The 285,106-nt window shown below is 47.0% G+C and overlaps 7 protein-coding genes across 19 annotated transcripts in view; 3 read left to right on the top strand and 4 right to left on the bottom strand.

The window, feature by feature from the left end:
* Positions 1-10,797, top strand: part of TARDBP (TAR DNA binding protein) — a 13,069-nt gene extending 2,272 nt beyond the window's left edge. Inside the window, exons 3-10 of one of the 9 annotated variants that reach the window (XR_015555865.1) lie at positions 1,157-1,320; positions 1,885-2,025; positions 2,664-2,834; positions 3,530-4,751; positions 5,485-5,756; positions 6,539-6,638; positions 9,122-9,192; positions 10,397-10,797. Coding sequence is in view for 1 of the 9 variants with exons in the window: in XM_087446830.1 (XP_087302956.1) it covers positions 1,157-1,320; positions 1,885-2,025; positions 2,664-2,834; positions 3,530-4,060 (1,007 nt within the window). In the remaining 8 variants the exon portion in view is untranslated. Of the gene's footprint in view, positions 1-1,156; positions 1,321-1,884; positions 2,026-2,663; positions 2,835-3,529; positions 5,465-5,484; positions 5,757-6,538 lie in introns of those variants that run through there. The other 8 variants (XR_015555864.1, XR_015555862.1, XR_015555863.1 and 5 more) reach the window with 8 other exon arrangements.
* On the bottom strand, positions 8,232-23,986 carry MASP2 (MBL associated serine protease 2). Its single transcript, XM_087445763.1, has 11 exons — positions 23,913-23,986; positions 23,537-23,825; positions 23,201-23,378; positions 22,317-22,448; positions 20,174-20,370; positions 19,952-20,099; positions 15,755-15,873; positions 13,818-13,896; positions 11,020-11,154; positions 10,445-10,519; positions 8,232-8,995 (listed from the first exon to the last, which is right to left on the bottom strand). Exons 1-11 carry the CDS (start codon positions 23,984-23,986, stop codon positions 8,232-8,234), a joined length of 2,190 nt encoding a protein of 729 aa, XP_087301889.1.
* Positions 23,987-42,029: 18,043 nt separating this feature from the next.
* Positions 42,030-45,982, bottom strand: SRM (spermidine synthase). The gene is made up of 8 exons (XM_004426087.3): positions 45,776-45,982; positions 45,077-45,197; positions 44,555-44,647; positions 43,529-43,682; positions 42,868-42,951; positions 42,629-42,774; positions 42,421-42,543; positions 42,030-42,315 (listed from the first exon to the last, which is right to left on the bottom strand). The coding sequence occupies exons 1-8, from the start codon at positions 45,940-45,942 to the stop codon at positions 42,295-42,297; spliced, it is 909 nt and encodes a 302-aa protein (XP_004426144.3). The 5' UTR covers positions 45,943-45,982; the 3' UTR covers positions 42,030-42,294.
* Positions 45,983-50,570: 4,588 nt separating this feature from the next.
* Positions 50,571-73,258, bottom strand: EXOSC10 (exosome component 10). 2 transcript variants are annotated; one of them, XR_015555859.1, is made up of 26 exons: positions 73,102-73,258; positions 71,227-71,363; positions 69,970-70,093; positions 68,812-68,916; positions 68,333-68,498; positions 68,052-68,166; positions 66,690-66,765; positions 66,364-66,474; positions 66,016-66,159; positions 64,658-64,848; positions 63,509-63,665; positions 62,974-63,122; positions 62,744-62,794; positions 62,034-62,145; positions 60,668-60,718; positions 60,428-60,506; positions 60,224-60,333; positions 58,109-58,204; positions 57,677-57,751; positions 55,613-55,700; positions 54,313-54,386; positions 53,563-53,734; positions 52,702-52,760; positions 52,060-52,136; positions 51,309-51,391; positions 50,571-51,214 (listed from the first exon to the last, which is right to left on the bottom strand). XR_015555859.1 is itself a non-coding variant. In XM_004425576.3 (25 exons), exons 1-25 carry the CDS (start codon positions 73,210-73,212, stop codon positions 51,361-51,363), a joined length of 2,661 nt encoding a protein of 886 aa, XP_004425633.1. In that variant the 5' UTR covers positions 73,213-73,258; the 3' UTR covers positions 51,211-51,360. The 2 variants fall into 2 exon arrangements, 1 of the variants encoding a protein (XP_004425633.1); XM_004425576.3 differs by having other exon boundaries at positions 51,211-51,391.
* Positions 73,259-76,859: 3,601 nt separating this feature from the next.
* Positions 76,860-199,971, bottom strand: MTOR (mechanistic target of rapamycin kinase). Of its 4 annotated transcripts, none has more exons than XM_014783863.2 (58): positions 199,854-199,971; positions 197,761-197,936; positions 196,993-197,101; positions 196,045-196,277; positions 194,519-194,719; positions 193,619-193,753; positions 189,875-190,150; positions 189,682-189,790; positions 186,485-186,671; positions 185,378-185,506; positions 184,420-184,664; positions 182,705-182,920; positions 182,144-182,349; positions 179,264-179,386; positions 178,349-178,438; positions 178,131-178,223; positions 177,309-177,443; positions 176,935-177,064; positions 175,095-175,345; positions 167,002-167,088; positions 164,251-164,418; positions 163,635-163,747; positions 163,160-163,334; positions 161,755-161,847; positions 160,924-161,070; positions 156,347-156,489; positions 153,099-153,261; positions 152,817-152,962; positions 122,970-123,045; positions 119,426-119,565; positions 112,185-112,285; positions 110,270-110,385; positions 108,936-109,013; positions 108,620-108,727; positions 104,737-104,862; positions 104,508-104,639; positions 100,829-100,944; positions 99,316-99,433; positions 96,393-96,644; positions 95,602-95,702; positions 94,809-94,905; positions 94,429-94,527; positions 93,981-94,103; positions 93,600-93,782; positions 93,049-93,183; positions 92,656-92,830; positions 91,223-91,358; positions 89,967-90,114; positions 89,220-89,342; positions 87,682-87,764; positions 86,499-86,571; positions 85,902-85,976; positions 85,371-85,506; positions 84,566-84,631; positions 82,304-82,384; positions 81,945-82,025; positions 78,779-78,884; positions 76,860-77,832 (listed from the first exon to the last, which is right to left on the bottom strand). In XM_014783863.2, exons 2-58 carry the CDS (start codon positions 197,920-197,922, stop codon positions 77,817-77,819), a joined length of 7,665 nt encoding a protein of 2,554 aa, XP_014639349.1. In that variant the 5' UTR covers positions 197,923-197,936; positions 199,854-199,971; the 3' UTR covers positions 76,860-77,816. The 4 variants fall into 4 exon arrangements, 3 of the variants coding, with proteins under 3 accessions (XP_014639349.1, XP_004425635.1, XP_087302955.1); XM_004425578.3 differs by having other exon boundaries at positions 163,160-163,322; XM_087446829.1 differs by lacking the exon at positions 199,854-199,971 and adding an exon at positions 199,279-199,734.
* ANGPTL7 (angiopoietin like 7) lies at positions 139,550-145,881 on the top strand. Its single transcript, XM_004425579.3, has 5 exons — positions 139,550-140,340; positions 142,772-142,872; positions 143,465-143,659; positions 144,300-144,498; positions 144,734-145,881. Exons 1-5 carry the CDS (start codon positions 139,971-139,973, stop codon positions 144,901-144,903), a joined length of 1,035 nt encoding a protein of 344 aa, XP_004425636.1. The 5' UTR covers positions 139,550-139,970; the 3' UTR covers positions 144,904-145,881.
* A 5,281-nt stretch (positions 199,972-205,252) lies between the features above and the next one.
* Positions 205,253-214,640, top strand: UBIAD1 (UbiA prenyltransferase domain containing 1). Its single transcript, XM_004425580.3, has 2 exons — positions 205,253-205,871; positions 212,175-214,640. The coding sequence occupies exons 1-2, from the start codon at positions 205,343-205,345 to the stop codon at positions 212,660-212,662; spliced, it is 1,017 nt and encodes a 338-aa protein (XP_004425637.1). The 5' UTR covers positions 205,253-205,342; the 3' UTR covers positions 212,663-214,640.
* The last annotated feature ends 70,466 nt before the right edge of the window (positions 214,641-285,106 follow it).

Raw genomic sequence — 285,106 nt, 5'->3', positions numbered from 1 at the left:
AATTTTTAATAGAGTCAAATCAGTGTTTTTTTAGTATGCTGTTTCTTGAGCCATTGGGTACAGACTAATATTTAGCCAAATATAAAATGCCATTTAGATAATGATGTGTCAATGTATGTTCATCAGTTGTGACAAATATAGCACCCTGTGGGGGACATTGATAAAGGGGGACACTATGCACGTGTGGAGGTAGAGGGTATATGAGAAAGCTCTATCTTCTGCAGTTTTTCTGTGAACCTAAAACTGCTCTAAAAAATAAAGTCTGTCTTTAAAAATGTCATTTAGTTCCTCCTCTTCCCTTCCAAATAATGGTTTTTAAAAACAACCTAAGGTCTTTTTTTAATTGCAAAATTAATGTGGGTTCATTGTTGAAAGTTTAGAAAAGAAACAAAAAGAAAATTGAAAACACCCTTAAATCCACAGCTGGAGACAAAAAGTTACTAATTGTTTTGGTATATGGCCTTTAAGTTACAGGCATTAAAATAATTACGCAAATAGATTTAATAGGCACCAAGATATTGTTACACTGTTTTTTAACCTTTTTTTCCCTCCTTAATGCATTTTGTGTGTGTGTGTGTGTGTGTGTGTGTGAGAGAGAGTGAGAGACGAAGTGTGTGTTTCTGTGTGTGTGTGTGTGTGTGTGAGAGTGAGAGAGGAAGATCAGCCCTGAGCTAACATCCGTCCCAATCCTTTTTTTTGCTGAGGAACATTGGCCCTGGGCTAACATCGAGCCCATCTTCCTCTACTTTATATGTGGGATGCCCGCCACAGCGTGGCTCGCATAGGTCAATGCCTGGGATTTGAACCTGCGAACCCCGGGCTGCTGAAGCGGAGTGTGCAAACTCAACCACTGTGCCGCTGGGCCAGCCCCTGATAATGCCTTTTGAAAGGGGAGAACATAACAGTTGTAATCTTGAGATGTACATATATACAAAACCAGAGGGAGGAATCCCTGGTTCTGCACCAGAAAAGCACCTCAGCCGGTTACTCAGTCCCTTATTGTGTCCTTGAAGCTAACCTCATTGTTTGCCAAAAGCTTTCAGTGACTTATTGTTAAGGAGAATCTTTTTGTTTCTCATTTCTAGATGTAGGAGGTAATGTGTTTTAAGAAGTGTTAAATGAAGAGTTCTAAAAGGTTTTTGTCCATTTTGTTTAGATAACAAAAGAAAAATGGATGAGACAGATGCTTCATCAGCAGTGAAAGTGAAAAGAGCAGTCCAGAAAACCTCTGATTTAATAGTGTTGGGTCTCCCGTGGAAAACAACTGAACAGGATCTCAAAGAATATTTTAGTACCTTTGGAGAAGTTCTTATGGTTCAGGTGAACTTTGACTTCATTTAACAGTTTTTCTTCTCCAGTGAATGAGCACTCAGAATTCCTGTTGTGTTAGTGGCACTGCCCTTCGTGGTCAGCAGACAATATTTTTAATATTCGTTATATGTATACATCCCTATTGCTTACACTATTTACCTCTGTGCGTGTACTGTATATTTTTGTCTTTGATATTGAAAAATCCTACTGTCATATAAAGGCTTAAGGGAAGGAGGTGACATTAGCTTTTCTCTTTATAACTTTAATGGGAGATTAAAAACATTTATTTTCTGCTTTTCCTATTTAATTAAGATTTGTAAACATTAGATCTAGTTTATCTTTGCATTGTAAAACATCTGGTTAAAGTTCTACCATGTAAATAAGTTTTACTCTACTATTAACGTGATCTTGATTGAATATCTACCCTCCTGTTCCTTTTACCTTGAGAATCACTTGATTTAAGTTTTAATTAAGCCATTGCATGCAATTGAAGCCATTCACACTGTCAAGGAACTCTGATTTGGTTATGTGTGTGTGTAGTTTTAGTAAATTTAAATGATTTTTTTTTTTTAGGTCAAGAAAGATATTAAAACTGGTCATTCAAAAGGGTTTGGCTTTGTTCGTTTTACGGAATATGAAACTCAGGTGAAAGTAATGTCACAGCGACATATGATAGATGGACGATGGTGTGACTGTAAACTTCCTAATTCTAAGGTACTTTGCTCTTTTTCCCTCTGTTTTGGCAATTTTTGCTGACAAACGTCCTTAGAAGACACTGTAAAATAAAACATTAAATACACTTGGAAAAGGTAGTGGCAGAGTGTGTTCTTAGAATCTTTTGCCTTGTTAAAGCCTTAGGACCTTAATGCATTCTGAATATTTTATGTTTGTTTAAAATATTTAGTTTATTACCCATCCAGACTCAAACTTTGTTCATTTTATTCTTCCTTTTCTCATTATTTCTAGCAAGTTGACAATTTCTTGCATAGTCACATGTCAAAATATAAAGACAATCAGAATACATTAATTTTGTTACAAAGGCCTGACTTGTTCTGAGCAAGCAAGACTTGCTTATTTGAAACATTATCTTTACCAAGACATTTCTCAGTCATTGACTTTCCTTAATCCAAATATACTTTCATGAGCTTTAAACTTTTTAAATAAAACTTTATTCTTCATTGAAGTTGTACAAGAAAGAGAAGTGCTGATGCAAAAAAATGAGAATGTACCTACTTTTTAATGACTCGCCTGATATAAAAGGCAGATTGGTTTTGTTACATCCTGTACCATAAGGCCTTTTTCCTTGCTCATAAAGTATTTCTGATGTTTTTCTTTCCATTCGATTTGACCAGCAAAGCCCAGATGAACCTTTGAGAAGCAGGAAGGTGTTTGTTGGGCGTTGTACGGAGGACATGACTGCTGATGAGCTGCGGCAGTTCTTTTGCCAGTATGGAGAAGTGGTAGATGTCTTCATCCCCAAACCATTCAGGGCTTTTGCCTTTGTTACCTTTGCAGATGATCAGGTATTCTTCTCTTTAATAATTTTGTCCCTGGGCTGGCCCCATGGCTTAGCGGTTAAGTGCGCACGCTCCACTGCTGGCGGCCCAGGTTCAGATCCCGGGCGCACACCGACACACCGCTTGTCCGGCCAGGCTGAGGTCGCGTCCCACATACAGCAACTAGAAGGATGTGCAACTATGATGTACAACTATCTACTGGGGCTTTGGGGAAAAAAAGGAGGAAGATTGGCAATAGATGTTAGCTGAGAGCCGGTCTTCCTTAGCAAAAAGAGGAGAATTAGCATGGATGTTAACTCAGGGCTGATCTTCCTCACAAAAAAAATAATAATAATTTTGTCCCAGCTACTTAGGTAATTTCTCTTGAACTTTTCCCATTCAGCTAATTGCCATCCTTAGCTAAGCTTTCTGACCTTAAAAGCTGTGGGGTGTATGGGCATAGATATTTGTGATAAACCCTTTAGATATTTTCCAGTATGTATGTTTAACTAGGAGTGTTATGTATCTTTTAAAAATAAGCTGAAAAATCCCTGCTGCCATTACTAAAGCTAAAGGCTATTTTATGGGTTTAAACGAGATGAGCGTTCATTGCTTATTTTCCCTCCAGCTTAAATAATGGCTTGAAATATAAGTTTTATTGCTACTTTGATGTATGAGTCAATGTTTTAATCTTTTTTATTTGCATCCTTTATTTCTTATAGGTTGCCCAGTCTCTTTGTGGAGAGGACTTGATCATTAAAGGAATCAGCGTACATATATCCAATGCTGAACCTAAGCACAATAGCAATAGACAGTTAGAAAGAAGTGGAAGATTTGGTGGTAATCCAGGTGGCTTTGGGAATCAGGGTGGATTTGGTAACAGTAGAGGGGGTGGAGCTGGTTTGGGAAACAATCAAGGTAGTAATATGGGTGGAGGGATGAACTTTGGCGCTTTTAGCATAAATCCAGCCATGATGGCTGCAGCCCAGGCAGCCCTGCAGAGCAGCTGGGGTATGATGGGCATGTTAGCCAGTCAGCAGAACCAGTCAGGTCCATCAGGTAATAACCAAAGCCAAGGCAACATGCAGAGGGAGCCAAATCAGGCCTTTGGTTCTGGAAATAACTCTTACAGTGGTTCTAATTCAGGTGCAGCAATTGGTTGGGGATCAGCATCAAATGCAGGGTCAGGCAGTGGTTTTAATGGAGGCTTTGGCTCAAGCATGGATTCTAAATCTTCCGGCTGGGGAATGTAGACACAGATTGTTATGGGTGGTTGGTTGGTATAGACTGGTGGGAATTCAAATTTTTCTAAACTCATGGTAAGTATATTGTAAAATACATATGTACTAAGAATTTTCAAAATTGGTTTGTCCAGTGTGGAGTATATTCAGCAGTATTTTTGACATTTTTCTTTAGAAAAAGAGGAAGAGCTAAAGGAATTTTATAAGTTTTGTTACATAAAGGGTTGAAATATTGAGTGTTTGAAAGTGAACTGCTGTTTGCCTGATTGGTAAACCAACACACTACAATTGATATCAAAAGGTTTCTCCTGTAATATTTTATCCCTGGACTTGTCAAGTGAATTCTTTGCGTGTTCAAAATGGAAACCATTGATTAGAACTACATTCTTTTCTCCTTGTTTTAATTTGAACCCCACCATATGGATTTTTTCCTTAGAAAAATCTCCTTTTTGGAGATCATGGTGTCACAGTGTTTGGTTCTTTTGTTTTTGTTTCTGTTTTTTAACACTTGTCTCCCTTCATATATAAAAGTACAATATGAAGCCTTCATTTAATCTCTGCAGTTCATCTCATTTCAAATGTTTATGGAAGAAGCACTTCATTGAAAGTAGTGCTGTAAATATTCTGCCATAGGAATACTTCTGTCTACATGCTTTCTCATTCAAGAATTCGTCATCACACTGCACAGGCTGCGTCTTTGACGGTGGGTGTCCCATTTTTATCCGCTACTCTTTATTTCATGGAGTCGTATCAACGCTGTGAACGCAAGGCTGTGATATGGAACCAGAAAGCTGTTTGAACTTTTGAAACCTTGTGTGAGGATTGATGGTGGTGCCGAGGCATGAAAGGCTAGTATGAGCGAGAAAAGGAGAGAGCGCGTGCAGAGACTTGGTGGTGCATAATGGATATTTTTTAACTTGGCGAGATGTGTCTCTCAATCCTGTGGCTTTGGTGAGAGAGTGTGCAGAGAGCAATGATAGCAAATAATGTACGAATGTTTTTTGCATTCAAAGGACATCCACATCTGTTGGAAGACTTAATTGAGTTTTGTTCTTAGATAGCCCACGTTAGTTGAATGTGTTAGTGAAACGATACTTGTATTTCCCCTACCCCTTTGTCAACTGCTGTGAATGCTGTATGGTGTGTGTTCTCTTCTGTTACTGATCTGTAAGTGTGGTAATGTGAACTGAAGCTGGTGGGTTGAGAACATGGACTGAGCTTGTGGTGTGCTTTGCAGGAGTACTTGGAAGCAGAGTTCACCAGTGAGCTCGGGGTGTCTCAAAGAAGGGTGGAAGTTCTACTGTCTGTTAGCTACCCATAAGAATGCTGTTTGCTGCGGTTCTGTGTCCTGTGCTTGGATGCTTTTTATACGAGTTGTCAATGTTGGAAATTCTTAAATAAAACTGATTTAAATAATATGTGTCTTTGTTTTGCAGCCCTGAATGCAAAGAATTCATAGCAGTTAATTCCCCTTTTTTTGACCCTTTTGAGATGGAACTTTCATAAAGTTTCTTGGCAATAGTTTATTTTGCTTCAAATAAACTTATTTGAAAAGTTGTCTCAAGTCAAATGGATTCATCACCTGTCATGCATTGACATCTGATACCCAGACTTAATTGCTATTTGTTCTTGCATTGTCCAAAGTGAAAAGTTTTTTTTTCTTTTTAAATCTAGTTTTTAATAAGTCTGGGTGACCACACCTAAAATGGTAAGCAGTACCCTCCAGCTTTTTCTTAGTGCCTCTGTGCATTTGGGTGATGTTCTATTTACATGGCCTGTATAAACCTCCATTGGGAAGTCATGCCTTCTAAAAATATTCTTATTTGGGGGAGAGGGCAAAACAATGTTAATTATTTTCAGTGCTTTGTAGCAAAGCATATCAATTGAAAAGAAGGGAATATCAGCACCTTTCTAGTTTGGGATTTGAAAAGTGGAATTAATTGCGATAGGGATAAAGTAGAAGAAACCACAAATTATCTTGTGCCTGAAATCCATTTAAGAAGCCTGATAGCTTTAAGAAGTAGCAGGGTGGGTTGTCTGTCTGGAAGTGTTAAGTGAAATGGGCTTTGTCCTCCAAAGGTGGGGGAATATAGTAATGTTGAATAAAGTCGTTTACAGAACTCAGATTAGACTCTCACGATGCATTGTGAAGTATGTGAAAGCAATAATATATTGATTCTCTATTGTACTTTTTATGTAACTACTACTTCTGTGAGAGTGGAGCTCGTTTTCTAACAAGAATGTAACAATTTTTGTGTTGATAGTTTACTATTGCCCTTATCTAATTAGATTATGATAAATAGGTTTGTCATTTTGCAAGTTACGTGTTTTAAACTTTTATAAATGAAGTTGTCCTTTGGACTTGTGATCGCCACATTGTTTCGTTATTCAGTTTTCTCTGTAAAAGGATCTTGCGTTGTTTTAAATTTTTTTCCTGCATCTAAATTGCATGATTTCCAAACCCTGTACCATCTGAATTTTGCATTTTAGCACTTGCAATATTACTCAGCAGCAGTAACATGGTAACACTTAAAATGGTATTCGGGGGACCTCCAAAGACTAAACTGACAAGCCTTCAAGGATCCCAGGGGTAAGTTAACTTGTCGATGGCATGGTTTTAATCCCTTATTTATACTTGTGTAAATCTAGTTACCAGTCTTAGAAGGCTTTCAATGTTGAGTAGCCTTATATTAACATGTTTATGGTACTACATAGCTATGGGTATTTAATTCTACCCTAAAAAAATTTTTTTGAAGTTTAGAAGTAAACTATTTGGCAAAGATTTGTTTTTAAAGTCTATTTGGTCATCTACATGCATTCATTCTAAAAATTTTTTTGAACCAGTTGAATAAAAATTTTTGTTGCCACCACAGTTTAGTGTCTGGAGTCTTACTGGAAAAACATAATTTCTTTTTTATATGTAATGAAGATGCTGCAAAGTTACCTTTGAGAAGTGAGTCTCAAAAAGTTGGCAATTTATATGCACAGGAGAAATTAGGCCAATACTCAACAATGAACTTTTACATGTAATGGTAACTCTGGCTAGAAAGAAAAATTTTGTTGAATGTTACCTATTAAAACTTTTTAGGGAGGACTAGCCAACTAAAATGAAATGAGATTTTTAAGATTAAGTCAGAACTTAAATTTGTCCTTAGGAAAAAGAAATGTTAACTATTTAATAATTCAGAAGATGTATGTGGTAATTAGAATAATTTGTTATTGAGTACTAGGAGAGTGTGGCTCTTAATTGTGTATTTGTGAGGTCTGTACTATACTCAGCGATTGTATGATCTGTGATCTGTTGTCTGGTTAAGTGTGCCCAACTATTTCATATTCATTGTAAGAAGGAAACAAACACTAGACATTTATCTATAAGATCATCACTTATTTCTAATGTCGTATTTCATCTTATGGAAATGCCATATTTGATTCAACTGTCTTCTGAGTTTGAACATTATTTAGGTTATTTCCAAGTGCTAGGAACATCCTCACAGCTAAATTAAATTCTTAGCATTAGAATTACTAGGTCAAAGACTATGCATGTTTTTAAGGCTTTTAAAATATATTGCCAAATTGTCCTTTAGAAAATTTATGTGGTCTTTGACAATATGAAATAGTGCTATTCCATGTTCTTTTTGTCTGCCAATTTGATAAGTGAAAAATTCTGTCTCACTGTTTGTGGTGTTGGTTTTTAACATGGAAATCTGTCAATACCAAGGCTCAAGTATTGATGTTTCCAATTTATCCACCAAAAAAACCATGATTCAGAGTTATTCCTGAACCAATACTGCTGTATTAAAGCTCTTTTAGAGACCAATAAGAGCAAATCCAAAAACAGTAGAATAAAGAACATGAACAGGCAATTTATAGAAATGCAAACGGCCAGTACAAAAAAAGGATACTGGACTTTGTAATTAAATGCAAATTTAACCAGTGAGTTTCTACTGGATTGGCAAAGATGAATATTACTCTAATGTTTTATGTCCCCTCAAATCTAAGTAAGGGGTGAAAAACTGGCAAGCTGAGAACCGCCTGTAATGGCATCCCACCTGTAGTTTGGTGTTGGTTTTTTGGTGTAGCAACAACTGCCATGTTAATGTTTCTCAGGTCACATTGTGCTGCTAAGATCTTTTACAAGTAATTTTTAAAAATAAGGAAATATTTACTGATTGAAAACATAAAATTAAAAATTATTAATTATGTTCTTGATCCAGGGAATATAGTTAATGACCTTTGTGTAGACCCCATACTGATCTGCTTCCCCACAATTAATGGAACCCCAGGACACTATTCCTCCCACAAACCACTTCTGTGTCGCATTATCTAGAAACACTAATGCCCCTCCACTGTCACCTTTACAGCTGTCCTTGCCCCCACTTTCTAAGCCAGCACAAAACATGTTGTCAGTTACCCTTCCCCCTGGATAGATCTTCTTTTCGTATGCAGCAGTACATTTTTGATGGTCAGCAATTGGTATGTCAACAAACTTGAGAGTTCTGGCAAGAAAACGTCTTTGGGTTAATCCCCATCCAGATGCGGTTCCAATGTCATTTGTCCTCATAAAGGATTCAGCTTCTTTTCTTGGCAAACAAATAGGCATCACATTGCTATTGATTACAACTTTGTTCTTCAATTTAATCAGTGCTATGTCGTTATCAAAACCAGCATCATGAGTGTAACCTTCATGTGTAAAAATTCTCTCAGCCCAGGCTTGTGTATAATGAGGTGACAGTCTCTTCAGGGTACCCATTCTAATGTCTAGGGAGGAGGCATCTTCTCTTTGCCCATATACAGCGTGAGCAGCTGTTAGGATCCAGTTGTCATATAAAAGTGCACCTGCTGCTGTGGCTTCACCTAATAACAGGACTTGCCAAGGAAAATCACCAAGCTTTGCATTTTGCCCTCCATATATACGACCTTCTGTAGTACGGGTTGATATTCCACAGACTGGGGAAAGAAGCAGATGTATAGAGCCTTTATAGAAATCTCCAATTATTACCACTTCGGAGTTGTGTATATTTAATGTCAAACAAGAATTACATCTCATGAATTGGTGGGTGTCCTCCTATACAGGCAAGTGAGGCTGCTTTAACACAGCACAATTCAAAGACCCATTGATATTTCTTAGCTCCTCAGAAAACGAGGTGAGTGAAAATTAACTTTTAGAAACGAATTTGTTTTGCTAAAAAAATTGATCTACACGACTGGGGAAATTATTTTATAGGGCAGACAGGAATTGTCTGAGCTGGTGCAGTGGGTGATATGCATAGAAAGTGAAAGGAAATAGCCTTTCATTGCTTATGTTTCCCTACTTGTAGAATGGGGTATTTATTTACCATGTAGTTCTGGGGAAGCAGGAACTAAGGTCACTGTCATAAGATTTGTAAAATTACTTTCACCTTTGAACATTTAAATGTTTTAAAAATCAGAATGTTGCAGTTGTAGCCAGGAACCTTCAGGTTCAGAAATTACTATTTTTGGTCTTGTTGATTCTTCCAAACGCTAAGTTTTACTGTATATTGTTGACTAAGTATGCTCATTAATGTAGCAGATATGTTTCCTGTTGTGGCAGAATACTTGTTTAAAACTTACAAACGTTGTGTCAGCTAAGATATAGGATTTTTAAAAAACTAATTTAAGGGCCGGCCCCGTGGCTTAGCGGTTGAGTGCGCACGCTCCGCTGCTGGCGGCCCGGATTCACATCTGGGGCGCGCACCGACGCACCGCTTCTCTAGCCATGCTGAGGCCACGTCCCACATACAGCAATTAGAAGGATGTGCAGCTATGACATACAACTATCTACTAGGGCTTTGGGGGAAAAAATAAATAAATAAAAATTATAAAAAAAAACTAATTTAAGCCAAATAACACAAGGGTAATGAATATAATATTACCTTGCTGATTTTTTTTTTAATCACTCTGCTTAACTATATCTTCAGAGCAAATTCTGGTAAAAAAAATTTTTTATGTACTATTAAAGGGCAAATTGCATTAATGTTTAAAAACTAAATGTCATTGAAAACAGTTGCTTAGGGAAATAATGAAGTTATTAGCTTTGGGTTTTAATAGCATTTTTACAGAGAAGAAAAGTAACTCAGAAGAACTCATGTTTATAAATGTATAAATGGTTCAAGATAATTTTAAAAATCATTTAGTTTTTTATGCTTGCCTAATTGTAAGGTCAAAAATAATCAAATGACTGATGCAGTCAGCACCTAACGCCCTCTCCGTAGGGAAAGGGAATCATGAGAACATATTATCTGGAAATAATAACTTGGTCTAAGCCAAGTACTGAAGTTACATTTCTGCCTCCCACAGCTAAAGCTCTGCTTATTGTCTCCTACCCAGTTCTACTTTCCATCAATTACCAGTCTCTTGTATAAATGTATCCATTACCAGGCTCACAGACGGGGAGTGATTTTTCTCCTTTGGAGCTCGTCCAGAATCCATCAGCCTCACACACATATTTACCTGCAAATCATTGGAAAAGCAAAAATGTTTAACTGCATGTATAAGGTGGTTGTCATTTGCTTGAATACCCCCTTGAAAAATGTTGATTCTTGAGTATCAGTGGGAAATAGAGGTGTCTGAATAACCATTTTACATGATTTCATAAATAGGAGGTCCCTGCATTACCATGTTTGCTTGCAAAGTGGAAACCTTTTAGATGTGTAACTTGAATATGTATCAAGATCTCAAGTGCTTAATGATAAGGTTTTGACTTGTTAAATTAAACCATTTGGAATATATTGTGTGTTTGTAGTAGTCATTTACTGGATAAGATCTGTTTTCAGATTCTTGCAAATTGACATTAAAGTCACTTAAGCTGTAATATTTCACTTAGCAGATGGGAGAAGTGCTTTTTTATCTTTTGTCTAGCCTTTGCCAAAAATGTTGGTTCAAGTATTTTCAGATCACGAGGGCTTAGGTTCCAAATACCACCCATCCCCAGCTTTGAACAGTATGCTTACCATCACTTGTTGTCATTGTGTAGAAGGTTCCATTGCAGTGGTATTGAATCTCAGCTTTGTATGTGGTCATTTCAGGACCTGTGAGATACTCCACTTGGCCATTGGGGAGATAATCAGGAGGGCCACAGTCAACAACTAAGAAATGTGGGAGGGAAGAGTCGGTCAGTTTGTACTGTACTGACAGTGAAAAGATCTGGAGACTGTGATGATGGGTGGTCGTGCCGCGTGGTGCTTAACTTAAAGCCCTATTCATGTTCCTCTTTTATGTGGACATCATTAATTTCATCTCAGAAATTGGGGAGAATCACTTTAGTTTGATTTTAAAGCGTCCCTCTCATCCATGTTCTTGCTAAATGGCTAGATGGAAGTGAAGTCCCTGGGGAAGGAGTGGTCTGATGCGTTTCCTAAAGGAAGAGAGTTGGAAACCACGTGGACTTTCTTAGCGCTCTCACTTCCAACATAAAGGTCTGCAGCCGAAGAGCAACACGGGAGGAAGCAGCGGCACGGCTTACGAGTGCCTGTCCCAGGTGGGGCAAGGGAAGGGTACTCAGTTTGCAGTCCCTTGTCCTTGAAGGTAGAAAATGACAACAATACAAAGATGACTCTGAAGGACACACCTTGTTCTTAAAATCCTTTTCATAAATTGAACTTCTTAGAACACCTGGAAGTCATAATACCTTGAATTTGGATTAGAATTCACCCTTGTGACCTGCAACTATGCTATACAACTATGTACTGGGGGCTTTGAGGAGAAAAAAAAAAGAATTCACCCTCGTTAAGACATTACTAGTATGAAATAACCAATTCGTGAGACAAAGTGATATCAGTCTAAAAGTTGCTTCTCCACACAGTAGATGTCTAAAAATTATTGTTTCTGTGGTTATTAAAAGATTACATTTAGATAGTTTTCAGCAACTTAATAGGTGCGCCTGGCTCTGTGCCAAGTGCTTTGCCCACATTGTCTGCTTCCCCATAGATGAGATGCCTCAATATCCAGCGAAAAGGGGGCTGAATCTGAGTCGAAATGCTCCTTTGGCTGCCAAGCTCGTCTTTACTGGTTTTTGAACTAGAAGACTTGGTAGTCTAATTGGTGGGAATGTAAACTTATGAAATGAAAACATTTAAATTCCATTAGGAATTCTGTAGAACATTTGCACAAAATATGCAAAAATATAGAGATATTAACTACAGCAGTATATGTGATAGTAAAAAACTGAACCATAGAAATCAGATTAAAAGTATACATATGTGATAGAATACTATGCAGTTAAAAAGAATGAGTGGCTCTGTTAATACTTGAATTGGTGTGAGAAGGTCCCAGCAATGTGGAGGAAAGCAGCACATTGCAGTCAGATTAAGTATCCCATTTTGGTTAAAAAGTATATAATAGTGGCCAGCCCGGTGGCGTAGCAGATAAGTGCGTGCGCTCCGCTTCGGTTAGGTGCCCCAGGGTTTGCAGGTTTGGATCCCCAATGCGCACTAACGCACTGCTTGTCAAGCCATGCTGTGGCGGCGTCCCATATAAAGTAGAGGAAGATGGGCACGGATGTTAGCCCAGGGCCAGTCTTCCTCAGCAAAAAAAGAGGATTGGCACCGGATGTTAGCTCAGGGCTGATCTTCCTCACACACAAAAAAGTATGTAATAGTGAAATATGTTAGTATACATAGCATAGGAGATAAAGAATGTGAAGAAGACGACTGCAAACTCTTAGTGGTAGTTTGGGGATTTGGGCAAGAGAGGCTTTCACTGTATATTTTTTTCAAATTAACATGTATTTTACAATTGAAAAAAATACTAAAAATGAGGTGTGTGATTCTTAGTTCATAAAATGGTAGTGTACACCATCACCCCAGTTTGGTGTGTGTGTACACATATACATATATACACAATTACCCCATCCCTGGATACAGTAGCCTGTATCCAGACTACACCTGGATAGGCTACCTACAGTAGCCTGTAGGTGTTTACACGTGTGAGGTGTGTGTGTAATTGGATAGACACCAAAATGGTAACAGTGATTGCACTATCATTTGGTGGGATTGCGGATATTAAGATGTTTGTAATTTTCTGTTTCCCATCTATACAAGTATTTTGTACTTAGAAAAAAAATATATGTGGGGTTTTTTTTGTGGGGAAGATCAGCCCTGAGCTGATATCTGATGCCAATCCTCCTCTTTTTGCTGAGGAAGACTGGCCCTGAGCTAACATCTGTGCCCACCTTCCTCTACTTTATATGGGACGCCGCCACAGCATGGCTGGACAAGCAGTGCGTTGGTGCGTGCCAGGGCGAACCCTGGGCCACTGAAGCGGAACGCGTGCACTTAACTGCTTGCGCCACCTGGCCAGCCCTAGAAAAATTTTTTTTTTTTTTTTTTTTTTTTTTTGGTGAGGAAGGTCAGCCCTGAGCTGACATCCATGCTAATCCTCCTCTTTTTGCTGGGGAAGACTGGCCCCGAGCTAACATCCGTGCCCATCTTCCTGCACTTTATATGGGACACCGCCACAGCATGGCGTGGCAAGCGGCACGTTGGTGCGCGCCCGGGATCCGCACCTGGGCCGCCAGCAGCGGAGCGCGCGCCCTTAACTGCTAAGCCATGGGGCCGGCCCCAGAAAAATATTTTTAAAGATTACACTTTTCTAAAGCAAATACTTGTCCTAGTAGCTTGGTCCATTTTAACCTGTAAGAGCGCACTGAGAGACTGGGAAAGAGAGGCAAATTTGGAATTCAAGTCTGATAAAGAGAATCATTTTGAAAAGAGCAGAAGCAGTTACGGGAGTCGTGGTCATGTGATCGTACTGCTGCACTGTGGCATCGGTTGGTCCCAAGATCCGTCTTTCTGACAGACTGCCGCAAATGATTTCAGGGGCAGATAACCCTAAAGAGGAATTCAGAAAATATTAATTTCCTGTTTACATCATAAAATCCCTCCCCAAAGCTGCGCACCCACAGTAGTTCCTCTTCTGGCATCTTACAAGATGCTCCCAAGGGGGTGGACGCACCCACATGCCCGGACGCACAGCCTGGCTGTGCCCTGACATGCATATGTGCTGCCAACAGCTCTGCTGGCGTTGTCATCTGTGCTGTATATCACCTTTCAAGATGTACTGGCATTTAGGAATCAAATGTTGATCTCTGCAGCAATTTCTGTTTTTTGCTTTCCACTTTAATCCAGGAACACATCATATCCCACAAGTTGCAGCTGATGTTCCACCATTTCTTTATATAAAGTACCAAAGGGTGGTGGTCAACAGTTTGGAAAAAGCCAACCTGATCAGACATGGAGCAAATGTGTCTGGATTTTTCTAGCCATTTTCCAGCCTCCATTAGCTGGAGGAAAGTTACTAAAAATACTTCGTAACCTTCTAGTTTTCTAAAATCAGACTTTAAAATGAAGGAAGATGGCTTTGGCAGAATATGCTTCGAAAGAGAGAAGAATGTTTTGTTTTGTTTTTTTAATCAGAAACTAAACAGGTTTGCAGTCCAAGTGGCTGTGGACAAGAGCCCGTCCTAGAAGTTTCAAGGTGAGGGAAGCGTCTTTTTGTTTTTGGTTTTGCCCCTGCACAGGACTGGACTGCGTAGCTAGCTATCGTTGTTATTACTTTTTACCACTGGGATTCGGTGACAATTTTGAAGAACATAAAGAGAACGTGTTAATCTCTCACCTGTGCCCCTAAAAGCAACTCTAAGCATTTTTTAAAATTATCCTCTCTCTCCCTTAACAGTGGTCACTATTTATAACTTTGCAGTGTTTACTGTTTCCCAGCGCTGTCTAATCTTTTGTAGTTGTTTCATGTAAGGTCAGCATTTGTAAGGTCGTGTAAGTTGGGAGTTGTTTCATGTAAAGGTCATCATTTGACCAGGGGGAGGAGCCTAATCACATGGGACAAGGACAGCACACTCATCCTTCTGTTGTGTCAGCCACTCTACCAAGAGCTGCTGTCATGTGTGAACAGAGAGAAATTGTCCATTTTAGTCACCAGCTTCCAAAGTAGTCTTTTTAAAAAAGGCAGAATTCAGGGCCAGCCCGGTGGCATAGTGGTTGGGTTCATGCGCTCAGCTTTAGTGGCCCGGGGTTCACTGGTTTGGATCTTGGGCACAGACCTACACACCGCTCATCAAGCCATGCTGTGGCGGTGTCCCACATATAAAGTGGAGGAAGATGGGCACAGATTTTGGCCCAGGGCCAGTCTTCCTCAGCAAAAAGAGGACTGGCAACAGATGTTAGCTCAGGGCTAATCTTCCTCACCAAAAAAAAAAAAAAACCTAAGCAAAAATTCTCCATAGCCATCCCTTTTCTCAGGAAACTTACCATTTCTTTGATTTTTATGTTTAATCATAGGCAAAAGAAACCACCATGCTGACAACAGCTCTTTTCCCATTTTCCTTTCACATATTTGCTGATAAAAAATATGTATACATTTAGGGGCTGGCCTGGTGGCGCAAGTGGTTAAGTGCACACCCTCCACTGTGGTGGCCTGGGGTTCGCCAGTTCGGATCCCGGGTGTACACCGACACACTGCTTGTCGAGCCATGCTGTGGTGGCATCCCATATAAAGTAGAGGAAGATGGGCATGGTTGTTAGCTCAGGGCCAATCTTCCTCAGCAAAAAAAAAGAGCAGGATTGGCATCAGATGTTAGCTTAGGGCTGATCTTCCTCACACACACAAAAAATGTACGTGTACATTTAAAAGCTAGCACGATCCTGCTGCGCTTACAGTTCTGTATTAACTTACTTGGAGAAGCTCATAGCCAGTCTCACAGACGACGGAGAAGCTGTCTCTCAGGATGTATTTGGCTTGCACAGGTGTGATGTGGCCATTAGGTGGTGCCGTCGGATCAGGGCAAGGCTGAGCTGCGTGGAGGAAACCAGGCTCATTGGTTTGATGTGGTCTACAGCAGGAAGTCTGAATTTAGCAATTTGAAGTTCTTGATTTGTAAATGAAAGCCTTAACATGTAGAGAGCCTGCCACAAGTAGGGTAGAGTTCTGCAGATTTAAAACCAAAGACAAGGTTCGAGGCTCGGTTGGTTGTGCAAATTAGGGTTTGTTGCTTTGCCTGGGCCTCAGCCAGAGCAGTGTGAGAAGGCCCGGCATGCGGGAAGATGTGCGGTCACACAAGTGGCGCGTCTGCCCCACACCAGGGATTTGACACTGCTGAAAACCAAGCGAGTGCAACTGGAAGGGAGAGAGCTGGACTCCAGGGTTTAAGTCACAGCTCTCCATGTCCCAGTGGTTATTTTGAAGCTCTCTGAGCCTCGGTCTCCACATGTGTAAGATGAGAGGGATGAGAATAGTTGCTCGCCCTCCATGGGGATCCCGAGGATGGAATGTAAGGCTCCTAGGCCAGTGCTTTGCTAGGTGCTCACAAAGAGTGGGTTGCAGTGACCCCTCACACAGGGAGAAACCTGGGGTTCAAATCTCGACTGGCACTCAGGGGGCCTCGTGTCTCCCCTCGTGAGCACGCACCCACAGTGCTCAGGCCTCCAGGGAGACTGTCTTCTACTTTGGCGCCCAAACCCTGGCTTGCCGTCACCCCAAGGCTTCAGCCCATCCCCCACAGCCAGCTACCCCTCAGGACACGCCTGTCATTTGCTGAGTTCCCTTCTCCAGCAGCTGATCTCTGTCCTGGGGTGGCTCAGTCCCAGGCAGCCCCGAAAGTCTCCGTCAGGGAACCAGTCTCCAGGGACAGCGCTGGTGGCCCTGTAGGAGCCCAGGGCCTTTCCAGGCCAGCGCCGTGCTGGCACCTTCCTTCACAAGCACCTCGAGGCTTTGCCCTGGCCCCTTCTCACCCACCAGCCTGGCTGACCTGATTCTCCACTCTGACTCGCTCTGAAACCAGTGCTTCAGTTTTAGAGGTTTTATTATTTCCACCTACAGGAAAATGAAAGGCTTTGAAAACTGAACAGAAGACAAATGAAATGTTCCCAAAGGGCTGGTGTCTCTCCTGACCAGTGGCTCTCGCCCTTTCCCACACTTCCAACAGCAGTGGCTGAAGGGTTAATCTTCTCTAATTTCTCATTTTTTAAATTACTCTAAGACCTATCATCTAATGCCACGCCCTATGCCCAGTGCCGTCCGTGCATTAGCCCACCAATCTCCACCCTTCCAAGGAGATGTCCTTAATTGGATAATTGGGACATTAAGGCACAGAAAAGTTATGTGAGAGGTTCAGTGTCACACAGCCGGAAAGCAGGCAGTGGTACAGCAGGACGCAAACCTAGGCAGCTGACAGCAGAGCCTGTGCTCTGCACCACAGCTAGGCCTGGGGCTCTTGGCTTCGGCGCCACCTCCAGTTCCTGTGTCCCCACCTTGGTTACTCTGTTCTTCCAATAACGTTGACAAGAGGTTTTCACATATTGGGGTATGTGGGGTAACTGTTTGAGTTCAAAACTGATTCGGCTTGAACTAGAGAAGCCTGACTTATGGCCTGTGGAACATACGTTGTACATCTGCTTTAACCATGACAGGAAAGAATGCACTCTCTCAAGATAATGCCTACTTCCCCTCCTACGCCCATTGGTGACGCCACGATTAGCCCCTTTCCCGACATCCGGGTCAAGTTGACGTTGACCTGCTAGTTTACAACTGAATACCTCTTTGAAACTTTGGTGAATATGTATCCTGGGTGTATTTAATGTATGTTCTTTGTTCTAAAAAGGTATAAGACTGTACTGAAAACCATGCTTCTCTGGACCGCTTTCTTCTGTCGTGGAAACTGCCTTCCCGGATTATAATCCTCACCCTGGCTCAAGTAAAACTCCCCTTCTCTCTCTCATCGGATCTGTAGAATGGTTATTGGTTATTTTGCGTCAGCAACATCCTGAAAGACCTGTTGGCTGAGAGTGGTGAGAGGGACAGATGTGTCCAGAGGTCAGTGCTCTGGACGGTGGGGAGACTATAGCTTGTGTCTAAGAGGGTAGCACCAATGGGCTGCTTTAGGTTGAGAACTACCTTCTAGTATTTGAGGGTCTGTCATGAGGAAGAGGTGGTGGAAGGCCTGCGCAGCCCCCCGGGGTCGAGCCAGGGCAGTGGAGGTGGTTCAGAGAGGCAGAGTTGATAGGCCCCAGCTGCAGACTCCCTCAACTGTGGCTCTAGTCCAAACCCTCTGTGATGCAGAGACCCCATCTCAGCCCACCCCAGCTCACCCTCGACAGCTCCACACCATCAGCGGTGGAGCTTCGGGGCTTTTGCACACACTCTTCCCTTCTGCCTGGAACACCCTTCCGCCCTCCTCCACCACTTACTTATCCTTTAAATCCAGTCTCAGGTCTTTCCAGTCTCAGGATTCCTTCCCAAGCACCCAGCTCCTGCCTGGGCCAGGTCTCTCCTCTGGACTCTCCCCATGCCCGGTGCTTGGCTGTGCTCGTCACAGGGCTGAGGTTATGTTGCCGTGACCAGATGGGGCTGAGGGCAGAGGCTGTGGGGTGAGTACTGTGGCTTCTGCATTACAAATCCCCCACACAAGGCCAGGTGCACATCCATAGGATGGATGAATGGACGAAGAGAAAGATGGAGAGAAGGGTGGGTGGAGGGAAGGAGAGAGGTAGGCCAAGAGGAAAGATGGGAGGGAGAGGAGGTTGGAGGGGTGCATGTATGTGAAGGGTGACAGAATATGGCACTCCAAAATATGCCTCTTTGGCATAGGATTATTTTGAGCAAGAGCAGACACAGGAGAAGCTCTGAAAACAGAGTAGAAGTTATTCTTTTCTTTGGGAACTTTACAAAGGAAATCTCCATTTGTAAGAGTGTCTCCCTCTCTGTACCAGGAGAAGGAGGACTAAAGCTCTGGAAACTCCTATCAATGGAGAAGGCAGGGTCTTCAATCTGCATAACAAACCTGACTCTTGTTTACCATACCTTTCCTGGCCCCCTCCCCCTAACTGGCCTCCCACACTCCCTTCTCTCTTTTGTGTTTAGCTGAAGATGGTATTTAAGCCTGAATTCTAAGCCACCTCTGAGACTTCCTCATTTTCCCTGGGTTATCTCCGGTGTATACTTGAGATATACATGTTAATAAACTTCTGTTTGTTGTTCTCTTGATAATCTGTCTTTTGTTCCCAGTCAAGGGTAAAGGGAAAATTTTTTTTTTTTCCTCCTACAGAGGAAGGAGGGCAGGGTGGCTGGAACAAGGGAATGAGGGAAGGAGAAAGGAAGGATGAAGGGGTGTGTGGATGGCTGGCTGGAAGGAGGGATGGATGGTGGGTGGATGGATGGCTGGAAGGAGGGGTGGTTGGATGGTGGGTGGCTGGCTGGAAGGAGGGATGGATGGATGCGTGGGTAGATGAGTGGTTGGGTGGTATTTACCCTTAGGGGACCATTGCCTCCCACTCAAACCTGGTCTGTCGTCTGATGGAGTTCAGGACACAGTACCCCAGAATATGGCGCCTTGGCATGTTGAATATTTTAAGCTGGGGAATTTGAGAAAATGGCAGAAGATCACTCTGACACACCTTCTTCCCCGAAGCAGGTCATAAGACCCTCACATGGGAGTTGCCCTCCCTGTACCCAGAGAAAAGCATTATTTCCATAGACAAGGTGACTCCCAGAAGAATCTGAACAAGCAGGCCTTGCTAAGGTTCCCTCAGTTTACTGCGCTGACCTCATACCCCTAACCATATTCCTCATATTCCTCCACGCCCATCCACTCTTCATCAAACCTACCACAAAGGTACACGGCTCGAGCTCTGTCTTTGGGTGTTCATTTCCTGTGCCATGTAAAACTTATGTGAAATAAACATGTATGCTTTTCTTCTGTTAATCTGTCTCTGTCAGTTTACTTTTCAGACCCAGTCAGGGACTTTAAGAGGGTCAAGGAAAACTTTTTCCTCCTCTACACTTCCCAGGCCTGGCAAGGAAAAGTTCCATCCTAGGTAGCTCCTTGACGCTCCTGGAGGAGCTTCCTGCCGGAGTGCGAGACCCACCTGCCCTCACCTGTGCTGGTGTAGCGGATCTTCCAGCCTGTGTGGTCCCCTGACTGATCAGTGACAAAGGTGATGGTCACGGTGTTGCTCTTGGTTTCAATCCTGTGAGGCAACATCTTTCCACAAAATGGGCCATACTCTTCTTTGTCTGTGTGAATCTGAAAGCAGAGAGGCCCCTGTCACCTCAGGCCCTGCAGGAGCCGGGATGAGGTGGGGGTCCTGGGAACCAGACCTTGAGGGAGTCGTAGGGGCACTGCGTTTCGGGGTGCATCTCCACGTCGAAGGACTCCACGAAGTCCAAGATGACACTGAACCCCTCCTCCAGGCAGATGCTGTAGGTGCAACTGGAGAGTTTGGGGTATGGCTGTGGGTACTCAGGGCTGCTGATTGCCCCAGACCGGTCGGTGAAGACCTGGCCTGAGCACAGGGCTAGGAAGAGGGGAGAGGACGGGGCGGTGTGAGCCAGGCGCCGGCAGCATGAGCCAGCCCCACGTGTCCGCCCTGCACACGGACAGCCCCAGGGGTGCCTCTGGAGACCAAACTCCCCAGGAGCTGAAGGGACAATTAGGGAGGGGGATTCTCTGGCTTTAGCTGAAACAGGCAGTACTCAGATGTGTGTTCTCCAGTGGCCACTCTCACCCCCAGAGAGGGTGGGACCCTAAGCTGAGGCTCTTGGTGTGGGGAGTCCTGGGCCAAAGTCACAACCCCCGGGGTGAGGGCAGTGGGCGAGGTCAGGCTCTGCCCAGGGGCAGGAGGCACCAAAAGAAGGGAGGGGGACTCTCCTTGTTCCCTAGGAATTGGGGGGGTTGAGGGCAGGTGAGTCTCCTTGGGCTGAGGCCCCCTCACCCACCCCTGACCCCAGCAACTCCTAAGTTCATCCACCAGGGGACTCCCAGCCGCATTCAGCCCAGGCAGGTCCAGCCTCCCCTGGGTCCCCGCCTGGAACAGTCAGGAGGTCAGGAGGGGCCTCCCCTTGCCCACCTTCCCTGAGCCTGGGCTCTGCCCTGGGGGGCAGTTGAGGGAAGTTCAAGTCCACACTGAGCATAAACCAGTCTGGTGCCCTCTTTCCCCACTGGAACAGGTAATTCTGCCCTTGCAGAGGGAACGTCATTTGTGGGAGGGGTCTGCCCCCATCTCCCCCAGGCCACGGAGGGGGATGCAGGCATTTGAGCTGGGAGGCTTCTAGGAAGTGAGGAGTCCCAGCAGTGCCTCCCTTCCTCCGTGTGGCTGCTCCCCACGGGGCAGAAGGAACAGCCCCTGGACGTGGGGGACCAGACTGTCCGTTGATGACTACCTCCCTGGGCCTCTCTACTCCCACATGCGGGGCACATGCGGGGCCTGAGTTGCCCTCTGAACAGGAGGTGGTCTGAGAACGCTCTGAGCTCAGCCCCGGGGACCTGGTGGGGAAGTAGAGAGAGCTCAGTTCCCCTGTGTGAACTCAGGCCAGCCCTGCCCTATCTGGGCCTCTTCCAAATAGGAGGGCCAGAGCAAGCCCTTCTGGCAAAGGAGCCTGTGGCCCCTGGAGGGGGCTCCCCCCACTAGGGCTCATCTGACTATGAGAAGGGTGGGGAGCGGCGGGGGTGCACACCGCCACCCTCCCCCACCCCGCCACACCAGAGACACGCAGCAGCAGCAGGTGCAGGTGGAGCCAGGTTTATTGTTGGGTCTGTGGTGGGGTGAATGGGGGCTGCAGGCAGCAGCAATCTTGGCCCGACCCAGAGCACAGCCGGTGGGGCTTGCTCTGGCTCTGACCCGCTTGGCAGGCCGGAGCCAGAGGGGAGGCTAGAGTCTCTGTTCTGGAAGAGAGAACAGAGAGACAGGGAGAGACGCAGGGGAGACACCGGGCAGGGGAGGCAGGGTCAGCGCCGTGGGTTGGGGCTTCCCACTCCCCAGGGCACTAGCTGATTTCCCATCCAGGCACCTGGCAGTGGAGGCTTAAGGGGTCGGCCTGCTGGGGGCCAGGAACCCGTGGCCCTGAGCAGGCCTAGGCACCCCACTCCTCCCCGCAGAGCCACCCAAGGAAGGTGAGGTGGCTGTATGGGGGAGGTCCCAGAGCCCAGACGGGCCAGGTACACAGTGGGGGCCTAACACATGCTAATCAAGTGAATTAGCTGAAGAGGAAAGGGAGTGAGCCCGGGATGGGACAGGAGGGGGAGGAGTAAGAGAATGTGAAGGGATGAATGGTGGGAGGGCACAGAAGATCAGAGAAGGGGCCAGCCACCGCCCGGGGCCCAGGAGAAGTGCCCAGTGGGACAAGGCCAGCGGTCCCTCCAGACCAGCTGCGGCCTGGAGGAGCCGACTGTGTCCTGGGGCGGGGTGGGGGCTGGGCCGGGCGCAGGGTGTGGTCCTCCCCTCCTTCCGCCTGGGCGGCTCACCTGAGCAGGTGCGCTTGTTCTGGTGGAGCACGTAGCCCGCACGGCAGGAGCAGTAGAAGCCACCCAGGTGGTTGTGGCAGTGGTGGTCGCAGGCGGGGGCCTCTCCTGGGGGCACCTGGCACTCGTCGATGTCTGGGGGAGGAGCAGGCCAGGCGGGCAGTCAGCAGGGGAAGAGATGGGACTGCCCTGGAGCCTGGGCTCAGCTTCAGCCCTCCAGCCTCATGGCTGACCTGAGAGGAGCCTCCCCATGTCCGAAGGTGGCTGGTGCCCAACCAGGCACTAGAGCCTGGGGTCAGCCTCCCCGCAACACTTGGAGGGAGAGGTAAATACCGGCTCTTTACAGCAATGACAGCCGGTGAAGGGAGCAGCCAGCAACAGGACCCAGCAGGCGGGGCTGCTGCACAGGTCCCACTGAACTCGCGCAGCCTCCTGAGGAGCACAGAGAGGTTGAGCCACTTGCTCAAGGTCACACAGCTGGTCCTTGCAGGAGCCAGAATCTGAAATCAAGTGTCAGACTTGAAGCCCACGTGCGGATACAGCTCACCGTGCTCTGTGCGTTCTCAGCAGGGCTCAGGCTGGCAGAGCTTCACTTTCTCATCTCTAAATGGGCTCCCTCGGCCCTTGCATTACGGGGGCTGTGAGGATGTCCCTGGCTGGGCACCTGGCACAGAATCGGGGCTCAGCTCCTGGGTGGAGGTCATGGCTGTTTTCAATATTTGCATTGTGGATGATGTTTTACCAAGGTGTGGACTTCTCTCCTGCTGGTTTGGCAGGAACCCAGCTTCAGGGAGGTGGGGAGACTGAAGGGGGGGGCCTGCCCTAGCACAGGGGTGCTCCCCCGCTGCAGATGGGCCATTGGGCCCCCCGGCCGCCTCTCGGCTCACCCTCTGCCGCGTAGAAGGCCTCAAAGCCCGTGAACGGCTTCTCGTTGGAGTAGTCGGAGCGGAAGGTGACGTCCAGGCTGGAGCCCGGCGAGTAGAACGTGTCGTTGCCCGGCGCCCGCTCCGTGTCCGTGCTCTCCCAGCCGCACAGCGTGGCCAGCACCTTGCTTCCCGAGCTCAGCTGTGGGGTCGAGGGTCACAGGGAGGGACAGCACTGCCCTCCGTCTGTCTGAGGCAAGACCCTGCTCCCAGGTGTCCCTGTCTCCCAGCCTGGGTCGGTCCTTGGGGAACCCCCCTCCCAGCCCTCGAGAGGGTCCACCCACCCTGCCCTGCTGGCACCTTCACAAAGTCGTACTCGCAGAGGTAGGAGAGCTCCAGATGGAAGTGGGTGAAGTAGAGGCGCAGGCGGTAGCCGGGGGGCGCAGTCAGGGTCCAGCGCTTCTCCTGGTTGTTGGCGTACTTCCCGGGGAAGCCGGGAGACGCCAGGCGCCCGAACACGGGCTTGGGCCACTGCGGGCCCAGGGCTGCGGCTGCCGAACCCCACAGCAGGCCCAGGAAGATCAGCAGCCTGGGGGCAGTGCAGGGGGCAGTGAGGGCCCGGAGGGAGGCCCGTTCTCCCCCGTCGCCCCTGCTGGGAGGCTGCAGGGGCTCCCACCCACCTCATGGTGCGCCGTCCGGCTGACCAGGCCTGGTCCAGATCCCCACACTGGCTCACCTTTGAGCTGTTTGTCCAGCTCCTGGCCCTGCCCCTGGCCTTCCGGATCCTGGGATTCTGGGAATCGACCCCATGGCTCCTGCCTGCCCAGACTTCCTGGCAGGGAGGACAGGACACTCCAGGAACCAGGAGCTGGACCTGGATGACAGCCAGCCCTGGGAACAAATCCTGGCTCTGTCCCTCACCCTTGACCTCTGTTTCCTCCTCAGCACCTGACCTCCCGGTTGGCCAGAGTCTCCCTGACAATGACCTCGACAACGACCGATCGTTCCTAGAGATGGAGGAGTGCACATGTGCGTCTGCTCCTGCTCCCTCCTGAAACCCGACTGTAAGACAGAAAAGGGAAGTTTTGAACATACGAGTCCAGGGGGATGGGGAATACGGGAGAGGAGGCAGTGTCAACATTTTGGAAGCTGGAAAAACACATGGACAGGTAGAAATACCTCTTCAGGAAGCAACTCTAAGCTGGCAGTGGAATCAGGAATCAGCTCGGGAGTTGGTGGCACCAAGTCCTTCTGGAAGCGTTAAGAAGCTAGCCAATCCCTGTTTCCCATCCTCCCACCCCAGCGGAAACTTGGAGACTTATTTTTGGAGGGAGTCCATGGAGGGTCCTGGGCCCAGCTGAGCATGGGAGGAGCAGACAGAAAATAGGCACAAAGCAGACGGATGGATGTTGAGAGCCTTCCTGACTCAGCACCTAGAATCCAGGAAGTGTGACCAGCCCAAGAGGAAGGACCTCAAGGTACCACTTTGAAGGTTCTATGAGCAAATGGCTCAGCCACGTGCCCCACAGGAGGTCAGTGACAGGCCCCAGTCACATGCTTGGAGCTTCCAATTAGCTTTTTAGTCCCCACTCTTCCATATGAGCAGAATATTCAAGGAAAACCTGAAACGTGGGAGAGAAAGACCAAAAACATCAACTAACCAACCAAAGAATACAGAAACAAAGCAGGGAGGGGACAATGCCTGAAACCAGACCAGAACACTCTTTAATATCTCTAGAGGGAAAAGAGAAGAACCAGGAGCAAGAACAGGATACTATTTTATTATTATTTTTTTTATTAACCTTTTTTTTGGGGGGGAGGAAGATCAGCCCTGAGCTAACATCCATGCCAATCCTACTCTTTTATTTTTCCTCTTTTTCTCCCCGAAGCCCCAGTAGATAGTTGTACGTCATAGTTGCACATTCTTCTAGTTGCTGTATGTGGGACGTGGCCTCAGCATGACTGGACAAGCGGTGCGTCGGTGCGCGCCCGGGATCCAAACCCGGGCTGCCAGTAGCGGAGTGCATGCACTTAACCGCTAAGCCACGGGGCCGGCCCCCAGGATAGTATTTTAAAAGGGCATTCAGAGAACAAAAAATAGTTTTGGTAAATAAAAAGTGTAGAAATGAGGGGCCTGCCTGGTGGCATAGTGGTTAAGTTCACACTTTCCACCTCGGCAGCCTGGGGTTCACCAGTTCGGATCCTGGGCCTGGACCTACTCACCACTCATCTAGTGGACCTACTCACCGCTCATCAAGCCATGCTGAGGCAGCATCCCATATAGAAGAGCTACAACTCTACAACTATGATACGCAACTATGTACTGGGGCTTTGAGGAGAAAAAAGAGAAAAGAGGAAGATTGGCAACAGACGTTAGCCCAGGGCCAATCTTCCTCAAAAAAAAAAAAAAATAGACATAAACAGAGGAGAGGAACTTATAAATTAAAAAATGCAAGGAAATTTTCCAGAACTGAAGAGAACATGAGCTTACTGATTGAAAGTGTCCTCCAAGCGCCCAGAACAATAGATGAAAACAGAACTTTACACATGATATTTCAAAACATTAGAGAGAAAAAATACACTCTACAAACTTTGAGAGAGAAAGATCGAGAAGGAGAGAGAAAACAGAGCAAATCACATACGAAGGATCAAGAGAAGAATTATCTTGGAGCTCTGAAAATAACACTGGAAACTAGAAGCCGGCCTCCAAGATGGCCTCCAATGATTCCCACCTTGGGTTATTCAGGCTCTTGTGTGTAGTCCTCTCCCACACTGAATAAGGCTTGTGGATGGGGTATGACTGAGATGATGGTGTGCTGCTGTGTGGCTAGGCCATATAAAATGTTGCAGCGTCCACTGGGCTCTCTGTCCAATCACTCACTCTGGGGGAAGCCAGCCGCCATGTTGTGAGGACACTCAATGTCCCTGTGGAGAGGTCGACCTGGGGAGGAATGAAGCCTTCTAACCACCACCAGTGTACTTTGCTAGTCACATGAGTGAGCCATCTTTTTTTCTTTCATTCCCCCCATGGAATTAATTAGCACATGCATCACCTCACATATTTACTTTTTTCATTTTCTTTTTTTGTGAGAACACAAGTTCTACCATCTTAGCAAATTTCAGTTATATGATACAGTATTATTATTCTCAGGCCTTATTCATCTTATAACTGTAATTTTGTACCCTTTTATCAGCCTCTCCCTATTGCCCCCACCCCTCAGCCCCTGGCAACCACCATTCTACTCTGCTTCTATGAGGTCAACCTTTTTTTTTTTTTTAAAGAACATATTAGTGATGCCATGCAGTATTTGTCTTTCTCTGTCTGGCTTTTTTCACTTAGCTTAATGCCCTCCAGGTTATTCCATGTTGTTGCAAATGGCAAGATTTCCTTCTTTCAATTTATTTATTTTTCAATTATTTTATTGAGGTCATATTGGTTTATAGTAGTGTGTAATTTCAGGTGTACATTATTATATATCAGTTTCTGTATAGACTGCATCGTGCTCACCCCCAATAGTCTAATTTTTTTTTTTAAACCAAGGGACTTTAATTCGGGGAACAAATTACACAGGCGTTGGAAAAGCAAGGAGCCAACAGAGTGTAATGGGTGACTGAGAGATTAGCAATAGCAGGCAGCCACTATGAGCCCTAGACCAGGGACAAACAGGAGACACTGGAACCATGGTGGGCCTGTCCAACAGGAACTGGGGCCACACAGAAAATACAGTTGCTGCTGGAGATGCCCCTGAGTTAGAGAGAGGCAAAGAAATACTCCCGCTTCTCCCTCTACCTGCCAATCTTCTTCCACCAGCGCCTCCTCGTGGTAGCAACCAGGATACGGGAACCTGAGAAATACAACCTGCAGGGGTCAGCTTCCCTCGTCGCTCCCCTATCTGCTCCCTGTGACCCTCTTCCTTTCCAATGATACAGAGCTAAGAAGGAGAAGAGAACAGGGAAGTATTCTAAGTGCAAGCAAGCCCAGGATAGGCAAACTCACTGTAGTATCTTTTTTTTCCAATTATTTTATTGAGGTCATAATGGTTTATAATATTGTGGAATTTCAGGTGTACATTATTATATATCAGTTTCTATATAGACTGCATCGTGCTCACCACCAATAGTCTAGTTTTTATCCATCACCATACATGTGTGCCCCTTTACTCCTTTCGTCCACCCCCCTACCCACTTCCCCTCTGGTAACCACTAATCTATTGTCTTTATCCATGTGTTTGTTTTTCTTCCACATACGAGTGAAATCATATGGTGTTTGTCTTTCTCTGTCTGGCTTATTTCACTTAATATCATACCCTCGGGGCCACCCCGTGGCGTAGCAGTTAAGTGTGCGCGCTCCTCTGCTGGCGGCCCAGGTTCGGATCCTGGGTGCGCACCTAGGCAGCACTTGTCAAGCCATGCTGTGGCGGGTGTCCCATATAAAGTGGAGGAAGATGGGCACAGATGTTAGCTCAGAGCCGGTCTTCCTCAGCAAAAAGAGGAGGATTAGCATGGATGTTAGCTCAGGGCTGATCTTCCTCACACACACAAAAAATCATACCCTCAAGGTCCATCCATGTTGTTGCAAATGGGACAATTTTGTCTTTTTATAGCTGCGTAGTATTCCATTGTATATATGTACCACGTTTTCTTTATCCATTCATCGATTGATGGGCACTTGGGTTGATTCCACATCTTGGCTATTGTGAATAATGCTGCAATGAACATAGGGGTGCATAGATCTCTTTTTGTATTGTTGATTTCATGTTCTTTGGATAAATACTCAGTAGTGGGATAGCTGGATTGTATGGTATTTCTAATTTTAATTTTTTGAGAAATCTCCATACTGTTTTCCATAGTGGCTGTACCAGTTTGCATTCCCAACAGCAGTATCTGAGGGTTCCCTTTTCTCCATATCCTCTCCAACATTTGTTTTTTGTCTTTGTAATTATAGCCATTCTAACAGGTGTAAGGTAATATCTCATTGTAGTTTTCATTTGCATTTCCCTAATAATTACTGATGTTGAACATTTTTTTCATGTGCCTGTGGGCCATCTGTATCTCCTCCTCGGAAAAATGTCTGTTCATTTCCTCTGCCTATTTTTTGACCAGGTTGTTTGTTTTTTTGTTGTTGAGTTGTGTGAGTTCTTTATATATTTTGGAAATTAACCCCTTGTCGGATATATGATTTGCAAATATTTTCTCCCAGTTGGTGCGTTGTCTTTTCATTTTGTTGATGGTTTCCTTTGCTTTGCAGAAGGTTTTAGTCTAATGTAGTCCCATTTGTTTATTTTTTCTTTTGTTTCCCTTGCCTGAGTAGACACGGTATTCGACAAGATGCTGCTAAGACCGATGTCAAAGAGTGTACTGCCTGTGTTTTCTTCCAGGAGTTTTATGGTTTCAGGTCTTACATTCATGTCTTTAATCCATTTTGAGTTAATTTTTGTGTATGGTGAAAGAAAATAGTCTACTTTCATTCTTTTGCATGTGGCTGTCCAGTTTTCCCACACTGTTTATTCAAAAGACTTTCCTTTCTCCATTGTATGTTCTTAGCTCCTTTGTCGAAGATTAGCTGTCCATAGATGTGTGGTTTTTTTTTCTGGGCTTTCAGTTCTGTTCTGCTGATCTGTGTGTCTGTTTTTCTGCCGGCACCATGCTGTTTTAATTACTATCGCTTTGTAGTATATTTTGAAGTCAGGGATTGTGATGCCTCTAGCTTTGTTCCTTTTTCTCAGGATTGCTTTGGCTATTCAGGGTCTTTTGTTGTTGAATATAAATTTTAGGATTCTTGGGGCTGGCCCCGTGGCTTAGCGGTTAAGTGTGCACGCTCCGCTGCTGGCGGCCTGGGTTCGGATCCCGGGATCGCACCGACGCACCGCTTCTCCGGCCATGCTGAGGCCGCGTCCCACATACAGCAACTAGGAGGATGTGCAGCTATGACAGACAGCTATCTACTGGGGCGTTGGGGGAAAAATAAATAAATAAAATCTTTAAAAATAAATAAATAAATAAATTTTAGGATTCTTGGTTCTATCTCCATGAGGAATGTCATTGGGATTCTGATTGGGATTGCATTGACTCTGTAGATTGCTTTAGGTAATATGAACATTTTAACTATGTTTATTCTTCCAATCCATGTGCATGGACTATCTTTCCATTTCTTTATGTCTTCTTCAATTTCTTTCAATAATGTCTTTATAGTTTTCAGTGTATAGGTCTTTCACCTCCTTGGTTAAATTTATTCCTAGATATTTTATTCTTTTTGTTGCGATTGTAAATGGGATTATATTCTTGACTTCTCTTTCTGCTAGTTTGTTATTAGTGTATAGAAATGCAACTGGGGCCGGCCCGGTGGTGCAAGCGGTTAAGCGCGTGTGCTCCGCTTCAGTGGCCCAGGGTTCGCAGGTTCGGATCCCCAGCACACACCAATGCACCGCTCGTCAAGCCATGCTGTGGCAGCATCCCATATAAAGTGGAGGAAGATGGGCATGGATGTTAGCCCAGGGCCAACTTTCCTCAGCAAAAAAAGAGGAGGATTGGCAAAGGATGTTAGCTCAGGGCTGATCTGCCTCACACACACACAAAAAAAGAAATGCAACTGATTTTTGTAAGTTGATTTTGTACCCTACAACTTTGCTGTAGTTGTTGATTATTTTTAATAGCTTTCTGGTGGATTCTTTAGGGTTTTCTACATACAGAATCATGTGAGTGAGCCAGCTTGGAAGCTGACCCTCCAGCCCCGGTTAAGGCTTCGGGTGACTGCATCCCGGCTAGCCGCTTTACTGAAACCTTGTGAATGATCCTAAGCTGAGCCGACCGGCTAAGTCCCTCCCCAATTCCTCACCCACAGAAAAGATATGTTAGGGGCCGGCCCCGGGCCGTAGCAGTTAACTGCTCGCACTCCGCTGCTGGCGGCCCGGGTTTGGATCCTGGGTGCGCACTGATGCACCTCTTGTCAGGCCATGCTGTGGTGGCCTCCCACATAAAGTGGAGGAAGATCGGCACGGATGTTAGCTCAGAGCCGGTCTTCCTCAGCAGAAAAAGAGGAGGATTGGCATGGATGTTAGCTCAGGGCTGATCTTCCTCATTAAAAAAAAAAAAAAATGTTATTGTTGCTTCAATCTGCTACATTTTGGGCTAATTTTAAACACGGCAGTAGAGGGGTCTGCCAGTGCACAAGCGGTTAAGCGCACGTGCTCTGCCGCGCTGGCCCAAGGTTCGCTGGTTCGGATCCTGGGGGCGCACCAACACACATCTTGGCAAGCCATGCTGTGGCAGCATCCCATATAAAGTGGAGGAAGATGGGCACAGATGTCTTCCTCAGCAAAAAAAAAAAAAAAGAGGAGGATTGGCAGATGTTAGCACAGGGCTGATCTTCCTCACAAAAAAAAAAAATAAATAAAAAAAATAAACATGGCAATAGAGAACAAATAAAAATGAAAAAGAGCGAATCTCAAAGTCTTAAAGGAAGATTATTTCCAATATAGAATTTGTTGGGGCTCAGAGCAAGACACTCCAAAATATCCCACAATAGCATATTGCTTATTTTGAATTAAAGTTACTTCAGAAGCACAAAGGGCATTCTGACCCTCCTGTCTCTGTTACCCATGAAAGCACGAAATAAATCTCCCATGTGAAAGGTGCTCTCCCTGCATCCTTCCCACCAGAGCTGGGGAATTCAGGGCCGAGAAGCCTGCATAAACAAACCTTGTTAATTTACTACCTCAAGCCTAAAGTCTGCTTAAATTCCTCACTAATGACATACCCCAAACGTAAGTTTCTTTGTCCTGTCACTTCTTCACAAATTTATTGTTTCTTTGTGCAAAAGATACATAGACTGCCTGCTTTGTTCACTCTCTGAGCGTCATTTCTTTATGATCTCCAGTACGTATGTATTAAACTGCGTTTTTCTCCTCTTAACCTGGTCTTGTGTCAGTTTTACTACTAGTCCAGCCACAAGAACACAAGAAGGGAAGAAAGAGATTTTTCCCCACCCCAACAGTTTTGGCAAGCTGGCCAGGAGACATTACTGACCAGGAAACTGCTTTCTCCCTGAGGCTGCTGCAGCTCAGAGATCCTGGGACATCTGACACGGAAGGTGCAAAGAGGTAAGCTTTCTTACCACATCAGCCTCCCAGATCTCTGTCTTTGGGATGCAATGGGAATGAAAGTGGTGAGAGTTTCTTTTTCTCTCTCTAAATTCAGATTAGCAGGAGAAAATATTTGTGAAACTAGTTTCTTGGACTTAATAGCGACTTCGGCATTTGGTAAACAAGTAGTCTTGGTTTTGTTGATCCTTTCCTCCCTGAGAAGGTCCTTGCTTTCCTTTGTCTCTGTCTGTTGTGTCGTTGGTCATAAGGAGGAAGAACCGTAGGGCAGAACAGCAGTCACAGGCCCGTGATGAGCCTGCTGTTCGAGCTGGCCTCACAGACTGGGGAGTTTTACATTCTCACCAGACCAGCGTCTGTTTAGAGAAACTTGGCTGTGGGTCCCTCTGCAAAAACCGGATGAGGTTTCTCCTCCGTCTTGTTCTGTTTCCTGAAAGCTTGGCTTTGTGACCAGTGAAAATGTTTTCTCTGCTCTTTGCCATCCGGAAGGTGCATTTACTGGGGTGCACCTGGCGGCCGGTAGAAAGACTGGGGTTCTGAGACATGCAGTCACAAGCAGCACTCTCTCTGTCTGGCCGTGCTGGCTCTCAGGGGAGTTTGTCATAAAAGGTCCAGGCAGAAAGACCTCTGGTCGTCCCAACTGTCTTTGCTTGTTAGTGCTGGAAAAATCCCATTCCAGTAGCACCTGCCTGGTGTCACAGATTAGCAGGTCTGTGACTGGAGGCGTCCCATGCTCTCATGGGAGACCAGAGTCACCGTTTTCACTACACCATCCTTACCCCCGTGCAACCAAGGTCTTTCCTTTCTAGACTATTTTTGGGCGTGAACTTTGGGATCTTGTGAGGGCTACTTCTTTTGCACTCTCTTTTGGGGATGCCTCTTGTGTCCATTTATTAAGCCAGAAAAAGGCTTGGTGGTTTGAGTCGCTATTAAGATCCCTCTCGTCAATAGCCAGACCATGGATCCTTTAAATCGGAAAAACTTCTAAATTTGAAAACAAAAATTTTTAGGGCCGGCCCCATGGCTTAGCAGTTAAGTGCACGCGCTCTGCTGCTGGCGGCCCGGGTTCGGATCCCGGGCACGCACCAACGCACCACTTCTCTGGCCATGCTGAGGCCGCGTCCCACATACAGCAACTAGAAGGATGTGCAACTATGACATACAACTATCTACTGGGGCTTTTGGGGAAAAATAAATAAATAAATAAAATTGAAAAAAAGAAGAAAAAGAATTTTTTAGAGAGTTCTCATACTGGTATAATGGCTAGCCATTAAGACTCCTTAATAAGACAGAAAGACAGAAATTAGAACAAAAATCAAGTCCATTTAGACCCCTTCTTATTTGCCTTCAGACATTTGCAGATATTATTTAAAAAAAAAATCAGGACATTGGAAGCACAATTGTCTGATGCTTAAAAAGGAAAAGGAAAAAAGTAATATAACAGCTAGACTTAGGGGCTCCCTAACAAGACGAGAGAACAAACATTTAGACTTAATAAAATCCAGTGTAAATCCCCCCTTTGAAAATCTGGCTCCATCTGCCTGTTTTAGCTTCCTTTCCCCACAAAATTTAAAGAGCACAGCCGCCGAATCTCTAAGAGTGTACAGGTTACTCATGTGAGTGCTGAGAGCCGGAACACGAGCTCAGCAGTAATACTGAAGATGGGCAGTAGAGCTCACTTTGCGGGACTCTACAATCAGACTTGCCAACTTCAGGCCTTCCTGTGCAATATGCTTTACAGATTTATCCTAGAACCCCCTCCCAGGGAATTCATGTCCCTTGGACAACAGCCCTTTTACCTCCACTCAATGGCCATTCTGTAATGCCCAGTCAAGAGAAAAAAAAATTCCTGTTGTCCCTTCCTTTCCAAATCCTGAGCCCTTGGTTATTGGCCCTCCCTCTCCCAGGGATACTGTGACCTTCTTACTTGCCTCGCTTTGTGTTCTAAGGGCTTGGCTTAACCTTCTGCCTGCCTGGGACGTGCATGCAGGCTGTCAGTACTTTCTTTAGCTATCTTTGGGAATGTCTCTGGATCTTGGGAAGATAACAACCTTTGAGGACACCCCTTGGGTCCATAGAGTTGTATAATACTGCCCAAAATATTTACTGTTTGTCTCAGCTGCAAATTGACAAGATATTTAGAAGGATTTTTTAGTAGCTCTATGGTCAAAAATTGGCCAAATTAAAAATTGATGTTCAGACCCTGACAGGAATTTTTTTACAGGCCTTCTTCTCTAAGTTAAAATAAAACTATGGAGGCCGGCCCCGTGGCGTAGTGGTTAAGTGTGCGCGCTCCGCTGCTGGTGGCCTGGGTTCAGATCCGGGCGTGCACCGACTCACCGCTTGTCAAGCCATGCTGAGGCCGCGTCCCACATAAAGTGGAGGAAGATGGGCACGGATGTTAGCTCAGGGCCAGTCTTCCTCAGCAAACAGAGGAGGATTGGTGTGGATGTTAGCTCAGGGCTGTTCTTCCTCACAAAAAAATAAATAAATAAAACTATGTACCCAGAGGAAAGAAGCAAATTAGAGGTAATGTAATTGGACAGGTAAATCAACCTATGATGTCATTAAAGTTACAGCCCAATTTCTGAGGAATTGGCCTTATCTTGCAAATCTTTACAAACTGAAAACACAGCTGTAAAGGCCGTTCAGAGTCCACCTGTTTCCTTTCACCAATTCTAAAACCTCCCCTACTTTTCTCAAAAGGCTTGTACCCTCTCCTTATTTAGACCATTCCCAATTCCTAAGAATGAAGGAAAATTTTAAATCAAAATTACCCTGAAACACCTATAAAAAATATTGCATTTTTTTCTCTCTGTCCCTTGAAGTTATAAATGTTGCCACGTCTTTAAAATGTAAACACTCCAAAAGATAACAGCCCGTGATTGCTTGAGACTAAACCTGGCTAACTCAATCAGTGATGCCTAAGGTTACAAAAAAGGAAAAAATATTTGATTTAAATACAGGCTGCTAGGGGCCGGCCTGGTGGCGCAAGCGGTTAAGTGCGCGCGCTCTGCTGTGGCGGCCCGGGGTTCGCCGGTTTGGATCCTGGGCGCGCACTGATGCACCACTTGTAAGGCCATGCTGTGGCGGCGTCCCATATAAAGTGGAAGAAGATGGGTATGGATGTTAGTCCAGGGCCAAACTTCCTCAGCAAAAAAGAGGAGAGTTGGCAGATGTCAGCTCAGGACCGATCTTCCTCACACACACACAAAAAAACAACTTCCCCCTGGGGCCAGCCTGGTGGCTAGTGGTTAAGTGCGCGTGGTCCGCTGCGGTGGCCCAGGGTTTAGATCCCCAGTGTGCACCGACCCACTGCTTGTCAAGCCGTGCTGTGGCGGCGTCCCATGCAAAGTAGAGGAAGAGGGGCCCAGATGTTAGCCCAGGGCCAGTCTTCCTTGGCGAAAGGAGAAAGATTGGCATCGGACGTTAGCTGAGGGCCTATCTTCCTCACAAAAAAAAATAATAATAATAACTTCCCCAAGTCTTTATGATGGCTTAAAACTTTAAAGTTTTACTAGGTAAAGTTAAATTATAAAAAGTTCATTAAATATCTATATTATCTCCAGATAAGATAAAATAATAAAACATTAATTACTGTATAGGGGTTTATCTACTTTGGCTTCTTATTATAAAAAAAACTAAAAGATAAATTTGGGTCTATTAATAGACGTGTTTTGTGCTTTATTAAAAGATTACACTCTACAAAAATATGTTTCTAGAAATTACAAAACATATTCATAAATTTGCCAATCTGAAAATTATGAACATAACATATAGTTCACAATTGCTTACGTTTTTTTAAAAATAATTTTATTTATTTTTTCCCCCAAAGCCCCAGTAGATAGTTGTATGTCATAGTTGCACATCCTTCTAGTTGCTATATGTGGGACACGGCCTCAGCATGGCTGGAGAAGCGGTGCGTTGGTGCACGCCCGGGATCCGAACCCGGGCCGCCAGCAGCAGAGCGCACGCACTTAACTGCTAAGCCACGGGGCCGGCCAACAATTGCTTACTTTTTAATTTCCATTAGAAATTAAAGTTTCTAAGGGTTAAGAATTCTAATTAATATATGTAATTAAAGCTACCAAAAATAATACGAAAAGAAATCTCTATGTACAAAAAAAACAAGATCTCTGTTAAAAAAAAGGTATGGGAATCTTAAAAATAAAAAAAAAAGTATGAGAAATAGAGATACACTTTTTTTTAAATAATAATTTTATCTCATAATAAAGCTGGTTATTCCTGAATTTAAAAAAAAGAGAGAGAAGAAAATCCTTTTTTTTTTTTTTTGGTGAGGAAGATTAGCCCTGAGCTAACATCTGTCACTACTCCTCCTCTTTTTGCTGAGGAAGACTGGCCCTGGGCTAACATCTGTGCCCATCTTCCTCCATTTTATAAGGGACGCCGCCACAGCATGGCTTGACAAGCGGTGTGTCGATGTGCGCCTGGGATTCGAAACCCGGGCTGCCACAGCAGAGTGCACGCTCTTAACCACTACGCCACCAGGCCGGCCCCAAGAAAATCTTTTTAAAATTTTTCTTTTTTTTTTTTTTAAAGATTTTATTTATTCAGTTTTTTCCCCCCAAAGCCCCAGTAGATAGTTGTATGTCATAGGTTCACATCCTTCTAGTTGCTGTACGTGGGACTCGGCCTCACGTTGGACGGAGAAGTGGTGCCTCGGGGCACTCCCGGGATCCGAACCCGGGCCGCCAGCATCAGAGCGCGCACACTTAACCGCTCAGCCACAGAGCCGGCCCTAAAATTTTTCTATTTATTTTATTTATTTATTTTTTTCATTGCAGTAACGTTGGTTATAACATTGTATAAATTTCAGGTGTGCATCATTATACTTCTATCTCTGCATAGATTACATCATGTCCACCACCCAAATTACACTAATTACAATCATCATCACACACCTGTGCCTAATCATCCCCTTCACCCTCCTCCCTCCCCATTTCCCCTCTGGTAACCACCAATCCAGTCTCTGTCTCTATGTGTTTGTTTCTTGTTGTTTTTATCTTCTACTTATGAGTGAGATCATACGGTATTTGACCTTCTCCCTCTGACTTATTTCACTTAGCATAATATCCTCAGTGTCCATCCATGTTGTCACAAATGGCTGGATTCATCATTTTTGTGTGTGTGTGTGAGGAAGATCAGCCTGGAGCTAACATCCATGCCAATCCTCCTGTTTTTTTTTTTTTTTTTGCTGAGGAAGACTGGCCCCAGGCTAACATCCGTGCCCATCTTCCTCCACTTTATATGGGACGCCGCCACAGCATGACCTGACAAGCAGTGCATTGGTGCGCACCCGGGATCCGAACCTGGGCCGCCAGCAGTGGAGCGTGTGCACTTAACTGCTACGCCACAGGGCCGGCCCCTGGATTTCATCATTTCTTACTTCCAGGGTTCCTGACAGCCTAACCAGGTGAGTAAAGAAGGTCACTTTCTGGCATGTGTAAGAACCTCAAGGTATGTAGGGAGCCTCAAGAAGAGGGGAATTCACCCTAATCTGTAGGTATTGCAGGTGGAATATTTGGCTTCTTAGCCTCAAGAGGCTATAAAAGTTCAATCTGGAGATTCCTTATAAAAAGTTCCAGCAAAGCAAATTTAAAAGAGCCTGCATGATCAATCGCTATTCTTGCTGCACCTATGCAAGAAACTAAGCCAAGTTTATTGAAACTAGATTTACTTTATGAACTAATTCATCTTAATTTGACTATCTTTGATAAAATAAGGGTGATTTTAGAAAGAAAAATTATGTTTCAGTGGAAACTATAATACACACTTGTGAATATTAGATTCCAGTGCTATTAATTTTCCTTGAAGTTTTTATTTACCTAAAAACTGGACTAGACCTTAAATTCTTCTAATTTCCTCAAATATTTGGCTACAACTCTCCAAACGTTTCCAATGTTTCTCCCACTTTTGACTTGGAATCATTAAGAACTAAAGCTGCCTTTTTTTCCCCATAAGCCCTACAAATTGAAGCTGAACAACTTGATATAAACTTGAGAGAGAGATGGCCACGACAGCTCGCGTTTAAACAATCTTTGTGCCTGTTGCTAAGCCGTTCAGAAAGTTCACCTGAACATCCACGACATCATCAAAGACATTTCAAACTACAAAAGATGGTTCAACCTTGACATCTATAAATCTTCTTGACTGGCTGCCCCCTAGGCTCAGAAACTGGTCTATAATTTGCTCCAACCGTTAAGCATTGTTTTTCTTTGTTTCCGTAGACATGCCTCTTATTAAATACCTGATTGCTTGGACTGTAGACCTAACTTCGGGAGCCCACCTGCATCACTGCCTCCTGAACTGAGACACAGCTGTTTAACTAAACTAACCTATTTTCAAGGCCAAATGATCAAAAAAAAAAAGACCAAATGATTAATTCAATGAAATAATGGAAAAATTTACCAGGTCGGAGCCGGCCCCGTGACATAGTGGTTAAGTGCGCGCTCCGCTGCTGGCGGCCCAGGTTTGGATCCCGGGCGCGCACCAATGCACCCCTTGTCGGGCCATGCTGCGGCGGCGTCCCGAATAAAGTGGAGGAAAATGGGCATATATGTCAGCTCAGAGCCGGTCTTCCTCAGCAAAAAGAGGAGGATTGGCATGGATGTTAGCTCAGAGCCGGTCTTCCTCACAAAACATAAAAAAATCTACCATCTCAATTTTTAATATGTGAAACTTCTAGGGAAGTTTCAGAGGAGGGAACTGTTGGGACCCAAGGCAGGCCACCCCAAAATATCCCACTATAGCATAATAATTATTTTGAATTAACGTTACTAGTGAAGCAAAGAGGGCTTTCTTCTTTCTTGTGAGGAAGATCGGCCCTGGGCTAACATCCGTGCCCATCTTCCTCCACTTTATATGGGACGCCGCCACAGCACGGCCCGACAAGCAGTGCGTTGGTGTGCGCCCGGGATCCGAACTCCGGCCGCCAGCAGCGGAGCGCGCGCACTTAACCGCTACACCACCAGGCCGGCCCCCAGAGGGCATTCTGACCCTCCTGTCTCTGTTCTCCCTGAAAGCAGGAAATAAATCTCCCATGTGAAAGGTGCTCTCCATGCATCCTTCCCACCAGAGCTAGGGAATTCAGGGCCAAGAAACCTGCATAAACAAACCTTGTTAATTTACTACCTCAAGCCTAAACTCAGCTTAAATTCCTCACAAATTACGTACCCCAAACCTAAGTTTGTCAATTCTTCACAAATTTATTGTTTCTTTGTGTAAGAGATATGTATACTGCCTGCTTTGTTCACTCTCCAAGCATCATTTCTTTATGGTCTCCAATACATATGTATTATTATTTTTTATAATTTTATTTATTTTTCCCCCAAAGCCCCAGTAGATAGTTGTATGTCATAGCTGCACATCCTTCTAGTTGCTGTATGTGGGACGCAGCCTCAGCATGGCTGGAGAAGCAGTGCATCGGTGCGCGCCCGGGATCCGAACCCAGGCCGCCAGCAGCGGGGCGCGCACACTTAACCGCTAAGCCACGGGCCGGCCCCTCCAATACGTATGTATTAAAATGGGTTTTTCTCCTGTTAATATAGCCTTGTGTCAATTTTACTATTAGTCCAGCCAGAAGAACACAAGAAGGGAAGAAAGGGGATTTTCCTCCGCCCTGACAAATTCTGTACCCATCCATCAGGCATGAAGGTGGAATAAAGACATTTTCATGCATGTCAGATTTTTAAAAATTTACATCCCTTGTCCCCTGTCTTCGAAAGCTACTATGGAATATGCTCCACCAAAACAAGGGAGTAAACCAAGAAACAGGAAGATATGGGTCCAAGAGACAAGAGTGCTGACAGGGAGTTCCATTTGGGGTAGTTAGAAGGCTCTGGACAGATTCTTCAGGAAGATGAAAATGATAAAACACCTGTAGAGTCCAAAGATTTTTTTTTTTTAATTTTTCAGTAGTCATTTTTTCCTAAATGAGTGTTATATACATCATGGTACAAATCATAATAAAGAAATGCATTTATATATATTAATATTTCCTGTTACTGAATATTCCATTAAACATAACCATGACTTAATTATAAATTATAATGGGGCTAAGTAAAATATTAGGCTCTCATAAAAAATTAATTTATTAGCATATTGTCCAGACCTCACGAAGCATGTTGAGTCCACAGATCCTTAAGAAGAGCTTTAGAGACGTGGTAAAAAGTTTGGGGCTAAATCAGTAACAAATTTATTGAAAATTAAGCAAATGAAAAAAACCTCCAGGGAAAATAATCAGCTGTGCGGGAGATGAAGTTAGCTTTCCCCTAGTCTCATCTGTGAACTGCAGTTACAGGGGTGTCATGGTGCCAACGCTGAGAACTGAGCCAACTGAGATTATCGTTTAACGGCTGCGAGTGTGGTTGCGACAGGGAAGCAAAGAGCTCAATTCTCACCTTCTCTAGTGGGAAATCAAGAGTATGACTAGAATTGACAAGCTGAGAAGTAGTAATACAAGCATGTTATTTAGAAGCATGAAGATAAATACCGAAATAATCAGCTAAAAGAGGAACATGGGGCTGCCTCCGGGGAGAGGAAAGGTGGGTACAGGAGGACGGCCGTTCTAACACCTAGAACTATCTGAATCCTTAAACTGGGGGCAGGGCTAATTTTGATAAATAACGTCCAAACTCTAGAAAGGATTGATTTTATTCTCCATGCCACAAACCGGGCCTGTTGGTGGCCCCTCTCCAGTTTCTGGGGCACTGGGGGACTCAGGCCGTGTCCTCACCAAACACCCTGCTTCTGCTTCAGTCCCTCAGTCTGTCCACATCACGTCCACCCAGATGCGGGGTTCAGGGCTAGTCCTTGATGTGCACCCCCTTCAAGACCTGTACATTGTACAGGAGACTTCACTAAACATTCGGGAAGTGGAGGGTCCAGGCCAGGCATCCTTGTTTGCCAAATGGCCCCAGCTGTTCCTGCAACTTGGCCCTCCGCTCTCCTTCTGCTTCTGCCGAGAGGCCAGCCTGATTTTCACCAGCTCAGTGAGCGCTGCAGTGACGTATGCTTTGCAATGAAGCCTGAAACAGGTAAGGACCATTGCTCCCATTTTACAGATGGGGCAACCAAGTCAGGAGTCGTGAGTGGCTCAAGTCAGAGCTAAGGGGAGGCAGAGGTGAGATTCACACCTAGGTCCAGAGCCCCCAGGGCTGGAACCCCCCTTCCCTGCCAGCAGCATTCCAAGATCACCCTCGGGATGGACCTTCCTGGAGCTTGGTCAGTAAGACGGCTGTGGCGGGGAGGGACCCCGAGAGTGGAGCCCAGGGTCTTCGGGCTGAGCTACGGAGAAGGCAGGCCAGGATAAGTGGAGGGGCTCGGCTCTCAGGCCGGCTGTGTGTCCTCCACCACCTGCTCTCTAGCTGTGTGGCCCTGGGCCTGTCACCTAACCTTCCAGTGCAGAGTTAGTAACTTCCTCATAGGTGGCTGTGAAGGTTAAAGGAATTAACTCGTGGTGAGTCATCCCTCCTTAACCGGCCATTGTGTCTTCCTCTGACTAATGCTCTGCCCCGCAATCCTGACTCACCTGGCCTCTCTGGGAGCAGGCCAATGCCTACTCCCAAGCCTGGGTTTAAGACAGTCCCGGGGTTAGGGGGTTGGGTCAGACCTGCTCACTGGGGTTAAGTGTCAGGTGCTCTGAGAGTCCAACAAGTTTATGGGGTTGGGGGAGGGCTCCATGCAGCCCAGAGAGGGTGACCGGCTGACCCCAGGGCCACTCAAGCAGTTGGCTGCAGAGCTAGCAGCTTGCTCCCCAGCCCCCTGACTGCAGTCCCAGCCCCTGCTGAGTTGGGTCCAAGGTAGCTGACAGGGTAGGGGGCAGGGTGTTGTCTGGCAGGTGTTCTAGCACCACCCCCAGGCTGGGGCCACTCCCTTGTCCCCCTCCCTGACCATAAGCCTCCCACGTTAACCCAACCATCCTCTGGCTATGCCTCTGCCCAGGAGCAAGGGGTTGGGGAACGGACCTGCATGGCCCCTTCCCGCAGATCCAGAGAAAGGAGTGGGCTAGAGGCCCCCTCCCCCAATCTCTACCCTGTTGTGCTGGCTCCTCTCCCATCACCAGAGCCTCAGTCCTGGTGGTCAGGAGGGGGAGGCACCTGGGGCAAGGGCTGGAGGTTCAGCACCTTGGAGAGGGGACGGTCCTGCACTCAGAGTCCTGGTGTGGCCACCCACACCTGCTTCTCAACCTCTTAACACTTGAAGGAAGCTTCTAGGAATTTACCAGAGGGCACCCATGAGAGGGGCAGGCAGGATTTGAACTCATGTCTGAATCCTGAGCCAAGTCAGCGCACCTGATGTGCTTCAACAGGCCCAAGTAATGGACCCCAACCATGCCCCAACCAGCCACCCCCGGATGGGACCCAACAATCCTGAGTGACCCACATTCTTCTGAGAACGCTGCGGGGCAGCCCCAGAACAAGCAAAGCCCCTGAGTGGCCCCACCATGATCTTGTCAACCCCACAGCCCTGGCCCCATGGGTCTGTCACCACTGGCCTTCAGGGACCTTGGTGAAGGAACAACTAAGGCAGCTTCTCAGGACAGATTTGGGTCCAGTTTGATGCCTGCTGTGTTCCTTGGTGCCAGAGGTCAAGGGCCCGGCCTGCTATTCACAGCCTTGCGGAGGCAGACACTCAGAGGCCAGACAGCGAGGCCGGCTCAGAGCGGGCCCAATACCTGCTGACGGGGCCCCTGCCTGGGCCCATTCAAGGTCCGGGGACACACGATTCAGAACTTAGTTATAAATACACGTGTTTGGTGAGTGAGGGGCGACAGGTGGAGACGGAGCTGTACAGCTGGTATAGGCTGGAGGCTGAACGCCACACAGAGAGAGGGAGACAGACAGTCCACCCAGCAGGGCAGGCCAGGCAGCACTCTGGGGCCTGTAACACTTGGTTGGTGGCGCGCCGGCGGGGGTCTTGTCCAGGGCTGGTGGGGCCCAGGTGCCCTGGAGGCTCCCGGCCCGAGGTCCTGGGCGGCGTCGGCAGCGGCACCTGGGCTCAGCTCACATCGTTCAGGGCCTGGGGGGACATGAGGCCTTGTCAGGAGGATGCCAGGTCGTGTGGGGGCCGAGGTGGCCCCTCAGGGAGTCCTGGGTCCCCGGCCCCGCCCCGCAGGTGGCTCACCTTGCGGGCAAACTCAGGCAGGACAAAGGCTGCCTGGTGCACGTCGGAGTTGTAGTATTTCAGCTGCATCTGTTCCACCTGCTTCTGCGTCAGCTGCTGCACGGGCTCCCGGAAGTTGGTGCTCTGGGCACAGGGGCAGGGGGCATCAGGGGAGTGCTCTCTGTGCCCATCTGCCCCCCTCCCAGCCCTGGGACAGCCAGGGGCTCACGGGATTTTTGCTGCACAGCATGAAGCCGATCTGGCCGCTGGGGTAGGTGGGGATGGTGCAGTACGCGTAGTCCACCACGGGGAAGAGCGACTTGCAGAACTGCCGCATCTCCTTGATGAGGTCCAGGTGCAGCCACTGACACTCGCCTGGGGCGGGTCGGCAGCATCAGCACCGGGCAGGCTGGCACTGCCCCACCCTGCCCCGGCCCAGCCTCTCCCAACTGCTCGAGGCTCGCTCACCCTGGCAGCAGAGGATGCCGTCCTCCTTGAGGGCCGTCCTCATGAGCTGGTAATAGGACTCCTTGAAGAGACTCTCAGCAGGGCCTGCGGGGAGGGAGGGATGAGGGCTAAGGAACACCCTCTGGCCGAGACCTTCTGAGCCTGGCACTGGAGGGGGGGGGCACTGTCACCCCCACCACAAGACCCACACAGTTGCTAAGGGGCAGAGACGGGATTTGAACCCAGGTCTGTGGAATTCAGAAACCAACCATGAAGAGGGTGCTTCTGACCCACTGCCCCAGTACCTGAGGGGGTTCCACATTTTACCCCATTGCTGGGGCATTTTCATTGGCACTGTATTAGGGGAATCTCAACCCTGGGTTAACACTAGATCCCACTCCTGCCCTATGCTGGTCTGTCAAGAGCAGAAAGGTGGCTGAAGAGGAAAGTGGGGCCTCAGTGGGCCAAGGCCAGAGCCCCACTCTCCTCCAGGTCCCCAACCAATTTGTGAACTTTGTGCGGTTGCCTGGTCCCCCTGCTCTGCTGAGCCAGGTTTGAGGGGGAAAAGTGCACCTGAGAAGAGAAAGTGCAGCTCCAATTCTGGGGCCCCCGGTCCTCAGAGGAGGAGGCTGGTCTCTGCACTGATGGCTGCCAGAGGGCCCTGGGCCCATCCTTTGCTTACCCATGGGGTCTGAGGAGTCAGTGATGATGACATCAAAGGCGTCCTGGTTCTGTTTCATGAACTCAAAACCGTCGCCCACATGTAGGGTCAGCTTTGAACTGGAGTAGCCAACGGCCATACCCGGCAGGAACTTCTTAGAGACTTGAATGACATCCTGGGTGGGGACAGGAGGGACCAGCCTGGGCCAGGGGGGCTAGGGGCACTGGAGCCAGGCGGAGTGGAAGGGGACTCCCGGCAGTCCCTCTCATAGCTTGGTCACCTTGGGCAAGCCATTCACTTTGTGGGACCCCGGTTTCCACATCTGTAAGATGGGGAACACCCTGGTACCTCCCCTTCCCACAGCTCCTCGTGGACAGATGGCTCCTGCCTGCTGCTCGGCCTGCATCTCCACCGTCCCAGGTCCATCCCCCCAGCCCAGCTGCCCCATCCGAGTGGCTTTCTTGCTATTTCAGAGGGTGGTAGTAATTCCAGCCTCCACCACGAGAACCTTTGCCGGCCTCCACGTGGGCAGCTGCTTGTTCAGGCCTCAGCTCAAACCCACCTCCTCAAGGCCTGCCCTGACCCGCCTCCACTCTCCCCCTGCCTTCTCTCATCCCCTGGCCCATGATGCCTTTATCAGATCACTCTCGGATGTCTCCTCCTAACTAGAACATCAGCTCCCAAGGTGAATGCTCTGTCCACTCACCACTGTACCCCAGCACCCAGAGCAATGGCTGCGCATGGTTGACGCGCAGCAAGAGCGTGTATAATGGGCAGATGCTCTAGTGGTTGGAATATCTCTGGGCCTTGTTTCAAACTTGAATTAAAGACCAGCTCTCAGTCTTACTAAGAACTGACATCATGGTACACCTACTGTGTGCCAGGCCCTCTACTATCTGGCTTTCCTAATGGATCCTCCCAACATGTTTTTCAGATGAAGATACAGGCCTAGAAATATTAAATGACTTGCCCAAGGCCCACAGCCGACTCAGGGCAGAACAGGCACTGGAACCCAAATCCCGGCCCTGCTCTGAGGTGAGCACTCACCTCGTCAATCTCACACTGGACCACAGACTCCAGGGAGGGATGCTTCACCACCTCCCGCAGGACGCCCCCGTCCCCGCCCCCGATGATCAGCACCTGGGAGGGGGAGGAACAGTCAGGAGCAGGGCCCAGCCTGCACTGGGCAGATGCACTCACACAGAACCATCTGGAACAAGGGTAGGCGTCTCTGATCCACAGGCCTCAGTACTTCATTTTCTACTCTCAGAAACACTTTCCTGCCTCAGGAACTTGGCACCAGGTGTCCCCTTTTCCTGGAAAAGCCTCCAGGACTGCTCCTTCTTAAGCTTCAGGCCTCAGCCGGAACTGTTTGCTCCTCAAAGACCGTCAGTCCCTTTGGCCCCCCCCACTCTCCTTGTGCTTGCTAGCACTTTCTCTGACAACTGTTTAGGAAGCACCTGGGCTGAGCGCTGGGCACATCTGGGCCCTCCAGCACTGTTCTGCAGGACCCTGAGAGCTGGGTTTCCTATCACTGGGCTCAGGGGGCATCCGAGGGGAGCGGGATACCTTGCGGGGGTTGGGGTGGCTGCAGAGGGGCAGGTTGGCTATCATCTCCTGGTAGGAGAACTCATCCCTCTCTGTGCACTGGATGACGCCGTCCAACACCAGCACGTTACCGTAGGTCTTACTGCGGGCAGGAGTGATAATCAGGGAACTGGGTCCCCTGGGGTTGGGGCACCGTGCCCCCAGCCGCCCTGGGTGAGAAGAATCTCGCGCAACCTGCCCAGGGGTTCCAGGGGTGAGTACTGGGGGTGACCAGTGGCGAGGATCAGCAGGCAGGCCCGCTGGCTGGGGGTTGGGGTTGGACTCGGGGTCCCGGCTCTGACGTGTCCCGGACTGACACGTGGAGCTGGGCGCGTAGGGTCGGCGCCGACTCCGGTTCCCTCCCCGCCGAAGAGGACCGCCCGAAACGTCGGCCCCCAGCGCAGAGAGACGGGATGCAGGGTGGGGAGGGGACCCAGGGAGGTGACAGGCCTAGTTCATGAGAAGTTCCGACAGTTTTGCAGGGGGAGGGGCGGGCAGAGACGACCGGGGCCGTCCGGAGGTAAAGGGCGCAAGACAGGGGTCCGGCAGGAAGAGGGTGGTCTGGGCCGGATCAGGGCAGGAGTCGCGGCCGGCTCGCGCGCGGGTGGGCAGCGGGCGGTCTGACCTGAGAGCCGTGGCAGGGGCGCGGGGCGCGGGGCGGGGGCCGGGCAGCAGTGGTACCTGCGGAAGACAAGGATATCCTGGTACCGCGAGCGCTGGTGGTGGAGCAGCTGCTCCACCTGCAGGGACAGGGCCTGGCCGGGCCACAGGCTGCACGTCTCGCGGAACCAGCCCTCGCGGATGGCGGCAGGGCCGGGGGCGGCGGGGCCGTCGGGGCCGGGCTCCATGGCGGGCGGACGGGCGGCGCGGCGCGCGGGCCCGGGACTGCAGGCCGCGCGGAGCCGCAGCACAACGGGACCAGGTCTGCCTGCCGCCCGCGCCGCAACCTAACCGGCCCGCCGGGGCGGTGCCTGCGGGCGGGGGCGGGACCCAAGCCCTCCAATGGCAGCGCGGCAGTGGGTGGGCGGAGACCCGGCGGCACCGCCCCCTGCCGGGTCTCCGAGCGCGCTCATTGGCCGCCGGCCGGCAGCGCGGCGCCCAGTGGCCGGGGCCGGCCGTCCGTCGGCGGCAGCAGGGTAGTGCGGCACGCTGTGAGGGGCCACGTGGGGCCTGGGCCGGGGGGCCCGGCTCCGGCCGCGGGGTGGGTTCCGGGGCGGGCCGGCGGAAGGGGTCCGGGTCCCTCGTCCGGCCCCGCGCCGACCGGGCGGTGCAGCCCCAGGGCCCCTGCCCCCTTCCCGAGTCCGGGAGGCACCGAGGGCCGCAGAGAGGGAGCGAAGGGGTGCCCCACTCGGCGGGGAAACGTGAGCTGACCTCTCGGGCTCGCGCGCAGTTTCCAAGCCCTGGGACGTGCGGACCGCCGGCTCGAGCTTTTGGGCTGGAGGAACGGGAGCGGGCGGCTACATTGTCGGGCGAAGAGTTACGTTGTTGCGCCGGAGCGATAGGGTAGAATGTATCTCTCGCCGCGTCCGCAAATTTGGCTCCTTGTTGGACTCGAACGGTGTGTGGTTTGTCGGGGGCGCACGGAGGGTTTTTATTTACTTGAAAAGGACCATCACAGCCCCGAGACTTAAGCTAGGTTTAGCCATTTTCCCTTCGATTCTCTGATCCAAGAGGGTATGATTGCTGAATAAGAAAGAGTTCTTTTCTAAACGAGTTTCTAAATTTACCAGCAATGTCCCGGAAGAGGCCAACACATGCATATTCAGCACCAAAAAAGACTGGCACACAGTTTTTTGACAAACTGGGCCGTGCTCCTTGGAAGGGTGGGCGGGAATGTGCTGTTTTTAGGAAAATGCCAAGTAACTTCTCTGAATCATATTAAGCATGCTAATTACCAAATATTAAATGCTAATTGCTCTACGTGCGTAGTTCTTTGCACGCCAAGGAAGGGAGATGAAACTGGTATAAGCTACTGGTGACATGACAGGGATGTTTCTTGACTGATGTTTTGCAGCCTCCCCTTGGAGGTGGAAGCACGTTCTGTCTCTTAACCCCAGATGAGTAACACAGTCGTGTTTATCAGCCAGTGCAGGTGTCAAGCCTTACAGCAACAATGTGCCTTGGTGAACTTGAAGCTCCTTTTATTTTTATTTTTTATTTTTTTATTTATTTTTCCCTTTTCTTTCTTTCTTTCTTTTTTTCCCCCCAAATCCCCAGTAGATAGTTGTATGTCATAGCTGCACATCCTTCTAGTTGCTGTATGTGGGACGTGGCCTCAGCATGGCTGGAGAAGCAGTGCGTTGGTGCGCGCCGGGGATCCGAACCCGGGCTGCCAGCAGCGGAGCGCGCGCACTTAACCGCTAAGCCAGGGGGCCGGCCCTGAAGCTCCTTTTAAAGGGGAGGTGAGCCAAGGCACCAAAGAATGGCTAGGAGATGGCTTGGAACTGTTGCAGGACCCCATGTCATTCAGAAAAGGATCACAGTAGATAAGACAGTTGACCAGTATGTCCAGTTACTACAGGCTTGACTGGGTTCATCCTGTACTTGGGTCAAGGAGTTTGCATCACAGCCTGTGCTTCCTCCATCAAGACATTTACGCCTGAGTTGTGGTCGCCTGTTTACTTCTGTGTACCCTGAGCCAGACTGTAAGCTCCATGAGACTAGGGATGGTGTCTGTAGCTGGCAGCACTGGATAACAGGCTGAGTGAATGTAGGAAGCCAGGATGCCTGTCCAGACACCTTGTGGAGTCACCTGTCTTGACCTTCTTCCAGGTGCTGTAGAGCTGAGCCTAGACAAGGGGACCTGGCTGTCCTAGGGCACTGCATGGGAGGGACAGTGGAGGATCAAGTCCACCCCATCCCTCCTGCAAGTGGAGCAGAGCTGCTCCAGCATGTGCCTCCTCGAATGAGAAGGACCATGAATGACACCCTTTGCCCTTCTGCAGAGGAGGTGAAACCACGTCTTGGCCCCAAGCACCAAGAGCAAGTGGGACTTCTAGGCTAGCACGTATAGCAGTGGCTTAAACCTTCCAAGTTCAAACAAAAGGAAGGCTCTGAATAAACTGCAGGCAAAAAAGTCCCCAAGATGTACAGGACCATGAACCCAGAAATGCTACCCAACTTCAGATCACAAGGAGGAAGAACTGTGGTGTTGCTAGAAGTCGCCATCATTACACAGCCTGGTTAAATTTACAAATGATGTGGAAAGTCAGGATGGAGGAAACCAAGGTATAGTATGAAATGTTTCCCCCAATTCAGGCCAATGTGCATTTAAAATTCAGTTGTAAAGCATTACTGCCTAGTAGATCGACTGTCCCAACCTTCTCAAGCGCAGTTTACAGATGGGGGAGAGGAGGGAGGTGGGCGAATGGCGACTGTCCAAGGCAGTGGTTTAAGTGGGGCTGCCACAGGGTAGGGATGTGTGTCTCTGTCATCCGACAGACTTTTCGACAGTTAGCACCTGAGAGTCATTTTTTATTTTTATTTTTTTGTGAGGAGGATTGGCTCTGGGCTAACATCCGTGCCGATCTTCCTCCATTTTGTATATGGGATGCCGCCACACATGGCTTGATGAGCGGTGTGTCAGTCCGTGCCCGGGGATTGGAACCTGTAAACCTTGAGCTGATGAAGTGGAGCACGCGAACTTAACCACTATGCCACTGGGCCAGCCCCGAGAGTCATTTTTTAAGCATCGTGTTCAGCCAGGCAGACAGCTGTGGTTGTAAGTGGGAACGAATTTGGCTATTACGTGGTGGTATTTGGTTGAGAACACTTATGGCAAGCTGCCTAAGGCACCATAAACAGCAGCCTGCCTCCTTGAGCAGAGCCCTTCTGCTCATAAACTCTCCACCTCCAACCCGCCGGCCCTGCCAGACCCCTCTTCCCAGAGCACAGGCTAGTTGCAGCCTCCGTGGTTCAGAATCCCTGAGCAGTTCCCGACTGGCTTACCCACGCCCCTCCATACACTCACCTGTCCTCCCTGGTCCCTGGGAATCCAAGCGCCCTAACCGTGACCTGAAGCTCCGCAGAAATGAACTACAGCTGCTCTCCGTACACCCCCAGGCTTTTGTCTTCATCCCATGACTCTGGAGTCCTGGACCTTTGGGTTCCATGGACCAGTAAAATTTCAAAAACACATCTGGGGACTGACATTGGGCTGTCCAAGGAAGGACACTTAAGAAGACCTCAACTCGTACTGTCTATGGTCCCCATCTTTTTAAAAAACAAAAACACATCGCCACAAAGATAAAATTGTAAGGATCTTCTAAGTAAAGGACAAGAAATCATTTCACCTTTATGAGAAATTTCATACATCATCTCCATTGTTCTCATCTCACCTCTGACCAGTGCTCAGCCCACTGCTGCCCACTAAGCAGGGTCTGGGGCGCACTGCCCCCCTTAGGACAGTGGCTCTCAAACTTCAGCATGCCTAAGAATCACCTGGAGAGCTTGTTAAAACCAAGTTCCGGGCCTGTCCCTCGGTCCTGACTGGGCAGGTCTGGGTGGAGCGTGGGGTTCTGCCTTTCTAACTGGCTCCCAGTTGTCTCTATCAGAGGCCCCCACTTTGAGTAGCACTGGCTACAAGGTTCTCTGGATTTCTTCCCTGATGCTTCAAGGTCCAACCCAAATGCACCTTTCATGAAGCCTCCTCAGTAGAAAATAATTTCTCTTTTAAAAATTCTTGACTATTTTTTATAGCAGAGATGCTGCCATTTTTTGGCAGACCACCTGTTATGCCTCAATGTCTGTTCTTTCCAAATTCGATAGCCCTGGATTTTTAGCTGGGCACATGGGCATTGAAATAATGACTTTCCCAGTAGCCTTTGCTGCAGCCATGTGACTAAGATCTGGCCAATGGGAAGTGGAAATGGGCAGTATCCTTTTAAAGGGAGAGTGGGAGCTTGTCACCTCCCCTCCTTCCAGCTGAATGGAATGAGGATGCAATGGATGGAGCCAGGGCAGTTGCCCGGCCCATGAGGTGGAAGCCCTGTGTTGGTGCTGAGGATGGATAAGAGCCAGTCTGAGGACCAGAGTCACCATGCTGGCTCTGGACTGACTATATTTACAGAAGAGAGAGAGAAAAAACATCTGTTTTGCTAAGCCACTGATAGTTTGGCTTTTCTGTCAGCTTCAACCATTCTAGTCCTAACTAGTACAAACCCTCGCCCATTTTGGGACAGGCTGTTCCCTGCTGTTCTGCTCCAGTGGTTGCTCTGTGGTGGCAGAGCCATGTGGGATTTGGCCTTGTAGCCCCACAGTCAGCTCTTTTCATAATTTGTGGGAAAAACTTCCAAGAAAATAGGTTCCTTGTTTAAGTATTTGTGAAAACAAAAATAATGGTATTATTCTGTGCTTTCTTGATTTAATAGCCCATCTCAGGAGTAAAATCAAATGGAATTCTGAAGAAATACTCAGACATTGGGCCACAAATTTATATAAAAAGGTCACTGCTGCATTATTAAGAACAGTACAAAAGTGGAAAACTAAATGTTTAATAATGGGGATTAGCTAAAATGAATTTTAGAATAAGAAAAGTCTCCTAATAGAAACTTCAAAGGTGAAAAATTATTGAAACATAAATCCAAGCTTGTAAACTAAATATATATACACATAGTTTTTGCCTTTATAAAAAAAAACTTAAAGGTTATCTCCATGTGATAGGATTACATAGGATTTAATTTTTCTCTTTGCATTTTTCTTTATTTTCCTCATTTCCTACAGTGAACATGTTATTACCTTTTTAACTGCGAAAAAACAAAGTTAAACAAGACAAACAAGGAGAGAAAGGAACAGAGAAGAGACCAGCCCTCTAGAAGCCACGGCTGGCTCTAAAGCCCCCTACCAGCAACTCTTCCCGCGGTATCTTTTACCATTTGGCTGCATTCACGTTATTTGAAGGCAGATGAAGGACGTAAAATGGTCCACAGAACCTCTTAAAATGGAGTCGATGAGCATTGTGCTCTGTGCCTTGCGGATGCTGCCCTTTTCTGAATCACAGGGGATTCTCCAGCATTTCTCCTTGGGGGATTTCTCCAGAAATCACAGTATCCTTCTGTCTTACCCACAGACAGCTGAAGATGGGGATCTGAATAGGATGAGATCTGTCCTCTCCTGCCAGAGCTGTGGTGGCAGCAAAAGAAACATCAGGAACCAGCTTTCTTCCAGTAAGAATTATTTTTAATGGTTTAAAAATGAGTCTGTACAAAACCAGCACCATCACTTGGTGTTTCCAGTCCACTGGGGGATGCCACGGGTCTCTTCTAGCACTATCTCTTTGGCCAGTTGTGCCTGAAACCTCTGCAGAGACAGAATGAAAACAAGAGTTACTTCTTCCAGTCTGGCTGGATGTTCACTCTCAGCCGGTGTATAAAATGTTGCAAAGCTTAATAATGCGCAACTGAGGGAGAATGGTTTGTTGGGGGTCCTGGAGAACTGAGCTAGGCAGCAATGCACCCTGCGCCCCCCTCCAGCAGGCAAGAGTGTGGGCTGGGGCAGGGCTCGAGGCTCTACAAGGAGTGGCTGAGCTGACAAAGATCTAAAGGCAGGTCCCTTCTTCATCATGCCACACCCTAGGGGCGAGTCCTCTGACCTCAGGGTCAGCTCTAAGGATTAGGGTTTCATGCTTTTCACCAGAATATTCTTAAATGACGACGACAATCTACATTTGCTTACTGATTTTGTTTCTCATTCCTGAGGGACAAGCTGATCTAAGAAAACTTCAAACCTATTTCCTCTGAGGTGACCCCAGGGACACTATGGTAACAGGGGGAAAGAGCAAAGAATGACTGGAATTTGAGTCTTGGGATGCAGTGACTGCGTGATATGTGGCATCCAGCAATCACTCCCCTCCTCCTGTCTCAGTGTTCCGAATAACGAAGAGAGGGATTTGGTGTGTGAGTCTTTCCAGTTGAGACCTCTGAGCTGCTGGCTGGGTTTCCAGGGCCACGTGGCCGTCTACCACGTACCTGTCTGACTTTCCGATTGGGAAGGACATGCTTTTGTTTCCCATTGACTGTTTAACTTTTTTGGCTGCAATGCATTTCTGAAAAGATAAGAAGACATTTAAGCCGAGTGACAACCATGACCACAAGACACACAGGAAAACACACCTGAGCTCGGATGGCCTGCCCAAGACTCCAGCACCAGTGGTGTCACTGGGTTTTCTTGCAACTGGACATATCTGGGTATTTCTGAGGGCAAAGCTGTTAGGCTGAGCTACTAAGGGAGCAGGAGGGCTCCACACAGGCCTTACCCTCCACATGCCAAACCTTCAGCCGTGTTCAGCTCTGACTGGCACCCACACCCACGTGGGGCAAATGCAGGCCTGTGCCGGCACTGAGGGAGTGTCTTTGGCCTGCAGCTGTGGTCCCCACGGCAGCAAACACAGAAAAACACCCTTACAACCACACGCTAGCCTTGACAGCCTTTTAAAAAAATTTTTTATTGCTGGAATACTTGGTGGATATTGTCTGTACTCGGGAAGAAATGAGGTGAGGGAAAAGACATGCAAAGGAAGACGATTCCCAGAGGGACCCGTCTTCCCAGCAATGGAAGAGGTCAAAAAATAGCACGCAGAGCACGCTAGAATTCTCCAGTGTACTTCTTACCTTGCCAGACTGGGTCTGCTTATTTGGATCAAACTGGGAAGGTCTGGATTTGCTGTTTCCTGAAAGGTGAAAGAAGAGATGCCAGTGATTGTGAAATTGAAATGACTTAATACACACAACAGGCTTCCTACTGGGTGCGCGCACAACATTCAGGGAACGTGGGCTGTCAGTGTGCTACCCCCTTATGCTGAGGGACTAACTGCTGATGTAAATTCACATATCGTGTCCCCAGTAGCTAAAGGCAGCCCAAAGACCAGACTCATTTCTCACAGATCTATTCTCAGGAGGTCAGGGCAGGTGGCTAAAGCACTGGCCACTTTACATCAAGGAAATCCATTCTGGTCCCTGTGCCGGATGATGCCACTGTTGATAACTTGGGCTCTGAGGTGACTGTCCTGCCCTGCCTTCTCTCCTCAAAGGGACATGCTGCTAAGGAGGCTGCTATACAGTCAGGAATGCCACCTGCAGCCGCTTCAAAGTAGACGGACTCTCACTGGCTAAGGAACCAGAGAGCTTCATCTCATGGGCGTCGGGTTTTTTCAACAAAAAAATCTTTACGTGTGTGTGTCTATTAAGGAGAAAATGTGTTTCTGGGCACAAGCTATCGTGAGGGGGGATGCTGCCACTATTAGAACGGACGCCATCTTGCTAAACCACCATAGTGCGCATGCACCTTAGGTCCCGCGGCAGGAGGGTGGTGGTGCTGGGGCCTGGGTCTCTGGATGGCTCCAGCAATCCCTGGCTGGTGCCCTGTCTTGGGCAGGGCTTAATCAGCGCCTGGTAGTGCCTGCCTTGACTCTACAGCTTCCTCCCATCTAACATGGCCACACATTTCTTCCAGGACACCAGTTCTGGCCTCACCAGCAAAAGCCTTGAAATCCGACTTGCTGTAGTCATAAGGGGTAAAATCTTTTTCTGGTGGATCTGAGTCTTTTGGCTTCTTGGCAATTTTGAGTCGTTTCTTCTCTTGTTTCTGTTCTGTGGTCCTTGGGTCACTTGTCGTTCGTTCTCTCTTCTTGGCAGCATTTTCTAGCTGTAGGTTGAACAAACCCACAGGGACAAAGCATGGACGTGTACCAGAGAGGAGATAATCCTGCATGCCTCCAGCGTCAGCACACCCCTGGGGACTCAGCTGCCTACTGTGCCATGAAAGCTCGATTCAGTGACGGGGAAAGGAGTCCTGCCTGAGAGTCTGAGCAGGGCCAGAGCCAGGTGGAACAAGCTCCTAGCTGAAGAATGACATCAGGCCATTTAAGAAAGGCAAGGGTTAAGCATTCCAGAGTATTCTGGGGGTGTGAAGAATGAAACACTTACTAGGGAAGAATGGGACACACAGCAGGCATCAATATGTAAGCTTCAATACCCTGTCTACTACTATAGTCGGCAGTATATTTACCATAAGCACAGCAGACGAAATCATCTAAGAGGAATTACAATATAAACTTTTTTGAGGGGAGATGAGGCAAGCACTAATTGACAAGCTGAAATGAACTGGAAAGACAAAAGCAATGAATTTGAAGCACAGGGTAAGCCCTCCTGATATTTGAGGAAAATCCTGACCACAACCGGAGTACCTTGTTTTTCAAAAGAAAAAGAAAAGTCAGCACGTACTGCAGCCTGCTGTCGGACAGACACGGCCTGTTCGGCTGTTGCTTTGTATTCTTCCTTAGCCTGGTCCAGGGCAGCTGTGAGAGAGAACTGTCTATGGCCTTGCTGACTCCAGCAGCCAAGCCCCATCCTCATCTGACCGACCTGTCCGCTTTGGTTACCACAGCTGAGTGCGCCCCCTGCCCCTCAGCCTCCTTTGCTGGTTCCACCCCCCCCTCCCCAGTCTCTGAAGGAGGGCCGCCTCAGGGCTCAGGATGTTCGTCTCCTCTCCACCTACACTTTCAGTCTCACACCCCACACCTGCTCTCCTCCCAAGAACTCAAACCCCTACATCCAATGGCCTACTTGACATCTCTCTGTGGATGTTTAATAGGGATCTCAACCATAACACGTCAAGGACCAGAACCCAAACCTCTTCCGCCTCAACCCAGCTCCCTCTGCAATCTCACTGTTGATGGCAACCCCATCTTTCTAGTTGCTCAGGACAAAACCTTCGTGCATCCGCAGCTCCTTCCTTTCTCACATACTGCATCTAAGTCATCACATGCTGTCAGCTTCGCTACAGGACACATCCAGGTTTGGACAACTTCTCTCCACCTGCTCAGCTACCGTACTGTCCATGCCAGCAGCACCTCTCACCTGGATTCTGTCACGGCTCCTAACTGGGCTCCCTGACCTTGCCCTCCAGGCTCTACTCTCAACCCAGCAGCCAGAGGGAGCTTTCTAAAAGGGAAGTCAGTTCCTGTCACTCCTCTGCGCAGAACCCTCCAGGGCTTCCCACCTCTCTTGGAGCACAAGTCCAAGTCCTTACAACAGGCCCCGGCTTGCACTCCTTCCTCACCTCCACCTCTCTTCCTCATCCACTCTGCTTCAGCCACACCAGCCTCATTGCCACTCTTTGAGCATGCCCAGCAAGCTACCACCCCGGGCCTTGGACTTGCTGTACCACCTGTCCAGAACACTCTTCACCTAGATCGCCGCAGGTCTCTGTTCAATGTTGCGTTCATGCCACTGTCTTCTCTAACCACTGTCTAGAAATAGCCATCACGCTCCCTCATGCCCACTCCCTAAGCACTTCCTGCTCCCCTCTCTGCGCAAGTGCCCACTGTCATCTGACGGATCACACGTGCACTGGTTTACTGTCCCCAGCCCTCAGCAGAGCTGAGTTCCATGGGGCAGGGGCTGCGTCTGTCTTGTTCACTCTGTACCAGGCACTTTGTTGAATGGCTGAGAGATTGAATCACGTACAAGGGCTGTTCTTTAACAAATACATCGGCTGAGTCTACAAAGAAGTGAATGCTACCTGTTTGCTCAGCTGCCTTCTTCTTGGCAGTTTCTTTAGATTCTTTTTGTATCTCTATCTGGCTTGCCAGCTTCCAACGGTTGCTGATCTACAATGAAACAAACAAAACAAAAAACTCCAAAACTCAGCCACCTAGGAATGCTTTATTTTTTTTAACGAGGTGATGCAGGCACGCTAACTTAATAACCACACACATTCCAAATCATAAATTCCAAATCGGATGATACGGAAAATCAAATCTCATGCTGGCTTTATTTATAAAATACTTAAGAAGGACATGGGCCGGCCCCGTGGCATAGCAGTTAAGTGCGCGCGCTCCGCTAGGGCAGCCTGGGTTCGGATCCCGGGCGCGCACGGATGCACCGCTTCTCCGGCCATGCTGAGGCCACGTCCCGCATGCAGCAACTAGAAGGATGTGCAACTATGACATACAACTATCCACTGGGGCTTTGGGGAAAAAAAAGCATGAGGATTGGCAATAGATGTTAGCTCAGAGCCGGTCTTCCGCAGCAAAAAGAGGAGGATTAGCATGGATGTTAGCTCAGGGCTGATCTTCCTCACAAAAAAAAAAAAAAAAAAAAAACAAACCAAACAGGTGCTGGCCCTGTGGCCTAGTGGTTAACTTTGGCGCGCTCCGCTTTGGCAGCCTGGGTTCTGTTCCTGGGTGCGACCTACACCACTCGTCAGTGGTCATGTTGTGGCGGTGGCCCATGTACAAAATAGAGGAAGACTGGCACAGATCTTAGCTCAGGGCGAATCTTCCTCAGCAAAAATACAAAAACAAAAAAAACCAGACCAAACAATATAAGACAGAGCGCTTAAAACTTAAGCTGTCGGGCCAGCCTGGTGGCATAGTGGTTAAGTTCATGCACTCCGCTTCGGTGGCCCGGGCTTCACAGGTTCAGATCCCAGGCGCAGACCTAGGCACCACTCATCAAGCCATGCTGTGGCGGCGACCCACATACAAAATAGAGGAAGACTGGCACAGACGTTAGCTCAGGGTCAATCTTCTTCACCAAAAAAAACCAACCAAACAAAAAACCCAAACCAAACCAAACCAAACAAACTGAAGCTGTCAGGGGCCAGCCCCATGGCCTAGTGTTAAGTTCGGCACGCTCTGCTTCAGCCGCCTGGGTTCGTGGGTTCGTATTTACACCACTCTCAGCCATGCTGTGGTGGCGATCCACATACAATATAGAGGAAGATTGGCATGGATGTTAGCTCAGGGTGAATCTTCCTCAGCAAAAAACAAAAAGTAAAAACAAAACCTTAAGCTATGACCTTTAAGAGTCTTAAAGTAATATTCATATATGAAAATGCAACAAGCTATACATTTAATATCTGTGCACTTTATTGCATGTAAATTAAACCTCAATTTAAAAAAATGAGAACTGGGCCGGCCCCGTGGCTTAGCGGTTAGGTGTGCGTCCTCCGCTACTGGCGGCCCGGGTTCGGATCCTGGGCGCGCACTGACACACCACTTCTCCAGCCGTGCTGAGGCCGCGTCCCCACATACAGCAACTAGAAGGATGTGCAGCTATGACATACAACTATCTACTGGGGCTTTGGGGGGGGAAAAAAAACGAGAACAAAGACTTTTCTTAAAATGTTCCCAAATGCTTTTGAGAACTGGGTTAAAGTTCTGACCCTTCTCTCTAGAAACGGTGCTTATATATAAAGCGTTTTTTGCATTTACTTTCAGGGGGTTCACAGATGGGCTTGTTTATTTATTTATTTATTTTTTTGTGAGGAAGATAGCCCTGACCTAACATCCATGCCAATCCTCCTCCTTTTTTCCTGAGGAAGACTGGCCCTGGGCTAACATGTGTGCCCATCTTCCTCCACTTTATATGGGACGCCGCCACAGCACGGCCTGACAAGCAGTGCGTCAGTGCGCGCCCGGGATCTGAACCCGGGCCGCTAGCAGCTGAGCACGCGCACTTAACCGCTACGCCATTGGGCTGGCCCCAATGGGCTTGTTTAAAGCAGAAACCTGGTTCAGATAACTAAGATGTCCCCTTTTCTCAGAAAGTCACTCTTAGAAACGGTGACAAATACACTTACTTCATAGATTTTCGATGATGGATCAAGCTTTGCTGCCTGAGAAATGTGAGCGCGGTGTTCTAGTGAAGGCAGAAACTGGAGAAATGGAAACAGTCACGTTAAATGCTGTAAGAAACGGAATCTGGACCTAGAGTTCACTGGCCCTCAGATGGGGGTTTTCTTGTTGCTTTTATCTTAGGAAACCTCAATTCAAAGTGTGAACCTGGCCATAGTTCACTGGCACTCAAGTGAGGTATTCTTGTTGGTTTCATCTTAGAAGAAAGACCCCGACACCAAGTCCCCACCCGGACACTAGGGACAACTGACGCACGCTGTATTCAGAAGCTTCCTCTCTCTGGAGAATTTCGGCTGCTTTTCCAGGCAAAAGGCATACACAACTGCAGAAATCTCGGCATATCCTGTCAGCCCTAAACATACACAACTATTACCTACCATCCTAAATGGATTTTCGAAGGACTCCATTATGTTCTGGGCTTTTTTCTGTGCGACTGTTAACGGACCCTTTCCATTTTCTTCTGCATTAGGTTCCTGCAGGGACAGACACACTATGATCACTTACAACCATAATTTTGTGACATTAAGATGCAAGCAAGAGAACAATACAGCTAATTTTTTGAAGCCTCTCCTATGTATAAGGAACTCAGCCTGTAATAGCACACAGTAGGGTGTTTAATACATATTTATTGAATCAATGAATTCTCACTGTGTCCTTACAACCTATGAGGTATGTGGTATTATTCTCACCATCTTACAGATGAGGAAACTAAGGCTTGGAGAGGTTAAGAAAGTCTTCCAGAGCCTTATAGCTAGCAGGGGCAGAGCAAGGATTTAAACCCAGGTCTGGCTGGCTCTAGAACTTGATGTCATAACCTGACACTTACCTGAAATTTAACACCATAAACCTTTGTGGGTAATCAGTGAAATTATGCAACAGAACGTTGCTTCCAACTGGGTTCATCAAACATGTGCTGTCCTCTTGCCTGCTCTGTAGTTACGCTCCCTGCCACACCGCGCACAGGGTGACTGCCGCCTCCTGGAGACTAAGCACGGCACTTGCACGTCCACGCAGCCGAGAGTTCACGCTCACATTTGTAGCTGCCTAATCACCTTGACCATCAACTAAAGCTCCTGGATGTCTTTTCTCATGAATTACTGAAGCAAGACCCAATCTAAATTTATGTAATTAAGTGAAAAAGAAAGTTAACTCCCAGGCAGTACATTTCACAGGCAGCATTTCACCTTCCTGGCTTTGACCCAGCGTTCTAGCCTGATGGAATGGTTGTGAACTGTAATCCTGTAACCTCCGGAACCACCCAGCTTTTTATCATTTGAACATATGCTAAGTTTTTTTTTTGGTGAGGAAGACTGGCCATGAGCTAATATCCATTGCCAACCCTCCTCTTTTTCTGCTGAGGAAGATTGGCCCTGAGCTAATATCTGTGCCCATCTTCCTCTATTTCGTATGTGGGTCACCACCAGAGCATGGCTTGATGAGCGGTGTGTAGCTCTGCACCTGGGATCCAAACCTGCAAACCCCAGGCCTCCGAAGCGGAGTGCACAAACTTAACCACTACGCCTCCGGGCTGGCCCAAACATATGCTAAGCTTGATACTCATCTTTATCCAAATAGATAGTATCTCTGCATCTCTCTCTCTGTTATTTCTTTCTAGAAATTAGGATTTTTCCTTTCTACCACATCTGTTGTTTGCAGTATTCAGAGTTTTATCTGTGCATTTTCCTTTTATCCCTGGTCATTTCAGTATCCATCCATCCTACCAACGAATACACCCTGGTCTTCCTTTTGCAAAGAACCTGTGGTTCAAATCACCGGCAGAAACAAAAAGCTCGCTGGGTAGGACAGACCAGGAGTCTCTGTCACAACTCACTGCATATTCTAGGAACACAACTCAGGTTGACCACACTGAGTCTCCAAACTGGACAGAGTCACTACCCACCATGATTCAGCCTCTTTCTGGGAAGGGAAACAAGTTTCTACCTGCTTACTGGTGCCTGCACATCCTGTTCTTCACTTTCTCTAATGAGCCATAGTGCAAAGAAATGCTTTATCAAAGTTTTCTCTTTTTCAAACCATGTATAGACGATGGTGCTGGCATTAGTTGGGAAGGTATATGCAGCACACACTCTACGGCTCATCAGGGAAAGCTCACTCCATCCCTTCCAGGAATCAGAAAGAACTATCCCTTAACGGTGGCTATAGGGGAAATATCCTGCTCATGTATCACTGTAGTCCATGCCGTCCTCCCTGCTACGCATTAGTGAGTATCAAGATGTCAACCCCTCCTTGAGGATTTCTTCACAAGGAGCTCACAAGAGAATCCTCCACCCACCTCTCACAGACCACCTCGTCCAGGGTAGCAAACACCAGCTCACTGATCTGTCTCCATGCCCATCCCCACTGCTGCTGGGTTCTACTTCTGGCATTAGTCGCAAAGGTGGATGCAACACTGCAGGCAGAGAGCCTGTTTGATATACCCAGTAAATGCCTGTGGTTCTGCATCACCTTGCCGATGTTTCCGTATTACTCACATTAAACAATGTGATGACAGCAGTAGCAAGCAGGCATTTGGTATCCAGCAGGGCCTCCTCTTCTTTTTGGTCAGGGAAGAGGCTTGCCTGTTTCTGCACTGGCACAGGCCCTAGAGGTACGGAAGTCAGTACAATCAAAGCCTACTTGTTGTATATGAGGCAGTTTCCCAGCCTCTCCAGGATGCTCCAAAGCCTCTACATTACCGTTGGTTGGGATGATAGTATAGCCATCTGACGGGGCGTGGGAGCAGTCATGAGGTCCAAAGAGAACATTTTCCAATCTCTGCAGCAAAAAGAAACCAACAGGCCAGCATGAAAAACTTGCAAGCGCGCAGTAGCTTTTCGCCTGCAGGGTCGGGCACTGGCCTCCGTCAGGGAAGTTATTTTGCACTGGCTTTGACTGATATGTTCCCCAAAGAAGAGACAACAAATACATCACTCTACCTCAGGATTGGGCAGTGGTCCACTCTTCTTCACTCCAGCTGCAACTTCAGACTAAAGAGTACAAACAAAGGGAATTTGAGGAAAGTTGCCTGAACTTGATGACACACACATTTTTTCCCTCAGCACAGACTGTGTCCCTTCACTAGACTGTGTTTCTCAAGAGCCCAGAGATTTTCTTTCATCCCTTCAGCCCTTCCAGTGCCTGGCACTATAATTACTTTGTGCTCAATAATTATTTGTTGAATGAAAGAATGAAACCCTTTATCATGACTAGGCACAATATAGAAGGATTCCAAAGAGCCTGAAAAAGAGTCTTCTCTAGTAACTAGGGTTTCTCTCTTTACTCAAACTGTAGAGATAAGAAAGAAGTTTTAACATAAAGACTGTAAATGTATTTATCCTCAGATTCTCCTCTTTTTCACCACAAGGGGGCTGATTTTAAGCCTTCCTGGATCAATAATCTTTCAAAAAATTACAAACATGATTTACCACATATCGATATTACTACTGAGACAACACAGTAAAAATTGTCCCAATAAAACACGAATCAAAACATGCGTCTCTTTGAACATGCTGCATTATCTACAAAAGAGCACACACATACACGTGTACTGGTGTACCCTCATCCCACTGCATCACACACACATTCACATAGATACATGCATCTGTATTTTCAGCTGGATAGTCTACTTTCACGTAAATTTGTCTAAGCTTTAGCATTTCCTTCACAAAATTAGCTTTCTGAATTCCCCATTTCTATCCAAAGTTCTCATATTTTACCAATCACCTAGGCTTTATATTTGGAGTGAGTTGTCTTTGACTCTACTTCCATTATGCCCAAATCCATCTGCCATTCAGAGGACACCTCTAAAGTACTTAGCACAGTGCTCAAAAAGAAATGGCAGCCATTCTCATCATCTGTTATTAAGTCCCATCAATCTTTTCTTCTGATGATGCTTCTTGTACCTGTCCTTTCTTTCCATTTCTCTGACCACCACACTCATCAGGACACTATCACTTCACATCCGGACCACTAACAGGTACCAAAATGAGCTCCTCTGCTGAGATCTCCACTCCTTTTTATTCTACCAGGTTAACTGCCTCTGAACAACCGCTAATTGGCCCAGTCACTAGATATCTCTTGCTGTTGGATTATCAAAGATAAGGTAATAAAAAAAGAAGGATGAGCTTTAGCTTTTTACTGTCATAAAGAAGACATGCCCACTGGATTTCCTAACTCCTACTATTTCCTTGGGGTTTTTAGAATGGTGACCAGCTCATGTATGTAGGAGATTACAAGGAGTGAGATGCTAGCAGATAGAACAGGCCTGCTGAGTTGGGAACTGTCAGCAGAAAAGCTTCTTACCTTGAGCAGGGGCATCTCTCGAGCCTGCTGGATTAAAAGATGCATTTCATTGATCTGCTGCCGTACAAGAGGTGGTACAGGATTACAGCAAGCTATGATGCCCTGAGGCTCCCTGAAGACAAGTAAGAACATACTCAATTTATCACTGAGGAACACAGCCCTCACAAGCTTCCAGACAAGAACAATCATCAAGTAAAGCCAGAATGCTACGTGCACCAAGCTTTGAGTAGACTCCTCTTACAGCCTGCCTCCCGTGAAAGGGGAAAGCTGGAAAGAAGTAACACAGCTTTGCTGATTTGCAATTCTGCAATGCGTTGAACAGAAGATTATGAATTTTGATTCTTTGCTTACACTTCAATTAACATTATAAAACATTTAAAGTCATGAGATGCCTTAGTTTGGAAGAAAGCATAGAGGAGAGAATCTGAGACATGTTTCTCCCTAGAAAGTGGATGCCGCAGGCTCAGAGACATACACTGGACTCAGTGTCAGGCGTAACCACTGAAACAGTTCCAGTTCAGAAGTTTTAGTTCCTAAATGGCAGCCTGAGGGCAGAAATTCTGAATTCCTTGGCCTTGCTAACTTCCTTAGAGCACTAATCTTCTCTGAGCAGACAGCCTTGAGGTAATGACAATCAGAGAAGCTTGATTTTGAAAGATAAAATTTCTCTACTGAGAAAGTTAGAACTATTAATCACTTCTCAGACTCACTTAGGCAGTTCTTCAGCTATCTTTAGCATCATGTGGTTTGGCAGTACATATCTGGAACAAAACACACAATGGGATCATATTAAATTCAGCCAGCAAGTTCCATTAAATGATATAACCCAGGGGAAAACGTAACCAACATTCACGGCACAAAGCAAAAAAGTCCATTATTTCCTTGTTACCAGACCTGCTCAGTCTAGAAGCAACTATTAAAAGACTCTCTAATCTCTTACCCATAACTTTCATCTTCCCTACGAGCTGTTTTATCCCTCCAGGCAAACAGCAGCTGAAAGGCTGTCAACTGCTGTGTATTGAGATGCTTCTTCTGCTTCCTATACAGTTCAAGGTAGGACTCATCCGTGAAGATAGGTTTGATGAATTTCTGAAAATATTAGAGAATATTCAAGATCAATGGGAATCAAAATTGTGCCCTGGGCTCTTCAAAACATTTGGCTCTTAAAGACAAACAGTGCACGATTTCACTCATATGTAGAAGATAAACCAACACACGGACAGACAGAACTGGTTTGGTGGTTACCAGGGGCTAGGGGGGTGAGGGGTGGGCACAAGGGGTGGAGAGATGCACTTATATGGTGACTGATAAACAATAATGTACAACAAAAATTTCACAATAAAAAAAAAAGAATGTAAAAAAAAAACAAACCACATTTGGCTCTTTTCATAAATGCAAAGAGTAAAGCAAACAACTAGGACCTAATCGGAAACGAAAAGAGTGTCTGGGCCTGTGTGGCCCTGGTGAGGTTTTACCTTGAGGCAGATATCCCTGCTCCGCTGCCACACCACCTGCAACTGCGCAGGCTGCTCGTTGCCTCGCTCCCACAGGTCCAGCCTCATTTTATCATAAATGTAAAGCAGGTAATGGGTGTCATCGCGGGCGTAGTTGAGCATTTCCTCAGGCAGAGGTCTAGAATCAGAACAGAGGAAACTGTTTCACTGATTTCCCCAGGGGCAGCAATTTGATTTGTCTACTCTGGGTGCTAAGACTTTCTTGGCTCCTTCTGATATCAAAGATTCTTTCCCAGACAATACTATAGTTATATCAGCATTTCCTGCATCATACTAAGACAAGCCAGTTTTCACATCTGCGTGGAGAAGGTGGCACGGTAACGATGTGCTTAAAAAGAAGGGCCCTGTCATTCTGACTTTGAATCTTAGCTCCAGATATCTGTCCTTGAGCTTACTTTCCGACCTGTAAAATGGAAATAAAGCATTCCATAGGCTATTTTGAGGATTAAGAGGACAACATCCCAAAAGCTCTCAGCCCAGTGCTTGGCACATGGCAAGGGTTAAATAACAGGTAGTGGTTTTTCGATTTTGTCAGTTTTCATCATATTCAGGCTTTACTAGATTCTCTTTAGAAATTCTGGCACACAGAATTGGAGAAAAGCTTAGTGGCTTCTTCCTACAACAGCTGCAACCTCAGAGGAAGCTAGCCATCTGAAAATGATCAAGCTGAGCAAGAATTCCAGAAAGTGTGGTAGGACTCTTACAATCTTATACTGAACATTTATTATAAGGCTAAATCAACTATGTACCTCAGAATTCTCTCGTACCTATGGGACATCATCTCATGCACATATACAACCATCCCTACTAGGGAGATCTGAGTTTTAAAGAAGTGATTGGCATGGACAAATACTGACATGGCACACCTCTTTCAATGCCTATGTCCATGAAGCATATAGTGTAACAGAATCAGCCCCAAAGAAACTCCACATTATCATCCTAAAACTTTCAGTTGTGCTTATGCCCTGAAAACAGCTGAAGAAAAGCCCAGCAACATTCAACTCAAGATTCAAATGGCATTATAGCTTGAACACCAGTCTCTGTGGTTGAGAGATTAATGAACACCCACAGCTTCTTTTGCCATCCATATTTCCTCAAGAACAGACTGACCGTATTCTCCAATCAGCCAGCTGATACTGCTTGTTTGATTCCACACTGCAGTAGAGTTTCAGCAGATGATCGAGTGAGTGCCTGCCCAGGTTAAGAAGGCGTGCTGCCTGATGTGTATCAAACATGTTCACTACATACAACCCAAAGTCTTTCTGTAGCCATTCAATGTCTGAATCAGCACCATGGAAGACCTGAAAACAAAACCACAGTCATGCAGGATAATGGTATAAGGCCACTAATGCTCTGAAATGAACTTGAAGCCGGGTATCTGAGGGTTACTGTAAATATTCAATAAGATCACCTTCTGACCTTGTTATGAAAAAAAGTTAATCTTGGCAACTTGCTGTTTTCTCGTTTAACCCGAGGGGTAACTCAAGGGTCACAAGGATTTATGAGCTTGTTTTACAGAAGAAAGAGAATGCCTTCAAAGATCACTAGATAACCAGCCCCCAGCTGCCTGTGCCCAGAAGTCAGACCTCCGAGGGGCTTATCGGGAGTGAAAGAAACACAGATTACCCCTTTTGTTTCTTCAAAACTCCTCCTGCCACACCCCCTAGCTCTATAAAACCCCCTGCTTTCTTCTCTTGTTAAGGCGGATTTGAGAGAACCCATGATCCCACCTTCTTGTTTTGGCCAATTCGAATAAACCTTTCTCTATCTCCAAGCACAGGAATTTGAGATTAAGAGTTTCAGTATCAAATTCTGCCTCTAGGTTATTAGAACACTAGAATTAGAAGCCAGTATAAAGGTTAAGATGGGTTCAGTTTTAAATGCTTCTTTTAATTTGGGCCACAGCCTTCTATCCTCCTTCTTAATTGCATACTCTTCAAGTCTGAAACTGCTAACAGCCAATGATTCTAAGAAAGCAGCTCTACAAGCTTCCAGGGTAGTCATTAAGTCCAAACAATCTTGATGGCAAGGACTCGCTGCAGTAGTCATTAAAATGATTTAACATTTTTCTGGGTGGTAACAGCTAAGTCTTAACTGTTTTAATGGGTTTAAAAACAAAAGCAGTTTAGCATGCGGTACCCTAGAGCAGGAAATGACAATTATTTCTCTCAACTTTATTGGGTCCAGGTTGAAATAAAGAAATAATAAACTGATGGGGCTGGCCCAGTGGCGTAGCCGTTAAGTGCTCCCGCTCTGCTGCTGGCAGCCCAGGATTCAGATCCCGGGCGCGCACCAACGCACCACTTGTCAGGCCATGCTGTGGCAGCGTCCCACATAAAGTAGAGGAAGATGGGCAGGGATGTTAGCTCTGGGCTGATCATCCTCACCAAAAAAAAAAAAAAGAAATAGTAAACTGAAAAGCCCTTAAATATTACACTCACATGCAGAACTGGGAAAGGCCTACTGACCTTAACAATAGCTGGGTCTGTGAGGCTCTCGTTGAGAATGTACATGTCACTTCGAAGCTCCAGGGTGTCAATGATGAAGTCTTCTGTTCGGGTGGAAATCTGCATTAGGCAGGTCAGCCCTAGGAAGCTCCTGTAAGAGTGGTGCTAAAACACACAGAAAGAAGGGAGAATAGGAAAGAAATGATTTTACGAGGCTTTCCTTTATCGGTTTTGAAAAGTCAGTTATAAAAAGTTATATGATTAATTAATTTTTACCAAAAATAGATTTAAATTAGTATTAATTTTATATTTCTCGAATAGGTTAACTCACAGAAAATGTAAAAATTTCACTCAAGGTCATCAAATTACCTCCAAGTCTACAGCAAATTCTTGGCAATTCAACAGCTTTTCGTTGAGTTCCACTAGTTCATCCAGGGAGGATACAAAATGGCAGGGTGTTTCTCCCACGGGTCTGTATAACTGGATCACAAAAGTACAGGTAGAAAAAGAGAGGAATGTTAAGAATCATCCCTCACTAAAGTACAAAATGAATTTTGAGTTCAAGAAATGATCCAAAGTTGTAACGTTCTACTTTAAAGATATTTAAGGAAAGCCAAAATTACATCAGCTAATCTATTTATTTGATTCTTCCTGGGCTACCGGACACTAGCCATAAACTAAGGCTGGGCACTAACCTGGGGTTGTGGCTTTTGAAGCACTGAATCTGGTGGAGTGAAGTGATCTAGCTCATACTGATAAGGATGTGCAAACCTGAATAAAATAAGAAAAATCTTGTTGATTAATTCCATGATTCAAGGAAAAACAACTGCTTTAATTCGATTTGTAGAAACAAATGAGAAAAAATCATTGTGAAAATATTTTCTCTATATAAAAAGCATCATTATTTCAATGATCATTCAAATGCATCAGAAAAAATCAGGTGATACTTGTTCACCCTTAAAGTTGATAATTAAAAATTTATTCATTTATAAAGATTTGAGCACTTATGTGCAAAACACTGGATGGTGTTGTGGATGATACAAAAATGTGTTGTGATTTGGAATAACAAATCTGTGAAGTGAGAGAGGATGGGGCAAATATCTCAGTTGGTCATAAACCAAACGATGTATTTTTTCTGTTCCTCTATCATATACTCGCAAAACAATCCTAAGTCTGTGAGTTCCCTGAGGGCAGGGCCACCTTTAATTATCTTTATTTCTCTAGCACTTAGCTTGTGGCCTCACAGTGCAGAGCTGGGGCTGAAGGAATGAATGCTCAGGCAGACTCTGGTTGTATGTGAGAAAAAGACCAATACTAACCAAGTTTTCATCACCTTTTTTCTTTATACTGAAGGCAAAGTCCTTTTGTCTGTTTTTTTTTTTTTTTTTTTAAAGATTTTATTTATTTTTTTTCCCCCCAAAGCCCCAGCGGACAGTTGCGTGTCGCAGCTGCACATCCCTCCAGTTGCTGTATGTGGGACTCGGCCTCAGGATGAACGGAGAAGCGGCGCCTCGATGCGCACCCGGGATCCGAACCCGGGCCACCAGCATCGCAGCGCGCGCACTCAACCACCAAGCCACAGGGCCGGCCCCCTTTTGTCTGTTTTAAGCAAAGTTTTTACAAGATGCTTATACTGCCAATGAAAAATGCCTTTTCCTTACTGAATTTTTTAGTGAGGCTTACCTTACTGCTTGAGCCCCCACCTCACAAGAAAGGCAGAGTGATATAGAGGAAGGACAATTTTAAGAAAACTTGGGTTTAAAGTTCCAGTTCTGTGGGGAGTCGGCATCTCCAATTTTGTTTTTACATCTACACAATGGGGATGTGAGGAACCGCTACCTCTCAGGACTGCAGTGAGGGTTACCTAAGATGATGTTGTGCAAGGCCCTCTGTGAACACAAACAGGTTTTAGCAGTAAGATCCACGTTAGGATAAAGTGAAAAATCACCTGCTCCTCAGATTGTTTTCATTTACACATTCTATAAAAGCAAAACAGAGTGAAAATGCGGCATAAAGCTAAGTACTCAGAGTAAAAGTTCAGACAGGCCAACACTTACATGTCCTGCTCCACCCGCTGGGTTCTCTGCTGATGGATGAAATCTGCCAGGGCAGGTGGGACATCCAAGTCCTCGGGCCGATCCTGTGGGCGCTCCCGCCTTTCTTTAGAGAGCGCTGGAGACCCAGGCAGTGACAAAAAACACCATCACAAAAGGGAGAAACACATTCACATCTTGTCCAGTCATGGAGGGGTTAACTGGCTCCCTTTGAAGAAAGGAAGGTGGGAGGCAGACCTCTTCCCCTTTATTTGTTTTCGTTAGGCAGAGTTTGCACTACTTACCCTGAGGGAGGGGTTTCTGAGCATTGGGCTTGATGAAGATTTTAGGAAGAAATGGCGTGTTGGAATTGTCAATCTTCTCTTTGAATTTAAGCTGAGGTCGGATGATGTTCTTCGCATGAAGGAGCCGGAAAGTTTCAGATTTTGTTTTTTTGCTATATTCTCCTGCCTATGATCAACAAATACAAATACTTTATAACATAGCAACTCCATAAATTAGAAAAGTAAATTACAATTATGCTTTCCAAGAAGACAAGAGCATTCCAAGAGCCATTCATTTAAGAAGGTACATGTGTGTGTGAGACTACAGGGTATAAAGTGGAGAAGAGGGTGTAATTAGGTTGTGTCTGTTTACGAGAAGAAGTTAGGCAGTGGCCAGTTCTGTGTCCAATAAATTAACAGAAATTCAAATCAGAATGGGCAAAAGCCCTACTGTAAAGCTGACATTAGAAGCTCTAGTTAACCTGAAAAGAAGCCCTCACCTTACGGTTCCAGCTGGACACTACTGTTTTGGGGACCTGCAACCCTGCGGGGAGGACAGGCTGTTGATTCTTATTCACACCTGATGCTTCGTCCAGTAAAATACCCTAGGAGTGAAGAAAGATCAGTTTAGTGTCTTCCTTTCAGGGTTAAGAGAGTTAAGTACTTAAATTTTTAAGAAATATATTCAAAGAATTATGTGTGAGAATGTATAAGAGTGGATCATTGTATGAGAGGTGATTAGAGAGTCATCCCAAGTAATTAAAGCATTATTTACTCAAAGACAGGGCAGTACTCAGCCACTCCCAACCCTTGATCAACTCTCTTTACAGTTTTGAATTGGGCTGAAAATTCAAAAATGATTTAACTGTGTGATGTGGCCCACCAAAATAAGTAAAAAGACCCTAGACTGCATATGTTAAACATAGAAAGATGGTATTTAGAGTGAGAATGAAGGATGTCCTGATCTACTTTGTACTGTAGAAGCAGATGTGCAGTACGAGTTTGGGCACCACTGATAAAAGTGCACCCAGGTGACAAAGGGTAGCATGGCTGGACTGCAATCATAAACTAAGAGAAGCCGCTGAAGGATCTGTGGGCATCTAGCCTATGGAAAAGACGACTTCATGGGACAGGAGAGCATGATTTAAATACCTGCAGGGCTATCACATGGTTGAAGTTATATTTGTTTTGGACAATCTCCGTGTATTTCTGTAAATAATGTTCTGCTGTAGAATTAGGCATAAATGGACAGTAAGCTAGATTAAATAATCCATATCTTCTTCCAATCATGCGAGTCAGGATCTTTAGCAGATTGTGAATAACAGTAAAAACAGACTAAATTTTGACTGGGCTCTGTATCCAGAGGCCTCTTTTCTTGCAATACAAACAGGATTTGCAAATCTGCAAGGTAGATTCGTAATAAGGCACTTGAAAAATAGGCTACCACTGGATAGTGATATTCTGAAGTGATATATTTGAAGACAACTGTGTTATTTTTGGGAAAAAGAAACCAACTATCAGAGAAAGGGAATGTTGTTAAGGCCAAGACATGCTAAACTTCCTTTTCATTTCCTAAGGCACTTGAGTTTCTTTTCATCTTTTAAGAATACAAAAGCCTTCATTTATTAGTTATCTTAAGAGTAAGGTGAAATACTCACCACTCTTTCCAGAATAACATCATTGGTATCAACTAGTAAATCAAACTTGTCCTCCAACTCTGTCACTTTACTTCGATCCTTAATGTTGCTTCGACACCCATGGTACTGCATTACTCTGCTCATGCTAAGGACAGGAAAACCAAGGTTAGCTTGTATACTTTTATTCATTTGTTTACAATCTGGGAGAAAGCTTGAAAGGCTTGGCTCAGACTATTCCCAATACTTTTTGATCAAACTAATAAATCTTGGACCGTTATAGCAAAAAACATTGCTAGTCGTGTGGCCTCGGGCAATTCACTAAATCTTAATAAGCCTGTTTCCTCATCTGTTCATTGAAGGGATGGAAGAAATTACCTCAAAGCTTCCTTTAAATTCTAAAAAGTATAAAATACTATGTAAGTAATGTACTGTGCATTCATTGTTTTAATGTGAAATCTAAAACAGATTCTCTAATTCTGTCATGCAACAGTAAAACAAAATCAATGTTTGTGTATTGCCTGTCCTAATACACTTATTAGAAAGCTAATACTTGTGACTCTGCAAGTTGTGTGAGAGAATCTTGGATCTAGGTTTTCAAGTCCCATGTTAATTCAAAGATTCACTGTCCATAGATGCAAAAGTCAATACATTTTCTTTTTTTTTTTGCTTGAGGAAGACTAGCCCTGAGCTAACATCTGTGCCAATCTTCCTCTATTCTGTGTGGGGGGTGCCGCCTCAGCATGGCTGAGGAGCGGTGTAGGTCTGTGCCCGGATCCCGAAGCAGAGGACGCTGAACTTAACCACTGCATCATGCAGCCGGCATCCAAAGTCAATATATTTTTGTGTGTGTGTGTGTGAGGAAGATCAGCCCTGAGCTAACATCCGATGCCAATCCTCCTCTTTTTGCTGAGGAAGACTGGCCCTGGACTAACATCTGTGCCCATCTTCTTCTACTTTATATGGGACGCCACCACAGCATGGCTTGACAAGCAGTGCATTGGTGTGCGACTGGGATGTGAACCAAGGGCTGCTGCAGCAGAGCGCATGCACTTAACTGTTGGCCACTGGGCCGGCCCAAAAGTCAATACATTTTTTAAAGGTTAAACTCAAAATTTACCAAGTAACACTTCCCTAATCAAAATCCATTGTCTCATTTTTACATTTCAGAGCTCTTTATAGTATAGAAAATTATGGAAAGAAAAAACAAATTTCAGGAAAAATTATCTACTTCTTTATATTCAGTTCTTTCAACACAAGAAAACAATATGTAGTACTTACCACTGAAGCAACCTGTCTCCCTGTGTTTCACAAAATGCCTGGAAGCCAGGAAAACTTCGGTAAAAATCATACTCATCGCCAAACTGTGGTAGGCCCCCAGATGCCTTGGTGACTGCCACCACTGACCCAAGAGCAAACTGTCAAAAACCACAAAAACAAGCATGTTTATTTAAACAGGGGTCCCCATTCATTCAGCAACTTTTTTTCAAGATCTATATATGTGCATTACATATAATGCATTATGCTAGATGATGAAGATATCCTATCTTTACACATCCAAAAAATATTCATTTAGTGCTGATTTTACCCGAGGTCCTAAGGAAACAATGGTGAACACGAAACCAAGTTTTGGAGCTTATATTCTTGGGAGAGTGGGGAGAGAAAGAACAATTACATACATCACTTAGGCTAGTGCCTGGCACATAAGCGCCATTATTATTACTACTACTCAAATTCAGGTCCATGAGCTTTCTACAGGAAATTATTTTTGTGTTTTCATTTGGGAAGAGCATCTAAAAACAATATAAGAATATTCTAGGTCTTTCGGATGACCAATTTATAATGGCTACTGCCCACAACTGGACTTGTGTTTATGGTCCAGTTAGTGCCAGGTAGTTGTCTATGTTTTCTTTTTTTTTTTCAGAATAATTTTTTTGTGTGTGTGTGAGGAGATCAGCCCTGTGCTAACATCTGCCAATCCTCCTCTTTTTTTGCTGAGGAAGACTGGCCCTGGGCTAACATCTGTGCCCATCTTCCTCCACTTTATATGGGCCGCAGCCCCAGCGTAGCTTGACAAGTGGTGTGTTGGTGCGCAACCGGGATCCGAACCGGCGAACCCTGGGCCGCCGCAGCGGAGCGCGTGCACTTAACCGCTTGTACCACCGGGCCGGCCCCAAGTAGTTGTCTATTTTAATTGTGTGGTCATGAGAAAAAACCTGAAGTGACTGTCATAGATAAATGATGGTTGGTCAGGTGAAGGCCAAATGACATCATTGTGAGTTGTGGAATAAACATTTTCCAAAAAAAAATGAGAGAAAGGAGGTGGGAACTTGAGTCACGTGAGTATATGGTGGCTTGTGAGCACAAAGGCCACCTAATCAGGACCACGGCTAGTGGACCAGGAACAACTCAGAGCCAAATAAATGAATTAACAATAGCATCTGCTTATTAGATATAACGTGAGCGGAGTTTTTGGAACTTGTAGTGCTAACTTACAAGTTATTTTAGCTTCATGGCTTCGTAAGAGCTTTGCATGAGGCGTTTAAACCTAGTTTTATGTTTGTTCATATTTAAACATCAATACACAAATAATTTAAATGAACCCTGTGTTCATTCAAGAAGGCATTGATAAATGTGCTAACGCACTTAGAGGAGGCTGACTCGGTGACAGCTCTCACGGGGACATTAAACCCAGGGTTGGGCATTATGTAGGACTGGACCTCCGGAGAGGGAAGAAGGGCCATCCCAGCGGCGCGAGGGGAGGACGTCGGCAGCTGTGGGAAGCCTAAAGCTGCGGAGTCCCTCCGGAGAGTTGGGTGGGTGGCTCAGGCCTGGGCGGGGGGGCTGGGGACATCAGGGTGACAAGGAGGCCCTTCCCACGACGCGGAGACGGCGCTCCACACTCAGAGCTGCATGCGCTCCAAGGAGAGAACGAGGGCCCTGGGAAGCAGAGCGTCCCTCAGCGTCCGCGTGCGAGGCCCCATCCCCGGGGGTGAAGGGAGAGACTGTGCCCGGCGCGGGTAACGGCCCCTCGCCCCCCGCCCGGGCTCTGCTGCGGCTCGCGCACGGCCGGGAGTGCGGCCGCCGAGAGGGCCCGGGCCTGCTTCCGGCCGGCCACGGGCGGCTCCTGGTGCCCCCGAGGTCCCGCGAGCTCACCTTCACGAAGCTGTCTGCGTCCGGGAAGCCCGGCAGCACCATCTCTCCGTCGGACTTGGCCGCGCTTGTAGTCGACGGGGCTTTGGGCTCTCTGGGACCGGGAAGCGCCATTTTCCCGGCCTGCACGGCTCTTCTCGCGAGAGTGCCTCGGGCCGACGCGACATGCGCGCACCACGCATGTGCAAAGGCTGTCGTCGCGGGGGACGAGCTGCGGGCAATGTGCGTTGAGGTTTCAGGCTTGAGCGCCCCACCGGGGGGGCTTTGCATCTTTGTTTAACCTGATTGTATCGTCCCAACAACCTGTGATTTAGGGTGGGACCCGGAGGACCCAGTTATTCTCATATTTAAAGTCAGCTCCTCCCAAGCTCTGGTTCCGTGCCTCCCCCTCCCAACTTGATCGTGCCTCCTGCAATTATCCCCTCTCTCTGGCATCACCTATTTTTCCCCTGGATACTGGTTCATTCCTAACAGCCTACACATGTGACGGTATCTCTCCCAAGTAAAAAGACAAAACAAAAACAACACGACCCCGCGCCTCCTTCCAGCCACCGGCGCATTTCTCCTGCCTCTTACAGGTGAACTCGAAAAGACGTCTGCCTGCTCCCCCTGTACTTAGTCACCTCCAGTGCTCTCGAACTCCTGCAGTCAGACGTTCCTCCCCATCTACACCGCTGGAGCCACTCTTGGTAAGGCATAGTGGGAACTCAAACATTTGTTAAATGAATGCCTGGAAGAGCCCTTGTTATGAAGGAGGCACTGTATTATCAGGCAGCTCAGGGGATGGGTTTTGGGAAGCTCAGCAGGGCGTATCTTCTCTCCTAAGATCGGGGTAGCACATCCTTAATACAAGTCGTTTGACTTAGTAAGTGTTCAACAAATGTTACCTGTCATCGTTATTCGGAATATTCTTTTAGCAGGATACTTTTCATTTCCCCCCCAATTTGTGTACCTCAGGTACGCAGGTGCCCTGGCAGAACAAATGCCTAGCCTTGTTCCTTTTAACAACTAATACTTTTGAGCACTTATTTCATATAGTTCAACGTAATATCACATGTGAGGCTGTGCTGAGTGCTTTCCATGGTTATTATCTCATCCTCAAAACAACCTTTATGTGGTAGATCACACCATTATGCACACTTTCAGAGGAGGAAACAGGCATAAAGAGGTTAAGTAACTTGGCCAAAGTCACACAGGGAGTATGATGTGGGGCTGAGATTTGAAACTACGCAATCTGACACTACAGCCTTGACTCTTACAAACCACTTTACATGCCTCCCAGAGTTTTAAGGCCCAGCCTATGGCACCCTGTGAATGTAAGGACCCCCAAAGTCATTCTTTGCCACATCCCTCCCTTCACAAAGCAGTTGTGTGAAACAATCTGGATTGATAGGGTAATTAGACTGTCTTCAAATGCCTTGATTATTTCCTCACTTGCCCCTGGTAATTCATCTCAACAAAGGATTTGCTTAGATGTAACTTAAAACCCATTGGATTCACCAAAGATCTTTTTTTTTGGGGGGGGGAGGGAGATCAGCCCTGAGCTAACATCCGTTCTAATCCTCCTCTTTTTGCTGAAGAAGACCAGCTCTGAGCTAACATCTATTGCCAGTCCTCCTCCTTTTTTTCTTCCCCGAAGCCCCAGTAGATAGCTGTATGTCATAGTTGCACATCCTTCTAGTTGCTGTATGTGGGACGCGGCCTCAGCATGGGCGGAGAAGCAGTGTGTCGGTGTGCGCCTGAGATCCGAACCCGGGCCACCAGTAGCGGAGCTGGCGCACTTAACCACTAAGCCACTGGGCCCGCCCATCACCAAAGATCTTAATCCCAATGACTCTTCTGTCCTGAGGTATGTCTTTACCACTGGTTGCCACAATTTCCCTGAGTCCATTCATTCCTATGCCCTTTATCTTTCATGAATGGTAAGATCACTGTAGTCATTGATAATTATTTCAGGTAGAACCAAGAAAGTTATGGTGATCACATTTTCTGTCACAAAAGTTGATACATGGTTTAAGATTGTTCATGGAGGGCTGGCCGGGTGGCTTAGTGGTTAAGTGCACGTGCTCCACTACTGGCTGCCCAGGTTCGGATCCCGGGCGTGCACCGACGCACCGCTTCTCCTGCCATGCTGAGGCTGCGGCCCACATACAGCAACTGGAAAGATGTGCAGCTATGACATACAGCTGTCTACTGGGGCATTGGGGGGAAAAAAAAGGAGAAGGATTGGCAATAGATGTTAGCTCAGAGCCGGTCTTCCTCAGCAAAAAGAGGAGGATTCGCATGGATGTTAGCTCAGGGCTGATCTTCCTCACAACAACAACAACAACAAGATTGTTCATGGAAAATTTAAGATAGGTATGAGATTTTCTAGCTGTGAAGGTTAAAACTGTTATTAGTATCACTAAAAATCCAAAAAATCCATCTTTGTTTTTAATAGAAGAGTCCTCAAACAAACCTATATGGAATACCACTGTGGGCTAGGTCTTCTGGCAGATTTGGGGGATACAAAGTCACATACGATATGCCTCCTGGCCTTGTAATTCTCATGCTCCCCTAACACAAGTTCTTTGAATAGCTTTTATAATGATACAGTATTTCTCACTGGGTAGCTGTGGCCCATAGGAATTTAGAAAAAAAAATTTACTTGAACAACTAAAAACGATCTTCTTTGGAAGAACTTCTCTTTAGGCATGCTTTCTTTTTTTTTTGTGAGGAAGATCAGCCCTGAGCTAACATCCATGCCAGTCCTCCTCGTTTTTTTTTTTGCTGAGGAAGACTGGCCCTGGGCTAACATCCGTGCCCATCTTCCTCCACTTTATGTGGGACGCTGCCACAGCATGGCCTGACAAGCGGTGCGTCAGTGCACACCCGGGACCCGAACCCGGGCTGCCAGCAGAGGAGCGTGCGCACTTAACCGCTACGCCATGGTCAGGCCCCCAGGCATGCTCTTTCTTTAGAGGAACCCAAACATAGTACTGGCCAGCTCCATTCAATGTTCTCTCCTCTCCATTATTGCAACAGCCTCTTGACTAGATCTTGTGGCTTCTCATTTTCTTTCCACTTGTTTGACACCAGGTGGCTCTTAAAAACACGACTCAGATTCTACTTCTGTTTTAAAACTTCACATGGTTCCCTGTCGTCCACAGCATCACGTTCAAACTCCTTGCCGTTTGAGGCAAGGCCAGTCTGGCCTCACTCTGCTTTGTAGCCTCCTTTTAGTTCCTATTACTCCTTTTATTCCGTACTGACCACTGAGCCAGATATGCTGAACTCTGAGGTCCAGCTGTGAGAAACTGCCATTTTATGTATCAACAGTGGCTGAATACCTGCAATCTAATCTTGTTCAAGTTACTACTTGCCATTGCTGCACGATATTGTGCTTTTATCTCTCGATTCTGCCAGGAATGTCCTCATCTGCTTCATCTGACAAACTCCCACTCCTCCTTTAAGACCCGTGGCAAATGTCCCCCTTTCCCCCAGGCTTTCCTGGCTCGCCCAGTGAGTTAGTGCCCCCTCTTACGCTCACCCTCTGGACGTGGCTCTTCTCACCGCTTAGGTTGGTGGAGTTGTCAGTCCGCTCCTAGGTGACGCCGCCTCTGCCTTGTCTGGCCTGTGAACACCCCGAGGAGAGGGACCACGTCGTGTAGATCCCACATCCTGTGTAGTTGCTAGTACTAAGTGCTTAATGAATGTTGAAGGAATAACTGCTTCCTTTATGAACTGACTAATGATCATGAATAAAAAGCCACTCATATACATGTTTTTAAAATTCTGATGTCATTTATTGGCACAAAAATTATTCAGATACAACATGGTGTCTAGACATGGCTACACTTTATACTTTGTGCATTTAGTTTAATATTTCTTTTGCTCGTAATTCCCAACATGTACTAGACCTGGCCTCTCTTGTGTTCAGCACCTCCATGACAGCATTTCTGTTTTCCAAGCCCTTGCTCTAAACATAGAGCATCAGACCTCACTGAAAACACCCAGAATCGTGCTGGGGAAGGCCAGTGTGGGCCACCCTACTGCGCCACGATCTCCTCTGTGCACCTGCTCAGCTGAGCCGCCCAGCAATCTGAAGAAACTCCTCTCCTAGCAGTTCGGGTCTTGGATTGAAGTGTGTAAGTCGCAGCATCAAGGAGAGGCAGGAGACAGACCTTTTCCACCCATTTTGGCCCATTTTGCAAAGGTTGTTGTTGCTGTCCATGGACCAGTGAGGTAATGGGATGAGTGAAAATGACAAAGTTGGCTTCTCTCACTTCCTTACAGTCCAGAATCCTAATACATGTCTTCCATGACCTGAGGCTTCTTGACTGCGCTGCGTTGGCTGTATCCTTGTTGAGAGGAACAACTAGGCCATTCTTCTATCAGCAAATGCTTATGATGAGTTCTCTGGTGAGTTAAGTCAAAACCCGTATTTCTAAAGTTATGGATCTTCTGTTCCCCAAAATCAATGGCTTGATTTATGTAGTATTACTGTGTTTACTGTCCTGGGAACCAAATCAAGCCTTGTGTTTCTGATAATATATTCTTCAACAGCAGCTAGAAAGTTGGTTCAAACCAACTTTTAATATACAGTAGTTCTTTTCATTTACATTTCAAAATATTTAACATAAAGTCGAACTTTCTGACCAAGGTTTCAGTTTAGTGGAAGCATATACCAAAGTACAAAAGCCTCAAGAGAAACGCTGTGGGCAAGTCTGGGCCTCCAGTTACCAGAAAGGACACCTAAGAAGACAGAGAGAAAAGGAATGTTTTAATAACTTGGGCTTCTTCAAAGCGTTACACAGCTACACTGAAAATGGGAAGACCAAGGTCTGGCAACCCCTGGGACATTCCCTGACATCTCCCACAACTAATTGTGTAGGACACACTCATCATTGCCAGGCAAGGGCTGACGCCTGCTTGGTCCCAGAACGACACATCCCTATTGCCCTCTCTCTCAAGTTTCTACCTTCAAGCATGCCTCGGGCAATTAATCAAAGCAGACTCCAGAGTGGTCTTTGAGGTTACAATCCCAGATCATAAATTTCTTTTCATCTCCTTTTCTCTGTCACTGCTCTGGCTTCTTTTCCTTTGCCCTTCCTGCATCTCTGAATTGACAGCAGAAATCCAAAAAGACCCCCTCCCCCAAAATAAGGGGGCCTCACCTACTCTCAACCATTTTAATGTAATTTTAATTTATGTTGGTGTTTGCCTTCCAAATATGCATCCATATTTCTCAATTTTCTCCTTTTTAGAACAATGAGCACACACAGTAAACACAAACTTTTAAAGAGATTTGAAACTATGATTATCCTTTAAGGATAACCCCCCAAATCTTTTTCTGTGACTCTGGGTTTGGGGCACAGGGTGGGGTCCTCATTGCTTATTTTTTATTTTTTAATTTTTTGTGAGGAAGATCAGCCCTGAGCTAACATCCGATGCCAATCCTCCTCTTTTTTTTTTTTTTGCCTACGACTGGCCCTAAGCTAATATCCATGCCCATCTTCCTCTACTTTATACGGGACACCGCCACAGCATAGCTTGACAAGGAGTGCATCAGTGTGCGCCCGGGATCCGAACCTGCGAACCCCGGGCCGCCGAAGTGGAGTGCGCACACTTAACCACTTGTGCCACCGGGCCAGCCCCTGATTGCTTATTTTAACAAAGGTATTTTGACATGCCCACTCACCAGCCGATGTAGCACTGGCACAGGTTTTCATGAGATGTTGCTTGTTTGATGAGCAGCTCGACTTGTGTTGGGACATCCAAAGTTTCATCATGAGAGAAGTCCCGACCTGGGACAGGAGAAACAAAACATTTAATCTGCATCTGGTTATCAACTCCCTCCTTGCCCCAGTTTGGCTTAACTGTCTATGTACGCAGCCCAAATCAGTTTATCCTCATCCATGAGTATGAAGGCTATATGATAGCTGGATTTTACATTCACCTCCATGTGACTTGAATAAACACCAGTCTCCTTCTCCTAACACAGACTTGGTTCAAAGGGGGTGAAGTCCTGTAGTCGGCTGAGTTCAGGAATGGCAAAGATGTGGCCAACAGGTTTATGAAGGTTCCTTCTATTCCATAATCATTCTTGAGTCAGGCAAGTGGATGAGAAACCCTGTTCTGTTTCAATCTTACTAGCCTCCATTTTTGAGCCTTTCCTCCCACAGGGCAGCTTGCTTCCATTATAAATTCATAATCTCCAACCTCAAACCGGCACTCAGCACTGCCTCGCTGGCTTATGATGCTTCTTTGGCAATGTGCCTTTCCATCTCTACAAGGACCATTTCAAGTCCTCTATCCTCCCCAAACGTCCACACCTCTCCTCTGGCTTCTCATCTGCAGCAGATGCCCTCATCTCCTACTTTACACGTTAGTCAATTCACTAAGCACACAGTTTTGGATCCCTGACGTGTCAGACAGTGTTGGAGGTGCTGGATTTGTTCAACATGAGCTCCCTCTTCTTCGCTCCCATTACCCTGGGGAGCTGTCCCTCCTCCCATTTAAGGCTAAGTTCACCTGCGCTTTAGATCCTATCACCACCTGCTTTCTTTCTTTTTTTTTTTTTTTATAACTTTATTTTTTCCCCGCAAAGCCCCAGTAGATAGTTCTATGTCATAGATGCACATTCTTCTAGTTGCTGTACGTGGGACGCAGCCTCAGCGTGGCTGGAGAAGTGGTGCGTCAGTGCGCGCCCGGGATCCGAACCCGGGCCGCCAGTAGCGGAGCGCGCGCACTTAACCGCTAAGCCACGGGGCCGGCTCATCGCCACCTGCTTTCTTAGGAGCCTATAGTATCAATTATCCTTCCTCTCACTCAGGTCTTCAAACCCTCCCTGTCAACTGCCCCCTTCTTACTGTTCTGTAAAGACGCTCCTCTCTCCCACTGAAGGAAAAAAAAAGCCTCTCATCCAGCCACTCCTCCAGCTACGTCCTCTCTCCTCCCTGCACAGCCAAACTTCTGAAGAGTTTTGAAACTTGTCTTTGTTTCCTCGCTTCTCTCTCTCTCTCTCCACATTCTCTTCAACTGCTTTAGTTTGGCTGCCACGCTCATCACAGCTCTAAAAGGTCACTAATGACTTGGAGCCATCCTTGATCCCTCCCCATCCCTTGTGCCCCATCATCAATCCTTTTGATTTTACCTCCTAAAGATCTCTTGATCCATCTCCACTGCTGCCCCCTCAGTCTAATCACTGTCTAGGCTGGATGACTGTGGCAGTCGCTTCCTGCCCTCTAACCCCTTCTCCACACACAGCCAGAGCAGGCATTTTCACAATACAAACCCACCAAGGCCCTCCTCCTCCTTCCCCACCCCACTTAAAACCCTTCAGTGGTTTCCCATTGCCCTTAGGATATAGGATAAAAATATAGCGTCCTGTATGATCTGCCCCTGGCCCACTCAGAGTCAAAACATTTTGCATTGTGTTCCTCCCGTCTTGCTTTCTTTGGGGCAGTCAGGCTGGTCTGCTTTCAGACCATTTTTCTTGCCATACCCTCCCACCACAGGGCCCTTGCACAAGCTGCTCCCTTTATTGAGAACAATCTGCCCCTAATTAATTCCTCTTGCAGATGTTAGGTCATGGGTTGTTTGCTTAGGGAAGCTTTTCCTGAACTTAATTTCCCTATTATCATAGCCCCGAGTCCCTCTCTTCCACTTAATACAGTGTTCCCCTTTAGATTCTGAGCCCCACAGGGGCAGGGAATCTGTTTTTACCAACACTGTTTCTTCAGCATCTAGCACCTGTAGGTGCTCCATAAATAAATATACCTCGACTACAAAACTTATGTGCCAGGCCCCATTGCTAAGTGCTTGGCATCCCATGTCTCCCTTGAGCCTCACCACCTCCTGAGAGGCATTCTCGTCATCTTCCAGATAAAGAGACAGTGGCCCAGGGGTCACACAGGAAGCGAGGGAGCTGGGGTCTTTGGCTTCCCTGACTCCCACCCCCATGTCACACCATCTGGTCAATGTGATGTCTCCTTTTCAAAAGTACGCATTTCTCCCCTTCCACGCCCTCCACTCCATTACAGCTACCAAAGTACAGATAGGCAATGAATCAGAGCGGTCAGATTTGCTCTAATATCAAGCCATGATGATAAAAAAATTTTCCTGAATTTCGCTGACTTTAGACCCAAGAGAATTTTACTTACCTTTGTTAAAATAAGACTAACAACATTACTTAAACTAAGTTTATTGGTCATTAGAAAGAGAATCAGAGAGGGTCCTTAACTGATGGCCTCAGAGACACTCCAGATAGCCACAGGATCAATGTTCAGGCACCAACACTGCTGGAAACAGGGCTGACTACCCACTCAAGGAGAGAAGTCTCTCAGATTTTATGTTCCTTTTTTTCTTTATCTTTTTTTTTTTTGGTGAGGAAGATTGGCCCTGAGCTAACATCTGTGCCAATCTTCCTCTATTTTGTATGTGGGACGCCGCCACAGCATGGCTTGACAAGTGGTGTGTAGGTCCAAGCCTGGGATGCGAACTCGTGAACCCCGGGCTGCCAAAGTGGAGCCTGCGAACTTAACCACTATGCCACAGGGCCGGCCCCTTCATGTTCCCTTTTTTTTTGGTGAGGAAGATTAGCCCTGATCTAACATCTGTTGCCAATCCTCCTCTTTTTGCTGAGGAAGATTGACCCTGGGCTAACATCTGTGCCCATCTTCCTCCACTTTAAATGTGGGATGCCTGCCACAGCATGGCTTGATAAGTGGTGCGTAGGTCCATGCCTGGGATCCAAACCTGTGAACCTTGGGCCGCTGAAGTGGAGCACGTGAACTTAACCACCAAGCCACCAGGCTGGCCCCCCGCTTTATGTTCCTTTTGAGTAAACACATACACACACTCACCAGTGAGTTTATCTCGAACCCTGTTAATAATTTGAATAGCTTTCTTATTTAGGGCCTCTGGTTTCACCAAACCATCTCCAACTGGAATACACAAAAGTAGAAATAACAGTGAGATTGGATCATCACAACAGGTTCAATGGATGCCCTTGTTTTTCTCAAATATTCACTTTTCTAAGTGTTGAGCAATTCTTCCTTTGTGTCTGTCTTTGTCCTCAGAATATAATGAGAAATTCACGGAACATTTTCTTCTCAAAGGCGGTTTTGTTGCTTAATCTTATTGACCCCTCTCATGGTGCAACACAGCTGCTATTTTCTTAATGAGCTAGTCATTGGTGCAATTCCTCAGAGGTTGGACTTACTGAAAGAATGAATAGATTCTGGCACTGTGGTCCCCGTTTTCTTATGGGCTGGTTCCCCAAGTTCCACACCATCCAAAATTTCTAGAAGGAAAAAAATCAATTAGCAGAAAATTCAAAAACACCACAAAGCCACTGTTCCAAGTTATTAGCTCTAATTGTTCACATACTATACTCCCTTTAGCACTTGTCCATCTACCTTAGAAGGGAAAGGAGAGACGAAGCGTTATGCTACTCTTTACGCATTTAAAAGTTTTTAAATCTGCAAAGCATGAATTTTCAAGCAAACAACATTTATAAAATGTTCTTACATAGAGAATAGGAGCATGAGTCAAAGACCTGGTGACAAAACTTGTTTGGTTTGACAAAAACTGATAATAATATAAAGGAAACTAGCTTTCAGTGGGTCACACACATGACTCAAGTGTTATTCCTCAGAGAAATTTATACATCAATTCTGGGCAGAGTAAGTCCTTAGGCTTTAGGGTCACCCTCCACTGATTGTGGCCTTCAGGAGAGAAGAGTCTAGAATCAGAATTATGAAGTTATTTATACAATGCCCTTGTACACCACAGGCCTTCAAAATGAAGCTAGTGATAACAATACTTTCATTAATGACCCCATTGAACTTAACTTTTAAGCCACATAAAAGCAACCAGGTCCTCTACCATCTGGTGCCACCAGAACTGGTTGTCCTAATTCCCCTCCGCATGCCATAGGCGGCATATAGGAGTCACCCAATAATGTATGAATGAGGTGAAACCTGAGAGTTAAACCAGTAAGTCGCTTGTACTTTGGATGAGACCAGTCGTCTGCAAAAGGTACCCCAGACACTGTGGGTGATTTGGGCATCATTTACAAGTCCTGTCACGGTGTCCAGGGTAGTGTCCACACATGTTTCTAGATGACACTATAACCCAGGACCCCAGTTTCCTGTCCAGAACACCCTCTTCCTTTCTACCCATCCAGATTCCATCCATCCAATAAGGCTCAGCTTACATTCCACCAACCCAAGAGTTCCCTTAACTACTGTAATTCAGAGTGACGACTGTCTCTAAGTCCCACAGCCTTTCTATTCCAAACCAAACCACAGTGAAATGTACTGTTCTCTTATTATTTCATATGTATTTTGGTCAATTCTATAATGCGATTCTGTGCTTTTTCAGGGCAATCTCTGTATGTCACATTCTTTTTGCACCCCTAAAGATTATTTGCCTTATTAGCTAAGTAACCAGTTGCAAATGTTCCATAAATGTAGAGAACATTTACTTTTTTATATTCCAAAAGTATTTCCCAAAGTGTGAACCGTGTATGATATTGTTAGATGTTATGAGGAAAAAAAAGGGGTAGGCTGGGGTAGGGCAACAAGGGGAAGGCTAAACAAAGTTAAACAGCTTGACTCTAGCACCTCTGAGAGCATGCAATACATAACCCTGTTCTGGCTCCTGGAGGGGCATTATCTTCCTGGGACCCTGTTCTGTGGACCACACTCTTGGAAACAATGTTTCACGTGGTCTCTTGGCCCGTCAGGCAGCAATGTGAGTACATTTCTGCAGCTTCTATCTTCCCATTTCTGAGCTATTAACAGTGCTTTAGGATCAAGGTAATACAGCTAATAATTATCCCAATGCAGATACCATTAAAGGGCACGCTAAATGCTAGCTAATATTCAGACATACTTTTATTTGTGTTTTCACAGACAGATTAAGATCAGAGAGTATGATCCAAATTTCTGAGCTTTAGGGTACCCACTCCATTCTGAGAAGCATTAAATAAAAAACCTAGGGCCAGCCTGGTTGCATAGTGGTTAAGTTCATGTGCTTTGCTTCGCCGGCCCGGGGTTCACAGGTTTGAATCCCAGGTGCAGACCAACACACGGCTCGTCAAGCCATGCTGTTGTGGTGTCCCACATACAAAATCGAGGAGGATGGGTACAGACGTTAGCTCAGGGCCAATCTTCCTTACCAAAAAAAAAAACACCAAAAAACAAAACATATATTAGGTGCTTGGTGCTCAGTAAATATTTCTAGACCAAGTTTTTGAAGTTAAATAAATGCCTATTAGGTGACATTTTAGCAGTGATAGAATCTCTGCCAAACGATCACTGTTCAGAACCTCCAGAAAAACATGTTTACTTTCTTCATATTCAGCACCCGCTACTACTTTAAGTCATGCCTCCTAATGGCAATAGCAAAACTCAGTCTGTTCTAGAAACACTCTGGACAAAAGGGGACAGAACCTGCGATCTCCTATGGATGCACCCACCTACTGACTGGCCAGCAGAGTAGGAATCTGTCCTCGTTCGGGACCGCTTGTTGCCTTTGGTATTTGCTAGGGAAAGAAGTAAAGGGAGGATTAAAAATTGCTTCAAACTCTGACTTGAAAGAAACTTGGTTGATTAGGTATTTTCTTACAATCATAAAAATATAATTTTTCCAAAAGCTATAACCCCTGAGAGAACCAAAGCCATATTAGTCAGGACTAAGTGGGTGGATGTAAACATGAGTATCCAGTCCTGAGGGACACTCTATATCATTGAGTTGGATTTAGACAATGCAACCATGTAACATAAGGGGAGAATATGACTTAATTGCAGTGGATCAGACGCCTCTTGTTAGTAAACTACTTCTAATGGGGTAGGAACAAAGTGTAGACCGAGATACTGCTGACCCAAATCACAACTGTTTGCATCTCCTATCAAAATTCCAGCTTGCTACTCTATATGAACCCCAAAATCCAAAAACCACTAAGGGACTTAATTTATCCTAAAAAATGTATTTTTGTTTTCTTTTGTTTTTTGTTTGTTTACTGTGGTAACATTGGTTTATAACTGAAAAATATTTTTATTAGTATCTATATTAATGACTGGAGTTTTCTGTTCTAGTTAATAAAAATACTTGAAATTCATTTCTAGCCACCAGAGCTTCTTTGTAAAGATGTAATACAATAGCTCAGTAATGTATCTCAGGCTCCAGGCCTGAAGGGGGATAAGTTAGTGAAATGTAATGTGTCAGATATTCCTAATTGGGGAGTGTGCTGACTCCAGCTCCCAATTCTTGCTAATACTCACTGTCCATCAGCCTCCAGTTCAGCAAGGGATCATAGACAAAGGCTTCCAGCACGGCCATGACACTATCCTTATGTTCCCGAAGTACTTCCATCACCGTGTGGCATGTGATTCTGTAGTTGCCATCCAGACCAGTAACCTGCAGAAGTGCCAGAGCCACTCACCACAGAAGTCACTGACACTGGCACCTTATTAAGGCCTCATGACCAAAAGCAAGTCAAGAGGTTCTGTCACCCCCAGTTAGGATTAGGAAGCAGACACAAGCCATTACTGATGGATCAGGCTGAAATGTCTTTGGAGCAAGGGGTCAGGTCAGGACTGTGATTCATATGAAATAAGGTCTGAAGTGAAGGATGGTTAAGACTGTCAAAGACTGATCATTTCTAACACGATGGAAAATACCAGGAAATGACTACAGAAATAACCTAGGCATTTTAGGGAACTGATGAGATCTAACAAGCAAGTGTGTCTTCAGAGAGGGTGGTAACTGTATGGGGCCCATTCCAAAGCAGCTTGCTCCCAATATCCACTCACCTCCATAGCATTGGTCAACATTCTCGTTAGTCTAAAAGGAATCTTCTCTGGGAATTTCTCCCTGGTCATAGCAACCTATAGGATAATAAAGAGAAAAAACCAAGTCCACTGGTTAGATGGTTTTCTTCAACTAAAGCCAGGTGAAGGCAGGTGGCTTTCCTTTGCATCACCAGTACTGATTTCAATTAGAGCACAGAAATGAAGTAGCTTGAGTTTAGTGAGAGGACTTGTCACAGGGATTTAAAAGACAACTAAGAAAAAAAAGAGAGAGAGAGAAAAGAGAGGGAGAGAAGAAAGAAAAAGAGAAAAAGGCAAATGTGCACAGTGCCCAAGCCTTCAAGCAGCAAGCAGTGCGGAGGATGAGGATTGCGCCACTCAAAGAGGGTGTGTGAACAGTGGCCCTTGCCCCAAGGAGGGTTAGAGTCCAGCTAGAGCAAGTATCAAGAGCATGGATTTCATTTCTTAGACTATCTATTGCCTTGGTAGGAGAAGCAGGGGTGAGGATAATGCATTTTGGGCTTCAATTTGTCTAGATGGTCAGAGGAGGGTGAAAAGTGGAAGGTGAGCTTTACGTAGTATTTTGGAGCATGTGTTCACCTCGAAGCAGTCCCCAAAGTCAATGTGCAGGATCTTCCCACTCAGCCGGTCCAGCATTAGGTTTGATGGGTGTCTTTGAGAAACAGAAGAGAGACAAGGGAGGGGTCAAGACAGCAGCACTGATGAACAAATCAACAAGTACGTGACACTCTAGGCCACGGGTTGGCAAACTACAGCCCTCAGGCCAAATCCAGCCCCACACCTGGTTTTGTCAGTGAAGTTTTATTGGAACACAGCCATGCTCGTTTGTTTATATATTGTTTCAGGCTGCTTTTGTGCTACAACAGCAGAGATGAGTGGTTGTGACAGAGATCACATAGCCAGCAATGCCTAAAATATTTATTGTCTGGCCTTTTACAGAAAAGTTTGCCGACCCCTGCTCTAGGCCTGAAACAAGGATTTATCTGTGTGAATCATAAGTTGCCCCCTGATATCATGATAATTTGCTTTCCCAAGGTCTTTATTCACAAGATAAATCATTTCTGGCAGTGCTGGCATCTCAGAGTGACAAGGCTCTATCATTACTATTCACACCTATCACAGGGCCTCGTCTCCCTGAGCCCCTGAGCCAATCCAGGCACGATCATTTGGCTCTTGTCAACAGGCATTCTAGTTTTTTTAAAAACAAGAATTTATTATTTTTGTGGGATGAAATTATTTTTACTCTCAAATAATTGCATGAGACATGATCTCAGGAGAAAAAGAGTAGACATCAGAGAACTAGTTTTTAAAAAAGTTCTAGTGAGTCAATTTCTGAATATTCCTAAAATACTTTTTCAGTCAGTACATTTGGGTGAAATTTATTATGCAGAAATATTAGGAGGATCTACTTTAGTTGGTTTCAATGACAGGAATAGAATTATTTATCTTAGCATAGTGGTGATTGATAAATGTTTATTGAATCAATAAAATCAATCGGATTTAATATGGTTTTTAATATATTAAACCAACCTACGGAGATAGTACCCTTGAACTATGGTTTTTCTTCTCTTTAGTTTGATGTGTTGTTCTGTTGGCATGGATAATAAATAGGGGACTAAGGCTGATGCCGCAAAAGAGGCCTAAAGTACAAAATACAAATATTTACCAAATGGTCATAAATCCTACTGGAAAACAAAATGAAACCATTCAAGAAAACTACAATGAGAAAGAAGACTAAAAGAAACAAATTAAATTCACTCACCTATCACCTAGGCCCAAAATATACCCAACCATGGACATAACCGCTAAAGAGCGGGTATAATTGGTTCTTCGGTCAAACCACACCTAGAACACAGGAGCACATGTAAAGCTGGGCTCTGGAAACTTGAACTAGTTTCAACATAATTATACTCCAATCAGTCGTTTTCTTATCTTCCATCACTAACCAGTTGGAACGTATAATGGAATAAATATCTCATTTACAATTACAACAATAATAAACTATGCTCAGAATAAACTTAGAGATGTATAGAACTTAGATGAATTAAAAAAATTAAACTTTTCTTAGGACTATAAAGACCTGAGTAAATGAAAATATCCATTTAAGGATATCCACTGAAGATTATAAAGATGTAATATTTTCCCAAATTATTTGATACAGTTAATGTAACTCCACTAAAAATTCAGTGGCACTTTTTTGGGGGAGACCTTGACAAATTGATCCCAACATTTATCTGGAAGAAAGAAAAATGAAAATAGCCAATGAGAAGAGACTTGTATTAACAGTATGATACTTGAGGAGTAACAGGCAGAAAGATCAATGAAACAGAATAGAAGCCCCAGAAAGAAATCTGAGGGCATGGAGGAATTTAGTGAGAGTCCATATAACAATGGACTCTCTCAAACAGTGGGGGAAGCGCGGATTATTTGGTAAATACTGTGATGTTGGGTAATCATCTTAAAAAAAGAAAATTTAAATCCTAATCTTAAATTCCAAATTGGATTAAGGATTTAAATGTAAAAACAAATCTTATTATTAGTTCAAGAAAATATATGTAAAAAGATAAGTAATCTTGAAGTGGAGAGGGCCTTTCTAAACATAAAGCCAAAGGTAGAAACTTCAAAGGACCAGAAATCTGATGACTTCTAACTTTTAAAAATGTCTATATATCAAAAACAAAGCAAAACAAAAATGGCAAACCAAGAAATATACCATTAACAAAATTAGAAAGCCAAATAAAGAGGAAATTTATAACATATATGAAAAAGATTTAATATCCTTTATATATAAAGAGCTCAGGGCTGGCCTGGTAGCGCAGCAGTTAAATGCACGCACTCCGCTTCAGCAGCCCGGGGTTCGCAGGTTCGGATCCCAGGCATGCACCGATACACCGCTTGTCAAGCCATGCTGTGGCCACGTCCCATATAAAGTAGAGGAAGATGGGCACGGATGTTAGCCCAGGGCCAATCTTCCTCACCAAAATACAGGAGGATTGACAACAGATGTTAGCTCAGGGCTGATCTTCCTCACAGAAAAAACAAAAAAACCCCCAAAAAACAAAACATGAGCTCAAATACTATCATAAGCAATGGGAGAAACATTAAAGTACTAAGTCTACATCTGCTAAATTGCATGGCTCACTCATTTAATTTTTGTTATAAAAGACTGCACATAACCTACAGCTAATCATGATAAAGAGGAATCCACCACGTGTGCATGAACAAACAAGAAAGCCATTCCTGACAGGAGTGGGTATACCAAAGGGCAGAGGCATGCATGAAGAGCCATGTGTGCCATACCTCGGAGCTGGGGCTTTTCAGCCACAGCAGCTTGGCCAGGTCATCCCCAGCTGTGTTATTGACGGCATGCTCAAACACCTCCACCTTCTGCATCAGAGTCAGGTGATCGTAGTCTGGGGCCATCTGCATCAGGACACAACCATTCTGAGAGAGCAGCCCAAGACAAGCAGCTGAAACCCAGGAAGAAATAAGGCTCTGGGTCCAGGGAGAGCTGGGTTCTAGTATGACCACCTCAGCCAAAAGGAGAAGAAAACAAGAACATTGCAAAAGGAAAAACAAAGTGGCTACTCTAACCTGATGACCACAGGAACTGCCAGGGCCTAAGGGTAAAACATTAGGCCTTACCAGCCTACTGATGTAAATGAAGGTTCAAAGTTTTGGGTAACAAACAATTCTCTTTCTTATTACTTACACATCTACTAAACATTATTTTTCCACACGGACAGTGCTTTGTATACATTACGTTTTCGGAAGATACATGTTGTCTGATAAATAATACTGTCCAGTCTCACCTAGGATGATGAAAACCTAATTTCTATGCTGTAGGGTCCTTCTGTTTCTTGGAGAAGGTTATCTGTTTTAGGACTCACTTCATTAAACCTTCTTCAATAGCTAATTTCATCAAATAGATTTTCCAGTGATGTACATATATAGAAGAATGAGAAAGCTGCTTTGTATAGATTCTCCGACTTGTGAGTTTTGCCTCTGAGACATTAGAGGGTTGGGTTTGGCAGCCTCATCACATACCCGCAACATGATGCGATGCTCAATGTTGAGAAGGATCTTCTTTTTCTCCCTGTAGTCCCGGATGAGGGCATGCAGTGTGTCACAGTGGGGGACCCAGCCGATGAGGCCCGAGTTAGTTGATAAGGGGATGACAGCATATCTCTGGATGCTGGCACCCACAGGAAAGCAGGGTTATTGTACGGTAAACAGAGTACAACTCTGATATGCTCATGACACATGCACACTAGTTTTGTTTTTTTTTGGTGAGGAAGATTGTCCCTGAGCTAACATCTGTTGCCAGTCTTCCTCTTTTTGCTTGAAGAATCTTGTCCCTGAGCTAACATCTGTGCCAATCTTCCTCTATTTTTTTTATATGTGGGATGCTGCCACAGCATGGCTTGATGAGCGGTGTTTAGGTCTGTGCCCAGGACCCGAACCTGCAAACCCCAGGCTGCTGAAGCAGAGCGCGTGAACTTAACCACTACGCCACTGGGCCGGCCCCACAAATTAGTTTTAAAGATTTTATTTATTTTATTTTTTTCCCCCAAAGCCCCAGTAGATAGTTGTATGTCATAGCTGCACATCCTTCTAGTTGTTGTATGTGGGACTCGGCCTCAGGATGGACGGAGAAGTGGTGCCTCGATGCGCACCCGGGATCCGAACCCAGGCCACCAGCATTGCAGCGCGCGCACTTAACCACCAAGCCACAGGGCCGGCCCACAAATTAGTTTTAATGAACCTCCCGCTCAGGGCTATTGTGAGGTGTGTAATGAGGCACCTTTGTGACGGATAAAGCATCATGTAAAGACAGGACACTGATGGAATGAAAGTACCATCAGTCTTCTCAACCTGCCAGCAAACTCATTGCTTTGGGGGAACAATCCAGTGATTATTTCTAAGCTTAAAATAACCTCCCAACTTGATATTCATGTTCTTAACAGAAAGAGAAGAGAGTACTGAGGATAGGAAAGGTTTGGCTGGGCTGTAATCCCAGGAGGGGCAAAACACATCAAATTTGCAGACTCTCTAATCTAATGGCCACAAGCCATTCCATTCTGGATCCTTTGGAGGTTGTTAAAGGCATTTCAAATCCATGAGAGTACTCTAAACATATGGAGAATTTTTCTCTTTGTTTGACACCTTGGCTATTGATAACTTCCTATCGGGTACATAATTTTATAATTTATTTCATAAAGATCCATGACTATATGGGAGAGATGTAAGCAAAAACTAGAAGACTTCTCAAATCATTGCTGTTTTCACAACATCCTGAATACCTGAGGTTTTTCCGAAGAGATGTTGGGTCATTGGCCAGAAGGGTGTTAACGAGGCCGAAGAGCTGCATCACTCGCTCGTCCTGTCGAAGATCTTCATGGCCCTTCAGGAGGAAGACAAACTCATGCCCGTTGCTGCCTGTAAGGAATGGTGGGAGCAGTTAGTGTGGGTCAGAGGGTCTCACACCCCGTTAGTTGGTAGACCACCACTGTATTCACAAGATCCTACAGATTGCAGATACCTTGCCCAGTCACACTTTCCTTACAAACAGAAAAAGACACTCCCCCTAGAATTGAGGAAAAGAATGGTCCTGCTTTTGATGGCTCTCCAATGAGATGCTATTCAAGTTAAAAACAAATAAAATAAAAAAAAGCTCTGTCTTTAAGGACCAGGAATGGTTCTGCACAGAGATCGTCATTCTGTAGGTTCCCATCCCCAACTCATCGTCTGCCGTTGGGCTCCCAGCTGGGCCTGGCCAGTGGAGGCACTGGCAGGAGCTCAGAGGGTGGGAAGTGGGAGAGGTCAGGGTATTTGCCCCTGACAACTGGCCAGGCTACAGTTCTAGCAGTAGATACGTCCCTCTGTCTGGGCTACCGCTACTGCGTGGATAGCCTCTCCAAGTTACAAGCCCTGGATGGGCTCCCTGCCCTGGCAGGTCTGGTGGGTGGCGGTGAGTAACAGCTTCTCACTGCTGGCTCTCTTAACCCTGCTCACACCTCTGCAAACCATTCCTTCACTGAAGTCTCTTTGATTAAATGCTGCTGAGAACCTGACTGACCCATGTTTTAGAAGACGCCAGCCCATGGAGAGATAATCACCTATGGACTACTAATTGGTGCTGGTGAATAATCACTGCATTTAAAAAAAACGAGCCATTATTAAAGGTGAGAGCCCTCAAAGTGCCACCAGAGGACTCATGCCTCCTGAAACTATCCCAGATAGGTAACAAACCCCACTGTGAGAATTCATTTCTACTTCCGTTTGTTCATTTTACACAATTATTTCCCATAAAGAGAGACTTGTTTGGTAAAAAAGAACATTCAAGAGCCCAGAAGCCCTTCCTTCAATGTAGCCTGTCACTGTCCACACTTGCATCCAGATGCCTCTTTGTTGGCTGCATCAGTTCCCCAATAGCTGCCTCCACAACCAGTTCTCCATGCTGCGTGCCTTTACAATTCCCTTCCACCTGTTCTTGTGCAGGATCCTGAGGCTTCGCTTAAACAAGCACAACTCTACGAATAAACTAGGAGTCCCAAGGAGGATGTAATAAGGAGAAATCCCCTTGTCCTCTATTCCTTTCTCAATAAACACGGGAGAGATGGAGCCTATAAAAGATTAATATTGTGAATGGCAAGCAGTAATTTCAGAGGAGGGGAGGGGGTTCAGCCAGGGTGGGAGGGAGACGCAGGTGGCAGAAGTGCACAATGGTCCTTACCCATAAGTGTCAACTTCCGGGGCCTCTGCTTGGATGTGATGACTTGCAGAGATGGTGCTATGGACTGAATGCGAATGATCGGCTGGTTGGGATCATATGTTCCTGGCACAGCCAGTTCAAGGTCCCGGCACATCAGAAGTTTTGGGGAAACATATTGCAGCTCTAAGGATGTGAGCTGTGAATAATTACCACAGGATTTAGTTTTCAGCCCCCAGGAAGGAATTTAAATGCACTCTAAGTATCTTTCAAAGGATTGATAATAGCAATGACTTGTCCCAAAGTCTACAAGTAGAAGTGAAACCAGGTGCTTCGGCATGAGTGTTAGAACGTTCATAGAGTAAGACAGAAAGGACAATAATGACAGTCAACCCTGCTACAATCTGAAGATCCTACCTGAGGCAGCTGCTTTGAGATTCGTCTGAACACATGATAATAGAGGTCCCAGGCTTGAGTGAGATCTTTGACATTCCCTGATTTCATATACTTCCTGCACCACTCTTGGGCCTCCATTAAATCTCGACCATACGCCTGAGAGGGAAAGCAGAGGAAACATGCAAGTTGTCAAGGTGTCGACTAAGCCACAGGGCTGAGTCCTCAAGCGGACAGAACTCCTTAGGAGTATACTGTGGCTGGAAGGCATCTGATGGATTGCTTAGCAAGGGAAGCTTTGCAGCTCTCCAATCCTGGAGCTCCCAATGCCAGGATGGACTGTTAAGTAAAGTAAGGTTAGAGGAGAGACGAAATGACCATATGAGGAGTCTTGTGGTTTTCTAGTTAAAATTTCGGGAGGGTTCTCATAACTTAATGACAATTAAATTTCTGGTGTTTTTATATCCTGGGACCTCTGTCAGAGTACATTTTATTCATGTCAGTAGAAAGGCTAGAGGGAGAGGAGTCTGATAAAGGCTTTGGGTCATGTCATTTCATGCTTTTCTATCCCATACCTGGTTAAAGGATGTTTCCTTCAGAGTCTGGGGTCCCCGTTCCATCATAGCATGCAGGGGCTCCAGCACCTCAAACATGCCTTTCACATTCCTCTCCCCAAAGTACAAACGAGATGCTTCCTCCAGGCCTTCGTGCCACATCTCATGCCAGAGGATGGCCACTCGGATCAGCTCCTCACTCACCTGGATCAAAGAGGGGAAGGAGAGAAGTGCCAAGGATAAGCTAAACTCAGAAAGGCCTGGCTTGGAGAAATAGGAGGTACTCTTTCTGGCAGCCAGAGGGAGTACACAGCACTGTCGTGAGGAAGAAAAACAATCTCACTCAAGACCTCTGGCTAGGTGACTGGGGTCAGTGAAATCCTGCACTGGCTCCTGACTCACCATCATGGCCTGCTGTACCAGGGTGTTACTGTGCTCACACATATTCTTCAGAATCTTGTTGGCTGCGTTGTGACGGGCTGTGGTGGTAGACTTAGAAGCCACAGTCAGGGGGTAGATGAGGGCCTGAGGCAAATACAGAAGGAACATTTGCAAACAGATGAAAGGAGCCTGACACTAACTTTAAGGAGGATGACAAAATAAATGGTAAGTATGCTGCTGACACTTATTTGAGTCTACCAGGCAGGGGCTACTCAATCTTGGGGGGAGTCTTTCTTTTCAAGAAGGCCCTTGGGCCACTGGGACTGCCAGCTGGGCAGACCCTCCTAGGGGCAGGACAGGACGCTTGGCTCCCAGTTTATGCACTTGTGTCTCTAGAGCAGCTTTAGGAAGGATGAGCACCAAATCAGGTCAGTTATTAGATGAGAAACTGCGCAGGGTCTCTACATACCTGGGGGTGGTACCGACCAATGTCTGTGAGAAGCTGGTGAATGAGACGTCCCACCAAGGGCCTGGGCGTATCAATTCTTGCAATGAGCTGAGGTATTACCTGGTATTCAGGAAGGCACAGTATGCAGCATATGAGACAGGCAAACAACTCAAGTTGTTCCTCTGGGCAACAACCACCACTTGTAACTTGTTTTCTTAGATGCTGTTAGGCTCTGAAATGGTTCATTCCCTTTAGTTCTCTAAAAGAAACTGGATAAAATATGGAGTCTTGACCTTGGGACCCATCCCTACTTCCTGACCTGTACAGTGCATGCTGCCTTGCTACACTGAACACTGCATGATTCCAAGAGGAGACAGAAGGGAGATCTGACCCAGCCTCACCTGTAACCAAGTGTCAATCTGGATCGCTTTCACCCCTTCCACTAAGGCTTCATTTACATCTGGCCAGTGGCCATAATCAAACCATAAGGTGAGGACTCTGGAAAAGAAAGATGAGACAATCACAGAAAATTTAGTTTCCCAGCTTTTGTCTATTTGTTTTTCATCTTAAGACTCTTGAGAAGAAAAGAACTGACAGGTCCTCAAATCAGTGGCTCTCCAATGTTTGGTTTCAGGACCACTTGGGAGTGAGTGGGTGGTGATGGTTGGCAGTACCTGACTGAACACGAGGAGGGTCATCCCAAGTAAAGGATTATTTCATTCCAGATAATGTAAAGGGATCATCATGGTATTAGCTCAGAAATCTAAGACGAGCCCATTGATAATCTTTGCACATACAGAGTCACCTGTAGAACAGTGGCAACAGGGTAAACCTGGGACTTTGCCAGCCAAATATCCCAAATAAAGGAGGGAGCCACTCCTATCCTCTGGACTGGCTGGTCTGTGGTGGCCTCTCAAAGTTGCCTCTACAAGCTGAAGGGATTTCAGCAATATTGCAAGAAAACAGATGGGCTTTTTCTTCCCTACATAACAAACCACATGTGGAGAGTTCTCAGGCCACTTCTTAATCTTTGCAGATTTCACCCAGGCAGATTTCACCCAGACAGGTGGGGCCTGGCTGGCTGTTACTCTTGGCTGTACACATCGGGTGGGGAAGGCAAAGAGGACTGATGTGTAACTTCTGTGTGCTGCCATTCATGTGGCCTACCAGGGGTTTCACCACCTTCCCTGATACCTGAGCGTATCCTGGAGGTTGTTGCCTCGTGACAGGGAGATGGAACGGAAGAAGCCCTGGACGGCAGGAACAGTGTACATCAAGAGGGTTTTGGACAAATCCTGTTGGAACATACACGTGTTAATGACACTCTTGCCTTAGCTTTCTCATCTGCAAAACGTGCATAATAGCGTACTAACATAACAGTACCCACCTCAAGGAGTAGTTAGGGGGATTAAATCAGTTAATGCATGAAAAGTCGGCATTAGTGCCTAACACATGGCAAACACTCAATAAATGGCAATTGTGTCATAACTATTATTCTCTTGGGCTAACAGTGGCTTCCTAAACAGGGTGGCAGAAGGAGGTGGGGCTGAGGCTCTGAACACGCTGATCTCTGGGCCTGCCAGTTGCCCCCCTGCACTCTGAACTGACAGCCCAGGAGGAGGGGCGAGGGGAGAGAAAAGGCGGAGGATGGATCCCTCCAGGCACTGTCCCCAGAGTGGACCTGCAGATGTGCATGGCCACCCAAACACACAGGTGCAGGGCCTTAGGAGAAGGAGCTCATTCACTTGGGAAGCATGGCAAGGAACTCATTCTTCAGCTTGGGGGCTATGTCAGTTCCCCAAACACAAATATATGCACAAAAGCACTGTCTCAGACAATGCTGGATGGCAAATAAGCCACATTTTCTAGCTTCATCTGGCGCTTCAGAGTGAAGCCTCAGGTTCCTTTGAGCTTCACAACCACTCCATTCCTCAGAGGGCCTGGTGCCTGGGTCAGTCCTTAATGGAGGAGGAAGGGATGGGTACCTCAGTGACCTTCTTCTGCAGAGGAGATGGGGTGGGGCTGTTCTCGGTGCTCTCGGCCTCGCTCTCGCTGTTGCTGCCCTCGGTGCTGGTGGCAGTGGCGGTGGCAGTGGCCGCTGTGGTGGCCGCAGTGGCCGCGTTGGTGATGTTGGCCCCGCTGGTGTGACGCAGCTTCTTCTTCTCGTCACGGGCTTGGTTCTGATGTTTGTAGTGTAGCACAGCTTCAAAGTTCATCACTGCCCACGCGTGCCAGGCCTGGGTGGGGCGAGAGTCGAGGACAGACAACGGGGCTGTGAACAACAGCAGTGGGAGGAGGCTCGGGCATCAAGGGCCTAGAGGAGCGTTAGGCCAAAGCTGAGGAAGAGGGCTGATTGCCCTTCCCTCTTAGTGGTCAGTAGAGCAAAACTCCACTTCCACAAAACACTCGGGAATGGGGCATTTTGCTAAAGCCAATGTGATTCATGCACTTTGTGGTGCACTTACTGTGTCAGGGACTGCGGTGAATGCTGTGGGGGAGGGGCACATGAGGGGCAAACTATGGTCCTCGCCTCAGGGACTTTCTAATCTAGTAGGGGAGCTCACTCACAAACCTAAACACAGGCAGAATGCGAGTGGGGCAATAGGAGACAAAAAATGGGAATGCCAGGGACAGGGATGGGGAACACTTCAGAGAGGAGGGATTTGGGGTAGGTCTTGAAGAGCAGCCTTCGACAGGCAACGAGGGGACAAGAGAGGGCAGCAGGGAGGACTTCTTGGCAGGGGAAGAACAGAGACAAAGATGTGAATTGGGCAAGCACAGGGCAGTTCATAGGAAACAAACGGATCTGACTGAAGGTCAGGGTACATGCAGGAGAGCAGTGAGGGAGAAGGCTACCAAAGTGGCAGGGTCAGATTATGGAGGAGCTGGCATAGCAGGCCAAGAAGGTCCTATTTCATTCTGTAGGAAATAGAGCTTTACTGGCTTTTAAAGACTCCTTTGGCAGCAGTGTATAAAACAGATTATTTAAGAGAGCAGAAGTCCAGGGGAGTGATGATCAAGTCTTAACCAGGTCATATGACAGTGGGAAAGAGCACGGGAGCACTAGGAAGGGTGAATCTCGGTCATCGTCTAGCCCTCACACCTGGCCTGTGGCCTGTCAGAGAGCCAGTGCCCAGTGTTTGCTGGAAGAAGCCCTTGGTGCTTATTTGGATAAAAGAGGAACTATTCACACCTCTGAGGTTTTGAGCTGCAGCGATGCTATGGCATAGCATTGCCTGGTGTAGAGAGCATGAGGCAGATTTGGGGTTCTGTGAATTTGCAGTGATAGTAGGACATTAAATAATCCACTCATAGTTGGACTTGCTGGATAATCAGGCAAGTTTGCATCCCTTCCTAAAAACCCTTCTTTAACATAAATGTCTCCCTTTCCCCACCTAAGCCTTAGAGTAGATTGATCATAATTGACCTTTATTTCATGAGTAAGAATTCTACAATGACCCAGGTTCAGTTTTCCCATTACCTTCATTTATTTAAAAAATACTTCTTGTATATCTGCTATATGCTAGGCACTGAGCTGGGGGACATGGTGAACAAGATAGAAACAGTCTCTGCACACACACAGGACTATACCATTGATGGCAGAAGACAGCATAAACCCAAAAGGACTCACACTAGGAAAAAATTAAAACTAAAATTCCTGGAACCAGTTTTTTTCTTATGATGTTTCTTTCCTAAAAGTTGAATGAACAAAAGTAATCTGGTTAGGAGATAGTTCTAATTAGTGTAAGATTCCAGCTAATCAAGGATTTACTGGATTTATTTTTCTGGCTGAGACCGAAGCTGTCCTAGAGCAAGTAATTATTGCTGCTCTCATGAAATGGGCGTTTTTCAGATCAGAAGAAACATGCTTAAACCAGGATAAGATTTTTATTGTAGATGCTTCTGTGGTCTTTAGATGCAAGTTTTGATCCTAGAGGGATTAATTCACAAAGTATTAGCAAGTTAAGGAGACACTGGAAAGACATCAATGACACCTGCTATACCAAGCAGCCATTACCAGGAGGCCCCTCAGAAAAGAAATAAAAAAATGAGAGGGGCTGGCCCCGTGGCTTAGCAGTTAAGTGCGCGCGCTCTGCTACTGCCGGCCCGGGGTTCGGATCCCGGGCGCACACCGCCGCACCGCTTGTCCGGCCATGCTGAGGCCGTGTCCCACATACAGCAACTAGAAGGATGTGCAGCTATGACATATAACTATCTACTGGGGCTTTGGGGAGAAAAAGGGAAAAAAGGGGAGGAGGATTGGCAATAGAAGTTAGCTCAGGGCCGGTCTTCCTCAGCAAAAAGAGGAGGATTGGCATGGATGTTAGCTCAGGGCTGATCTTTCTCACAAAAAAAAAACAAAAACCGAGAATGTGTGCTCTCACCAAAGAGGTATACTTCCAAGGATCACTCCTCTACCAGTCAATCACATCTTTTATACATTTTCTAATTCTGTTTATCTTTTTGAAAAATTTCCTATGACATAACAGGATGTTACCCAGAGCTTTCCAATAAAAACAGAGCAAGTTAAGTTCTCAGATGAGGAGCAGGCAAGGATGGAAATCAGAAAGAAGCTGCGAAGGAACAGATGGCCCAGGGGAAGATAAAGTTCCAGAGATGAACCATGTGTCCAGATGCTCCTAGGAAAACAAGCAGCTGAGTCTAGAAGACAACAGCATTCCTCAGTGCCACACACATAATAACGGTGTAATAAATTACTTCTCCAATAAAAGAATCTATCAATCTTTTGGTTTCAGTTAAACCTGTAAGGGGCCTCTGAAAGACCGGCTTTCACTCAAAGAAGCAAATCTACAGGATCAGACTAGTGCCACCAAGCTTTCCTAGGACCCACAGGTGTGCAGGAGCGCACCGCCAGGCTGTAGACGCCCGCTGCCATCTCTGGGTTACCTTGTACCAGCTGCGGTCATGCTCTGTGGCGGCGCTGTAGTACTGCAGGACTTTGGGGATTGTGCTCTCGTTGATGCCCTGTAGGTTCAGCTGCCACTCCCCGAGTTTCAGGAAACACCTGAAAACAGAGAAACAAGCCCCCATGTGGCTTCCCTCCCAAGGAGAACGAGGAATTATGTTAGGGGAACATCGAAGCCTTTCTGATATTTACTCTTTTTTTTTTTCGTGAGGAAGATCAGCCCTGAGCTAACATCTGTTGCCAATCCTCTTCTTTTTGCTGAGGAAGACTGGCCCTGGGCTAACACCCATGCCCATCTTCCTCTACTTTACATGGGATGCTGCCACAGCATGGCTTGATGAGTGGTGTGTCGGTCCACGCCCAGGATCTGAACCTGTGAACCCCGGGCTGCCGAAGTGGAGCATGCGCACTTAACTGCTATACCACCAGGCCGGCCCCTCTGATATTTACTCTTGCCCTTGGGAAGCACCATGATGGAACTACCAGAATTCTCAACCATACAGAAGGAAAGAGATGGGCCTTGGGGATAAATTTTTACTATATTATCTCTTCTTGATCTCTGTCTTTCAATGACAGCAGAAACCAGGTCCCTGGTCCTGATAGGTCTGTATGGACCTATCTATCCCAAATCCAGTTTTTGTGGGTGATAGCTGAGAGAGTAATTTTTTTTTTTTTTTTAGAGAAAACTTTGTTTTTTTTTATATTTTATTTTTGTGTGTGTGTGAGCAAGATCAGACCTGAGCTAACATCCATGCCAATCCTCCTCTTTTTGCTGAAGAAAATTGGCCCTGGGCTAACGTCTGTGCCCATCTTCCTTCCCCCCCCTTTTTTTTTCACATGGGACGCCACCACAGCATGGCTTGACAAGCGGTGCATCAGTGCGCGCCCGGGATCCGAACCCGGGCCACCAGCATCAGAGCGTGTGCACTTAACCGCTATGCCACGGGGCTGGCCCCAGTAATTTTTCTCATTGATTGCTATATGGCTTCTCCCTTACTTTTCCCTTCTCCATTTGTTATAATGGTAATACTAATAGCTATCACTTACTGATTGCTACTCTATTCCACATACTGCTCTAAATGCTTGATGTTGTATTCTTTCCATTAATCCTCATACCACCTTATATCACCCTCAGAAATAGGAACTCTCACTATTCCCTTTTTATACGATAAGGAACCTGAGGCACAGAGAGGTTAAGTAACTGATCTAAAGTCACACATCAAATTAGCAGCACATCTGGCATTTGAAAACTCTAACGCCAGACACAAGAAGGAGAACAGCACATGGGTGCTCTTGGGCTGCTGAATCCTGGGAAAAGAAATGGCAGAGACTTTGGAGTGGCACGATTCAATGGCTGCCTGGGATCCCTACAGGAAAGGTGAGAGAGCCATAAGCCACTGGCTGCCCAAGGAGCCCTGACCATTCCCCTTGCTGCAGAGGCTGCTGGCATGGCAGGGATGGAGTGTGACTGGCCCTGGCCAGTGGGGACCTCACCGGGCCATGAGCTTGTGCAGCTCTTGCTTGTGCTGCTGGTCCTCGGTCGCGATGGCATGCTGGGCCTGCTGCTGCATGGTCTGAACAAAGTGCTGCATGTGCTGGAAGGCATCAATCTGTAGTAGGACAAGGGCACAGGGAGCACTCAGCATGCGGCCCAACCTCGGGAGAAGGAAACTGCTGTTCATCTGACAGGCATGTGAACCAACCTTCTCTAAACACAACACCCTAGAACACAGGGTGAGGACCCTGTAGGACAGAGACCCAGGGCATGATGCTGGGAGACGGCTGGGCTTTTCAAGAAGATTCCTATTTTTTCAACTCAAGTCTTAGCTCTCCTTTGCCAACTGTATTTACTAGTTTAATAAGCATTGGAAAAGCTACTTGCCTGGCTACCCCAAATAACAACTCATATGAAGTAATTTGAAACAACTGCTTACTTCACTATCAATATATTGCCCTGGGGGAAATTAGGCTTATGGGGAATTGTTTCAGGCTAGTAAAACTTGAGTATTTGTTGAAAACACTATGGTACCTTAGACACTGAAGCATAGCAAAAACTACAGTTTGAAAAATCCAACAGAACTCTTAGTACCCAAATAAGAACATAGAGATGGGTGAAGCCCCTCACATATCTAAGTGGAAAAGGGAGAAGTCACTAGCTAAGCAGACATCTAGTTGAACAGGGTGGCTTAGCAGCAAAATCTTCAGAGCATCCTCAAGCAGTTAGATTTATTTACACTATGGGATTTTATACAACGTGAGCGGAAAGCCTTTGGGTTAGGAACAGATATCTGAACTAGGGAAGAGTAGAGACATAGGGTCAGAGATTTGGAAGTAAGTTACAAGCCATTTGTCTACCAGTTTCTTGACAAACGGAGTCCACACTATTTTTAAAAGGCTTCAAGGATGGAGACAGATAAAGCATACAAACATCAAGAGCTCAAATAGAAAAAATGGTAGAATCTAAATCCACCAACATAGGAGGGGAAATGGTATGTGAGAGAATATGAAAAAGAGGCTATGTGTTCTTTGCTGCAGAAGAGGAGGAAAAAAAATCAACACTTCAAATAAATAAGTTCAGAACAGGTTCCTTATAGTAAATCATGAGTCTTTTTTTTTTTTTTTTTAATAGAAACATGTCAGTGACGATGGCCTTGAAGGAAAATGAAACTCCCTGGCTTGGGGGCCAGGACCAACCTCAGACACTTTTCAACATAAAGAATTAATTGGCATTAAGAGATAGGGCTTAACCGAGAGCCACAATGACATGACAAACAATTTATCAGGCAGCTAATCCATGCATGAGGACAGGGCAAACACAAAGATGTTCCAACAGCTAACAAGACATCTCTCTCCCTCAGACATCTGGCTTCACAGAATGCTGCTACTCACCACTGGCATTGAAAAACGAACTACATTAGCATCCCACACCTGGGAAGTGATAAATGTTCCTTTAGTCTTTCTTCTATGAAAACTACACTGACCAGACTTAAATCTGATTAGAAAGAAAAAAAAGAATTGAGAGGCAGTAGTAAAAAGACTGATCACTAAACAGGTGACTGGCAGCTCCGGGTGACTTGCGTGCACATCACGCAGGTGAGGATGGAGCCAGGGGCTCCGGTGCCAGGTACTCCCAGAGCCCACAAGCCATGTGTCACTGACAGTCCAGACACAGCGCTGAAACTCTTTTCAGGAGACTCAACAAAGTGCTGAACAAAAAGTACATGGCCCAAACCGGGGAGGCTGGGTATTAGTTTAAATCCAAAGCTCAATATTAAGTTTAGTAAGTTTATCCAGCATGGGAGAATCTAATATCTTTCTACTCTCTGGCATGGAGGCAACTTCTTTTCAAGCAATTGAAAATGTTCTGTTAAAAACTCCTTCTTTTCTCCATCCCCAGGAAGTGAGGAGGGGAAAAAATGATTCTTTCTTCTTACAGATGCAGGACTGGTCACTTGAGGAAGGAGCTTCTCTCAGGCCCAGAGTTTAAGCTGGGCATAGTATTCGTGGCTCCTGACGGCCCGGGTGGTTGTCGGGCAAGAACACTGTTCTTGGCTTAGTGAAACTTCACACAAGGACCAGCCTGTCTCCAGATTCTGTGAAGTGTCTCAGTCTAGGAAAACACTTACTGCCTGATGCCTTCCTGCAGAGTAGGGTCTGCTTTTCTCCCAGAACTTTCATCTGCCTTAGGCAAGGCAGAGAGTACAATCCTTGTTTATAGTGGAGGAAAGTAAAGCTCAGAGAAGTAAAGTGACTTGCATAGCACAATTATTATGAAGTAGTTGGTTTTCTTTGGGTAGCTCCTGAACTCTTCTGAAAATGTCAAATCTCTAGCTCTGGACTTGAAGTTCAGAAAACTTTAAATAGGTTTTAAATTTTTAATCCATGTGGTTTTATGGTCTCCCATCAGAATTTGGCCTGCTAAGAAAAGGCCATAATCTGGGGGAGAAGTTGGGCTGTGGTCATATATCGAAAGAAGCCACTCCTTGGCTGAGATATTAGCCAAAAGGCTACGTCTGCCTGCCTTTGGCAAGACATTCAAAGTTTTGGAGGCTATATATAGGAAGGAAACCAGACTACATTCAGATCCAGCACCTTCTGTTTTCCTCATTTGCCTAGAGGAAGCTCAGGCTTTCAATCAGAACTGCTCTGACCTGGGAGGCTTACAGAGACCAAAACAAAACAACAACAAAAGAAAACAAAACCCCCAAACTGCACATTTGGAGAAGGAAACTTGGGCCATTACTACTGAAGTAAACCCCAGTCAAAGACCCAGTGCCGCAGGTGCAGGGCTGCTGACTCCACTCTGGGTGGCATTCACAGTCGCAGAGTCAGTCACCCACAAAAGAAGTCAACTTCTAGACACAGTCCAAGGCTCTCCCAAGTATGCCTTCAGCAGAGACACAATGCTATCACATCTTTACACAGCCATGGCTCCAGTGGCTGCTCTGCATTCCTTTCTCATCTCAGGAACCACTGTGGGGACCAAGATAGGGAGAGAAGGAGAGCTGGGACTCCCTCCTCTGTTTGGTAAAGAGGATGAGGGTGGAGCCAAAGCAGGTGCTGATTCTGCCTCCAAGGCCTGCTTTTTGTTAATCATCACCATAACCCAGGGAGACTGTTTAAAAAAATGAAAACAAAAAACCCCAGCAGGAGCCATATCTGTTTCCCAAGGACCAGTCTGTAAATACAGTAAGAGGAATTCTACATTAGCTTCAAGATGACGTTCCCTACTGGTTTCAGCGATACACTCTGGGTGGTGTTGCTTCTGAATTCCAAATTGATGATAGGAAAGGAGACGAGAAGTCTTAAAAACCAAATTGGTCTTGTGAAAGTTCTACTCTGTGTTTTCACAAATATGCTAATTTTGGGGGTACTAAACAGCCCATCTTCTCTTAGGGGGCAGAAACTGTGCTTTTTCTCTGTTCCAGCACATTCTGGCTGCTAATAAAAATAACTGTGATTATACTCATTGGTTTGATCAATGGTGTACGTGCATCTCCTCAAATATGATTCATTTTTTTTAAATCAGGCCAAATAGCTTCCTAATAGGAGCAAATTCCGTGACATGGTGGTTTGGACGCTGTGTCCTTTCAGGCATTGAGGAGGCAGTCAGAAGCAGATTAGGTGAGCATTCTGGAGAGACGCAGTCTATTGGATGGACTCAGATACAGACCTTGCGAGCGCTCTTCCACATGTTTTTCATGTAGGCGTAGGTCACCTGAGGGTGAACCGTTGGCAGAGGATGGTCAAGTTGCCGAGACGGGTCAACTCCCAGGAGCAACACTAAGGTTTTATGAGCAAGAGCCTTAAAACAAGAGAGGTCAGGGTGTAAACAGAACTGGACCAGGAGCACCATTCCCTCCTCAGCCTCCCACCCAACCCGTGTGTTGGGGGTTGCTCACCAGCCTGCCACTCTTGCCACACAGGCTTGCATACTTGAGCCAGGTCCTCATGTCTTCATGAGGGCTGACCACAAGGGACCGCACCATAAGGATTTTCTGCCAGTCCTCCACAATACGCTGGCAGCCCTGGAACATTCAGAAGTGAGGATTAGATATGTCCTCTGCTGTATCTTAACCCCCTACAAGCAATTGTGAAACTCACCCTGAGACAAAACGAGATTCCTTTTTATTATCTCAACTTTCTCAGGTGAAGAGTACTGTGAATGAAACACTTCTTAGAAACTTCTAAATATTTGAGAAGCAGTAGAACGTGGACTCTGGAGCTTGAATCCTGGTTCTGCCACTTACTTTCTATGTGACTTTGGACAAGTTACTTAACTTCTCTGTGACTGATGTGTAAAATGGGACAAAAATAGTACCAACTTCACAAGGCTATGGTGAGGGTTAAATGAATTAAATTATTTACATTTCTTTTCTGGATTGTAAATAATACATTTTTAACTTTAATTTTTTGCTTCAGTCTCTCTGGTTGAAGATGACTTTCACTGACAAAGAAATTAAATTTAAAATGTATCATTCAGGGCCGGCCCCGTGGCTTAGCAGTTAAGTGCTCGCGCTCTGCTGCTGGCGGCCCGGGGTTCAGATCCTGGGCGCGCACTGACGCACCGCTTCTCCGGCCATGCTGAGGCCGCGCGTCCCACATACAGCAACTAGAAGGATGTACAGCTATAACATACAACTATCTACTGGGGCTTTGGGGGAAAAAATAAATAAACAAAAAAAATTATAAAATGTATCATTCAGGGCCGGCCTGGTGGCGCAAGCGGTTAAGTGCACGCACTCCACCTCAACGGACTGGGGTTCGCGTGTTTGGATCCTGGGCTCACACCGATGCACCGCTTGTCAAGCCATGCTGTGGCGGTGTCCCATATAGAGGGGAGGAAGATGGGCACGGATGTTAGCCCAGGGCCAGTCCTCCTCAAGAAAAAAGGGGAGGATTGGCATCAGATGTTAGCTTAGGGCTGATCTTCCTCACAAAATAAATAAATAAATAAATAAAATAAAAGGTATCATTCAAACTTCAAAAAAACTAAGTATAAAAGAAGTTTAAACAATTAAATTTTCAAATGATGTTTCTGTAAGTTGGTGGCATTTGTATTTCTCAAGTTATTAAAGCCTAAACATGCACTAAGACTTTTGGCCTTACTTACATTCTTTCCTCTTCATTTTTATTTGTCGTAGACCAAAAACTGCATATAGAAGGGGAAGTGCCTCATTCATTCACATATATAAACTCTTTTTTTTTTTTTTTGTGAGGAAGATCAGCCCTGAGCTAACATCCATGCTAATCCTCCTCTTTTTGCTGAGGAAGACCAGCTCTGAGCTAACATCCATTGCTAATCCTCCTCCTTTTTTTCCTCCAAAGCCCCAGTAGATAGTTGTATGTCATAGTTGCACATCCTTCTAGTTGCTGTATGTGGGACGCGGCCTCAGCATGGCCGGAGAAGCAGTGCGTTGGTGTGCGCCCAGGATCCGAACCTGGGCCGCCAGTAGCAGAGCGGGAGCACTTAACCACCAAGCCACGGGGCCAGCCCAATATAAACTCTTTTTAATTTAAAAAAATCGAGTGAGGGGCCGGCCCGTTGGTGCGGCGGTTAAGTGCGCATGCTCCGCTTCAGCGGCCTGGGGTTCGCAGGTTTGGATCCCAGGCACGCACCGATGCACCACTTGTCAAGCCATGCTGTGGTGGCGTCCCGTATAAAGTAGAGGAAGATGGGCACAGATGTTAGCCCAGGGCCAATCTTCCTCAGCAAAAAAAAAAAAAAAAAAAAGAGGAGGATTGGCATCAGATGTTAGCTCAGGGCTGATCTTCCTCACACACACACACACACACACACACACACACACACACTAGAGTGAATTAACCGCTATCAATATCAAAAGACTGCTAAGAGTAAAGTGAGGCTCTCCTTTTCCACCTTCGCTGATAACATGTCAGACTCAGAGATGAACCACCAGGGGAGATAGTTTTTGAGACCTATCACTTCATCAGCGAATTCCACGAAACTAAACAAGCTGTCCTCCATGGAGACAAGTCTAAAAGTCTGGCAACAATGGTCATAGGCTTCTAAACATGACAGGATGCAATCTGAGCCTGAAGAAAGAACCCAAGGCAAGAAGAAACCCAATGCAAGTAAGGCTGACTTCTCAAACTGCCCCATGAGACACATCAGCTTGGGATTTCAATTTAGATGACTTGACCACAAAATGGCAGTCTTCCAGCCTAGGCAGTTCATTGAGTGTTTTGACAGCAAGCCATTCATGACAGCCAAATTCCTACCACAAACTTAATGCTTTATTTTCAGGCCTTGGACCATATCTCTCCATCCCATTAAGTGTGACAACAGTGATTTGGAAAGTTAGAAAAACAGAAAAAAGTACACTGAGTGATTGCTTTGGTGACTTCTCACCATTTGCTAGTTTCTCGCAGATGCTGAAATAATTTGGTCCCAGTGAGCCAAAAAGCATCTTGCTGTCTTAAGATAGGAAAGTCAAGAAGGCTTAAGATGATGGCGGTATCTTGGACACAGTAAAGTCAGACATGGGTCTCCCCTCCCTAAGATTCACTTAATCCACCCACCTTCCAAGTCTTTATTTGGATAAAGTACCACTTATTGGAATGGCAGAAGATTCATCAGATCTCTGATTTGGAAACTCCTCACCCCATTACAGGCACTTAAGAAACTAGGGTGTGTACAAGTCAAGTGGGAAACGCTTGCTTTGTGGAATTTTTTTCTGGTGTCCAATAGACAATTTTCCATCAAAATATTCACTGGGCATTTCATAATTGCTAATAAAACATGTGACAGAACTGTGTGTGCTCGTTTCAGAGCATAAATGACCGTATTCATAGATGATCCTTTGCTCGCTGATGTTTCCTTTCCAGTGGAATGTGCCCTGAGCTTCCTAGACAGGAATGCAGCTTAGAGTCACAGCCTACTGAAAAGCCTGGAAGCACAAACCTCGATTGGTCTGGAGACAGAACTTGGAATTTAGTTGTGGACTGGGCCAAGAGGAAACAGTTTAAAATTGAAGAGGTTGATTATGACAAGCAGGGGGACAAGTGGCTTCTGGAGCAGTGAAGGCTTTCTCTCCTCTGCCGATGAACCTCCCCTCCTACCCATGCAAGGAATCTGGGAGACCTGTCCTTCCCAAGAACACTTAAGACTGCTGTTCTGGAACTGACAGCTCCTTGAGCTAAAATGATGAGAAGGTACAATGAAAACACTGATGGAGGACTTGGAAAAGTTTCTCTATGAGGGAAAACTTCAGTGGAAAAGTCTGAATAGGCATCATGGGATGATTATGACCTGAGGAACTGTAAACGGCAGGAGTTGGTAAATGAGAACATCAGGCAGCCCCATTTAAAAAGAGGGATGCGAGTGGCCAGTAAGTGGATTTAGAGCAGTGGTTCTCAGCACTGGTCACATACTGGAATCATCTAAGGAGGCTGAAAAGATACTGATCCTGGGTCTATCCCCAGAAATTTTGATTCATTTGGTCTGGGAAGTGGCCTGGGTATCTGGATTTTTAAAAGCTCTCCAGGTCATTCTATTATGCAGCTAAAGTTGAGAACCACCAATTGTGAGGTTAAGATTCTCAATTGGCTGGCCATAAGTGTCACTTATTAAAGACATTTTCTTTTATTCCTAGTGAAGGGTAAAAGGAAGCTGGAAAATTGGTCATTCTCTCATAGCTAAAGGCTTAATGAGTGTTTTGCTTTGAATACAAACCAGCCTCTGTGAGGAGGCAGGCAGTGCATGCTGAGGAGGATCAGGGGAGGGAGGGTAGGTGGGATAACTGGGCTTTCTACCAGGCTCACCTGCAGTCTCTCCCACCAAATCTGGCGGATGATCTCTCGTCGCTCGGGGACAAGTTTGTACTGGATAACCTCCTCCAGCTCGGAGAGCATGTGGCAAGAAACCATGGCCTGACGGAAGCAAATCACATTCCACCTTAACACTGCATGAACAATCCAAAAGCCAGGGTTTACTTCGACCATTCCCTCTGGGGACAGGGTATCTGCTGAGAACACACAGGCACGTTCTCAGCAGCCTGTGAGTCCTCAACAGCCCACTCTGAAAAACAAACTGAAACAAGCCTCTAAAATGACCGTGTGCAGACTATTTGACACTCACTCCATATGCCCGACTGTAGCTCTCTCCTGCCATAGCAGTTAACTCAGCATCCAGCAGGTCTCTGGCTTTGTCGATGCACTAGAAGAGAAACAGAGAACCCTGGACTGAGCTGTGGACTTGGGAGTGAGGGCAGTGGTTATTTTCAGCTTCCCAACTAGCTGCAGAAGTTCTCTCTTTCACCTAAATTCTAGTGATGAAGAGAAAAATTCACCAAAGAAGGGAAGAAAACTTGCCTCAGATCTGAATGGCTACAGAAGAGCATTATCCGATTTTTCAGAAAAGGCAGAAATGTGTGGCAGCCAAAAGCTTAACATCTATGTTGACAACCCAAATCCTGGGGTGTTATCCTCCCCAAAACAAGGGAGGGGAAATGTGTGCTTAGAAATAGAATCACCGTGTTCTTGCATCTCAAGAGGACAACTGGGGATCTACCTTCTTTCAACTTTTCCTTGCTGGGCACATTTGTGAAAAGAGACTGTGCAAACACCCAAATGGCTCCAGGTGGTCGTCTCTGGCTTCCAAGCATCTTGTCCTCATGAGAGAGTGCCTCTGAAACTGGCAGAGGGATGCCCAACCCTCTCCATGTAAATGGGAGCTTTTGTGCCTGTGACTGGATGGCCCAGGTCTCAGTTCTCATCACGTAAACCAGAGCCCCAGGGATGGCCACAGGACTGCAGTCTTCTCTGTTTCATCAACTAAACACCCTTCATGCGGAGCTTTTCCTTTTTTGAATGTTTAAGGTTAATTACTGTGTCCTCATCCTTTAAGTGCTCAGGTCATTTACCCAAGCACCTCGTCCAAGATAATCTAGTGCCTGACAGAGCGGATGTGACCGCTTCATTATTTCATTCTGCAAGTCAGCACAGGATTTTCAAATAAAGTGCTAGCTTTCCTGGAAGGTGATCAATGTGTGACACACCTGCACAGCCAGAAGAACCTGGGGACTAATTTCTGCTGCAGAGGGGGGACTGCTGCTCTCCATATCCTCCTTTGGTAAAACATTTTCTCTCTACTTCAATGAACACTAAGGCAAGGTGGTAAAAAGGATGCAGTGATGACCCAAGAAGCTAATTCCAGAAGCAATCTAAATGGTAACTTCCAGAACATATCTTTCCTTCTCAGAGCAGAAAGTGGCCCCAGCTGATATGCTGGCAGTCTTCTTACTGAGTATTATGCTCCAAAGCCATTCTAATGAGCTCACAGAGCCAAACGCCAAACACCAGAGCTGAAGTACAATAGCCTATTTTCACAGGCAACGTGTGCCGAGGAGCTGACAGGGCTACAAATAATTACCTTTTCTTTGCTAGATGTTCTGGGTGCATGTAGGTTTTTACCTGTTGTGCCAAGGAGAAGAGGTCCTGATGCAGTGCCAGCACAGCTCTATAAAATGCCCCATCGTGGGTGTCCCGCGGGATCATACAGGTATACTCTTCCATGCTGTCCCACTGGCCTAACGGACACACACACAGAAAAGCATCAGGGTGGTCAGCTTGCTGGGCTAAAGGCAGCATCTCAACTAGGCCTTGTCATTGTTACTCGCATTTAGCTTGGAGTTCAAACAAGACAAACTTGAGCCTGATGCATCAAAATCCTGCACAGACCCTCTATACTCTGTGGGGTCAAGCAAGCCAATTTAACAAACAAAGCCACTTCTGTCTTCCAAACACAGGACTCCACTGCTGCCCCAGAGAGCGCCATGAACGATGGGAGAAACTGCAGGAGTGCAAAGCCTGCATGTCAAGAGGGTTTGAGGCAGCACCTCATTAACCTAGAGGACTCTCGCAGGTTTCTCTAGGTGAGATGGAACAGCTTTCTTCCCCACTAGTGAAGCATCTCACAGTTCAATGGTACATTGGAAGTTACATTTTCCCCTATACAATTGAAAATGGCCATTACCCAGACAGGGGACAGGATTAGACAAACAGCTTGCCTGCCTCACTCTGGTAGTACCTTTGCCTCAGAAGAGAGGAGATAAATATTTTAAGAGATTCTGTTACAACAGAAAGATGGGCTGGGTCATAGCACAGCAGTCTCTGTATCACGGCAGACTGGGGAAATGGCTGCATCTGGGAAGAGAGATTCACTTCCCCTGGTGGGATGAGCATGTATCAAATGCCAGGATTTCCAAGACCATCTGCAGGAAAGATATCAGCTCCATTAGCTGCAAACTGCAGGGCTGCCAATCTTCCAGGGCATTTTCCTGCCTTTCACTCCAGACCATCAGCTCATCCCTTCTCTATGCCTCTGGGCAAGGCAAACAGCAAACGATGACTCCTCAGGAAGCAATTTGTTTTTGAAAGATGTTCTGGATCCAGCCCAGAGCTCATGAGAGGGAAGGATATAAGCTCTGTGACTCAAGAGGGATAGAATGGAGGTAGAAGGTTATAGAAACTTTCTCTGGACTCCATAGGTGAAGCTTTTTACCTGGGACATCCTATGGACCCTTTCCCCTCTTACTGAGAACATCTCTAGAACAGACATTAGTAATCCTCTCAGCTGGGTCTGGTGTCAGAAATCTACAGTTGTCGATGGGGATTCAAAGGAAATCTCTGCTTTAAAATACTCGGAGAGTGGGGGTAAGGCGAGTGTTGGGCTGCAGCAGCAAGGAGAAGAGAGAAAACAAAACTGTCAAATTGTTTATAATTGTTGGAGAAGGTGAAGGGCAGATGGGGGTTCATCATACTGTTCTCTTCACTTTTCTATATTTTGGGAAAGTTCTATAATAAAAGTTAAGAAATAAAAGGAGATAGACAGCTGTCTTCTCTCTTTATTCCTGCTTGGGATAAAGACAGGATGGGTTGAGCTCCAGCAACCATACTGGATCATGAGGTAGACTTGATAACAGAGGCTCCATTCAAAGCAGAAATATAGAAAAAGGCTAATGACAAAGGAGCCAGAATACTAGTCCAGGAATACCTACCGCTAGATCTCATTTATAATAGAGAAAAATAAACTAGTAACTTGTTGAAGATAAACAAAAACAAACAAACCTCACTAAATATCTCAATTTTGATACTTACTCACTGTTTTCCTTGGCTTCCCCATGAAAAGCCATTTTTACCCGTGTCTAACAAGTTAGTCAAAATCTCAGGTAGAAAGGACAGATGGCAGAGCTAGAAGTGGATACAGATTGCTCACTTCTATAGACCTGACATCTCTACCTGCAGCCACAGTGTCTTACTTTTTGGATGCGAGCCCCCAGCCTCACTCTCCCCACCTTGACTGAGGTGCCTGGGAGGGAAGGCTTACCTAAGCCCCAAGCAGCTGCAGCAGCCATCCGGGCCATCTTGGCTTGGGTCTCATCATTAACCAGGGTCCACTTCTCACAGCACTGCTGGTGGAGCTGCCCCCTGAAGGAAAAGAATCATACAGTCAAGTTAACAGAAATCACCCCCATAACCTGTCCATCTTCCTCTCCAGCCCCTCGGGTTAGTTGGGGGCCACAAAGGAACTGGATGATAGCAGCCCAGGAGCCTTGAAATAAAAAGCACTCTAGACTGGGTCACATAACAGAGAAGCGATCAGTGATTTGTTGTTTCTATGGCCTCGTGGCTCATAATTTGTCTGAGAGTGAGTTTATCAAAGATAGGGACCATGTCTAACTCTATGTGATGTGAAATGTCCTGAACATCTGGCCCCCTTCATAAATATTAAATAACTTCTCTCCTATGGCAATGAACTCCTGGCTCTTTCCCCTTGGCAGGCCTACAAAGAGAGCAATCTGAAGACACATCTGGACATTCATTTTGAGCTCAAAGCTATAGGGAGAACTGGCTCTTAAAAGTATTATACAAATGGTTGCAGTCTGAAATGAAACTCAAATGAAATCAATCTGCACAGAAGGAAGAAGGCTCTACAATGATCCCATTTACCAGAAATCCAGATGCTGCTTATTCTCAGAATTTTGTACAGTTATACCATGAATGTGGGTAAGAATATGATGACATATGGAGATCTGGTGCTCAACAGACTCCAACACAGAGAGGGGAAGCCCTCTCAAGATGTCCTATTGACTGTTAAAACCTTTACCCTCTCATGTCCGACTTCTGAATGAAAGCAAATAAAACTGCTACTGTGCCAATATGAGCCCCTGTTTTCATGTGAGCTTCAAGACTCTGCTAGGAGACTCCTTAATCTTTCCTGCTTTCTGAAAGAGATGCTACAGGATGTTTTAACTTGGTATTGGGAGTTCCAAGTGGCCCAGCTCAGAAGCCTCGTGGGACATGAGCTGCACTGCACTATAAGGTGACCTGGGGGGTGGGCAGGAGATAAAGATGCTGAAGTCAATCAATGCTGAAGAGATCTAGGCTGAGCTCACTGAGAAGCTGACTGGCGACCACATCTAGACAAATTGCTCAGGGTCATCAACCAGCATCATGGCATGGCAGTCATTAACGTCACCCTCTCTCTGACAGGTGATCAAGAGACCCAGGGACACAAGCATTCTGGCTCAATACACAGCCAAGATCATAAGAGTAAGAGGGGCTGGTCTGGTGGCATGGTGGTTAAGTTCACGCTCGGCTTCGGGGTCCCGGGGTTCACCGGTTCGGATCCTGGGTGTGGACCTACTCACCGCTTATCAAGCCATGCTGAGGCAGAGTCCCACATAGAGCAACTAGAAGGATGTACAACTATGACATACAACTATCTATTGGGGCTTTGGGGAGAAAAAAAGGGAAACAAAGGGGGAAGATTGGCTACAGATGTTAGCTCAGGGCCAGTCTTCCTCAAAAAAAAAAAAAAAAGAAGAAGAGGAAGTAGGCAGCCATCCTGCCCTATGTACTTACTGAAGCTCAGTGACAGAAGCAGGCTCAACCTCGGTGTTGGTTTCCCACCATCCAAACCTAGAAATCTTTACTACTGGGTCCTTCTAGAGGTTATCTTAGAGCAGTGGTTCTCAAATTGTCATGTGCGCCACAATCCCCTGGAGGACTACTTCAAATAGATTGCTGGGTGCCAACCCCTGAACTTCTGATTCAGGAAGTCTGGATTGGGGCCCGAGAATGCACATTTCTAACAAGTTTCTAGGCAATACTGATGCTGTGGTCCAGGGGCCACAGTGTGAGAACCACTGGCTCAGAGAATAGGAACAGCTCCTCTGGGCAGCATATTTTTGTTGAGGCCCTGCCTGGAGTTAGGGGAGAAAGCTACATGATCTCCACATGATCCTCCCAATCCCAGAATTCAAGTTTTTATAGCTGGCGGCCACCACAGGTGATTCAGCATCCCTGTACTCTTTCCTCATGACCACCCACTTCTGTGCTTTGGGTCTGGGGATTTAGCTTTGCTCCTCTTCTAGAGGCAGGAGCAAGTTCAGTATGAAACACCACAAACTGTTACCTCAAGAGACAAAGTGCGGAACAGTGCAGGAGCAGCATCCTGGAAAGATGGCCCCTGACAGTGGACACAGGTACCACCTTCAAGCTGTGGCCACGTCAACAACTGTCAGAACCCAGTCGGTATAACAGGGGTGGGGTTCCTCTCCCACCAACACGTGTTACAAATAAGAATGTAGAACAGACTGAGTCCTAACTCTCAAAGGCAGGGGATAGGACAAAAATCAAATAAATAAAAAATATGAAACTACTTGTGGGGCAAACACTAGGATCTGTTTTCTGACACCTCTCAATGCACAGCAGGGAGGACTGGGTAAAAGGCTCCTCCTCTAAGACTTTGACTTTCCAACCTAGTGCAGCAGCAAAAAACTTAGAAAGTGTTCTTTCATTTGGAATACCTAAGTGGTTGGCTGCCTATGATCTCACTCCCGACGAATCTGTTCTCAAGGACCCAGAGGCCATGTAAGGAACAGTGTGGGAAGGGGGTCACTTAGGTGCACCTTGGCTGCAGGTGTGGCTGTGTGTGCCATGCGGCTGGGGCGGCTATCTCTTGTAGTTAGCTTCCTGGAGGCAGATGAGCATGGAGAAAGCAGGAGGGTCTTAGCTCACTGGTAACTCCAGATCATTCCTGATGCCACCTCTGGTGAACACCTGCCTCAGGTATGTTCAGGATATATACTCAAAGCAAAAGCAATTTAGAAATTGCACTCTAAATAGAATTGACTGAATAAACCATAAAAGAAACCTGCATATGATCAAGAAAAAAATTCGGCTTCTTTCATCTCTTTTAAAAATCTCTTTTAGTCTGCTGCATTCTTAAATCCCTTGGTCAGCATCACTGGCCACTTATACTTTATACGTAATTATAAAACTGAAAGAAACCCAAGAGAGATTAGAGGTAGATGGAACTGAGTACTGCACCGTCAGAATCACTCTGCTCTCGGGAGACCTTAGGCAGGCTCTGTCAACCTCTATGAGCCTCAGTTTCTCAACTGTCACACAAGGGGATTAGACAAAATCATATCTAAAGTCTGTCTACTCTAGTACAACCAAGCTGTCTTAACCCATCTAAGGAAAGTGGTCATCTGTAATTTCGAAAAGCAGGGGGCAAGGGGCCAGGAAAGGTTTCAGGGAGGAAGAAACAGTTCAGGTGGACCTTGAAAGATGGAGAGGATTTCAAAAAGTAGAAAAAGGAGCAGAGGAGGAGGTAGGCAATTCAAGGAAACAGAATGAACAAATGCAGAGAAAAAAATTCCGTGGGGTTTGGAGAAGAGTGAATCGCTTGGCCAGAGCTCCGATTACGAGGTAGAGTTCACTGAGAAGTGGGCTGGAGTCACAACACAACAAAGCTGAGAGACTTTGACACCAGGCTATGACAGTTACATACAAGGGCAATAGGGAGACACTAAGGTATTTTAGGAATTGATTAGAGTTAAATTTTACAATATTTACATCTTCTTTTTTACCTTTCCCTTAATCACATATGGTTATATGGTTACCAATTTTAAAGTAGAAAAAATTTTCTTTGAAATAATGTGGCTAATTCTTTTTATTTATTTATTTATTTATTTTTTCCCCCAAAGCCCCAGTAGATAGTTGTATGTCATAGTTGCACATCCTTCTAGTTGCTGTATGTGGGACACGGCCTCAGCATGGCTGGAGAAGCGGTACGTCGGTGCGCGCCCAGATCTGAACCCGGGCCGCCAGCAGCAGAGCGCACGCACTTAACTGCTAAGCCACGGGGCCGGCCCCATGTGGCTAATTCTTGTTAACATACTTTTCTTTTGCTTTAAATCAGTATGGTTCAATAGAAGTTTCTACAGTGATGGAAATGTTCTATATCTGCACTGTTCAATATGTTAGCCACTAGCCACACGTGCTACTGAGTACTTGAAATGTGGCTAATACGAATGAATTATTAATTTTATTTAATTTTTAAACAGTTACATGTGCAAGTGGCTACCATATTGGACAGTACGGTTTCAGAAACCTGTTGGACATTAAAAAAAACAGCTTTAGTTGTACAAACTAATGAAGATTTGATAGCATATGCTTCCTCAAGGAGGAAGCTTTCATTGAGGTGAATGAATATGGAATGCTAATTATGGAAATAAACAATAACACTTGAATCTCCCTAATAACGGTTAAATCAGACAAACCAATTTCAAATAATTTTAGACTATTATCTGTATACATGTGATCCAATGCCTAGGGCTAAATTCACTGACAATAAATTTTCATGCAATACAATTACAATATCTTCTATCTTAGGAATATAGTAATAACTTTATATTAAGAAATAAAGGGCCGGCCCCGTGGCTTAGCGGTTAAGTGCGTGCTCTCTGATGCTGGCGGCCCGGGTTCGGATCCCGGGCGCACACCGGCGCACCGCTTCTCCGGCCACGCTGAGGCTGCATCCCACATACGGCAACTAGAAGGCTGTGCAACTATGACATACAACTATCTATTGGGGCTTTGGGGGGAAAATAAATAAATAAATCTTTAAAAAAAAAAAAAAAAAAAAAAAGAAATAAAAATAGCAATAGTTTTACCAAAAGAATATCTATAATTAGGTACAGAAAGAATTTGTGTAGCAAGAGGTCATTCTTTTCAGAAGCCTTACTTCTATTTTTTTCCAATAACATTCCTAAAATTTTCCAAGGTATAAAATTTCTAAACAAATCAAAATTTGCCTATATTAAATAGATTGAGCTTTACTGATATGATGGACTATTATGCAGCTGTTAAAAAAAATAAGGTCGCACCTATAAGGTGCTGATATGGAATAGTGGCCTAGACTTGTTAAGTGAAAAAAACAAGGTGCAAAACAGTATATAGAGTACACCACATAATGTACATGCTTGCACATACATGGATCACCCCTGGAAGTCTACACAAGGACCTGGTCTCAGTGCCTGCCAGTCTGGTGGCTGGGGGAGAAGAAGATTTGGTTTTCACAGTTCTGTCACTGTTTTATATTACTGAAGTTTGTGCCATGTGCATATCACCTTTTCAAAAAAATAATGCTTTAAAAATAAAATATGAATACAAGAATGTAGATTGAAAAAAGAAAGCCTTCAGAGACAGAGGTTCCATATGCAGATCCAAACACAGGGCACAGGCCTGCAGGACTCTCCCTTCTCTAGACAGTTCCTCGGACGCCTGGTTTCAGGGAAACCTTAGGCTTTGGGTTGATCTGGCCCCCGAGGAGCTCTGGGGTTCTGGCCTCACCTTTGTTCTGGAAGCTCAAACTTAATTCCTTTTCCCCTCTTACTTCCACATCTAATCAGTCTCCAAATCCTGTCAATGCTACCTCCTAAACACCTCTAGATCCAGCTTCTCTCCACCCCACTGCCCTCAACCTTCCCTCTTTGCCAACATCATCTCTCTCCCTGGGTGGCCTCTGAACTGGTCTTGCCATCTCCTCTCTGGCCTCCCTTCAATCCACTCCCTAATTTGCTCCTAAAGGGTTCTTTTTATAATGCAAACCCATCAATCATGGCCCTACAAATACTTGGATAACCTCTCAGTAGCTCTTAGGTTAAATCTAAGCTCCTAACTTGGTCTATAAGCCCCACTTCATCTGGCCCCTGCCTACCTCTCCTGCCTCACCTTTTACCTCTCTCACCTCACACCTGACCCTCCAGCCTTACTGAACTTTCGGAACCCTGAACAGACTGTGCTCACCCCTCCTCACTGTACAAGTTCAGGTGAGATATCACTTCGCCTTCCAGAACCTGCTAAGCCTGGATTAGGGCCCCTTCCAATTTCCCACAGCCCCCTGGGCTTCCCCTTTATAACTGTTATCACTCTGTATCACAGCAGCCTGGCCGTCTGCCCTGTAAGCTCTGGGAAGGCAGGGCCTGTGTCTGTCTTGTTCTTTGCTATGTCCTCAGGGCCTGGCACAGACACTGGCAATGAGTAAGTGCTCAATAATTACAGGTTGAATGAAAGAACAGGGGGACCCTTAGTCTCAAGTCCAAGAGAAAGTTGGGATAATCTGCTCCTGGGGAGGTAGTATGGCATTTTAACTATTTAAAACTGTGGTTAAGCTATTTAATGACTGTAGTATGGCATTTTGTTTTAACTATTTTATTTTTTATTTATTTATTTTTTGTGAGGAAGATCAGCCCTGAGCTAACATCCATGCCAATCCTCCTCTTTTTGCTGAGGAAGACCGGCCCGAGCTAACATCTATTGCCCATCTTCCTCCTTTTTCTCCCCAAAGCCCAGTAGATAGTTGTATGTTGTAGTTGCACATCCCACTAGTTACTGTATGTGGGACGCGGCCTCAGCATGGCCTGACAAGTGATGTGTTGATGCGCGCCCGGGATCCGAACCCGGGCTACCAGTAATGGAGCACGTGCACTTAACCGCTAAGCCACGGGGCCGGCCCCCCTTGTTTTAACTATTTTAAAAAAACTGCACTTGATGCTGGAAAACAGAATGGGGACCATTTTTTCTTCAACATCCCCCAACAACTCCCCAAACCAAGAGCTAGGCAAGTGTTCGCAGGTAAGCATGACCGTGGCTTTTCCCTCTCCCCATTCTCCTTCACCTGTCTCCTGACCTTAGTCCTTTCAAAGTTGTCTGCTCACACCACTGTCACTGTACTCTCAGGCTTCACTAACTATCTGTAATGTGCTGGTCTCATCAACTTCACAGTGGAGGGAGGCCTTGTTTTCTGTCTTTCTTGTCCCTGGCGCCTGGCAGAGGGCTGGACATACAGTAAGCATTCATTCAGTGAAGCACCTGAAGAGAGTGGTCATTTGTTCTTCTTTCCTAACATCATTATCAAGAGCTAATAAAGAAAAAAATCAAGGTTGCAGAGTGAAAATATGAGGTTTTCATCAGTTGGTCAATGTCAAGAGGCAGATGGAAGGAGTAGGTGTAGATCCTAGGAGCACACCCAAGCCTGTCCTGTCCTAGAGCATCACAAAGTTGAAGTTAGAAAAAAAAAAGAGCCTTTCTATTTAGCACTGACATAGAACAGAGAGAAAAAAACACCAAACTGATAGATTCCTGGGAAAATACCAAGTGAAACAGAAATGAGAGTCTTAGGTAAGAACTCTGTTGGGGGAAGCCTTTCAAATCCAAACAGCAAAGGGATGATGTCTCTAGCAGCCACTTGGCCACCATCCTGATGCAGCTCACCATTCCCCCAAGGCCTCGAGGCAGCGCATGCGGCCCAGCATCAGCTCTGGGTCATCCTTGTTGGTGTCCATTTTCTTATCATAGGCTACAAGAGCATCCTCCCACTCATGCAGTTTCTCGTACCAGGTAGCCTGGATCTCCTGTCAAGTGGAAAAGAAAGAGGACTGTTGTGAGGCACAGAGAAAAAGGGGGCTCATTTTTAAATCCACACACTCTATTTCCTAAGGTGCTGTGTTGAATGAATGACACTTCACCTATCACAGTATGTCTTGGCTTTGATTGAAAAGAACTTCAGAATATCTGGAGGTATGTTTGGTGGTGGTGGGAATGTCGATTCCTTGGCACACTGATGGAATGATCCTAGGATAATCTGAGAGCAGATGTCAGGCCATGCCTCTCTCCCCATCACTTCCTGCCCAGACACAGGGGTCACCACAACTCCAGCATGTGGGGATGTGAGGACAGGGGAAATCATTTGGGACAGCAGGAAGCCCTGACCAGAGCTCCTGCAAGGATGCCAAGGCCTCGATCTGCTGGAGTTCTGATGGTGGGCCACATGGCAGGGATGGCAGCTGCTTTCCTGATGGGACGGGAAAGACCAGGCCACATCTGCATATTTGCTGGAGGACAAGAACTCACTTTTTAAAAGCTCTTGATTCTCTGCACTTCAAAACGTATTTTTAAACTTTCAGGAAATAATTTAAAATACAATATAACACTACCACTTCAAATTCTTTGGAAAACCTTCCCCCCCTTTTTCTAGAGTCTCCCATCCAATGTTCCCTCCTGCTCAGCGGCTAGCAGCTTTACCAGTGTCAGGGGCCAAAGGATGGATTCCATTACCCAAGCAGATGGTGTGCCACGCTGAAATTCAGCGTCGGCCACGTGAATAAGAAGTGCTGCAGTCTAGAAGGTGCAGACTCTGGCTCTCTAAGCGGTCAGGGGACTGTTTATGTCTCTGTCTGCCCTCCACCTGCCCCCTACCTCAGTTTGTCTTCTGGGCTTCTTCTTCACCAGTTTGGTAAACGACTATTTCCCTACCAGGCCAGGGTAGTGGCTCTCCAGGGATTTCTTTAACAACACTATGATTCTGCAGTGGAATTTGTATGATACCATGCAGGGCCCACATTAGTTTCCCCCATTACCCACCTCTCCTTTCTAAATGAAACTGATATTTGAGCAGTATATACACTAACAGCTACTCTGCTAAGCTGTCTGAAAGGATCTTTTCTTCTTGAACCTCTGTAAGGAGATCACTTCTATTTTAGGTTGTTAGCTTGTACCTACCTCTCCTCATTCGTTTTCAGTGGAGCCAAGCCCCTCTGCTGCCCCCGCACTACTGCTGCTGCCACAATAGTCTTTTCCCCAATGTCAGTTACAGTGGGGTTTGCCAAAATGGGTATATCTGGCTTCATGGAAGGTAAAACTACCTAAGCTTCATTTTCCAAGCCTGTGTAGAATAATACCTCTCTAAGATAAAACTTAGAAAAGAAGGACTGCAAAGAGAGTATAAAATTAAAAAGTCTAGGGCTGGCCCCGTGGCTTAGCGGTTAAGTGCGCGCGCTCCGATACTGGCGGCCTGGGTTTGGATCCCGGGCGCGTACCGTTGCACTGCTTCTCTGGCCGTGCTGAGGCCGTGTCCCACATATAGCAACTAGAAGGATGTGCAGCTATGACCTACAACTATCTGCTGGGGCTTTGGGGGAAAAAAAGGAGGAGGATTGGCAATAGATGTTAGCTCAGAGCCGGTCTTCCTCAGCAAAAAGAGGAGGATTAGCACGGATGTTAGCTCAGGGCTGATCTTCTTCACAAAAAAAAAAAAAAAAGAAAGAAAGAAAAGAAAAAAACATAAAAATAAAAAGTCACATTGGTAAATTTCCCATTTTGAATTTCTATATTGGGTGGAAAAGAGAAAAGGGGCTAATGACTAATGTATGGCATACACTCAGTATGAACAAGCAGAAAGCAGAGGCAGCAGCATATGGAGCAGGTCAGGGAGGGGACAGGATATTTTGAATTGCAATAGATTGCAGAAACTGTAAGATTTAAGCAATGAATCACACAAAATTCTAATGAGATTGCTGTTACATAAATTGTGCTGAGAAAGCACAGGCTCTGCCAAAAAAAGCAAACCATTGTCAAGCTTAATATGATTCAGCTACCTAAATATAACAGAAAATCCACCATGGGTTTAGCAATAATCCTGGAGCTAATGGCCACCTTTAGAACTTGGAGATGGAGGAACTTTCATTTAAGGTTGGCACGCTGAGCCACTAGGGTAGAAACTATCTGTTGGCAGATCACCTGAATACCAGATGTTTGTGGAATCCTTGTTTCGATTGGCACTGCGGTCTACAGCTCTGAGGATATCAAAGGAGAGGACATCTTTGCCTGGGTGGACTGTATTAAGTGCCCTCTCTGCCGACTTTCTTCCCTCTGCAAACAAGGATTGTGGCAAAGATGGACAAGACATAGTCCCTTCTGTTTTGTCATCTGAAGAGGTGCCTTCTTAGTCTAGTTACAGATAGGTGCTCAAGATGGCAAAATATTCTCTTAAAAGTTTCAGTCCAATTTACTAGCCATTGTGTGAGGCAAAAGCCTGTGAAGTAGTCACAATTTTCTTCACTCTAACACACTGGGCTCTTCATTAAGGCAAACCAGAGTAAGTGACCCACACAACTAATAAAAGGTTCCTCATCAAATATATGGACCCAGAACTTCTTGACCTTCCAGGAAGTCAACGCTAAGCTGATTAAGTCAATGCTTTATATATGGTTAGGAAGTTACCAAAACACCCTCCCAGGACCATAGAGAGTAATGGAAACATTTTAATATTAGTAGGGCAAAGATGGCAGAAGAGAAGCAGCTACGTAAGCAATAATGAAATGGAACAATCCCTCAATATCAGGTATAAATTATAGTATATTTTTCCTGGAGAACTGGCTGTGATTTTTTCTGAAGTATGTACTGAGTGTTAACTGTGGGCCAGTGGCAATGCTAGATGCCACAGACGACACAATGATAACTCAGGTCAGGGTGAAACACCTGGGCTCTGATGCCCAACTGCCCAGGTTCCAGCCCTGGTTCTGTCATTTCTTCACCCTCTCAGTTTAGGCGAGGTAGTTATTCTGTTGGGACCATAGTCTCCTCACCTGTAAAATGGGATAACAACAGTACCTATTCATAGGGTTGTTGTAAGGATTTAATGAGATGAAGTATATAGAGCACTTAGGAAAGGGCTAGGCACATGCTAAGAGTTTGATATATACCAGATTTATATAGATTTATTTATAAATATACATATAAATATACATATATTTATTATTTATAAATATAGATTCTGTCCTCATGATCTATGTTCAGTTTGAATACAGTCCAGATAGTCTTTGTCTCCTTCATCCTTAAGATACAGGTAAGTCAGCATTAGACTGTTACCAATTGGGAGAAAAACAGAAAAGGAAAGTAACTTTCTCAAGGTCGTGGCCAAGTGCCTCCCTAGCCAGGTTACTACCTCTTGCTTTTCTAAAAGGAATGAGGCACTTACCAGCTCTCCAAAGTGTTTCATGGCATATTCTAACACCCCGGCAGCTGCCTCTGGCTGCTGTAGCTTATTATTAATGCTGGGAAAACAAAAGGAAGAGGTGGTTACACTCAACATGTCAGAGGGTAGGAGGTAGGGGGTCATTTGTGGGCAGACGGCTCACCAGTATGTTGGTGACAATGTCTTACAGATGCACAAAGAGCACGAATTATCTTTTACCACCCAGAAAGCTCAACTTGAATGATTTCATCTGAGGAATGGATTCATCTTGATCCCATACTCCTAATTTTGAGGGGGCAACAGTTGGTAGACAGGAAGCCTTGCTTGCTCTGGGGCCGTTCCTCCAACCAGCACAGACTAGTTTCCTCTCAAATTTGTAAGTCAGGCAGCACACGTCTGTTGTTTAAGAACTAGAAACCTTAGATCCAAAATAACCCCTGTTGTAGAGCACAACCAGATGAGACACCTCTGAGCTTTTAACTCTTACTTCCTCTCATCAGTCGCCTTCACTAATAAGAATAACCAAAACAAATAAAAATCATCAGGCTCTGTGGGTGACACAGAAGTGGCACTGAGGCTGGGTCATCCATGTCAATGACAGAGAATCCCAGGGAGTGTGGCTGTGTAACCATCTTGCCTGCTTGACTCAAAGAGACCATCTCCTTCAAATTCAGATGCCTCCTTAGACCCTCCTCAAGGACCACCCCTTACTCTGCAGCAGGTTGTGAAGGGACTACATCCAGAGTTACCTGCCCAGTCTCTCTGGCGGAGAGATGCTTTTCACTAACAATACACTACGTTGCTGATGTCATCTGCGGGGAGTATGTGGCCACTTGGGGCTGCAGGATTGTAACTGTACTGGGGCAGTGAGGCAGTAACACTGGAAGGCCTGGGACCTGGAGGTGGTTTGTAAGAGAGGCTGCAAAGAGGTCCTGAGAGTAGGAGAGCTGTGGGGCTTAGACCATTGTTCCAATAGGAACTTATGTGAACATGAGGGAAAACAGCAACTAACCCAACACTAGGCAGAAGCTTCAGTTAAGGAAGGAAGGAAAAGAGGGAGGGAACAGGCTTGAGAAAGTCACAAGACAACAACAATTATATCTGTTTATAGGTAGGGAGCAAAATGTGACAGACCAGCTTGGGAGTCTAGACTGGTTTAACGAGCAAGGATCCAGTTTACTGCCCTGAGTACAAACTGTCTACTTGACTAGAATTAATTTTTAAGTGGTTTTTGGAAATTCCAGGATTTGGGTTCAATGTGGTAGTATGGCAAGAGATTGCTGTTATAAATATTATTTTTAAGAACTCAAATTCCACCACATTTCTTCTAATAAAACCAAGAGGGAACTGCCCAGAAATCTGATGAACTAGAGAAGTGAACATTTGTGAAAGTAATAATCTAATGCTTCACGTTTACAAAGCACTTTTCAAATCATCTTCCTAGCCTATCACTCCTTTGACCTCACATAACCCTGAGAGAGTGGGAAGGGCAGGTGTTATCAGTCCCGTTTTACTTTTGAGGAAACTAAGGCCCACAAGGGCAGTGATCTTCCCCAAGGCCCATGATGAATGGAGATAGTCCTCACGTGACCTGGAGCAGTCTTACGTCTCTTCTTTGTTAAGGCAGGTGGGGGATGGAGAGCTTCGGATTTGGAGTCAGAAGACCTGGATTTAAATTTCTGGAGGTCCAGTTCCGCTACTTACAAGCTGTGTGGTCATAAACAAGTCATCTTTTTTGAGTTTTAAATTTCTCATCTATAAAATGGGGCTAATACTACTTCTTTGACAGGGTTCTTTAGGGGATTAAATGAAATAACGGATATGAAATTGCCAAGCAGGTCCTTATAAATGCTTCTTCCCTCATTTGTTTTTGTCCAAGGACAGAAGTTGCTAGAAACATAGTTATATGCTTGTGTACAGAAAAAACACATCTAAGCCTGAGACTTGAGACAGCACTAGGAAATCATCAATGCAAGTTCAAAACTCATCCTGAACAGGACTATTCAAGTCGCGTGCCCAAGCTCTAGGCTCTAGGCTCTGCAACCAGAGGTGAAAGTCACCATACACCTATCGCTCCCTCTTCTCTATCTATAGGAGTAGATAGGCAACCTCATGGTGGATCTCTTGAGTGGACCCACTTGTGCTTCTTATTTATTTATTTATTTATTTATTTTCCCCCCAAAGCCCCAGTAGATAGTTGTATGTCATAGCTGCACATCCTTCTAGTTGCTGTATGTGGGACACCGCCTCAGCATGGCCAGAGAAGCGGTGCGTCGGTGCGTGCCCGGGATCCAAACCCGGGCCGCCAGCAGCGCAGTGCACGCACTCAACGGCTAAGCCACGGGGTCGGCCCAGCCCACTTGTGCTTCTGTGCTCGTCCTAAGCAAAGCAATGAGCTAGAATGTTCTCCATTGAGTCAGTCTGCTGCAGAACTTAGAAATGTTTTTAATTTCACAGTGAAGCCATAACATCATGGTTTCCTTTAGGAAGCCCTATTAGAGTTTTTCCAAGCTGAGAATGAAAAGCCAAGTCCAAAGGGACTAACTCCACTGCAGGTTCATTGTGAAGCAGTTCCCCATTCCTTCTGGCCCCCTAAGTCAGGTTCTCGACTTTGAGGCTCGCTCATGCGGGGCTGGGTAAACTGTATTAATAATTAATATTACTGGGTACAGATTTGTGATTGTCTAGTTCCTCGAACCCAAATAAAGATTTTTGAATGATAAGACAGGAAAAAAGCAAGCCAGTAAATATTCTATATATTATGATATATTATAATCAAATATGTAACATACCATATATAAATATATATAATTATATATTCTATATCTTATTTTTAGTCCTAACATGAACTACTGGGATGGCCCTGGTAGGAATAAACTGTTCTGATGAGGAAGATAAGGTGTTCTTTGCCTGAAAAGATGTTAACCCTATGAATCAGACATGAAAATCCAAGAGTTCTAATAAATGTCTTCCAATCTTGTGTTCTGAAACAAATTATAAACATTACCACAGCTTGCCTGACTCTGGGGATAAAGCAACACAAAAATAGGCAAAAGCTTCTTCTCACACCACTCTCCCACTCATTATGCATAAAAAGAAGAGTTTTACAACAAACTGATCAAAAGAAGGAAGAAGTGACTAGAGACCTCAGAGGAGAAATACAAATTTTACCTTAATATTGCTATGGCTTTGACATACCTCCTCTAAAGACAGACTGACATAGTTTTGCAAAGCTAAAAAGAAAACTCATCATAGGGTCCCATCTCCTTTAGAAGAAAGTCCATAAAAGGCATCTGCATAACACTTCCCACTTGGATGTGTGTGGAGGCAGGCAAGAATGCAGACAGAACCCAGTGGGAAGGAAGGAGAGGGAGTGGGCTCACTGGGGGATCTACTGACCAGGCCTTTAGCAACTGCCATGAAAACTGGGGATGTACCTTGAGATTCACGATAAGCTCTTGTCCAACAGTAAGGACAATCACTGAAAAATTACACTGTTGACTAAATGGACTAAAACATACTCATGAAAAATGAATGGGATCAGTCTGAAGAAGGGTCCCTTTCAAATATTACATTCTTGGCCTCTGATTTGAGGACCTGAATGAAAGAAGGAGATTGTACACCCTTACTTTCAATTGTTCAGAGTACAGATTTGAAGTTAACTAGCTGCTATCACCTGTTTATTCTTTTGTCCTCCCTGTTTTCATTTTATTTTCCAATAGAGCTTTCTCCTTAAGCTACAATGCTCTTCTGTCCCTCTGTGGAGTCTCCCATGCATGCCTACAAGGCTGCTGGAGAACACAACTGCAGATGTAGAGGTTCTAGAGAGGTAAGTGGACAAAACTCTTGGTGATCAAGAGAGTCTGTTTCTTGTTTGGGACCTTCAACTTCTCTTTCCTCCATGACTTCTGGCATTCTATCATGGGAGGCAATGTATTATAACAACAACAAAAAGATATCTAAATTTATTGAGCGCTCATTTGATGTGCCAGGCACTGTGCTTACTGCTTAAATGTGTTATCTCCACCCTATGAAGCAGATGCTATTATTAATATTTCCATTTTATATATGAAGAAACTGTGGCCCAGTAGGGCTGTGGATGTCATCCTTGCCCTTAAAAATTGTACCATTTAAAACAATCTTAAGTAATAGCTAAGAGTACACTGTAAGCTCTGCAAGGGGAGGGGCAGTGTCTCGGCGTCAGGAGGCACCCAGTCGATACCTGTAAAATGAATGAATGAAGCACTGGATGGGACTCGCTCTAATTCCCATGCAGGAGAAAGGAGCCCTACCGTGCCTTCATTTCAACTTCCTCACTGATCCTGTGGCTGACACTCCCCTCTGACCCCTAAGTCCCATCCCCTATTTCTTATTTCCTTTCAGAAGCTACTGATTCACCTTTGATCCTCCTAATACAACAGTCAGCCATGCTGCCAGCGGGCTTTTCCGAGGCAGCTTGTTCAAGGCTGCCAGGCCTACAGACAGAGCCCAGATCACAAAGGATGGGATAAATAAGCCTTCATGGAAGCTCAGTAGTTCCTAGCTTAAGTCCCCAGTCTCTTGCCTACTTGGGTGACACGAGGGTGTCCTTAGAAATATTCCCCTTTTAAACTCAGATGTGATTTTATGAGACTGCTGGGAGAGACTGTATGTTTGGCTCATGTGAAGAAATTACCTTTGCTCAAAAGCTCCCTTAATGAGGAACTCTTGTTTTATGGGGCAGCTGGGAGTTTTCTACAGCCTGTTCTATAAACGCTCCCTTGTGTGCCCCTCAGTCTTTCCCAATTAATGCTGGAGGCTTATAAAGGGCAAACTGTTCAAAGCCGCCGCCCAACAGCAGAGTGCTTAACAACACAAACCAGACCCTGCTGACATTGGTCTGGTTAAAAAGAGCTGACAACACACAAGCTTAGAGAGAATAAGGTTTAGGCAGCAACGTGCCCACGACAACAGTGTGCAGAAATGACAGGTTGACCAGATTTCCCGTCTCCTCTCCATGCACAGAGGCCAGAGGGAAAGGAGAGCTGTGTCACAAGAACTTTCTAAGCTGGTGGATACCGATTCCTGCTGCTGTCTTAACATGGGTAGAGAGGGGTTATTTGTACTCCACTCTGTTTTCCCAGTGAGAACATCCAGTTGAGATCTTCTATAGTTGTGAATCTATAGGGCCAACAGGAAGTGCCTATCCACATAATAAAACTCAGAGCCCACAAAGGAACCTGGTGTTAGAGAGACCGTGAAGAGAGACAGACAGGAAAACACAGTGAATTGAGATATCCAGAGAGGAAGAATACAGACATATTCGCTCATTCATTCCCCACCTCCCCTCCCCCAGCCCAAGATTTAATTTTTATTAAAAGAAGCTGAGTTGAAGAGCTTGAAACTGGGAAAATTCTTGGCAATTGAGGGAAACACTTTCTAGGGTTGAGCGGAATTAACAAACACAGATAAGAAATTGCCTCAATGCCTTCCATACCAAACAGATTACACCAGGCATCTTTTCTCCCTACTATCTGAAAATCTCTTTCCAGAAGTAGGGAAAGTGTGTAAGCTGAGTACGCGACTCAGATGTGAAGGAAGTTCTCGTTGCCTTGGCAGATTCCCCGTCAAGAGTGATGCTGAGAAGCTAGCGCTGGCAGCGGGGCCTATTTACTTCTCCACGACTCTCCCTTTCGAGCTTCTCCTCAGTGCTTTTCAGACACAGGTGGTGACCAGTTTCACTGAGGATGAGACTGACAGAAAGGGTCGGTCATTAACTGTTCAAGGTCTTCATGCTGACCCACAGCAAAGCAATAAGAGAGTCTCCAGCTTGGCATCCAAATGCCACTCCTATCACCTGAAGAGAAACCTGAAGAACTCTTGTTTCCTGAAGGGTTTTCTAGGACTTCTGGCTTCTGGACTGATGTCAAATCCAAAGTAATTTGGCCTGCTAATTCCTTCTTGTATGGCTCATTTGGTTCTCATTTCTTAGTCTTGGCGCCTTGGTGACCTTCAGCTATTAAGAGCAAGGTGATGCAGGACTGTTCAACACAAAGCCCGAGCCTGTCCGAGAGTCAGTCAAATGAGGAGCATCTGCAGTCACATCTGGGGGACCGCTTAGGCTTTCCGAGTGCTCCCATCAGGAATTTATGAGGATGATACACACTCTTCCCAAATGGCTCTGGGCCTTCTTTCTCCTGTCTATTTCTAGTGCATACCACAGTCTGCGTTTTATTTGGTTCCCTGTCAACTAAGAATTCTCTGAATTCCCTTGGCACTAGGCTGGTGACACATGCAACACAGCTGACGGGACCTCGGCAGGTCTGACTGAGGAGCTCCCGAGCAGCCAAGATGGGGCTAAGCTGGACACTGCTTCAGGTCCTTAGCACTATATCAAGCAGTTTTTCTTGTTTCTCTTATAGAGTGGTAACTGCTTCCCATCACCCCGTCATTTCTCCCAGCACTGAGACTTAGCTCTGTGCCCAACGTATGATTAAAGACAAAATGGCTTGATTCCCACACAGAACCAGGAAGATTTGGGGTTGGCTGGGCCCTGACGTCTTTATCATGCAGACACTCTGGGACTCAGGGAGCAGCAAATGGCCTGGGGAACTCAAGGATGCAACAGTCTCTTTTTGAATAGGGTAATTTAAAAGTAAAACCACAGTAACGAAGACAGAAAGCAACGTGAGATGATCTGAGATGTGACATGGAGAAAGGTGGTGAGGGGCAGTTTACACACAGGCAGCAGGGAAAGCGAGGGGGGACTGGCAGGCCTTAGAGTTACCCACTCTAGCGAAAGCCAGTGTCAGGTGATGAAAAGCACCCCTGGGTCTCGCAGGGGCAGACTTTCCTTTCTTGCTTCAGGAACTTAGGAAAAGTAACTTTACTTTTTTGTACATATTATGAAAGAGAAGGCTGGCCTCATTAGATGGTGTCAAAGCTGGGATAGTCAGTGTCCTTGGAGCTCTCGGGGACCTAAGGCACCAAGGTAAAAAAGATTTGGTGCAAGAGAGGTGGCACGCCTTGGACGAACAAATGGACGATCAAAATGGGTTCCTGACTTGCAGTCCAGAGCGGCCTGAGGGGAGAGAGCTCTTACTGTGTCTTCACCCCTTCTTTTGTCTGGTCACAGTTTAAATGGTATGTCTGTCACAATTGCTAGAGGACATGCTAACTCTGTATGTGAGAAAGTGGGGGCGCTTAACAATAAAAAAGATAGAATGCTAACAGGTGTGTAGATTAGGGAAAGGGAGACAAAAAAATTCTCTCTTCATGATTGGTAGGGGAAGTATATCTTTTTTGTTTAAGAAAAATTTGGGGGAGGGAAGCTCACCACAATATAATCACCTTTCCAAAATATGATTTTAACCTGTGCATATTCTGTATAAATAAATACATATTTTATACATAGTGGTGACCAGAGTATTCATATAATTTTGTATTATGCTTTTTCATATAACATAGGCAACTCCCACTTTTTCCAGAGTCTTCATAACCGCTTGTAATGGCTGCATAATCATTTCATCCTGCTGCTAGATCCCATGTATGAACCAGTCTGTGGGCGCACCCTCTTGGCTGGTTGACAGCAGCACTTGTCAGATTACCAGGCCCCCAGGAATGCTGCTTAGGAGCTCACCTTCAGCACTCTATGCTCACTAAGTGATCTGTCCTGGAGAAGTCTGCAAAGCCGGCTCTGGGAATCAGAGTGCCCATCCCCTGAGGATGGACAGTGCTCAGCGATAAGCCTGGTAAGCTGTTCCATTTGACACATCACCACCAGGACCTCCTGGCTGGACATGGGGCCAGGTGCCCTAGCACAGCCCTGCATAAGGCACTGAGAGGCTGCAGAGCCCCAGAGAGTCTAAGTACAAGATTTGTGCTGGCCTTTCAACTCAGGGGCCTGTCAGAGGCGTGTTGTAAAAATGATGAATGGCTGTCGCATTTCCAGGGCTCTGGCTGATTTAGGGAGCTACTGGCAGGCACATCACTCCCAGCATGTCAGCTAGTTAATTACTTCTAACTTTATCTTTCTTGTCAACACTTCTTGACAAATTGGCCATTATCTTTTTATTCTACAACAATGAGCACTGCTCCTTTTCTGGTGACGCCTGGAGGTTTTTCTCCTCCTTTCCGCTTCTTCATATCCAAAGCGAAATGAAGAGCTCTGAGAGAGACGATTAGAAAGAAGCTGTCAGGGAAAGGAAGGTGAAAAGGAACAAATCGGGGGGGAGGGCTGACAGACTGACTCCAAAGCTGATTTTCAACTGCCTTGACTCAAAGCAGAGTTGATATTTTGGGTAAAATTCTGACTTCTTGGCTTCTCAATGTTCAAGAGCTCTGACTCAGTCTATTATGTGGATGAATTTGGGAAACAAAAATTAAATTAAAAAGCTGGCAACTAGTGATTTGGCAGCTTGAACTCTCCACACTTAATTGTATAAGCAGATGTGAGCTGGCCTTCTACTCCATTAAGGAGTTAGGCCACATTGTAGAAATACTGATGCCCATTCTGAGATTAGGGAAAAGAAAAAAATATGCCTACTTTCTTGGTAAGGAAAAACTGACAGAAGAGGACCAGGACACACACTAATTGGATTACTAAGATTCATAGCCAATGAGATATCCAAAAGAATTTGGGGAGACCAGTGGTGTCACCACTGATACATTTCATCATCACTGGGACACACTGTGTCAGAGGTAGCCATGGAGCAGAACCCAGCACCTACTATATTGCATCAGTTCTAAGACGCACACTTTTTTCACACTTGAACATCTCTGAAATCATGATACAGGGTACAATTTAAGGTTCCAGAGCACTGTGCTACAGTTTCATCGCCAGCAGTTTGTTTCCCCTCCCACAGTGATACATAAAAATCAGAAGCAGCTTCTCTAACTCGCCATAAGGGTGGTGTCATTAACTCGAGGTGTTCCCGAGGATGAGCTAGATGCAGTGGCAGAGCAGAGGTTTACTACTGAACCACAGCACGCTTCTCCCCTTAGAATGGTCTTGAGCTGCAAGGAAAGACCTTCTGTCCTCTTGGTCAGCTTTAGGAGAAACCCCAGGACTCTTCCCTTTGTACAGCTTCTCACCGATGCACCGAAAAAGCAGCTTTCCTTGGGGTCTGTAAGACGCTCTATAAAGGCAAGCTGCTGTACAGTGAACCTGCAGGAAGTCTTCAAAGCAGCCAGAAGTAAAGTTACGCTCTACCGGTGATTCATGAGAGAACTGACCCTTGGCTATGGCTGGATGTAAAAGGACATTAAACAAAGATGGGGCTAAGAATGAAAGATACAATCTGTGCTTGTGCTCTGGCCACACAGGGGTTTCCTCTGTCCACCCACTCTGTGCTGCTTGGAGCTTTTCTACAAGGGGTACAGATTCCTAGAGGTACAACTGGCACTTCTGAAGTCAGCATGAGCCCAGAGGTTTGGAATGTGTTTTTGCTGAGAAGTGAGGAGCTATGAGCAAATCCTCACCCCTCTGGATGGAGTATTTTTTCTTCTAGCAGAGGTGGGGGAACAGAACAAGACAGTGTACCTTTTCAGAAGCCAGGAAACAACTGTAAAAGCAGGACTCATACTTCCAAGCAACACAAAAGTGACACTTTGGGAACATGTGTTGAGAATTAAAGACACAGAGTGGGGTTTGTTTGCCCATCAAGCCCTCTGCCTGAAGACTGTACAGCTCAGTCACCCTTACCATAATTGGTGCTCAAGAACAACTGGTTCAATTGTTCTAACACTGTCAAAGAGTTACAGGCCTCTTTTCCTATTAGTGCTGCCCAGGTCAGGGTGGCAGAGGTCCGGCCCACAGGGAAGCTCTGCAGCCCCAGGGTGGCTGCACATGGACTTGTGATCTTGTCCTGCATCCCCAACGGGGTCTTGTCTCTGGCTAAGACTGATTTTCTGCAATTGCAATGTAATGGTCATTTGATTCCTCTTTGGGGACAGACAAGACTTGTTAGGTTCCTGAATAAATTATGGGGAATACAGTAGCCCAGAGAGGTGGCTGTTTTTATGGGAACATGTTACTTTCTTTGGTTTCTCCTCAACATTAGCTGCTGCGTGTGGCCGCTCCGGCTGTGCTGAAGGTTAACTGACAGGCCAATGCAGGCTGAAGTAATCAGATACACGATTTACACAGGCCTCTGGAATAAACAGGAGGGGGACAAAACCCTACCCCAAATGCTCTGTGGTCCTCTCGCTGATCTTTGTATGTAAAGAAAGATGGGTGAGACACAAATCAATCGTTTCCAGGGATACAAAGTGATTATACAATAAGGATGCTACCTCAAGTTACTGATTAAAAAAAGAAGGTGGCTTTTTTTAAGGCGGCCCAGTGGCTTAGTGGTTAAGTTCGCATGCTCCACTTCGGCGGCCTGGGGTTCATGGGTTCGGATCCTGTGCACGGACCTACACACTGCTCACCGAGCCATGCTGTGGTGGCATCCCATATAAAGTAGAGGAAGACTAGCACGGGTGTTAGCTCAGGGCCAATCTTCCTCAAGCAAAAAAAAAAAAAAAAAAGGAAAAAGAAAGTTGAACCAGATGATCTCAACTCTTCCAGGTCTCACTTTTTTGATACTATGACTAAGACCTACAGAAGAAGAATGGACCTAAAGCAGAAGAGAGAATGCAGTGCCCTGTGATGAACTTTCCATGATAAAATAGTGGCCATGACCATGGAGAGAGACTCTGAGTCTCCACAACAGATGTTTCTTTAAGGGAAGAGAACTGTCTGTTGGGAATTCATTTCACAAGTTCCAATTATGTATCTCTTTCCTCTTGGGCTCTGTGCTAAGTGCTAGAGCTATTGTGGTAAGACAGACAAAGGTCTTTGCTTTCACAGAGCTTATAGATGAGTGAAGTAAATAGTCAAAAAACAGACAAACTGAAATAAGTGCTGTGCAGGTAAATACCATGAAGAAAACAGGGCACTTATCGAATAACATGGGGGACTTATTTCAGATTCACGTGGGCAGGGAAGGTTTTTCTGATGAAACGATAATCGCATACTACTTAAATACTGCTGCTGGATATTAACCATGTGTCAGACACTATTCCAAGTGTTTTCTGTGCATTATCTATGTTTAAATAGATTTCCTAGTTGAAGTATAACACATATTTAGCAAAGTATACACCTGAATGTACAGCTTGATAAATTATCTCAAAGTGAAGATACGCTTGTAACTACCACCCAGACCAAGAAACAGAACAACACACTGCCAGTATTCCAAAAGTACTCGAGTCTGCTCCTAACCACAGCTCCTTTCCTCATCCCCAGAGGTAACAACTGTCTGACTTCTGACACAATTGGTTAGTTTTGCCAGGTTTTGAAATCCATACAAACACTCAACATTATGTTTGTGAGATATATCCATGTTGTTGCATGCCACAGTAGTTTTTTCTTTTTACTGCTGAATAGCATTTCACTGTATGAATATACCACAATTTATCCATCTTACTGTTGATGGGTAGTTAGGTTGTTTTCAGTTTTTGGCTGAGTGGTGTTACTGTGAACATTCTTGTACGTGTCTTTGGTATATGTGTGCTCACGTTTCTGTTGGGAATATACCTAGAAGTAGAATTGACGGGTTACAGGGTATGTTCAACTTTAGAAGATACTGACAAATTGCTCTCCAAAGTGGTTTTACCAATTTACACTTCCAGCAGAAGTGTATGAAAATCCCAAATGCTCCACATCTTCGTCAATAATTGGCATTTTCAGTGTTTTCCATTTCAGCCATTTGGTTGGTGTATAGTGGCATTTTATAGTTTTAATTTGAATTTCCATAATGACTAATGAGCTTAAGCAGTTTTTCAGGTGTTTATTGGCCTTTTGGATATCCTCTTTTAGGAACCTATTTAGTTCCTATTTTATGAATAGGAACTAAGTGCCTATTCACATCTCTTGCCAATCTTTTAATTGGCTACCTTTTTTTTTATTGTTTGATAGGAGTTCTAGATATACAGTATACATGGAGGTATGTATTGGAGACACTGTCTTGCCTTTTCACTCTCTGTATGTTGTCTTCAAAAGGACAGAAACGACTCCTTTTATTGCATTTAATAATGTTTTCCTTTATGGTTAGTGTTTTTTGTATCTCGTTTAAGAAATCTTTGCTTATCCCAAGATGCTAAAGAGAATCTCCTATATTATATCTTATATAACCTTTAGTTTTACCTTTCACACTTAGAATTTAAATCTTGCTTGGACTTGAAGTTTTGTATATGGTGTGAGGTAACGGTCAGAGCCTTTTCTCCCCCCTAAGGCTATCTAGCTGACCCAGAAGAACTTATTGAAAAGAGTTTCTTTCCCTCACTGTTCTGTGGTGCTACCTTGTCATAAATCAAATGTCCATTTATGTGTGGGTCTGTTTCTGGACATACAATTCTGTTCCATTTATCTATTTGTCTATCCTAGCTTTATGATAAATTTTGATTTCTAGTCGAGTAACTCCTCCAAATTTGTTTTTATTATTTAAAAATGCCTTAGCTATTTTTAATCCTTTGCTTTATTTAACTTAATCCTCAGAAAAATCCAGTGAGGTAAAATAGTTATGACTTTTATCTCCATTTCACAGACTGGCAAACTCAGAGAAGCTAAGTAATTTGCCCAGGCTCATATAACTATCAAGTGATGGGAAGGGATTAGAACCCAGGTTTGTCTGATTCTAGACCCAAGTATTTAAAGTCCTTCATATACTGCCTCCTTAATCCTCAAGCCAGATGACTCCTTCAGGGCATTTAATATGAATGCATTACAATTTTAAGGAATTCTGATGTTCTAAACCACCCATTTCCAGTTAAAAATCTTGTTTTGCAACTACAAAAAGCCACTTTCCTGGTGAGACTCAGGAAAACAAAACAACAAGAGGTAAAAGCCTCTTGGATTCCTTCCACAGGCCCCTCTGTCTCCAGAATAACAATCACACCCCTCACCTGGACTCATGGGGTCCCTCAGGCCTGGCTCCCCTCCACCTCTCCAGCTTTAACTCTCACCACATTCCTCTCCCTTCTCGACTCCTAAGTCATGCTCAAGTACTCACGTACTCCTACTAAGCCAAGATTTTTCACATAGCTGCACCTGTGCTCAGAATGCCCTTGTCCCACTCCTGGCTACTTCCTCCTTTTTCTGTAAAATCTGGGCATCAATTCACTTGAGAGGCCTTCCAGAACCTCATCTGAGTTGGGCACTCCTCCTCCTCTGTGTCCCCCATCCTAGCATGTCACACTGTCCTAGAGTTCAGCTGTCTGTCTCTCCACCTAGACTGGGAGACACTTGAGGCTGGGCAGGTACTGTCGCTATGTTCTGCAACTTGCATGGTGGCTAACAGAACAGATGTTTGCTCCAAAGTCCTGAGAGAGATCAAAGACAGACTTTTTGCTCGGTGCTATGATTAAATAATAGACTCTAAGAGGGGGCCTGAGAGAAATGATTTCTAATACGTCCAGGACACACTCTTTGGTAGAAGTAGAAATTAGAAGGCTTGGGAAAGAGAGAGAAATACCTTCTGTGATGGACTTGGGCTTTCAGGTGAGATAGAACTAGGACTGAGTGAGAGAAGGGTCAGGTATTAAATGGCTATACACAGTTAGACAAGCTATGACTCATTAAAAGACTTCAGAGGCACTAAAATAGTCCCAGGAAGTACACAATTAAACTAACAACAAGGCAGGTTCCTCTGAGATGTAATCATTCAACAGACTGAGAGTCTGGTACTGAGGGTAGCTGTTCCTCTCCCTCACTGATTTTGAAAGCAATGGTTTAAGTGTAGGCAGGGGCATGAATACACGAGAAAAGGAGGAGTCTCTCCAACGGGGACATTGTCAAGAAAATGAGACGTGACACTCCCTTTTGGGTGGAAGGAGAGCCCACCTCCAGGCCCTTCTCAGCTCTGTAATCCGCAGGCTGCTTGAGTGCTTCTAGTCCTTGGTGCCAGTCCAAGGCCGTGCCACCCAGACTGTAAAGTCTTTGAGAACTTCCAGGCTAAGTTAAAGCTCACTGGCTTTTCTCATTAAGAAAATAAACTTTATTTTCACAAACATCTTTCCCAGCAGCACCAAGATGACCCTCTTTCACCACCAGCAAAATGGAGAAAAGGGAAAACTCTAAGGTGTCCAACCCAGGATTCCCACATTTTCTCAGTCAATTCTCATTTTTAAGGTTACTCTGTTCACTGAAGGGCAGAGAAAGGAAACCGCTCTAGTCCTCCAAATTCAGCCTTGTTTTCTCTACCAGCTTAGCTGTACTCAAAACAAGGGCTTATATTTCCTTCTTTTAGAAATTCAGACTCTATGACATCTTAGGGTTGTGGATATTTTGGAGGATAGATAACCTTCTGGCATGGGAAATACTCTTTTTTTTTTTTAAAGATTTTATTTATTTATTTTTCCTCCCAAAGCCCCAGTAGATAGTTGTATGTCATAGCTGCACATTCTTCGAGTTGCTATATGTGGGACTCGGCCTCAGGATGGACGGAGAAGTGATGCCTGGATGCGCGCCCAGGATCCAAACCCGGGCCACCAGCATCGGAGCGTGCGCACTTAACCACCAAGCCACGGGGCCGGCCCGGGAAATACTCTTAATTAGCTATTTTTCTCAAAATTTTGGGAGGGTTTATTGACATCGGGCAGCTTAGGCAATTTAAGAAAATCTTCAAACAAAAAAAAAGCTTCTGTGTCCAATTTATGGCTTATGTTAGAAATAAGTTTCCAGAAAATAAGTGTCGGAGCATAGGCACTCATGCTAAAAGCTAGATGCTTCTGATCCAAACTCAGGAACCCCCTCCTACCTTTCCTGGAAAGGATTGCTCCATGGGTTGCAAATATGAATGACTGATTTATTTCCTGCCCAGATATGAAAATCTATTCATAATATTTTTCCTGTTTGGGCAGGGGAGGCGGCTACTGGGAAGAACAAACAAAAAGCTGGCTGGGAATCCATAAAGCTCCACTGTTCCATGATGCTTTCTCTACCTTGTCGCTACATGGGAGCTCCAAGACAGCAGGGTCACATGTGATGTTACATATGATTGTATGGCACACGGCACTTCTGAGGCACAGTTGCGGTTTAAGCTCAGTGTCACTGAATGGCCAAGAGATCATCTTGAAGATCCTCATGGAGTTGAGCAGACCCTGCTAAATGATTCTGTTGGATGCTGACAGTTGGGGCCAGGTTCTCATTAGCGAAATGAACTCCATGCAGCTAAGACTGTAGTGCTCAGCTGGGCTAGATACTTGCAAAAAGAGAGCAGGGACTGGCTGACAGTGCCAATTCTAAACAGACACTTTTGAGCAGAATGACAAGTTGCTATAGGGTGCCAGCAACATCCTCTCCCCTTAGTAGGCAAAGGAGACTAGGGAAGTGAGAAAACAAACCCTGAACCACTACTGCTTTTTGATATAGAGGGAAAAAAATGTGGTAACTCCAGCTGCCTGAACAGAAACGACTTTCTCAGCAGCTAGAAGCCCTGACTGGAAAAGGACTCTGGGGGATCATGGTAGGGAAGGAGGGTTGTCAGGCATCAGGCTTGTGTGTGAAGGACCCACACCAAATAGTAACAGCACGAGAGCTGCCTCGGCAGTTCCATAACATGGAAACAGTAAGAGTACGTTCTAAAGACAGAGTTACCATTTAAGGACCAAGGGACCTTTGCATATTTTCTTAGTGAAAAGCTCATTTTAAAGATTTACGGTTTGCTGAAATCCCAGGTTTTTTCCATTTGTTTTCAAAGGAAGACTGTCCTTCAAATATAGTACATAAAAATTACAATATCCCCATTTTCAGGGACATATATCATATATAGAGAATAATTTCAGATTTGCAAACCAGATTGCATAGGAATAGGGAAACATGACTCTAGATATGGATTCATTAGGTGATGGGGATTCTTTTCTCTCTGATTTAATATATTTTCCAAGTTTTGAACCATGGGCCAAGGATGGGCCTGTTCTCTGTTCTGCCTAAAGACTGACGGACGTGTAGCTGACCACCCCAGAACCATGTCCAGCACTCCTGAGTTTTCATCCCTGCTGTCATCTCCGACACCTCTTCGCCAAATGTCAACTGTGAGAAGCTAATACTGGCCCACTCTTTGTTGAAGGAGAAAGTATGTTAAAAAAAGTCAACTGAGCAAATCCTGTGGATACAAACAACAAAGTCTTTTTTTGCTTCTTAAGAGATTTACTCTATCCTTCTATTTCTAGAGCTGTTTTAAGTTGGAAATTTTCAAATGTGAGCTAGTGTTAGATCCAGGTTGAATGAGGGTTTTATAAAACAATGAATGATAATCAGAGAAAGAAATAACCAAGCCTTGTTAAAAGCACATTCAGCAAAATGTCAAAATATACCAGATCCTCGTATAAATAGCACCGATTACATTAACAGGTCTCCCTCAGTGAGTAGAGTCTTATTCCCAACCCTCTTTGCCTAGCTTATGCTCACTCCACGGTTATATAACCTTTAGAATGGAATGTGGAAATTCTTCTGACCCTGCTCTGCTTGCTGATAGAGCTGAGCCAGTGGCTGGCAGGGGTATAATCTAATAGGCAAAACTGGAAACACACGAATTCAGTCCTCTTGTCTCAGCCCACAGGCTGTGCAGGCAAGGAAAGAAAGACTGGGCCTCATCTCCCTCCTCCCCTCCTCTGGCCTAAGTTTACGCTGACTTCACCCAACAGGCACCTAACCCTCCCAGATGAGCTGGGAGGGGCTAAAGCGCCATGCCCAGCCATGGTGGGAGTGGAGGTGCAGGCAGCAAACAATATTTAAGATGCTGAGTTTGTAGGGGATTCAGGCTTAGGAAGGAAAGCTATAGGATACCCAATTAAGCTGCACTTTCAGAAACTCAAGATTTGAGAAAGGCTAGCAAAGAGCAAGGCAAGAGAGAAAACAATAAAGTCGGAAGCCCATCAAGAGTGAAAGGGTAAGGTTACAATTAGCTGCAGTTCTGCAAACCTTAGCTGGCCATATCCAGATTCCCCCAAAGGAAGATCCTTCCTCACCCAGGCCCAAGAAAGATGCTGAAAAAGACTCTCTCAGCTGTGACCTGGCTCTGTATTTTCGTCGTGGCCTTTGTCAGCCACCCAGTGTGGCCGCAGAAGCCCCCTAAGCTCAAGACACCTGCACAGCTCAAAGTGGCCACCTGCTGCGAGGAGGTGAAGGAGCTCAAGGCCCAAATTGCCAACCTAAGCAGTCTGCTGAATGAACTGAGCAAGAAGCAGGAGAGGGACTGGGTCAGCGTGGTCATGCAGGTGATGGAACTGGAGAGCAACACCAAGCGCATGGAGTCGCGGCTCACAGACGCCGAGAGCAAGTACTCCGAAATGAACAATCAGATTGACATTATGCAGCTGCAGGCAGCGCAGACTGTCACTCAGACCTCAGCAGGTAAGGAGAACGTGTCCTCACGCTACTCACTACCTTCCGCCTCAAACAGCCAAGCATCTCTCACCTACAGCATTGCTTCTAGATAACTTGGTTGTGAGAATGAGTACTGGGGGTTCTTTTGGGGTATACTTTCTTGGGTACATGCCACTGACTCTATTTTCTCTTTAGTAAAGGCTTATAGGGTATTTCTTTTGATTTCTAATGTTGTGTGAACTTACCCAGTACCTTCACAGGTCTCTCATCACGCAATGTTTCAGCATATTGAATGTATGAATTACCTTCCTGGAGCACAGAGAGATTGTGTGCTTTGCCCAAAGTCACGCAGCAAATCTTAGAAACAGCGTTCAAGTCTCCTGATTGGTTCACTTCCTTACCCAGAGCTGACAGGCTATACCCTCAGTCCTAAGGAAGTAGGAATGAACACTAAAAACATAACATCTGCTGCTCTGGAAGCAAAAGTTTTGCCAAAAACAGTTCTCTCTTGTCTCTAAGATTTAGTGGAATGGGCATTAATGAAAATTTGTATCTTCTCTCTGCAAACCTAACTCTTCTCACGGGCTCAGAATTAAGCGTATAGACACTGCTCACAGCCATTTGAAGAATTTCTTTGTGTTCAGGAGAGAACAGCCTCCTGTAGGTTCCTCAATTCCGACATTTCTATTTTTTCCTATGATCTCAGATACAATTCTCCCTAATAGTAAAGGAAATAAGAAAATGCAATGCTGAAATCTGGATTTTTAGTAGGCCCAAAATAAGACACATAATGTTTTCTTGTGCAAAATAACTTTCAGTTTCTGGTTAGCTTGGCTCAGGCACGCCAAGGTGAATGTATTGTTTAGAGAGAAATTTGGTTTTCTGAAATTATCAGGAAATTATTAGTTGTAAGGAGCATATCCTATAGATATGTCATTTCTTGCTGATATAAAAACTTTTGGTCCAAGTCAAAACAAGTCAAAAACCAAGTCAAAACAAAGAATAGAACAAGTCACTGATAACCTTCAGTTCAAATGAAGAAAAAGCTTTAACATGAAATAAGCTTGAAAATTCTGTTACGTGTATAAGCCACTTTCGAAGCATGTACTTCCTGACCCTCAGTTCAGGACTGAAAAGGTATTCTTAGGCCATTTTCCACGCAAGCGAGTCCTGAGTTGGTCTGTGAGATGGAACTAGACGCGCGGAAGACCAGGCCAGACAGAGGAACCTGACCGTGCACTTCCCGCTCCTCCAAACGGGACTTGCTCACCTCCCAGCGGGGAGTTCCCTGGGGGTCAAATGCAGCTCTCCTGCCAAGCCTCTTACTCCTCTTGCCCAGGACATCATTCCTTATTTTTCTTCTCTTTTACCAGGTGCTGGGTCACCTTTATACTCTAACCAGGTAGCCCCTTGGAGAAAGCAGTAAGTTGATGTTTTCATCAGTAATAGGAAACGAAGAACTCTGAGGGCAAAGGCCAGTGTCCCCGTCCCCTCCCACAATGTGCTCTGCCTGGGACAATTCTCAGGAGGAATTGCTACGGCCTGCCATCTGTGTGCTCTTCTCTAAAAGGCCCAGCGCAGTGTTCACCAGGAAAAGAATCCCCAGATACAGAGGGCAGGAAGCATCTTCCCGACAGCAAGAGTGCCCGCTCTCTGCATCCTAGCAGGAAGGCCTCTCTTCCACAATGCTCTTCCATATTTAGAAGAGGGAGACAAAATCAGGCATAAAGCAGTAGCTCCCAGGGCAGCCGAGGAAGCATTTAAATCAACCCCAGAGTGAACACCAGCCTGTCCAATTCTCTCACTTCCTTGTTTTAATAACACTGCCAGCGGAAGGCCTCCAAGCTTCCTCAGGGTGTTTGCGTTTTCATGTTAGAATCGAGCAGTGTTAGATTAAGGGGGGAAAGACTGTAAAATCTATCTCCCTTAATTAGGGTCCTAGTAGGCAGACAGTAGCCACTACCTCTGAAAAACAACAAAAACAAAGAAACAAACTAGGAAACAACAACAAAACCAGACTCTATGAGATACTCATGACTTATTTGGCAATAGAGGCTCGCTGTCCTAGAAGGTGAATTTATTAAATAGGAGCATCTGTTACGTGGCCCTCACACATCGTAATGTTTCCAGAATTCATGGCCTAGAACTACAGCAGGATAGTTTATTTCTGAGTTAACCTGAAACCACCTGCTGATTGACCTGTTGAGGCTATCCAGGTGAAGGGCTTCCCCACCCCTCAGCCTCACCACCAGGGAAGCCAAAATACATCCCCTCTTGGTCTCTCGATGCCCGCCTCTCCCAAATCCAGACCCTGCCTACTAATGAACACCCATGTGAATTTCACGGTAGAAATGAAGTCTCAGTTTTTCAACTTCCAATTTAGATACAGCAGGAATGCCTGCTTGCCACGGAGCCCCTAGGTTTGGATGCTCACCCCCGTGGTCTGCTCCTTTTGTAGATGCCATCTATGACTGCTCGTCCCTCTACCAGAAGAACTACCGCATCTCTGGAGTGTATAAGCTTCCTCCCGATGACTTCCTGGGCAGCCCTGAGCTGGAGGTAAGGTCTTCACTGCCCATGTTCTACCATCTGTTCTCCACCCCTCAAAGGGCTGGGAACAACAGGGCTAGTCACAGACTAAAGGAAAAGAAACTCAAGACAGAGAAGCAAACATATCAAATATGAGACAGCTGTCCAAACACTCAATTTATGGGGGGAGAAAGTCTAAGCATCTGTTTTGCCCCTTTGAATCATCAACCAAATAACAAACCTTCTAACCTAATTAGATAATTCTATAACCACCACCTAACTGGTTGAAATCTCTTGTCACGTCCTAGAGCACTTATTCTTTGGGGAAGGAGAAAAAAGAGAACATGTAGGGAGCATATCACAAGTATCTGGATTTTCTTTCCTCTCAACTGTATGTACACTTGCCCCCATCCTCAATTTTGAGAATTCTTTCTCAGCAGACCACCCCTCTGCCCCAGCTCGCCAGCACTGGAGTAGAATGCTGCTGTCCGAGCCAGTACAACTGTGGAAGTGCACACATCCACTGGCTCTGCGGGGATGGGAGAAAGGTAGGGAGGCCCGCCCTCACACTCCTGCTGCCTGCCTCTGCGGGTCCCTGACCAGAGCATCCTCTCTGCTCCAGGTATTCTGTGACATGGAGACATCAGGCGGCGGCTGGACCATCATTCAGAGACGAAAGAGTGGCCTTGTCTCCTTCTACCGGGACTGGAAGCAGTACAAGCAGGGCTTTGGCAGCATCCGTGGGGACTTCTGGCTGGGGAATGAACATATCCACCGGCTCTCCAGAAGGCCAACCCGGCTACGTGTGGAGATGGAGGTGACTACAAGGCCTGCGCCCCTAGGACTTGATCAGGCTGCCACACCCAGCTGTGCACAACTCTGGGGGCGCTATTCCTATTCTTATTCACTATAGGCTTGTATATTTATTATAATGGTTTTCCTGGAGGTTGCAGTACAGTCAAGGAAGAGTAGGTTTCTCCTAGTTTTCATAAACCTGAGGCTGTAGGTACAGAGGAAGAGGCTGGACTCAGGCCAGAGCACAGTGACCCAAGAGTCACCTGGGCTGATACACTGTGGCCCCTGCTCTGGCCTGGGGCACAAGGTCCTCTATGCGCAAACCTTACTGATACCGGTTGGCAACCCTCATCAAAGGCCTTGAAGCATCACCATATTCTCAAATTACTCTTATGACCTCTCTGAGTGGGATACAGCAAAAACACACATCTATACCTTACAGAGAGGGACGTGAAGGGACAGAGAAAGAGAGACTAATCACCGCCACATGGTGACTCAGGAGAGAAGTTTGATCTAGGACTCCTGTTTTCTGATTCCCAGGGTAGTGGGGTAAACAAGGAACAAAGCCTTACTAGATTCCCAGCAGTAAAAAGACGTATGGCTGTGGGCTGGAGAGAGAGAAGAGGTGCAGTTTTTCTAAGGCTCTGCCTCCTCCCTGACAGGACTGGGAGGGTGACCTGCGCTACGCTGAGTACAGCCACTTTGTTTTGGGCAATGAACTGAACAGCTATCGCCTCTTCCTGGGGAACTACAGTGGCAACGTGGGGAAGGACGCCCTCATCTATCACAACAACACCGCCTTCAGCACCAAGGACAAGGACAACGACAACTGCTTAGACAAGTGCGCACAGCTCCGCAAAGGTGAGCTTGTGGGGGCGGGGGGCAGGTTCAAGTGTAAGCCCACAGTCCCACTTGAGGAGAAAGAGTGAATTTACAACTACACAGCTAGGATTCTGGCTTTGGTATTTCTTTTTGACATCGGCTCTAACTGCTTAGCTACTGCTCAAAAAAACTTCACAAATCCCTGAAGTCCAGTCTCTCAGCTATTTCCAAGGGGAGGACACACTCAGCTCACTAGCACTGTTTCCTGGGCCAGGTGGATACTGGTACAACTGCTGCACAGACTCCAACCTCAATGGAGTCTACTACCGCCTTGGAGAGCACAACAAGCACCTGGACGGCATCACCTGGTACGGCTGGCACGGGTCCAGCTACTCCCTCAAACGAGTGGAGATGAAAATCCGCCCAGAAGACTTCAAGCCCTAAAAGGAGGCCTGCTGTGGAGGAGGGCTGGAGAAATGGAGACAGATGGAGGCTGCACAAGGGTGGAGAAGGAGAGGAAGAGAGCCTAGACAGGGTGGGGGTGGAAAATGGCCTATAATCTCCCCTGAAAGAGTAAGTCTCTGGGCAGCACAAAAAAATTATATGTACCAAGGATGTTACAGTAAATGGGATGAAGTATTTAATTAACACAGTGGGTCCTGACACATACTTCTCAGGGGGCTGGCCTGAGTGGGCTCTCTGCCTGCGATCTCTGACACAGCAGCAGCTTCTCTTTTCCACATGATTTTTCTGTAAAAAGAATAATCGTGAGACCACTTGATCCATTTACTCTAAGGCCTAAATTATGTGAGGGCAGAAAACAAAGCCCTTTGCTAAAAAGAACCATACTGTTTTGATTCTCCAGGAGAGGTCCTGGTGTTAGAGAAAGGAGTGAAAGAGTAGGGTGCGGGAAAGGAGTTTCTATTTTTAAATCCAATAAAATTACCTTCAGTCTCCGTGTTGTTTTTAAAATGACAGAAACGGTTCCGCTGGAGGTGAGCTGGCCCAGGCTGGACCTGCTTGGAGGAAACTCCAGGGCACTGAGCCTTGCAACTGGCCTCTGAGCACCTCCCCTGCTCGGCCTCAATCAGGCATAGCACTAAAGGCAGGTAGTTGGTCTAGTGGCGGCTGGGGAGCGCCAAGAGGTGGTAGGGATAAGTCCGTTGTGGATGCTTGTATAAAACTGCCTTAAAATATTCACAGTCAATATGGATATACCTATTTTTTATTTACTCTGTAGGAAAAGGGCTCAAAGAGCTTCCTCTTCTATCTTATCTATAAAAAGTGGCTAAAAAATGAAGGTAGATGACACTACGGTTAATAATTCATGCTGTATATAAGCATTTTGCTTTGTAAAAATAAAATATTGTAGTTTGTTTTAAATGCTTCAAGTTTCTTTCTCCTTCTACAATAAACTTTTAAAATGTGTTTGTTTTTAAATGATTATCCTTACCACTTAAAGCATGGTAAAAAGTAGAAGTGAAAAATCAGAGGGCGAGCAGTAAGAAAGACTGAGTTTGTTGCAGTCTTCAGGGAAACCAAGGGAGGAGCAGGAAGCCAAAAATGAAAAAGCGAGGGACAAAAAGGGCAGCAGCCACTGCTAAGAGGTCAGATTCTGGCATACCCACCTAACCCTGACAGAGGCCAACGCCTCCACTGGCTTCATAATACTTTGCAAACCAACACTCCCACTTTCTACTTGAACAAACTAACACATATGGAGAGGGAAAATATCTTTAGCCATAACAGATGTCAAATAATCTTGACCTTCAGGAAGGCATTTTTCCTTGCCAAAAAGAACCACTCCCTCGAACCAGTCAGTATAAGGTGAGCCATTATTCTTCCTCAGTATTTTCTACTGTACCCACAGTCCTTTGATTGTTGGGAACCTACTTAACCTTAAAAACAAGAACCTTGGGGATTTTCAAAGAAATAAAGTGAGTAGAGGAGAAGTACACTGCAGAAGGGCATCCCATGGGACAGGCATTCAAACAGAAACTTCCTAAGGCAGGCAGCGCAATCAGAGATGCTCAGCAGCCAGCACAATACTGCCAGGAAGAGAAGATAAAAAGATCAGGGAGTTAAAAGGAGATGAAGAGGAGAAAGTGTAAGATGCCTATGGCAGAAGCAGCTAAAAATTCTCTCTCTCATCTCCTATATACTCCACAACTAAAAAAACTGAGGCTCTAGGCAACAAAAGCTAGAATAAACAAGTGGGACTACCTCAAACTAAAAAGCTTCTGCACAGTAAAGGAAATTGTTTAAATCAATAAACTGAAAAGGCAACCTAGAAAACGGGAGAAAATATTTGCAAACCATAACCCCTCATAAGGAGTTAATATCCAAAACATATAAAGAACTCATACAACTCAATAGCAAAAAAGCCAATAATCCAATTAAAAAATGGGCAAAGAATCTGAACAGACATTTTTCCAAAGAAGACATCCAAATGGCTAAAAGGTACATGAAAAGGTGTTTAAAATCACTAATCATCAGGGAAATGCAAATCAAAACCACAATGAGATATCACCTCACACCTGGTAGGATAGCTATTATCAAAAAGACAAGAGATAATAAGTGCTGGCGAGGATGTGGAGAAAAGGGAACACTTGTACACTGTTGGTGGGAATATAAACTGGTACAGCCAGTTTATACTATGGAAAACAGTATGGAAATTCCTCAAGAAATTAAAAATAGAACTACCATACAATCCAGCAATCCCACTTCTGGGTATATAGGCCAAGGAAACAAAATCACTATCTCAAAGAGATATCTGCACTCCCACGTTCATTGCCGCATTATTCATAATAGCCAAGATATGGAAACAATCTAAATATTCTTTGACAGAGGAATGGATAGAGAAAATGTGATACACACACGATGGAATATTATTCTGCCATAAAAAAGGAAATTCTGCCATTAGTGATAACAGCAATGAATCTGGAGGGCACTATAAAGACAAATAATGTATGGTATCACTTATTTTTGAAATGTTAAAAAAAAAAGTTGATTACATAGAAACAGAATAGAATGGTGGTTGCCAGGGGATGGGGGAATGGGAAATGGGGAGATGCAGGTCACAGGACACAAACTTGCAGTTATAAGGTGAGTAAGTTCTGAGGATCTAATGTGCAGCATGGTGACTATAGTTAATAATATGGTATCACATATTTGAAATGTGCTGAGAGTAGATTTTAATTAAGCATTCTCACCACACACACAAAACAGAGTTAAATATGTGAGGTGAGGGGCCGGCCCCGTGGCGTAGCAGTGAAGTGCGCGCGCTCCAGTGCTGGCTGCCCAGGTTTGGATCCCGGGCGCGCACCGATGCACCGCTTGTCAGGCTATGCTGTGGTGGCGTCCCATATAAAGTGGAGGAAGATGGGCACAGATGTTAGCCCAGGGCCAGTCTTCCTCAGCAAAAAGAGGGGGATTGGCATGGATGTTAGCTCAGGGCTGATCTTCCTCACAAAAAACCGTGGCTTAGTGGTTAAGTGCGCACGCTCCGCTGCTGGCGGCCCGGGTTCGGATCCCGGGCGCGCACCGACACACCGCTTCTCCGGCTATGCTGAGGCCGCGTCCCACATACAGCAACTAGAAGGATGTGCAGCTATGACATACAACTATCTACTGGGGCTTTGGGGGATACATAAATAAATAAATAAAATTATTAAAAAAATATATATATATATGTGAGGTGATAGATGGTTAATTATCTTGATCTTCATAATCATTCCATAATGTATATCAAATCATGTATATTTTACATATATACAATTATATTTGTCACTTATTCCTCAATAAAGTTGGGGGAAAAAAGCATCTATATTGTACCAATCAAACCCATAGTTGCTGAAATTTATACATATTTTTTATATGCACAATTGAGAAACTGAAGTATCAACTTTTTCTGACAGGTTAATGTTGAAAATAAAATGTTACCATAAAAAAACCTCAAAAACAAAAACTGAGGCTTTAAGTCAGCCTCTGTGGTTTACTTCACCCTTCTGAGAGAACTTCTGAGAGAGGGGGGCAGAGGGAAAAGGGAGAGAGTTGTTAAAGAACACACAGACTATGCCCAGCCACTTCACCTACAGTGGTGCAAATTCTGACAGTAACCAGCACTTTTCAAGCACCTCTTCTGGTGCAGGTTGACGATAGATACCAAGGATTCAGAGATGAGTACAGCACAGTCTCTGACCTTAGAGAGGACAGGACCACCAGGAACCAAGAGGAGAGCTCAGTGTCACTCCTGAAGGTAAAGAACATTTTGTTCTGACCACATCCTCTAAGATTTGTAAGAGAAGAAGGTATGAAAAGTATGAAAAAAAACAGGCCTGATGGGCAGTTGTCAGAGTTGCATGTCCACCTAGTAAGCACTGTCCCCTGTTTTTATTTTTAATTCTGTAGATGTCTCAGATTTTTTTTTTTTTTGCTGAGGAAGATTTGCCCTGAGCTAACATCTGTGCCAATCTTCCTCCTTTTTTGCTTGAGGAAGATCAGCCCTGAGCTAACATCTGTGCCAATCTTCCTCTATTTTCTATGTGGGTTGCCACCACAGCATGGCTGACAAGTGGGGTAGGTCCATGCCTGGGATCCGCACCCGTGAACCTGGGCTGCCAAAGCAGAGTGCGCCAAACTCAACCACCAGGCCACAAGACCAGCCACCAGAAAATTTTTTAAAAAATGGGATTACTTGTCAGGGGCTTGGCAGTGAAAGCATCCAACTCTGAGCAGCCCCTCTCTTAGCGTGAGAAAGGAAAGCAGGTGCTATAAAATGAATGTGTGTGTCCCCCTCAAATTCACATGCTGAAGCCTAATTGCCAAAGTGATGGTATTTGTTTGTTTGTTTGTTTTGTGAGGAAGATCAGCCCTGAGCTAACATCCGTGCTAATCCTCCTCTTTTTGCTGAGGAAGACTGGCTCTGAGCTAACACCTATTGCCAATCCTCCTCCTTTTTTTTTTTTTCCCCCAAAGCCCTAGTAGATAGTTGTATGTCATAGCTACACATACATCCTTCTAGTTGCTGTATGTGGGACGCGGCCTCAGCATGGCCGGAGAAGCGGTGCGTTGGTGCGCGCCTGGGATCTGAACCTGGGCCGCCAGTAGCGGAGCACGCGCACTTAACCGCTAAGCCATGGGGCCAGCCCAAGTGATGGTATTTGGAAGTTGGGCCTTTGGGAGGTGATTAGGCCGTGAGGGTAGAGCCCTCATGAATGGGATTAGGGCCCTTATAAAAGAGATCCCAGAGAGCTTGTTCTCTGCTTTCCACCATCTGAGCACAAAGAGAGAGGTCAGCAATCCAGCAAGCCAGAAGAAGGTCTTCATCAGAACCCAACCATGCTGGCATCCTGATCTTGGACTTCCCAGCCTCCAGAACTGTGAGAAGTAAGTGTTTGAAGTTTAAGTCACCCAGTTTATGGTAATTTGTTACAGCAGCCTGAACAGTCTAAGTCAGCAGGCCACCAGCCCTTACCCTAATGCTATGGGCTGACCAAGTAAAAGCTGTATGTGTGTGTGTTTTTCCAAATAATCCAATACCCACCTAATCCTCTGTTCCCTTAAGAAACAATTATACTTACTGAAATATATGAGCTTTGAGGAGATGGGGGTAGTTTATACTGTCTCAATGTTAGCCTTGGTTTGGGGATTATACATGGAATTTAATTTGTCCTAGAGCAGATAGGAAAAATGTTAATAGGTAGGAAGACTGACAGATTGATCTAGCAGTGAGAGAACAACATTCTCAGCAGAGCACAGCTTTTTAAAACAAAAACAAAAACTAAGAAACAGCTGTGCAAAGATATTTTTGTGCACAGTTAACCTGATTGTTTCAAAGAGAATTTTAGGAAATTGACTCAAATGTATATACTAGAATAACCTTTAAAAAAGTAGACATGTGGCCAGCCCAGTGGCGTAGTTGTTAAGTTCATGTGCTCTGCTTCGGCAGCCCTGGGTTGGTGGGTTCAGATCCCGGGCGCGGATCTACGCACTGCTTATCAAGCCATGTTGTGGTGGCATCCTGCATGTAAAGTAGAGGAAGATGGGCACAGATAACGCCCAGGGCCAGTCTTCCTCAGCAAAAAGAGGAGGATTTGCAAAGGATGTTAGCTCAGGGTTAATCTTCCTCGCCAAAAAAAAAAGTGGATAAATGGTGAAGGGAAAGTAAGAGTAGGAAAAATAAAATAAAGCTGGAGAGAGGAGGGCAGTAGACCAAACAGGTAAGATGTCTGTAATTTGTTAGAGGTGGGCCAGGAAGTGAGCTGCGAGCTCTCCAGCAGCCATTGTGAGGAAGGGAATTCAATCTATCACTGAAGAGCAATGTTCCCAACACTGAACCAAAGTAGTGGCTCAGGGACCTACAACTACCAATGGTCTCACCCTGGGGGAAGTTTCCACGAGGCTCATCCAGAGGGCTGTGGGAGTGCTGAGAGCATTAACAGCAGCTTTGCCTAAGGTTGTTTCCTAAACTTTCTTCAGTGAAAAGGATGGCAGAACATCGTAATGGTGCTTAGAAGAACCAGTTTTACAAAATCAGTAGGAAAAGCTGCAAATGGAAACAAAAAAGAAGCGTACCGGGAATATCTGGGAGACCAACTGAAATGAGGCAAAACTGCAAGCTGAGCTGAATTAGGCTGGGAAAAAACCACACAGCTCAGAGCAGCGGCTTCACCTGGGAACAGAGGCTCTTACTTGTTTGTTTTCTTAAAGTCAAGATCAATCTGCAAGGAATACTGAGGACTTATTTTCAATTATATTGGCTTAAGAAGTTAAACAACCTTCTTAAACACTTTTCCAGGGCTCTGACTCTATCTTTCTACTACAAATCTGTACAAACATTAATGCTTCTACGATTGACTCAATTATGGGGAAAAACCTGGGGTGGGATACTGACAGTTTCAGACAGGTATCAAAGAGAAAAAGGTTAGCAAGGAAATTAATGTGCAAAACTAGTTATTTGACATTGAAGTCATTATATTCATGAAGCATGAATGGACGGGTGGGAGGAAGAAATGCAGGTTTTCACATTTGCTGTGCCTAACTTATAACTGAAGCCTACGCCACAGGATGGCATGTTTATAATTGTTCCTATATGATATTTTATTTTATTTTATTTTTTGTGAGGAAGATCAGCCCTAAGCTAACATCCATGCTAATCCTCCTCCTTTTGCTGAAGAAGACCGGCTCTGAGCTAACATCTATTGCCAATCCTCCTTCTTTTTTTTCCCCCAAAGCCGCAGTAGATAGTTGTATGTCATAGTTGCACATCCTTCTAGTTGCTGTATGTGGGACGCGGCCTCAGCATGGCTGGAGAAGCGGTGCGTCGGTGCGCGCCCAGGCCGCCAGTAGCGGAGCACGTGCACTTAACCACTAAGCCACGGGGCCGGCCCCCCATACGATATTTTAGAAATCAACTTTCTCTCAAAGTCCAATTTATTTGGGCAAAAACATGATTCTATTTCTATTTTTTGGGTCACTTTTTAAAGTGTTTAAAGGAACGCTTTTTAGCATTTACTCAAAAGTAGAGCCAGCAGAGAACTTGGCTACTTGATTTCTCAAGTGAAGAAAGCTCCATACACAGCAGACTGTTTCAGCCACAAACGAGGTACTTATTAGCTGGGTGATTTTTCCCTAAACCCTCTGTAGCGAAATAATCAACATGTTAGCACTTACATGAAGATAATTAGATCCCAGAGTTAATATTCTCTGTTAATCATTAGGGGAAGTGAACAGTTCTTTAGGAGCAGGAGCTAATATTTCAGGTTGCTTGTAATTTCATAACAGCAGCAAATTTATTAAACAACCTATTTTTTCTATACCCAGAAGATCAAAACCATCTTATGAGAGGACAGAACATAACCAAATCAGGGGAAAAGACCAATGAATCTCAGACTTCGTTCTGCCTTTTATACTCATAGAACTCCAGAGGAAGAAGACTCAGGCACCAACATATTTATCAATAAAACCCCACCCTGCCTTTGGGTGACCTTTGAGGCACGGGAACCAGTACTTCCTACTCCTATCCCAGAGAGTGCTATCTAACTCAGACATAAAATCTGTCTTTCCTAGGCTATTGCCACAAAATTGCTTCTAGACTGATTTCATTGGGACAAGCAAGCATAGGTTGGAAAACACCAGGAGCCCATGTACTAAGGGTCAACAGAAATGACAATTATGGTACAAATACTGGGGAGAGCCATCTGCAACCACTTCTCATTTAAATGTACTGGCCAGACCCGACGGCAGATTTCACAGAGCGGAAGTCTCCAAGTGACTCCAGTGAATTGGCACCAGGCAGTGGGAGAAGAGAAGTCATTTTAGATGAAGGCAGCAATTAAAAAGGGTTTGCAGCCTACCTGATGAGAGACTCTAGGATGGCAGGGGTGGGACCTTTCTGGAACTCCAGTTCTTTGTAGTGCAGTGCTTTGGCATATGCTCGGCACTTGGCAGCCCTCTCACCCAGCAGAACAATGCCATTGTCGTCTCTCAATGGCAGGGGGCCCTAGAGGAGAGCAGAAGCCCACAGCATAGGAACATGGCAGACAGGGCACAAACAAGAGTAGGCTGCATGGTGCTTCTTCTCTCCCACCAGCTGGTTCCCTGTCAGGCTGCATCTGGACAATGGGGAAAAGTCTCACCTTGTCACTGTGTTCCATGAATTCAGCCAAGTTTAAGAGGGTTTGTGTGACTTCAGCGATGTCCTGTGAGGTGAGGGCCAACTCGATGCTTCTGATAAGTTCATCCTGTTGGTCTTCATTCAGTTCAGACCAGCAGGACACAAATGCAGCGTTGAAGAGATCCCTGAAGGCAGAGAGGAGCACAGAAAGATATTGGTAATGCCTCTTGTGCCTCTGCCTGGTGCCACAAAGTCACATCTACCAATCTACTCCAGGCATTATTGACTTCGATTATACGTATAGACTAGTGCTGTCCAGCAGAACTTGCTGGAAATGGTCTATATCTTCCCTGCTCAATATGGTAGCCACTGGTCATTGAGCACTTCAACTGTGGTGTGACTAAGAAACAGAATTTTAAATTTCATTTAATTTTAGTTAACTTAAAATAATCATATGTGGCTAGTGACAACTATTTTATAGCAGGTATAGACACTGATATACAGGGAACTGTGTGTGGGGGCAGGAGGAGAAAGAAGGGCAAAGAAAAGTAACTTGTCTCCACAGGTACATTTCATGGCAGTTTTGCAACATTTCTCTTCATTGGAGGGGATGACAGAATGGGGACTTCTAACATAGAAGTTGGCATTAACAGATTCAGAAGATGATAATCTTCAAATGATTCTTGGGATGCTTCTTAGGCAATGTCCAAATTCCAAAGATCAGAACTGGCAAAAGCAGCACCTGCTATTGCTTTTCGAATGATAACTAGAACCCTTAGTTGGATGGTCATAAATAAAATGACAACAGAACTTAAGAAACTAGAAGCATTAGAAAATAGTATCCAAACCGCTAAGTCCTAAAAGATTCTCTAAGTGAATCTCTAACAGCTGGAGCCTTACAAAGACCTGGAACTAGAGGGGCCGTTTCTAAGATTACTACAACTATTTTAAATCACTACAGCATCACATGGATGGACACACTTGCTACCCCTGACATCTGAACTTTAATCCTATCCCCTCTTTTATGGTGAATGTTGGGGTAGGGGAGTTGGAAACTACAGGATATGCATATAATGTATGGGTTTAGCATTTGATGCCCCTACATATACATTTTGTTACATACTAAAAAGGTTAAGTCGGACCAATGTATATAATTTTGCAATCTGATGGAAAAAATAAAATTTGAAATTAAAAGGATAACATGAAGACTGAAAGAAGTCCTAAGGAAATTAAGAAATAAGCTTTCTGATCTAGATCTGAGGCCACATTGGATCCCAAATGAATATATTTGGCACTAAGGGGATAAACACATATATGCATGTTATCACAAGCCTTTTGGATGACATTGTGCTCAGAAGTGACATGGAACAGAAGAGAAGTACTTTATATCAGCTGAGCATATGAAATCTGCACACTATGGAAAGAGGAAAATCCTAGGAAGTATTTTTAAAGCATTAAAAAAATACTTCAGGGGGCCACCCCGTGGTCTAGTGGTTAAGTTTGGTGCACTCCACTTTGGCGGCCCAGGTTTGGTCCCTAGGTGCAGAATTACACCAGTCGTCGGTGGCCATGCTGTGGCAGCAATTCATATACAAAATGGAGGAAGACTGGCACAGATGTTAGCTCATGGTAAATATTCATCAGCAAAAAAAAAAAAAAAACTTGGAAGAAATTAGATGAATCAAATCATGGCATCAAAGCAACAGTCTCAGGGACCATCACTCTCCTGCATCACCCTCCAAACAGCAAACCAGCTGCACTGATGAAAGTGAAACAAAATGCACTGTTTTTTGATTCTTGTTAATGAGGACTGTTTGTTAATTAAACCACTACTTTATGGCTCATTATGAGTAATAATTGTCCACTGTAGAAAAATTTGGAAAATAGAGAAAAGAATAAAGAAGGAAATAATCACTCCTCCAACCTTCCTAGAGATAATCATTGGTTTTTTTTTGTTTTTTTTTTTTTTGAGGAAGATCAGCCCTGAGCTAACATCCATGCCAATCCTCCTCTTTTTGCTGAGGAAGACTGGCCCTGGGCTAACATCTGTGCCCATCCTCCTCCACTTTATATGGGACGTCGCCACAGCATGGCCTGACAAGCGGTGCGTCAGTGTGCACCTGGGATCCAAACCCGGGTTGCCAGCAACAGAGCGCACACACTTAACTGCTAAGCCACAGGGCCGGCCCCGAGATGATCATTGTTATATTACTTTCTAATCTTTTTCCTATGTACACATATTTTTAATAGTTGAAATCATACATTTATGCCATTTTGTATTCCATTTTATTCACTTATACTGTAAATCTTTTACATGTATTAAATTTTTTTATAAACCAGATTTATAATGGCTGTTTAAGATTTATTATTTAAAACAGTATTTTTTATGGTAAATTCTATTTTCCAAAGATGGCTGCAACAGCATCTCCTATTCCATACGTATCTTCTAGAATCTTGCTACTCCCCTATCAAGAGGTGGCATGCAAGTCTCCTCCCCTTGAACCTGAGTGGGCCTTTGTGACTGCCTTCAACAACAGCGTGGCAGAAATGACACTATGAGGCTTCCAAGGCTAGGTCATACAAATACCAGGCACTTCTGCTTCATTCCCTCAGGGACACTTAGTCTTGAACTCAGCCAGTGTTCTGCGAGGAAGCCCAAGCAACCCACAGAGTGATCCACGTGGAAAGAAACCAAGGTCCCTAGCCCAGGCTGAGTTTCCAGTCGACAGTCAGCCCCAATTTGCCAGACATGTGACTTAGCCATCTTGAAAGTGGATCCTCTAGCCCCTGGACAAACACCCCCACTGATGCTGTGTGGAGAAGAGACAAGCTGTCCCCACAGGTCCTGCCCAAACTGCAGATTCATGAGCAAAATAAATGACTGTTGTTGTTTTAGACCAGTAAGGTTGGGGGTATTTGTAATGCAGCAATAAATAACTGGAATATCATTATTATTAGAAACAGGTTATATTAAACTATTACATAGTTGTTTTTGCAGTTCTAAATAACTTTGTAATTAAAATTCTGGACCTAAATCCACTAAGGAAAGGTCTACTAGCAAGATTAAGATGAATGCTTTTCCTGTGATATGAGCTTGCTCAATTTGCCTTTTTCTTTATCCGCCCCCCCCCCCAAGTTAGCAAAATTAAAAATACTAGCCGTTTTACTATTCTTGCTAATAAAAACAAATTCTTATATATTGTTTTCTATGTGTTGACCCTCTTGATCCCAATCTGAAGCTGGGAAGAAGGGAGCCCTGATACACCATACCTGGCCATCGGGTTGTAGGCCTGAGCCAGGGCCCAGCAAGAGCGCAGGGAGGGTGACGAGGAGTCCTTCAGCAGCTCCAGACTCAGCCGCCTCAGCCATTCCAGCCAGTCGTCTTTGGAGACCCTTCTGGCAGCTCCCCAGGCCTGTAATCCCCCAGGCGACAACTGAAAACCGTTAGCTTCAAGGGCCAATTGTAAAGAGCCTTCATCTATTTAACGATTATTCTACTTTGATTTATAAAATTATACCTCTCATGATAAAACTCCCTCAGAACACAAATATAAAAGAGTAATATTTAATTAAAAGCCATAAAACAAAACCTCTGGAATATAGCACAATATAGCAAAAGACTGTTTTACAACTCATTGGTGCTGGACTCAATCAGCAAAGCAGAGAGCTCTACAGACCCAGAATGGATGGCAACTGTCACGCTCAGAGAGCGTTCAACAAAGCCTAACGGCCTCCAGCAGTAGGTACGGGCCCTGGGCACTCTGCTTGAGGACACTGGCTCATCTTACAACAAAGAGTCACACAGGGAGAGGGAAAATGCTCAGGTTCATACCATCAGGAATCATGTTGCACTCAGGTGGGCAGCGAGCCCAAAGCACAGGGCACTATAGTGGAATGAGACAAAAGGAGCTGAACAGATTTAATTTTTAATTTCTAATTTATCCCCTCCAATTTTCCTCAAAACCCTGAGCTCTCCAGGCATCAAGAGTTACTACCAGGGGCAGCTTAGGGAGGCGGATGGAAAGACTCAGGCTCTGGAGACGGGCAGTAGAGTTTAGTGGCCAACAACCACACTCCAGGGCTCAGTGGCTTGAGTGCAAAATGCCAGTTATCTAACTTACTGGCTGTTTGACCTTGGGCAAGTTACTTAACTTCTCTGTGCCTTAGTTTCCTCATTTGTAAAATGAGGATAATAGTTCCCATCTCATAGGGTGTTGTAAGGATTAATTAAGTTAATAAGTTTAACAGATTTATAACAGTTCCTGACACAAAGTTAGTGCTGTATATGTGAGTGCCTGTTACTCTGAAGTTAGAAACACCTGGTTGGAATCTTGGCTCTGCCACTCAGCAACTGTAGCACCCTGGGCAAATTACTTGTATGCTGCATCTGAGCCTTGGTCTTCCTCATCTAGGGATAAGGTATCTACAGGGCCTAGGTGGAATAGATGAGCAAAAAATGGTTGCTATTATTATCAAAATGACATCTCTTTGAACTGGCATAGTCCTAATTACTAAAACCCTAACTTTTAAAATATATTCGTAAAAGATTTTTCCAGCAGAACAGGCATTGATCCTCCCTAAACTAGGGAAATTGCCTAAAAGCAGAAGTTCTCAAGTGAAGTGGTCCAGGGAGTGAAAGAGACACATCAACAACTCAACCCATCACCCGCTGGGATAAACTGGAGATTTGCCGTGGTTTGTGATGAGTTACCGGGTGACATTAAGCAAACTATTATTTTATGTCAGAAACTGAAGTAGAGATATTAGAAGAGACAAACTGAAAAACGACATGAAGGATTCTCACTGACCATATATTGAGAACCCCTGAACTAGAAGGAAGAGTGACACTAGATACTAAAGACTTGACTTTTAGACCTTGTTCTGCTGAACGAAATGGGAACACCAAGGCCTTTTCTATCCATAGGTTTTTGGCTTCCTCCCTACGCAATGGGTCTCTGGATAGCTGTACTGTAGAACATGGCATTTTTAAGAGTTGGACATACACAGGGGCTGGCCCGGTGGCGTAGCGGTTAAGTTCACGTGCTCCGCTTTGGTGGCCCGGGGTTCGCAGGTTCGGACCCCAGCCGTGGACCAATGTACTGCTTAGCCGTGCTGTGGTGGCGTCCCATATAAAGTAGAGGAAGACGGGCACGGATGTTAGCCCAGGGCCAATCTCCCTCAGCAAAAAGAGGATTGGCAATGGATGTTAGCTCAGGGCTAATCTTCCTCACAAAAAAAAAAAAAGAGTTGGGCACACACAAAGAAGTATTACTATACAAGGAAATATTACTGTGATGTGAGGTGGAGCCTGGGGAAGGTGGAAGCAGCTCAGCACAATGGTTAAGAGTCTGGGCTCTGGAGTCACACTATCTAGGTCAAATCCTGGCTCCACCCTTTACTAGCTGACACTGGGCAAATTATTTAAACTTTCAGTGCCTCAACGTCCACACTTGTATAATGGGGACATTAATGGTAGTACCTAACTCATACGGTTATTGTGAAGATTAAATGTGTCAATAGACATAAAGTGCTCACAAATGTTGGTAGTTGTTATTGCTATCGTTACTGTTGTTACCATTTGATAAATGGTAGCAAATAGGTATTCAAAAACCCTTAGCTTAATGGACAACTGCACAATCTATCAAACAGGCTAAGTCCCCACATGGGCCTTTCCCGCTGCATGTAGGTTACAACATAATCGACTCTCAATTCTCTGGGTTCTGTAGTAAGTTGTTTCAAGACCAGCTAGTTTCCTCTCGCCCGCCCACCCCACCCCCGCTGCCGACTGCCTCCTGTGGTAACACTGGTGCAGGCGGATGGAATGCCAGTTTATCTGTTTAGAAGGTAAGCCCAAACAGATTATCACAAGACAGTAAAGCTGCTGAACATCCTGGAGGGCATTCTAGAGGTATCTAATAAATGGTTTTTATGTTTTCTGTACCATGTAAATCGTCTATTAGCACAGCCAATAGAAAGGTGACTGGGGTGGCAAATTGTTATTTTGAAAACTAGTTAAAACTGACAAATATACCAATTCCTAATTATCATCACATGAATATGTGAAAGTACAACCTACTTTTCATTGGAAATGGATCTGAGACTTAGCTGTGGAGGATTTTGCTTAGGGTTTTTGAACGTGATCTGTTCTCTCAGGTGAGATAAACTAGAGATTCTTTCTTTACTGTTTGGCAAAGTTTATGCTTATTTTTCCAAGTCCTGAGTAGAAAGCAAAACTTCCTGGAAGAAATTAGACTACTGGGGAATTTCCTAAAATAGAGACAGCAAAGCTCTAAAGCAGGGTGGCCAGCTGCCTAGTTGGAAGGACATTCTGAACCGAGGCAGACTGTAAACATCTGGTGGAAATGTGTATCTGGCCTCCTTGCCCGGCCTCTCCCTCAAGTGTAAGGTGTCAGTAGGGTGGCCTCAACAACTGCTTGGGATGCCAGGTGACTGATGACTTTTTCTTCCTCCTGAAGGCTCAGAATATACAAAATCTACAAAGGGAAAGCAGCTTCACTCCTGATCCAGGGATATCTGAGCACTTCCATCTTAAATCATCAAACGTTTCTCAGCAGTGGTCACTTTACAGCTGTCTGTGCGGGTAAAGAGGGGCACAACCGTCAGTAATAAACCCCGTGTTCCGAAGCTGTGTGTGAGTACACAGGTCTGTGTTCAAATCTTTATGGGCTTGGCCAAAAGAAGAGAACCAGTCAGCTGGGACCCAGTCCTGCCCAGCTCTTTACCTCTATCTGCTGCTACAAATGAAGTGCAGCTGCCTTGGGTCAGCTACTAATAAAGGAAGAAGAATACTATGTTGAAGTCCAAACTGGGAGCTGCTTACAGTCACCGGAAGCACTAAAGGCTAAAGCAAAATGTGGAAAATGAGCAACCTGGTATATTTATTTAAAAGTCAGGGACATAACTATGATTATTCTGCTCAGATCCATTAGAGATGCTTTGAAACTGCTTATTTATTTTATTTATTTATTTTTTTGTGAGGAGGATCAGCCCTGAGCTAACATCTGCCAATCCTCCTCTTTTTGCTGAGGAAGACTGGCCCTGGGCTAACATCTGTGCCCATCTTCCTCCACATTATATGGGACGCCGCCACAGCATGGCTTGCCAAGCGGTGCATCAGTGAGCGCCCGGGATCCGAACCGGTGAACCCCGGGCCGCCGCAGCGGAGCGCGCACTTAACCGCTTGTGCCACCGGGCTGGCCCCGAAACTGCTTATTTTAAATGGATGGCCAGTGGCATACATGGTGAGAAGCTAGTTATATCCCAGGTTTTGGTCAGCATAGAGAATTCAGTACTTATCTGCAAAGACATAAAACCTCACTACTCAAAGTGTGGTCCATGGACCAGCAGCATCAGTGTTACCTGGGAGCTTGACAGAAATGCAGAATATCAGGCCTGACTCGGACCCATGAATCAGAATAAGCATTTTAACAAGCTCCCCAGCAGATGGTAAGCCCAACAAGTCTGAGAAGTTTGGGAAGCACAGCTTTCAAGAGCCTGCATCAGTCTCAGTGCTAACTAGGTACTCACTGGTTGTGCTCCGTTCATACAGAAAATGAGAATGTTATCTGCAACAAAGCATTCTACTATCAAAGCTCCAAGGGAGCACAAAAGGACACTTTGTTCTTTTCCTTCTATTAAAAAAAATTTACAATTCAGACATCTGGAGAAAGACAAAATGACCTAAGTTCATGGTATACAGATTCTCAGAAAAACGCTTGGGCTGCTTTTGCTTGTTTTAAACTGAAGGTAACAAGAGCTGAAAGTTCTGAACAAGACAGAAGAGCAGGGCTCTCCTTTCCAAGACCCCCGGGAAACCATAGACCTGCCTTTTGGAGGTTGATGGTGCTGACGTGCAGTTTCTTCATGGGTCCCGTTTCTACTGGTCCACTAGCCAATGCATCCCCTTGGCCACTCCTCAGCATTCGATGCTGGTAAATCAAAGGGTCCTCTTCTTCATCAGCAAGGGTGTATCCCTGCAACCAGAGATTTATGGAACAAACCTACAACTCCACTGGATGCTCCCAGTTTAGAAAATATCCTTAAACCTTGGGAGGTTCACATCTTTTGGAAGAGACAGGATTTAGGTATGGCTCCATGTATGGGCAAAATGAATCACAAGTGGGCTGTATTCCCCACTGCAGACTCGTCTTTCTTGACCAGTGACAAGCACTGACTTCGTAGTAAGAGCATGCAACTGACAAATATGAAACAACTGTGAGCAGTGATAAAAGTGATGAAAAGCAGGGGTAGCAAAGAGCCTGCTGCCTGTTTTTGTACAGCCCAAGAGCCAAGAATGGTTTCTACATTTTTAAATGGCTGAAAAAATATCAAAAGAAGATAAATATCTTGCAACATGTGAAAATTATTAGAGGATCATATTTTGGTGTCCATAACAAAATTTTAGTGAAATGTAGCCAGGCTCGTTGGTTTACATGTATGCATACGGCTGCTTTCAGGCTGCAATGGCAGAGCTGAGTAGTTACAACAGAGACGGCACAGCCTGCAAAGCCGAAAAAATTTACTATCTTTACAGAAGAGGTTTACCAATCCCTAGTTCAGAGCTAAAAAGCTAGATATTCTCCCACAGCTAAGATGACAAACATATCAATTAAGAAAGACAATGGGGGACTTTGAAACCGAAACGAAGCGCAGTTCACCTTGACAATTCTGCAGATGAGCACATCATAGCGCTGATGGTTGATTCGGTGTCGCACAAGAACTTTATTCACCATTGGGATGAAAATTTGGTACTGCAACAGGAGAGGGAAGAGATCAGAAACCATCACTTTGGAAAGTAAAGAAAAGAATATTACCACCACTATATTATAGCTGTTTCTTCTGGGTTTTGGGCTAGCTCTGTGGTATTCAGAAGAATCACTTTTTACCCTCCTCCTATAATCCTAGTCCCCACCATCTTCCACCTGGGTTACTGCAACAGCCATTGTAATGGTCTCTCTGCTTCCACCCTGGGCCCAGTCCATTCTTCCACAGAGCACTGAGAATAATCATTTAAAAATGTTTGGTCAGATCATAGTATTCCTGTGCTGAAAATCCTCCAAAGACTTCTACTCTTGCTTGGAGTAAAAGCCAAAGGACTTACAATGGCCTACAATAGTATGTGCAAATTTTTTTTTTTTTATAATTTTATTTATTTATTTTTTTTCCTCCCAAAGCCCCAGGAGATAGTTGTATGTCATAGCTGCACACTCCTCCAGCCGCTCTATGTGGGACGCGGCCCCAGCATGGCCGGAGAAGCGGTGCGTCGGTGTGTGCCTGGGATCCGAGCCCGGGCCGCCAGCAGCAGAGTGCGCGCACCTAACTGCTAAGCCACGGGGCCAGCCCAGTATGCAAATTTCAGTGGGCATCAGAATCACCTGGAGGGCTTATGAAACCAGAAATCACTGGGCTCCACAGCCAGAGTTTCTGGTTCAGTAGGTCTGGGCCGAGGCCCGAGAATCTGCATTTCTAACAAGTTCCCAGCTATGTAGATACTGACACTGCTTATCTGGGGATCAGTTTCCAGCCCCCCCCCACATATCTCTATGACCTTTTCCAAGGACTTTCCCCCTCGCTCCCTCCTCTGAAGTCGCACTGCTCTCCTGCTGTTCCTTGAACCCTCCAAGCATGCTGCCGTCTAGCACCTCTGCATTTGCTATTCCTTCTGCCTGCATCCCACTCTCTGGGCCTGGGCCTTTATTTAGGTCTCTGCTCAAATGTCAACTTATCAGAGAGTTCTTCCCCGTCCACCCTAAATAAACAGCATCTCTTCCCACTCCCTCACATCACACTTATGAGACAAACTATTAGCTTTGCTTCATTGGAATGTAAGCTTTGTGAGAACAAGAACATCATTCTGTTTACTATGTTATCCCCAGAACAGCACTTAGACCACATAGGCAGCTCAATAAATATTTGCTGAATAAATGAAGGGGAAAAAAGTGCAAACAATTCCTAAGCCTCTGACAGTGGCTGAGACCTACAGACTAACCAATGGAGAAGTTCACCAAGTCTTTTTCACCAAGGCAGGCAGAAGAGCACGCTTGTTTAGGACTCCTGTCTCACCTTCTTCCCCAGCTGAAAGACGAGTGAAGACAACGTGTCCATGGCTGTGGGACGCAGTTCTGGGCTCTGGTCCAGCGTTCGAACAATCGGGTGAATGATCCGGGAGGCATAGTCAGTGAAATCCAGGGACTCTGTCAGGCGGTCCACTGTCTCTAATGCTGCCCTACAACAATCACTAACATACAGTAATTGCTAACAACGGTCCCTAAGTAAGAGAAGTGGCTGAGGGTTACCTTAACAATCAGCACCGAATGGGAAGGAATGGCTTCTGAGGTATTCTGGGTGACATGGATCCAATATATATTCCAGTGGGATGGGGACAGTTAAGATTTCCATAAAACTGGGACATTTCTGGACTAAAATACTGGGAGTTGAAATAAAAAAATAGAAAGATGGCCTGGGAACTTAAGAAAAGGACATTTTCAACAAAAGATTAAAAGCTGTTGATTGTGAGTTCCAAAGGGCAGGTGCTTACTTTCGAGATGGCAGTGGAACTTCAGGGGCATCAAACAACTTCACGATCGGGGGCAACAACAAGTGCAGATAGTCATCCAGGTTGGCACCAAACAGCTGGATCGCAGCCAGCAGCTGCAAAAGGGAAGCAAAACGCAGAGATGAGCAAATCCAGCCGGGTATCAAGTATTTAAGTACCTGCAGGGGACAGTGGGCTGGATAATTCAAAATTCTATGGGGACTCTGAAAAGCCTTATTGAGTGGCTTTGAACTACATTCTTTTGTAGCACCTTTTCCCCTCATTTTATTTTGCCTATGTATTACTTTGCTTTCTCTGAGCTTATTTCAACTGATAAGGAAACTGTCACTGAATAATAGAGAAAATTGTTTTGGGATAAAACATTTACCCAGAATAGTCCATTAAAGGAGACAAATATAAAGATAATCAAAAGAGGACTGTAAACATTCTTTAGACTGTAAACTGCATGCATTGGGTATTAGATTAGAAGTCCTTGGGTTTGGTCTTGTGGATCAAACATCACCCTGTCACTCCGAACAGGGTCTTGCTCCTTAGCTGACTATCCAGGAACTCTGAGGGATGCTGGAAATCTCTCTAGAGAATGCCCTGGGCTACTCACCTTGATGGAGACGATGCGGCCTGGGCTGTTGTCGTGCATGAAGACGCGTAGCATGTGCGGGATCAGCTGGGGCAGGTAGAGCTTAAATTCACCCCCAAGAGCTACCACAATTTGCTCAATGAGAAGAATGATCGTGCTCTGGATTGAGGTGTTCATGACCCAGAATTCCTATACAGAGAGAAGAGATAGAAGAGCAAAGCCAGGTGCCCTTGTGCTGAAATATGAACCAAGGAACTGAGATGGCCAAAAAAAAGGAGAAATATATTGAGCACAGTCTGCCTCAAGATGGACTCCTCCTCTATCCTCCGCTCCCTGGGCCTCCTTGAATCCTATGTCACAGTCACAGTGAACAAATTAAACTGCATTTCCTCAAATGCACCAGGCTACCTCGCTCCTCTGTGCTTTGCTCATGCTGCTCTTCACCTAGAAGCCCACCTCTGGCTGAGCTAAGCCCTGTCTTCTAGACCTGGCTCAAGCCTCACTTCTCCTCTGAAGGCTTTCCTGTTCTCTTCCCATTATCCACTTTGGGTCCCTCTGCTCTCCTCTCTTCTAGCACCCGTAACACTTAATTTTCTTTGCCACCCTCCCTCTACTAGTCTGTAAGCTAGTTAATGGCACCTCTGTCTCCCCAGCATCTAGCAGAGCACCTAGCATATTCCAGCCATCCAAACGCATGTTTACATTCACTCGAATGATTTACTCCACGTCACTTGAGCTCTCAAGCCGTCCAGGGTGGACTCTTCACTTTGGGTACCACCTGGTCTCTACCAGAGGGCAATTCCAGTATTAACAAGATTTCCTGCCCTTTCTCGATTTAGAGCTTGCTAGATAGCATCTGACATCTGTCCCATATTTTCAGGCCTGGACAGTGCCACAAAAGGAGCATTTTTCTACGCCCATATAATTATATTTCACATAAGTTACTAAAATAAAAACTTGGCCAACTGGCCACAGATCCTGCCTCAGTACTGCAAGGCAAATGGTCCAAGTCTCCGACTCCAGGAAAAGCTGTACTTTCAAATCAACTGAAAAAGACAGTTGCCTACTGCCTTCTTTAAAACCTCCAGAGTGGGACACAATAATAGGAAACTCTACTAATGATGGCAACACATGCATATTAATACTCTTGGGACCCCAAATAATTGAAAGTAGAAGTCAATGGAAAAAAAAGGGTAACTCCTCAGATGAAAGGCTTTATAGAAGCCTAAGGTATTTTTATTAAAAAAAAAATTTTTAAGCATAATAGTTTAGAAAGTAAAAACCATACTAAAAGATGCTGGTAAAACTTTCTCTCTGCTTGGAGAGAAAAATATTCTCAAAAAAGCTATTTTCTCTAAATAAAAAGCTTTACCAAAGAAACACCACAGATTTTATGGCCTCCACACTTTGTCTGATGTTCATTCACTTGGACCACACTGTGCCTTCTTTAGAGAAAGCCCACCTACCTCCCCACTGCATTCCTATCGGCTCCTCACAGGGGTTTCTCTACCTCAAAGAAGTCAGGCAGCCTGCCCAGGGACGTAGGCTGGATCACTGTTCACAAAGACTGTTCTCTTCCTGGGTTCAGGGGAGCTCATTAGAACACTCAGGATCAACAGCCAGAGGAAGGGCCCCTGTTGCATCTTTTCTATCTTGGAGGAAATGAAGCTGTATTTTGCAGGTGTGAGGCCTCCTACCTCAAATCCCTGTTTTGGTCATAAGTCTTTTTTGGGGAATAAGTCACAGATTCCTTCAGCTTCAAACCACAGAGTACACTGTTTCCTCCCTTGCTGCTCCCCCCAGTACCACCCATCAGGCTCTGTAGCATTCTGCATGACTTTAGCATTCTGCATAACTTGAGCATTCCACTTAACTCTTCCTTGTACAGAGGCCTCTGTGGCAGGAGTCAGGGAACGGAGCAGCTTTTAATTATTTATACATATAGGAGTTATTCAGTTCTGAGACCTAGTTTTGAGAAAGCCCCATTTTTGAAGCCAGACACTCTGATTTTGGTCCTGCTGCTTCCTCCAAGCTAACTACAGAGGTCTGGTGTAGAATAACAGAAATCATGGGAAGAACTGTCTTTCAATTCTTTAAGGACACAGCCATCTCTGCAAAGCAACCTCCCCAACAGAGACATTTAAATCATATAGAACAGTAGGAAGCAGGCCTCCCCCTCAAACAGCAAAACAATATTGCTGTCAGTGAGGAGTCCTCCGCACCTGCTCAAAGCATGGTATAAAATCTGGGACGTGAGCCTTTCCTCATGCCACTGCAGTCAGAAGGTGGCATTTATGCTTTTGCAGGTAGCAGGGTAAAGCACCAGCTTCTTCCTCGGTGCCTGACAGGAGTCCATCGTATTTAACAGCCCTAGGAAAATGCAATCCCCAATCCTCTCTTAAGGCCATGGTTTTATGGCAGTAAGGAAGAGGGCTTTCGTGGAAACAATAAAGCACTGTTGTGATATTAAAGTGAAATTGCTTTGTTGAGTGTGAGGCAAAGAACTCAAGAGTCTATTTCTGGCAGAACAATCACTTCAGGGTTCCTCCTCAGACTCCACACCTCGGATTCGTGCACCCGGGAGCCTGCGGCAACAGCCCCTCCTCCTCCTCCTTTCCCAATCCAGGGGGATACCTTGCTCCACTTTTTAGCTTGGGTTGTAACAGCTCTACAATGACCCATGAAAACAATGTCCATGTTATCCAAACCTGCTTCTGAATGTTCCTGGACCCGAATACTGATGAATAGGCCAAAGCATTCATTTCTACTTACTCTCATGAGGGTGACTATTTCATCCATATAAGGTCTGATGTGGCTCTTCACAAAGGACACCAACATTCCCAGCTGCTGGAACAGAAACTGAAACGCAGAAGAGGTCAGCAAGTTGGCACTATGAAGGACGTAGAACTCCCAGGCTTACCCTAAGTCCACGTGAACGAATAAAGACAACTAGGGAATTGCTTTCCGCACCACCCGGTCTACCGAGAATAAGTTGCAAAGAATCAGACTTAAAACCTTTGGTGGGGGCTAAAAACAACTATCAGTGGCTTTACACACCAGGTAAGCCAGTTACTGCACAGCAGGGGTTTTGGGGCCATACTGGCCGTTTTGAACGTTCTGTCAGCTATAGCTTTATGACCTTCATTTAACCTCTCTGAGACCAGCCTCTTCAGTGTGAAAATGGAGATAAAAGCACTTGTCTCACAGGCTTGTTGTAAGAGTTAAATGGATTAATACCTGGAAAGCATTAGAACAGGAACATGAATACTCAAAGAATGTCAAGTGCTCAATGGATGTCAGCTATCATTGAAGGATTTCTGGAGTCACTAAAGACTTAAAAGTGGACATGAAATTTTTAATCAGCTGTAAATGTTTTTGTTTATTCAGCCCTAATTCACTACCACTTACTTTCTAAAATAAATACAGCTAATATGGGCACTATAGTTCATTTATAGTAATTAACTCAATTAACTAGGTCTTAATTAGTTAACTGTGTCTCTAAGAAATTATGAACTAAAACAGCAAGCAAATTGGGGCAGGATGGGAAAAGGAGATTCTATTTAGGTTGGTACCTTGCAACGTAGGAGGAGATGCCATCCACTAAACAAGGTTGGGAATGAGGAGGGCTTGGGTAAGGGAACTCCGGGTTAAAGATGTCTTCAGGGTGTAGTTTTTATTTTGTTATGATCTTCAGATAGTGCTACATGTCAATATTAAGCAGTAAATCATATTCTAAACCCCTTCCCCAAAAGATTTTTATAGCTCTCTCTGTCTTTGCTGCCCTCCTTTAACAAGGATAATTTAGTGATGAACATACATATTTTCACTCTTATCCACATTTCCAACACTTGGATGTTAGGGATAAATAAAAAGTGTTGTTTTAAATACTGAGTAACAGACTTACAGAACTCATTACCTGAAGAGGCGAGATTGACAGGACACACAGGATTGGGCCCAAAGAGCTTGGACTAGTTCTCTACTGACAGGGACACCAAGGGTTTCTAAGGTGGTAGAACCTGGTCACCAAATGGCACAGGTCCGATTCAGTAGAACCATCCCTACCTATCTCCTGGGCCCCTCCTCATAGAATCACTGTCGACGGTTTTTGTGAAATGGTCCCTATAAAAGTACATTTCAGAGATCAAGGGACATGAGATTCTAAATATAATGGTTCTGCAGTTAAATTTTTGTTATGCAAAACCTCACAGAAAGTAGCAAATCCAAGCTGGAGGAGAAGCAGGGCACCGGGGATGGCAGGGTGGTCAGGGAAAACCATGAAACAGAAAGGACAAAAGCCTTCTGATCGTTGGGTCATTTCCTATTAGGTGTAAATGGGGGAGCCTCTTGGTGGCCAATTCATAGGGAGTGGCAACCGGGTGGATACACACGGGCAGGGGCCTCATTTGTAGGTAAGGAGCTCCAGCAGCCACCTCATTTCTTCTCCCTTAGATTCTTTCTCAAGGTTTTTTCTCTTTTCCCCTGAATATTAGTACTTTAAAAGAACATACAGTTTTGTGTCTGAAAATATGGTGGATTAGATCTCCTCCCAAATCCCCGTTATGAAAAGCTTAAAAATAATGCATAAAAGATAACATTGTTATTAGATTATGAGAACTGAAATCTTTCACATAAAGCCAGACCTTCAAACGGCTACATATTAAGAGAAATGATGAATCCCCGGCCCCTCCCCCACCCCAATCTGTCCACTGGCTAAGGGAGAAAAAATTTTGATGTGGGGTTTAGGTAGGAAAACAGTGTCCCCTAAGAGTCTGTAATTTCAGGCCATCTCATATGAGTTTAGGGGGTTATTTTTATGTGGCCCGAGAAACTCTAAGCAAAGAAATTAAAGTTCTCCTGGATCACCTGGCAGAAGCAAATGCAAATCCTCTCTGGAGAGATGCAACTTCAGAGCAGATTTTCTAGTATTGCTCCAAGGAAAGCCCAGCTGAATACGATACATGATCCAAAATTATAAAACATACAAGGATAGACCACTGCAAGTGTGACTCAGCAAAAACAATAAACAGAATTAGATCCATCAAGGATTTTATATATATTTTATATATATTAGAATTTTATACATATAGAATTAGAATTTATATATATTAGAATAAAAGAAAGAAAACACTGTTTAAAATGCTTAAAGAAATAAAAGTTAGAATAAAAAAACGTGAGTAAGGATGGAGATACCACCAAAAAACACTAGGCAAATTTGAAAGAAGCTAGTATAACTTTAGAAATTAAAAAATGTAGTTGAAACTAAAAACTGAATGACAGGTCAAAAAGACATGGCTGAAGAATTAGGGAGCAGAAAATGGATGTGAAGAAATGTCCACAATGCATCTCTAAGAGAGAAAGATGAAAAACTGGACAAGCAACTAAGAGACATTAAGGACAGAGTGAGAAGCTCTACATGTTGAATTAAATTCTGGAAGAAGAAAATACAAGAGTGGAATCCTCATATTCAGGAAGCCCACAAATCCCAAATAGGATAAGAAAAAGAAATCCATATTTAGATACACAATAGTAAAACTTCAGGACAACAAAAACAATAAGAAGATCTGAAATAGCCATAGAGAAAAGGGAGATTAAGTAAAAAAGGAATCGTGATTTCTCAACAGCAACAGAAGTCAAAGGCCAGCCCCAGTAGCCTAGTGGTTAAGTTCGGTGTAGTCTGCTTTGGTGGCCCAGGTTCAGTTCCTGGGCGTGGACCTATACCACTCGTCTGTCAGTGGCCACGCTGTGGTGGCGGCTCACATACAAAAAGAGGAAGGTTGGCAACACATGTCAGCTCAGGGTGAATCTTCCTCAGCAAAAAAAGACAAAAAAAAAAAAAATGTCAGAAAACAGTGGACTAATATCCACAGCTGCAGGAGAACCCAGAACTGTATTCTCAGCTAAATGAAGATTTTTAAATGAGGGTAAATAAAGATTTTTTTCAGATAAATAAAAACAGAGTTTACTTCAATGGATGCTCACAAGAGGAATTTGCCTTTGGAAGAAGGAAAATGATCCTAGGAGACAGCTCTGAGATAGGAGACAGATTGATGAGAAATGAAATGGCAAGTGTGGATGAATATAAACAAACACTGCATAAAATAACAGTAATAATGTTTAATTTTGTGGTTTAAAAAAAGCGATACTAGATAATAACATACGAGGGAAGGGAGATAGTTTGAGCAATATGGGAAAAAACATGTTTACTGGTGAAATTATATGATATCTAGAATTTTGCTTTAAAATACTCCAGAAAAAAAATGTTGGTGTGTGTGTGTATAATAAGATGAAACCAAATTGATAAAATGCTAATAATTATTGATCAGTATAAAACTTTTAATATGTTATCTACTTTTGTTTATGATTGAAATATTCCACTACAAAACACTTAATAAAACTAAAGGTGGCCAGGGGCCGGCCCAGTGGCACAAGCAGTTAAGTGCGCGCGCTTCGCTGCGGCGGCCTGGAGTTCACAGGTTCGGATCCCAGGCACGCACCGACACATCGCTTGTTAAGCCATGCTGTGGCGGCGTCCCATATAAAGTAGAGGAAGGTGGCCACGGTTGTTAGCTCAGGGCCAATCTTCCTCAAGAAAAAAGGGGAGGATTGGCATCAGATGTTAGCTCAGGGCTAGTCCTCCTCACAAAAAAAAAAAAAAAAACAACACTAAAGGTGGCCAATGAGTAGAGGGGAAAAGATAAGAAAATGAAAGCTCAATCAAGTTCCCCCAAAAACAGAAAAGAAAGAAAATAAACAGATAAAGCAGGACAAAAATAAAGCAGTAAGCAAGATGGTGGAAATAAACCCAAATATATCAGCAATCACAATAAATGCAACTAGACTAAATGCACTGATTAAAAGACAAAGATTTTCAAAGTGGATTTAAAAGATAATCTACCTATATTATCATATATGTTATTATTACGAGAGACCCATCTAAAGCAGAAAAGTCACAAGATAGTTAAAAGGATAAGAAAAGACATACACCCTCAAAAAAGCTGGTGTGGCTATATTAATATTATGCAAAAAAATTTTTAAGGTATTCTTAAAGATAAAAAGGGTCACTGCAAAATGATAAAAAATTCAGTTTACCAGGAATATATGATGATTTAAAATTTGAATGTATCTAATAATATAACCCCCAAAATATATAAAACAGAATTGATTAAACTATGAGAAATTAATAAATCCACCATTGTATGACACTTTTGTGTGTGTGTATGTGTGAGGAAGATCAGCCCTGAGCTAACATCTGTTGCCAATCCTCCTTTTTGCTGAGGAAGATTGCCCATGGGCTAACATCTGTGCCCATCTTCCTCTATTTTATGTGGGATGCCTGCCACAGCATGGCTTGACAAGTGGTATCAGTCCATGCCTGGGATCCGAACCTGTGAACCCTGGGCTGCTGCAGCGGAGTGCTCGAACTTAACCGCTACGCCACCGGGCCGGCCCCATAAATCCACCATTGTAAAGGGAGATTTTTATCTCACTTCTCTCAGTAATTGATAGATTAAGCAAATAAAAAACTAATAAGGACACAAAAGATTTGAACATAATAAGTAATATGTTCAAACCTAATGACATATATGTAGAACCTTGTGTATAACATTAGCAAATATACACTATTCCCAAGCACAGAGGAAACATTTATCAAAATCAATCAAGCATTAGACTATTAAGGCAGTGTCAGCAAACATCAAAGAATCATAAACCCAATGCAATAAGTTAGAAATCTATATCCAAAAAAGAAATTTAAAATCCTGTAAGTTTGCAAATTAAAATATCCATTTCTAAATAACTCAACAGTGAAAGAAGAAATCATTTCAAGGTTTCCATGACTTGATTTGAGCTTTGCTTATTTCATATCAGCAATACATCCATTTTAATTCATCTAAAACATTTCCTTTTTCTAAAAAAAAAAAAAAAAAATCGTAACAAACATTAGAAAATACTTGTTTCTGAATAATGATTATTATTACTAATAATCATTATTCAGCAATAAAAAAGGAACGAACTACTAATACATGTTACGACATGGATGCTAGACACAAAAAACCAGATATGATTCCAATTCTATTAAACGTCCAGAAAAGGCAAATCTATAGAGGCAGAAAGAAGTAGATGAGTGGTTGCCTAGGGTTGGGGCAGGAATGGAAAATGATTGCAAATGGGCAGGAGGTTTCTTTCTGGGGTGATAGAAATTTTCTAAAGTTAGATTGTAGTGATGGTTGCAGAATTCTGTAAATACATTAAAAATCACTGAATTTTACACTTAAGAAGGGTGACTATGGTATGTAAATTTCATTTCAATAAAGTTTTAAAAAGTTCTGGAATGCAGCTAAATAATACCTGAAGTTAAATTTATAGCCTTAACAGATTACATTAGACAAAAGAAAGATTGACAATTAATGAGCTAATATTCAAATGTAAGAATTTTTTTTTAAAAAGCAAAAAAAATAAAATAGGAAAGTAATAATAAAGAGCAGACTAATGAAACAGAAAACAAAGATACAAGGGAGATCAACAAAGACAAAAGTTGCTTCCTTGAAAAAGAAAAATATAAGAAGAAATCTCTAGCAAGAAATTAAACTGTAAAAAAATAGTGTAAATGGGGCCAGTCTTGTGGTGTAGTGGTTAAGTTCGTGTGCTCTGCTTCGGCGGCCCGGGGTTGGCAGATTTGGATCCCTGGCACGGATCTACGCAGCGCTTATCAAGCCATGCTGTGGCGGGTGTCCCACATATAAAGTAGAGGAAGATGGGCACAGATGTTGGCCCAGGGCCAATCTTCCTCAGCAAAAAAGAGGAGGATTGGCAACAGATGTTAGCTCAGGACTAAGCTTCCTCACCAAAAAAAAAAAAGTGTAAACAAATTTATGTCAATATATTTTATAATTTAGATAAAACAAATAATTTCTTAGAAAAATGTGACCAAAACTGTCTCAAAAAGAAACAGAAAAGCTAAACAGATTTTTGAACCTATAGTTAAAAAAAAAAACAATTACAGGCCAATTTTACTCAGGAACATAGATGTAAAAATTCTAAATTAAATATTAGACAAAATCTGCATATTAAAAAATACATCATAACCAAGATTTCAAGGATGTTTCAACATTAGAACATATATCAATATAATTCAACATATTAACACATTGAAAGAGAAAAACCATAAGACCACAAAAGATAAATAAAAGGCATTTATTTGATAAATCCAATACCCATTCATGATAAAAACTCTTCAGCAAACTAAGACTATAACGGAACACTTATAACCTTTAAAAAGCTTAAAAAGCTATCTACCAAAAATCAAGAGCAAACACTATACTTAGTGGTGAAATCTTAACAGCAGTTCCATTAAAATCAGGAAGAAGATTACAGATTTCCACTGCCATTGGGTCTAATTAATACCGCAATGAAGGTTCTAGGAATACAGTAAGGAAAAGCAGTAACTGGTTTACAGAGTAAAACAAAAAAACCAAAACTGTCTTTTCCTTTTTGCAGACTATATGATTATCTAGAGTGAAAACCTGGGAAAATATACAGGTAAATTATTAGAATTAGTAAGAATTCAGAGGTTGATTACATAAAAATAAACTGCACCTCTATATTCCAGGCACAAAGTTAGAAAATATACTTTCTAAAAAGGTACTCTCTCCTCTAAATGTATATCAAATTGAATGTTTAACCACAAAGGGAAAAATAATTAATTCAAGTACCTTTCATTTATTTATTTTTTTTTTGTGAGGAAGATCAGCTCTGAGCTAACATCTGATGCCAATCCTCCTCTTTTTTGCTGAGGAAGACTGGCCCTGAGCTAACATCCATGCCCATTTTCCTCTACTTTATAGGGGACACCGCCACAGCATGGCTTGACAAGCGGTGCGTTAGTATGCATCTGGGACCTGAACCTGCAAACCCCGGGCTGCCGAAGTGGAGCTCGCACACTTCGCTGCGCCACCAGGCCGGCCCCAATTCAAGTACCTTTTAAACACAGTACTCTGACTGTATACTCTTGTGGAATATTTTCTAAGAACAGGAGGAACTGTAAAGCCACCTTGAACTTTATCTAGTTAGGTTGCTGTCGGTAGTGGTATGGGTATAGTAATCACAGAACCACTTTGTGTGTTCTGTGGTTTAGAGAAAGAAAAAAGAGAGGGCAAGAGAGAGAAAGTAGGAGGGAAAGCGGAAAAATCTTTATAGAAAAGTGCCAGCTATCAAAAGTAGACGGAATGATAGAACTAGAAAGTCATTATTTTATAACCAGTATGACAACTGATTCTGGCAAGGACCATCAATGGATGCTGAAATCATTGGGTAAAAGGTAGTTGGGGAATAGGACAGCCACAAAGTCTCTAAGTCTCACCCCACAGATTACTTAATGACTAAGGAAAAAAGGTAACTTTACAATGGAGAGATCTCACACATACTAACAACCACATGCTCAAACTTAGGATCAACAATAACGGGACAAACTGACATTAAGAGATCTAGTAAGAAGTATGCAACTTCACCTCTGTAGTATTCTCACTAAAAATGTTTGACTTAAATCTAATCATGAAGAAGCAACCAGAAATCCACACTGTGGGACCTTCTACCAGACAGTTGGATTGAACTCTAAGAGATTACTGAGACTAACAATGCCATTCCTCCCCCAGGCCATTCATCTTTTAGCCATTTTGAGTGGATAAACCAGGAAATTGGGCCGACCTGATTAAACCTGTACACTTAGGTGTTAGAAGTTAAGGGGCAGGAGAGGCATTAGGCTCAGCAGCAAGCAGAGTGCATTATTAGGAGGCTGAGCTGTAGATGGACCTCCCCCGCAGGCTGGCTTGGATCAGGCAGGAGCACAAGTTAGGGTTTTAGCTACTTACTTCCCGGATTGCCCCGTCACAGACCCGAATGACATTCAGGAACGTGGGCATGACCTGGGGCAGGAACTGCACACACTTGAGCCCCAGGGACTTGAAGATGAAGGTGATGGCCTGGACAACCATTGTGTGATGGTGAGAGAGGGACTGGTCTCGGAAGATCCGCATCAGGGCCACCATGGACACAGCTGGGTAGAACTCATCCAGAGGCAGGTTTCCCATGTTGACCAGCATTTCACTGGTGCTGTAGTCAGCTAGGACAAAACAATGGCGAGAATCATGAGCGATACGTGACACGACTCTGACTTTAGGCAGAGCATGATTAACAACAAACAAAAACGCTCCTGACAGTCATTAGCATTCATATCTTTCTCCCTGCTATATTCTAACCCATTGGGAATATACAAGGTATATTAGAAACCAATGACTAGGCTCTCACCATCAAGGACTAAATAGTTTCTGGCTTTTCTATTACCCAAACTACAGAAGCCTAAAACAGTACATGATGGGTTTTCTTTAAATTGCTATGTTTAACTTAGCTTCTTATCATTACAGTTTACAACTTTGTAGCTGAGACCATCAATAAAAATACTCTCCCAAATGAAAGTAAAAGGAATTAAATTAGGCAAACATCTGCTCAGCAGCTGCTTGGTCTCCCTGGGGAATTTAGACAAGTGAGTGGCAAACACTACCTGACCTGAACAACAAGGATCTCAACGACTTGGGGGAGAGGGGACAGCAGTGCAATGAGGAGAGTAGGAACTATAATGGTCGAGAGACTGGATGATTGGCACTGCCGAGAAAGGAGGAGCACCCGGGGGGACATGGCTCAGGCTCTGCTCTTTATTTATTTTTTGTGAGGAACATCAGCCCTGAGCTAACATCCATGCCAATCCTCCTCTTTTTGCCGAGGAAGACCAGCTCTGGGCTAACATCTGTGACCATCTTCCTCCACTTTATAAGGGACGCCGCCACAGTATGGCCTGACAAGCAGTGTCGGTGCGTGCCTGGGATCCGAACCTGAGCCACCAGCGGCGGAGCACGCGCACTTAACCGCTACGCCACGGGGCTGCCCCCAGACTCTGCTCTTGACAGCCATAGGTCTGACAGGATAACATCACAGGCACACTTATCTAATAAACAGAACAACAAACTGGAAGCAATATTATCCCAACCAGAGTTTAGAAACAAATTATTTTATTTTGGCAAAATAGTTGGGATAGCCACTGTTGAACTTTCACACTTTCAGAAATAAGCCTGTCCTGATGGACAGTGGGTTAAGTCTAGAAAACTCTCCTGCAGCCCCACACCCTACCCAGTCTCTCAGGCTACCTGCCAAAAGGCAAAGGGGCTCTAAGGACAGACCACCTGATGGAAAAAAGAGCCCTGGATTCTGAATGCTACTAGTCTTTCTATGCCCCTGAGCCTTGCCTCAGATTTCCCTATCAATTAAAGCAGGGAGAATAAATTCCACCCTCTTCCTCCTCAGGTGCCATGGGAATAGAAAACATCCAAGAAGCGCTAACAAAGAATGAGAGATGAACAGAGATGATGGGGTGGTAATTCACATCTCTCTCATCAGCACCAAAAAGTGAGTACAGATTTAGCCTGCTGACCCTTGACAAAGAATGTGGATGGACGTTAAGGACTCCAGACACACCAGGAAGCAGCATCCCTGCTGTGATTCAAGAGGAAACTACTGCCTTTCCATTCAAATGTTTCTAAGTCAGCCAATACGCTATAATTTCATAGTTATCCAGCCCAAGGCTCTTTCTAAACACGGCAGGCAAGGGCTTTGTGAGGCAGGGACTTGGCAAGTCTCTCATGGTTCCCCTCAACTTACAGGAATCCTGACTTGACTTGGATTCTGACAGGCTGACAGCAGAAGCGTCGCGGGACTGGTCGATCATGCCAATGTTCACTTTGTGCTTGTAGGGATCCAAGGCCCCCAAAAGCCCTAACACACGGATAGCCTGGGTGGGAAAGGGGATGGGAAAAAGAAAACATTCATCACAACATCTGATTACAACAGGTTTCCTGGATATTCCTCTCATGTTCCTTGATACCCAATTCATACTCGGATGACCACCTACATGAACAAAATGGAGAGGAATGGGGAGTCTAATCAACACTGTCAGAGCATGTGAATGCCACAAACTTCTCTCTCTCCATTCTCCTAGCAAAGTCTTTAAAGACCAAGTCTGCCATGTTCCCTACCTCTCTCCGGGTACCCTGGTTCTGCTCAGTCTTCAGAAAATTCAGCAGCACCTCAAGCAAAGTGGGGTACTTCCTGTAGGGCTCAACCACATAGCCAGTGCTGGCCACCAACTGTCCCAGGGTCCACAGAGCCACCTGGACAGGCAAAAGATCACATGGTTTGTTGAGTCAGTAAGAGAGCAAAGAAAGCATAGTTTGTATTCTTCATTAAATGACGAAATAAAGTGTGAGAAGTTTTTACAAGTAAAGAATTTCTGTAAGGACAATAACCGTGAACAGAAATCCTGAGTTAGGGCATGAAAACCAATACTGGATCAAAAGACAAAGATTAGTCCCACCTTTCTCAAAGGAAATACATAGTCCTTCCATATCCTGAATGATTAACAGGAGAATTCTGACTCAAAAAGAAATTAAGATTGTTCTTAATTTTAGTCTAGTCACCTAATGACCTCAATGACCACAGTGAAGCCAAGGTTGGGGGAGGGTGAGCTGAAGCTCTGTTGGCCTCCACAGTCAGAGGCCCAGGCTTTCTTTTTCCTTCTAGAGGCCAGGGCTCTAGCAGATGATCTGCATCTTCTTTTGTCTAGAGGAAATGGCACTGGTCAGCCCTGATACTTACTGAAATTGACTCCAGGTCAAGATGACAGCTAATTCCGGTCCCAAGTCTTTCGTCTTTTTACTCACTCAACAAATATTTCTGAGTACCTACTATGTGCCAAGCTCTGTGTTATGCAATGGCTGGGGACACTGAGTGACTAAGAGAGACAAGGTCCCTGGACTCCTGGGGCCTGTCCTACTCAATCAGGAAGGAGTGGTACTAACCTGCCTTTTGGCCAACAGAGAGGAGTCCTGGAGCATGTCCATGATGATGATAAAAAGTTCATCAACCCATTTTCTCATTTCTAGGCCACTAACCTACAAAATGAGAAAGTGGGTGGTAGATAAGAATAGAAATTATGGCATTAAGAAGTATTTTGACTCCCTCAGAGGTTAAATACTATTCTTTCCATTCTATGGAAAAGGCAGTTGTGTACCCTTACCTGAGCCAATTCTCCTATTGTAGCCAAGACATTATTGATCACACCTGGGTTTGGATCAGGGTCTGGATCTTTTAGTTTCAAAATTAAAGCCTATGGAAAGAAGGTATGAGAAAATGAATGCAGAGCACAATCTCTAGCACTGGAAACTTTTCTTTTACATAAGTAAAATTCACCTAAGAGACCATCACAGTCATAAATAAATTACTTCTAGGCTTTATAAATCCAAGATTTCTCTGGAATGTGGATTCTCAAACTTTCTTCGTATTTAGCACAAGTCTGACACATGAAAGAGGGAGGAAGTGCCATGATTCAAAAACATTTCCCATGCCTCCTCCAAACTACATTCGTGTGATCATTTGCCCAGACTCACATAAGTTATGAAAGACTTCACACGACTCTAATGTATTCAGATTTGAAAGCTCATTTTTTTTCATTTTAGGGGAGCTATTTTATGCCACCATCCACCTACTTCTCCTTTCCAAGCACAATTCTTCCCTTTTTTTTTTCTTGAGGAAGATTTTCCCTGAGCTAACATCTGTTGCCAATCTTCTTCTTTTTTGCATGTGAGCCACTGCCACAGCAATGACAGATGAATGGTGTAGGTCCGTGCCTGGGAACCAAACCCAGGTCACCAAAGCAGAGCATGCCAAACTTAACCATGAGGCCACCAGGTCTGGCCCTCCAAGCACACTTAATGGTGTGCTTGAAGCATCACATCCTATCTCTTATAAGGAGACCCTTTTCCTGCAATTGGTGAGACTCTAGGTATTCTTTAACTGAGAGTGCTTGATATGGCCCTTGTCCCTGAGCCTGGGACACAGAAATTATCAACTGAAACACTTCCATCATCCCAAACAAGCTGACGTAAGACAACCCAGAGAGAAAGGGCCAGCCTCTCCAGCTGTTGTGAGATACCTTCAGAATAGGCTCCATGTAGGGGCGGATGAGTCGGGGGGCATTGGAGACCAGGTGCCCCAGCATGCGGGCACTCTGCTCTTTGATTCTTCCAATGCCACTGTGCTCCAGCTCTGTCAAAATCTGTAGGGAAGAAAGGCTAAGTATGGCAGAGGAAATTCCAGAGAGGAACTGTGTGTCAAATGGGAAAATGTGGCAGGGAACTAGGGGAAGGAACCAGAACTCCACTGTGGACCAAGCAGCTGTCAGATATTCCACAAAGGACATCTCTGCAGCTCACGAAACAGTCGTGGATACAGCAGCGACTAGAAGAAAAACTGTTTGAAACCAGCCCCTTCTCCTTCCGTCACAGCTCCCCAAGGTCCCACGATCCTCTCCAAAGCATGGCTTTTAACAGTGTAGCACAGTCAAAGAAGACTGAGAAAACCAACAGGGGCAGCTCTAAGCAAGGTGTTGCAGAAATGAGGAACGAAGGAAGGGCTCTGTGAGACAAATCTTTGTCCAGACAGCAAATCACTAAGAGGCCTATAAATAATGACAAACGAATCAAAGAACAGTCAGAACAGCTATGAAATTGAAAGAAATATTGATATTCAGTAGCGGTTTCAGGCACATCTAGATAAACCCAAATAATCAGGGATCATATCAATAGAATCCCCTTGGACCTTAATGAACAGAGATAACATGTTCTGACATCCTTAAAACACCAACAAATCAGCATGTTGTGCTCAGGGTGACACAGACATAAACAACTTAATACAGACAGACTTCTGGAGAGCTGAAGTTGCCAGAAGGAAATCTCTGAACAGCGACAAAAGTGAGAAAACAAAGCCCATGCTAACACAGCTACCCAGGGGAGGAGTCTACCATTTAATATTTTATTTTGTCTTAGGTTATTGCTTTAATAATCTTGACTTTCGGGATCCCCTTGGCAGCCTGCTTCTCCCCAGTCACAGCAGACAGCAGTGAGAGGGGAGGGAGAGGATACTAAGAACAAACACATAAGAGCAAGAAGAAATGGTTGCCTGGAAGGAAATGGGTACCAGTGAGGAGAGCACAACTCTCTGGGGCAGCGCAGGGCCAAATCAAAGACCCCAAATTCACTTCCAGAGCCAGAGAGCACTGCTGCACCCTAATAATAATACCCAACACCCACCCTGATGGTCAAGACATCAAGAAAAGGCCAAAGCACATTTAGGTAATGTCCCTTACCAAGGCATGAAAATGTGTAATTCAACTTGGGAAAATTCGTATCCAAGTTTTAAAACAAGAAAAATTATTTAAAATTTTGGAGTTTCAAGGGATAAGTTCAGTACAGGGTAAATTCATTCACCAGTGTTTCACGTTCTACAACATCAGAAGAATGAGATGGCCTGAGAGCTTACTGTGAGCTTCCAGAGGATGCTGGCCTCGCCTGGCTGGTTCATTGATGTGCTTCCAGCACCCAGCAGTTCTTGGAACACAGTAGGTGCTTGACATGTCTGCTGACTGAGTGAAGACACTGACATTCTCATCAGGAGGATTTCTACATCAAGCTTATTCAGCATGATTTGAGCTGGCAGGCTCAACAATGATTTCTTCTACTTCCCAAAACCTTAGGTGTTTTTTGTTTTTAAATTTTTATTTATTTATTTATTTGTGTGTGAGGAAGATCAGCCCTGAGCTAACATCCATGCCAATCCTCCTCTCCTTGCTGAGGAAGACTGGCCCCGAGCTGACATCTGTGCCCATCTTCCTCCACCTTATATGGGACACCGCCACAGCATGGCTCGACAAGTGGCGCGTCGGTGCATGCCCAGGATTCGAACCTGGGCTGCCAGCAGCGGAGCGCGTGCACCCAACCACCACGCCACGGGGCCAGCCCAGGTGTTTTAAAAAGACTTAAAATGATAGGCAATCCTAACAAGGCCAGCAGTTAAACAAATAAACCATTAGGAAAAAAACAGAAGTGCCAACGTAAGTGTAATCTTCTAATTTGTTGATCAATGATATAATTTACAATCACTTTAATTAAGACAAACTGTAAACAAATGACATTTCTCTAGGGTGAGAGTTACATATCTTAATGGTTTTCTATGCTTAAGTTCTTTATATGTTATGAAAAGTGTTGATTTCAAAAGAAACCATAAGGGAGGGTCAGGAAGCAGAGGGCAAGGTGGGGACAGGGTGGAGGTGAGGGGAGAGGAGATGACTGGGTGAGCCACACTGAGACCCAGAAGAGGTGAGTGTAAATAACTTGAGGCAGGAAGGTCCGGACCACGCATCACTCACAGGAGGCCAGAGAACTCACTTGGGTAGGTGAATACAAAAATTGGGGAGCCAGGTTTCAGCAGGAATTGAAAATCCTACTAGATCTAGCAGCAATGCCAACCTGAATCTACCTTAGGCTCTAGTCCAAGCAGCTTAGCTCACATTATTTAAGAATGAAAGCCAGGGACCACCGACCAGAGGCAACGACCATGAGAAACAATGTTGGAACCATTCTCATACTTGGCCTTGACCTGGCATCAGCAAGAAAAGCAGGAGAGTGGAAGGACAAAGAGGTGCTGGGAAGACTGACACCATCTGCAGCAGACTGAGTGAAGAGGGCCAAGAAATGGAATCGCTGGTGACTTGCCAGGAAAAAGAGAGAGCTGCATGAGAGGTTAGCCTGGGACTAAGAGGCACCCTGGAATCATACTGACAAGAGGCTTATGAGGTGATAAGCACTAGAACTGCAATTACGAGGCTGGGAAAACATGTGACTCTTGGATCCAAAAGTGGCTTTTACCAGGTATCTCAATCTTTCTCCCTCTTCCTTGTCCTCAAAGCTCTTTCCCCAAACAGCTCTCATGATGAGTCCTTCCCCACTGCCTCTAGGTTTGACTGTCGTATCATTACCTGGATGAGCATCTTGCGCAGGAAAGGCATGACAAAGGCTGGGTTCATGCTACTGAGCCGGCCCACAGTGCAGATGGCCAGCTCCCGGATCTCAAACACCTGGTCATTCAGGGCCACAAACAGGGCCTGCAAATTCTCCGCCTGGGCCAGGTGTGCATCAAAGCGCTCATCCAGGGATGCCAAGACACAGTAGCGGATGTCAGGGTCTGCAAGAGCAATTGAGCCTTTGAACATCTCTTTAACGATCTCATCCGTCCAGTCCTTTCCCAGTCCCCACCTCCACTGCCATCAGCCTAGTGAGAGGATTCCAGATATCTTCTCTTATCTAACCTGTCCTTGTTTCCTCTATTCATAGGAGCAAAGATAATAGAATTAAAGACAGATTATCTTCCACCAATAATCTGGAGTAGCCAGCCAAGCCTAAGGCCTTGTCAAAGAAAGAGCTGAACCCCAGCCTCTTGAGGCTGAAGGTGTCTAGTGAGGCCATGCAAGGAAACTGGCTACTTCCAACTGCCTCAAGCACCTAAACTTCCCTAGACTGCTTCTTCTCACAAACTTTACCAGGATCTGTTATCCCAACCACGAGCAGTTTGCTGAGCACATCTGCCACCACTTGCACTGCAGTCTGGCTAACCACATGAGCATGGCCGCTGATGAGGTGGACGGAGGGTGTGAGCAGGCGGGAGCAGGTGCGGGCAGCTTCCATGCGGATCTCCTTGTGCTCACTGTTCAGGAAATGATCCGCGCAGTGGCGGACAAACTGGGTCAGAGAGTGGCCTGGATACAAAGGTAGAGAGATAACAGGATAAACACTGCTGCTTTGGACAGTAGGTCTGAAACTTGCTAGCTGCATTTTCCATTTCATGACTACTAATTCCATTTTCAATGAGATACTGATGAGCAAGATACTGACCCAGAACTCTTCTCTTAAAAAGGTAACAAATGGGCCTCCAATCAGCAGAAGGGCAGACGGGAGGTGGAGAAGGATCTGGGAGACAGAAAAGGGCACCGCTCCCATCCTAATCCTTTCTTTACTCCGTTCAAAGAACAAAATATTTTGTTTTATTCTGACTGAACTCTTTTTTTTTAATTTTTATTTATTTATTTTTTTCCCCCAAAGCCCCGGGAGATAGTTGTATGTCATAGTTGCACATCCTTCTAGCTGCTGTATGTGGGACACGGCCTCAGCATGGCTGGAGAAGCGATGCGCCGGTGCGCGCCCGGGATCCAAACCCGGGCCGCCAGTAGCGGAGCGCGCGCACCCAACCGCTAAGCCACGGGGCTGGCCCCTGACTGAACTCTTTACACTCCCAGAGAGGAAAACAATTTTTGATCAAATTTACCTTGTCTATTTTAGTTTCCAGATTTAAATAGCAAAAAGAGAGTCTGATGTAGGCTGGGTTTAAATATAGCTACTGTCCATTCATTAGAAATATACTATCCCGGGTGTTAATTGATGTAAGTGGAGGAACTGCAACAGGGAAACCACAGACTGCTGTTAAGTATTCAGGTGGCATGTTCAATACTGGCTTGTTTCCCTCTAGTCTTGACCAATACCACCTACAGGATCTTAAATTTCAAAAGTATCCATTTTTCTCTCCTGAAATGTGTCTCCCTAAGGCCTTAATGTGGGTTTATCTGCAGCTTAGAACTCCCAACTGAACTACGTAGTACAGCACTCTTGGAAATCATACTGCCATAGGAATGGAAACACCTAAAAGCCCTGCTTATACATTTTAAAGCATTAAATACCATCTCAGCTACATGGAGATGGGGAGGTGAGAGGGATCCATCTCCTACTTCTCCATCTCTGAAGGATTAGTTCCTTGGATCAATGAGTACTTTCCCTGAACATCATCTGCCTCAAATCTCAGTACAGGACAAAGAAACAAACAGTAGGAATTAACAATACAGTCATGCGCCACACAACGACGTTTAGGTTAACAACGGACTGCATATACGACGTTGGTCCCATAAGATTAGTACCATAGAGCCTAGGTGTGGAGTAGGCTACACCACCTAGGTTTGTGTAAGGACACTCTATGATGTTCGCACCACGACAAAATCACCTAACGACACATTTCACAGAAAGTATCCCCATTGTTAGGCGACGCATGACTGTATATGTCAAGAGTCTAGGAAGCATGAGCTGCTACAGAATCAGCCACCCTGTCTCCAGGACCCCTAGCAAGATTCAGAATTCTAGGCACTCTCATTCCTTTCTTGAGGTTCCCAGCATCACTTACTATCATGCAAGAGCCACTGCAATTTCTTACCTTCAAATTCAAAACTGCCAAGAGTTCGGAGGGCAAGCGTGATGCTGCCCACATCGCTGGCCTCAGGGAGGGTTGTGAGGCCAGGGGAAGCCAGTTGATGGGCCAGGCCTTTGGGCATTCCTGGGTGCCGGAGGGGTTTGTGCATAAGGACCAGGGACAGCATCTTCAGTAGCCCATCTTGGATGTCCTTCTTCAGCTGTGGAATCTGACGGCTCAGGTCATAGAGCACAGCTGTGAGGGCAGGGCTGAGGGGAAGAAAACCAGTCACATCTGGGGCTGGACATAAGACATTTGCTCTGTTCTTGAGAAGAAACTGCCCTTCTTGTCCAGCCAGGGGATCAAGCCCCATTGCTGCTTGGTCTTTAAAGCAGAAAGGATACTATAAAATAGAATAAATGTCCTGAACTCTCTTGGCCTGGTCACAGATTTCAAAACAATTTCTAAGTTTCTGGTTTTGCCATGGGAGAACTTGCTTACTATCATTCAGCCACCGCAGAGGACTGAGTCTCAATAAATAACCTGGGAAGCAGATTGAGAGCATCGTCCTTATTTTATAGACGATAAGAACTAAAGTGTCAGGAGCTTAAGCAATTTGCCCCCAAATAACATAAACAACGGCTGTAAACATTAACCGAGCACTTCTTACATGCAAGGCACTATGCTAGAATGGCTATTTCATTCTTTCACTTAATCCCCACAACAACCCCAGATTATGAATTGCTATCGTAACCACTTTTCAGGTGAGAAAATTGAGGCTTAGAGAAGTTCTAAGTAACTTAGTCAAGATCACATAGCTAGCTAGTGATGAGACTAGGATTTGAAACTATGTTTAGTGTGAGTTATCCTGCCTATCCAATTTAAGGTGCAAACAACCACGCCTCTTTCAACATAGTCCCAATACTGTGGCTCAAGCCTCATACTACCCAAGATGGGGAAAGCTCAGGTTTCTGACACCCACCTCAGTCCCACTGCCAGCATGGGCTCCAGCAGCTCCTTGATATCCTGCTGGATGCCTGGCCCCATTGCTCGAGCCAGCATGCTGATGCAGGTGAACACTGTGGCATCCACCTGCATTGCCTTCTGTCTCCTGGAGAGAACCAAAGAATGGCTAGTTTACACATAATGACATTCTCTGACACCCTACCTCAAAATCACCTTGGGGCAAGGAGGGCAGGCTGTCCAGGCAGGGCCACCACATGTGGGTGTGCAGGTTATCTACTGCACAATTCTAGGGGACCCATCACACTGTAGTCACTGTAGATTTACATATTTAAAACAACAATCCAGCAGATGGCAGTCAAGTGTCTTGAGGAAAGAGCCCCTTTTCCAAATTCACACAAAAGGCACCATATGGGTTAGCACCGTGCTGGCCAAGATACCTATGTGGGAAGCAAACTGAACAATGTGTACATCAGGGACCAGAGTGCAAGGCACAGCCATCATCTGGGGAAAAATGCTCCCTATGAGGAGAATGCTGGGTTTTAGAATGGGGGAGGCTTATTAATTCACCAGAGCAATCCTCGCTGCTAAAACAGGGAAATATAAAGACACAACTCTGATAAACACTGACTACCTAGCCTTAGAGAAGACACCCTGGCCTCTCCAGCTCACAGGGTGCTGAAGGTTTTTCTCGTATTTTATTCATTGGGAGGTTTCAAGAGGTGGGATAAGTTATCCAACTTTAGCAACAAGGAAAAAAGTGACTGTTAGGTCTCCTCAGTTCCAGTCCAGGAGTCCTCTCTTTAAGTCTTATATCAAAATAAGACCTTTGAAAGCCAGAGAAAACAACAAAAGGATTTCCAGTAAATAATAATATTGAAAACAGCGCTGGCATCTAACATGTTCACAGGGTATTCAAACTCCCAAAATATTTACATATATGTCAGTTAATTTATTTGGAAAAGGTCGGAACTCAACTAAGGAAGAGCTATTCCTTATATGATCTGCTATACCCTGGAGATAAACGATGCAGAGAATGGGCTCAAGCTCCCTGGAGATTGGGATGGAGCATCCTTCCTCTCCGACCAAATGGGATGGTAGGCGAAATCATAATAAAGGTGCTTACTTATGGGCAAAGTCCTTAGGGGGCAGGGCTGCTCGGATGATGTCCAGCACACGAGGTAAATAGACCTTAAACTCAGACCTCACAGCCACAGAAAGTAGCCCCAGGGCTTGGAAGGCTGCTGTACGTTCCTTCTCCTTCTTGACACAGCTTAGGACGTGGTTCATGGTGTCTTGGAGGTACTGGGTATCTGAGCACAGAAAAGACAAAGTGTATAGCTCAAGGTCAGGCAGGGTTGGTCTATATATCAAAGCTCAGAGTTCCTATAAAACACTTAAATTTAAGAATAAATTAACAAAGCCTGTTGGAAAGACGTTAAGAAGAATTTAGAGCATGTACTAACCGAAGTCTTATTCTTGATAATCACTCCTCAGATATATCTTTTGGAAATATTAGAAATATAAATTTTTTTCCCTTTAATTAAAAAAAAAAAAAAAACTGAAAGGGTCTCCAAAACAATAATATCGTATAACTGTCCCCATTAGTGTTATATTTTGAGGGAAAGATTACATGCTCTTGTTTAAGAAATATATGTCAAATCTTGTTTAAAAACAAAGAGAGGATCATTTAAACTATTTTATATTATATGGAAATTTAAAGTAATAGTGAAGACTGTTTGCAATAAACAGGCCAGTACATTCAGCTTAGGCCTGGAAATCACTTTGCTATCACCTAGAGATTTCTGTTATAGTTATATTTAATAGAACAAGATTTAGTCTGTAATTTGGAAAGTCATGTGTATTTTCATTAAGTTTACATAAGCCAATGTGCATGGGTAGGCGATTCCTGGGCAATTTAAGCTAAAGTGTTATTACTCCTCTGAAGGCTGGAATTTCCTGATTCTTGCCTCTCTTCTACTCCTTCTCTTCCATCTTGCTGTCCCCAAGTGCCCCCTGTGCACCAGCAGCACATACATAATAGCAGAGAAGGCAGGACCACACATCCTTTAGAAAGTTAGGGGTGTGATGGGCCACCAGAACCACATGCAGGAGACAGCAAACTAGACTCCCAAACAGCACATATACATCACTGCATTTACTTTAACATGCAAGGGCTTCTCCCACAGTTCTCGTGGTCAAATGACAACGAAGCATGCTGGCACTGGAAACGAGTCTGAAAACCAAGGTGATAAACCCTAAAATCAAAGTGCATCAGCAAGGAACACTAGGCCTTTGCACAGGGGAATGGCATTTCAGCAGGAAATGAGCTTCAATCAAGATGGTAATTTCCTTTTCCAGACCAGGAAATCTGACATTGTAGAGATTCCAGCCCAGTCTTAGGATGAGTATTTTTGATATTCCCAAAGCTTACATCATCAAGAAATTCAAGCAATGACTTCCAGACTGTAAGCTTTAAACAAGTGGCACTTTCACAGTGAGGGAGGTACTTATGGAGGCTGCCAGGCTGAGTCTCAATGACATACCTTAGTGTATTATTTAACAAAACAACAAAAACCCACATCAAAAGAAGAAACTGGGTGCCCGCTGAGCTTCTGTATCCTGCTGCTAGGCAGCCTATTGAACTTACTAGGGTAACTGCTTCCACAACATGCCAGACTTTGATCAAATTTGCCCTAGTTATTAGTGTCTTTTAAACCACAAACTTTTTTTTTTTTTTTTTTAAGATTTTATTTATTTATTTTTTCCCCCCAAAGCCCCAGTAGATAGTTGTGTGTCATAGCTGCACATCCTTCTAGTTGCTGTATGTGGGATGCGGCCTCAGCATGGCCGGAGAAGCAGCGCGTCGGTGCGAGCCCGGGATCCGAACCCGGGTCGCCAGCAGTGGAGCGCGCTCACTTAACCACTAAGCCACGGGGCCGGCCCTAAACCAAAAACTTTTAACCCAAGATCAGTTAAAGCTCTACTGAACAGAGGCACGTCTGGTCATTAAAAAAGAGAAGAGCTGCTGGGTCGCAGGTGGGAAGGATGGAAAGCTGGAAAAATATGGGTGATTTTCATTATCATTTCTTTCTGGTTCAGTGATTTTATGTGGCTAATTGTCTCGTCCTTACTCAACATGCTGAATTCTCACATGCAGCACATTTAACACCTCACCAGCTATAATTTCTCCTGCTGTTTCATCTAGGCTGGGTGGTGTGAAATGAGTCCATGTGCTGGGTATGGCACCCGCTGAGGGTCAGGCTGGCCTTCCACTTACTCTCCTTGCTCTCATTTGGTCCTGAATGCTTATTAAGCACAGGCAACGTGCACCATAGCGAAGTGCAAAGAGATGTTCAATGGGGTCTCCACATTTAGCAAGTAGGTAGGTGAGACAAAGACATTAAGTATGAACAGGAAACTGGAGTATCATTATAATTTTTACCTTTATCTTATTTCTAAAATGGATTTGAAGTAACTAGAGGCAGTAGTAATATAATAATGGTTTCCATTTATTGGGGCTTACTCCTTACCAGGCACTTAGAGTAGGTGCTTAGGCATTAATGCAGTTCATCTTGTGAGGCAGAGATTGTTATTCTAATTTTACAAGTCAGCAAGTGGAGGCCCAAGAAAGTCAAATAACCTGTCCAAACCCTCGTAGTTAAAGACAGAGACAGGATACACCCCAGGCCTGATGTCAAAGCCTTTCCATAGCTGGGGGCTGTAATGGAAGAGGAAAAGAATATTCCCACCTAGAGTAATCCAGGAAGGCCTCAGGCAGAAGCTAGTATCTGATCTGGGCCAGCTTCAGGAGCCAGGAATTTACACTGCCCAGTGAGAACAGGGCAGGAATACATGAACTCATGATCTATATCACTGATGAAATCTGCTTCTGAAACAACCAGTCCTTCCTCCCTGTGAGTGGCGAGGCAGCTCAGTGACCACCTCAGGGGCAGAAGCAGGCTGGTCAACAAATCCTCCCTGCCCCACCGAGAGGCTGCTGCACAGTATCTAAACCAAAACTGCCCTTCCTTTGGTCTCTTTTAAGTCCATTCATGAACTTGTTGGCTTCTATACACGAGAACTTGTTTGCCTCTAGAACTGCCTCTCTGCCTACACATTCTGACTGTTCCTGTGTCTGCCGCCTCAGACACTTGTAGAAAACCTGGATACCATTGAAACTGGACATGAAGCAAAGAAACCAGAGACTAGCCCCACAGTTGGCGTTGCTTCAAACAAGAAGCAGACATACTTTTTGGAGTCACTTCTTCCCCGTTTAATTACCCTTAAATGGGTAATGATGTCTTCCACGGACATCCTCACCTGTGAAGGCAGAAGGTCGAAATGCAGCCAAGCGGGGCAACAGATTAAGGATTGTCATTTGGATCAACGAGTTCTTGCTATTCCTGCATTTCAGCACCCACTGGCATACCTGAGAGAGGAAGGATACAGGGTTGGCAAAGGAAAGGGAGGTGTGGAGCCTGGGAGAAGAGGGAGCAGGGCTCTTGCCACCTACCTGATCAAATTTCTCCTCCATCAAGTCTCTGCAACACCGGCTCTCCACCAGGGTGGACTTAGCTGGGCTAGGGGAAGCCCCAAATCCCATGAGGCCTTGGTGAGAGCTGTACCCCAGCAGTCCCACCAAGGCATTTGACTGCTGGGGCTGTACAGCCTGGAAACTGGTGAAGGGGGTAATGTGACGAGGTTTCGTTCCGAAGCCCATGAGGTCTTTGCAGTACTTGTCATGTACCAACTGCTGCTGTGTGATTTCTTCCATTTCTTCTCTCAGGCGCTATATACGTGGGGGAAAAAATCATCTTGACTCACAAGTGGCATTCAACCTGGGCACCATGGAGTCTACAGAGCAGCACATTTGCCCAACCCTGAAATGGTACTATTTCCAAAGTGGAGGGTGGCCACTCTTCATCTTTAGGATTAGGATTTCCCCCGAACCTTGCAGAAGGCCTGATTTTGTTCTAATTTAGGCAGAGGAGCACCACCTACTGAACAAAGGAGCAGCAGCAGGGGGCTGGCTGCCAAAGACCTCCACCCCCCTTGGTTTGGAAAAGCTGACTTGCAAACTGCCCTCACTACAGATCTAAGATCAGAGCAATGAAGCCTCCTGCAGGGGTGAGGGGCAGCCCCACGCCAGCATCCTATTAAGGACATCTGCTTTCTTCTCTCCAGAAATCCAGGTAGAAACAACTTAGGCAAGTGATTTTCTCAGAGTTCTAAGAATTCCACAGGAGGTGTGGAATAAGCCAATGGCTGAGAACTCACATCTTTCCTATTCAAAGGGCTGCTTAACAACTCATCCTCCAACAGTCCAAACTGAGAAGGATATAAAACAATTTTCCAAACTTTTCTCCACAAAGATATTTTCATTTTTCAGAAAATCTTGTCCACTATGTTTGTCAAGGTCACCAATGGCTCCTATGCTGCTAAATCTGATGGTCAATTCTCAGTTCTCATCTTATTTGACTTATCTGCAGCATTTGATCCAACTTAATATTTCCTCCTCCTTGAAACTCTTTCTTCACTTGGCTTCTTGGACCCTGGGCTTCCCTGCTCTCCTCCGACCCCCATGCCACCCCAGCTGCTCCTTCTTGGTCTCTCTCGGTTCCTCATCTCCTGACCCCATCTCTTCTCCAACTATACTAGTACCCTTATGGTTCTCATTCAGTTTCATAACTTGAAATAACATCTATATGCTGACAACTCCCAAATCTGTATCTCTTGCTCAGATTTCTCCCCAGAACTACTCAATATCTCCGTTCAGATGCCCAACAGGAATCTTAAACTTAACGTGTTCAAAAGCAAACTCCTGACCTTCTACCCAGATCTGCTCCTCCCATCTCAGTCTTCCTATCTCAGTAAATGGCAACACTATCCTTCCAGTTGCTTAGGGCAAAAACCTTGACTCTTCTCTCTCTCCCATCAACTCCAAATCCCAAATTCAGAATCTAGCCATACCCTGCACCTCCATAACTCCCACAATGGTCCAAGTCACAAAAGGCCTCTGCTAAGATCACTGCAGTTCCCTCCTAACTAGACTCTTGGCTTCAGCCCTTGCCCCTCCAATAATCCATTTTCAACACAGCAGCCAGAGTGATCCTTTTGAAACATGAGTCAAATGTCCCTCTGCTTTTCAAAACCTACTAATAGCTTCCCACTTACCACACAGAGTCTCTACAGTGGCTTCCCGACCCTACATGATGTGCCCCTCCCTGCCCAGGTTTTCCTCTGACCCCAGCTCCGACCACCTCTCTCCTCTTGCTAGGCTCAGTCACAATGACAATTTTCCTCCCCACAAAAGGCAGCACGCTCCTGCCCGGGGGCCTTTGTGCTTGCACAGCTGTCTGGAATACTCTTCCCCAGATATCTGTATGGCTTTTTTCTTACCCCCTTCACGACCACGCTCAAATATCACCATATTTTAAAACGTATTCCCAGATGCCGGCCAGCATCTTCTGTTCCCTTCCTCTGTCGTACTTCCCTCCGTGGCATTCATCACCACATGATATGTGAGGTATTTTACTTATTTGTGTACTGTCTATCTCCCTAGCTACAACGTAATGTTACTCACTGCTGCATTATTCTAGCTCTGAGGACACGGCATCACTGGCCCATAGTAGGTGCTCAATTAGTATCTATTGAATAAATGAATGAACAAGTTATAAAACTATAATATCTCACATTTGGATAGTTCTTTATAATTTACAAAGCACTGTCATGAGTACTATTTCATTTAAATCTATGAGTTAGGTGATACTGTTCTGTTTTACTGGGAGAAAACAAAGATCCCAGAGCTGTCAAGGCTACAACGGAAAGCACCATGTTATACTTGGGTGGGGAACTCTCTGAGGGCTACCTTTATGGAACGCCCACTGTGTATCAGGTGTTGTGCTAGGCACTCCACAGGAGCCCAATGAGGTGGATAAGATCCCCATTAAAAGTGAGGAAAATAAGGCTAAAGGAGGTAATGTACCCAAGTCACCCAGCATAGAAAGGAGAGGGGATTCAAAGCCAGACTTCTTGTGCTTCTACACAAAATGCAGCATGTGCTGCCCCACCTCTAGGGCACGGCCATTACCAAATGATCACTGGGTCTATTAAAGCAGGAAGCCCTGGGGTGAAATTGCACACCAATCAGCTCCCCACAGGAAGACTCACATACAGAGCTCTGCCTCCCAAATATATCCTGAATCCAGTGTCAGTGGATTGACACAGAATCCACTTCTTAGTGTCTGAACTGCCAATGCTAGTCCAAGCCACCACTGTCACTCTCCCAGACTACTGTAATAGCCTCCTATGGCAGCTGTGAGAACGGGATCTCCAACTACAAGGAATATAACTGACCAAGAGCGCCAGCTGCTACTCTGAAATCTATTGCCATGTTCATGCCAAGGCCACACTTTCCATGGGCTGCTTCTAGCAGTGACAGAACACAGCAGGAATGCTAAGGTGACCCTCCTCTGATGGCCAACTTTGGCTTGAGGACCCCATGATGGCTTTGCACTGTAGACTAGGATACTTCCATCTAACTTTTCTTCCCTTGTTCACTCAGGGTCAGATTGAGGTCTGATGGTTCTTCCAGTCTCTCCCAGCTCCCTCCCCATTTTCTCTCACAGGCTACTTCCCTAAAAAAATCCTTGCACTTTTAAACCCATCTTCACAGCTGCTTTTCGAGCTAACACACCTCCTAACTCGTCTCCCTGCTTTTATTCCTTCCTCTCCACAAGCTTTTCCCCACAAGTAGCCAATGATAGTTAAAAATGGATGACATCACATCATTCCCCTGCATACACATCTCCAATGTTTGCCCCTGCAGTGAGAATAAAAGCAAGTGTTCACCACTAATTACGAGGCCTACCAATCTGGCCCCTCTTCCCTCTCCCTTGTCCCCAGTGCACCAGGCACACTTCCCTTCTTTCTGTTCCTTAAACCTGTCAAACTCTCTCCCACCTCAAAGCCTCTGCCTGGAACACAATCTCCCTGCCCATTGCAAGGCTGGCTCCTCCAAGTCACGCGGGTCTCAGCTCAAATGGCACCACCTCAGGAAGGGAGTCACCTCCTCCCCCCATTACCCTCCATCTCATTTCTTCATAGATCTGGCCGCTATCTGAAATGATCTTGTTTACTTGTTTACAGCCTGTTTCCCCTACAAAATGTCAGCTCCATGAGGACAAAGATCTCGCCCTGTCTTGCTCACGGAATGTGATGGGAGAAGCCTGGACTCCCTTCTCTAATGGCTTCTCACCTCTCCCTCCATGCTGCTGATTCGGACCAGCTCGTTGAGGATCAGCAAGGCTCCATGGATCCGATCATCCCGATTCATGCCCTTCTCCTTGGCCAAGGTCTCATCAAACCCTTTCTCTGCTTCTTCGAATGTGTGCTACATAGAGACATGGAATGCCTTAATTACCCAGTGTCCAAAGTTAGAAAGAACACAGGCCCACTCCATCTACATGGGAGTTCTGAAAGGTTACAGTGCCTGCTCAGCACCTTGTGCCAATATTATCAACAATACCAACTCATCAAATGTTCTTGTTTAATTTAGCAACTCTCACAACAATACCATGAAGCATATACCATTATCATCCCTATTTAATAGATCAAAAACAGAGGCTCAAAGAAATTAAGTGACTTGTCCAAGATCACATAGCAAAGCCAAGACTAGAACCCGGGTCTCCAGTCCCATGTTCAGGGCTCTTTTTGTAGCACAAGGTTCCTTAGTAAGTTCTCTTGGCAGTAGCAATCAGCACAAGACTCATGATACTAGAGGAGAGAGAACTGGCACTTTCTAAATTAGTATCGACTGTATTTCATTGATTCTGAAACACCCATTTTTCCATATTTTAACACCTCTGAAAAGAGATGTCTGATAATTGTTGATAAGAAAGCAGTGAGTCACAGTTTAATTGGCATCATATTTTCATTCTTAGCGGTACATGAAATAACGGTGTGGCTATCAATGGATCTTCACTGTAGTGAAATACAATAAAGTAACTATTGATTCATACTGAGCTTAAAAATCATTTGAGACCAAACCAAACATGATCCTTGCTCTGTGGCAAGGGGCCTGTTGCTGCCCTTCGGGCCAGGTGACACTCGATGTAAATGTGCTTTACTGGTGGTTGGAATGAAACCATCCCCTCACCCTGTACCACTGAGGCTTCTGCATCTCCTTCGGCTCACGCTGGGTGGTGAGAATCAGACAGGCACGGAGGGCGGCTACAGCTCCCTCACGGATGGCCTGTTTGGGGTCCCACACGGCCACAAAAATGTTGTCAAAGAAGGGCTGCACTTGCTGGAAGAAGAAGGTGGGGACGCTGATGGCCAGCTCACGGAGAACCAGAACCTGGGAGAAAAAGGAACACTGAGAACTCTCACCTGTACTGGAAAGTTTGTTCTCTCAGGAATACAGCCTCTGGCTTCCTAGAGCCTATACATTCGGAAAAGAGCATACTTGCCCACTCTTCTAGCTAGGAAATTCTGGGGCTCTAGGAAGGAAAGGAAAATTGATCAAACACCTCTGTGTTCATTATCCTAGGGTGTTTACAAACACAGAATGCTTGTAACGTTAGAACATAAACTCTGGAAGGGCAGATGTGTTCTATGCTTCGCATACTGCTATACTGACAGCCTAGAATCATGCCTGGAATACAGCAAGTATTCAATAAACATTTATTGAATGAATGAATAATCCTGTTTAATATTTAATCTTGCTATTATTTTCATTTGACAATGGAAGAAACTGAAGGTGAGAGGTTGCTCCAAGTTACAGAGTTAGGAAGTGGCAAAGCCAAGATATGAACCAGGGTCCAACCAAGTGTGTGTCCTTCCCCCCATAAGATGCTCCCTCCTCGTGGAGCTCCTAAAGCTCCTAAGAGGAGCTCCTAAAGAGGGAGCTGACTGGAAAGGATCCCACCTATGCTTCTGATTCACACTACATTCATTCCCAGATTCTCTCTTTTAAAGACAGACCCTCCTCCATCTCACAGCCTGGAATCCCAGCCCATGAAACCAGCCTTTTTCAGGGAGAGCCTTGAAAAGCTGTGAGGGTATGCCGCTGGAAGAAGAGGATATGAAGCCACCACTCCCCCAAATGCAGAACAGCCAATGGGGTAAGAGGAAGTTTGGGCTAGGTACCAACCAATAATCAAATGTCTTAAAATTAAACAGGAAAGGCCGGGGAGAAGGCAGACCAACTCTCCCACTGCGGGCAGTGAAAATACCTACTGCCCCTGTTCCTCTCTTAATCCCAGTACTTCCATATTCCCACAGTGTAAGCAGAGAGACCTTGACAAAGATACTGAAGGGATCATGCAGACTGTGCTTTGTAAGCCCTTTGTCTTGTCGCTTCTTCTCTTGCCTATGGCTGAGGGGTGCCTTCTGCTTGGGAGGCAATTTTGCTTCTAGAAAATCAGAGGTCAGGGTAAGCACTGCACTTAGGCTGCCTCTCAAACAAAAGAGAATTTAAAGTTTCCTCATCGCTTATGGAGCTCAGAGTGAAGAGAGAAAGGCACTTGGGACAGAATCCAAGGCCACCAAGCACAGTGCCTTTGCCTAGAGTGTCCTCTCTTATCCTTTGCCTTTCAGAGACCTGAGCACATTGTGTGAGGGACCCCGACACAGTGCCATCACTCCCCAGGCCTGGCTGTGCTCCTCCCCGCAGGAACTCACAGCTGCGTGTCTCCGGCCCTCGTTGCGGTCAGCACCCAGCCATTCCAGGGCTCGCTTCACCTCAAACTCCACGTACTCAGCAGTAAACGTGTCCCCCGCCATGGCGAGGCGGCCAATGGCCTTGGAGGCCATTTCCATGACAACTGGGTCATTAGAGGGAAGGAGGTTCCGAAGATAGTTTGCAAATCTGCCGATTCGGGTGGCATTCCCACCTTCCACTCCTATGAGGCTGGCTGGAAAAGAGAGGAAGGCAAAAGATGAGGATGGGCACATGCTGTCCACGAAGCACACTGCCTTGAAAGGAAAGCTGGCAAGTGACCCCTTCCTTTGAGTACAGAGTTTGAGTACAGACTGCAACTTCCAGATGGTAAGGATGCAGATAATTTTCACTTTAACCAACAGATTTGATATTTGTGCCAGAACTACTTACATAATGCAAAATGACCTCATTTTAGTACATATAATTTGTTTCCCCAAGGAGAAAACGAAAACAAACTGGGACTGAATAATAATTCATAGGATGGATGACCAGTCCCCGGGAGTTGAAAATGACCTGCCTTTATTCACTGTACCCCAATTCTACTTTTCCATTCATGAGCGCCGCTATGCCAAACTTTGCTCTATAGAGAAACCAGAGCCTACAAAAAGCAACATGGGGAAGTGGAAAGAAAGCTGGCTTCTAGTCTCAGCTCTGGCACACTGTCTGGCCCTAGAAAAGTCCCTTAATGGTTCTGAGACTCCATATTGAAAACACCTGCTTTGCCTATGTCCCAGCACTGTTGCTAGAATTAATACCTGAATAAGTACACTGAAAGCTACCAGGCTTCTCAAAATTCATTAAACAAATATGAACTAAGCATCTAGTAAGGGGCAAACATGGGGTGCAGTAGACACAAAGGTGAGCACTTTATTCCTAGTTGTTACTGTCATCAGAGACTCTGTCCTTACCTATGGCCAAGATGCCACCTTTCCTCTCATTGGCATCTGAGCTGGAAACCAGTTCAAAAATGTGATGGTTCAGCTGATCATAGAAGCGAGTTGACTCCTCTTGACTCATCTGCAAAGGAAGATATACTCAGAACAATTTCTAATGTCTTCCTTATGGTGGTGGTGGGGGGTGGCAGGGGGGTTTCCAAAGATTCAGACCTGAGAAGTGGCCAGCAGGTACATTTCAAAACAAAGACGACAAAGCTACTGCCCAACTCTATACTTTTAAACTGTAGAGCAACTGAACTCACAACTCACCTGTTTAACAAATACGTATTGAGTATTTACTCCATGGCAGGCCACGTCCTGTCCTAGGTTCTACCTAGTACCAGGGGTACAAGGATGAACAAGACATTGCCCCTGACTTCAAGTCTGGTCTCTATTTAGAAAGCCCTAAGCTATCACCTCTTCAAACCCATCCCAACCACTGTTATCAGGCAGAAAGAACTGAGGGTCTAGAATGTGATGGGAAAAAGAAAAAAATTTAAAAAAACAGCTGACTCTATGCTGACTCCTAAAATGTCACAACACAAGAAAGGCCACGGAAATGTGTAACCACTGCAAAGGAAACTGCACATTCTTTGGACATGAGAAATCGGGTGCCTTTCTAAAACAGAACCTCTACATTTTCCGAATCCTTACTTAGCTGTCAAAAGGAATCTAAACCAGTGATGGTACATTTAGCCCAAACACTCCATGACGACTGGCCCACATGACAGAAGCCCCGACCTCTCGAAGCTCCATGGTGACATAGTGCTGGAGCTCCTTGGCAGCTTTGGCCCTGGTCTCCTCATTCCGGCTCCTCAGGCCACTGGCGAACTGCTGCAGAACGCTCACGTTGCTAGAGGTGGTGGCAGCTGTGGTGGCGGCGGCAGGCCCGGTTCCCAGCATCTTGCCCTGAGGTTCTATGGAGAGAAGCTTCCTTTAAATATTCTGGATAACAAACTATGGTGATGAATTTATTTTTGGCCCCAGTTCCTCAACACAAATTTCCACCCAGCCCATGTCAGGCAGGGGATCCTAAAAAAGGTTGGGAGACCTCACTGAGGAACGTGTAGAAAGCCTCAATTCATTCAACAATGACTGCTGTGTAAAAGAGGCAGGGTAGCAGAGAGGGTCAAACTGTGGGCTGTGGAGCTGGATACCTGAGTCTGAATCCAGTTCAAAGTTATATACCTTGAAGAAGATACTTAAAACATCTCAGTTTCTTCAACTGCAATAGGAGGATAACAGCACCCAACTCATCGAGTTGCTGTGAGGATTAAACGAGTTAATACATGTTGAAAAGTGCTTAAAACAGTACCACACAGTGTAATCGTAATTGTTAGCTATTATTATCATTATTACTACTACGTACGTGGCACAGCGCCAGGTACTAGAGGTAGGGAGGTCGAGAGAGAATAAAACCTGTCTAAGACTGCCGCTTTCCTCAAGGAGTTCAACTTAAAGAGGGAAACATTATTATTCTGTAGCAGCACTGTCCAACAGAAATACAATACGAGTCACAAATGTAATTTTAAACTTTCTAGTAGCCATATCAAAAAAGGTAAAAAAACAGATGTAATTAATACATTTTATTTAATCTCATATATAGAATATTCAACGTGTCATCAGTATAAAAGAATCATTGATATATTTTCCATTCTTTTTTTGTTCTGAGTCTCCAAAATCTCGTGTGCATTTTACAGTTACGGCAATCTCGGTTTGGACTAGTCACATTTCAAGTGCGCTAAGCCACATGTGACTGGTGGTTCCTGTACTGGACAGTGCAGTTCTACAGAATACTAGTACTGGGAATGTGAGCTAAAAGAGACTGATCAGTTCCTGAGATCACGCATTCATTCCTCAGTTATGTACCTTCCCTCAATGAGCTCAGGATCTAGAGGGAAACATAAATAATCAGGCAACCACAATAAAGTGGACATAACAGGGCTCAGCCGAGACTGCTATGGAAGTAAAACGCACACCTGACCCAAGAATGTTCAGATTATACTAGAAAACCAATTTTTCAAAATTCTTATTTTTGAAATAATTTGTGACATGCAGAGGAAAAAACAGGGAAGAACTGGTTTTGAAAAGCTTTTAAATACTCTGGTGCCAAAACAAAAACTGCAGAAGGAAATGTCATCCTTCGGGAAGAGGAAACCCAAGGATACCCGATGAGAACACTACTATGGAGCGAGGATGGGGTGTCCGTGATGGGGGGAGGCTGGTGAGGAATTCCCATTCTCAGGAAAGACCCAGTACCTCTTTACAAGGTCTGAGGCCCACCGGCCATCTGCTCCAGACAGAATTCGATGAAAATACTGGGAGCCCAACACCCCAGGGGTCTTGGCGAGGGCTCACTGGGCGGCTGAGATGAGGGATGGGGGCGGGCAGACGGCGAGGACGAACCCAGCGGAACCAGCTCAGCCCCGGGACTGGGTCCTCGAGAGGGCTCCGGGGCGCAGTGCGCGGGGCCGACACTGACGCTGGTCCTCTCTGAGGACATCTGTAGGCGGCTCAGAACAAGGGGTGGCTGACGGGCACGGAGACCCCAAGGCGCCCCGGCAGGTCCGGAGCCGATGGGCCGGTCTACGCGGCGCCAGAGACCACGGCAGGCTGCAGGGTGCGGGGCTCTCCTCGGGGTCCGGGAGGAGGTGGGCGTGGCCTCGCGGGGCGGGGGTCAAGAGCTCAGGCGGCGCCCAAGTCCGTGGGGCCGGTACTGAGGGGACCCCACGTCCCAGACAGGCGACTTCCCGGGGACCCCCCACGGACCACGCTGGCCGAGGGTCAGGACATTCCGCCGCCTTGGAGGGGTCGGTGCCAGGCCCCAGACTCACCGCGCGGCTTCGGCCAAGGCCTCAGCTGCCGCCGCCAGCGCCGGTACCGCCACTTCAGGCCCCCGGCCCCACCACCCGCCTGGCCCGCTGTCCTCTAAGCCGGGCGGGAGTGAGGGCGGGCTCCTATTGCTAAGGACCAATCGACAGGCGTAAGAAGAAGATGGACTGGAACACAGACCAATAGTAATGAAGGAGCAGTGGGGCTTCGGGACCCGGCTTCCCCAGGGGGCGGGGACTGTTCAAATAGACAAACCACGCGACCAGTGGCAGGAGAAAGGAGGTTTAGGTTCGCTCGGGAGGACCAATCGGTCGTGAGTTGACTTCGGGGGCTTCCACGCACACATCCGGTGCGTCGCTACTATAATTCCCCTCGGCACTGGGGCTGTAGCTGCGCGGAGTCCGCTGTGTGGTGCGGTGAGATGGGACCGCGAGGGGTGGGCGAAGGTGCGTGACCCCGCCCGGTTTAATTCTGAGACCAGAGTGTGAACGAAGCCGGTGCCCGGTAGTTGCTGGAGCAAAAGACCTAAAGTTTTCGGGCTAGCGCAACTTATGTACCCGTGATTTCTCTTTTGTTAAGTGTAATATGCATTTGAAAGCGCTTTTAATTAGATTTTCCCACTTTTCCAAAATTATCTAGCTCACAAGATCATTCGCGAGAAACCATAGCCAAGTTTGAATAAATGAGCCACTGGTAAATAATTTTCAAGCAGCATGGTTGTTAAAACATCCCTTCAAAAAATCAGTTTTAAAAATGGAATTTGACATCTTAGTTTTTAAATACATTCTGTTTATTATAATAAACATTGAAAATTCCTAAATATCTCACAATTGGAGTCTGATAAAATATGCATTCATATTAAGGAAAACGTGTAGCCACTAATAATGATAACGCAGATCAATATTTGCTAAGAAGGAAAATGGTTCAAAGTTAAAAAAAATATGTTATAAAACAGTATGTTAAATATAACCCTTTTAAAAAACATAATTTTTATGTGTTCTGTGTTTACAGAGGGAAAATATACAACTAAGATGTAATGGGACTTGGGGAAGGCATATTTTTTTCTTTGTACATTACCGTCAATTACTTATGTAATAAAAAGAAGTGTTTGTTTAAGAAATGTAAGTTTCTAGAAGTCCTAAACTGCCATTTGAAAGAAATTTGCTAATATTCTGTGGCTAACAAAATGCCTTGAAAGATTTTTTTTTAAATATGATTTACTGCTTTAGGTTTAGAATCTTTTCATTGCATTGCTTATTCTGTGAACTAATTGTTCCTCTGCATTCCACGTTTTTCACTTGTGTTCAACATCTCTATTTTTAATCATTAAACATTTTTGAATATTATATATTCACTGTGCAGATCTTAACATAAATAAAAATTATATTTATCATGAAAAGTCAGGCTCCACCCCTGCCTCTTCACTACTTATTTTCTTATTTCCTAAGTATCCCTAAAGTTTCTTTATGCAATACAATCAAATATAAATATATATATTCTTTTGTGTGTGTGTGAGGAAGATTAGCCCTGAGTTAACATCCGATGCCAATCCTCCTCTTTTTGCTGAGGAAGCCTAGCCCTGGGCTAACATCCATGCCCATGTTCCTCTGCTTTATATGGGACACTGCCACGGCATGGCTTGACAAGCAGTACGTGGGTCCACACCCAGGATCTGAACCTGTGAACCCCGGGCCTCTGAAGCAGAGCACATGAACTTAACCACTATGCCACTGGCCGGCCCCTAAATATATATTCTTATTTTCCCTTTTTGTTACACTATATACATTGTTCTGCACTTTTTAAAATTTTAGGGGGTCTTGGAGATCTTTCCATCTTAGTATATAAAAAGCTTCCTTGTTCTTTTGTTGTTGTTTTGGTTGCATAGTATTCTATCACGTGGATATACCATTATTTATTTTTCCAGTCTTTTTTTTTTTTTTTTTTGTGAGGAAGATCAGCCCTGAGCTAACATCCATTGCCAATCCTCCTCTTTTTGTTGAGGAAGACTGGCCCTCGGCTAACGTCCCCCATCTTTCTCTACTGTATATGTGGAATGCCTCCAAAGCGTGCCTTGATAAGCAGTGGGTAGGTCCACACCTGGGATCCAAACCTGCAAACCGCGGGCCGCCAAAGCAGAGCACATGAACTTAACCACTGTGCTACCGGCCGGCCCCTTTCCAGTCCTCTTTTGATGGACACTTGTGTTGTTTCCAAATTTTTGCTATTACTAATTATGCTGCCTATTAATGCTTTTGGACATATATAATTTTATTCCCTGGCAGTTGTACCGAGATAAATATGCAGAAGTGGAATTACAGATTCAGAGAGTAAATCCATGTGTACCCATGCTTGATGGATATTGTCAAATTGATCTTTATAGAGGAGGTACCAATTTTCACTCCCACTAGCAATATATGAGATTTCTGCCACCTTAAGATGTAAGGCCCTGTTTTCTTATCTTTTTTTTATTAAGGTATAATTGACATAGATTATATTAGTTTCAGGTGTACAATATAATGATTCAATATTTGTATATACTGCAAAATGATCACAACAATAAGTCTAGTTAACATTGGTCATCATACACAGTTACAAAAATTTTTTTTTCTTATGAGAACTTTTTTTTTTTAAAGATTTTATTTATTTATTTATTTTTCCCCCCAAAGCCCCAGCAGATTGTTGTATGTCATAGCTGCACATCCTTCTAGTTGCTGTATGTGGGACGCGGCCTCAGCATGGCCGGAGAAGCGGTGCGTCGGTGAGCGCCCGGGATCTGAACCCAGGCCGCCAGCAGCGGAGCACGCGCACTTAACCGCTGAGCCACGGGGCCGGCCCTGATGAGAACTTTTAAGATCTACTCTCTTTGCAATTTTAAAATATGCGATACAGTATTATTAACTATACTCACCATGCTGTACATTACATAACCAGAACTTAATTATTTTATTACCTGCTTTCTAATTAATCAAAGATGCTTTTATAGCAACAGTAATCAGTGCACTTGTAGATCTCTTTTCAGTTTACAAAGAGCTTTCTTATCCATTATGTTAAAATAATAACTAATATTTATTGAACACTTACAAAGTATCAGGCATTTTAGTGGACATTATAGAGCAATATAAAAGGAGACTGGAGTCAAACTAACTGAATCTGAAACTCAGCTCCAACACTTACTAACTATATGAGCAAGTACTTAATTTCCAAGTAACTATTTCTTTATTTATAAAACCAGAAGGGTTACAATGTACCTATCTCAGTAGGCAGTGTTGTGGGGTTAAACACCAATACATGTAAAGCAACTAAAACACTGTATGACACATGTGAACAGTCAATAAATGCTGTTACTGTTATTCCTGAACATTTCTGTGAGGCAGGCTGTATTGTTCCCACTTTACACACAAGTAAACTGACACACAGAGGGATTAGGTTGTTGAGTTGGTAAGTGATGGAGCCAGGATTTTAATACACCTGCTGCTTCCTTTTCTCTGATTTGGCAGCGTAGGACTCTCAGGTTTGGCCAGCGTCGCAAGTATGTGCTGGGTGGTGGAGCTGTAAATATTTAACAACCAGCTAGCTGGTAGAGGAGGGGGGCATGTATGTACATACAGGGCTGTTTTCATGGCTGTGTGACCTATGAGGTCGTGATGTTGTGTCTTGAAATTCTTAACGATTTTTGAACCAGGGGCTCTGCATTTTTATTTTGCATCGGGCACGAAAATTATGTAGTCCATCCGTGTACATGTATGTTATATGTGTATTATAACTTTATGTGTTATATATGTTGTTATAACACATGTAAAGGATGTGTAGCACACAACTTACAAATAAAATACACACTACTCTTTATTGTAAATTCCATATGGCAGGTTGATTCTAACGGTATGCTTTCTTTGATATTGTGTAGCCTCCTTATGGCTGCAATTGACCAATAAGTGTAGTCTCCCATGAATGTTGGTTGATCTTTTCTTTTATGTTAATGAGTAAGAAAGAGGAAAGTGTGACAATCAAGAGATGTTGGAACTTCACTAGTTTCTCAACGACATGAGTGGCTTCTTTGCTGAACTGGATAATAATTTTCCAATACTGGAAGAATATTTCCTCAAAGTCTTGTTGCTAGTCACAAAGTAACAGCTACAGAGTTAACACACTTTTACCTTCGACCTGCATTATTAACTTTTCCTTGTCCCTTGCTTAAGTCTAGAGGATCAACAAAACAATTATCAAGGATTGGCTGATTTGCTCAGTATAAATACTCCCATCGTGGCAGGTTTCAAGCTACCAGCGGATGTCACTGAATGAAAAGCTGGGACGAGATGAACAGAAGCACATTATTATGTAGTATTTCCACAATGCAGATACAACAGACGTAAAGGACCTGAAGAGCATAAATGCTAAAATGTAGTGAAATAATTAGGAAGTAATGAGGTTCGAGTATCTGTTACCTTTGTTTTTAATATAGTTTTATCTAATTGTGAGTTTGTGTAATTTAATTTTTAGTAATGGCTGTGCCTAATGACCAGTTCACAAAATTCCTAAAAATGTAACAGTTGGCTCTCTCCAACCAGAACAAGCTACAGGTATGGACCATAAGCTCCCAGAAGGTGGGCAGTGGAGACACAGAGCTGGCCACCTGGTGGGGTGGGGAGGAGGGCGGTTATTTGCATGAATAAGTAAATAAACCAGAATATGGAAAAAAAAAAAAAAAGGGCAGGCAGGGCAGTATATGGCATATGGTAATTGCACAATAAAAAGCGGGAATTACCAGAACTAATAATTTCTTAGACATTACAAGTTTCTCATTTAAAAAGGGGGGGATAATTATACCTTTCTCATGGCCCTCAATGCGCTCCCTGATTTTTGTCCATTTTGTTCACTGCTGCGTACCATACTGAGTGCTCAATAAATGCTTGTTGCATACAGTAGGCTCTCAATAAATGCTTGTTGAATAAAAAAATGAATGAGTCCTATTTCGGTGAGTGAAAGCGCTTGGTAGGTCGGAAAGCGATAAGCATTCGTGGTCGTTCTTGTGATGCTGAGTTAAGCTGTTTCCGGCAAGTCTAGGAGCAGCTGCGGGCGCGGACCTTCGGCCAGGGAAGGGGTGGCCCGCGGGGTCACCGCCCCGGCCCGGCCCCGGCCGGCCCAGTGCGCGCGGCGGCCCGTGTTTCCGGGCGGGCCTCCAGAGGCGGGCGCACAAGATGGCGGCCCCGGTAGCTGGGGGTAGGCGGCTGCAGCTCGGCCTGGGGCTCTAGCTGGGGTCGGGCCCAGAGACAGGCTTCGCCCAGGTGACGGGAGGCCGAGGCTGTGCCGCCGGGCCGGTGGCTGCCAGGCCGCTCGCCGCTGTGCCCGGGCCCGCCGCCCCGCCAGCCCTGCGCGGGCGGAACCGCAGGAAGGTCAGGTCCGGCCGCCGCGCCCCGCCCCTCCTCGCCCCGGGGCGGTCGCTGTCTTGTGGGTGGCTCACCGTTAGCGTTGACTTCAGCCACGTGCGGCCTCCATGGCGGCCTCGCAGGCCCCGGGGGAGAAGATTAACATCCAGGCGGGAGAGACGGCCAAGGCTGGGGACAGGGACCCTCTGGGGAGCGACTGTCCGGAGCAGGACAGGCCCGCCCAGCGCTCCTGGAGGCAGAAGTGCGCCTCCTACGTGCTGGCTCTGCGGCCCTGGAGCTTCAGTGCCTCGCTCACCCCGGTGGCCCTGGGCAGTGCCCTGGCCTACAGATCCCAGGGCGTCTTGGACCCCAGGCTGTTGGTGGGGTGTGCCGTGGCTGTCCTGGCTGTGCACGGGGCTGGCAATTTGGTCAACACTTACTATGACTTTTCCAAGGGCATTGACCACAAAAAGAGTGATGACAGGACCCTGGTGGACCGAATCTTGGAGCCCCAGGATGTTGTCCGGTTTGGCGTCTTCCTCTACACTTTGGGCTGTGTCTGTGCGGCTTGCCTCTACTATCTGTCCCCTCTGAAACTGGAGCACTTGGCTCTCATCTACTTTGGAGGCCTGTCTGGCTCCTTTCTCTACACAGGAGGTAAGAATGGGCCTGTTTCCTGTGCTGCAAGTCTTAGTTGCGTGTCCTGGAAACACTGCGTGGCATCAGAGTTATAGGGCTAGAGGAGAGGTGTCGAAGGTTCTTTTCTGATCTAGGCCATTTACATGAGATCTGTAATGTGTAGGTCATGTGGATTTTTTGAAAACAGTAGTGAGTTGAGAAGATCCTGGCTTGGCTGATGGGTGTTAGGAAGGACTCACATGTATGGAAATTTTTGGTACTGCAGTTTCAGTTACCCACAGTCAACTGAGGTTCAAAAATATTAGATGGAAAATTCCAGAAGTAAACAATTCATAAGTTTTAAATTGCAATCTGTTCTGAGCGCTTGTTACGAGCCAGGCACTGTGTACATGAACACAGCAGTCACAGATCCCTGCCCTCGTGAAAGTTATTTTATGTATTGTGAGGAGAGACAGAAAGTAAAAATAGTAAATTATAGTTAAGATGGCCAATGTCCTGGTTGCTCAGGACTGAGAGGGTTCGTTCCCGGGATGTGGGACTTTTGGTGCTGTAACCAGAAACGTTTCTGGTAAGCCAGGACCGGTTGGTATCCTGATTGTAGTCTATGAAAAGATGATAAGAGCTATGGGGAAGAGATGAGTAGAGCAAGGAAGGAGGACACTTGACCATTTTAAGTAGTTTGATCAGGGTAGGCCTCATCAAAAAGGCAACACGTGGGCAAAGATTGAAGGAGCTGAGAGGTGAGGGAGTTGGCTAAGCAGATAGCTGGAGGAAGAGCTTTCCAAATCTTGGAATGGCAATTGCCAAAGGCCTCAGGGCAGGAGTGTCCCTGAAAAGTTTGAGGAACAGCATGGAGTCCAGTGTGTGAATGAAAGAGAGAGTAGAAGGAGGTAAAGTTAGAGAAGTACATTTGGGGAGGGCAGGGAGGCACACAGATTGTGTAGGCCTTAATGTTTTAGAAGTGTCCCTCTGGCTGAGGTATTGAGAACGGATAAAGGGGAGAGGGCGAGGACAGCAGCAGGAAGACCAAGGAGGAGGATGTTGAGTAATCCAGGCAGAGACGTTTCGTGGCAGTAGTGGAGAGGGAAGAAGTGGTCAGATTCTGAATATATTTTGAAGGTAGATAGGGTTTGCTGATGGATGGGATGTGAGGCAAGAGAGAAACAGAGGAATTAAACCTAACTCACAGGTTTTGTCCTGAGCAACTGGAGTATTGGAGTTGATGTCAAGTGAGGTAGAGAAGGTTGAAGATAGGTTTTGGGGGAGAAAATTGGGAAATTGACTGTGAACATCTTAATGTATGAGATCTCCAAATGAAGATGATAAATTGATAGTTGGATAGAAGAGTCTGAGTCCAGGGAGAGGTCTGAGCTGGAGAGATATACCTATTTGGGAGTCCTTGGCGCATAGATAAAGTTGTATGACTGGGTGAGGTCGCCGGAGGAGGGACTGTTGATAGAGACATGAGGGGGACCAGGACTGAGCCCTGGGCACTCTGACATTAAGAGGTGGGGAGAAGAGAAGGAACTGGTAAAGGGAACCATGATGAAGCATCTGGAGGAGAAAGAAAAAAACCAAGAGACTGTGGTGTCCTGGCAGCCAACTGTAAACAGTTCAATAAAAGAAATCAATAGGATGCTGTAATGGAATGGGTAAGGTCGTGGTGGAGGGAAGAGGCCCTCTCTGTGAAGGTGACTCAAACTAAGACTTGAAGGATAAGGAGCCAGCCATGGGGCAGAATTGGGGTCTGATTGGGGTGCCGATTCCTTCAGCGCTGAGGGAACAGCAAATGCAATTGCCCTGGAGTTGGGGGAGCTTGGCATCTTCTTGGATCTACCGAAAGGTCGGTGTGATCAAGAGGGAGAACGAGATACAGTTGGAGAGGTGGACAGGGGCTAGACCATGCTGGTCTTCCAGGGCCTCAGTCTCCTCTGCTGGTTCCTCCTCACTCCCAACCTCCAGGCTCAGTCCTTGGACCTCTTTTCTCTAGCTCCTTTTACCCCCTTGGAGATTTTAGCCAGTCTCATGGCTTCAGATGCCATCTATGAAGCTGATGACTCTCAAGTTTACACTTCCAGACCAGATCTCTCCACTAAACTCCAAACTCATCCAACTTCTTCCTCAGTAACTTCTCTTAGAGGTCTCACAGGCGTCTCAAGCTTAGCATGTCTGAAACCAAATTCCTGATCTCCCCAAGGAAACCTGCTCTACCCACAGCTTTCCCCATCTCACTTGATGGCAGCTTCATCCTTCTAGTTCTTTGGGCTAAAAATCATGGGTATCATCCTTGATGCTTCTTTCTCACGTCTCACATCTAGTCCATCAGCAGTATTGTTGACTCCACTTCTAAAACGCATTTGGGACCTGACCACTTCTCACTACCTCCCAGCACCACCACCACTGTCGTCTCCCTCGATTATTGTGGCAGGTTCTTCACTGCTCTCTGCACACCCCCTTGTCCCCTTCAGGCTGCTCCCAAACTAGCAGGCAGAGTAATCCTGCAGCTCCGTCAGTCCTCTGCTCAGAACTCTCCGAGGGCTCCCATCTCGTTCAGAGTAAAGGCCGGGGTCTTTACAATGACCCCCAGGCTTTCCATTAGCTGCTGCTCCTCTCCCCTCCCCACAACTCTCTGAGCTGCCCCTCCTTTCCTCTTTCTCACCGTGCTCCAGCCACACTGCCCTCCTGGCTGTTTCTGGAACACGCCTGCCCCACGTCATTTGTAGATGCTGTTTCCTGGATTTGGAACACTCCTCCCCCTTCTATTTGTACGATTTGCTTTCTAGCCTCCTCCACCCATTTGCTCAAATGTCACCTGTTTAGTGAGGCCCTGCTTTCTACCCTGTTTAAAATGACTACACATTAAAGCTTTTTGCAGCAGTTGAAAAAAAAATGAAATAAAAAATCACACACACGCCCCTATGTGCTCCCCATGATACCTTCCCTATTGCTTTCCTCTGCTCTATTTTTCTTCACAGCACATACTGCCTTCTAACATACCGTGTAAAGGACTGACTTCTTAATTGTCTTCCCCCTTAGACTGTAAGCTCCCTGGGGTTAGGGCTGTTAGTTGTTTTGTTCTCTACTGAACGCGTGGTGCCCAGAACAGTGCCTGGCATGTAGTCAGTACTTAATATTCATTGAATGAACAAATGTGGAGACATGGAAATGTATTGAGCAGAGTAATGACATAATCTGAGTTATGTTTTTTTAAACATTGGTTTTGATTGATATATAATTGACAAACTGAAGTGCACGGATCTTAAGTGTTATTGTTTCATGAATTTTGACAAATGGGTACAGCTGTCTAACCCACACCCTTATCATGATACAGAACATTTCCATCACCCCTAAAAGCTTCCTTGTGCTTCTTCCTCGTCAATTCCCACTCTCCCCACCCCTATCCAGAGGCAACCACTGTTCTGATTTCTTTCACATAGATTAGTTTTGCCTGGCTAGAGCATCATATAAATAGAATCATTCAGTGTGAATTCTCGTGGCTGGCTTCATTAGCCCAGCACGATGGTCTTGAGATACATCGTGTTGTGATGTGCATCAGTAGTTCCTTCATATTGCTGAGTAGTATCCATCGTATGGACACACCGCGGTTTGTTTATCCATTCTCCCATTCAGCGACATTTGGGTTGTTGCCATATTTTGACTTATGACTGAACATTCATGTTCAAGTCTTTTTGTGGATATTTTTTTTCATTTTTCTTGGGTAAATGCCTAGGAATAGAATTGTTGGGTCATAGGGTAGATGATGTTTCACTTTATGAGAAGCTGCCAAAGTGTTTTCTAAAGTGGTTGTACTGCCATTACACTCCCACCAGCAATCTTTGTGAGTTCCAGTTACTCCACATCCTTGCCAACTTTTTTATTTATGTTTTAACAAATTCATTCTGGCTGCTGTGTGGAGAATGGTCCAGTGTTTCACTGTGCTGGCTCATTTGGAAAATGGTGTTGGGAAGGGTGGGAATGCCTAAAGGGAAACTCCCAGGGGGGCCTCTCTGAACCAGGTGGTGCCCATGAGCCTTGGGCCGTATGTCTGACACTCAGGAAACAGGGCTTTCTCCCCAAGGGCTCTATCATTTTCTCACGTCAGATAACCTCAAGAAGGTTGCCAGACCTTTCTCTTCCCTAGAGTGGGTTTGTGGTTGGTTTTTGTGCAGGGCCTGTTTAAGGTGGGGCTTATCCTTACGTTATTTTTTGGCCGGCTGATCTAAGCAGATGTTCTTGGGTGATCTAGCCAAAGGTCAAGTCTGTAGAGCTGTTGTGTTTTCTTCCATGGCCAGAGCCCTGAAGTCTGTTTGGAGAGCTGAGAAAACAAGCAAAAGAGGAGCAGCAGCTGGTGGAGAAACTTGCTAGATCTGTGCTGGGAGTATTGCTGCCTGGCATCTTCCTTGGGCAGGGGCAGTCCCCTACATGTGTGAGACGTTGCAAGAGACATCGATTTCCTAATTTAAAACTGGAGCTCATGTTCTTCTTGAGAGAACTTCCTCCTGGAGGGCATGTCCTCAGAAAACCAAATTATTTGTCAAAGTGCTGCGTGGGGAGTACAGAATTAGTTTGCTGTGTGAGGTTGGGTATCAGGGGCCATGCCTGTTATACGCTTTCCTGGGGACGCTTCATTCTAAAGAACCAAGGGTGGTCGTTAACACCAAGGAACCCCAAATGCTAGTGTGGAGGTAAACTTGGGCTGAATCTTGCTCTTTGGCTGCCATGCCTTTAGATCCTCTACAGCTCAGTGCCCCTTATCATTTTAGGCTGGTTAAAATGCAGTGGATTACCCAGTAGTTTTCTTTATTTTCTGATCCTGAGGCCACACCTTGTTAGCTTGGTTAGATCTGGAGGTTTCCCAGGCTTCTGTGGCACTGTGTGTGGGGATCACTCCTTGAGTGGGCACCTCTCCCCATTCCATGCTGCTTTACCTGTTGCAGTCTGAGTGGGACGCTTTCCCTGACCTTGGTCCCGAATTCCAGGTGCTTGTTACTGTAGCTCTGTGTTCAGTGCAGCCTGTGTGCCAGGTGTTGGGGAGCAAGCTGTGAACAGCCAGACCCAGGCCCTGCCCTCGTGGAACTTACAGTTTACAGGAAAAGACGGAGATTAGGTAATTAGAGATGTGATGAAGTTTATGAAAGTGGAAGTCAGAGCGCTGTGGGAGCATCTTGCCAGGGGAACCAAATGTGGTCTTGGGGGTGAGGGAAGGCTGCCTTGAGGAGTGGTATTTCAAGTTTGAAAGGATGAATAGGAGTTAGCCCGGCAAAGGTGTCTGAAGGCTCTGAGGAGCTGAAAGAGGTCTAAGGGGAGAAGGGAGGAGAGCTCCAGGTGAGGCAGGAGAGAGGTAGGGCAGGCCTGGAGGTAAGCCAGGTGAGAGATCTGGGGCCTTTGTCCTGGGGAGAACTTGTTAATGAGGGTTTTCAGGTGTATGCTGGGGGAGGGGCGTGGTCAGATCAGTGTTTTTGAAGGCTGGCTCTGGCAGCAGTGTGGAGATTAGATTAGGGATGGGGAGGGGGAGGTTGTTATAAGAATGGAAGCCAAGGGACAGATTAGGAGGGTGTCGCAGTATTCCAGGTATGGATGACCGTGGCTTGGATATGGGATAGAATGTGGCATGGAGATGGAGAAACTGGGCAGGTTTGAACGTGGATTAGACAGGGTTTGGAGTAGATTAGCAGGACAGGAGGAAAAATTATGGATGATTTAGAGTGTTGACTTCATGGGAACCGGGGAGGGGAAGCAGCATTATACCCTCACTGTCTTAGCTGTTTCATTCCTTATGTGGGTGAAAGCTCCTTTATGTTGAGTGTGGGGTCCTGGAATTTCACTGAGATTCACTGGGGTTTTCAAAACCAGGAGGTGGCTCTGGAGGTTGTTGAGGGAGGAGGTGGAGAAGTGAGAGACCGGGAGGGATGTTCCGTGAGGGACTGATCTGATGGTGTTATAGACAGAAGCAATGTCTTACAGTCTTGGCGAAGGGTGAACTGGGTTGTAAGACCTGTGAGATCCTTGTTGAGCTGTGTGTGTAGTGGGAGGCCCTGGCTCTATGTTGCAGGGCTTAGTTGGGGGACAGTAGCAAGGAAAACTTGGGTTTGACTCTGAAACCTGCCTGGTGCTGAAAGATCAGTATTGTCTGTACCTCTGTGTCATTGAAGAAGAAATCAGGGTTTGCTCTGGAGGGGACAGGAACTCAATGACTGCCCACCCTCACAGTCTAAGAATTCACCGTTCCTGGCCAAGAGTGGCCTGCCTTTTGAATGGTGAACAGCCCCTCAATTTCCAGCCCTTGATCTCACACCAACTCTCTGGGTTTTCTGGCTGCAGGAATTGGATTCAAGTACGTGGCTCTGGGAGACCTCGTCATCCTCATCACTTTTGGCCCACTGGCTGTGATGTTCGCCTATGCCGTCCAGGTGGGGTCTCTGGCAGTCTTCCCACTCATCTACGCCATCCCCCTCGCCCTTAGCACCGAGGCCATTCTCCATTCCAACAACACCAGGGACATGGAGTCTGACCGAGAGGCTGGCATCGTCACACTCGCCATCCTCATCGGCCCCACCTTCTCCTACATGCTCTACAACACGCTGCTCTTCCTGCCCTACCTGCTCTTCAGCATCCTGGCCACGCACTGCAGCATCAGCCTGGCGCTCCCCCTGCTCACCATTCCCATGGCCTTCTCCCTAGAGAGACAGTTCCGAAGCCAGACTTTCAACAAACTGCCCCAGAGGACTGCCAAACTCAACCTCCTGCTGGGACTCTTCTACGTCTTTGGCATCATTCTGGCACCAGCCGGCAGTCTGCCCAAACTCTGAGGGGACCAGTAGCTCCCCCAACAACGTGTCCCCCTGTCTTAGAAGGTGTTGAAGGCAGAGTTTCTGAGGAGGGAGGGTGATTTGGCAGAGAGGGACTTAAGGATGGCTGGTGAACTGTCACCTTTTTTTATTATTTGCGTTCTTGAAGATAGTGTTTTGTTTTTGTTTTTGTTTTTGTTTTCTTCCATTTTATGGAGAATCTTGACACCACTCTGGTATCAGAAGGAGGTGAATTGGATGCGTGACTCTTGTTTTATTTATAATTTCCACTAGAGGGTGTTGTCAGGTCATTTGAAAGTGGACTAAAATGCGCTAAGACTTTGTGAAGGAGTGGCCGAGTTGGCCCCCTGTCCTGAAAGGGCCTTAGTGACTGGGCGAAGTGTCCGCGTTATCTTGGTCTTGCAGGATGTAGTATTAATTGGTGCCTGGCCTCAGTGACACAGGGAGCACCTGTCTCTTCCTCTGAGCATTTGGGTCCTGAAATACACTGCTTGAGAAAGTCTCTCATTAACAGCCTAGTGTGGCTCCCGGCTTTTTGCCTAAATTGTGATTCTGATGCTTTTGCCCTTCATCTCTCCTTTCACTTACTGCCACAGTCGAAGAAAAGTGTCAGATCACCCTGCAGCAAGACCGTCAAGCCCCGGACTGGGAAGGAAAAAAACCCCACCCTCAAGGCTGCTGAGAAATCACTCTGCTTTTGGATAGAAATTGGTAGGATGGCTGTTTTCCCTTTGTAGAATCCACTGGAATGACAGGGAGGACTCCCAGCCCTTTCAGTAACTATTAGGAGCCCTGAGGTTGTAGAGGCACTGCTGTCCTTGCGGGCTACTTAAAGCCCACGGGTAGCTTTTTCCCCTGCCCCCGTTGCCTCTCCTGATGCTCCCCTGTGCCCACCCTCCGTTTCTTTCGGGTTCTCATTGGTGTGTCTCCCAACCATGGAGCCTGACTGTTTGGGCAGCAGCTTAGCACTGAGTCAGGGACAGTTACCACTTCCCGCAGAGCCACAGATGAGCAGACCAGGGACATCAGCTCCTCCATGAGTGAAAAAGCCCGTAGACAACGGTCCTGACCCTGTGCGCCTGGAATGCCAGGCCCTGCCAGTGAAGGAACTGTCTTCCTCCTTGAAGACAGATGTGCAGTAATGACCCTGCCTCTCCTGAGGGCTTCAGTTGCCGTGTGCACAGACAGTTTGCACTCAGAGGGGGGGATGCCCGTGCTGCTCGAAGCTGCTTTTGACTTCACTTCGTCGCCTGTGAAGTGTAGTTTCTGGGCTAGACCAGCTCAGTTGCGTTTGGTCCAAGACAAATGGATTGAGGCCGTGATTGTTACACTTTTCTGTTGTGGTCATAGAGGTTCTGACAGGTGTTGCAGCCTTGGCCTACAGAAAATGACATAAGAAGTAGTTCTTAATCCTTAAAATCAGGCTAATAATGATTTGGCTCCTTGAGTTGGAATTGGGCAGCTTACTTGGAAAAAGCATATTTGGAAATTGCAAAAGTTCCTCTAGGTGGTATGTCTGCAGAGATCCAGAATCCTCGAATAGTGGTCAGAGCCCAGTAACGAGGAAAAGAAGGATGGCCTTTCTCTCCTGCCTTTCTTCCCAGCACCGTTTTTGTTTGATGCCAGGCTTGTGGCATTTCGGTGCTCACCGGGGTCCTGCCTTCAAAGACATGCTCTTCGGTCTCCTCTTTAACACAGGCTCTTCTCACACAGGGCTCTCCCCTGAGGCTGTAGGACCAAGAGCTCCCTGCGTCCTCAGACCAGACCACCTTTGTAAGCACTCCCGTCGGGGTCTCAGTTAACCTCTGCACTATGTTCTGGTGCAGATTTTAATGCATATTTTTGTATATAAATATTTCTAGAAGGCCCAATTCGGTGCCAGGTTTTATATGCAGGTCACCATAATTTCTATTATGTCCCGACTCAATGAAGGTTTTCTTTAGACCTGTTAATAAAAAAAGGGAAATGTTTATCAGTGGTCTGGCTTCCAGTGTTTCTTTGCTTTCCTCCTACTACTTGTCTTATTGTCTGATTGTGAACTCTGATTCATAAATCTCAGGAGACCAGCACAGGGATGTTGGGACATTTAGTGGGGGCAGGGGGTGGGGTACCTGATCTTTGGTGATGAATGTGGATAGAGTGTGACCAGATTTGATGAGCCCTTGGAGAAGACAGCAGTGACCACTCAGAGCCAGTCAGGCCAGATACACCTCATTTCCTTCTTTTTTTTTTTTTTTTTTTAAAGATTTTATTTATTCAGTTTTTTCCCCCCAAAGCCCCAGTAGATAGTTGTACGTCATAGGTTCACATCCTTCTAGTTGCTGTACGCGGGACTCGGCCTCGCATTGAACGGAGAAGTGGTGCCTCGGGTCGCTCCCGGGATCTGAACCCCGGGCCGCCAGCATCAGAGCGCGTGCACTTAACCGCTAAGCCACAGGGCCGGCCCCCTCATTTCCTTCTGTCTTTTCCTACTTTCATTTTTCTTTTTTCTTGATAGGGTCGTTGTGCTGATAGATTGAGAACGTGTAGTAGACAGAGTACATTTGGGTTTCAGCTAGGCACTTGACAATAGATCCTTATGAACAAAGCAGAGAGATGTGGGATGGGTAACGGTCTAGTCAGATGAATTTCTGGGGAATGGAACCAGCTGCGGGAGAGCTGATTGCTCAGTGAATCAGTGTCCATGGGGAAGGAAGCCTTCAGTGGCACATGTGAGCCTGCCCTCTGCCCTCTGCCCGGCCGGGCTCAACACCTGCTGTTAATGACTGGAGTTAACAAGGTTTTGTGCACCTTGGAGGAAGAGCTTACAAAATGACTGACAAATCAAGAGGTTGCTTTGATATGTCAAAGGAAAAATTTAGTGTGAGTAAATATAAAGCTATATACTTGGGTCGCAGAAATCAACTATATAACATCAGAAGGGGAAGATGTGGGGGGTGACGGCAGTAGATGTGGTGGGTATGAATTTTATCGATGACTCGGGGGTACAACATGCCCTTATTTCTGTGAGTCAGATGTATTCTGCTCCTCAGTGGGGTGGCTGGAAGTTCAACCTCAGTCACCTCTCGAGCCTGCTCCCATCCCTGTAGGATCACCAGGACTCTGGGCCTCTGTGGGGCAGAAGCAGGGATGTTGGCTGGGCCCTTGCTCTGTTTGCTCAACATCTGTAAGGTCACTTCTCTGCCACTTCATGCTGGGGTTTGGCCTAGAATCTACCCTTGTTTTGTGGACACTCTGCTCTGGAAGGGTTTGAGATGCCCCCACAGCAGCCCTCCTTGCTGACGAGTACTATGGGGCTGCAGGGCACTTGTCCCCGCCACTTCATCCCCATTTCTGCCCTGTCTGGGGAAGGCACCCATTCCCTCCATGATCTACCTCGTCCACCTGCCCTACTCAAAGCATCTCCCTCCTTCCCCACCCCTTGCAGGACCTTCGCACAAAATCCCACCCCAGGGGCCTTCAGAAGCTCAGAGCTGGCCTCTTCTGGAGTGGGGCAGTGAGATACATCCTATATTATCTTACTAACTCTTCTGTTACTTCTGCATTAAAACAGACATCTGAGCCCGTGCATGACCTGGCCCGGAGCTCAGTTTGAGTCAGTCATGAGCTCTGACTTCCATGAAGATTAATGTGATCAGAGGTGGAATCAATAGGAGTTTAGTGTCCAGAGAAGGAAGGTGCAGGTCCTGCCCATCCCGTGTTGTCAGATCACAGATGGGGGGGCTGGGTCCATTTCTGGGCACCTATCATTTCCTTAGTTTCTTTTTTCTCGATAGAGCAAGTATGGTGATAGATTAAGAGCACGTCGTGGATATAAGACATCTGGATTTCAGCAAGGTTATTTGACGATGTGATATGAAGTGGGGAATGGATGAAAATACAGTTAGAGGAACGTTATTCTATGTGCATGTGTGTGCAGGGGTGTGCACATAGGTGTGTTTTCACATTGGTAACAGCTGCAGCAGAGATTTTATGTCTCAGTGTGGGAAGCACATTTTGAAGATGTTATTAACAAAGTGGATCCTGTCCAGAAGGCAGTAGGCCGATGTGACGGGCACTCAGAACCATGTCAGCGTGGAGGGGGCTCACAAGAGGGCTGTCTTGGGGAAAAGGGATTGGGCCTTTTTGTTTTTTGCTTGTGACTTCGAAGGCAAAACTAGGACCAAGGGGTGGAAGTTATGTGGCCCCAAGTTTAAGCTCTTAGGTCAGGAAGAACTTTCTAGCCATTAGGGGAATGGGCAAGTGAGATGTTTGAAATGTCCCGGTCGGCAGTGAGTTCCCTGTGACTAGAAGCATTCAAGCAAGAGGATGATTCCTTATTATGCACTTTGAAGCGAAGAGTTGGACATCAGAGAGGGGGTGTATGAGAAGACCTTAAGGTCTTCCGATCCTGTGATATGGTTGTTCTGTTATTATGGGATTGTCTCTCAGACATGACCCCGGGGGTTGGGAGGACAGAGTACAAGAAACATGATGACATTTCCTCTCCGCGATGTCAGGTTGTTGTCTGCCCATTTTAACAGCCAGGGCTGTGATTGATATTCCTTTTTTTTTTTTAAGATTATACACACACATAACAACAATAAACAAACACATAGGGACAGAGATTGGATTGGTGGTTACCAGAGGGGAAGGGGGGAGGGAGGAGGGTGAAAGGGATAATTCGGTACATGTGTGTGGTGATGGGTTGTAATTAGTATTTTGGTGGTGAACATGATGTAATCTATGCAGAAAAAGAAGTATAATGATGTACACCTGAAATTTTTGCAGTGTTATAAACCAATGTTACTGCAATAAACAAAAAATTTAAAAAAAAAATTATACACACACGTGTGCACACGCACACCCACACGCACACACACACAGTTCATTTCACCCTCGAAAGTCCTTGAAGTGAGGTGGATGACAGCTCCTCTCCTCCAAGCCCCACGGACCGCTCTGCTGCTAATGGGCTGTCAGCTCTGTCGTGACGGGCTCCAGGCTGTGCTGGCTGGTGTAAAGCAGTGCCCCTGGCGAGAACCTGGCACCTGGGTCTCAGCCGGTTGACATTTGTGATTTGCCTGTCTTCTCATCGGGACAGCCCTCCCACCATGGGTGACTAAGCCAGGATGCCGAACGGTGGTGTAAACCAGCTCAGGCCCCCTGCCTGAAGGGGTGACAAGGGCCGAGTCTGGGCTCTTCAAGAGGCCTGCAGACAGGTTCCTGGGGTGGAGAAAAGGCTGTAATTGCCAGGCACAGACCCCCTCCATGCACCTGACCCTCCTCAAGATGCGGGAGCTCTGGGAGGGTCTTGAGGGTCTTGAGAGGGACAGCGAGGGTCTTGATCACATGCTCTCAACCAGGTTTCAGGGGTAAAGGGAGGTTGGTCTGGGGCCCTACTATGATGCTAATGTGTCCAGAGAGGCAGCCCTCTGTGTGGGGTGACTCCAGAGGCAGCCCAAGTCTGCTCTCCCACACTCCTGTCATATCCTTATCCCTCTGTCCCCCAGCCTGTCTTAGAATTGTCCCCCATTAGGGTCACAAGTGAGTTGAACAGAGAAGGCCCCGGCATGGTGTGTGTGTTACATCTGTTAGTCAACACGTCTATTGTCAACCTCCTGCAGTGGGTGGTAGGGCTCGAGTGCAAGGACTCTGTTTTCTGTATCGTCCTAAGTCAGCGCTACCACAGTGCTTGGGACAACAGAGCAGGGGCCCCATCACTGGTTGTTGACTGAGTTACGTGGAGTGGCTAGACCTTCTGGAGCTGACCGACAGGTGGGAGAGTGGACTGGGCATCGCATGTGCTGCCCTGAGCAGTAAGCACAGGTGAGTTCCACTTGAGGTTGGATGTGGAAGGGAAATATGGCAGGCACTCTTAAGATCTCTTGAGGTCCAGCTCATCTTCCTGGAACATGGAAGCCTCTAAATAAATGTTTGCTGAATGACTGAGTGAATGACAGTAACAAAGCTATCACTATGTGTCAGGCACTGTTCTAAAAGCTTAAATACATTCTTTTGAATCCTTATAACAACCCATGAATAGGAAATTAATGTTTCTTTTTCCTTAGAGAGGAAACCGAGGTTCAGGGAAATTATTAAATTTGCCCAGGGTCACCCAGCTAGTGATGGAACCACGATGCAAACCTTGGATGATTTTAGTGCCAGTTCTGCTCGTCATCTCTGTCTTTGTATGCCCTGCAGTGCCTTGTACACTGGAGACTCAGCTGGTCTGCACTTGGGAGTGGAGGGTGGTGAGGAAGGGGAAACAAGACTGATGGCAGGAGTGCCTGGAAAGTGGGCTTCGGAAGCATCAAAGAGCGACACAGCCCTCACAATTTCCCTGGCCCCGCCAACGCTCTCAGGCAGGGGCCCCTGGAGTTGCTCCCGAGAGTGTGTGAGTGATTGGGCTGGCCACAGGCCCACAGAGGTGGCTGGGGCCTGGGGAGGTCTATGTGCCCGTGCCAAGGAGGTGGCTCCCATCATGGTGGGAAAGCCACCCCCTTGCTGGAGGGGCTCTAACACGGGAAGCAGAGAGCCTGACACCTGGCAGAAGAGACGAGCAGTTGGAGGGAGAGGAGGCACCATGGGCTGGGCACTGCCCTCAGCCTTGGCACTGGTATGCTGTCCTCTGGTCTTCAAGATGAGGCCTCCTCAGCCCCTCTGCCCTGTGCCCTCCGACACCTCCAAGAGGCCCATCCTCCGTGGGTAGTAATTAAGCCTGCTGTCTAACCTGCTCTGACTCATTGGACTAAGGTTTTGGGTCAAAGTCTTCCCAGCCTTGAATAATGGAGAGTGGCTACTGCCCACCCATGACGACACAGGAAGGTCCATTCGCAGGTTAAATTTCTACTCCTCTTCCCCCATCTGGCTATCTTCGTTTTCTCTGTTTCTTGTAGTCCTCACCCAGCCACTGCATTGGAGTGCCCACATCAGGAGTGTGGGTGACTCTGCTTCCTGAGAATGTGGCTGGCCACCTGGGGAAGACTGAAAGAGCCCCTCCCCACCTTCAGGGTGAGCAGCACCAGGAGCTGACAGATACATGCTGTTTGGGACACAGAAGACTCACTCTTTGGGTTCAGTGAGAGGAGGCTGGTGCATGTCCATTATAGAATAAACACAGACAACTATAGTGCATTGAGGGTTGAGAGAGGTGCTGCATGGAGCTAATCAAGAAGGCTTCCAGGAAGGGGTGATGATGAGTCGTGATCAAGGTTTCTAGGAAGAGGTGGCCATGAGGGTGATTGTTTCCTCGGAAGCTGAGATGCTGGTGGACAGCTGCCCCCAATTCCCCCAGCTGGAGAACGTCCTCGGATTGCTGCCTGAGAGTGTGGGCAAAGATTTCCTTAATCAAACTCTTTGGCAGCACAGCCAGACAACTGCAGCATTGAGGCAGGTGTGCTAAGGGCCATGGAACCACTGCCAAGGTCAAAGCCTGAAGAATGAGAAACCCTGACACCTCCTTCCTGAGAAACAAACAGGAGGGCATGATGGGGACTTTAATCAGCAAAGGCTGCCGATACCTAAGCAAAATGAATGGTCTTGAGAGACTGGGCCCAGGGAAAGCATCATGTTAGGGGAACGGGAAGACTCCCCTGGCTCTGGGCTGCACTGAGCCAGGGAAGGCCAGGCGACAAGGAGCCCAGATTCAGGGCAGATGCTGAGGGGGTCAGAGGTCACCATTGTCACCAACTGCCACCAGCTAGGGCCTTCCAGCTGACACTTCCCCTGTCCAAGCACCTTTACTGAGAGCCCGCTCTGGACCAGCTCTGTCCCAGGGCTCAAGATAAATGAGGCATGCCCCTGCCATTTAAGGACTCGCAGTGAGGAGGTGGAGAGAGCACACATCCATGAGTTATTCTGATGCCACCCTAAGTGTCATAATAGAGGCACAAGGGCTGTGGGAGAGTGAGGGTGGCAAAGATTAATTTCTCCATGCCTCACTGCTCTAGACCCTGATCAATTCACTGCTGGTGACAAATGCCCTTCACTTCCCTCTGCTGACCGCTGATCCTCTCTGGCGCCATCTGCAGGCGGCTGCAAGGCCAGTCCGTCCTTCAATTAGTTGAGCAAGTATTCCGTTACAGCACCTGCTAGGCTCTGGGGTATGATGGTGAATAAGACCTCCCCATCCTCAGGAATCTTACCAGCCGTAGGAAAGACAGACACACAGGCACTCCTCATGTCACTCATGGGGCTTGACTGGCGAAATGCTTGTTGAGTCTGACAGCACTGGGTTTAATTAAGTTCAGTCTGTATCATTCGCCCACTGGGTAGGCTCAGCCAAGCTATGTAACCTCTATGAGCTTTCAGTTCCTTCTCTGCAAAGGAGGTTGACAGTATTTGCCTTGTAGGGGAGTTCTGAGTTTAAATGAAATGTTGTTCACAGAGTTCTTAGTGTGGTGCCTGGTATGTAGCAGACACTTCATAAAGTGAGTCCCCTTTTCCCTCTTGTTGATGTCTTGTTGATGAATGTTTCTGTATAATCTCAGACTTCCCTGAAAGGGCTGAGGATCCAGGGCTGACAAGACGATGTTCTTCACAGTGCTGGCACAATACCTGGTATGTTCATTCATTCACTCAACAAACATTTATTGAACATTGGCAAGTACCAGGCAAAAATAGAAAATGAATAAGGCCAGGTTCCTGTCCTCAACGGAGCTTATAAGATAAGAAGGGAGACAGAAAAGAAAAGAAACTATTCATGGTGAGACTGTGTGTGTGTGTGGGATGGTCCCTTTGGGGATTTCCCGGGGGGCTCTGCCCTGGCACCCACACAGGGTTCTATAAGGAAACTGAGGGCTGACCCATTTGGAGCCTTTCTCTCAGGGAGAACCAAGCCTGATTGTGCTGAGACTGGAGTCCCAGTGGGGTGAGTATGGGAAAGTTGCCCCCCCTTGCCATCCAGCGCAGTATCCCTGGGGTTCTGACTTTAGGGCCAGAGACTGTCAAGGTTGAATGCTACATTTGAATGCTACACGGCGCCAGGAGCCTGACCCTTGAGCAGGTGTTGAGAGAGTATTGGACGGAGAGAAAGATGGTCTTAGGCATGGTTGTGAGCGGCCTGTCATTCAGAGGGGCTTCAAGAATCTCTAGGTTAAAGGAATTTCAAGGCAGTTCTATTCCCTAACTGTGCCATGGGGAGAGGTAACATCATCTCCTTGGGTTCCTGTCAAAGTTCAGCAAGAGAAGAACGTCCAGAAAACGTCTGAAGTCTGTTTTACCAGGGTTGTCATTACATTTAAAACATTTGCCCATATGTGTATGTTCATTTGTGTACATGTGGGGGACACCTCCCTTTCTGCCGCCTCATCAGCAGGGCAGTTATTATTCTGGGTATTCAGGAAGAGCTGAAAATTAATGGAACCCAATGCAATGAGCGACACCTTGTAAAACAATCTCGATTACCAGATAACCAATCTCTGTGCAATTCCGGAGAGGATAAAAGGAAAGCACAGGGGCTGTGAGCAAATGATAGCCCAGAGCCGCTCTGGGCAGAGGTGGGGAGATGGAGCCGTTTGTTATCCCGCCAGCTCGGAACAGAGGTTGGGCACAGGGGCAGGCTGCTCTGCTGAGAAGAGCCATTCCTTTTCCCAGAAGGGTCAGTGAGGGGATGGTGCAGTGCAAGGATAACCGAATTAGTCAAGTGGGTGAGAGTGCTGTGTAACCTGTGCCCCGGGCCATCGGGGCTGCAGCTCATCTTGCTCCCCTGAGAGCTCATAGAAGACCTGCTTCCCCAGGAAGGGCCCTGTCTCCTGGGAGAGGCCAGGCCCTGCCCTGGAAACGCCACTGCCTGCCCCAGCTGATCTGTGGGACGCGTTCTCTCGTCTTTCTTGGCAGGTCTGGTGACCTGGCCTGGGTGGCCGCTCCTGGAGGTGGCCTGGGCTGCTGTGAGGAAGGCGTTCACCCCTGAGGTCTGTCCTGAGATGAGGAAGTTGAGGCAGCAGGGTGGGGGTGGGGAGTGACTGTCCACACCGCCTGACCACCATCACAGTGAGTCTCCATCCTCTGGGTCTGGGCAGCACCCTGGGGTCACCAAGCCCTTCTTCATGCGTCTCTCAACCCCGCCTCCCCACGGCCCTGAGAGGTACGCGCTGGGCTTGTTTCACGGGCTGTGGGTAGGTGACTTGCTCAAGGTCACACGGCCATGGGATGGCAGTGCCTCAACCCGAGTGGGCTCTTCTCTGGCTCTAAATGCAGCACTCATTTGGTTAAAAATCTCTTTGATTTTCAGCACTTCTTTCTTTTGAAGGGGGGAAAGCATGATGGGTTGTATTTTTATAATCTCATATTCAATTTAAATCTCTTTTAAAATGTTGAAAGAGCCAAACTGCCTCTCTTGTCATTGTCTTCCTCTCCCTTCTCTTTCCTGCTCTCCTCTCACTTCCCTCCACTAACCCTTTCCGTGCTCCCCCTGAGCTCCCCCTGCACATGGGGGCTTCTCGTGCTGGTTGCCCTGGGTGTTGGAGGAGAGGTAGAAGAGGTAGGGTTGAGGGGCCCATCAGAGAGAGGGTCTCGGGTTCCCATGGTTTGAGGAGAGGGTGGGTGATTCTACCGCTTTGTGCAGCCTGACCCCGGAGCTCGTCAGCCATCCCTCTCCTCTGGGGCGGAAGCGTGGCTCCTGCAGATTTGGCAGACATCATCTTCAGGCGTGGGCAGCCCCAGACAGAATCGCCTTCAGAAACCCACACTGCGGTGTCTCATCCCCCTTGTTCTCAGTTCTTCTGCTGGCTGACCTGAAGGAGGCTCACATATGTGTGTTAACACCTTTGAGACTCAGAGCAATTCCAGGATGGAATGGAGAGAGTGCCCATCTTGTAGATGAGGAAACCGAGGCTCTTGCAGCAAGGTTAAGCATCTTGCTCTCAATGCCCCCAGACAGACACAGCCGCCTAAGGTTACACAGCTAGTGGCCAAGCTGGGATCAGAAGCCAGGTCCTTTGACTCCTAACCCGGTGCTCTTTCCACCACGCTCTGTGGTGTGGGCCAGCATCCCAACCTTGGTCCCGGCCTCGAGAAGGCAGGACCGAGATTGGAGGACTTGTGGCTTCCAGGTTCCTTCTGCAACAGGGGCCCAGCCCAAGACAGAGATAAAAAGCAAGCAGAGAGGCTGGCCTGATCTGCAGTGAGCCGAGTTGGCACCTCGGGTGAAGATAAAGCAAACAGGCCAGGAGCAGCTGATTGGGAGATAATCTCTCTGAGAAATGTTCCGCAGCTGCAGGGCTGCATCTGGGCCCCAGTGCTGACGTGAGATCCGCCCCCAGATCTGCACTGTCACCGGCTTGTTGGAAAAACAGATGTTATTGTCCTCCATTCCCATCCCTTTGTCCCTAATACGCACTCAAGCGCAGGAGGGGGAACGGAGAAACGGAGACAGAATCGTGTGTGTATTTCAGGCTCTTTCCAGAAGGTTGCACTTCTGTGAGACTTGGGCTTTGGGATAGAGTGGATGCGGGGAAGGACCTCGTCCCCCTGCCCTGGCTGTTCTCAGGCCTGCCTTGGGGAGGAGCTGCCCTGTTGGCCCCTTGTCCAGGCCAGTGAGTGCTGACCACTGGTTTTGGGAAGAGGTGCCTTCCTTTTCTCCTACATCCGCCACCTGGACTGGACCCTAAGCTGATGTTAGAGGAAGGGATGGTGGGGACCTCTGGCCTTTTGCTTTGACTCCCAGAATTTGGAAGTTTAGATGAGGTCAAGGGCTGATGAGATCAAAGTCTTGAGTTCCATTCTTATTTGAGATTCATTCATTCATTCATTCATTTAATGCTGAGCACATTTTTAAAGGCTTAAGCCTACACATGACAGCAGCATGCTGGTTTGCAGGTGAAGACTTTTCATGGGAAGAACAGTCCATCCTCTTACATCAGGTCACCGTGGCTATGATTTAATGGGAACTCAGAGGCTCTCCTGCACCGGAATAGCTCTGCAGCAGCCTGCCCCGGTGCCTCGGATTCCACCATCAGTCAGTCGTTTGAATGAAGGCATTATATTTCCCAAAGGCCCTTGCTAAAATACAAGCACATAACTGAGAAGGGCTCGAAGAGGGGAAAAAAAAATCTGCTGGTCACCATGGAGAACAGAGGATGGGGCCCAAAATGAATGCTATGCAAGATGGTTAAGTTTAGATGGGAGACAGATGAGAAATGTCCAGCCCATGGGCTGCTGCCTTGTGAGGGAGGGCCTGAGAGATTATGTGAGAGAATTAGGAATTTAGGGGAGCAGTTCTGAGAGGGACCTGGTACCATGCATCACTGGTTGCCCTGTTCTGCTTTGAGACTGGCAGGGTTAGACTAAAGAACTATCCTGGCCTTTCTGCCCCTGGTGGAGAGGGGGAAAACTTTTTATGCTCTGCTGACCCTCAAACCCTGGAAGCTCAGAGATGGGGTTCCCTCTGTCCCCACAGGGGTCTCCTCCATATCTCAGTGGGGTATAGGGGCAGAGATGGGATGGAGAGGGAGACCCCAGCGTCTCATCCATCTCCCATGCCCCTACTGCCTTACCTAGCACCACACCCTGCTCTGTGCCTGTCTCCTCCCCCAGCTGGGGCCGAGGGGCTGATGGCAGGTGAGCTCAGGCCCCCAGCCCTAGGCTTCCCAGGGGCAGAGAGTGTCCTGGTCCACCCAGACAACTTTGATGAAAGAAGAGAGAGTGGGGCGGGGGGAGACCCTGTTCTGCCATCCCCCCTTTACCTGACGGGTATTGGCAAGCTAATTAACTGGGGAGATGCCCAACAGGCAGAGATGCCCTTTGTAACCTCTTGATACTTAATATTCAGGGATTCACCTCCCTGTCGCAGAACTTCTAAAAAAGTCACATAATGAAGTACATTAGAATTCATCTGAAATGATTTCCATAAAGACAATCATTGTTGTCTAGTGATGATTCCAGGTGATCGCACAGGCTTCCTGAGTACCAGAGCTGGGGGAGGGCTTGTCCCCTCCTGCTGCAGCCCACCCACTTTGTCCTGCTCTAGGAAGCACTGGGAAGGGTCCGATGAATGTGTCCTAATGCCCGCCCGCCCCTCCCCTCCTCACTGCGTCCCGCCAGCTCTCCTGCCTTCCACGCCAGCATCAGTACACCATCTGGCAGCCTGCCCCGTGCTCCCGAATGACAAGGGGTTGGATGAGGAACACTGTCCAGGAGAAAATGGAAGGACACTGGCTGGACCCCCCAACGGCTTGCTGACCTCTGGTGGCTCTTTATTCCCTCCCCTCACTCTTCTGCACCCCCAACCCTGCTCCCGTGCTCCGATCTGGTGTGGCAAAAAGAGGCTCTCTCTGGAGCAAAGGGCTTTGCGCTAAGGACACTTGAGGACTTAGGATGGAGAGGAGCCCTGAGAAGTTGGAAGGCCATCTCCTTGCCCCCAAGCAGGGACTCCTGATCCAACAACCCTGAAGGCAGTGATGTATCTTAGTCATCTCCCACGCTGGGACCCGGGCTGGGCAGATGGGCCTCCTTAAAGCACGTTCCCTACGAATATACAACCTTTCAAAACTAATCTGTGGTGTTGGAGATCAGGAGAGTGGTTTCCTTTTGTTGGAGGGTGGATCAGAGGGGGGCTTCATGGCACATGTTAAAGAGGCTTTCACTTTGAGGCGATTCACTGAAGTACACACATACAGCTTGTGCACTCTTCTGAATGTACGTTATGCCTCAATGAAATGTTTACCCCAAAAGCCCTTTGTCAAGTAGAGATTGTTAATACTTCCATAATTGTATCATTGAAATGAAATAATCTCTGTAGGGTGGGATGGCACAGATAGGAGAAGACAGCGGATAATCCACAATTGTTTTCAACTTGGACTTGGAGTGAGTGCATTACACACAACACGCACTTGTTTGCAAGCGATTTGCTTCTGTAAGTGCGCATGCTCTTGCTAACATTAAAATTAACGGGCAATTCTGATTACCTCCTACTCAGCCTTGGGGGTGAGATGGTTCAGAAGCATTCTAGGTGGCAGGGAAGTTGGATTGAGGCAGGATTAAGATTTTCACGTAGGTCATCTCCTCCCTCCATCTCCTGTCCCTTGCTCAGTGTTGGATGTGGTCACTGTTCATGTCACTGGAATGTGCATTTCTCTCCTGCTTTGATGGGTACCAAGGTCAGGTCTTGAATGAGAGCCGCCTTCTCTTGGTATGAAGGATCAGAAGGAAATTGCCCTTTGGAGGAGGGCCCGAGAGCCTGATCCCAGACTGGTGACTGTGGTACCCTGTTTGCAACAAGCCCCTCCTCCCTGTGGCATGCCCCCTTAGCAGCATGCCTTTGCCTCACTCCTCTCATCAAGGGACAGAGTTGCTTTCCCAGCTCTTTGAATCTGGGCTTGTCTTTGACTTACTTTGACCAATAGAATATGGCAGAAGTGATGCTGTATGACTTCCTAGCCTAGGCCTTGATAGGCCTTGCAGCTCTGCTCTCCTCCACTTGGGACGACCCTGAGACTGCCAGGTGAAGGAGTCAGGTCTAGCTTCCTAAAGGGTGAGAAGCCACGCGAAGCAGAGAGGAGCCCTCCCAGCTGAGGTCCCCAGACCTCAGCCAGCAGCAACCATCAGACATGTGAGCGAAGCTAGTTTTAGACCCTCTGGCCATCCCATCCACCAGCTGACTGCACATGAGTGAGCTCAGGAGAGGCCAGCCCAAGTTGTCCACCCACAGCATCACGAGCAAATAGACAGTTGTTGTTCTAAGCCATTAAGTTTTGGGGTGGTTTGTCACATAGCAATTCATGACTGATATAATTACTAACACCCTTGCCTGGGCACCCACTGGCCAATGCCAACATCCTAGGGGGTAGGACTGTGCCCTCATATGCTCTGTCCATTCTTCCATCTACAAGCCCCAGAAGCAACGTTTGCCCTAGATTTGTTTCTTTGCTCATCCCCACCAGTTTCCAGGGCTGACACGCAGTGCCCATTGCTCTTTATTAGTTTAATATATGTTGAAGCCTCCAAATAGATGCTGGGGCCCAGGTGGAACAGAGGAAATGTGACTAAGTTCTGGGGATGATTGATAATGATTAGGGACTGGAAAATCAATTGTGTTAATTCCTGGTCTGTCACTGGGACCGAGAATTAATGAGAAAATCTGTCTAACTTAATGGTATTTACACATTACACAGAGTGTGATAAAATTGTCTGCAGGTGCTGCCTGGCATTCCAATTATACAAGGCCTGCACAGCCTGAGGGGGCAGGCAGGTCGGAGCTGTCCAGGACCTGGGCTGGGCATGTAGAGACTTCGTGGGATCTTCCAAGTACCATGCTATCCTCTGAGTAAGTCCCAAGCCCCTGCCTGGATCTCACTGACACAGCTGGGCCCTGCCAAGTGTGGGGCATCCAACTGCCAGTGTCTCAGAGATTTGCTGGAGGATACACTATGGGCCTGCTTTGAGGATAACCATTCCAGAAGCCACGTGGGCAGTTGGATAGTGGCCAGAGGCGGATTCAGTCTTATGTGTTGGCATGATTTGAGAGACACAGATGGTCCTCCTGACCCCCAGGCCCCTTCCCCCAGGGAAGGTCAGCACCAGCCCTGTCCTGTACCACATCCACCCAACCAGTCACTATTGGGAGGTGCCTTGAAAAGCCTCACGGAGACTGATGGAAGAGTCTGTTTTGGAGTCTGAGTGTTGGCTTCCCTGAAATTCTGTAGACCAAGGCTTGTCCCAACTAGGGCTACCCATGGAGGTGCCCCCAAGAACCCCCAACTCCTGGTGTTCACACCCTTGTGTGGTCTTCTTTCATAGTGAACAGGGCCATCTCAGGGTCCAATAAGATATTGCAGAAATGACTGTATGTGACTTCTGAGGCCAGTTCATAAAAAGGTATGGCAGCTTCTGCCTTGTTCCCTCTCCTCTCACTCACTCTGGGGAAGCTACCACCATGTAGGGAGGCCCATGTGGGGAGGACCTGAGGCCTCCTGCCAACAGCCAGCACCATGGGAGTGAGCCATCTTGGAAGTGGGTCCTCCAGCCTCGGTCAAGCCTTCAGATGACCACAGCCCAGGTTGACATCTTGACTGCAAGCTCAAGAGAGACCCTGAGCGAGCTTGCCCCCAAATTCCTGACCCACAGAAACTGGGAGAGATAATAGATATAGATGTTTATTATTGTTTGAAGCAGCTAAGTTTTGGGGTGATCTGTTATGCAGCGATACATACAAGGACAATACATACATTAGTTAAGCAACTAATACAAGTAGGGAGGGCAGCGATGGATAACTAACAGAGGTGGGGAGGGAGATGGGAGGGCAGGGCCAGGGGTATCTCACACTGGGGTGTGGAGCTGATGGAAGACACCCCTATGTACCTTCTCCACACGATTCAAGCAAAATCCACTTCTATGTTTTGCTGCTTCCCCAAAGCACCCTGCTCTTCCCACCTCTGTGCCTTGAATATGCTGCTTTCTCTGCCTAGAATGCCCTTCCTGCTCTCCCTCCTCCACTCCTTCCTCCTCCTCTTTCTCTTTTCCCTCCTGAGATGAACTCCTACTTAGCCTTCAAGACCCAGCTCAAATGTGTCCTCCTCTGTGAAGGCCTTCCCAGTCTCTCTTGGGCAGTTTTTCTCACCTTATTTGGCACCCCCATGATATCCTATTTTTAAATGGATACCTGAGCGGGTTGAGCTGTAATGACTGGTTCCATGAGCTCTGGAGTTTAGAAGTTGAATTTCATTAATCAATTCTACCCTCCCTCCCTGTTCACCGGCACTGAGAGGATGCTCAATGTAAGGGTGTTGAATGAACGAATGAATGAATGAGCAAGCATCAAAGGCAGCCTTGGGGAGGAAGAGAGAGAAACCATATGGGTTTCTGCCCATATGAGGAGGGCAGAGGTTGGCCTGGATGAATGGAAAGGGCGTGGGCTGTTTATTGTCTGTGTCGTTGAGTTTCAGGTCTGTTCCTCAAAACACCAGGGAGGGAGCTCTTCCCTCCTGCGGCCCCCAGAGCCCAGTCAGCGGAAAGGCATCGCCTGGGAGGCGCCTGTGTTTGTGGGTCCCTGTCACACCCCTTTCTGGAAACTTGCCCTTCCTTCCTCCCTGTTTTCCGTGCCCGACAGGCAGCCCTGCAGAGTCCCTTCCCTTCATCCAAACCTGGAGGGCAGATGAGGCCAGTCAGACAAATCTGATTTCTAAAACAGGTTTAAAGGTCTTTTCCCAGAGACCCTGAGCTCATTTCTCGTTTCTCTGTCTCTGAAGTGCCAAGGCAGCAATTTGGATCTCAATGCTCCGAGCAGGGGCGCAGCCAAGTTCTTTATTGCACAGAATGAATTTGTTATGTGGGGATTCTTTGGCCTGAAGGATTGCTTAGCGTCCTTATATCGCAGGGTGCCCAGAGCCCGGAGAGCCGCCTTGCTTGCCAGTTTACCGAGAGGAAGGCTGAGGGGGGCTGAGGTCAGGGACGGGTCACCTGCAGTCTCGAGTCCTCCTCCTGGCCACTCCTATTTATTGAGTGCCGGGCAAAATCAAGTCCCAGAGAAAGAAGTCATTTGTCTGAGGTCCCACGGCAGGAAGTGGCAGAGCTGAGATTTGCTCCCAGACCTATCTGACCTCAAAGCCCCCGCTCTTGACCAATTGGCAACAGTGTCTCAGCCTGGCCCAGCCACTCCAGGGGTAATGCAGGGCCCCAGCTCCCGGCCCATCCCAGGGCCTCGTGGGATTTCAGCAGGACTGACCCAGAGACTGAACGAAATAGCCTAAGGTGGAGGTTCCTGGGTCCCTCACTTGCACAGGCTCCTCCAGCTCCCAGAAGCCAATCGGAGATTCCGTGGGTTCCTGCTTCGCTGAAGTCTACTCCTGTTGGAGGCAGAGGAGGGTGGTTTGCCGTCTCTGGTTGTGGGGCTTATCTTTTGAAACTCTGCAGTGCATGTGGAAACCTGTGAACCAAAGGAAGCGAAAGAAAGATTAAAGAGGGAGAGGACTAAAATCTACAGGGCTCCCGGGCGCTGCAGAGCCGCTCCTGCAAGCAGCACTGCGATCTCTCTATTAGACAGCCCGCCAGCTCTGGTGGTGAGAAGGATGAGCCCCATCCCAGCCTCCAGGCACCAAGGGAGCAGCATGTTCAAGGCCCGGAGGGGGAAGGGCAGGCTGTGTTTGGGAAGCAGCAAAACACAGAAGTAGATTCACTTGAGTGAAAAACAAGGGTGGAAGTGTAGGGGAGGTACGTGGGGGCGTCTTCCATCAGCTCCCCCCACCAGTGAGAGATGCTGCCGGCCCCGCCATCCCATCTTAGTTATCCGTTGCTAAATAACAAATTACCTCCAAACTTAGCCACTTAAAACAACAACAAACATCTATATCTATTATCTCTCCCAGTTTCTGTGGGTCAGGGATTTGGGGGCAAGCTCGCTCAGGGTCTCTCTTGAGCTTGCAGTCAAGATGTCAGCCTGGGCTGTGGTCATCTGAAGGCTTGACCGGGGCTGGAGGACCCATTTCCAAGATGGCTCACTCCCATGGTGCTGGCTGTTGGCAGGAGGCCTCAGGTCCTCCCCACATGGGCCTCCTCACATGGTGGTGGCTTCCCCAGAGTGAGTGAGATGAAAGAGAACAGGCAGAAGCTGCCGCAGTTTTTGTGAACTGGCCTCAGATGTCACATAAAGTCTGGCAGTTATTGCTCCCCAATTTCCCGACACTCCACACAATCCCTGCTGACAGCATGGCTACCAGGGGTCACTGGGGTGGCTGTGTGTGACTCCAGAGTGGCCAGCCCCTAGAGGCTGTGACAACTGTGTCCCATGACTCTTTTTCAGAAATCACGATGTGAGCAACTGCAGTCCGGGAAGGCAGACCCTCTCTGCACACCCGCTCCAAACTGCGCCACCATCCCATGCCCTCGACTCCTCTCTTCCCTCTGCTTGCTGCCGCCCTCTCCCCACATTGCTACATCTTTCATGTCCAAAGAAGATGCCATCAGCAGCAATTGGAGCAGAGGGGAAGCTGGGAACACTAACAGCCCACCTCCACGGAGCACTTACTACGTGTTAGGTTGGTACTGAGCATGGTAAAAGTGTTAACTTCTTATAGCCTCTCTGTGGGGTAGGTACCTCCTTATTTTATAGACAAGGAAACCAAGGCACAGAGAGGGTAAGTAATTTGCCTGAAGTCACACAGTCCGTAAGTGGCAGAGCTAGGATCTGAACCCCAGCTAAGATCTGCCTCCAGGGCCCACTCTGCTACCTTTATGTTTATTGCATCTGTGATGTGAGGCTACAACCTTACATGAGGAAGCCACAGTTCATCAGACAGATAACGGGGTTCACAGCACAGCAAGAAAGATGGAGGTTAGACACCTGGAAGGCTATCTAGGCCACAAGTTGTGAGGTCTCAGAATAGCTTTGTCCCCTGAGTGTGTTCAGAAAATGGGTCTTCCAGACTGCAGGGAGCACTAAGGCAGCAGCCAGGCCAAGGGCTGTGGCCTTTTATTTTTTTAATTTTTAAAAACTGTGGTAAAATATACATAATATAAAATTTACTATTTTCACCATTTTTAAGAGTACAGTTAGTGGCATTAAGTACATTAGCATTGTTGTGCAACCGTCACCAGCATCTGTCTCCAGAACTTCTTCATGTCATCTTGGGACATCTGCGGGCCCCAGTTCTCCTGGCAGCTGGACCCCCTCCCTCCCCGCTGGCAGGGGCAGGACGAGTGGCAGCACAAACAGGCTTCCTCTTCAGAGGGGAGTATTAAAATGATCCACCTTGGAGGTTTGCTCTCTGCTTCAAAGGCCCCCAGCGGCTGTGCAGATGACGAGCTGTAACAACGGCATGAAAGGGGGTTTATCAATAGTACCTGGAGCTCAGTAACTCATAAGCCTTTCATTAGTTTTACATGGAAGACGGCTCAAGTCCTAGGAAGTAGATTTAGGCTGGAAGACAGACGTCTCCATAAATCTTCATCTCTGAAAATTAGGGAAATGGAGGGAGCCTTTTTATAGGATTTCCCAGCAGCTCACCCGGGGAGCTCTGCTTTCTTGCTCTCTTTCTGAGCTGATGTTGGATTCCAGCCTCGTGTCCTCAGATGGAAAATGCAGTCTGAGTCTCAGAGAAGGGACTCAAAGGGGCACCAACCCGCTCTCCCCTTTCCTGCGGCTCCTCCAAGCCTGGAAGCTGCGAATCTGGTTGTATTTGGGCTGTCTGGTTATCCACAGAGGGCTCAGGGAAACAGCTTTCTGGAAGGTGTTTCCGTGAGGGAAAGAAACTGAAGAAGCAGCAGCAGGAGAGCAGACAGAGAGGAGCTTTACAATCTAGCTCTCCCCAGAAATGAGAAAATAAGAGGGGAGCCTTTTGCTTGCTAATGACAATAATAATAAAAACAGCACTTACAACAGTGCCTGCCACAGAGACAATGATCAGTGTGTATTAACTATTATTCTGAACGTTTCGTATGTGCACTTTATTAATGATTGATTATCATTACCCTCCCATTTTACAGATAAGAAAACTGAGACCTAGAGAGGTTACGTGACTTGCCTAAGATCACACAGCTAAAAGTGGCAGGGCTTGGATCTCCGGGGGCAGCCTCTCTTGGGCTTGACTTTGACTATGCCACCTTCCCCTCTCTCTGTCTCGGTTTCTTCGTCTCTAAAATAGAGAATCAACTTTGGTCCTCCCTGTTCCCCAGAAATGAAGTGTGAGGCGAGCCAGCCAGGAAGCACAAAGCTTGGATCCCTTGGGGATGATAAACTTCCTCACAAGGCAGGGACGGCTGTCCATCTCAGGACAATGTCCACAATTTGATTTCACGGAGTCTTTGCGATGTCTCACGGCAGGCTTGGCAAATGTTGCTTATTCCCATCTTACAGATGAGGAAATTCAGCCCTGCCCTCCCCACTCCCCCAGTTTCAGTCCCACAGCTAGTAAATGGCCGAGGCAGCTGGAAACAGGTCCTGGCTTATCCTGTGGCATCAAAGGCCGGCAGACAGCACAGACGAGCTCTCTGGAAGGCCATGTCTCCAGACAGGATGTCAGGGCGTGGGTCCCCTCTGCTCCCTTTCTCCTGGGCATGGGTCCTCTCAGCTGGTTCCCTTTGGCTTTGCTCTGCAGCCCCAGCCTCAGGTTCTCCTGTCTCCACTTTCCATCCCTCTGGGATTCCCCCAAGTGCTCAGACAGACTAATTACAGGAAACAGCAGAGAAGGACTGGCAGAGAACTGGGCTGTGATTTGGTGGACTGGGCCTCAGGACTCAATGATGTGTGCCGGCAGGCTCCCGACAAATCAAAGACTTTTTGATTTCCTTCCCTCTCCCTTTCTCTTGCCGCTGGAGGATGAGCCAGTGATGAGCAAGCAAGCCAGTGAGCCCGAGGTGAGTGCCGCAGTCTTTGCTGCGTGCTGGCGTGGAATGAGAAGGCTCCTAGCAAGGAGGTCCCAGGAGAACTTTTACTCAGGAATAATATGCATGAGGATTTATTTCCTCATCGCTGGGCTTCCTGCTGAAATGCAGGCTTGTTTTTTCTTGGCTCTGGCAGGAGGAGAACTCAGTTCAAAGGTTTCAGCAAAGCAGCCAAAGATTCAGATTCCACTAGCATTTACTGCGTACCTAGTGTGTGTGAAGCCCTGTGGCTGTAACTTTGCCCATTTAACCTTCATAACAACCTTTAAGTTGGGGATTCTTATTCCCATTCTACAGATGGGGAAGGTGACTTCTTCAAGAGTCCACAGGTAGGAATAACACACCAGCTGACACCTACTTGCCATGCGCCAGGTTTACTCAACGAGCTCCACCCATATTAACTCACTGAATTCTCCCAACAGCCCTATGAAGTGGATACTGCTTTTATCCTCATTTGCAGATAAGGAAACAGAGGCCCAGTGAAGTTAAGTAACTGTCCCAGGTTGCAGGAGTTTTAAGTCATGGAGCTGGGATCACAGTCCAGGCCAGCTGGCTCCGGGGCCTATGTGGCAGAGCTGGAAACCATGACCAGTTTTTCGGATTCATGTCCAGTGCCTAAAAACCACAGTTATTCTTGGCTTGACACCTTCATGCCCATGGGAGGGATGGGGTTTGGAGGGACCGCATCCAGGTACCTAAGGATCCCAGGAACTGCAAGGCCAAGACTTGGCTGTTGTCTTGATCAGGACATTTCAGTAGCTATAGAAACCCAACTTAAGTAGCTTCAGCACAAAAGGGGCTTTATTGGCTCTAGTGGTAGGGGAATCCAGGGGTGGATCTAGGGATCGAATGATCTCATCAGGGCTCTGTCTGACTGCAGTCTATCTCCCGGCCTCATTCACCGGCAGTTCTCTCTTCTGTCCTCGTGACAGGGAGGTGGGGGCTGCATATGCTGGCAGTTTGGGCACTGCTCAAAGGCCCCAGCTAAGGGGCTGAGTAGGAGCTGAAATACACTCAAGCCCTGTGCCCTGGGACACGGCAGCGTTGGTCCAGAGGGGCACTTTTCCTAATTCATCTGCTAGGAGGACTCCCCTATTCCTGATACATGTCAGATGCTGTATAGGCTAGTGGTAACTCTGACCCCTCCTCCTCGTGCCTGAGGTCAGCCTCACACCAGCACCCTCATCCCCATGATTGGCCCCTGCATCATACTCACCAACTCAGTGAATATTTATGGAACCACCACCACAGGCCAGGTACTGGATAACACCTGCAAACTCCCTGCCCTCCTCCATCTTCCATTCTGGTAAGGGATCGATGGGCTTTGCTTGGGTCACACGGCCACACTTGGACCAATCACCATTGCCCAAGGGAATGAGTCTATACTGTGATTGGCCTAGCCAGGCCAGATGCCCACCTCTTTGAGGAGGCAGGGCACCTGACTGGCAGCCTCCCCAGGACAACCTGGAATGGGAGTGGTTTCTCAGAGGAAATAGGAATAGGCTGTAGAAATAACTGACATCCACTGAACTGTGGGATCCTAGGAAAGTCATGGTATTTCTCTTCCTTGGCCAATAAACTTCCCACCTGCATTGGGAGATGCTTGGGCCCCAATACTCTGAGAGGAGTGGGGTCAGGGTGTCCCTGAAGGGCTCAGCCATTGGCCTATCACGGGTGAAAACTCCCTCCAGTCCAGCTCAGAGGAAAGGTCAGGGGTCAGGACTGTTTCCCCAACATCAATGCGGTCGTGACTTTCAGTTGAGGAAAGAAGAAAAATGATGGGGCATAGAGGAGTGTCGGGGGAGCTCGTGTCAGGGAGCAGAGACTGAGTGGGGCTCCTGGTCCCATTGTTGGTGGGCTGGTGGGGGCTCACGGAGTATGATGGACTTTGAGGGCTTGTTATGTGCCAGGAGCTTCACCTGCCTTGTCTCATTTAATCTCCACATCTGCCAGGTAGGTGTTACTATCCTATTTTGTTGGTGAAGAAACTGAGGCTCAGAGAGGTTAAGTAACAGAAATGTGCTCACTCAGGTGCGCTGATTCCAAGGCCCTGCGCTGAGCTTACAGTGCCCTGGGGCCACAGAGGCGTGCCCCAAGCAGAAGGTGCCTGCCCCAAGCCACCTCTCACACACAGGGTGAGGGGCCTCATGTGGACCTGATTTCATCTCCTGATTCCTGGCCTCCCCTTCTCCAGCCCCGCCCCCCTAACCCCCCAGAGACCCAGCCAACCCTCCTGCAGCCTCCTCTCATACCCTTTCCCCCGCTCCCACTTACATCTGGGCAGCATCTTCCAGTTTCCTGAGCACTTTCACGTGTTCTCACCATCAAAGGATAAACATCTGGTCCCTGAGGCCACCTCATCGTCCTGGACACCTGCCTGCCCACCCTGGGCACAAGGTCAAGCCTGAGCTGAGCCTCAGGGCCTGTCTGCCGCTAGAGGGAGCTCCCAGTGTGGCCTTGTGCCTTTCTGGAGTACTGAGAGGTGGGGCCTGGGTAGAGGGACCAGCCCTGGAGGTGCTTTGCCACGAGGCTTCTGGAGACAGGGCTGTGCTGACAGGATGACCTCACCTGGAGACCGGAGGCTCTGGCCTGTGAGATTACCACCTCTGTTATTAAAGCACAGACCGGGGAGATGCAAGTGGCTGGAAGAGGAGCCCCAGTGTCCGGAGCTGGGGGCTCAGGCTCCACCCCACCCCCCCCAAGCCACCGTCCACACCTGCCGCTCACGGCCACTCTAAGTCAGAGAAGAGCACATACAACTCAGAGCAGCCCAGCAGCTGGTGTGCCACTCATTCATTGATTCACTCACTCATTCATTCAACAAATATTGAGGGAGCACCTACTATGTACAAGCCCTAGGCCTTGGGAATACCATGGTGACCGAGACATAGCCCCTGCTGTCACACAGAGCATTTAGTCTTGTGGGAAAGAGAGATGCATAAACAAGCAACTGCGACGTTGTGTGTTAAGTTCTACAACAGGTGTAAGCACGGGAGACTCCAGGTGCAAAAAAGGATGTACATCTCCCCTCTACGTGGGGCACAGGAAGGCTTCTCAGGGGAGAGATGGCATCTAAGCTGACACCTGAGGGATCTGAGGAATTAGCTAGGCAAAGCGAAAGTGTTTCAAGCAGAGTGATCAGTTGTACAAATGCTTAGAAGTGAGAAAGCGTTCATTCATTCATTCATCCATTCATTCAACAAATGAATGAACCCAATTCTCCAGCGCCTACCATGTGCCAGGCACTCTTCCAGACGCTGGGGCTGATACAGCAGTGAGCTAGACAAACAAGCACCCTACCTCACGGCGCTTATGTGCTAGTGGAATGTGGCCATTTAGGTAATCCAAAGAAATCTCCTGGCCAGAGGGAGACACATGGAGGGGACAGTGGCCTCTCCCCTGCTCAGAGGACCCTGGGCCCCATTCTCCGTCCTCCTCCTGCTGAGCCTGGTAGCTAGCCCGCAGCCTTCCTGTAATGGTCAGCTGTGCGGAGGTCACCCAGTCAACGGGGAGAGTCTGTGCCAATGTATTAATGGCCCAGCCGAAGGCCTGCCGAGCAGTTGTGCTAATTACAGTGATTAATGGGTTTAATTTACTTAGTAAGAGTAATGTGCTGTCACTCTGTTGTCAGAGCTCAGCCCCAGTGTCTGCTCCCTCCCCTCACCCCCTACAGGTGCCCACCCAAGTTCTTGCAGTCTCTCCACCGGTGGCCCAGCCTCCCCTGAGCCCAGGCACCTGCCTGCCCATTGCTGCGCCTGCTTGGGGGCTGTCTGCTACCCCTCTGGTGGGGAAGGGAGGAGCATTCTTATCTGCCTCTGCTGGAGAGCTGTGGGGCCACAGCTAGTTGGGGAAGGTAGACCTTCCCATCCCTCCAAGTCACCTCTGCACAGGGCAGAGAGGGTCCCCTCATCTCTGGTTGTCCCCACCTCCCTCACTTCTCTCCATCTCACCCCATGGAGCACTCACTCTAGCTGAAGTCATTTTCGGAGGTTCTCTGTTTCATGACCACCTTCCGGTTCTGGAATATGAGCACCCACAAGGATACGGACCTTCTCAGGTGCTCTGTTTGTTGAATGAATGAATGAATAAATGAGAGCCTCACTCCCCAACCCCATGTCCCTCAGTCCTTGTAACAGGATGACTTTGGATCTGGTGCTGTTCTTCCCCAAATCTTGTGTGTCTCCCCGCTTGGCTCTCCTCCCAGGGGATATCTGTAGGTGACAGTGGCCCAGGGTCTTCATTCTGCACCCTGAGGAATGCAAGATCATGCAGCTCAGAGGCTGAACAGAAGCTGGGGCCTGATGATCTGAATCCCTTGTCCCTCCCTGGAGCAAGGACGTCAAGACCAGAGTGTTCTGCCCTGCGCGCAGCCAGAGAAGCCCAGGTCTCGATTTCTAGGGGGCGGTCTCAAGTCTCCAACTTGAGCTTCCTTTGACTGCTGTCATTTTCCTGGTGATCCCAGGGAGGGGCAAACCTCCTTTGTGATTGACAGTCTTCTCCTGCTGTCTAACCTGACCCCCTCCCCTTGCACCCAATCCTGCTCTGCATCAGTGTAGTTGTGGGGGGCTAGGGTAGGATTGTCTTCTCAAGAGCAACCTAGGAGCTTTCTTCCACTTTCCAGAAACCCTGGTCCCTCCAGGCACTAGGACCGCCTTGGTGCCAAGCCTGCCCGAGCCTTGGGCCGCGGCATCATCTAGTCTCTCCCCCACCCCCCCAACCCAGGGCTTGGCTGAGCGGATGGCCACGCTCCGGGGGAGAAGGGGTGGTGTTTGTTTTCTTTGTTTACCGCCACGCTTGCCCGACTATGCAGCCACTGGCAGGATGCCCGAGAGAGCCCTTCCCTCCACCAAGCCAAGCATGACTGGCGCTAGGAGCAGAGCAGGGTCAGGTGGGGCTGGGGCTGTGTTTCCAGTTACTCTCCCTGGGGGGATAAGAAACCTCACCTGTCAATTCTTCAGCCCAATTAGAACAGGACAAAGCCAAACAGTGCAGCAAGGGGGGTTGCAGCCAGACCGAAAGGAAAGAGAAAACTGACTTCCTGAGAGGTAGTCAGTGAGAGCACAGGGATGTCATCTGAGGAGTGACAGCCACAGCCTTGCCCCCCAGCTGTCTGTGACTGAAGCATGTCCCATCTTGCTTGGCCTCAGTTCCTCCCTCTGTAATGCAGGAGGGGAGGGATTGAATGAGCTGAGAATGAAGGTCTCTTCTATTTCTGGGATTCAGTGTCTTTAATTCCTGCCTCCAGACACAGCCAAGCACGGAGCAAGGTGAACCCCTGACCCCTCACGGGATGTCCAGCACTTTCTGGAGGTGCTGGCACCTCATGACAGGTTCCCCGCAGACGTGAGCACCACCGGGTCTCAGCAGGGAGAGGCCGGGTTGATAATTGACTCCTGCCGCCGCGCCGTGGGGGAGCCAACTGGCTTAATCAGTATGCAGGGCCTGTGCAGAGTGCTTAAGAAAACTTATTAATTTCCCCTCCACAAAGAGTGAGAGTTCGACAGTAATCACAGTATCAAGTCGTAATAAAAAAAAATCCCTCCATTGAATATAGCAGTTGGGGCTCTGGAGAGTTCAACAGGAAAAGATTGTATTAAGATAAAGGAGATTATAGCAGAGCGAACGTTAAAGGTTGTCATTGTCTGGTAAATCACATCAGGGAGGCCCCAGGACTGCTGTGTCCCAGCGAGGGAGCAGGGACCCCGTTCCTGACCTGGCCGCACACCGGCCGCCCTTCTCTCACCGCCTCCCTCCTGCCCTCCGAGGCCAGAGCAAACTCAGGAATCCTGTGTCCCTGAGACCCAGAACTGGCCTGAGGACCCTCATTAGGGGCAGAGGGTGGGACAGTCTGCAGATTCTGGAGGATAGGCACTCTTACAGTCTAGCCTGATGGCGGAGGCTTTGGAAGATCGCCAGCAGTGGAGGAGCCTGGAGGGAGGGCAGTGTTTCTGGGTCACCTGTCCTGTTGGCATCTTTCTGGTAGGGATGGGAGTACTGGGGCCTGAACCCCCTGGACGCTGCCCTGATCTGCCTCCAAGACCGAGGCTGATGCAGAGAGGGTGTCCCGACTTGCCACCGGGAGTCCCAATCCTGGTGAAAAAGCCCAGAGAATTCTAGGGAGGATCTATCAGAATGAAGCCACACACACTCAGGTGCCAGGTGACCGTCACCCCATGGGGCTCTCACCAAGTAATGGTTGGCTGGGTGGGGTGCAGGGCAGAGCCGGGGGTGGGGTCCCTGCTCTTTGACACCTTCACTTGGGCCAAATGAGAGGTTGCACAGGCTCTAAAGATGCAGTCTGATCTGAAAGTTACATTGGACTCAGGACGAGAAGTTTCCAGCTGGGAATGGTCGGGAGGCCACCTGGAAGAAGGGAGTAACGATAGGCTTCCCCTGTCGTAAGTGAGAGGGCGATACCATGTGGATGTTAGGAGGACAGACTCCTTGGTTTTGAATCCTGGCTCTGCTGGGTATTAACTGTTCATCCTTAGGCAAATTACTTATCCTCTCTGTGCATCAACTTTCTTATCTATAGAATGGTGGTAATAGTATCTACCTCATAGGGTTGTGTTGAAGATTAAATGTATTACTGTACATGAAGAGCTATAAATAAAAATCTGCTCTTATCTCCTAATTGCCCTTGCCTAAGGTCACATAGACAGTAGGTGGTCAAGTGATATCACGGGGCTGCCCCCTGCCCATCACCTTCTTTGTGCAACCACTTCTTGGGGAGTACAGTGTGGCGGTCAAGGGCTTGGAGCCCAGAATGCCCAGGGTTCTAATCTTGGCTTCAGCTTGGGCTAGTGACTTTACCTACACACTCAGCTTCCTTTTCTGTAAAATGGGGCAGTCACTCACCCCGGTGAGGCTGCTGGGTTGTGAGTAACTCAGAAAGGGGCGGCCATGGAAGGCAGCTGCCTCTGGGGACTCTGCCTATGGACATCAAGCCCAGCAGGGCCACGCTGCCTCCCCTGGCCCTCCAGGTGGCATCTGGAGCTGCAAGCCTTGGGCACCGGGGAATGTTCTGGAGTTGCCGTGAGTTTATGAGGCTGAGCCGAGAGGACCAGGCATGTTAAGTGTAATGGGGTTGTGGAGATTAATGTGAGGCCGGGTGAAGTAGCTAAGGCAAGTCATCTTCCCAGTTAATATGCACAGTTAAGGAACGATTTGAGAGTGTGAAACACTTAAAGGAATGATAATTTCAGCAGGAGAGATCCATTCTGGGAAGGGTACCTTACGGAGAAGGACAGCGCTGGGTGGAGGCGCCCTGCTCAGGATTCAGCCTCACGGGGAGTTTCTCCGAGGACCTCTCTGTGCGCATCTGTCTCCAGGAGCACAGGCCTCTAGGAAGACCCAAAGCAGAAACTGGGTTGAATGGGGTGACCCTGGACCTAGGTTTGGGCCTTGCTGGGCTGGAACCTTGTGGAAGTGGGGGTCCTTGTCTGCATTATCGAGAGTAGGGAGTGGAGAGGGGTATAGCTCAGAGGGGCAAGGTCAGGGTGTGCGCTGGGAAGGCTTCATGGAGGAGGTGTCGCTTGACCTGAGCCTTGAAAGATGGGTTAGGAGGAAGGGATGGGACCTTATGGATGTTGGGCTTTTCACCCAGGAGATCCAGGTGGGCTGGAGTGGCCCATATACGAGGTGAGACCCAGGCTTTTTCAGGCCTGTGTCCAGGCTCCAGAAGTGTCCTCATGAGCAAGCTTGAAGGAGGCCAGGGAGAGCAGCCTCTTCTTCCTCAGGGGAACGCTCTCTCTCCTGGAGCCTCTGGATGGGAAATGTGGATTCTCTGCTCCCACATGCTGCAAATGTCACACACCCTTCAGCCCTAGACGTGGTACTCACCCCCCATGCTCCCGCACTCCCCCCCAGGGCTGCCCTTCCTTCCAGAGTCTCATCTTTCAGCACTAGAAAGTGTATCACCCAGAATCTTCCAGGGAACCCTGAGCTCCAAGACCTCAGCCCATCCCATCCACTTGTCCAGCTTAAAAGAGGGGTGAGCCTGGCCCCAACTTGCTTGTTCCTTCCATCTCCACCAGAGACCTGAGCGCTGAGGAGTTAGTGCCTGCAAAGCTAGCTGAGATAAAAAGCCTTTACCAGGGCCCAGTGTGGTTATTAATAATGTCTCTCGGCTCCGAATGCCTCTTTAATTCCTCTGCTTATACCACTCTGCAATCCATAACACTTGCCCCTTAGCCTGTGGTTAGTCCACTCCCTTAATGGCCTTTTATGGAGGGACCTCATTGAAAGCTTTTCCCCAGCCTGAGTAAATCATGTCCTCTGGGTCATCCCTGCCTGCAATTTTATTAACTTCTTACGAGAAGTTGGAGGGCCCAGGGGAGGCCAGAGTTTCCTTGGTTCTGTCCCGCCCAGTCCCAGCACTGTCCCTTACCTGGCTGGGGTCCTCAGAGGAGGAGGTGGCCGGGGACCTTAGAGATCAAGAATGGTTGGGGTGTCCCAACACAACGCCCCTCCCTCCTACGCTGTCATCTGTCAATCATTCTGGGTGGGTGGGGCTGGGAGACCAGCTGGTGTGAGCCGTGCCCAAGGGAAAGCAGAGTAAGTGCTAAGAAGGGCAGCAGTCACCCGGTGCTTCGGTCACCTGCTGTATCGGTTACCTGGTGCATCAGTTACCTGGTGCATCCGTTCCCTGGTGCATCAGTCATGTGGTGAGCACTAGCTTTGGCAGCAGGGAGGGGGAAGCAGAACCAGAGCAGGATACTGGGGCCCAAAATTGGGAAGTGAAAAAGGCAAAGGACCACGCTAATGCAAGGTGTTAATAACAGGTAAAACTGTGCAGGGGGAGAGGGGTATATGGGACCTCTCTGTACTTTCTCTTCAATATTTCTGTAAACCCAAAACTGCTCTAAAAAATAAAGTCTATTACTATTATTTTTTTTAAAAGGCAAAGGAGACTCCAGGAAATGGAGATGCTTAGAAAAGATCAGGACCCCTGGAGGTCTGGGATGACTTTCAATGTGCAGTGTGCCTCTCTCCTGCCCCAGAAGGGAGGGGGAGGGGAGCAGGGAATGCTGGGAGAAGTGAGGAGGGTAGCAGTGTGGCTGGGACTGGGTGTCCCTGGGGAGCAGGAGGGGGTTTCTTAAGGGAGCCTAGACCCATCTCTGCTGTTGGTTCCTTAGGCTGGGGCAGGGGCACCCGCAGAGAAGGACCATTTCAGACTGATATCCAGCTGTCGCTTCTCACCCCAGTTCTGAACCCCTGAAAGATGGCAGCTCCTCCCTTCTAGTCTGGGAGAAGGTCAGGGCAGCCACCCGCCCAGCTCTGGAGCTCTGCTGCACTTTCTCTCCACCAGAGGGTCATAAACCATCTTTATGACTGCAGCGAAGGGCTGCTGCAGGAAGAGGGGAAAGGCAGGAGGCAGGGCTGAATCCCACTTTGGGAGGGGCGCATGTCTTCCCCCAGCTGTCCCCAGGAAGGGTCTCAGAGGGGTTTCCAGCCCTGGGTGACCAGGGGCAGCAGAGGTTTTGCAAATTCTATCTGGAGCCAAGAAAGATGGATTCCCCACGGGCAGCTCTGTGAGGAGCCGCTGTCCCTTGTGTCCCCCATCTGGGCCCAGATGGCTGGTCACTGGAGGAGCGGCCTGGGAGTCCCCTCTCCTTCTCCCACTCCAGGGAGTCAGGAGTCGGTCTACTCCGCCTCCCCATGGGAGGGGCCGGTCCAGAGTTCGGACCTGTGTGGGGAGAAAGCAGGCCTGGCTCCCGGTTTGGCCAGCTCTTGGCTGGGAGGTGAAGGCCACTTCTTTTTTTTTTTGAGGAAGATCAGCCCTGTGCTAACATCTGCCAATCCTCGTCCTTTTTTGTGCTGAGGAAGACTGGCCCTGGGCTAACATCCGTGCCCATCTTCCTCCACTTTATATGGGACGCTGCCACAGCATGGCCTGACAAGCGGTGCATCGGTGCACGCCCGGGATCCGAACCTGAGAACCCCAGGCCGCTGCAGCAGAGCACACGCATCCAGCCACTTGCACCACCGGGCCGGCCCCGTGAAGGCCACTTCTGATGCCCTCACCCTTCCCCCGAGTCCCTGCAAGAGTGGCTAGCGGGCACTGGCACTTACCTCGTGCCAGGCTCTGTGTCGCGGGCTTTACACGTATGATCTCAGCTCATCCCCACTCCACTCTGTCTAAATAGGCCTCCTTCTCCTACTTATTATCTTCCCTTACACCCCGTTCTCCACTCCTGGCTCTGATTGCAAGTCATAGTATTAACTGTTGACTTGCCCATCTTCGCTCTGAGACTGTAAGTTCCTCTTGTTCACAGCAGCATTCCCAGCATCCCCTCTGAGGCCCAGCACATACCAGGTGCTACTAAATATTTGTTGATTAAATGAAGGACTTAATCAAGTGAATAGACTCAGACAGATAAGTCGTTTTCTTAAGGTCACACAGCTTGTATCTGGTGGAGCTGGAATTCATACCAGGGTTGCTGATGGCACAGTCTGAACTCTTACCTGCACCCTGTGCTACTGGGAGGAGCTCGAGTCCCGGGCCCAGCACAGCAGCCAAGAATAACTGGAACCTTGGTGCCTTCACATTCCCCTCTGCAAAATGGGTTGAGCTTCTCAGTGGTGCTGGGAGCAGAGTCGGATTCTCCCCTAAGCTGGGGCCTGATCACGAGGCACCCTTTTTGGTCCGAGGTCTCTCTCTTCTTCCTTCTAGGTAATGGAAGACACGGCTTTATGACCTGGCTGGAAGAGAGAGTGAGCCTCAAGCTGGGGAGGCAGAGGGACAGAGAGGACACAGCCCCCAGACGGGTGGCTATGGAAATAAAGATCCCTCCTTATTCCTGCTGGGAGAGGAGGAAGTGGGAGAGGCCAGTACATCTGCAAGTGCGGTCAGCTCAACCTGCAAAATGTACCCCGAATCTGATGACTCTCTATTCCCCTGCCCCATTATCTTTCAGTTCCCCATTGCCTTGCACCTGTACAACCAGAGTAGCCCCCTCCTCCCACCTGACCCATTCAGGCCACTCTCCACCCAGCAGCCAGAGTGATTTTAAAAGAACAAATCTGCTTAAAACTGTCAACGGCTTCCCGTTCTACTTGCCAAAAGATCCCTGGTCCTGTTGGTGCTCTGCACCTCGTCTAGCCCCTTCTCCCTGCTGCATCGGCTCAGCCGCGACCCCTCCTTCGCCAGCAGGCCACACGGGCCCCTTCTGCCCCTGTACTGCCCTAGCTCGGGCCCCCTGCACACCTTTGCCCCCCTCTTCTCTGCCTGCACACTCTTCCCTCAGATCTTCTCAAGACTGCTGGCTTCTCAACATTCAGGTCTCAGCACAAAGTGTCACCCCGGGCAGAGCGCTCCCTGACGCCTGCTGACAGTAGCCCCAGGCTCTCCCCATCTGCTCTTCCTGTGTCACTGCTGCATCAGACATAACACGACAGTCTAAAATCTAAGATTCCCTCATTTGTTTGTAGCTTGTTCATTTCAGGTCTGGCTCCCCCACCGGAATTTCAGCTCCATGAGGACAGGGACCATGTCTGCTCACTGCTCTGACCCTGGGGCCCAGAACAGTGAGTGCTTTACGGCAGGTGCTCAATCAATGTTTGTTGGATGAATGGACAAACATTTCACCTCTAGAGAGAGGCTACCATGGGGCACTCCTGCTGCCCCAGAGCTCAGCACCCTCCTGCCCCAGGGCCTTGATATGCCAATACTGGGGAGTGGGGGAGGCAGGCGGGGAAGGTAGCGGGGGAGGGGAGGAGAGAAGCAGGGGTGAGGCTGGAGTCCCCAGTGTGAGTGCTGCCCCCGAGGGTGCTGAGCGGCAGTGTGAGATGGCTGAACCCGTAGTGGGCGGCTGTGTGGGGAAGCAGCTCCTTATTAATAAGGGCAGTAGCACATGCCAGGAGGTGGTGGGGAGGGAGGCGGCTGCGACGGAGATGGAATAATGTGCCCTACCCCCAACAAGCTGGGCTGGGCACGAATGGGGAAATGGCACCATATTTTCTAGAAGGCAGGAATGTCACTTTTTATTAGGGCTGGCTTGTAAATGGGTCTGTGGCTGATCCTCAGCCCTCCCTTGCGAGTTCTGCCCCAGCTGAGTGGACCCCACAAGCCAGCCAAGGAGGGGCAGAGGGATGTCCCCTTCCCATCTCTGGAGTTGGCTGTCCTTGCCCCCACAAGGGCCACAGCTGAGAAGGGAACAGTCTGGGCCCAGGGACTGGTGAGGGTGAACGTCTGCCTCTGAGGGTGGGAAGAGAGAGACAAAAATAAAGCTGAGTATGGGCGGAGGAGAAGGAGAGGAAGACACAGACAGAGTGCAGGCTGCTTGGTGGCAGTCGGGGCATGGACGGGAAGGCCTGATTCAGACCCCCCTCAACACCTGGCTTGGCCCTGGCCCTGGAGTTGGTGGGGGCTTCAAGGAGCCAGCAGAACTGCTGACAGAAGTAGAGGTGAACTGTTCTCTCTCCCGACAAGGAAAGAACCTGTCACTGTTATTTTTGGGGGAAATATAGCACCCTGTCACCTCCTGAGACACCTCCTGTCCCCAGCACATAGTACCTCTCAGGATCTGCTAGGTGGGGGGGCTGCAGACAGCTCCGTCCCCACCCGGAAGCTCTGGCCTCCCTCCCTGACCCAGATCCCTACACAGGACCCCTCAGAGGCCCAGGTCTGTGGCCGTCCTGGTTCCTCCCTCCACGGCCTGCCTGGAGCCCCCATCCATGCCTTTATATACCACCAAGCCCCCTCCTCACTGGGCCGCCACCCTAGCCTGGTCTCTGTCATCACACCCAGCCCTGCCTCTCACTGGGCCCCTGCTGCCCAGTCGTGTCCCCTCTCTGAGCCCTGATCCCCTATCCTGAGTCCCATGGCCCTGTCTACACTTCCATGACCAGGGGTCTTTGAACATCCTTCAGGTGCTCTCTGGCCATACCACAGCCCAGCTCTGTCCCTAAAACCCAATCAGGCCCCTCCCCCTCACCAGCCTAGAGTTGGCAGGGAGGCCGGGAGGCCTGCTCAGTCTGCCCTGAGCTGATAGAGAATGTCATTAACAGGTTCCTAACTGGGCCACACTTCCCCAGCTGTGGGGACAGCTTGTGCTGTGCCAGGAAACATAACGCTCCTTACATCTCACTCCTTGGGGTGGTACCTGAGACCCCTCATGTACTTGTGAAATGTCCCAGCCCCCCAGCTCCTTCCAGCTGCCTCTCTCTGTTGGCTTCCTCTGCTGGGCTGGGGGTGTGTGTGTCTAGGAGTGTCCCTGCACGGCCTTAAGCATCATTTTAGCTCTCAGGCCCCTCTCATCAGGTGAGATTTCTTGTCTGAGCCCCTCCACTAGCTCTCCTGCCTCCACTCAACCCTGGGATAATCTGCATGACCTCACAAGGGGGGAACTACCATTATCCCCATTGTCAGCTTAGGAAATGGAGGTTCAGAGATGTCAAGCCAGTTGCCTAAGTTCACAGAGCTAAACACTAGCAGAACCAGGATTGAGATGTAGGTCTGGGTGGCTCTGGCCTGGGTCCCCCAGGGCTCAAGTTGCCCCGTGTCTGGTTGGGGGACCCCATGTGGGCATTTCTAGGTGGCAGAACCTGGGTAAGAGGTGCAGGTGGAAAAGCTGAGGCAGTCTCCGGGGTCAGAGACTGTGATCGCCTCCCTCGTGACCCGATCACTTCCCAAAGGCCCCACCTCTTCATACCAGCACGCTGGGGATTAGGTTCAAATATAAATTTTGGGGCGACAGTCTATAGCATACAGTGTACATAGTGTATATGTAGTGCATATACACGATTAGTGTATATATATAGTATGTATGTAGTGCACATATGGTGCATATATACTGTACATAGTGCATATTTAGTGCATATACATGATTAGTTTATACATATAGTGCATATGTAGTGCACATACAGTGCATATATACTGCACGTAGTGTACATATAGTGTATACGTGGTGCAGATACATGATGAGTGTATATATATAGTGTAATGGTAGTGCACATATATGATTAGTGCATATATAGTGCACATATAATGCATACATACTGTACATAGTGCATGTGTAGTGCATATATAGTGTGCATATAGTGCATATGTAGTGCATATATTGTGCGTATATACTGTACATAGTGCATCTATAGTTTGCATATAGTGTATATGCAGGGCATATACATGATTAGTGTATATATATATAGTGCATATGTAGTGCACATATGGTGCATATATACTGTACATAGTATATATGTAGTGCCTATGTAGTGCATAGTGTGCATATAGTGCACATATAGTTCATGTATACTGTACATAGTGCATATGTAGTGCATATACGCGATTAGGGCATATGTATAGTGCTCATCCGTGATGCCTGGTTTCTGAGGCAGGCACTGCCATCTCCACACTGGCCCCTAGGGGATGCACCACCCTCCCTACTGGAACCTTCAGGGGAGCAGCCACTCACCAGACCCCATAGAAGCAGGTGGAAACTTTGCTTTATATTGAGACTAATTTATTATTGAAACAACTTGAATCAGCTTCAAAGTAAAGTTAAATGAGAAGGGATCGTCTCCCCTAGTCTCATAAATCAAGAGTACAAAGAAAGCGGGAAACAAAGAGATCACGGAAGCCTGGAAACAGATGGGCTTGCTGGCCCCGGGTCGCTCCCGGGGAGCAGGGCAGGTTTCCGGGCTGACGCAGTGTTCTGGGAACGAATCTTCTTCTGCTTCCTCCAACTGGAGAGCCTGGTCCAGAGAGCCCTCCCTTCTCCTGTTTCCGCATGGCTGGGGAGAGGCTGGGGTCTCCATGGTGCGGATGGATTTAAGTCTGGGGGCCCCTTGTCCTTCTCCCGCAGGCAGTGGAGACGCCCAGAGGCATCTTCCCCAACCACAGGGTTCCTGGGGCCCTGGGGGATGGGGGACATCTCTGTGGCGGTGTGGTGTGGGGTTGGAGTTGGGGGGGTCTCTAGTTCCTGGATGCCTGTGGAGAGTCGTGAATTTGCACTTCTGCTTGCTGGGCGGTCTGAGGCTGCTCAGTGCATGTCCATTGCGCTCTGTGTCCCCATGTGTGCGTGTGCATGTGTGTTCATGTGTGTGTGTGTGCACGAGCGCCTGAGCATTTGGCAGGGCCTGGCCTGGAATAGCAAATCCACTCCAGATAAAAGGAACTGCTAGCTGCCTCTTCTGTTTCCCCTAACTGGCGGTGCTGCCTCGCCTTTGTGCCAAGCTGCCTGCAGCTAAGAGAGATGTAGGGGTTCCCTTTCCCTCTGAGCTGGGAGACCCCACTTTCCCACTCCATAGGCTGCCTGGACCCACTGCCCAGGGCAGGGTCAGGGGCACCTGTGGTCGGTGGACATTAGAGGCCAATTGCCAACTAAAAGATGGGGAATGCAGGACAGCGCGAGGGGGAGACCCGGGGGACACACCAGGAGGGAGGCCGGGAGGGAGACACGCCATGAAGGGGTAGAAAGCACCAGGGGCAGGGAGACAATGGGACAGGGGGCAGAGAGGCTGACCGAGAGAGCAGCTCCCAGGGAGTAAGATGGGCAGAGAGGGGCAGGAGGCCACAAAGTACCAAGCCAGAAAAATCTAAGGCGAGGGAGGCTAGAAACAATGGGGAGTGGGGCAGATGTGAAGCTGCAGGGACAAGGGACATGCACCAGGGTGAGAGACAGAGCAGGACAGAGTGGCCTCCGGCTGGGGCTGGAGGGGGCAGGTAATTCTGATCCCTGCCAGGGCTTCTGACACACGAGGGCTGGGAAACGTGCTAATATGTGATTTCAACCAAGTCCTCCGGAACGTCTGCAGAAAAACAGACCCCGCTAAACGTCTCTCACCGTCTGTCATCTTCATTTCGCTTTTGTCTTCGGAATAAAGAGAATTAGAAACTCCTGAGGTGGATTTCTACACAGCTGACTTTCGCTCTCTTTCCCTCCCTCCTTCCTGCTCTCTGCGTTATCCTCCGCTTGCTCTGTCTGTCTTTGTGCCCCAGCCACTGGGCCTGGCCCGAGCGGTGCCCTCTCTGACCCGGCATGCTGGGATCCCCATCTTGGTCTCTGTCTTACTGTCATCTGGAGAATCTGGGTCTTTCGCTACCTTACCCCCTCCCCCGCGCCCCACCCCTCTCAGGCCTCCTCTCTCCCCTCCCCCACCCCTGCCTTGGCAGGACGGATGGCTGCTCCTGATCCCCCCTCATTCCAGCTGTCTCCAGGGCTCAGCCTGCAGATTGACAGGGCCCATAAATCACCAAGGCGAGGCAAGGCAAAGTGCTGACACAACCCCGGCCTTGGGAGCTGGGGTTCTTGGGTTTGTGGTGAACCGCGGGGGCACGGAGCCCGTGGCTTCTCTGCCTTCCCAGTTCAATGACACGTCATGGTCACGGTGCCCGGGTCGGAAGCTCCTGAGCTGGCCTCGTCCAGCTCCATGGAAGGTGGGACAAGAAGAAAGAGGTGGAATATGAAGTGAGGGGTCCTGGGGCAGAAGCGCTTGGTGAGTGTGGTAGGCATGGAGGAAGGAGGGGAGTGTGGTAGGAGGGGCGATGGGGAGGAAACAGCCTGTTGTAAGGACCTCATTTATTGCCCCTGGAAATGCGAGGCTCTTGCAGAATTTTGATAGTGGAATTCAGCTGCACCAGGAGGCCCTTTGGTTCCAATGTCCCAGAGGAAGTGACCTTCCTGCTGCTCTGACCTGTTGGGGAACTGGAGACCAGCAAGTCGGAGGCTCCATGTCCTGCATGCCACCGTCTGTTTCTGGTCTGTAGAATGTATGGCTTTTTAACAATAATTAAAAAAAACCCGAATCCTTTATTGCCATAAGTGGATGGAGGACTTCAACACAATCAACCTTGTCCCAATTGGCAGCTTCATCTGCGTTTTGTAAATGTGGCAACGAGGCTCCAGATGATTCTGTGCTTGCTGGAGGTCATACAGGCCATATGGTGTGGAAGAAAGGGATTTCGTTGACCATTGATTTATGAGCAGCTTTGTAAAGGTGTATCTTTCAGAATGAGACACACACATGCACACACACAGAGAACCCCCGAGTCCAGAGTGACAGAGTCACAGGGTCCTTCCCTAAAGGCCATCCATAAGGTGCCATAAATGCTGAGAAAGTGAACACATGGCCTGAGCACCACCGTCTCTCACGCTACAGCCATAGCAGACATCCCTAATCAATCACAGGGCTCCTTCATGCTGAGCTCAGAGGCAGCCTCAGAATTCTGGAAAGCCCGCATGGGGTTGGTTCATAAAAGGAAACATATTGCCATTTCTGCGGCAGAGCCAGGCTGTCCCAGGGAGTGGGGAACAGCAAAGGCCTGATCTCTGGACTCGGGACCCCATTCCTTGAACCTGTGGCAGCTGTCTCTGCCTGATTTATAAACTGACCACAACTCTAGTATATGAGACAGAATCAGGGCAGCCTCAGAGGGTGCTGCCTGAGATCAGGCTTTCCAGCCACTGGGTCCCCTGCCCTCCCCGCAGGTGTTCCGAGTGACTGGTACTGTTTGAATCCCTCATGGGATTTGTTCCAGCTGCCAGACATGGATCAGGCTGTGACAGGTGACCCAGACAAGGGTACCTGCTGTTGAACGAGCTGGAGATGGAAGTGGCTCCTGAAAGTGAGTCCTTCCCTTGGCTCAGGTGTGCGGATCAGATACGGAACCAGGAGAGCTGTCTTGCCAAGCAGGGTAACCAGAGGGAAAGGAGCGATGGTGATCTGACAGAGAAGGGTAAGGATGGGCAAGAGAGGGGAGGAGGGGAGGGGAGCAGGAGGGGAGAAGAGGGGAGGGGGGGAGAGAGAAAGGATGGAGGGGAGAGCTGGGGGATGGGAGAGGAGGGAGGAGAGGAGAGGACAGGACAGGAGGGGAGAGGAAGGGAGGGGAGAGAAAGGGAGGAAGGGGAGAGTAGGGGGAAGGGGAGAGGAGTGGGAAGGAGGGGATGAGAGAAGGAGAGCAAAGAGGAGAGGTGCAGAGGGGAGGGAAGAGGAAAGGAGAGGAGGGGAAGAGAAGGCAGAGAAGGGGAGGAGGGAGGGAACATGAGGGGGAAGAGAGGAGGGAAATAATGGACCAGCCTTTGGCCAGACGCCAGGGCTCTGCTGCAGGCTCCCAACCCCTAACATCTTTTCACATGGGATTCATTTTCTCATGGGCTCCTGGATGTCCTGAGCCCTGGTTTCTGGGGTCTGTCAAGAGCAATAAGCAAGGCAGAATGATGTGGAGAGACAGACAGACCTGGGTTCCAATCCTTGCCCTCCACTCACTTGCCTCAGTCTCTTCATCTACAGAATGGGCTTCATATTTTCAGGAGGAGGGATGTAACGCCGCCAGCCTTTCCCCGTCCTGTCACGTTCTGCAGCTGAGCATTCAGCAAGTGCTAAACTTGGCATTTGACCTTAGCTGTGGGGTGCCAGCGTCTCTCTCTCTCTCTCTCTATTGGATCTGAACTCGGGTAGGGAGGTGGTGAGTTTATTTATTAAGATCCAGCAAATCTTAACAGTACCCACCCCATGAGCTGGATGTGAGGATGGAAAAAGAGATGGTATGTTCTACAGCTAGCTATGTCTGTATCATCTATATCTATATCCATATATTCTACACCCAGAGCCTCTATCTATATCCTCTATTGCTCTATCTCTAGCATCTTTATACCTTAGGACCCAGCACCGATCGGCACTCAGTCTAAATTTATTTGATGGGTCCTTCCCTTCCAGGCTTTTCCTCTGGTGCCACTGTGGAGAGGGGCCAGGGAGGGCCTGAGAGCATTCCCCTGCCTTCCTGGAAGAATGGAGCCACTTACCACAGGCAGGGACAGAGGCAGCGGCTCCCTGGGCAGCTCCCTGCTCCTCACCGGTGACTTGGAACAAGTAATTTGCTTCCTGTGCAAAACCAGGGTTCAGACATGTCAGGAGAGAGTTTTAATTTAACCCTGCTTCTGCCGCCACAGCAAAGGGTGACCTCTGGGGAGTCAGCAAGCTGGGCCTGAGGCTCGGGGCTCTGAGGGGATGGGTGGCGGGAGGTCTCCCAGAAGGTCAGGGAAGCAGGGCTAACTCCAGTTGCTATGCCAACTGCCACCATATTCACAGAGGGCTGCTCTGTGCCAGGCATGTGCTGAATGAGACGGGCATGGCGCTGCTCTTGGGCGCTTGCTCATTACTATCCTATGGATGATAAAAATCACGAGAAGGCTGTCGGTGCATGGTTCCTCACAGAAACCCTTGGGGCTAGATGCATTTCAGATTCTGAAGTTTTTCCAGATTTTGGAAACATGATGTTCTATATATTATGGACACTCCAACATATTCATATTTCTGTAGCAAATACATTTGAATAGTTCCAGCAAACGGATAAATAAAGACAATAAGTACCTCCAAGGTCAGTTTAGTTCAGGTTTTGCTGCCAAATGAGTTTTTGAAGAGCTTTTTGGTCCTCAGAGCTTTGGAGACATTGGCACTGTTCAGAAGGGATGCGGGACTGTCCACTTACTGAGCCCTGGGCAGGCACGGGGCCAACCACTTCCCCTGGATTAATACATTAAATCCTCCTAACAGCCCTATGAGGTTGGTTCTGTTCTTATTCTTCCAACTTTACAGAAGAAGAGATCCAGGCACAGAGAGGTTAAATAACTTGTCCAAGGACACACAGCTAGTAAGCGGCAGAACTTGGATTCCAACTGAGGTCTGCTGGGAGCCTTCCATGGTCACATAGTTTACAATGCAGTGTTTGTGCATGGGGGAGGGGACATTAGAGAAGAGATCACGACAACATGGTGGGATAAGCGCCAGAACCAGGCGTCCAGGTCCTGAAGCCCGGAGGAGCGGCCTGACCCAGCTTAGAAGCAGAGGAGGTAGCATCTACTGGAGACCTGAGGGGTGAGTAGACACAGCCAGGGCTTGGTGGGGAAAGGAAAAGTATTTCAAGCAAAGGGAACAGCATAAACAGCAGGTGCAAAGGCCTGGCGGGGGGAGAGAGAGCATTCAAAGTTGAGAGCACAGAAAGGAGCTGCCGCCTGGAATGAGAGGCGGAGTGGGGGCTGAAGAGGGAAGTAAGGGCCAGCCTCGCAGGGCCTGGGGGGCCGTGCTGTTTCCATCTGGCTCATCCTCCCCCTCCCCCCGTGGAAGCCCATGATGAGAGGAGGTCAGATCTTCCTGCTCTCTGGACCAGGCAGAGAGGAAACTCAAGGACAAGACTATTTCCCTGAAGCGCAGGGATCCGAGTCTGCAGCACCAGCCCCTTGGAGGCTGAGGGCGGGGCTGGGGGAGGGAGGGTCTCAGCGGGCACACACGGAGGGCAGGATTATTGATCTTTGACTAGGAGCCTGATGAAACGCTTGGCTCCAGCCATCACCAGGGGAGCAGACCCTCCGTGTGCTGAGAATGCACGAGCTGCCGCTCTCCCGGAGAGGGGGCCCCAGCCTGACAGATGAAATCTTTATTATGATGATTTTTATTTGGGGGCGTGTGTGTGAGCATGTGCGTGTGTGAGTGCATGCACATCTGGGGCCGAGGCGGCAGCCGAAATCCCAGAAAATGTGGCTCATGAATATTCCACGGCGGCGCCCACCACACTTTGCAGTCATGGATTATTTATACGTGAAATAACGAAAGCTTCATAAATAATGAAAGCGCCTGTGTCCCAGCTGCACCTGCCGCTTCCCTCCGTCTGGTCCAGGTGACGAGATGGGCACTGCGAGGAATTGGCATTCACGTGGGGAGCAGCCTTGGCATACAAAAGCTGCCCTTCTCACATCAGAATCCACAGGAAGGAGGCGTGTGTGGGCACAGGAGTGTGTGTGTGCGCGCGCATGTGTGTGCTCACGTGCACATGAGGGGCGGGGTCTGCACACATAGGGCTGGGCAGTTGGGTTGTCTACACTGTGGACTCTACAAGAAGGCTCCAATCGACAGAGAGAAAAGCTTTGTATTACTTTAAACACGAGCTGGGGAAACATCAGACATCTCCTAGTTAAACTCAGTTCCAACCTCCCCTCTGGGGCTGTTGGCTTGGAGTGTACTAGCGTCTGATTCAGGAGGGGAAACCGTTTTCTGAGCTCTTCCTTGTGTTACTCCGTTGGATACACTGCAGGTCTTACAAAGACGGAGGAATCCTTGAGTCACCCTTGGCCCCTAAATCCCATACCATGAGGGTACAGAGTGGGGAGGGGTGGCAGGTGCGCAGGTGTGCCCTGGCAGAGTGGAGGCCCAGGGTGAAGTGAAGACCTGTACCCAATTCTTCCCCATCCATCAAACGTTTGGCAACAGCCTCTACCACCGAGTGGCTTCCATTTTTCAGGCTTCTCACCTCCATATCTCCAACCTAAGCCACCTTTTAAAGCAGGTGTAATTAATGTGCCACTTTGCAGAGACACTTAATACGGTTCAATCTTTTGCCCAAAGTTGCAGAGCTGGTGAGTAGGAGAGCCTGGCCCTACCCAAAGTTCCTCCCTTTCCATTGCTTCGCAATTAAGGAATCATCTATCATCTGGCTAGCACTGGGCCGGGCGCAGGCGTCCACTTCCTGAAGGGTGCGCATTTTCTCCTTGACCACTGACAGGGGGAAGCGTGTGGACTATATTGACTGGGACACCGAATTAAAAAAGAAAGCTCCCTATGGCAGGTGTTCTCATCCCCGGTTGAAGAGAATCACTAGGGGAGCTTTTGAAAAAATTTTTAAATTAAACTTTCATTTTGACATAATTACAGATTCACATGCAGTTGTAGGAAATAATACAGAGAGGTCCTGGGTACCCTCCCCCAGTTTCTCCCAGTGTTAACATATTTCCAAATTGTACTATAATAGCATGCCAAGAAATTGACATTAATGTAATCCACTGATCTTCAGATTTCTTCAGTTTTACATGTACTAATTTGTGCGTGTGATTATACAGTATCATCACGTGTAAGTTTCCATATCCACCTCCAGTCAAGATACAGAAGATTTCCTCGGCACCAGGATCTCAGTCTTGCGCTTTGATAACCACATCCACCCCCAACCCCATCCACGCCCCCAAACCCCATCCCTGACCCTTGCCAATCGCTAATCTGTCCTCTGCCTCTATAACTTTGTCACTTCGAGAATGTTATATAAATGGAACCATACAGTGTGTAACCTTTGGATCTGGCTCTTTTCACTTGGTGAATTCCCCGAAAGTTCATCCTAGTTGTTCTCTGTATCATGAGTTTGCTCCTTCTCATTGCTGGGCCTTATTCCGTGGTATGGATGTTCCACAGTTTGTTTCGTGCAGGACAGCTGGCTGGTTTCCAGTTTTGGGTTATTGTAAGTAAAGCTGCTATTGGGGTGCTTTTCAAAAACTGAGCCAAACAGATCCCTCCCTTGGAGGTTCTGACTCACAAGACAGTGGGTCTAGGGTGGGGCCTGGCATTGTGTAAAAATGTTTGTGCTGTCACCGGCCAGGGTGGAGCATGAATGTAGAGTTAGGGGAGTGGAGTTTGGTTTCTATAGGATCCTCACCATGCCCCTAAAGAATAAAACAAAAATATTTTTGTCAAAATGAAGATTTGTAGACTGGACGCACAGCTCCAGATTTCTCTGGGATTACTTCTGACTTCCTGGTATATAAATAGAATAGGCCATTTGGGTCTGGGAGAACGTTCTGGTCTGAATTTCGGAGGATGTGTGTCGCATCTGCCACTCTTTCTCTTTGTATTGTGCCTTTTATTTCATTATTGCCTCACTATAGACCTCAGTTTCTCCATCTGCAAACTGGGAACCGTATTTCACTCCTGCAGCTATCTAAGATAGAAAAAAAGCAGTGGTGGCTGTGAAATTCCTGGGATTCCTCCAGCACAAGGACCTGGGTTCCTCTAAAGGAGGGTGAGGAGCTTCCGCCTCTTAGCTGCCTGTGAGTTGGAAAGGCTGGGAGCATCAGGTCCCTGCTGCCTGTGTCCCTCTGCATCCCATGCAGCTGAGACTGCTCAGATGTGGGGCTGTCACGTGCAGCAGGCTCTGTCCCTGAATCTCAGAGAAAAGACAACTTCAGGGTGAACTAATGAGGCCAAATCGCACACCACCTCCTCCCTGTCTCTCTCCCCTCCTCCCTGCGCCACTCATGGGCTCTTGCCCCACTTCTCTCACTCCCCTTGGCTCTCCCTCGGGAAGGGATGCGGGACCCTCTCTCTGTTTCCAAGGCTGGAATTATTTAATGCCAAATCAGTAAAAGTGTCAGCAGCTTGCAGCTTAACTGCTAACAGGAATGATTCATAACCCCACGCCAGGCATGGAGTATTTCCTCCCCATCCCCACGGCCCACCCCTCAAGAGGAAGGAGATAAATTACTGTCATTGCTTTTTATGGTACATATAATCAGGCGGCAACATGGAGACTCAACTCATCTCAAAGTCATTTACAATGAATTATTCATTTGGCTGAAGAAGTCTGCCATTGGAGGGGGAAATAGCCTCTCGACTCTCTGGCTTTGGGCTGTCCTCTCCATAGCTAGGGAGAGAATCCTGGGCTGGAAGATCCAAGTTCCTCTTGGCAACCTCCGGACCTCAGAATCCTGGAGTGTGGTGGGGGGAGTGTGTCTGGGTTGCAGGAACCCACTTACCTAATCTGCTTCTGGAGGATACCGCTGGGGTCTGGAATTATCTTTCTCTCACTCAAAGGGGACCACAGGTCTTTGTTTACCTCCCTCCTTTTCTCCCTCCCACCCCCTTCTCTCCCTTCTTTGTTTCCGTCTATAAACATTTAGTAAGTCTCTACTAACATGTGCCATATCAGTCAGGATATGGTAGGTTATGGTGCAGTAACAAACATCCCCCCAATTGCAGTGGCATGAGATCACAAGGCATATTTCTCATTCAAGTTCCTTGTCATCACAGGTCATCCTGGGGTTCTGCTCTTTGTCATCCTCACTTTGGGAAGCAGGCTAGTGGAGCAGCCACCATCTTGTACTTTGCTGTCCTATGTACCACCCCTTAAAGCTTCCACTCAGAAATGACACATGTCACTTCTACTCCTGTTTCATGGGCCAAAACAAGTCATATGACCACATCTAACCTTGAGTGGGTAGGAAAGCGTCACCTTACCATGTGCCCCGAAGGGGAGAGCAAAGGAATATTTGTGAACACCACTGATGACTCTCTCTCAGGCGCTGTATCAGGCCTGGAAGATAACAATGAGAGGGACTTATTCTCTTCTCCCCACAAGCTCATGGTCTAGTACAAGAGGCAGATGGAGGAGATGCACAGTTGATGGTGATCCAGCGGGCGCAGCGCCAGGAAAGGGGTCTTCTTGGAACTCACAGGAGGCGGGGTGATGTGGGATCTGGCATCAAGAGGTCTGACCCTTTGGGGCTCTTTGACTGTGGGCAGGTGAATTCATTTCTCTGCACCCCAGTTTCTTCCTCCTTCCTTTGGGGGTGATGATGGTGATACAGTAACACCCTCCCCACAGAGTGGTTGTCAGAAATGCACCAGGTCATGTCTGCAGAAGCCTTTGGACGGTGAGGCCCCAGCACCGTTTGCTATGAATTCATTGACACTTTTTTAAAGAATAACAACACTGAGCTGTTTCCTGTGAGTACCTTCAGTTCCTGAGCGTGGCCCCCACCCTCTGTGCCTCTGAATCAAGGCTCAACCTGATGACCTTGGCTTGTTGGGAGCTCTCCAACGGCTGCCCCCTCCTCTATGAAGACAAAGCAATTACCCGGAAAACTCTAGAGTGGGCTGGAGGTGGGGGGTTGCCTCCTGGTAGGAGGGGCTTGGGGCTGGAAAGCGGCATGAAGATGGTGAGCCTGGAGCTCACCTAGGAGGCCCATCAGTTGGTAGGGCCCCGAGGCCCAGCTGCAGCTCTCTCTAAGCCCCAGACCATGGAGCATTCGTTCATTTATTCAACACGTATTTACTGAGTGCCGGCCCCTGCAAGCATTGTGCTGGGGCTGAGGAAACAGCAAATGGACAAGACAGACCCACTCTCTGTCCCCACGGTGCTTGCATTCCAGTGGGGAACAGGTCATTTTGTGGTGGCCACTGTTGGTTGACCAGATGCCCCTGGGATCCCCGTTACCATTTCTGTGTGGGATCCCTCAGCTTCTGCGTGCTTTGCTTCTAACGGCTGGCCTGGCCCCGGGACTCCCCGCAGAGGTCTGTCCCTGGGCTGCCTGAGCTCGTGTGCCCACATGTGCAGAGAACCGGAAGTGCCCAGAAGTTGACTTTTCCCCGGAGACAGCTCTTAGCCAATGACTGATGAGAGTTGGAGAACGAATGTCTGCTCTCTTGCCTTGGGTTGGGATCCTGAGCTGTAATTTCTGCTCCAGAGCTCTCCCATAGAGCTTCTCTGTCCTGCTTTCCTGCTCCCTTATCAGTCTCTTCTGGAAACACTTCCTTACATCACCAGCACCCAAAGCTTCATCTCAAGGCTTGCTCCTGTGAGGCCTCACTTAAGACACCTACCTGAAACCCATCCCCTTCCTTCCTCAGTGGACAGAACCTCCATTTTGTTCTGGGGTCCTTTCTTCCCCCCATGTCACTCAGTGTGAACACCCATTAGTCTGACCAGTCATGCTCATCTCTTCCTCCCTTGCCCTGGGTTGGATTAACAGGGAGCAGGTGACCCAGATGTGGCCAAAGACACCTGAGTGATATCTACTGGGGGCTTCTAGGAATGGTTTTCTTAGAATGAGACACAGGAGAGAGTCCACGTCCCTTATTGGACACAGCTGTGTGTGATGGCTGGAACCCTGGCCGCCACACTGAGGAAGCTGAACCGACACCCCGAGGATGGCCCAGCTCTAAGGTGGAAGGCCCCAGGGTCCTGGATGATGCCAGTGAAGCTCAGAGTTCGCCATTGGAGCCACCCTACCTCAGAAAGTCTTGCTCTGTGAAATGATAAATCCCCTATTTGGTGAAGCCTTTTTGAGTCAGGTCTGCTGTTCTTTGCAAACAAAATCATCCCAGCGGATGTGATTTTAGATGGTAATGAGTTGCTGTGCAGGTGGACTCCTTCCAGGTCTCTGTTTATTCTGTCAGGTGGGTCCTATCTGGGTTTCCATCATACACCAGGTTTGGGATAAATTACACAACATCTGTGACATGGGTTAAGGAATAGGGTTTACTGGAAAAAGAGAAAACTAACAAGGCAGGGCCAAGAAGCAAAAAAAGTGAAGGCCTCGGGTCAGACTTCAAGTGGGCTGGGGACATAGCCTCATATTATTCTCCCTATATCCAACGCTTCTCTTGAACCATCATTTTTTGCCCTATCAACTCTATAAATCTTGTTTCCTTCTTTGCTATGGCCATCAGGAGGCTCAGAGTTGGGTTTATGGCACCTCTCACTTATTGTTGGGACCTTATAGTACGCGTGTTTGTGTTCTCCCCTTAGCCAGGCATCATCTTATTTTCCCTTGGCTGCAAGTTTCTCATCCACTTGTTTTTATTCTTCTGGGCTTCTGTAGTTTTCTGTAAATTCCATTACTTATTGTTAGAGTGAAGCAGGATATGCCTCCATCAACTCATCCATCCTCTGAAGCTGCACTTAGAACCTCCCTGAGGATGGTGGCTGCTAAGTGACTCTTGAGAGCCTCCCCAGACCTCTGGCAGGCTGAGGAAGAGCTCAGAAAGGCCTCTTCCTCTGCAACTTCAAGGAGGTGTTTATTGGCCACCTTTCTGCCACCTTTCAGCTGCCAGTCCCAACATTCCTCGGCCTTATTCTCCTTTTCTAGGTCTGGGAGAGAAGGATGGTTCCACTCCAGTCTCCCAAATGCCAGGCCTGGGCAAGGGAGTGGAAAATCCTTTGAAATTCCCAATAAATAAAAATAACTTCGAGGGCTTGTCACTATGGAGACCAACGGCTTGGTTAGTCGTCAAGGCGACCCTTGGGTAGGCTCTCTGCCTAAAATGATCAGCATCACTGAGAAAGAAGGGCCAAGAGATGGAGAGACAGGACCACATGCCACAGGGTGAGAGCTGGGCACCAGCAGATTTCTAGAGGCAGGTCCAGAACAGGGGCAGTGTGTGTGTGTGTGTGTGTGTGTGAGTGTGTGTGTGTGAGGGAGGTGGGTAGGGAGAAGCCAAGGGGAGAGCACACTGCCTTCTGGAACTTTCTTCCCCAGCAAGCTGCCACTCTGACATCCACATAATTCCAAGAGGCTCCTGATCCCTTTGCCTCCTGTGACTCGTGCTCCCAGGGCTGGGAGGGGAACCAGGCCTCCAGCCTTGGCAGTGCTGCCAGGGTGTCTCCATGACAACATCAGCCCCCACCTGTGGGAGCAGAGCCCTTGGCTGGGACCTCAGAGGAGTTGCCTGGGTAACCAGGCTCCCTTGCCCCACTTCCCCACCAACCAAACCTCCTCAGCCCTTCCCCCCGATTAGAGATGGGAGGGTGAGTAGACAGGGTCACCATGGAGACCTGGCTTTCCTACCACTGCACCCTTTCCAGAGCACCTGTCTCAAGATGGCTGTTGGAAGGGGGTCTCGGGGTGAGATCCTCGTCTGGCTGGGGATGAGATGTTCACTGAGTGAGGAGAGAAATGACTGAGATTCTTCCGGCCAAGGAAGAGAGTGGACCTTTGGTGGCCGCTCACATCTTGGTTCTTCAAGAAGTGTCAATCGGGGCTGTCGGGGCTCTGAAGGAGGGGCTGGCCTCACACCAGCCCAGCTCTCTCCTATCAGACCCAGGCAGATGCTGAATGAACTTCCCCTTCAGCCACCCCCTGCTGGAAGTCCTGGGCTCAGTGGTGTGGCTTTCGCCTAGGGTGTGAGGTCAGGGACTGGCTGTGTGACCTTCTGGCCCCCTGCCCCGAGGGAACCCATGAGCCCTGGGCCAGGGGAGCTGTGGCTCATTCAGCAGCCGAGAACACTCAGGTGGTTAATGAGCATTTGTTTCCCAGACAAGGAGACAGTTACATGATTAGTTGTTATTTTGTCTTGCTAATGAAAATACATAAAACACAAAATGGCCAATTAGCAGGGCCATTCATTCCCCGGTCTTGGCTGTTTTGTTTTGGAGAGCGCCCTGCTGTGGATATGGGGCTGGCCCCGCTGTCAACTGCCTGCTGGCCTCCGGGTCCCTTCTCCCCACCCCTGCCCTTGTGCCCCTGCCATCCTGACTTTGATTCCTGCGGTGTCTCGTCAGCGTGCAGGTGGCCGGTGTCGGCCCTCCCCTCTTCCGCAGCCCACCAGGCACACTTCGTTTCTCTCCTTTCCTGACCACCTTCTTCTCTCGCTTCCAACAGAATATCCCATTTCCTCCACTTCTCCCCCAACCAGACCTCCTCACTATCCCCACCCTCATTGCAATGTTAGTTTGAATCCCTCCTCTTCCAGGAAGCCCACCTTGATAGAAATGGTATAGGCCAGCTAAGAGTTGTCTCTTGCTCCTGGTTCAACCACGCTTCCAGGAAGCCACCTCCGTGACCCTCGTTGTCCGGAAAAGCTGGAGGAATCCACCTATCCCTCAAATGGTCAGAAATGCAGAATATGGGCTCTGGTGTTGGTGGCTTTGGGGTCTGCTATGAGCCTGGATCTTTTACAGACTCTGACAGCACTCAGGCCGTTGTGAGCACTCGGGTGGATGAATCAGGCCTTTCCATAGTGGGTGAGATCGCCTGCTGCTTGCAGAGAAACGAGATGGAGATATTCCATGTTTATGGCCCGTTGAATTAAAGGGAGGCAGGCAGAGAGGAGAGAGAAGACAGTTGGGGAGGGAGTGTTGAAAGGAACCCCCACCTGTCCCTGGCAAGCCTTGCAGTGTGACTGGGTTCCCGCAAACACAGGGAAGCTTTCTCCCAGGGGAGTGAAGCGGTGGCTTCCCACAGCAAAAGAAAGTGAAATACAACATGTGATCATCTGCATCATTGCAGAGGAGTGGAAGGGATGGGGACAGAGTCAAGGGGTCGCTGAGGGGATAGGGAGTGACCAAGAAAGGGACTTCATGGATAGGGGCCCCCATGGGCATAAGCTAGAGACCCCAGAAAGACACACCCCCTGGGAACCTGGAAACCAGTGGCCCCAGCTCCGCCCTTACATGCCCATTTTATGGATGAATAAAGCAAGGCTCAGAGAACAGGCACAATACCCACCCAGGAGGCTGTGAGCCAGAGTGCTTGAGAGTATGGAGTCTGGAGTCACTCGCTCTGCTTAGCTTTGAATTTCTGCCTTGATACTTTCTGGTTGTGACACGGAGCACACAGTCTCAACCTCAGTCTCCTTCTGTTCTCCTCATAAATGGGCTTATAATTACTTCACTCATAGAGTTGCTGTACGAATTAAATGAGAAAAATGCATGTCTACAGGACTTAGCATAGTGCTTTGCACAAAGTAAGATCTGAAAAATGGTAGCTATGACCACAGTGTGTCTCTTGGGCACATCTCACCCCATCTGTCCACTCATTCGCCAATTAATCCATCCAGCTGTGATTGCCACACACCTGGTATGTAAATGGTTAAGAAAGAGTTCCAGCAACAAGGGGTTTTGCAAGCTAGTGAGAGAGACAGACACACAGACACATCACCAAATATGCAAGAGCTGTGAGAGAGGTTTGAACAGAGGCTGTGGCAGGCGATGGGGGTGGACCCAAGAAGGGGATGGCCAATTCTACTCACAGAGGAAGGTCAGGGCTGGAGCGCTGACCCTCAAAAGGCGAGGGTTGGAGGTTCCTCCGACCTGGGAGGCCTCCTCGTCTGGGAAGCGTGCGGCCAAGCCCGCCTCGCCTCCTTGGCCTTCCTACTCCACCTGTTCCAAGAAGCCCCTTGGATAACGAAGGTGGCTCGTTTATTACGGGAGCAGGTAACTTTCCCTTCCACGGTGCAGTGTTGCCTCGCTGTGGCGTCAGGGGGCAGGCCACGAGCGCCAGATGCCTCCTGACGTCTTCTCAGTTCAAGATTGATGAGGAGGGGTAGTGGTCCCCCCAAAACTGCCCTCTTCTCTCCACCTCCCACATTATGTCCGAGCTTCTGACACACATTGAATGCTTTGGTCCGTTGCCATGAGCGGACTCAATTACCTACAAGTGCAGGGACTGGAGTCTGTGAACCCCAAACCAGAAGACACAGTCTGGTGAGCGATTTGGCAATAGGACGCAATATTAGGGCGGCCACGAAAATTGTAAACACACAGGTAGTGGGTTGTACCTGTGTGGTGTGGTTGAAGGACTGAATGACAGGGGCCCCCAGCAACAACACACACACGCACATGCACAAACACTTCCCACTTCCTACTTAGCTCCCGATACCCAGAATTTCACAGCCAGAGACTCCCTTTGTCTACGTTTATTCCTACATTCAAGGCCCTGTGTATACATGAATGCTTTCAACAAACATCTCTTGAGCACCCCCGAAGTGCCAAGCCCCGGGCTAGGCATGAGGGGTCAGAAATGGATGAAACCTAGTCGCTGCTCACCATCACAAAACTCACTCTCAACTGGAGAGAGAAGACTCACAAATAAGTAAACCAAACACAGCAAGGCCTGAAGTGAGGCATCACGCACAGGGTTGGAACATTGTGGAGGACCACTGAACATTGTTGAGGGCCAGCCTTGGGGAAAGGGGAGGGCAGGGAAGGCTTCCTGGAGGAGGTGGCTCCTCAGCTGGGGGTTGAAGCTTGAGTAGGAGCCAGCTTAGCTGGCTGGGGTGACAGAGGGGGTGTTTCAGTGAAGGTGAGGCCTGGGTAAAGGTGCAGTAGGATGCTCATGGCACGTGGTTTTCTCAGCTGCCACTCCTGAGGGGAGCATCATGAGAGCAGGCGGAAGTGCAGGGGGGAGGGAGTGGGGGTGGATGGGGGTGGAGTGGAGCCCTGTGTAGCATAAAGGGGCCAGGGGAGCAAAGGTGTATTGGGGGTGACTTCCCTGGGCTTCAGCAAGGACAGAACAAGGCAGGGAAGAGGGAAAGACAGGAAACACCACTACTTTGAACCACATGCCAGATTTGACCCTTTACACCTGTTATGACAAAACTCAGCGGCTTTATTTCTGTCCCTTATTTGGGGGTATTTGTCCTCCGTTCCCCTCAGCTGGCTGGTTGGGCAGGGTCTGGGTCTTCCATTTCTTCTATTTTTATTAAAACAGCTTATTTAGGCTCTGCACATCAGAAGTGCTTAATACACGATGCCTTTTGTTGAGATAGGGACTCTAGTTGGATTTCCAGAAAGTGTGTCTTTGGCCTTCACACTTCCCAAAAATGTCCTCTGGACACCCCAGGAGGCAGGTGTTCTCGTGGGAACCTGGGGCCCTGGGTCCTGACCATGGGAGCTTGGGTAAGTCCACAGACCTCTCTGGGCCAAAGCTTCCTCACCTGGGAGACGGGGGTGGGGCGTTTGGTGACTTCCGAGGCTCTTTAAAGTGGGGTGCTCTGTAGCACCTCCTCCACTGCCACGTGATGCCAGCCCATCTGCAATGCCCTGTCCTGTTTGTCTCCTTGGCCGCCAACGATGTGCTTGGACATTGTTCTTTGGGGACAACCACTGGATCAGTAACAGGTTCTTTGGTTCATCAAGCTGCACGAATGCTGCTCTGTTTCTCTGCACTTGTGTGTCCAGCCGCTGTCCTCAGTCTCTGTGTATCTCGTAGGTATTCCAGAAACTGTTTACATCCATCAGCCCGACGTGGCCACTCAGCACATCTCGGGGGAGGAGTTTGGGCTTCCACACTCTGGTGTGTACGGGGGAGGGACTGGAGGAGAGGGAGAAGAGCAAGAGAATGTGTGAGTCAGGAGACAAGTGTAACAGTCAGGGCAGTACAGGTTATGCTGCATAACAAATCCATCACCAAACCTTAGGCTTAACACAATAAAGGGGTTTGTGTCTCACATTACATGTCCAGTGTGGTTTAGAGGGGTGGGGGATGTTCTGCTCAGCACGGTCACTTAAGGGCTTGGGCTGATGGAGGCTTCCTCATCTTGGGACTGCAACATCTGGACATGAGGTCTCCACCGTTGCCACAGGGAGGGACCAGAGAAGTGAAGGTTGCACACCGGCTCTTAACTGTTTCAGCCTTGAAGGAACTCATGTTGCTTTACTTACAGTCTTTTGGCCAGGACAGGCCACATGGCCCTTCCTGACTGCAAGGGGTCTGGAAGATGTGGAGGAGGAGGGGGATTTTGGTGGGCTGTACACACGTCTCTGCCACAGTGACGGAGCGATTGAAGGAAGGCGGGAATGAACACCCGAGTGAGGAAGGAACGAGGTGAGGCATGAAGGGTGAAGTGCGTGCCTGTTTCCCAGCCCCGGAGCCGTCTCAGGCCAGCCGGAGTCCCAAGGTCCCCACATGGGCACACAGCTGCCCTCCGCTGGGCGCTGGGCCAGCCGCAGTCTACCTGTCACCTCTGGAATTACTTTTCAGAAACTCTTTTTGAGAGAGACGAGCTGGGCCCAGGGGGCGGGATCTCTGTGTCCTTGTCCTTGGGAGGCGGAGAAAGGAGAGGGGAGGAAGAGAAGGACGGGCAGCGGGAGGGACGGCCAGGCTGCGGAAAGCAATTAGTGGAAAATGGGAAATCATTTTCTCTCCTTGTGTTTTTCTTTGGCAGCTAAGCTGCTGCCGTTCCCCAGGGGCTTCAGTAGCCCTGTGCTGAGGGCCGGGCTGCTGTAGCCTTGGCCAGGGAATCATTCTGGGGTGGGGGCTTAGGGCTAGAGGGACTGAGGGCTGTCCCCTGGCCTCTCCTTTGAAGTGGCCTTGGCTGCCCCACGCTGTAGGGACATTCGGCAGGTTTTTACACTTAGTTGTAGCGAGAGCAAGGATGATGTGCATTTCATCTCTGCATCCCCATGGCGCCAGCGAGTACCTGGATATCTTAGTTGGGGCCAGCCCCCACCCAAAGCAGAGCCTGAGACAAGGACTTGAGTGCAGGTAGTTTAACTGGGGAGCAGGCATGGGGAGAGAGTCAGGGAGGGAAGAGAAGCCATATGCGGGCGCCATATTGAGGTGGTGGTTGTTGGTAACAGGTGGACTGTGTCTCAGAATGCCTATCTGAAGGACAGGAAGTCTGAGCATTTATCCACTGGCTCCCTTCCCCATCGGCTGAGGGTGCCCTGGGGGCGTCAACTCCCCTGACTTCTGGGTGGCATTTGCCTGAGAAGGTCTTTGAGTCACAGTGCATCGAGGCTGTACACTGCCAGCTGGAGGCGTCTGAGTCCTCATGGAACCGTCCTTTGCAGCCACAGCTAATGTCAGAGGTGGGCTCTGGGGGTGCAGCGCCGGGTACTGGAGGCATGTGCCACTCATCGAGTGGTGCCAGGAGCAGGGCAGCCTCTGAGGACTGGGCTCAAGGACCCCCAGATCGATGCCAGTCCCATTGGCACCTTCTCCACTCCACACTCTCTTGCATGCTGTGAGCTCCCAAGAACAGGGAACCTGCCTTTTACATTTCTGGGTTCCCAGTGTCCTGTCCAGAGCCCAACATGGGGCTCAGGAAACATACATCGTGGAGAAAACCAAATCCTTGGGTGGGATATGGGTTAGGATGTGTGCAGTTCGTGACCCTAGAATGGTCTCACTCCTGCTTGCCCACGTGGGGCAAGTCCAGGGACGCCCAGAAAGCCCCCTGGGATGTAGCCTCCTGGATCCTGTCTCTGGCCTGGCATAAGGATCTCTCAAAGGGCTAATGCTCAGTTTACCTTGATGCACAGGAAAATGCAACCCAAGCTGGTGTTGGGGTTGTAAGGGCCTAGGAGCCACTGGGATTTTAATCCAATATATCTAACATATTATTATTTCCATTATTTTGACAATGCTCCCCTCCTTTTGCAGAATTGCTCTCTCCTCACTCCTTCCTCACTCCATGTGCTTCTGGAGGGGCTGCCAATCACATTATCCTATGAACATGTGACCCAGCCACAGCCACAGTGATTAGCTCAGGAATGGGCACATGAATCAAGCTGGGCCAATCAGAATCCTTCCCCGGGACTGTACACGTGAACACTGGGAGAAAGGGAAGCCTTCCCCTTCCCTGTGGATTCTGGACTGGAGAGGTGATTCTTGAGGTCCAATGGCCATGTCTTCCCAGGGGAGGTGGCCACCCAGACAGGGCAAAAGGGGAAGGATGCTGGTGGCTGCCTCAGGACCCTCTGGCCTTTTCCATATGCCACTGTGACTGGCTGCCTGTTCTAATTTAGGCAGCCTGGCCGTCATCAACAGTCTGACTGCTTTGCAGGTAGAAAGGTTAGATTTGCATGAAGTAGCCTGTGTAAATCCCACTGCTTTTCTTTACTGTGGCTCGCCTCTGACGTCACAAGTTGGGGCCTGGTTGGAACACGCTTCCATCCAGCTGCCTGCACTCTCCTCCTTTGGGCCTGAGCCTGACTCCCACCCCGCCCTCCGGACTCCTCTGGCCCTTACAGCACCTCCCTCCCTCTAGACCAGAGCTGTCCAGTAGCAATGTAATTTGAGCCACACAGGCAATTTAAAATTTTCTAGCAGCCACATTAAAAAATGTAAAAAGAAACAGATGAAATTAATTTTAATATATTTTATTTAATCCAAAATATCTAAAATATTATGACTTCAACAAGTAACTGATGTAGAAATTATTAGTGAGATATTTTACATTCTCTTTGTTTGCTAAGTCTTTACTCTTACAGGACATCTCAGTTTAACCAGCCACATTTCAAGTGCTCAGCAGCCACACGCGGCTGGCGGCCACCGTGCTGGACAGTGTGGCTCTAGGTCACCCCCTGGGGCAGGGAAGCAGCCTGTGGCCGGCAAGAGTTTGCGTGATTTTTGGCCTTTTCATTTCAGCTCACTTCTCATTTGCGCTGAAATGCTACTGTGTTCACCACTTTGGATCTGTGATGAGATCTTGGCAGTTAACCCACCAGCCAGAGGAAATGAAGGCAACGTCCCAAAGCCAGAAATTCCTTGCCGCTGTGGTGGGCAGAAGGGAGCCATGTGGGGTGTTGTTTGATTGTTTTTAACTTTTTGGGGGGAACAATTTTAGATTTACAGAAAGGTTACAAAGATAGTGCAGAGAGTTCTGGTGCTCCCTCACCCAGTTCTCTCTAATGGTAACGTCTTAGGTAATTACAGTACATTTATTAAAACTCAGAAATTAACTTTGGTACAGTCTGTTCACTAAAATTCAGACTCTATTCAGATTTCATCAGTTTTTCTACTAACATCCTTTTTCTGTTTCAGGATCAAATCCAGGATGCCACATTGCAGTTAGGGGCCTTGATTTTTAATAAATAAATACATCTATCTATCTATCTATCTATCTATCTATCTATCTATCTATCATCTATCTATCTACCAATCATCTAGCTATCTGTTTATAAAGTGGCTTTATTGAGATATAATTGACATACAGTGAATTGAACGCATGTAAAATACACACTTTGATAAGTCTGACAGATGTATACACTGTGAAACCATCACATGGTAGGTATTTTAGCTAAACCATAAAGCAACAAATAGTCAAACTTATTTAGAGTTTACTAAAAGCCAAACATTTTCTTAAGCACTTTACAGGAATGAGCATATTTACACCTCGTAGGGTGGTAGATGGGATCACTGCCGCCAGTGCTTCCCTCCCTGATATAAAATTGCACCCCTACACCCTCCGCCGTGTGACTTGGCAGGAGCTCCCTCTAGAGTTAACAGGAGTATATTTCCCACCTGTTATGGACTGAATTGTGTCCCCCCAAATCTATATGTCAAAGCCCTAACCCCCCATGTGACTGTATTTGGAAATAGGGCCTTTAAGGAGGTAATTAAGCTTAAATGAGGTCAGAGGGTGGGGCCCTGATCCAACAGGACGAGTGTCCTTATCAGAAGAGGAAGAGACACCAGGAGTGGGCACACAGGAGAAAGGCCAGGTGAGGACACAGAGTGAAGGTGACCATCTGCAAGCCAGGGAGAGAGTTCTCACCAGAAACCAACCCTGCGGACACTTTGATCTTGGACTTCCAGCCTCCAGACTGTGAGAAAGTAAACTTGCATTGTTCAGGTCCTCTGTGGCCTGGTATTCTGTTATGGCAGCCTGGGCAGACTGACACAGCACTCTGCTGATAGAGGGCTTGCCTTGGGACTGGCCTTGGCCAGTACGTTAGCAGCTCCTGCTTCCTGTGGTTTTAGTGTGCTTGGTGGGTTTGGCTTGGCCCACTATGCTCCTGTGATTCTCCGTGAGAGAGACATACCTGGGAAGCCACTGCTCCATGGAGAACGAGGAAACACACGGAACTGACCTGAACCTCATCCATGGCCCGGAGCCAAGTCTGGCTGATCCCTACCGAACCCAGCAGAACCTCAGCTGACCCGAAAACCCATGAGAGGGAAAATGAACGTAGAGGTTGTAAGCCACTGAGATTCTGAGATTGGTTGTTATACAGCCAAAACCGACTAATAACCAGTGAGTGGAGACACTATTGTTATCCCACATTTTATCAGTGAGGGAAGTGGGGCACAGAGAGGTTAAGCTACTTGCCCAAGGTCACACAGGTAGTCTGTGGCACATCTGGGATGTGAACCCAGGCAGCCTGGCTCCAATGTCTATGTTCGTAACCACTACATTAAAACTGGTCCTTATGTGATCGGAGTTCTCCATCATTCTTTGATTGAGTGATTCATTTCTTCTTTGACTTGTTAATTCATCACTTACACAAAGTAGGGTCCCCATGAATTTCTCTCATAACGTCCCTATCTTCTTAGCAGTCATCAATATGTGTCATTTGCACTTATCTATTTCTATGCCGGCTGTTCTGTCCCTCTTGGTGGACTCTCAGCTGTATGACAGAGTGACTGTATGGTTTTTGTTCCCACTGTATACCCATCAGTAACAGTCAATAACTGTTTGTTAAATAAAAATGAGTTAACTGTTAAATGCCAGGCCTGGCTACGTTTTGAGCACATAGAAATAAGGCCCGCTACCTGCCCTCGGAGAGTTCTTAGTCGAGTGAGGGAGATAGACACCAAGACTGCAGTGCCGGGAACCAGAGAGTGAGCGAGGCATAGACAGTAGTGGCGCAAAGACGGGTCATGTATTCTGCTGTCAGGGGGCTGCATCAGAGAAGGTTTCGCAGAGGAGATAAATAACCGGGGCTTGAAGGATGAGGAAGGAAGTTCTCTGACTCACAAGAGAAGACAAGTCCCAGCAGAGAGAACAGTGAAGGCAAAGGCCTGGAGGTTTAAACGCAAAGTGGGTTCTGGACCCCGCGGGTCCTTCAGGCTGGCTGGAAGGCAAGGTGTGCAGGGAACTGTCTGGAGGTCAGCTGGAGGCGGTGGCAGGGGTCTGGTCCCCAAATGCGGTGCTGTGGAGCTTGGACTCTTCCTGTAGACCGTGGGGAGCAGTCAGTTGCCTGTTCCTGGAGGCGCTGGAGCCGACACTGCAGGCACCTTTGTTACATTGTGTAAAGAGTTTTTATGCATCAGGAGAGGGTAACAGCACAGATTCTGTCCAGCTCTGAGATTTGCTGATTGGCCTGATCGGGGTGCTCAGAGCGGGGAGCAGACAGGGGTGGAGAAGCAACTGGTGGGCTGTAGCGAAGTTACGTGAGCCGGGGTGGGGGTGACAACCGCAGGGGAAGGGGCCAATAGGGCAGGTATTCACAGGAAAGGTGATAGGATCCTATGGAAGGAGCAGAAGGGCGTGTGAAGAAGAGGGCTGAGTCCGAGGGCGTTCCGAGTTTAAGCTGGGGTTGAGCGTAGTGCCCTTCGTGCGCAGTGTGGGCGGAGCTCCAGAAGTGGTCATTATTGTTGGGGTTGTTGAGGATGCAAGGGAAAACTGTAGCTGCTAAGGTCTGGACACGAGGATTTGAGAATCAACAGCCAGTGACTGACAGTTCGTATGCGCCTCAGAGCTTTGCACTGGGAAGCAAGAGACCTGCAATCTAATTTATGACAGAATAGCAACTGCATCCAGTTTGTCTAACTATGTTTTTTTTTTAAATTTTTATTATGGTAAAATATACATAACATAAAATTTAGCATTTTAACCATTCTTAAGTGTACAATTCAGTAGTATTAAGTACACACTGTTGTGCAACCATCGCCACCACCCATTTCCAGAACTTTTTCATCACCTCTAACAGAAACTCTGTACCCAGTAAGCGGTAACTGCCCGTGCCCTCCTCCCCCTGACACCTGGTAACCTCTGTTCTACTTTCTGTCTCTATGGACTTGCCTATCCTAGAGATTTCAAATAAGTGTGATCACACAATATTTGTCCTTTTGTGTGTAGATGTCTGGTTCCTTTCACTTAACATAATGTTATCCAGGTTTATTCATGTTGTAGCATGAATCAGAACTTCATTCCTTTTCCTGGCTGAATAATATTCCATTGCTTGGTGATACCACATTGTGTTTATCCATTCACTGTTGATGGACACGTGATTGTTTCCCCCTTTTGGTTTTTGTGAATAATGTTGCTATGAACATTCAGGTAGAAGTATCTGTTTGAGTCCCTGTTTTCAATTCTTTTGGATATACACCTAGAATGGAATTGCTGGTAACTAAATGTCTTGCCATCGATTGCTATGTGCCTTTGGTTAAGTCCACTTCCACTCTTTGGAGCTCTTTATTTCCTCATATCTTTAAAATGTAGGTTTCTTTGACTTTGCTAGGCTTAAGAAGCCAGGAGGACCACTGACTTTCTGAAAGATAAAAAAGCAGAGTGTGTGGAGGGCTGAAGGGTCAGCTTTGGTGGGAAGCCTCCAGTTACGGGAGGAGGATTGGTGACAAAGAGGAGCTAGCAAAGGAAATAGATGAGGAGCGTTGGTGGAGGGAGGAAAAATGTCGTCTACTCTGGGATGGGGAGAAAGGCTAGGAATAAGGGAGTAGAGAGAGAAATAATAGCCTGACCCAGAGGAGTGCACAAAATGGGGTGTTAATTTGCTTTGATGAGATGAGGTTGGGCCTTAGCATGAAATCCAGGGAGAGAGCCAGAGACCTGACCCCTGGGAAGCAGGAATTGTGTGGCAGGAGTGGAGGTCACAGGCAGCCAGTGAGGGCAGGCTGAGGGCTGGAGAGAAGGCTGGAACAGCTGTTCGGTGTACCAGGGTCCAGTTGGGAGAAATAAAAGGACTGCTAACCCAGCCTTTCACTATTGAACTCATAGCAAGGAAATTGTATTTTCAAAGGGAAATCGACATTCATGATAGATGGGCTTGCTACTTTATTTATACATACACTACCTGGTTCCATATAAAATTTGAGGAGGACAGAATCGGGCATCAGATAATGAATGCTGTATTTTTGGATTTGGGAAAAGATTGTAAATAGCTAGAGTGTGTGATAAGCCCTTTAGTTAATGTTTAATAATAACTATTATTTATTGAGCTGTAACGGACCCAGTGTTATCTCAACTAATCTTCACAGCAACCTGAAGAGAGTTGGTTACTTTCTTAGGCAACCATTTTACAGATAACCTCATTTTACAGATGGGGAAACTGAGGCTTGGAAGGTGAAGTGACATCATGCTGGAAGAAGAGCAGAGAGGAGGTTTGAACTCAGCCTGCCCAGTTCCAAAGTGCACGCTCAGATCTCTGTGCTTTGAAATCTTGGTCTTTCTGGCTCCTTCCCTCTCTTGAAGAAGATCTCAAATAAGTGGGAGGCAAGGCTGCCCGAAGGCTGGGAGATGGACGCCATAGCCCCTGGGCTCCTCCCCAGGACCTGATTTCTCTCTGCTGAGGCCACCTCTGCAGGCCTGTGCAGGGTGCAGGGATGGAAGGAGCACTGGACGGGGAGTCAGCAGAGCTGGGTGACCCTGAGCAAGTTGCTTGCTCTTTCTGAGCCTCAACAGCCTCACTGTAATCTAGAGATAATGACACCTCTCTGGCAGGGCTGCTGCGAGGATTAGGCCAGTCGGGAATGTGACAGGATTTCTGAGCAGCCCAGACTGGGGCAGATGAGGGAATGTTGGCATTGGCCACACTGCCCGGCAAGGCTCAGTCTTGCCATTATCCTGCTTGTTCTCTGTGAGGTTTTCAAAGGGAGCAGAGCCTCTCTGCTTCGAGCCAGATCCGAGCTTCCAAAGACCCATGAGAGAGGACCGATTAGGGGAGGTTATGGAAGGATTCTGGATGAGAGGGGTGTGAGGGGGCAAATCCTTGGCCAATCAGCACCTCCTCTGTGTGTGTGTGAATGTGTGTATATGTGTGTGTCAGTGTGTGTGTTTGTGGCGTGTGGAGTGTGTGTGCATGGATGTGTGTGTGTGTTGTATGTGGATGGGTGTGCAGGGTGTTGATGAGTGTGTGGGGTGTGAGGAGTGTGTGTGTGTGGATTGGGGTATAGGCTGTGGGTAGGTATGTGGGGGTGTGTGTCTGGGACCCGCACCCCGCCTCCTTCCCCGCATCCAGCCTGGGCTGCTCCAGGCAGTGCATCAACCGCCACAAGAGCCGCCCACAGCAGCCCCGGCACGTCTCCTGTTCCGCGCTCTCTGCCTCCTCCTCTACCCCAACCCATCCCCAAGGGGCGCCCCTACGCTCCCCCACGGGGTCCTGTCCACCAGGGTGCTCGAAAGGCAGGTGTGACCACCTTCCTGTTCAGCTCCTGGGGCTGCCGCTGCCCTTTCTCAAAAAGACCTTTGTCCTCGGCTAGGACAGTTCCTGGGGTCACAGTGACCCTACCTGTTCTGGTACCTGCCCAGGTGTGTTCTGTTTTACCCCCAGACAAAAGCTTGAACTCCAGAACCGCCCAGAGTGAGGGGCGTAAATCCCCTCTGCGATGGGGTGGAGTGGGGGGCGCAAATCTCCTCACAGGAGGCCAGACCTCACTGCAGGGTTTTCAGGCCTCACCGTCCCCTAGGGTCAGGAGGAGGATGCTATTCGAAAGAATTCCCGAGCCATTTGTCCAGTTACTGACCCCCCAGAACGCATGCCCTGCTTGACGATCAGCCAAACTCTTCTGTGGTTTTTCCCCCAGAGGCCCATCAACAATCATCCATAGAAAGACGAGGCGGGAGCAGGCCTGAGGCCCAGGGAACGCTGGCGCTGGAACAGCTGGCCTGTGCCTGGTCTCTGCTTCTCTTGCCAGTAACAACGACTCCCATTTACGGAATAAGCGAGGGCCGCTTTGCTCTGTGCCGGGCACTTTATACCGACTATTTATTTAATCCCCACACAACCCTTTGAGGTAGGTACTATTATTATTGTTCCCGTCTTACAGATGGGAAAGCTGAGCCCAGAGGAGTTAGGTCCCTTGCCCGAGGTCACACAGCCAGTAAGAGCCGGAGCTCAGATTTAACCCTCGGTGGTCTGGACTCTCCCAGCTCCCTCAGTGCTCCTGTTTCCCTGCTGGGGAAGCCAGCTGCGGGTGGGGTGGGGACTTCCTTGGAAGGTGGCTGCTGCAGCCCTCCAGGCTTCCTGCAATAGAATTCCCTGTAATTTGATTATAAATCCTATTTCTAACCAAGCCAGCTCTGAAGGTCGCCCGTAATCAAACTGTCAGCAGCATCTTCAGTGCTGCCAAATCAGGGCCCTGAGCCAGGAGAGCCCACGGAAGTCAAGCTTCCTGCCCACACCGTTAGGGGTGGGTGAGAGGCCAGAAATGGGAGCAGGCGAGCAGGGCTTGGGGCTGGGGGCCAAGCGACAGCTGTGCTTCTGGGTCATGAGGGACGAGGGCACCTCCAGCTTGACTCCGAGCTCTGGGTCTTTCCCGCTGTGGGCAACATTGGCCGAGTTGAACCTCCTGGTCCAGGAAAGGTGGCAGCTTGCAAAGTCCTGATGACATCCCGTGGATGTGAGTTGGGGTCTCCCCGGGGGACGTGGAGCCTTGAGGAGCAGGCAGAGGAGTTACATTTTCTAAACAACCGGCTAAGTGGCAGATGCTCTTACACACGTCATCCTGTGTAATCCTTAAGCTGGTCTCATGTGCTAGAAGTTTCTCTATCTCCATTTCCTGGAGGCTCATATTGGCAAAAGGGCCATAGCTTGCAAGTATTCATGGCATTTAGATTTACCTCTAGATTTTTTCTCTTAACTATAACAGTATTTTCCAATTTTGAAATAAGGCTGGGAAATGCTGGTTAAACTAAGAGAAACAAGTTTCTTGTCTGCTGGACTTCTCAGAGCCTTTGACAAAGTGGACCATGTCTCTTCACGGGTGGAGGGATGGGAAGCTGCCAGGGCCTGGGACCCGGGAGGCTCTGGCAGGGAGAGGACTAGTACCTCATCCCCACTCCAGGGGGTGGAGGACCCCAGCCCACCAGGGGAGCGTGGGATGTCTTGCTCTCTAAGCTCCTGTCCCTCATCTGGATGCAGCCTACAGTGGGGTGAGCCACTGTAGGTAGGGTGTGGGGTAGGCCCAACTCCACATACCTCACAGGAACCCCCGGGAACAAGGCTGGCTGACATCAGTGAGTATGCACCTTTCCTGGACTGTTTAGGGCTCTCTTGTTCACTCAGGTGCAGGTGAATCATGCTGACCCACCCCCCGGCCTCACTTCTCCCTTCTGCTGGGGCAACAGCAGCTTCCGCCTTCCAGGTCCCTCTGTGCACCCGGGCATCTGACTCCAGGCCTGGCTTCCTCTGAGGTGGCTGCTCCCTAGATGCCCTGGGGCAGGGCTGGATGGACGGAACCCTCAGACACCTCCCAGTTCACTCCCTGCCATTGCCATTCAAGGTGGATCCTGGGCTTCACCTGTAGGCACTCCTCGACCCCCACCCCGAGAACCAATAGGAAGTTCATGCAACAGCCGGCTCTGGTTGCTGCAGGCTCTCAGCCCTGCTCCCTATTCCAAGAGCAGGAACCCAGCTTCTTTACTGTGGCTGAAACGGGCCCAAACCATTTCCTCTTTGCTCCTGGCACACAGCTAGACTGCACTTCCAGGCTCCTGTGTAATCGTGGGGACTCTGGGCCATGTGACTGAGCTCTGACCAATGGAAGGGGTAGAAGTGAAGACTGCCACTCCCAGACTGGCCTGGGGAACCTCCCACGCAGTCCCTTTCTCTCTCTCTCCTTTTCTGCTGGTGAGATGCAGAAGATCCAGCAGAGAAGTCCAAAGCCCTAGGGGATGGGGAGAACAAGCTGGAAGGAGCCGTTAGAGCGAGAAAGATCTGGGTAGATATCCCAACTCAGCCATTTAAAGCTGTGTGATCCTGGGGAAGTCACTTACCTCTCTGAGGTCGGTTTCCTCATCTATAAACAGGGGATAATGATAGTGCCTTCCTTGTAGGGTTGTAGGAGATTCTTTGATCTGAGACAAGTCTGAAAGGCCGTTTGAGCCCCAGAGCAGCCTGTGGTGTTACTGCGAGGCTCCTGTAATCACTGCAGCACGGTTCACCTTCTCTCTGCCCACTTCTGCTCTTCTCCTTCACAGAAATCTCTCCCTCTGAGTTCTGCTTGAAGACAGTTGGTATTGGCAAAGGTCCCAGGAAGCAGACTTTAAAATGGGATTTTTGAGCTGCATTCCTTGCTGGTCAGCTGGTCATGAGTACCCCGTCTCTGGCGGTAGGTGGGGTCCTGATAGCACCTGTCACTCTGAGCAGTGCAGATGCTCAGACCGTCCCTGGTGGGGAGCTGGGATGGAGAGTCCGTGGGAGGGAATGCATTGGTGATCTCATATCTCAGGCGGTTGAGAGGTTCGGAGGAAGTATAATTATAAGGACTATGGAGTCAGATAACTAGTGCTGGGGGCGCGGCTGCCAATGCATTGGAGAAAGACGATGAAAGGCTGAGGTGATTAATCACAAATATAAGTGAAGTGTGAAATCCAGAGAGCCTCCTTGGCAGCATATATCAAGAAACTCTCATCTCCTGCAGCTCGAGGACAGCAAAAGCTGAGGATGCGGCCCAGAACTTAATTATAAGTGGAGCTACAAAGAAGACTGAATCCTCGACTCTGGCAAGTCTGTTACTCCAAGGTCAGAGCCTGATTGGAAAGAGTGGGATGCTGATGTATGTATGACATATGGATGGGGACATCCGCGTTGATGCATTGGAAAATCTTGATTAATCCTCCTAAACCCCCTAGGCCCGCAGAAGCGGCCCACTCCTCCTTGTCAAAGGCAGGTCCTCCCTCCCCCTGCCTTGCTTGAAGATGATGCAGAGGCCTCTGGCTTGCAAGGTAATATATACCTCCATCTCCCGTTCTGGCCACCCAACCTTAGTAACTGGAGTCAAGTTACAACATAATCCAGTTATGCTAAGAGAAGAAAGAGACTGTATGCCAAAGAGGCTGCAAGATCTAGTCAACATGTGCTGGCGGAAATCAGAAGAGTTTCTGTGGGATTGTCACGAGGGTGCTGGGATCAAAGATGATGGAACACGAGGCAGGACAAAGAGACTCCATCAACGTGGGAACCTGTCCCAGGATCCAGGATTTAACAGCCTGGCAAGACCCCAGGAGATAGTGCTAATCGATGTTAGGAGGGCTCTTGGGAGCTTGGAAAAAGCAAGGGCTCCTACTAAGTGAACTAGAAACACCGAACTGCTGTGGCAGATGGTGAGGGAAGATATCAAAGACTCAGAGAAGTGGGCATGCTGGGATGGACATACTACATAAAGCCAGAAAACCCACCTGCTAAGTGTGTTCTGTGGAAAGGCCCGAGGACAGTCCATTGACCGGAATGATGAGGAATGCACTGGTGAGAGGAGTGACAGCATGGTTGAAAAGCTCAGTGGTGGCTGTCCTCTCCAAGCCCAGGCTGACGGTAGGAGATGCTGCTACAGAACTGGGATCCCTGAGAGCAAGAGGGATGACGGGATCCTGAAAGAATAGAGGCCGGGTGGTGGAACCTAAACATCATAAGCCAAGTGGGCAAAATTACTGCAGTAAGCCACAGGTCAGAGTGGCAAGTAGGGAGCGTAGCCTGCAGAGAGCTATGAATACGGTTAATAATAGAACGCGGTGTCCCAGGGGCAAGATAGGTGGGCAGCCAAAAAGAGTGTTATGTAATTAACACAGCCCAAAGAATTCAAGGACGGGTGACACAGAGGCCGAAGCAGCTGCCCCAGTAAAAGGCCATGAAGCCTTGCTCAGTTTCCGGACCTGAGCTAGTGCTCAGACGCAGAACCCATTCAGTGAAGGAGAGGCTGGATCCCCAAGAAGAAGGAGCCTGCAACCCCACGGCACCTGTACATGGTAATGGTTACCACAGTCCTTCTGCAAAGGGACCTATGGCCATTTACTTGGGTAACTGTACCCTGGGGAGAGGGGACTAACCAGACATTTCTAAGACTGTTGGATACAGGGTCCAAAATGACATTGATACGTAAGAATCCGAAGCATCATCATGATCTCCTGTTGGAATAGGGGCAGATGGGAGCCAGAAAATAGAATCCTGCTCCAAGCTTTGACCACAGCGAGTCCACTGAATCCATGAACCCACCGGTTCCCTGTTCCTGGGTGTGTAATTCGAGCGGACACGCGTAGTTGACAGAGCTCCCACGTGGTCCTTGGCCCGTGTGCTAAAAGCTATTGTAGTGGGGAAGGCCGAATGGAAGCCTCTGAACCTGCCCTCCATCCCAGCCAAGTGAAAATCAAAACAGGCAAATAAACGAAAAACCCAACATTATGTCCCCAGGGAATGGCAGAGATTAGTGTCACCTTTAGAGACCTAAGATGCCTGGATGGTGAGCCTCTCCTGATCCTTATTCAGTTCACTAGTTTGGCCCCTACAAAAAACCGGATGAATTCTAGAAGATGAGAGTAGATTTCCACAAATGCAACCAAACAGTAGCCTTGACTGCGGCTGTTGTGCTGCATGTTGGATGTCTGCTGGGGCAGATCCACACAGCCTCAGGTCCCTGGTAGGTGGCATTGATCTGGCGAAGGCATTCTTTTTCCATTTCTGTCAGGAGGGGTGATAGAAGCCGTTTGCATTCATGTGAGATGGATGACAGTATACACGGACAGTTCTGCCTTATGCATATGCAAACTTTGCCACCCTCTCTCATAATAGCGTGTAGAACAGTGGGTCTCAACTGAGACATTTGGCTGTGTCTGAAGATATTTCCGGTTTTCACAACTGGTAGGAGAGCGGTACTGGTATCTAGTGGGTAGAGGTCAAGGATGCTGCTAAACATCCTATAGTGCACAGGACAGCCCCCACAACAAAGAATTGTCTGGTCCAAAATGTGAATCATGCCAAGGTTGAGAAAGTCTGGGATCTGGCCCCCCACATCATTCCATAGAGCATCACACTGTCCATTGTATCAATGACGTTATGTTAATCAGCCCGATGAACAAGAAGTGGCAAGTACTCCGGAGGCCTTGATAAGACAGAAGCGCTTGAGAAGGTGGGGCTGTATATCAGTGAAGTTTTCAGGGGTACAGTGGTTTGAGGCATGCCAGGACATCCCCTCCACAGGAAAGGATGCATGATTGCATCTTGCACCTCCCACACCTCAGAAGGAAACACAACATCCGATAGGCCTTTTTGGGTTCTTTAGCAGCATATTCCACACTTCACAAATGCTGCTCCAACCCATTTCGGCAAGTGGCGTGGAAGGCTGCCAGCTTTAGGAGGGGCCCGAGGCAGGAAAGAGTCAGTGGCAGCTCCAGTCTGCCGTACACACAGTCCCGCTACTTGGGTCATGTGACCCAACAGACTCTTTGATAACAGACGTATCTGTGGTGGGAAAAGACACTATGAGGAGTTTATGGCCAGCCCCGTAGGCAACAACAACGTAGATCCCCAGAGTTCTGGAACAAGGCCATGCCATCTGCAGTGGAAAATTATACACTGTTTGAAAAATAGCTTTTGTGTGCTTCTGGGTCCTGGTACAGCTGGAGCGTCTGATCAGCCAAATAGAGACAGCTTAGAGATGACACCCTGAGAGGATGGAGAGCCACCCTCCAGAACACAATACACGTCCCAAATTAACGACCATTATATGGTGCGGTGTCCCCAGTAGGTAAAATACATGAGTCTAGAATCTAAGGGGTGCATGTAGGAGTGGCTTCACTTACTGTCCCTCTCAGGAAACATAGGTTTCCTGGCCCTGAACTGTTAAGTTCTGTGTGTCTAAAGGTCTGTTCTGGTTCCCAGATGGAGAACACTTTCTTCAGGGTACAGAGTAAGAGTTCCATTAAAATTTAGCCTACATCTGCCGCTTGGTCATTCCAGATTCCTTGTACCACGACTAGCAGGCGAGGCAAGGAGCCATCAGATTGGCAGGAGTAATAGACCCTGATCAATGGGCAGGAGAAGGTAGGATTGCTGTTACACAAGGAGGGCAGGGAAGCGGGTGAGTTTTGGTACCCAAGTGATCCTTTAGGTGGTCTCTTGCTATTCCCTTGTCCATTTTTGACCGTAAATGGACAGGTGTAGCAGTCATGGTCCCTCTCTCAGAATTGCCCTCTGCCAATGGGAGTGGTCTCCCCCAAGATTATGTCCCCTCTCCAAGGGCGGCTTGGATTCAATGACTGGTCAATGCAGGGGTGCAAACATTTGAGCCCTTTGCTCTGATTTGGGACAGCTTCAGAGGGCCATCCCAGCTCCAGATCTCCCTGTGGGATCAGCTGAGGCCTCTGTTGCAGCTGCATCACACTTCAGCATCTCCCTCTGCCTAATCCTGCTTCCCTCGCATGCTCAAAATTTCTGTTAATGAGAGTTCTCCCCAACACACCTCCTGCCTGCAAATATCTGCCTCGGAGTTTCTTTCCTGGGGAAGTTGACACTGCAGATGGTGAGGCATGGGGGTTGTTTTTGTTCCTGACCCAATGGCTTAGCATAAAGTGCAGCCACACAGGGCTAAGCTAAGTCATGGTGCTGCTCCCTGCTCCATACCGGGCCTGGAGAGGTCAACAGGCAGCTCTGGAGTTTCTTACCTCTTGCGTTCTCTTTGTGGATTTAGAAATGAGCACAGAATTCTGGAGGGATGAGGGGGAGGAGATGCAAAAGCCAAAGATAACAAATGAAGCACAAATGGGCAGGTGGGAAATTTGGGGAAGACTCTGTCGTATGTAGTAGCACATAGACTTACACCCCAAATCTGAGCATCCAGGCTCATAAAGCAGGTACATCAGGCAAGCTCATTTATTTATAAGAATCACCCCAGGACTCATTTACAGGGGATGCTTCTAGTGCATTTAATATACATTTAAATGATAAAATAATGGGAATGGATTTATAGATGGTATGATTAACAGGTATCATTCTCTTGATGAAGGCTCATGGGAACTCCGTGAGGATGGAACTATTGTAATCTCCATCTTATACAAGCAGAAACTGAAGCTCAGAAAGGTTAAGTCACAGACCATAATCACACACTAAGCAGCAGAATCGGGTATCAAACCCACGTCTATTGCTCAAAAGAAGGTACAGCGGTAATGAGGGAGCCCTGCTGTTTTGGGACCCCACACGGGAGGGCGTGGCCTTTCTGGGCTTCTCTGACTGATTGGTCCATCCTACATCATCTTCTGGGTGTTCTGATCAAAGTCCAGTTCGTGGGGCTGGTGAAATGGCCATGAAATAGACCTCCAGGTGAGGTTCTGGTCCCCTTGCCTCCCCATTCCTACCCCTCTGTCTCTGGGGCTACCTGCCCCCCTACACCCTGTGCTCACACTTGCTCAGACCCGGCTGTTGGGCTCAGGATGTGGCCTCAGGAATTCCCCTGTCTCCCACATCACCAACCTTCAACTTCACCCCAGAATTTGAAGGGATCCTGTTTTGATAATAAGTTCAAAATGGATGCCCATGTGGGCCCAGCCCAGGGAATTTGGAGTCAACGGCTCTTTTACTGTGTGACTTTGGGCAGATAATGGTACCTCTTTGAGCTCAGTTTGCTTACCTGCAAAATGGGCATAACATTATCTTCCTCTGGAGATGACTGTATTAAATTAGAGGACGCATGAAATAGTCTTCCAAAAGTGTTGGTTCTCCCCCGTCTCTGTCTCTCTCTATATTCCTGGTTCCCAGATTCTCCTCGCACACTTCTCAGACATCCCCAGACTGAAATGATCTTCATTTATCTTTCAGAAGAAATACCAGGCTTCCGGTCTAGATCTAATATCTTCCCAGTTTCCCAGGAGAGTGGCCTCAGGTCCTTCTGTGTGTGGCCTCCTCCCCGCCGTGGCTGTGGTGCTAAGCTGGCCTCTCCCCATCCTCTCTCCTCTCCCCCCCTTGTCCCTGCCTTTCCTGCTCTCCCTTGGCTCCCAGGACTCAGCCATCTGCGGCTGTTCACCAGTTGCCTGCAACTCAATTGCCCCCTGGTTTCCAGTGCACAGTTCATTGTTGCTACTTTTGATTCAATTTCCAGTCTCTCTTCAAGCTTATTTCCCCTGGGTCTCTTGTCTTGCTTGGATCCAGGAAGGAGCAGAGGTGGTTGAATCTCTGGGGATGGCTGGAGAGACAGATGATGATGGGGGGCTGGGGGAGAGTGGCCTTTCCCCTTCTGGGGGTGGGCATCCCAGTATCTTCCTGATGCCTGGGATCCACATTCTGGAGTGGGGGGCACAGAGCTGACCCATTGTCATGGACCTTCTTACTCTAACTTCTGCCCACTCCCCACCATCCTAGTCTCTTTAGTTCCTTTCTCGACTTCATCTGTTTGTTCTACCCAAGTCCTGGTACCTAAAAACACTTCCTGCAGCACAAGGCTCAGCCAGCCCAGCCCAACCCTCAGTCTCCGTCACCCCACCCTGGGACCACCGGGGTGAATGGGGGGCCACCTGCCAGTCTCCACGCCTAGCTCCCCGAACTTGGGCCTCTCTGCCACATGAACTTCTCTCCAGCTGTTAACTGCAAGAGCTGGCCTTCCTCCTTCTGCAGGAGGGATGGTGCCTAGTGTGGGCCAGTAGATGAGAACCGAGGCCTGGGAGTGAACGTCCTTCGTCTCGGTCCCCACTCTGTTTACCTGAACAGTTGTGCGCCTTTTGGCAAGTCGTGCAGCCTCTGCTCATGAAACACTCTTTGACTGAGTTGGAAAGCATCTTAAAAGGCCAAGATTGGGCAGCATCTCCTCTTGGTAGCTGGCTCATCAACCATCCTGAATCTCACATTCCTTAGTGCCCCCTTCATGGGGCTGTTGGGAATGTTAGAAATGATGTATTCAAAGGGCCTGGCCCCGTGTCCAGCACATGGTCTGTGCTCAAAAGTGGTAGCTGTTATTATTACTAGGCTTGGAGTGGAGGCCTTGAGTTTTCTTAAGGAGTTGAGTGTAGAGTGTGGAAGACTAAACTTGGCTTCACCAAGAGGAATTTGGTGCCGAAGTTATGGAGGATCCTTCTTTGTTTAGCCCGTTTGGGCTGGTCCTCCGCACACAGGTCAGAAGGAGACTTCAAAGAGAGAGTGAAACCACAGGGCAGAAGACAGAAATAGGAAAAGAGGAGGAGAGAGGAGAGGAGGCGGGGGAGGGAATCAAGTAGGCAGTCAAGGTGCAGAGTGGTGGGCTACAAGTGAGTGAGTGATGAGACCCAGGTAGATTTTAAGAAGAGGATGCCAAATACTAAATTTCCCACCATGTCCACCTCTTCCAGCCCCTAAACCTTCGATAAATATGTTAGTCACCATAAAGTGCACTGGAGGCATTCCCTTTCCCCTATCAAAATCCAGGAGAGGGACCTAGTGCAAAACAGGAAGAGCCACGTCGGATGGCAAGATGGTCCACAAACTGAGCTAATTTCGGTGAAGATGGATCTTGGAGGCCGAGGTGACTAGAACAAAATGGAAGAGGCTCCCATCCCCTGCTGCAGAGATGCTCAGGGAAATTGGGAAGGATATGGAATCTTTTGACTCCTATTAAAGAGTCTTTTTCTCTTACGGTTTTATTTTTAGATTTTGAAATTTTCAAACCTACACGAAAGTTGGAAGAGCCGTCCAACGCGCGTCTGCCCATCCTTCACAGGGATTCACCAATGTCTGATGTCGGCCACTTTTGCTCTCTCTCTCTCTCTCTATTTTCCTCTGATCATTTGGAAGTAAATTGCAGTCATCACGACTCCTCATCCCTAAATACATCAGCTCCTATCTTTGATGAACAAAGACCTTCTCCTGCATAACCAGAATGCTGTAGTTATCACTCCCCAGGACTTTAACACTGATCCAATAATGTTATCTAATGTACTGTTCACATTCATATTCCCCAATTGTTCTAAAAACGTCTGATAGAGCCATTTCCCCCTCATTCAGGATCCACTAGGGATCGTGAATTGAATTTAATTGTCATGTCCCCTTAGTCTCCTTTAATCTAGTCTTTTGGTCTTTCTTGTAATTGACATTTTTGAAGAGTCCATATCAGATGTCTTGTAAAATGCCCCACAATCTGAATACTTCTGGTTGTTTCCTTCTGAGCTGATTCAGTTCAGATATTTTTGGTGAGAATACTACAGAGGAGATGTCACGTATTTATTATTTCATCACCCTAAAAGGCACATAATGTTAATTTA

This window comes from Ceratotherium simum, chromosome 22 (assembly GCF_057802395.1).
Source record: "Ceratotherium simum simum isolate JZ-2026a chromosome 22, ASM5780239v1, whole genome shotgun sequence".
In the NCBI taxonomy this organism is placed as follows: Eukaryota; Metazoa; Chordata; class Mammalia; order Perissodactyla; family Rhinocerotidae; genus Ceratotherium; species Ceratotherium simum.
Note: the sequence above shows the minus strand (reverse complement) of the source record. Positions and strands in the feature narration are given on the sequence as shown.

Bases quoted from the DNA above. Each gene is read 5' to 3' on its own strand.
- MASP2 (XM_087445763.1), bottom strand. From the start codon at position 23,986: ATGGGGTCGATTCCCAGAATCCCAGGATCCGGAAGGCCAGGGGCAGGG. The intron at 20,100-20,173 runs GTCTGGTTCCCA...CTCTGCTTTCAG, and splicing joins GCCCCTACGACTCCCTCAAG to ATTCACACAGACAAAGAAGA. The intron at 10,520-11,019 runs GTAAGCATACTG...AATGATTTGCAG, and splicing joins CACAATGACAACAAGTGATG to GTAAATATGTGTGTGAGGCT.
- SRM (XM_004426087.3), bottom strand. From the start codon at position 45,942: ATGGAGCCCGGCCCCGACGGCCCCGCCGCCCCCGGCCCTGCCGCCATC. The intron at 45,198-45,775 runs GTACCACTGCTG...TCCTGCCCGCAG, and splicing joins GATATCCTTGTCTTCCGCAG to TAAGACCTACGGTAACGTGC. The intron at 43,683-44,554 runs GTGAGTGCTCAC...GTCCCCACCCAG, and splicing joins TCCAGTGTGAGATTGACGAG to GATGTCATTCAAGTCTCTAA.
- EXOSC10 (XM_004425576.3), bottom strand. From the start codon at position 73,212: ATGGCGCTTCCCGGTCCCAGAGAGCCCAAAGCCCCGTCGACTACAAGC. The intron at 66,160-66,363 runs GTAATTTGATGA...TGTGTGTTTTAG, and splicing joins AATTTGCTGTAGACTTGGAG to CACCACTCTTACAGGAGCTT. The intron at 58,205-60,223 runs GTGAGTAATACG...CTGTCCCTGCAG, and splicing joins CTGTCATCACATTGTTTAAT to GAACCTAATGCAGAAGAAAA.
- ANGPTL7 (XM_004425579.3), top strand. From the start codon at position 139,971: ATGCTGAAAAAGACTCTCTCAGCTGTGACCTGGCTCTGTATTTTCGTC. The intron at 140,341-142,771 runs GTAAGGAGAACG...CTCCTTTTGTAG, and splicing joins TGTCACTCAGACCTCAGCAG to ATGCCATCTATGACTGCTCG. The intron at 143,660-144,299 runs GTGACTACAAGG...CCTCCCTGACAG, and splicing joins GGCTACGTGTGGAGATGGAG to GACTGGGAGGGTGACCTGCG.
- MTOR (XM_014783863.2), bottom strand. From the start codon at position 197,922: ATGCTGGGAACCGGGCCTGCCGCCGCCACCACAGCTGCCACCACCTCT. The intron at 175,346-176,934 runs GTAAGTTGAGGG...GTTTTGTCCTAG, and splicing joins CAAGTCAAGTCAGGATTCCT to CTGACTACAGCACCAGTGAA. The intron at 82,026-82,303 runs GTAAGTCCAACC...TGTGTATTCCAG, and splicing joins AGAATCTATTCATTCTTTCA to TTGGAGATGGTTTGGTGAAA.
- UBIAD1 (XM_004425580.3), top strand. From the start codon at position 205,343: ATGGCGGCCTCGCAGGCCCCGGGGGAGAAGATTAACATCCAGGCGGGA. The intron at 205,872-212,174 runs GTAAGAATGGGC...TTCTGGCTGCAG, and splicing joins CTCCTTTCTCTACACAGGAG to GAATTGGATTCAAGTACGTG.